Source organism: Carassius gibelio, chromosome A17, assembly GCF_023724105.1.
Source record: "Carassius gibelio isolate Cgi1373 ecotype wild population from Czech Republic chromosome A17, carGib1.2-hapl.c, whole genome shotgun sequence".
NCBI classification, from domain to species: Eukaryota; Metazoa; Chordata; class Actinopteri; order Cypriniformes; family Cyprinidae; genus Carassius; species Carassius gibelio.
This window is the reverse complement of record NC_068387.1, coordinates 25,245,380-25,490,379: the sequence shown is the minus strand read 5'-3', so window position 1 is coordinate 25,490,379 and position 245,000 is coordinate 25,245,380. Positions and strand designations below refer to the sequence as shown.

Sequence of the window (245,000 nt, the reverse complement as noted above, 5' to 3'; positions counted from 1 at the left end):
ACACTGTCAGTGTAGTGAAACACCGGCGCAGCCAGAGACGCCGCCACCAGAAACAACTGCACACCCGTGTTCATCTGAAACACAGAACAATACAGATTTAGAATCATCACAACAGTTATCATTGGCCAGAAGAATCAAACATTCATGCATTACAGATATATCCATGCATTCCTGGTTCAAAGTCAATCGAATTTGTGAAAAAGTGAAACATTACGAAAACTGTTTTAAAAAATGCATATATTAGAACAAATATATTATTATTGTACAGTAGAATTTGTTTCTTAAAGTAGTAGTAGTAGTAGTAATAATAATAATAATGAACTATTCAAATTGTATTTTTATGGAATATTACAATTAACAGTACACTTCTGTAATAAAAAGATGTTACATTTGAAGCATTACATTTGATCGCATTTGATTACATAAAAAAAAAAAAATTAATCGTTAATGTTTTATGCCTTCATTTGATTAACGCTGTTTTTAAATGTGTATTTTTTTTTAAAATATTTATTACATCATAAATGAAATAAAAAAAAAACTGAATTTCTTCAAACAAAACACAAAAACTATTATTAAATAAATGTAAAAAAAAAAGAAAAAAAAAAAGTTTTACATGTAAATATATTACTGTTTATAAATTACAACTTTGCTAAAAATGTATAAATTCAATTTATTAGACATACTTTTTGACTATTCAAATTTAGTTAAATTGATAAAACAAAGAGAAACAATATTGAAACAAATGCATGCATTAAAACAAGGTTTTATTAGGTTTTGGTAAACACCTTGCTGATGAGTGTTGGTTTCAGCCGGGCAGTGGTGTAACACGGGTTGAAGAATTTACTGAGTGTTACCTGAACAGACAATAAAGACAAATAATGTGATGGAAATCATTCCAGAAACAGCAATAATAATTCTAGACACTTTTAACTTCTAGCATCTCAAAAAATGTTACCCCGTGACCTGTAAAACACACAGATATATAATAAAGCAGTGTAACACTGAAACACAATTCTGACTATAGAGTGCATCAATAAAGGAAAGAACTACAGTCCTATTAAACATTGCAAATGACAACTGCATTAAAACCTACTGATGTAAAGATGTTGATTGTGTATGTAGAAACAACATATCTGACGTTTACTGCATGCATAAGCATGCATATACACAAATATTTCAAGTAATTTGAGAGTGATTGTTCCAATCATGATTATTCATATATTTCGACTTCTGTGCATCTGATTTTTACTCTCAGTCTCAGAACCTTACTGTTGCACTCCATTGCATTTATTTTAAACAGCTAATCACAATGTGACAATAAAGCACCAAAGGAATGAATGAAAGTTGAAGACTTACAGGAGGTGGTACGGTTTTATACCGTACATAGAAAACAGCAGCAATCAGTGCTACATCTCTGGAGATGATGAGTGCTGTCAGTGGAGCTGTGAGGAAACGAGACGCTGCTTATTATCTGTGTTTTCTGAGATCTTGAGTTGCTACGTAAATATGGACTGATGTAGCCTCATGAAGGGAAATATAAGAACACAACTAAACCAAGATCGTGACACTTAACCACAGCTTCCTCGAGGAGGATTCTTCCTGTTCTATGTGGATGAAGCCAAACTTTATTTTTGGCTGAACTCTCTCTTTAAACCTGGGTCTGCTGGTCAAAATGCAATGAGGGAAGTCTCATGATGTGTTCATCTCACCTGGGATGAGTTGTGCATATGTCAGACTGATGTAAAGAGCACTGATGAGAATCTTATCAGCCAATGGATCCAGAGCGCTGCCCAGAGCCGACTTCTGATTGGGCCAGTTCCGTGCGATGTAGCCGTCCAACTGAAGGAGAAACCAATGATCAATAAAACAACATCAGGACACTGCATTAAGTCTTGAAATAAAACGATCAAGCACCACAGATCATATTTGCTTTATTCTACCAGGTCTGTAGCTCCGGCCAGAACAAAAAGCCCCAGAGAGACGTGGAAGTACTGCTCCATGATTAAGTATCCCAGGACAGGAGACAGAACGATCCGGGCAACACAGAGGTAATTAGGGATCGTCCATGGATTCTCATACTGCCAATGGAGGACATTACGTGACATTATGAATATATGCAAGAAGAAAAGTATTTTATGAAGACCTAAAATGCATGAATGTTGTTTCAGTGGCCGTTCATGTTAACTATGCACATGATGCACTAGTGCTAATTAGTGTTAAACATTTTTGTCTTTTCTTTTAAACAGTCAATCTGCTGACTTGTTTTCAAACTGTACGAATTTGTTTAGCTAAATAATCTGTTCATAAGTGTGCATCCTTCACTGTAAAATGAATAAAATAAAAATAAATATTTTTCTTGTTTTCCGAAATGCAAAATAACATAAAATACTAAGTCTTGTTTAAAAAAAAAAGAAAAAGAAAAAGAAAAATACACGTTATTCAAAGGAAAAATAACTTTTTTTTTTTTCTTGATTTAAGCATAAACTTTGTTTTTGGGGGGAATTTTTATTTAAATATATTTTAATTTAAGAAACTTAAATAAATCAAGACATACATCAATAAACTAAATACTTTTTGATAAAAAGAAATTGATAAATGTATAGATCTAGATTGAAAATAAAGACAAAAACTAACTAGAACGAACTAATTTACACTGGTATACTATAAAGCATTCCCATTTCAAATATAATTTTGAACAAAAAAAAAAAGTTATTTTAGTCGGATTATTATTATTTTACTATAATGATATGTGCATTATTTGTGTTCATTTTAATCTTTTTTATTGTTTACTTTATATTGAACAGTAATAATGTTTTTAATGATTATCCATTTTAATGCAATTATTCATATTTGTCATTAATTTACTTTTATTTATTATTATTATTTTAACAAAGTTAAATCTAGTTCCACATTTCTACACTGTTCTTCTCTGACCCTGCTGTAATCTACTTGAACCCAAGGTCAAAACAAGTGTGAAAAGGTCAAATAAAAGGTTCAATAATGCGCCTGATCCGCTCACCAGCTCTTTAAACTGGAAATGTTCTTCAGAGGAAGCGTCTGCTTGATCTTCATCCCTTTCAGCAGGTTTTTTGTCTCCCAAGCCTGGTTTTCTAGATGCTTCAGTGCAGTAGAGACTGAAAGCAGTGCTGAGTCTCCAGGGATGTGTCTGTAGGTTTGATCTACAGAGAGGGTCAGCTCTGTGAAGGTCCAGATCTGCTCTCTTCAGTCTCTGCAGCCATCGCAGAGGTGATGTAACGTTAGTGTTTTTCAGCGAGAGGTTTGCAGGTGTTTTGTGGCAGGTGGCAGCAGTGCTGCCAGTCAGTCTGTGTGTGTGTCCTTTAACACAGCTCGACCAGCTCTTCCTACAAGCTGCCAAAAACATGTCAGCGGCTTTAGCGCAAGAAAACTAAATGATAGATATCCCCGAACTGTCCAACCGAGAAAGCAGTAGCATATTTCGAAATTAATTCGTTCATATTACGTTATTTTTGAGACATTCATATCTGTCGACCCACGTTTCTAACATGCCGTGTTCCGATCTGAATGTTTACGACAGTTGTCAAAAGGGGGCGGGTAATTAAAGGGAACGCGCTCTAAAAAATAATAATAATAACTGAACGCAGTCTATAAAATGCGACATATTAAGTCATATAACATATTATGATATATTCTTGATTTTGGTTGGGGGAAGAGTGCAACATTAAATGTAACACTGTAAAATTTATTTTTTATATTCACAAAACTGTTTAATGAACTAATAAAATTAAATAAACATTAATAGTACGATACATCTAATAAATGTAACATGACATGCCATAATAGATAATCGTAATTACTTTAAGAATCTGTCATTTTTATTTATTTATTCTTTATTTAGATGGCTTTTTTATAATGAATACAGCATTGATATGCATTAGCATGTTCTTTTGTTTTTAATCTGTTGTATTTACATTTATTGGCTGGACATTTTTACTGTTACCGATAATGGTATAAAGTTACTAAACAGACTTCAGCATCGAACACAGAAGCATCTGGTGAAAATACACAGCACACAATACAAAACTATTTCAACATTGTTCATAAATGTGGTTAATGTTTGAGTTTGTACATAGTATGTATAGGAAAATACTATTTATAAGACTAATGTGTGTGTATTTGTGTACATGACAACAATGTACATTTCATAACATTGAAATACTGAAACACCATGTAAACATACATTATAAATATAATATCTGTTGCATTAAACAACAAACACAACAGTGCGACACAGGAAGTGTGTAAAACATCATAAAGGTGGCTGATTTATATGGTTTGAAGCTGATAGGTCCTGTGGCCTTTCTTCAGAAGGTAACCCTGCTCATTGAGCGCACCGATGAAGCCCTCGAAATCCACAACCTGGGAAAACAGAATTGGGAAGAGCGTTAAAAAATGTAATGCATCACCTGACAGCATGGTATGTGACGTCAGTGAAGTTGACCTGTATTTGCAGATCTTTGGCGAGCTGTCGTAGCTCCTGGAACTCAAACATGCTTTTGCTGGAGCGTTCAGAGAGTTTGTTTAACGCCGTGACAAATTTCTTGACTTTGGAGCGGTTACTCATCCCAGAGCCCAGCTGAGAGCGGTCGAAATCCAGTCGGCCAAACTCATCAGAGTAAGTGTCAGCCAAGCTGGACACAGAAGAACATGAGTGCTTTTTGTTGCATGGAAGAACAGTTAACTATTATTTTTTATCAATTAATCAATTGACTGAGACTGCCATATAAATTCGACGATGTACAGAGAGATAAAAAAGCAATGCAGACAAGTTCAGTAGCTAGAATTTTTTCAATATTTCAATTTGATTTGGTTCTAAATAAATCTGCTCTATTTAGTCACAATCGTAACACATCATCCCCGTCTTTCTATGTAACTTAAAGAGAATGCAGCGTTTGAGTCACCTGTGTTTCATGATCTCCACCACATCCTCTGCATCACTTTGCGTAGCTTTTTCTCTGAGCTCAACACGAGCTCTGGCCTGAAGATAGAGAGAAAACCTTCTGATTGTCATGCAGAGACCCTACATTTATTATTTAGACCTAATGAAATCACTTGTGCATGTCTGAAAAAATAGAAAACATACCAAAGATACTGATAAAAATTAAGATGTTTAAATGTTTTTAAAAAAAGTCTCTTTTGCTCACCAAGGCCACATTGATTTGATCCAAAAAACAGTAAAACAGTAATATTGTGAAATAGTCAGAATTTAAAATAACTGAATTCACACACACACACACACACACACACACACACACACATATATATATATATATATATATATATATATATATATATATATATATATATTACTGCATTTTAAACATTCAAATAGAAAAATAGAAAAAAAAATATTGTATTTTTGATCAAACAAATGTAGCATTGGTGAATAAAAACATTACAAAAAAAAACTTAATTATTCAAAATGTTTGTATTTTTCAAATTTGTATCTATCAAAATGCAAACACTAACTCATGGTTTTGCTGCAATGTGGCTTTGATGTAAATTAAAGGCTTTTGACCATTAAAAAAAAAAGAACAGGAACAGGCAACGTCACCACAGGAAATAAAAATCATCTATTTGAAATAAAACGAATAATAAAACAAGAACAGAGTGGAGTAAGTGTCGTGATGTGTTCAGTAGAACTGATCTATTATCGTGGTCATCCTGTGGTGATTTGGGTCACCTCTGTGAGTCGGATGAGGGACTCCAGCTGGCGGGTGGTGATGGGTGTGCTGTCGGCCGTCTGGTTCTGTTTGCGCAGCTCCAGATAAAAGTCCTGCAGCACCTGTGCAGCCTCTGCAGAGAGAGTGGGGTGAACGTAGTGGCGGGCGTAGCCCACGTACTTCCGTAAAAGCTGGTGAGGGATGGGGTCAAATGCCTCTCCTGGAACCAGCTACGGACAAAGAGAGATTAACCAAAAAAATAGTATTTGGTGCATTAAAAAAAAAACAAAAAACATTCTGTACAGCATACATTATGTAAATAATTTTTTATATTAGTAATGCATTAGCTAAAAAAAAGATTTCATTTGTTAAAAATATAGTTTTGAAAATCCTGTCATCATTTACTCACCTCTACTTGTTCCAAACCAACAAAATAAGATTTTCTAAAGAATGGTGTGACCATTTGACGGTAGCCTTTTACTTCCATAGTATTTTTTAAAACTACCATAGTATTTATTTTTATTTTTTTACCATTCTATGGAATTCAGATGACAGAATAACATTTTTGGGGTGAACTAATACTTTAACATGAGATTATGATGAAAACTTGTTTTAAAGCATGCATTAATCTTATTTGATGTTCATTTCAATGTTAATTAAATGCATTATTAAAATCACAAGTTGTATCTGTTAATATTACTTAAAGGAGCTGAAATGGTGAAATAAAAATGGAAAATAAAAATAATAATTAATAATAACATGAACTAACAATAATCAATAGTTTACAATCTTTTAGCATTGAAATGAACATTAAATTAGATAAATGCATGCTTTAAAAAAATTAAACGTTAGTTCATGTCAGAGAGATTGTAGAAGAAATTGTAATCTGTCATAATTACATAGTATGAAGAAAAAACTAAGATACCGTATTTTTTGGACTATAAGTCGCACCTGAGTATAAGTCGCATCAGTCCAAAAATACGTCATGATGAGGAAAAAAACGTATATAAGTCGCATTTATTTATAACCAAGAACCAAGAGAAAACATTACCGTCTCCAGCCACGAGAGGGCTCTCTATGTTTCCAGTGTAGACTACAGGAGAACTGAGCAGCATAGAGCGCCCTCTCGCGGCTGGAGACGGTAATGTTTTCTCTCGGTTCATTTCTCTCGGTTCATGTCAAATTAATTTTGATAAATAAGTCGCACCCGACTATAAATCGCAGGATCAGCCTAACTATGAAAAAAAGTGCGACTTATAGTCCGGAAAATACGGTAGTTAAAAAAACTCAACTGGTCACAACATAAAATATCTTATTTTGTTGGTTTACAACAAGTGCAGGGTGCGTAAACGATGACAGAATTTTCAGAACTATGCCTTTAACAATTGAAATATTTTACAGTAAACACGGTTAAGAAAAAAACGTAATGAAGTGGCATTACTTTGAGTGTGTCAGCGAGGGGTTTCTCCGAGGACACCTCCAGAATAGAGATGCTGGACTCCTGCGTGCTGTAGCGTGTGACCGCAGCACTGCTGACCGCACCGTTCTTTCCTGCACGCAAGGCCATCACGTGTTCGGACAGCAGGTGGTCGTGGTCCTCGTTAGGGGTGTCCAACAAGATGAAGACCAGATCAAACCTGGACAGCAGCGCGCTTCCCATTCTACAGTCACACATTGAACCACAGTTTCTGACTCTAGTGTCTTCCCTCGCTCTCAGATCTGACGTTCAATGTTGCTTTTCTTAAACCCAGTTAACTCTATAATCAACGTCTGACTAAAGCATTAGTAGTATTACATGCATACACTCACTTCAGGTTCTCAGAGACAGTCTTGGCTTTATTGTAATGCCCTCCGACTGGATTGGCCGCTGCAATGATGGAGGTTCGAGCAGGAAGTGTGCACACGATCCCAGCTTTAGCCAGACTGATGCTCTGCTGCTCCATGGCCTCCAGAAGAGCCTGATGCTGGCTGCCCATCTTATCAAACTCATCAATACAACAGATACCTGGAGAAAATGTTAAATTACATTCCCAGGAATCCCCCTTCCATGCTTGGATCCTAAATTGATTTAGATGCACATGTTATGGGTTAACAACCTTGATCTCCCAGCACCAGCGCTCCTGCCTCAAGAGCGTAATCTCCCGATCCACTGTCCCGGGACAGAGATACAGTCAGTCCTGAGGTGGTGGTCGTGTTTCCACAAACATATACGCCCCGAGGAGCCACGTTACACACGGCCTGGACACACACACGATATGGCATTTAGATAAACTTCAACTCATCTGAGTCACTGATAAATGCATCAGAGGGACTTGTAAGATCATGCACCTGTAACATCTGACTTTTACCGAGTCCAGGGTCTCCGACGATGAGAATATGCGGGTCTCCTCTTATTGGGATGCGATTCTTATCATCAACATACTTTTGACATCCACCAAACAGAGTCAGAGCCAGCCCTGCTTTGACAAGCTGAGAAAACAGAGATAGTGGTCAAATTTTACTTCTCAACTGCGATAAGTTCATGGTTATGAAATGAGCTCGGTAGCATATGAACACCAAGTGATGCATAACAATCATCACAGTTAAATTAGAACATACTGTGAATTTGGACACTCACCAAATGGCCATAAATGGCAGGACAAAGAGAGCTGCAATCAAATTGACAAAGTCACATCAGCTTCTTGACTTCTAATATATGCAACATGTTATAAGATCTACATGTCACTCACTTCACTATGAGCTTGAATAAGTCGTCTTGAGCTTGAATCTCTTGGATGGCGTAGAGATCTTTGATGGAGAACTCCACTGAAGGTCCCTGGCCCTCAGAGTCAGACGCCGCTTTGCTTTTCTGACCCTTTGAGTTGCTGACAGAATTCGCCTGGATGTACAACAGGAACATGCACTTGTCCTTCTTGTTTCTGCCATTTCCTGAGGAAAGAATTAAATAAAAACCCTGAACAGGAAACAGCAGTCTTGGAAAAAGTGACTTAATATTTTAATGCTGTTGTCCAAAAAACAAACAAAAAAAAAATTATTTTGTTTTATAAAAGCATTATAAATAGTAGTTATATGCTATTTATACTTAGTGTAAGATAGTGGCCTTGTGTCGGGCTATTTGCATTTAATGTAAATAGGCACTCTATTAAATTCCGCTTTAAATAATGATATTATGTGGAGGGTATGACACAAACACAACACAATGAATGTGACAATCATGTACAAACTGAGTTGGACAGTAGGCCACCCGAGGCTGTCCTGTTTGTACGGCTCATTGAGGTCAGATGTAAAAATAGCATGAGCAGTAGTTTGCTGGACTTTAATATGATTGTTTCTGTTAAGCCCTTATTTCTGAGACACTAAATGGATGATAATCCACCAGCTGTTAATTATAAATTTTCCTTTTCAGAATCTATGAAGCACTAGCTTTCTAAAGATCGTTGCACTGACAGTGAGGACAATGTCTCGTACCCTCTTCATTGGACACTTTAATGACCCCGGTGATGGTGACCATGTCTCCAGGCACACAGCTGTCCACGAGGTCCTGCGTGAGCTCACACTCAATGGTGCGCGGGATCCGACCCGACTCACGCTGGTCACCTGACATCAGCTCCTGAACCCTGTGAAGAGCACAGCAAGAGGAACCAATCAGGAATGGTGTTCTCTAAAACATCTCACAACAGTGTTATTATTGTGATCGAAATCTAAAACTATTACAATTTGTTTTTGGTAATTAAAACAAAGTTCAAACGAAATAAAATATATATTATAAAAAAAAGAAAAAATCGTAAAAATTTTACCTAGGTGTTTAACTGAAATAAAAAAAACTAAAATTAAAATATATATAATTATTACAAAATATTCTTACAAAATCTATATAGAATTATTACCAAAAAATGAATAAAAATTACAAATCACATAACAAATTACTAAAACTTTAAATATAAACATGAAATTAAAAATATTAATAAATTAAATATATATATATATATATATATATATATATATATATATATATATATATATATATATATATATATATATATATATATATATATATATTAAAATATTTATTAATATTTGTAATTTCATGTTTACCCACAGCCATAAAATTAAGTTACAGCAGAAATCAATTGAAAAAATTGAATGAAACGTAATATATTTGTTGATTAGACATTCAGAAGGCTATATTTTACATGCCATTTACACTGAAAGAAAAAAACATATATAAAAAAGGAAAAATATTTTGTTCTCCTCAGATCAATTTTAATTCACACAATTACACAATTATGCATTTACATACTTTACTGTCTGCCAGTCGACAGTGAGTGTTAAAGGTGAACTTCTGTTTGGAGTGAACGACCGACCACGACATTCAGTCTGTAAACACTGAGAAGAAAAAAAAATTAAAAGTTAAATACATGAATAAATAAATAACTATGTCAGACATCATCAACACAGCAAACAGCTGTTACAGATACAATTTACTGTGTGCAATACATCAAATTTGATCTGTATTGATTTCACTGCAGTTTTACATATGGCTGAAATGGCACAATACTTGTCTAATACAATTTGTTAAACAAGTATAAACAGTCTGAAGCTGGAAGCACGCTGTACCTTAGTGGGCATGGCGTATTTCCCATCAGGCAGCGTGACGCTCTGTGTGTCTCCACAGCTGTTACAGACGAACGCAAGCTTTCTGCAAAGCGGTTTAATGTTACTCACTCTCACCACGGTGCCTCTGACCGCAACAAACTTGCCGTATAAATTTGCTCTCAGACTTTTCAAAGGAGTCAGTGGCTCGTAGTTATACACCCTAAAAGAGAGAAAACAAGCACAATATTTAGAGTTGTTTTTTATATATTAAACAATGTTATTGCCCAGCTCTTTATATAAAATTTAATATATATATATATATAACTTTATTCACATACATAAAGTATACTCACACAGAGTGATATATAATATCATCGCAAAATGTAAACAACATTATCGTTCAGTTTAATTGTGCTAAATGCAACTATAAGGCACGATTAATATTAAATAGTAACATGATTTTCTGTAAAGCTGCTTTGAACCCATGTGGTTTGTGAAAAGTGCTTTATAAATAACTTTGACTCGCTTTGACTCTCATATAGTAAGGTAAACGGTCTCACCTGGCGCTGATATGAGGGATGTTGATTATGGGCCGTAGACCAGCAGGAAGCTCTTCTTGTCCCTGCAGTTCTGCTGCACGTCTCTCTAGATCCACAGTCAACACCTGCAGAGAAAAACATAGATCTTTAGAGATTTTGACATAATGTTTACATTTATGTAAATGCACAGCACAAAACCCACCTGGTGAATTGCCACACCCAAGCAGTCCAGTATCTTCTCAGGCATTTCCTTAAGATCTTTAGCAAGATCAGGAAGAGTGTGTGAAATCAGTTTGTTAGACAGAAGGTCTTTGTAGTCCACCAAAATGCTGCCTTTCCTTTCAATCTCATCCTGAGACACAAAATATTATTATTATTTTTTTTAATAAAGAACACTGGAATTAGGGAGAACCATGCTATTAATCCTGATACCTTATCATAAAGCTCAATCTGCGATGTGAAGTACCGCTCAAACACTTTAATCTTCTCAACATATGGTGTACTTTCGACAAAACCTGGAAGAGAAACAAATGTAAATAACAAACTGCCAAGAAGAAAAAAATATTAATATTAAGAAATATATTAAAAAAGTCAATAATGCATAATGGGAAATTGTGAAATATAAAACCTTCAGAAAAATAGAGTCGCCATCCTTTGTATGGACACGTGATGTCAAGGGTTGCTTGACTTCCACGCACTTGACTAACTTGTGGAGTAAACCCTGTGCCACAAACAACAACATAAATCAATCACATGAAGTGGTACAGGATTCCTGCAGGGTTTGAAGGTACATTTAAGACTTGTCAATATGGTGTTGTATTAGCAATGCTTCAAGGTTTAAAAAAAAAAAAAAAAAAACTTTGATTAGCTCTGCGTCAAAACACTAGATAATGGAAATAGTTTTTACAGTACTTTCTGATCACACAGCATAAAGGTGAATCAGAATCTTGTTTTCCAGTGCAAATGTCTAAATATTCTTAAATCAAGATACATTTACTGTACTTAAGAAGCCAAATGATTTATCGTTTATGAAGTGATTTCATAATTAAATCAAGAACAAGTATCTGCCCATGGGCTGAAAGAAAAATCAGCTTAAATCAAGGCAAAACAAGTTTTCATTCCAGATAGATATTTTAAGCATTAATGCAAACAATTTTGTTAAACTTCTCAAGACTTCAAATGCTCATTTGGAATCTGTATCTTGATTTAAAGATGTTTAGATATTTCTAATGGAAAACAAAAATACTGAGGAAGATGTTTTTGCAATGCATGCAACATTTAATGCTGTTTTAAACACACTTTTAAGCAGAAAGAAAATACTTTTAAGGCCTTCATTTGTATAAATAAGTATTTGTAAGACTCAGAACCCCTGATGGTAAATGTCAGTGTAACAAAAAAATCTTCAGAAATAAATTGTGATTTCTTAAAATCAAAATTATATAATTTCTTTCCTAGAAAACTTGGTATTGTGTACTATGAATATTGTCAGCTCTGCTACAAATCGCTCAGATGCTTTGGATAAATGCATAAATATAAATTGCATTATTTATTATTAGTAATAGTAGTAGTTTGTTTATAAACAAGCTATGACCTGTAGCTGACAAAACACTTACCATGTTGTGTATTGTTGGTGGAACAGTTTGCTCCTCCTCTGCTCCACTGGCGGCCTCTCCATCCTCTGTACTGACCATTACTCCATCCTCTTCCTCCTCTCCACCCTCCTCCTCCTCCTCCTCCTCCTCTTCCACCAGCTGAGTTGTTTCCACCCCTCCATGACCCTCGGGCAGAACCCTGACTGCTCATTCTTCACCTTCTGAAGTCTGAAAGCAGAATCATACAGCTATCAATGTGGCACAGATCGTCCTGATAGAGATCAATATCAACATCAACACTTCTGTTTTTTTTACAGACTCGTTCTCATCATGTTTATTATAATCGAACATGTATGCTATCATTGTACTATTGGTGTAATATTATAATAATCTAGACTAAAATAAATCTATTTTGGTGAAATCTGTGCTAGAATTAGCCAAATTAGCGAAACAGACACAAATAACCTGGAGTATGTAACTAAACGTTACCTGCTGTTTATTATTTTACAACGGCTCGAATTAACGTTATAAGAATGGACGTTAAAAAAAACATAAACTGAGAGAAATTAACACATATTTTATTAAAGAAAGATATTTTAACCGATCTTACTGTCTACTGCCACTGTTTGTTTACTTCCTCAGTCGGTGACGTCCGGTGAGGCTTCGAGTTTGGCGCTAATGTGACGCCACTTCCGTTCGTGCGCAGAGCCGAAAACATCGTATTATTCAGTAAATATTATTTATCTACATTTAAAAAGCTACATTTAAATGCATTTTAATTATACAAAACTCGCTTTCCGATTATATGTGTAGTACGTGTTTTTCCCATTTGTTTATTATTATTTGTTTATTTATTAATGTATTTATTATATGATTTAAATATTATGTTATATATTTATATCACATATAAATGTATTTATTTAAACATGTCCGTTTTTATTGATTTTTATGTGTTTCTTGCTGCTTGTATGATAATAAGTGGGCGTGGCTACGGCTTTTAACCTAATAGTGTCGCAGTTTCTGGCTCAAGAGCGCGCATCATCAGCATCACCTGACAGCAGCAGCAGGAGGAAGAGGAGGAGGCGAGCATCCTTCATGATTCTGCATTAAAGCAGCACTCTGTATCAACAAACCCAGGGCCTTCACGGATCCAAGCGCAGATCTGCCTGAACTCCACAAACTCAAACATGGATAATTCCGGGAAAGAGAAGGAAGCCATGCAGCTGATGGCAGAGGCGGACAAAAAAGTCAAATCATCGGGTTCATTTCTCGGAGGGATGTTCGGGTGAGACAGCAGTGATGCTGGTCACGATCTGACATTCAAAGACATCCAATGTCCTATAGTATTTTTTTTAAATAGCATATGTCTATGTAATGCAAAATACCTTATTGTTTATACTTTTTATTTCACCACGTATCCATCCTTGCGTTTCTCAGTGTCTCCAATGTCAAATATTTCCATGATGCGACATGCACAATGCATTTTAACAGCTCTGTATTTTATTTATATTATTGCACTATATTTATAATGAAAGTGCTTTAAACCATCTAATGAACGAAATTATGTTTTCACAGGGGTAATCATAAGGTTGAGGATGCATGTGAAATATATGCCAGAGCTGCCAACATGTTCAAAATGGCCAAAAACTGGAGTGGTATGCACAAGTCAATTCATATTTGTAAACCAGTAGAATATTTCACGTAATGCGTAATATCTAGTACTGCAGTTGGATTGTTATCAGAAAATCACAAAGTGTCACTGGCCATCTTTGTGCTTTAACTCCGTTCCCTTTTAAGTGATTGCACTTGTATCTTCATAATTGTGCTTTGATGTGTTTTGGGGCTATTTTAAGCACTCCCTCTGCTCCCGTGTCATTATTGTCATTGATCTAAATACTGATGTGTTTTGCTGTTGTAGCTGCAGGCAGTGCTTTCTGCCAAGCTGCCAGACTTCACATGCAGATGCAGAACAAACTGGACTCGGCCACCAGCTTCGTTGATGCTGGAAATGCTTATAAGAAGGCAGATCCTCAAGGTGAGAGAGTTTTGGGCAAAAATAACTTGAATAATTGCAAAAAAAATAAAAAATAAAAATAAATAAATAATACATTTTCATGTATTATTAAATTCCATATAGACAGATTTAGATTTAAAGTATGATTTAATATAAAATCACTAAAGTAGTAAAAGTACATAACAACATTTTTACAAATTCTAACACAAACTAAAAAACTCGCTTTCTGATTATATCATTCATTTGTTAATTTATTTACTATATGATTTAGATATTATGTTATATATTTATAGCGTATATAAATGTCTTTATATAAACCTGTGCGTGTTTATTGATTTTGATGTGTTTCTTGCTGCGTAGAACATAGGTACATAGAACTAAAATGATACTAAATAACAATGGCTTTAATAATAAAAAAAGAAGGAAAAAAAAAAGAAACATTCACACCAGGATGTGATATCGTTTAATAACGTTTGTTCTTGATTTCATAATTGATAGAATGAGAATATTACATATGAGTAAAGATGAGCTCCTGATGAGTTGTTTTGTAAGTGTTACGTTTGTTTCACTGCTGATATTTTGTTCCCTTCTGTTCGAATTATTCACACAGAGGCTATTAACTGTTTAAACGCAGCCATCGATATTTACACAGACATGGTAAGAGACTAGGACATTGCATGCTTAAATTAATGCATAATTAATACAGAATATGCATTATGGTTTTGTTAATCTGAATGTGTCCGTTTACTGAACACGTAAATGTTACATAACATTAAATCTCTCTCTTTTGTGTGTGTGATTGACAGGGAAGGTTCACGATCGCCGCAAAGCATCACATGACTATTGCAGAGATCTATGAATCTGAGTTGGTGGATATCGAAAAGGTGCATATTGCATTTAACAGTCTATTTGATGTTTTCTTATGCATAATTTTCCTAAATATGCTACTGAATGTCAGTCTAACCGGTCTGTCTGTTGTGATGTTGGTTTAGGCCATCGCCCATTATGAGCAGGCTGCAGACTATTACAAAGGGGAGGAGTCAAACAGGTGTGCATTCTCACTGTATGGCTGTGTAAAATCAGAATGTCATTCAATATTTATGATTATCTTCCATTTCCTTTTATTGTGGCTTGTAAAGGCTCATTTGCATTGCTTTCTGTTTTCTGGTGAAGCTCTGCCAATAAGTGTCTGCTGAAGGTGGGCTCATACAGCGCTCAGCTCGAGCAGTATCCCAAAGCCATCGAGATCTATGAGCAGGTCACTTCTTTTTTTATTATTTATTCATTTTATCAATAAATAAATAAATAGTGTTATTTTAGTATCTTTGAGATACTATTTTATTTGTATTAATAGGTTTTCATTAATATTATTTTTTCCCCCCAGATTTTCTGTTTTCATTTGAATTTGTTGACGTTTAATTAATTGTGTTGTTTTTGAAATTTTTTATTAATTTGAGTTTTTTTTTCTACATATTTTTATGAATTAAAAATTTTGTTTTAGTTATTGTAATGCATGAAGTTACACTAAATTAAACAAATATATATATTATATTATATATTATATATATATATATATTTTTTTTTTCAGTTTATGTTTATTTTATTTCAAGTAACAACAAACAACAATATTTTTATGGGTTAAGTTAACTAAAGTAACCCTTTTAAATACAAAAAATAAATAGTACATCTGACAGTACAATATAGTGAGTAGGAATTAAAATGTAATAATTTAATGTATCAGAAACAAAATGTTTTTTTACACACACACACACACACACACATATATATATATATATATATATATATATATATATATATATATATATATATATATAACAGGGTAAAATGGACCTTTATAGATAAAATCAATTTAAAGTGTTTTTATTTTTTATAGTTAAGTATGGCCATGTTGCTTCAGGAGGCAGAACAATTTTCTAGCCTATAAACAAGAAAGCATCTGCTTAAACGAGATCTATGGAGCATGTAACATTATCGGAGCAGACTCAAATGAAATATAAGAGTGGTTTGTAAAATATTTCAAGCATGCTTTCCAGTGTGCACTGTTAATCTAATCATATCTTCTCCTCTCTGTAAGTGAACCGAAAGGGAATTAAAGTTAAAGGTCTCTTCACATTCAGGTTGCTACCAGCACGATGGACAACCCTCTGCTGAAATACAACGCTAAAGAGTACTTCTGGAAAGCAGCTCTCTGTCACTTCATAGTGGATGAGTTAAACGCAAAGGTGAGTCGTTTAACTTGTCAACTGTTTAACTTGTATTGTACATATAGTCTCATTAATAATTCCTAAGCTGGTTGGCATTGCAGTTGTCTTGTCTTGCACTGACACCTAGTGGCATTAATGCAGCCAGCATTTCCTGTCACCAGTGCCATCTGCTTCCTGTCAGCTGTGATGACACCAGTGGTCATTCCTGACATATAACAGCTCATCCAATGTAAATATTCTGCGTTTGTTTTTTCTTTCAGCTTGCCATTGAAAAGTACGAAGGGATGTTTCCGGCATTCTCTGATTCAAGAGAATGTAAGCTGCTGAAAGTAAGGACATTTCATTTAAGTAGCAATAGTGAATATAAATAGTATAAGGCATTCAGTCAGCATACTGAGTGCTGTAATGAGGCATTTGTATCGACTTTTGTCTTTCTGTACAGAAACTGTTGGAGGCTCATGAGGAGCAGAACAGCGAGGCGTTCACAGAAGCCGTAAGTTTAGAACCTGATGATTAGACTTTAGAAGGGAGACTAGGGAGCTAGTGGTCACATTTGTGACCCTGCATCAATAAAACTAATTTCTCAAAACTGAGATCTGGAAGCTGAATAAATAAACTTTCCATTGATGTATGATTTGTTAGGAGGACAAAATTTGTCTGAGATACAAATATTTGAAAATCTGGAATCTGGGGGTACAAAAAAATAAATCTAAATACTGAGAAAATCACCTTTAAAGTTGTTCAAATGAAGTTCTTAGCAATGCATATTACTAATCAAAAATTTAGTTTTAATATATTTACAGTAATTAAAGTACAAAATATCTTCATGGAACATGACCTTTACTTAAAATCCTAATGATTTTTGGCATAAAAGAAAAATCTATAATTCTGACCCATACAATGTATTGTTGGATATTGCTACAAATATACCTTTCAGACTGCTTTTCTGCTCCAGCGTCACATATTATGTCTCAGTAACTGAGATTTTTAATCAAAAGTCTAATTACAAAAATGCTTATTTTGTTTATACCTTTTATACAAATTTATATCTAACTCTTTAATGCATTTTGGGTGATGCTGATATTTGTGTGTTACCTTCTACATTGTTGCTGTTGTTTTTGCTAATAATTTTTCTTGCATAATAGTTTTATTTTTATTTTTTTGGATTTTTTTATTGGTTTCTGTTTTTAAACTTGTGTGTATATATTTTTTTTAAATCTTATTTTATTTTAGTACATCAAGTTAAACTAAATTAAAATATGAAAAAAATATAATAATAAAAAATTAAATGAATTGTATTCGTTTCAAATGATGAAATATATTTATTTATTTATTATAGTATTTTTTTAAATGGTTTTAATTTTAGTTAACTGTAACAACCCTGGAACATACGCCACAAAATCACTGTACAAATCAGCTGCAGCTCATATATTTTACTCAGGTTTTTTTTTTTTTTCTAATTTTGACGTTGCATCTTTAAAATGTGTTTTAACTTCTCCAGGTGAAGGAGTTTGATTCAATCTCCCGTCTCGACCAATGGCAGACCACCATGTTGCTGCGTATCAAGAAGACCATCCAGGGTGATGCCGGCGACCTCAAGTGATGTGTCCGAGAAAAAATACTGTGGCATCATAGCCAGTTTAATTTCTGATCGTATCGTACGTGTGTGACAATCTGGTTGAACATTTCTGTAGTCATACTAGCTCAAGCATAAGCCGTTTCTTGGAAAGTTTAAATGCAACATGCATTGCATTTGAGAAAACAGAAGTATATAGAATATTAATATGGATAATTCTCTTCTGGAAGGCATTTCTCTATCCCTTTACTTCACCATGAGGAAATCTTTACCGTACACCATTGTTTGTACTTGTGTGTGTGGCATGTAAGACTCAGTCGTGCTGTTCTCTTTCTTTCAGTGTTGTCTCTGGCATTATCATGCATGATAAATGTTTAAAGTGTGTTTATGTGCTGTAAAATAGGAAATCAGGTTTATGTGAGTGCACTGTCTGTTCAAATTAAAAACACACTGCCTTTTGCATTTTGTGCCATTGGCCTCTAAAATGCATCCTCACTTCGTCTTTGTCGATATGGCAGTGTCAGTCCTGTCGGAGTATTTGCTGTAGTGGCTGTACATGTTTCATAATCAGTAGAATCACGTCTCTTGCTCACTAATGATGGTGAAGTGATTTTCACAGTGTGATATTACAGACAGAGTTGATTTTCTAATGCAGGTCAAGTTATTTGCATTCTGGTATTATTTGTAATTTTGTGTTTCATTGGTTGTTTTACATGGATACGGGGCATTTGTTGTTTTGGGCATTATGAATTATAATTTTACTTTAAGTGTTACTTGTTTTTTGAAGTTCACTTTGTGCCAGTAAAATTAAAATATGTTGACTGAATCTGATATATTAAGCCATCTAATATGTTGTATAACTGACAGGGAATCAAAAACGTATGTTAAAATGTAAAAGAGATGACAAGTCTTATTGAAACATTTTAATAAATGTTCTACTGATTTATTCAAAGAAAAACGAATAAACGATCACTCATGCCATGTCTGAGGTTTTTGGTATCATTGTCATATTTTATATGAAACTCTTGAAAAGAATGAGGCTAAAAAATATATTAAACAAAATGATGTAGGAAATGAAGACCCAAAAATCTAATTTAATACAGTCTCTGTATTAACTATATTAACTACAGCATTATAATTTTAATCTTATAAAATAAATGATATAGTGATACTCCCTGTTCTAATAACAGAACATATTTTCCACCTAATAACATCCTACACAGAAACAGAAAATCCTTCAAATTCAACAAGAACTGATTGGAAGCAATGAAAGAATTCCAACGGAAACCTGTTTTAAACCATAGGATAATAAATACATAAATAATGGTAATTGTGTGTTTTTATTACAAAATTCTGACATTTTTCTCGAAATTCCAAGTTTGTATATCACAGTTCTGATAAGAAAAAAAAAATTAATTGCGAGATAAAAATTCAAAATTCTGTGGCAGAAATGGATTCCATCGAATACACATACACATTCTTAATTTATGATTGAAAATAGTTTAGATTGAAAACAAATTTTAAAAAGAGAAAATTTTTGGAAAGTACTGATTTACTCAGTGAACAAATTATTTGTTGTTGCATTTTTGCTCTGTCGCTTCATGCATACGAAATTTTTTTAATTGTCATTGCATGTTTTGAAGAGCAACTCTGATCTTTAACTACTAAACCACGGCATCCCTGAGTGTAAAGGAATAGTTCATATGTAAATGAAAATTGTGAACATACTGTATGTACTCACCCTCAGGCCATCTGAGATGTAGATGAGTTTGTTTCTTCATCAGATTTGGAGAAATGTAGCATTACATCACTGTCTCACCAATGGATGCGCTGCAGTGAATGGGTGCCGTCAGAGGAAGCATTACTATGGATTATAGACTCCTAATTTTGCCCAGATGTGACGGTTTAAAGTTAATAATGACAGATTTGTTTCTTACAAACATGCAGCTTTTGTCTTCTCAAGACATTTACTGATGGACTGGAGTGCTGTGGATTATTGTGATGTTTTTATCAGCTGTTTGGACTCTCATTCTGACGGCACCCATTCACTGCAGAGCAAGTGATGCAATGCTACATTTCTACAAATCTGTTTCGATGAAGAAACTATTCCTAACGTTTAAAGTGCACAATCCAACCCATTTTTTTTCAACTGCATTTATTTTTATCATGTCACATCACTTCTTCTATGATGTTTCAGTGTGCATTCTGGTTTGAATGTCAGGCATCCACTGGAGGTCGATCAGTCACCGTCAGACTCGTCTTCTGATGTCTGTAAAGAGTCTCGGTCCACTACGTACTGTGTGACATCAGGTAACCCGGATATCACACAGCAGCTCACAGCACTGCGGGAAATTCTCATGTCGCAGGCTTCATCCCTGTGCAGAAAAAGGTAAGACACTTTATGAAAGAAAAATGGGCATTCAATACTAAACAAGTCAGTTTTTTTTTTTTTTTTTTTTGCACAATTAATTTGTAGGCATATCATGCAGTGTGAAACGATTAGTGAGCTGTGGTGTTTGTGAACGGTACCATTCATTCGTCATCCGGTCATAATACTCCACATCACAGCAGGTGCCCATACCATTAAACCCACCGACAACAAACAGCTGATCGTCCACCACCTGCAGTTTAGCCAATCAAATAATTCTATATAACATGTTCAGTACACATGAGAACAATGAGAAACTTCAAAAACTCTAATTTCAGCAGAATTCTCCTTAGATGTCTGTATCTCACCTCGATGCCGAAGTTGCTGCGTGGGTATATCATAGACTGTATATCATGCCAGGAATCATTAAGAGGGTTGTAGGCCTCGACGCTTTGCAAACGAGCGGCACCATCAAAACCACCAACCTTGAAACATAAATGTGCATTTTTCTGTTAGTATCAAATGTTCTGCATGCATTTTTGAGTATTTGTGTTTGTAAAATCAATATTGTGCCACCCTTTAAACACCACATTTTGTATTTTAATATTTCTGTACATGTGTATAATACTTACCGGTTTTACTGTAACTAATATAAAACTTAACTAAAATTAAAACTGTTAAAAAAATTATTCCAGCAAACAACAAAACTTAACTAAAACTTATTTAAACTTATTAAAAACATTATAAAAAATCATTAACTGAAATAAAATTAAAAATAAGAAAAAGTAAATTTCAGTTTCACATGATGCCAAAGCAACTTTTTTACTTCAGTTTAAACATTCTGTCTTTGCATATTTCTGTACATGTATACAATAACCACCAGGGTTATTATGAACTAAAAAAAAAAAATAAAAAAATAAACAAAACAAGACAAAAAAAATAAAAAATAAAAACAATTCCATAAATTAAAATACACATTAACAGAAAAAAAAAAAAAAGAAAAGAAAAACTATATCAGCTATTTGCCAAAGCAACATTTTTATTTAGTTTAAGTCAACTAACTAAATTAAAATGAGAACAGAAAATATAAATTCTTGGAAAAAAAAAAAAATATATATATATAGATATATTTATTATTAAAATGCCAAAATCTAATAACAGTGATTAACAATAATCACTAAATAACAGTGATACTCACAGCATAAACTAGATTCCCGTAAGTGATCACACCGACTCCGCTGCGGCGGCTTCTCATGGGAGCGATGAGGCTCCACTGGTTGGTTTCGGGGTCAAAGCTCTCAGCTGAGAAGAGACACTCTACCCCAGTAATGAGTTAAATGAGTTAAACGCAAAGGTCAGTCATTTAACTTGTCAACTGTTTAACTTGTATTGTACATATAGTCTCATATAATAATTCCTAAGCTGGTTGGCATTGCAGTTGTCTTGTCTTGCACTGACACCTAGTGGCGTTAATGCAGCCAGCATTTCCTGTCACCAGTGCCATCTGCTTCCTGTCAGCTGTGATGACACCAGTGGTCATTCCTGACATATAACAGCTCATCCAATGTAAATATTCTGCGTTTGTTTTTTCTTTCAGCTTGCCATTGAAAAGTACGAAGGGATGTTTCCGGCATTCTCTGATTCAAGAGAATGTAAGCTGCTGAAAGTAAGGACATTTCATTTAAGTAGCAATAGTGAATATAAATAGTATAAGGCATTCGGTCAGCATGCTGAGTGCTGTAATGAGGCATTTTTTATCGACTTTTGTCTTTCTGTACAGAAACTGTTGGAGGCTCATGAGGAGCAGAACAGCGAGGCGTTCACAGAAGCCGTAAGTTTAGAACCTGATGATTAGACTTTAGAAGGGAGACTAGGGAGCTAGTCGTCACATTTGTGACCCTGCATCAATAAAACGAATTTCTCAAAACTGAGATCTGGAAGCTGAATAAATAAACTTTCCATTGATGTATGATTTGTTAGGAGGACAAAATTTGTCTGAGATACAAATATTTGAAAATCTGGAATCTGGGGTTACAAAAAAATAAATCTAAATATTGAGAAAATCACCTTTAAAGTTGTTCAAATTAAGTTCTAATCAAAAATTAAGTTTTAATATATTTACAGTAATTAAAGTACAAAATATCTTCATGGAACATGACCTTTACTTAAAATCCTAATGATTTTTGGCATAAAATAAAAATCTATAATTCTGACCCATACAATGTATTGTTGGATATTGCTACAAATATACCTTTCAGACTGCATTTCTGCTCCAGCGTCACATATTATATCTCAGGAACTGAGATTTTTAATCAAAAGTCTAATTACAAAAATGCTTATTTTGTTTATACCTTTTATACAAATTTATATCTAACTATTTAATACATTTTGGGTGATGCTGATATTTGTGTGTTACCTTCTACATCGTTGCTGTTGTGTTTAATAATAATTTTGTCTTGCATAATAGTTTTTTTTTGTTGTTGTTGTTGACTTGTAGTTTTCCCTTTTTTTATTGGTTTCTGTTTTTAAACTTGTGTTTATAGTTTTTTTTTTTTAATCTTATTTTATTTTAGTACATCAAGTTAAACTAAATTAAAATGTGCTAAAAAATATAATAAAAAAAATTAATTGTATTAGTTTCAAATGATGAAATTTATTTATTTATTTATTATAGTATTTTTTTTAAATGGTTTTAATTTTAGTTAACTGTAACAACCCTGGAACATACGCCACAAAATCACTGTACAAATCAGCTGCAGCTCATATATTTTACTCAGGTTTTTTTTTTTTTTTCTAATTTTGACGTTGCATCTTTAAAATGTGTTTTAACTTGTCCAGGTTAAGGAGTTTGATTCGATCTCCCGTCTCGACCAATGGCAGACCACCATGTTGCTGCGTATCAAGAAGACCATCCAGGGTGATGCCGGCGACCTCAAGTGATGTGTCCGAGAAAAAATACTGTGGCATCATAGCCAGTTTAATTTCTGATCGTATCGTACGTGTGTGACAATCTGGTTGAACATTTCTGTAGTCATACTAGCTCAAGCATAAGCCGTTTCTTGGAAAGTTTAAATGCTACATGCATTGCATTTGAGAAAACAGAAGTATATAGAATATTAATATGGATAATTCTCTTCTGGAAGGCATTTCTCTATCCCTTTACTTCACCATGAGGAAATCTTTACCGTACACCATTGTTTGTACTTGTGTGTGTGGCATGTAAGACTCAGTCGTGCTGTTCTCTTTCTTTCAGTGTTGTCTCTGGCATTATCATGCATGATAAATGTTTAAAGTGTGTTTATGTGCTGTAAAATAGGAAATCAGGTTTATGTGAGTGCACTGTCTGTTCAAATTAAAAACACACTGCCTTTTGCATTTTGTGCCATTGGCCTCTAAAATGCGTCCTCACTTCGTCTTTGTCGATATGGCAGTGTCAGTCCTGTCGGAGTATTTGCTGTAGTGGCTGTACATGTTTCATAATCAGTAGAATCACGTCTCTTGCTCACTAATGATGGTGAAGTGATTTTCACAGTGTGATATTACAGACAGAGTTGATTTTCTAATGCAGGTCAAGTTATTTGCATTCTGGTATTATTTGTAATTTTGTGTTTCATTGGTTGTTTCACATGGATACGGGACATTTGTTGTTTTGGGCATTATGAATTATAATTTTACTTTAAGTGTTACTTGTTTTTTGAAGTTCACTTTGTGCCAGTAAAATGAAAATATGTTGACTGAATCTGATATATTAAGCCATCTAATATGTTGTATAACTGACAGGGAATCAAAAACGTATGTTAAAATGTAAAAGAGATGACAAGTCTTATTGAAACATTTTAATAAATGTTCTACTGATTTATTCAAAGAAAAACTAATAAACGATCACTCATGCCATGTCTGAGGTTTTTGGTATCATTGTCATATTTTATATGAAACTCTTGAAAAGAATGAGGCTAAAAAATATATTAAACAAAATGATGTAGGAAATGAAGACCCAAAAATCTAATTTAATACAGTCTCTGTATTAACTATATTAACTACAGCATCATAACTTTAATCTTATAAAATAAATGATATAGTGATACTCCCTGTTCTAATAACGGAACATATTTTCCACCTAATAACATCCTACACAGAAACAGAAAATCCTTCAAATTCAACAAGAACTGATTGGAAGCAATCAAAGAATTCCAACGGAAACCTGTTTTAAACCATAGGATAATAAATATATAAATAATGGTAATTGTGTGTTTTTATTACAAAATTCTGACATTTTTTCGAAATTCCGAGTTTGTATATCACAATTCTGATAAGAAAAAAAAAATTAATTGCGAGATAAAAATTCAAAATTCTGTGGCAGAAATGGATTCCATCGAATACACATACACATTCTTAATTTAAGATTGAAAATAGTTTAGATTGAAAACAAATTTTAAAAAGAGAAAATTTTTGGAAAGAACTGATTTACTCAGTGAACAAAACATCTGTTGCATTTTTGCTCTGTACCTGAATGCATACGGAATTTTTTAAATAGTCCTTGCATGTTTTGAAGAGCAACTCTGATCTTTAACTATTAAACCTCGGCATCCCTGAGTGTAAAGGAATAGTTCATATGTAAATGAAAATTGTGAACATACTGTATGTACTCACCCTCAGGTGTTTCTTCATCAGATTTGGAGAAATGTAGCATTACATCACTGTCTCACCAATGGATGCGCTGCAGTGAATGGGTGCCGTCAGAGGAAGCATTACTATGGATTATAGACTCCTAATTTTGCCCAGATGTGACGGTTTAAAGTTAATAATGACAGATTTGTTTCTTACAAACATGCAGCTTTTGTCTTCTCAAGACATTTACTGATGGACTGGAGTGCTGTGGATTATTGTGATGTTTTTATCAGCTGTTTGGACTCTCATTCTGACGGCACCCATTCACTGCAGAGCATCCACTGCTGAGCAAGTAATGCAATGCTACATTTCTACAAATCTGTTTCGATGAAGAAACTATTCCTAAAGTTTAAAGTGCACAATCCAACACATTTTTTTTTTTTAAACTGCATTTATTTTTATCATGTCACATCACTTCTTCTATGATGTTTCAGTGTGCATTCTGGTTTGAATGTCAGGCATCCACTGGAGGTCGATCAGTCACCGTCAGACTCGTCTTCTGATGTCTGTAAAGAGTCTCGGTCCACTACGTACTGTGTGACATCAGGTAACCCGGAAATCACACAGCAGCTCACAGCACTGCGGGAAATTCTCATGTCGCAGGCTTCATCCCTGTGCAGAAAAAGGTAGACACTTTATGAAAGAAAAATGGGCATTCAATACTAAACAAGTCAGTTTTTTTTTTTTTTTTTGCACAATTAATTTGTAGGCATATCATGCAGTGTGAAACGATTAGTGAGCTGTAGTGTTTGTGAACGGTACCATTCATTCGTCATCCGGTCATAATACTCCACATCACAGCTGGTGCCCATACCATTAAACCCACCGACAACAAACAGCTGATCGTCCACCACCTGCAGTTTAGCCAATCAAATAATTCTATATAACATGTTCAGTACACATGAGAACAATGAGAAACTTCAAAAACTCTAATTTCAGCAGAATTCTCCTTGGATGTCTTTATCTCACCTCGATGCCGAAGTTGCTGCGTGGGTATATCATAGACTGTATATCATGCCAGGAATCATTAAGAGGGTTGTAGGCCTCGACGCTTTGCAAACGAGCGGCACCATCAAAACCACCAACCTTGAAACATAAATGTGCATTTTTCTGTTAATATCAAATGTTCTGCATGCATTTTTGAACATCTATGTTTGTAAAATAAGTTTTGTGGCACCTTTAAACACATCATTTTGTATTTTAATATTTCTGTACATGTGTATAATACTCACCAGTGTTACTTTAACTAAAATTAAAACTGTTAAAAAATTACTTCAGCAAACAACAAAACTTAACTAAATAAATTAAAACTTATTAAAAAAAAATCATTAAACTGAAATGAATAACTGGAATACACATGATGCAAAGGCAACTTTTTTACTTCAGTTTAAACACTCTGTCTTTGTATATTTCTATACATGTATACAATAACCACCAGAGTTATTATGAACTACCTAAAAAAATAAATAAAAAAAAAAAAGAACAAACAATTCCATTACTTAAAGTAAAATACACATTTACTGAAAAAAAAAAAAAAAAAAAATTAAAGATAGAAAAACTGTATCAGCTATTTGCCAAAACAACATTTTTATTCAGTTTTAAGTTTAAGGTACAATTTGCAAGATATTTGCAGTAAAATATCCAAAAACCACTAGGCTAGTGTTATATATTTTGTCCAGCTGATTACTAACAATATCTCTAATGTTTTCAACTACTTGTAAATCATGACAAAATTCCATAGACAGTAAAAGAAATGGACACAGCGACCCCATTGGAACTCAATTGAGACAAATGAAGCCCAGTTTTAGCGTTTTTTAGCACTTCCGTTTCTGACGCGCAGACTCAAACGAAGCTTGACGACGTCAGCAACCTGTCTGGCAGATGTAAATCTTCTAGTAGCTGTGCGTGAAAACTGCCATCGTTAATCTTGCAGAGACGGCGAGCTTGAGCAGGGAGTTCTTTGTCGTGAGTGAGCAGGAGTAAGTATTCTGATTAATTATTTTGTATAGTATTTTAAAATGTAACGCCAGTACGCCATATTAAGTTAATTGCCTGCGAGCTTCTCCTCCTGTCTGTACGGTAATGCGACAGAGAGCCGAGTGGTTATGACGCAATCGTTAGCCTATTTTTTACAAAAACTGTTCATACGGGGCCATAATGTAACATAGAAGGTAATGGAGCCCTTTATACATTGTCGTGTATCTTTAGAAATAAATAATGGACAAACAGAGTCTTCAAACGCCTCAGATGTAAAGTTATTCGCTGTCAAAGTGACGCCAAAATGAATGGGAGTCAATGGGAATGCTAACGCAAGTGAAGTTCTGCTAAAAGATGGCAGCCCCCACCCGACTTCAACTTCCGGTCGAGTTCCTTGCCCCTTGCAAAATTCCCATTCTAAACAGTGACACGGGGCAGTGCAGTCGCCTGTCAATGACGTCAGTTACCCTTTATTACCGCCTTTACTGACGTAGAAACCACATGACAACAGTCTCGTGGACAAATGCGGAAGTAGCTTCGCAACAAACTTCAACTAGAAAGTGATGCCGATCTCGCTTGTGTTTTACTCGACACGTGAGTTGTTTTGATTCTCATCTTTAGAGAAAACATATGATATTATAACGATTGACAAGATTAGTATTATGGGGCATACACGCCAAACGCGGCGCAACGCGTCTCTAGACCTGCGCGAGGACGCATCTGATCAATAGTCTGATCGCGTCATTGCATTGACTTTGTATGTAATCTACTCGCGCAAATCGTTGAACTCGCGTTAAATCCATGATTTATCTTTCCGTCTGATTGATGGCCGTCAGCGGTTGGGTAGAAAACAATAAATCCCACCATTCCACGCTCCTTCTTAGCGTCATCAAACCACGCAATTGTTATTGTTTTTATAGTGTGCCCTCTAGTGGCAGGTCCTACAACCTGAACCTTTAACTTACTAAAATTGGGAAAAAAATAAAAAATAGAATATATATATATATATATATATATTTTTTTTAAATATAAAAATGACAAAATCAGATATTACTCACTAATAACAGTGATTAACAATAATCACTAAATAACAATGATACTCACAGCATAAACTAGATTCCCGTAAGTGATCACACCGACTCCGCTGCGGCGGCTTCTCATGGGAGCGATGAGGCTCCACTGGTTAGTTTCGGGGTCAAAGCTCTCAGCTGAGAAGAGACACTCTACCCCAGTAAAGCCACCACAGATATAAACCTGCCACACAAATACAGTATGATACACTGACATCGCCAGACATTCCCATAAAATAACTTTTCATGATAAAGTTTTCTACTTCTATACCAAACAGTAGAGTGTGGAGTAAATGTGCTTACCTTGTCCTGCAGTGAGGTGGCGCTGGCGTCACTCCTCCGTTCATTCATGGGTGCCATCATTGTCCACTGGTTGGTGTTTGAATCATAGCGTTCTGCTGTTTTTAGTCGTCTGTATCCATTGAAACCACCAATGGCATAAATGAGGCCATGCAGAACAGCCACACTAACATAACATCGACGTTCATACATGGGAGCCACCTGTTGTGTTACACACATATCAATAAATCATTTGACTTGTTATTTCTCCTACATATCATGACTGTGATCAAAGCAAAGCAAGTTGCCTTAATAACCAGCATTATTAATACTGTCTAAATAGGCAGCTCGCCAGGTTTTGAAATGCACATCATGATTTTGATATTCAAAAAGCCATATCTTTACTCCACATTAGAGATATTTTAGTTTTGAGACACTAGTCTTAGTTTTTATGAATTATTATTATTATTATTATTATTATTATTACTACTACTACTACCATTATTATTTAGTATTACTATCAGTTATTAAATTCGTTTTTTTTTGTTTGTTTTTTTACATTTTGATTTTAAAATTGAGTTAAAGATTTAGTAATGTTGTTTTGTCCTTTTTATTCATTTTTTATTATTAATTAATTTAATTTAATTTATTTATATATATTATGTTAATTGAACATTTAATGATTGTTTAATACTTGTATAGTTTTTATAAATTTTATCTATTTTATTTTTGGTGTTCTAATGCACCCATGATGCCCAGAAATGCTGTCTAGATAGGCGAATTACTAGGTTTTGAAAAACTGCCCAAACACTTGTATTCCCAAACCCATGGTTTAGTCCAAATACATACACCATCCATAGTCACAATAATTGTTAACAGCAAAAATCAAACTAACTGATACTTGGATAAAAAGCAATGCTCACCTCTTGCCAAGTCAGAGTGATGGGATTGAATCTCCTCACGCTGCTGAAATAATTATTGCTGTCAAAGCCACCAAGACAGTAGACAAACCCATTCAGGACTACTGAACCATGATAGGCTCTGGGAAGCTCATCCTCTTGAGTCGCGTTGACCCAACAGTCCGCCCTTGCATCATATGCCTCAATCTCATTGGTGGGATTGCTTAAGCTCCACCCTCCGATGGCCAATAGGATCTCAGAGGGCAGACGTGGGCGTGTCAGCTGATTTATGAGCTCTGAACTGGCAGGTTCCTCAATGTAGGGGGCAAAAATGACCTTCATTGCATTGATGACAGTGTCCGAACATGCCTCGTTCTCCAACACCAGTGCATTGTTTCTTACGTCATTCATGAAGTATTCAGGTGACATCAACCCCATTCGAACCTGAAGCAAAGTTAACGAAGAGTTAAAATCAAATGCGGCCTTTATAATCTCTGTCTAATTATGTATATGCATAAACAAATATGGGCTTCGGTCTTGGGGTCTTGGTTTAAAATACACTTAAGCATAATTCATAAGGTTTATGCGAAGTTGTAATCAAACCATATTTTGTTTGTTTATTTATTTTTTTTCTTTTCCTATATGCAGCCAATTGTTACACTGTATTTTGCCATATAAGTGATTATTATAATGTTTGTTGTTTATTATGTGATTGGCAAAAAGAAAAATGGTTGGAAACTATGATTATCAAGATGAATTTGTATAAGAGTATATGTCTTACCTTTGAAAGTAACAGGGCAATGTGTTTCCTCCTGTTTTCAGGTGCTTGACCAATCCAGCGAAGGATGGCCTCAAAAACCACCTCCTCCTTTTTGACGTTCAACTCATCCTGAGCTATCAGTTCCTCTAGATGTCCCAGCGGGAGTTCCAGGAACTCCTCTGATACTCGAAGCACCTCCTCAAAGTGTTGCAGGACGTAAAGCCTTGCTTTCAGGTGGAGCTTTGAGCAGGAGAGGAAACGCTCTGTTAACATGCAGGCACCAATGCAGTTCAGCGGGCAAAGGTTTGCCTCTAGGAACTGGCAGCAGGCATCTATTAGATCTGAGATTAGAAACTGATCTGCCGCCACCAAGAGCTCCGACACATTCTCTTCAGTAATGAGGACAGGACTTGCATATGCATATTGAATAATAAGAGACATGGTGTCCGAGGACAATCCTGGAATATCGTAGGGTTGTTCCTCCGTGTTGGTCCATTGGGTGGAGAAAAGCATCCTGTGGAGCAAATTTAAAGATGAAGCGCTTCAGAAAACGACACTTCAATATGAAACACTGTGAAAGGGTCTGTCCTCACCTAAAATAAGGGCTGCAGCCACAAAGGATGATCTTATGCACTTTAAAATGTTTGCCCTGAACTGTGATGATGACGTCAGTGTGTTCCCCCTCTAAGCGAACTTCATCAAACACGTTAAAGGCTGTGTCACTTATTTTGTGCTCCATGTCCTCTAGCTCAGTAATCCAACTTCAGCTCAAACTGATCAAACTCTGACTAAAGTAATCTGATGTTTACTGAACACTGTGGAGAGCCGGGGCTGATGAGATTTAAAGAGTCTTTGTGACATCATAGTTGAGAACTCGTTGCTCAACATTCTATTTGGTTTTATTCAAATCATCAAACCCTTTTAACAAAAATATTGCCTTAAAAGTCAACGTTAAAAAACAATATAACTAACATTAAATGTTTAACATTAAAATCACTGACAAGTAAAATATAATTATAGGCCAAAACATGTGATTAAATGTGCTATTTAACCATTTTTATGGAATAAAAGCACAAAGTTTTTAAGAAGATTTCTGATTGTTATTCTTAATATTACAACAGAGAGAAGGAGAGAGAGAGAGAGAGAGCTTTGGAAGTTTAATGAGCTAGACCAGGGATTCCCAAACCAGTCAAGCCCCTTGAGTTAAAATATTCAATTAAAGTATCCCGGAGATTTTAAGGTAATATTTTAATAATTCAACAAAGACATTCACACGTAACAGAGTTCACAAATGCCCACATTATCTTTAGACGTTCACTTAAGTGGAAAATGGTGATCGCTCAAATAAACACATTACATTTCAAGTGTAATTCACTTATTTGCAACAATCAAGTTTCACATCTTGTTACAGTGCAACCTATGTTGTGAAAAAAAAATGCTATAAAAAAAAAAAAAAAAAAAAAAAAAAAAAAATTCTTGTTCCAAAATCTTTCTCAGTGTGTCCATAAGAAACAGAGTCGTCCAAAACAGAATTGTGTTCTGTATCAAATATCTTAAACCAACGCTGCAGAGAAAGCTTACACATTTATTCCAGATGGAGTGTCAGTGTTAAAATATGTAAACCTAACACGTCTTCCACAGGAGTGCAGTGAGAGAACTCTGTTATGTCTAGATGCGAAGGACATTTCCAAATAATAAATTACTCGGGTTTACTTCTAAGAGAAACTGGTAAGTTTCACTGGCTTGTGAACCACCTTTTAAGCATGTTATTCATAACTTAGCTTTTTATCACATACTCATGACCAACACTCGTTAGAGCAGTCATGGCCTAATGGTTAGACGGACAGACTTGTAACGCAAAGGTCACGGATTGTAGGTGTTTGTAGGTGGGGGAGTGAATGTACATTGCTCTCTTGCACCTTCAATAAGGTGAGACCACTGAGCAAGACACCGAACCCAACTACTCCCAGGGCACCGCGGCACAAATGTCTGCCCACTGCTCCAGGTGTGTGTTCACGGTTTGTTCATGATTCACTGCTGTGTGTGTGCACTTGGATGGGTCACATGCAGAAACACAAATTCTGAGAATGGGACGCCACACTTGGCCACACGTCACATCTTTCCATCCACATTGTCAAAAGAAAAAGATGACCTTTAAGACCTCTGCTGTTCTTGTGGAGAGCAGAATACACGCAAAAGCGAACCTAACCAATGGGTGAAAAAAAGTATACATTGTGAAAGCTGAAGTAACTGTTATCTTGTATCATGGCATTATGTAATTTCATCTGCTTACTTAAATCTAAAGTATGGAGTGTGGTAAATGCTCTCACTTTGTCTGTAAGAAACTGCTGCCCTGCATGCATGTAAAGAGTTTTCAAAATGCTAACAATGTGTTTGGGTAATAAGGGTTTAACAACCAGATATGCAACCTGCAAAGTATTGCACAAGTAAGCTGAAGTTAAAGCGTACATTTTTTGTAATTATAGTATTCCTATTCAGTACCTCCATTTATGGAATAATATGCAATGCTTGCAGTATGAAGGGGTAACAACCCGTAAAATCACAAATAATTTATACTATAAGTATTCTGAAACCAAGAGGTACCTATTCTAATTTTGCATGGTATGTATGGCCTAAACAAAAACCTTATGTTTGGGAATTATTTAGAAAAACAATATGATTTTTATAATTTTACTAAAGTCCAATAGGTATTTTTTAACCATGGGGTACATATTATTTTTTTTATGGGTACATGATGGAGATTACTGAAGAACAAAACTGGACATCTAGAGAAATGAGTTAATGAGTTTCAGCTAATTACCTTAAGAAAGCTTATTCATCAATCTCAGCAACTTCACACCAGCAACTTCTCAACACCACTATCAGCAAATAACTTTGCATTATTCACCTTCAAGATTTTATGCCACTTAAAACAAGCTTACTGTCACCAGTCCTATCCATGAACTTCAAAAAGTATTTATTTTGTAATGTTAGGCATGTAATTTAATACCTTTCTAGCTAAACAAACATGTAACTGGCAAATTTCATGCCCAAAACATTTTTATTCTCAAGTTACATTCTGTATATCTGACGATGAAAGGTGTTGTACATTTTAGTGTTTTCTAGTGCATTGTATCTAATAAGAGTGTCTATCAGAAAGAGTGGGGTGATGTTCAGACACATGAAGCAGCATCTCCAGAACTCAGCTGTTTGTCTATGAAGAGTGAAGAGATTTGTGGACTGTAAATTAAAGTGGTGTGTAGCAAGGTAAGCAGGAGAAGGGGAGGGGTGATTGGGGAGCAACTACCAATCTCATTGCAAATTGCTGATAGGGTGACTAAATTTAAAGAACAGGCAATATGGAAAACTGGTCCTTGTAGCACCAGTTAGCCATTTGGCTAGTAGCCATGTGAGGCTGGGTGTCCTGTGGTGTAGCTCTTTCTCTCAGTTGAAGAACGGTTTGCCCGATGGAATAAATTCAGGACCATTATGTATGTAGGTGTTGGATGTTGATTGCTAGTCGCTGTTCTTGTATATCGTTTTTTTTTTTGTTTTATGTTTGTTTGGTTTTATGTGATAGTTGTGAAAGTGACTGCTCCCTGACTTATTTGTGGTAATTAATTTCCTAGCCAGCCTTATGTGTGGTTGTTTGTTTAATGTATTGGGTAATTGGTGGCTGGCTAGTGGAATTGATGTATTTTCTTTTTTTTTTTTTTTTGTCTTTTCTTTTCTTTAAATTATGTATTTAATCTAAGCTGTTCCTTACCCTTGATTTAAGCAGCAGGGGGTATTTTCCCATTATGATCAGTGGAGAACAATTTAATAGAGCCCTTATAGGTCTTGTGGGTTGATTTTGGTGTTTACTAATGGTGGACGTGTATCACATTGTCACGATCGCATTAAGGACAGGAAGCAAGTTGCAAGTAAATGATACTTTATTAGAGAAGTATAGCCAGGCTGGGTTGACGCTGGGTGATGCAGGGACCTCGATGGCAGCACAGACTGGTGAGGAGGTGATTGAGTGCGCAGGTGGGTGATGGTAAGGGATCCGTGAGATGACTGGTAATCCAACAATGACCGAACAGGAACAAGACACAATGAGTAGCTGAGCAGATGGAACACAGACAAGAAGCATGGAGGACCTCAAACAACGATCTGACAAACAAGAGACGAAAGACAGGACATTAAGTAGGCTGGTGGAATGAGCTGCAGCTGCCGCTGATCAGATGATCAATCAACATGACGTAACTTAAGACGAGCAGGAAATGGTGCATTCATGAATTATTCATGCATCAAATGGTGCATTCATCCTTATTGATTTTAGCTCTGCTTTTAACACAATTCAGCCACATATTCTCCTAAGAAAATTAGCCCTAACTCATTCCTTACTAAGAGGTCACAGCAGGTGAAGTTTGATTCCTCCTTATCAAATACAGAAATATGTAGTACTGGTGCCCCTCAGGGATGTGTCAGTTCACCATTTTTGTTTATTCTGTATACAAATGGCTTTGTTAGTTCTGAGCCTAATCAATATGTGGTGAAGTTTTCGGATGATACAGCTGTTCGTAGTCTGCTCACTAAGAACTCTGACTCATCCATTCACAGAGATGCTGTGGACAGGTTTGTGGACTGGTGCGACAATCATAAATTACAGATTAACACCTGTAAGACTGTAGAAATGCTCTTTGATCCCAAATCAATTGGTGACCGAAGCCCTGTGACGATACATGGCAATAACATTACTCAACAAAATTCATGCAAGTACCTAGGTATTCACATTGATAGTGACCTGAGCTGGCAGACACAAGTAGCCACTGTGTGCGCCAGAATCCATCAGCGCCTCCACTTTTTACGCAGACTGCGGTTGTTTGGTGTCAGTAAAAACATAATGTTAATTTTCTATAGGGCAGCAATAGAGTCTATCTTACGGTATGGTATCACCAGTTGGTTTGGTAATCTGAGTGTCAAACTTAAATCACAGATTCTCAACCTGGTCAGAGTAGCTGGCAGGATTATGGGTCAGCCCCCCCTTAACCCTCAGGAACTGTTCAACGAGGCTGTCCTTACTCAGGCAAAAAACATTCTAAATGACAGTTCCCATGTTTTGTGCAGCGAATACTCGCAGATGCCCTCAGGGAGAAGATACAGGGTCTCCTTATGTAAATACAACCGGTTCAAACATTCTTTTGTCCCAGTGTCAGTTAAGCTCATTAATGAGCAAATGTAGGGAGGTTTTTATCAGAACTGTAACATGTACCAGCATCTTTTTAAATTCGTACCAGAATTTTTAATATGTATAGCATTTGTAGTGTGTGTTCGAATGTGTATCAGTACTGTATTGTGCACCGCACTTTAACATGCACCAGCACTTTACTGTGCATTGCACTTTAAATGTGTAATTGTAATTGCAATGTACTTCAAGTATTGAAGCTTGATCCTCTTGCACTTTTGTCCCCATCTGGTTGCCAGTTATGTACCCTCTCCTTTGTTGGATGTTTTATGTTTTATGTTGTCTATATGTTTTATGTCTGCCTATGCAGCAGTACCCTGTTTCTAAACCAAATTTCTCCCAAGGGAGACGAATAAATGAACTTGAACTTGAACTTGAACTTGACAGTACCCCTCCTCCTAAAGATTCCTCCTGGTGTCCCCAGACTCCCTTACCTGTTGATTGTAATCATCGATAAGTGAGTGATCCAGGATGTCTCTAGCAGGCACCCAACTTCTCTCCTCCGGACCGTAACCCTCCCAGTCCACCAAGTACTGAAATCCGCGTCCCTTCTGTCTTGAGTCCAGAATACGATTGACCGAATAAGTAGGTTCCCCATCTATGAGTCGCATTGGTGCCCTCCGGCATAAATAATCAATTCGGTGGGCACCAGGGCGGAGGTGTTACCCCTTCTAAGGCCGTCTTGACCTTTGTTTCGACCTCCCATGTGAGTGTGGAGACCACTAATGTCTCAGGTAAAATACAACCGGGAGTAGACGGGCGTTCGGAACGGTCAAAAATGCGCGACAAAGAATCAGGGTTTGATGTTCTTGGAACCTGGGCGGTACGAGAGAGTAAAATCAAAACGTCCGAAAAAAGTGCCCACCGAGCCTGCCTGGAGTTCATCCTTTTGGCAGTACTAATGTATTCTATATTCTTGTCAGTCCATACTATAAAAGGAACCCCCGAGCCTTCTAACCAGTGGCACCATTCCTCCAATGCCATCTTTACTGCCAACAATTCTCTGTTACCAATATCATAATTGCATTCGGCAGGGGATAATCGATATGAAAAAAACGTGCACAGGTGCATCTTGTCGTCTGAGGGAGAACGTTGGGATAACACCGCACCTACCCCCACCTCCGACGCGTCGACCTCCACCACAAACTAACGTGATGGATCAGGGGTGATTAGGATAAGGGCTGAAATGAAGCAGCCCTTCAGTAGTTTTGGGGGAGGTCAAGGCGGTCAGAGGTGCAGCTAGTTGACTGAAATTGCAAATAAAACTCCGCTAGAAGTTGGTGAACCCCAGAAACCTCTGTAGGGCCTTACGGGAATCTGGACTTGGCCACTCTACCACAACCTTAACTTTCTCGGGATCTATGCGTATTCCCTCAGTCGACACGATATACCCAAGAAACGGAACAGACTGTGCATGAAAAGCGCATTTCTCCGCCTTGACAAAAAGCCCATTCTCTAGCAACATCTGAAGCACTTGTCTAACGTGCTGCACGTGTTCCTGGAGAGAAGAGGAAAAAAATCTATATGTTGTCCAGGTAGACATATATGAATTTATCAATCATATCTCGCAGCACGTCATTGACGAGTGCCTGGAAGACCGCTGGGAAGTTGGATAGCCCAAAGGGCATGACCAAGTATTCAAAGTGCCCCCTGGGGGTGCTAAAAGCGGTCTTCCATTCATCCCCTCCCTGATACGAACCAAATGATAAGCATTACGTAAGTCCAATTTCGTGAAGATCGACGCTCCCTGCAACCTCTCGAAGGCTGAAAACATCAACCTCAAAGGGTAAGTATTCTATACCAGATGACCCACATGAAACGATCAACATGACTTAACATGAGACGAGCAGGAAACGGTGCATTCATGAACCGTGACACATATACTCCGGTTTGTAGTGAAGGGCGTATGGGGGTTTGCTGTGGTTTTCCCAGAATGCAGTGAAGTGTCTCCTGTATAGGTAGCTCAGGTTTCTTTTGTATTCCTAGTTGGACACTTCAAGAAACTGTAATTTTATGGAATTGTTTAATAAAGAATTGAAAAATTTTTCAACAACTTATTGTCTTTGATAAATCTATTTTTTTTTTTTTTTTTTTTGCCCTTGAGGGTGTTACAGGTGCTTGGACTTATTTACAATATAAACCGGTTGAACCAGTTTGTTTTAAGTGGCACTTTAACAGACAAACTTTTTTTTCTGAAAGGAAGAACTTGAACGACAGTAGGAGGGAAAACCTGTCTGTGTATAATGTTCAGTTTGAGAACAGATCATTTTAGTGCTGCAATCTAGAGACCGAACGGATTTATGAACTGAATGAAGTTTGTGTTTGATGTTTTTCATTGAGACAGAGGTAGGTTTGAACCACCACATTCTCATACATTATTTTCATACTTTATCTCAAGATGATACTCATGCATTATTTCATATTTAACAGCATTCAAAAAGTATTTATTTTGTAATGTTAGGCATGTAATTTAATGCCTTTCTAGCTAAACAAACATGCAACTGATGAACATTTCAATCCCATACGGAAATATGTAAATCATACCCAAAACATCTTTATTCTGAAATTACATTCTCTATATCTGATGATGAAAATTGTTGTACATTTTCAGTGTTTTCTAGTGCACTGTATCTAATATGAGTGTCTGTGAGAGAGAGAGTGGTGATGTTCAGACACATGAAGCAGCATCTCCAGAACCCAGCTGTGTGTCTATGAAGAGTGATGAGTCCATACATGTTTCACCTGATCTCAGTGACGGAAAAAAGCATCTGGAAAAAGTATCTTCTGAACCCAGCTGTGTATCAGTGAAGAGTGACGAGTCCATACCTGTTCCACCTAATCTCAGTGACGGACCAGGGTCCTCTGACCCTGTGTGAGTACAACTTTAAGATTAATAATTTATTGTGATATCAAGATGATAAATATTAAGTGATAATTACTTAATACAAATAATCACACACTGCTCTAACACACACATTCTTATGGTCTCTGAGAAGTTACCGCAAGTAAGCTGTTCTTTGTGCTTCTAAAGCACTACTTTTATCATGGAAAAAGCAACTTTAAAACCCATCTGTGTATCAGTGAAGAGTAACAAGTCCATGTGAGTATAAATGTGACTTAAAGGTGTAGTTAGCCACATTTCCACTGTCGCGCCAGTGCGAGACAGGGCTTAAAGTGGGCCAGGCGGGGCTCATAGCCTGGGGCCAGTAGCACCGAGGGCAGAATAGCACAGGGTTTCTACAGTCAGGGCCTGAAGCTCCGCTGCGTGTCACTAAAACACGCCCTTTACACGCCTCTCAGGAACAACGTCATGCAACCTCATCATTTCGCCAACAAAGAGAAGTTATCAGAAAACTAATAAGAAAATAAATCACTGACTGGAACATGCGCGATCACACAGGAACATGATAAAAGCGGCCGTTTAAAGTACGTTTTACATTTAAAGTACGCTTATTACCATTATTGTAACAGTACAAAGCTGGTTGAAAATCGACATTTATCCTTTGGAGGAAAATTTTTCTTTAAAATAAAAAATGGCAAATTAAATAAATGAACACAGCCACACACCAACACACAAAAATCCAAGAGTATTCATTAGGTATGTGTTTAGTATGTTTACAGCACGAAAACAAATGTATGATAAGAGCCAGCTACACCTGAATAGGTGTGCATCTAAAATATATGAAAACAAAATACAAATATGTCCATATACAGTAAAATATTTTTTTAAATCATTTTTGAAACTTTGAAATAATTTTTTATTTTATTTTGTTTAAATCTGCAAATCTGAATTAAATAAAAAACAAAATAATATACAAAGAAAAAAGGTATAAACCTGGTTTCACTTCAAATTAATTTTTAGAATTTAATGTACTCAAAACATTTATAACAATGCATTTTCAGTTTTTTTTTTTTTTCATTTCTCTTTCTGTAGAGTGAAGAGAGGTGAAGTGGTCATATCAGGGGTCCCCTGTCTGACCTGCACTGACCCTGACTCTCAGACCCTCATCAGACAAAGAGTTAAAAACCAACACAAAACCAACATGAAGAACAAGTATGAGAGCTTATTTGAGGGAATCAAACTAGACGAGAATCAAACCCTCCTGAACAGGATCTACACACAGCTCTACATCATAGAGGGAGTTAGTGAAGGAGTGAATGAAGAACATGAGGTTTTACAGATGGAGAAAACAGCCAGAACACAAGATACTCAAATCTACTGCAATGACATCTTTAAACCCTTACATGAACCAAAATGTAAGGAGAAAGATAAAATCAAGACCGTTCTTACTAAAGGCATCGCTGGAATTGGAAAAACTGTCTCAGTGCAGAAGTTCATTCTGGACTGGACAGAGGGAAAAGCCAATCAGGATGTAGATTTCATGTTTGTGCTTCCATTTCGAGAGCTGAACTTGATCCGAGATCATCAGTACAGTCTTCACAGACTTCTGCTGGACTTTCATCCTGAACTTCAAGAACTGGACTCAAAGTTTTATGAGGAGTGTAAAGTTGTGTTCATCTTTGATGGTCTGGATGAAAGCAGAATTAAACTGATGTTTTCAAACAGACAGAGAGTTTGTGATGTGAATGAGTCTTCATCAGTGGGTGTGTTGATGTCAAACCTCATCAGAGGAGAGCTGCTTCCCTCTGCTCTCATCTGGATCACCTCCAGACCAGCAGCAGCCAATCAGATCCCCTCAAAATACATCAACCGTGTGACAGAAATTCAGGGATTCAATGAGCCTCAAAAGGAGGAATATTTCAGGAAGAGGATCAGTGATGAGCATCAAGCCAACAAAATCATCTCACACATTAGAAGATCAAGAAGCCTCCACATCATGTGTCACATCCCCGTCTTCTGCTGGATCTCATCCACTGTGCTTCAGAACCTCCTGAAACAAGATGAGAGTGCAGAAATCCCTCAAACTCTTACTGAAATGTACATCCACTTCCTGCTGACTCAGATCAACATGAGGAATCAGAAGTATGATGAGAGAGATCCAGAGAAACACCTGAAGTCCAACAGAGACGTGATTGTGAAACTTGCCGAACTGGCTTTCAAACAGCTGATGAAGGGCAATGTGATGTTCTATGAGGAGGACCTGATTGAGAGCGGCATAGATGTCACTGATGCCTCAGTGTATTCTGGGATGTGCACTGAGATCTTTAAAGAGGAATCTGTGATCCATCAGAGAAAAGTCTACTGCTTCATTCATCTGAGCTTTCAGGAGTTTTTAGCTGCTTTCTTTCTGATTTACTCTCATGTTGTCAAGAATAATGAATCACTGGAGTTGTTTCTGAATGAAAGACGCATGCGATACAATCAGAAAATCTCTAGGTATGATCCTATGATTCAATGGGTTGACACCCCGGATAACTGCCTGTTTGACTTTGATTCACTTGGCTTTACAAATGGCTTTCTGGATCACTTTCCAGATCACACTCTGGATCACACTCTGGATCACACTCCGGATCACTTTCTGGATTACACTCTGGATCACACTCCGGATCACTTTCTGGATCACACTCTGGATCACACTCTGGATCACTTTCCGGATAACACTATGGATGACACTCCGGATCACTCTCCGGATCAGACTCCGGATCACACTCTGGATCACTTTCCGGATAACTCTCTGGATCACACTCCGGATTACTTTCCGGATCACACTCCGGATCACTTTCCGGATCACACTCCGGATCACTTTCCAGATCACACTCTGGATCGCACTCCGGATCACACTCCGGATCACTCTCTGGATGAACTTATAGAAGTAGCAGTCGATAAATCCTTACAAAGTAAAAATGGACACCTAGATCTTTTCCTGCGGTTCCTGCTGGGCGTCTCACTGGAGTCCAATCAGAGACTCTTACAGGATCTACTGACACAAACAGTGAACAGCTCAGAGACCATCGAGAGAATCAATCAGTACATTAAAGACAAAATTAAGGGTGATGAATGTATCTCAGCTGACAGATGCATCAATCTTTTCCTCTCTCTGCTGGAAATGAATGATCAGACACTGTACAAAGAGATTCAGGAGTTTGTGAAATCAGAGAATCACTCAGTGAATCGACTCTCTCCTGGTCAGTGCACAGCAATTGCCTACATGCTTCAGATATCAGAGGAGGTGCTGGATGAGTTTGATCTGAAAAAATACAACACATCAGATGGGGGTAGAAGGAGTCTGATACCAGCTGTGGTGAACTGCAGAAAAGCTCTGTGAGTATTAAGTGATGTGATTGGAGATAAAACTGAATGTGTCTGTTTTATTGAGATTCATGGTAATTCCTTCATCAAAGCAATGATTTATTTGACATGACAATAATTTAAAGCAGGGGTTTTCAACTCAACCCTCTACAATGGGAGTAAGTCACTTGCATATGAAACAGAATTTTCTTGCTAGGGAACTACATAATAGTCTTTAGCTATTAGTTAATAAATTGTAAGATTTCACTTGCCAGTGTTTCAGTTATAAGTGGAGCACATGCATATTTTCACTCACCTTCACTCATCTTGAACACTCAAAGCACTTGAGTATTTAAAGCGCACTGTTCCTTTTCATATTAGAGGATGTGCAGCATATTCAACACACCACAAACTTTAACTCAAAATCCTGTTTTGATTTCAGCAAATCAGTTGGAGCAAACATAGATGTGATTAACCCAGCAACTCATCAGAACTTATTGAATTTTATATTAATGTTAGTAGTAGTATTTTTGTTAGGGCTGAATGGCATTGCAAAACGCTAACAGTAGGTGGTGATTCTAGAAAAAATCATGGAATCTTTATATGACTACGGTATAAAAAAAAATGGTAGCCCATTTACGTTAATCATTAATCTTGTAATCAAGGATGAATAGAAAACAACAACAACAACACAATCAAGAAAATTGAAATCCAAGACAGGAATCCATAAAACATGAATAGTGTCAGTGCAGCAAAAGTGTGGTGAGCAAACTAAAAAACATTATTAGCCAATGACGATTCTATAGCCAAGGTCTGCGTAGAGGGTTGACTTTTGTCAAATACATGACTTAAAATGAAATTATATATCTGATCTAGAGTCAGTTTTATAATAACTTTGTAGTTTCAGACTTATTTGAACAGATTGTGAGACAATACACTGAGTTTAACCACTGATGAAATATATAATATCAGTCATCACTACCATGTGCAGAACAGAGAAAACAATATTTCAACCCACCATCTCCTCTTTATTGAACAATATTTTATCCTGTTTTATAGACTTGCTGACTGTTATCTCACTGCTCAGTGCTGTAAAAGTTTGTCTACATCTCTACAATCATCAAAATCTTTGCGAGAGCTGGACCTAAGTAACAATGACCTGCAGGATTCAGGAGTGGAGCTTCTGTCTGATGGACTGAAGAGTTCACACTGTCAACTCAGCATACTGAGGTAAGAAAAAAGAATAAAGCTTCACTTGGTTATAAAATTAAATATCTGAAATTAACTTGTAATCAGTGATCTGCAGATACAAATTGCTACACTGAATCAGTTAGACATTTGATTTGAATTAGTTTTACAATCCCCCAGCACTGCATGAAAAGGTGTTTTCGGACTGTACACGTCAGTGCACAAACCCGTGAATTGAACGTTTTGGGCAGTTTCTGTGAATGTGCCTGGTGTTTCTGGTTTCTTGACACTCACAGAAACTGATTTTTTCTCGGAACTATAAAATTGTATTTAGTTTGTGTTCCTGTCAAAATTTCATATGTTACTGGTTTTCATTTTCGTTCCTTGACCCTGTTCAGAGCCCTGCTTTGCAGTAAAAGGTGTCTCTCTGATTGACTTTGCCCATTCAGTGCGGCTCCCATGAAAAAATTGTGAAGACCTCTGACAGGCATACAAACATTTAAAAACTGTATCTAGTATTGATAAGAATGTTGTGTTAGATTTTGTTATGTTTTCACTGTTTACAATGGCAGTTAGGGCTGTGCGATTTGGGGAAAATATCGAATTGCGAATTATTATTATAATATTTTTTTTTGACAGATATTGCGATTGCAATTTGATTTGCGATTTTTACATGTGCAAAGTCAAGTTTCAGCTCAATATTGTCAATAATGTGTAAAAAAGAATTAACAGAATTAACTTAATTACTGAATTTCACTGGAAAGATTTGTTTATTTTTTTATAAACAAAGAACTGTATTTCTTTAGTCAGTTATTAAAGTATTACATATGTTACATTGTATTTGGGATTTAAAGAACAAGTGAAAAATGTGATGAATGTTTCATTTCATCCAATTGATATTAGCAAGCAGTTAGACTGAATTTACATTAGTTTTAAACGCGGAGCCAGGTGAAAGTCGACGCAGGTTGCGTACGTACATCAAGCCTCATCCATACTGGCAGATGCACTCGTGGAGAGGTGAATATAACCAAGCATTACAAAACAGGCTGCATGAATGCGGCAAGTGTGAATGGCTTGTCCGTGACCAGAGGTGTTAAGTAACGAAGTACAAATACTTTGTTACCTTACTTAAGTAGACATTTTGGGTATCTATACTTTACTTGAGAAATTATTTTTCAGCCAAATTTTTACTTCTACTCCTTACATTTTCATGCAAGTATCTGTACTTTCTACTCCTTAACTTTTAAAAATAAGTTTGTTAATGCCATTTATGATGGCTTGTTTTCATCATTCACCACCCCCCCCCCCCCATGCCCCCAAAAAAGAACCTATAAATCGCGCCATCCGGATGAAGTGAATTTAGTTATTGGATGAGAAGTATAAACATACACCATTCTGACACCCTATTGGTTTTTACTCGGTCCATCGCACCTGCACATGACACAAATCACATCACACTCCAGCAAGGACAAAGCCAGTGTTGGGTTCATTTATCAAAAAATATATTTTTTAAAAGTAGGGTTGGGTATGGAACCGGTATGCACCGAACCGAATAAGGACGCAGATTTCAGTGCCTCATTTTGGCATCTTAAATGCCTGAGCAATCAATTGAAATGTTTGTCCTGGTTCTCCGAAATGTACACAAGAAGCAGGGCCGTCGCTAGTCTTTTTTTAGCGGGGCTATAGCTTTTAGTTCCATAAACTGTACACAAATTTGCAATCGCCTTATAGTCAGTCCCCTTAAATTTCATATAAAACCGGCGTCAGACTGGTCTCCTCTCCGTCTTTCAGTGCGCTCTTCAATCCACAGACCGCGGCGGAGCAGCGCGAGTGGACTCAAACACAAACAGAGGACACAAGGTGTCTGTTTATCAGTAGATTGTTAGAATATCTGTGTCTGTGCAGTTCTTTGTAATAAATACAGTTTACAAAAGGTTACGAGGGAGCAAACGGTTTCTCATCTACTGTTAAGTTTTCGCTTGTCACAGCTCATAAGCGTTTCCTCTAGTGACAATCTAGCCCTTAACACTAAAATATGAGTCCAAAAATACGTCATGATGAGGAAAAAATGTAGAGCACTGGACTACAAGTCGCATTTATTTAGAACCAAGAACCAAGAGAAAAAATTACCATCTACAGCCGTGAGAGGGCGCTCTATGCTGCTCAGTGTAGACTACAGGAGCACTGAGCAGCATAGAGCGCCCTCTCGTGGCGGTAATGTTTTCCCTTGGTTCATTTATGTCGGTTCATGTTAAATTAATTTTAATAAATAAGTCGCACCTGACTATAAGTCGCAGGACCAGCAAAACTATGAAAAAAAGTGTGACTTATAATCCAGAAAATACGGTATATATTTTGCTGTAGTGTGTCAGTAGAAAATATCAGTTTACAATTCCAAACATTAATTTTGCTGTTGTCAGACCGCTTGTGCATTCAAAATCGCACTAGATTATTATTAAAATGAATGGCAAACTGATATTTCCTTCTGACGCACTACAGCAAAAGATATAAATAACTGGCTTAAAACCCTTTTTTTGGGGTGAAGATACTAATGTGCCTAAGACTTTTGCATAGTACTGTACTTTAAAATTGACATTGTTGCTACTTTATAAAGAATGAGCATACAGTAATTCACAGAACTGATTAAAGTTTATTGACCAAGATACAGTAGAAACATTATGTGTGGTTTTGTATTAAATAATGACCCAGATTGTGAAATACATTTATTAGCCTTAGAGTAAGGGAATGGGTGCTTTCTCTTCTTCCTCCGCAAGTTAACTGTAGTCTACTGTAGGTAGTTCAGTAGCGAGACATTTGAATAAATTAGCGTTTGCGATTGACAATGTTGTGATAAGTAGGCTATACCAACTTTGTAACTCATTACCCCCCGAACACTGGACATAGCCAGACGTATGTAGCAAATACCGGAAGGTATCAATCAAGAAGGTATCAGGATTATGAGTTATTTTTATTTTTTGATTAATCACTTGGATTAATCATTCATTTTGACAGCACAAATGTTTATTGTAAAAAGACAACCATACAAGGGTAATTGTTACTAAGCCTGCTGCACCAATGTTCTTGTCCATTACCCTCGCAGATTCCTGCAGCTAAGCTTGGATGTACATTTACATTCTATCAAAGGTTATTGATGACATGCCTCTGAATTTTGACTTTTTGCACCATTACAATACTTATAGGCAACTAGTCATTATCTCTAGTTCTTTAATGCATTTGCATTGTACTAAAGTGCGTTCATTTTCAATGGGCATATATGCAGCTGAAACAGGTAGCCTAGTGCATCCCAAATTTTTCAACAGGAACATTTTAATATAACATTATAGTCATTATGGCCTTTAGAAAAATGTTTTTTGAGGAGATGGGGTAGTGCACAATAGGCCCCAGTGGCGTGGCCTAAGCTTTTGGTCTTAATGTAATTTTTTTTCCTTACATTACTTTTACTTTTATACTTTTAGTAGAACCAGTACTTTTACACTTTTACTTGAGTAAAAAGCTTGAGTTGATACTTCAACTTCTACAAAAGTCTTTTTAAACCCTAGTATCTATACTTCTACTTGAGTTATGAATGTGAATATTTTGACACCAGTGTCCGTGACGCGGGATTCGCACCGCGTGAGGCAGAGGAGTGAGTATGAGAAGCATTCAGAGTAGGGCTGGACAATTATGGCATAAAATCAAAACCTTGATTAATTTAACATTTTACCTCAATTACGATTAATAAACAATTATTTTGTTTCTGTTTTTTTTCCCCTCATGGTTCATTGACAACGTTTGTACTGTAAATATGATTGACTATTAAAGGTGAGATATTTTTTTCCTTTTTCGGGTTGGGACGATTTTCAGCATTTTTGTGCGTCGTTTGTCATGCAGTGTTCGTGCAGTGTACAAGGGGAAACGAGAGGCGATTAAACTCTCCCGACCGGCAATTGGTTGGTCGGATAGATTTCTGACATGTCAGAAATTTTGGTCGCCTCTCGTGAGGTATCGCACTATTGAAGCAGGGCTACGAACCGATTTTCCGCATTTCCCTCAATGCGCATGCACGAAACCATAAACGAAACCATAGTGACACGCCGTGTAGTGTGGACTGAAGTGTTGGAGGGAAAACTTGTGGAGTTATGGCAAAGAAAAATAAAAAAAAGAGGGAAGAAAAACGCCTGCTTACCTCCAGTTCACGTTGCAAAATGGATAAACCATATTTGCCACAGCCTCCAAACCACCTGGGCGTCTAGATATACCTACGCCTTTTTTTTTTTTTGACGTTTTAGCACACAGAATAGCGCTTATCACCAAAGCAGTGCGTTTATCCCGGGAAAGCATGTTTATTCAGAAACCGCCACAAACATTCGGGTTCTGAGGGATCCTACATGTTAATTCAGTTGATTCCTCACGTATAGTGTGAGCAGTCAAATCGCAACTCGACGATCGGACCACACAGTAAGCGCATAAAAATCGGGAGCTTTGGATTTACATCGCATGCGATCTACTCGTACAGTGTGAGTTGGTACCTTGCCAAAATCTTACTAGGGTTGGGTATCGTTTGAATTTTATCGATTCCGATTCTTATTGATTCCTAGTTTCTATTCCAATGAGATAAAAAATCCAATATTTTTTTAATTAAGTCAAACATTTAGATGTCACACATGTATTCTGTATTTTTTTACAAAGCATTCTGTTGCAGCTGGATAACATGAGCAAAAACCAGCAGCCTACAAAACACTATAAGAGGAATTTTGCCTGTGCTTTAAAAAAAATACCATAGCAAAAACAACTAGATTAATATAAATTTCAAATATTAAAGTATTAAAGTTAAATATTAAAACAAATTAATATATTACTGCCACTGTAACAGTTTCTATTGTAAAAAAAAAAAAAGAACCAAATATCAATACTGGAGTAGAATACTTCATACTGTTAAGTTTGGGGCTGCCAACATAACACATTTGAAGACCCTGGCTCGCACTGGCCCAACAGTGGAAAAGTGGCTATTCAATGCTGTATGTGAGCTGAGGGAAACTGTTTGTGTGGCTAGGATTTGTGTCAGAAAAATAATCATGGTCATTGTCTTTTTAACGGGTGTTCTGAAAATCCCTTTGTTTTGTTTAGATTGGCAGGTTGTATGTTGACTCATACAAGCTGTGAAAGTTTGTCTTCATCTCTACAATCATCAAACTCCCATCTGAAAGAGCTGGACCTGAGTAACAATGACCTGAAAGATTCAGGAGTGATGTTGCTCTCTGATAGTCTGAAGAGTGAACACTGTCAACTCAACATAATGAGGTATTTGGAAACACAGTTTAAGATTAACTCTGATCAAGCTTAACATGTTAGTTCTTGGGTGGTTGTAATGCCTCGGCAGAAATCAGTTTTCTTTTTATTTATTTATTTTTATTTTTTGCTTCAGTCTTAATTTTAACTTTTCATCAATAACGCTTTTTAATGATTTTTATGACTACTGATGCCTCTATAATTTATCTGTGTTCAAACAATACAGATGCCAGTATAATTAGTACAATCGTTTTCATGTACAGGACAGTAAGAATTATGATTTGAGTAGCATTATTTCATCAGCATAAATTACAAGACAATATAGCTGAGCATGGATATATCAGAAATCAAAGTATGTGTTGAATAAGAGATGACTAAGATATCAGATTTCTACATTTATTTTAGACTACATTAAAATGTATAATGTCATGAATCCATACCTGTACATAAAAGCAATATGTAGGAGGAAGTTCTCTGTATTGATTGATTTGGATTGGCTTTTCACATCTCACTAAGTAAAAGTTTTATATTTAGTATGGATACTAATGCTAGATCATTAGTTACAGACACCTTTATCCAGATGCAGTACGCAGTGAATGAAGTTAAATATTTCCACAGTGAACACTCTACATGCAAACTGTGGTTATAAACAATAAAATAAAAAAATAAAAACATGAAGATGATCTTGAGTCAACTCAACAGCTGCTTGTGACTCATAACAGCAACATCTGAGAAACAGACTCAAGTCTCTCATAGCAAATAGAGATGAAATGGTATGACAATTTAATATCACGATTACAGTGACCAAAATGATCACGGTTATATTTATAATCACGATGCTGTTAAAATGTGCTGTAAAATTATAGCCTATTTTATTAACGGGGGGGGGGGGGGTTGTTGGGGGTGTCTGTGGTCTTGGGTGGCGGGATGGGGGGCTTATGATATTAGACTTCGTAGCCTATAAAAAAGGATAATGAATTTCATACCTTAACTAAACACATTTTTATTCAAAGATCAACCGTCTGTCATTACTCTTTAGTCTGCCATAAGAAACAGCAACATTAAAATCATGAACTCAAATGTCTCTCTTCATCAAGCTTTAAAACAAAAAGGGGACAAAAAGATCATATTGTCTTTGTGCATAGGCTATAGATTAATTAGATAAATGAATATCTAAATTTGTGCCTTGCCGTCTACGGTATTTTTTTAGAACTTAGAAAAAAAGATGCTGCAGCCAATGAGCAGCCAGCGGGGGCTGCAGGACGACTCAACCTCCGCAGACAGTTTTTAATGTTTATCAGACAATAAATACTCAATATTTTGCTTTAGTATAATTTTCGGGACAATTAGGGCCAGATTCGGGAGTTGGGACAACAGTTTAGATTTCGGGACTGTCTGGTCACCCTACCTGAAAGAGCTGCATTACTTCATTAGCTTGAGTCTGACCTGCAGTGATATCATTTAGACTTGGTGAGGTGTCAGTCAGTGAATTATCTGATTCTGATCTTGTTCTTGCAATATTCAGGGTCTGAAGCCAAGAGAACATATTAAGTGTTTTTAACTGTATTTGGTTTTTAGCCGAACCGAGTGTACACTCATAACGAGTTTCACACACCTTCTCCGGCCACGTTGAGTTGTTGACACTTAACAGTGGGAAAAGCGACACATACGCTATTCACTTGTATAACTTAAGGGTGAATGGGTAATGTAGTTTCTGCTCTCGATGGGATGAATTAGAAAGCTTGCATTGTGAAGGGCGCTCTGAAAACCGGCAGTGTAGGTAAAAGATTAAAACCTCTATTAAAACAGATGTCCAAATGAGCGTACCGGTACGCTAAAAGCACGTTCTGGGCGCATGGAGAGGTGGCGGTACGCTCAAGAGCTATATTTGGAAGTGGCGGTACTGAGTACCGGTGCGTACCGGCCCACTTAAAGCACTGGTTTAAGGCAGAAATAATTAGGATCATTGTCTTTTAATGGGTGTTCTGACAGATTTTATTTACTAAATCCCTTTGTTTTGTTCAGATTGGCAGGTTGTATGTTGACTGGTACAAGCTGTGAAAGTTTTTCTTCATTTCTACAATCATCAAACTACAATTTGAAAGAGCTGGACCTGAGTAACAATGACTTGAAAGATTCAGGAGTGATGTTGCTCTCTGATAGTCTGAAGAGTTCACACTGTCGACTCAACATACTGAGGTATTTAGAAAAGTTTGAGATTTACTCTGATGAAATTTATCATGTTAGTTCTTGGCTGCTTGCAATGCCTCAGCAGAAATCAGTTGTTCTTTTTTTGCTTCAGTCTTTTAACCCTCAAAGACCAAGACAGCCGCTCACGGCTAAAAAATAACTGTTGTTTTTTTAATGTTTAATAACTTTTGAACCGCTAATCCAATCTGAATGCTTTAAAAAAGTGATGTAAAGCAGAGATTATCCACATTTCGGAGATGTCCGAAATATATAAAAAGTGTCTTAGAAAACTTTAATCAATATATTGTTTTCTGTAAGTGAGTAAACAAGATGATTTTCACATAATTTAGAAAGAAAAATTCTAGGCTACAAGCTCCAGTTCTCAAAAATCCCGGGAACCAATGTTCTGTATGTGTTTTATTGCCTTATTCAATTGATTTAACATTTTTAGTTTTTCACTAACAACGCATAATATTTTTTTTTCTCAAAAATACAATTATGTACATGCATGCATTTCACATATTATTATTATAGACCAGCTTGTGCTAATTACAGTGAGATTAGACTTTACCCATTTAGATATTTATAAGAAACTGAAAAAGCACAAATGTCAGGGCATGACAAAACTTCTCCAGGCCCCAAAAATACACTTAGACTCCAGAGGGTTAAGGGTTAATTTTAACTTTTAATTATACTTTTTAATGATTTTCATGACTACTGATGTCTCGATAATTGATCTGTATTCAAACAGTACAGATGCCAGTATAATAAGTACAATCGTTTTTCATGTACAGGACAGTAAGAATTATCCATAGCTGAGCATGGAAGAATCAGAAATCAAATTATGTGTTGAGTAAGAGATGGCTAAGATATCAGATTCCTAGGTTTATTTTAGACTACATTAAAATGTATAATGTCATTAATCCATATCTGAACATAAATGCAATATATAAGAGGAAGTTTTCTGTATCCATTGATTTGGAACATTATAGCATTATAGAATTTGATTGATTTAAGGCAGAAATAATTATGATCATTGTGTTTTAATGGGTGTTCTGACATATTTTATAATCCCTTTATTGTTTTGTTCAGATTGGCAGGTTGTATGTTGACTGGTACAAGCTGTGAAATTTTGTCTTCATCTCTACAATCATCAAACTTCTATCTGAAAGAGCTGGACCTGAGTAACAATGACCTGCAAGATTCAGGAGTGATGTTGCTTTCTGATAGTCTGAAGAGTTCACACTGTCGACTCAACATACTGAGGTATTTAGAAACACAGTTTAAGATTAACTCTGATCAAACTTAACATTAATTCAGAATGGTGTTATTCAGCTGAAAGTATTTTCTCCTGCCTTTGCCCGTATGTCAACTTGAGAGGAAGGGGCTTAATACTGTCACTCAAATGAGCTGAATTTAAATGTTCCTTCTTTGTACGATGATCAAAACACAGCTGATTAGCTGATTTTCTTTAATCATTATTATTTTCTCTTCTATGCTGCATGTATAATAAAGAGGTGTGTCAGAACATTGCTATATTGCCTTCTTTGCTGGTTTAGGTTTATTGATTTGATTGACATCTCAATAAATTAGAATGTCACGTAAAAGGTCATTTATTTCAATAATTCAACTCAAATTGTTAAACTTGACTATTGAATTTAAATAAGTTCAATGCACACAGACTGAAGTAGTTTAAGTCTTTGGTTCTTTTAATTGTGATGATTTTGGCTCGCATTCAATGACATGCCAATCAGCTAATCAACTCAAAACACCTGCAAAGGTTTCCTAAGCCTTCAAAATGGTCTCTCAGTTTGGTTCACTATGCTAAACAATCATGGGGAAGACTGCTGATCTGACAGTTGTCCAGAAGACAATCATTGACACCCTTCACAAGAATCCAGCAGGATTTGGCTCTTGCCCACACTGCCAAAAGCAACAAAAGTTGGTTCAATAACCATGGTGTTGGTGTGCTTGACTGGCCAGCAAACTCACTAGACCTGAACCCCATAGAATCTATGGGGTACTGTCAAGAGAAAAATTAGAAACAATAAACCAAACAATGCAGATGAGCTGAAGGCCACAGTCAAAGAAACCTGGGCTTCCATACCATCTCGGCAGTGCCATAAACTAATCACCTCCAAGCAATGCTGAATTGAGGCAGTATTTAAAGCAAAAGGAGCCCCTACTAAGGATTGAGTACATGTACAGTAAATTAACATACTTTGCAAAAGGCCATTCCAGAAGGCCAGCTATCTAGTTATTTGTCTATTGATAGACGGTCATGGCACATTATAAAAGTAGCCCAAAAAAATCTTAACCTGCGGCCCTGTTTTTTATCTCAATTGTGCGGGGAAAATGGGCCACACGCCCATAGTTAAGCAGCTCTTAATGGCACTTTAATGGCATTAATGGCATTACCAGCTGTACATAAACTAAAAGACCATGCATACTAGTAGGGGTGCTCAGATCACGATCAGCCGATTGTTAATGCGCATCTTGTCAGTAAAGCCGGTTCTCTAATCAGCGGTAAATTCCATCAGGTGCGTGATTTCATATAAAGCAGCTGTTACTTCACAGAGCCGTTGTTAACTGAGAAGATGCGCAAATAAAAGCCTAAAATGAACGTGGATTTGCGCACCTTCTCTATTAACAACGGTTCTGTGTAGTAACAGCTGCTCTATGTGAAATCACGCACCTGATGGAATTTACCGCTGATTAGAGAACAGGCTTTACTGACGAGATGTGCATAACGATCGGCCGATCGTGATCGGAGCACCCCTACATACTAGTGTAATTAAATAAATACAAAATACAATTAAAGCAAAACATTTAATACATTCAAAATGAAATAATCTGTTTCTTAATACATTAAGGAAAATGAGGATTTTTTGTATAAATTATAAAACTGATTTATACTTGTTAAATTAGTCATCTTTTACTCAACAAATTTAGATTTCTGATTTTTCAGTGCTCAGCTATAATGTCTTGAACAGTTGGACAGGATACATGTTGATAAAAGTCTGGCATGACCTGCCTGAGGTTAGCTTTGTTAAAGTCCCCTGTGATGATAAAAGCAGTGTAATGATATTGGTTAATGTTGTTGTTGAGCACATCGTGAAGCTTAGACAAAACCTTGTGTGCACTTGGATGGGTTGAATCGGAAATCAATCGTCATTTAAATATCATGCCGCTAAAATCACCCAGGTTTAGAAGCTTTGCGCCTAGAGTTTAAGACACCGAGAAACAACCCCCCCCCCCCCAAAAAAAAGAGGAAGTAATCTCATGAAAGAGAAATTGATCTCTTACTCTAAAAACACCTGTTAACCTTGTAATTGAAGGCCTATATTAAGATACTCGTAAATATAAACAGCCTGTTAAGTTCCCCTCACTCCAGAAACAATTAGACTATTTTAAATGTAATGGTATTCAGAACTGAACAAGAATGAAAAAGTAGTTATAAAATGATATTTTATATATTTGTGACATTTGTTTGCATAACTATTAATCATTATGTAGCCATAAACATGTGCAAAAATGTTTGTTTGGGTGCTGCATGCAGATTTTACAGCAGACCGGTTCGTTGGACTAATTAATTATATTTGAGAAAAAAAAAGAGAAATATAATGATATGCGTTCAACAAGGTAGCCCAATAACCCAAACGACGTAACAGGCAACGCCCCCGACACTCCCGAAGAAGAAAAAAACACCAACTTATAGTTATATGTTTATGTTAGGCTACTCAGTCAGGCGCTCGCTCACTCAGTACGCGCTGAAGGCTCGTTGCAAAATGGCCAATGCGTTTAAGAGACCAGAAATAGAAGATCCTCCAATAACCAACAGGTCTGGTGTTTGGGTGCACTTTGGATTCCCTGTAAGCTATAATGGTGATGGCAAGAATGTTATGTCGCATCTGCTACATGACAATAGGGTACACCAGCGGGAATACAAAAAAAATAAATAAACACCAGCGGGAATACTTGAAACATGTCAACTAATTTACGCCGACATCACCTTATTGTGTCAGTATCTGGGAAAAGACGAAAAAAAGGAGAAACATACACGCAACAAACTATCCCCGCAGCATTTAGACACCGGTACACCATTATAGCTTACAGGGAATCCAAAGTGCACCCAAACACCAGACCTGTTGGTTATTGGAGGATCTTCTATTTCTGGTCTGTTAAATGCATTAGACATTTTGCAATGAGCCTTCAGCGCGTGCTGAGTGAGCGAGCGCCTTAGGGGCCGTTCACATATCGTGCCTAAAAACGCGTGGAAAACGCTAGTCGCGCCGCTTTCTCCTCCTTTCCAAAGCGCTCGGGCAGAAGCGCCCCTGAGGCGTCTGCCTTTGCTAAGCAACAATGACGTGCTCTCTCCATGAGACGCGGAAATTTCAGCAAAGGATAAATGGATTTGCAGCTCTAAAAATCGCTTGCAGTAGCTCTGCTACTAAATCTATTTCAAAATTGCAATCCATATACAACTATGATCAGCTGTTCCTTCATCTTGGCTGAGCTTTCAACGTTGTTACGGGAAAGGATGAAGCTGATTGGTTAGTTCTTGTCACATGACCCGCGGTGCGCTTGCGGCATTCTAAAAAGTTGAGATGTTTTTACATTTTGCTGTATCTAAAACGTACCGAACCGAACCGTGACATCAGTGTATCTTATCGAACCGAACCGTGAATTTTGTGAACCGTTACACCCCTAATATATATATATATATATATATATATATATATATATATATATATATATATATATATATATATGTATATATATATATATATATATATATATATATATATGTCGCACCTGGACTCATTTAGTGTGTTTTTGCCTGTGACCCAGTTTCTGTCTTTCCGTGTTTTGGTTTGATTAGTTCCCAGGTGTGTCTATTCTCTTCCTCATGTCCCTGTTAATTTAGTTATTCCATCCACCTGTGTTTCCCCATTATCCTTTGTACTTAAGCCTTGTTCTTTCAGTTCTGTTTTGTCGGGTCTCCTCACTTGTGACTTCACTTGCTACTTACGTGTGTCTACCTCTGTGCTCCATGTTGGATATCCCCTGTGTTGGATATATTAAAAGCCTTATTCCGTTTATCCTCGACTCCGTATTCCTTCAGGCAGCGTAAAACTGTGACAGAAGACCCGACCTTAAAAAAGAAAGTTTAAAACTGCGTCTTTCCCTCCGTTTTGCTTTAGTTTTTTCTCAGTCTTTTTGTTTTGTAGTGTTTGATGGATCCCCTCTCTAGCCCCGGATTCCTCCTCCTCATGCTGGAGCAGGAAGGACGCTCTCTCGAGGACCACACCAGACGGTTTCTGCTATTAGCTAATGCCACCAGCTACCCGGACGACGCGCTCTGCACCTTCTACAACACCAGCCTGAACTCCAAGTGCAGAGCGTTGTCGCCCGAAGATGGTCCTCGGGAGGATTTCGCCGCATACGTGGAGTGGACTCTGGCGAGAAATGGCTCCTCTTTCACCGTCAGCCCCATAGAGGATCTCGCCAGTCCCACTCCCTACCCAGAGACCAGCCAGCCACCAACTCGCCGCACGGAGCCAGAGCCCACCGCAGCCGCAGAGCCCGAGCCATCCACTGACAGGGAACAGGATCTCGAGAGCGCGACTGACCAGGTGTGTGAGCCGGCAACACCGTGCATCGTGGGAGTCCTCGTGGAGATCGAGGGCGTGGAGGAAAGCCCTGCCCACACTCCTGCGACTGAGGGTGAGCTGTTTGCAGTCTCTGAAAGCCATATGGAGCAAGTTCTGGATCTGATGGACTGGTCTATGGAGGTAATCCCTAATTTTCCTGTTTCCCCGCTGGTTCCGTCCAGCCCTGATTCCCCTGTATACCCTCTCAGTCTCCCACTCCTACCTCCTCCAGTCATTTCCTCTGCTCCATTTCCGCTGGTTCCGCCCAGCCCTGAGTTTTCTGTTTCTCCGCTGGTTCTGCCCAGCCCTGAGTTTTCTGTTTCTCCGCTGGTTCCGCCCAGCCCTGAGTTTCCTGTGTCTCCGCTGGTTCCGCCCAGCTCTGAATCTTCTGTTTCTCCGCTGGTTCCGCCCAGCCCTGAGTTTTCTGTTTCTCCGCTGGTTCCGCCCAGCCCTGAATTTTCTGTTTCTCCGCTGGTTCCGCCCAGCCCTGAGTTTCCTGTGTCTCCGCTGGTTCCGCCCAGCCCTGAGTTTCCTGTTTCTCCGCTGGTTCCGCCCAGCCCTGAGTTTCCTGTGTCTCCGCTGGTTCCGCCCAGCTCTGAATCTTCTGTGTCTCCGCTGGTTCCGCCCAGCTCTGAATCTTCTGTGTCTCCGCTGGTTCCGCCCAGCTCTGAATCTTCTGTGTCTCCGTTGGTTCCGCCCAGCTCTGAATCTTCTGTGTCTCCGCTGGTTCCGCCCAGCTCTGAATCTTCTGTGTCTCCGCTGGTTCCGCCCAGCCATGATTTTTCTGTTTCACCACTGGTTCCGCCCAGCCCTGAATCTTCTGTGTCTCCTGTATTCCCTCCCAGCCTCCCTCTCCCGCCTCCTCCCAAACCTGCTGGTCCCTCTACTCCTCTTTCGCTGGTTCCGTCCAGTCCTGATCCTCCTGTCCTTCCTCCCATCCTTCCTCTCTGTCCTCCTCCTAGACCAGCCAGTTCCTCGCCATCCCTGCTGGTGCCAGTCAGTCCCGCAGCTCACCCTCAGTCCGCGCCATCGGGGCGCGATGGTTCGCCGCTGGACTGCCAGTCTCCAGCTCCGCCTTGGCGCGTTAAGGCCCTGTCTCCGCCTCCAGCCTCCGAGTCCTGGACTCCTCCTCGGTCCTTCGACCCAGCGGCTCCGCCTTGGCTCTTAGCTCCCTCGTCTCCACCGTGGCCTGTCATCCCACCTGCTCCACCGGGCTCCCTCGTCCCTCCGGCTCCAGCTTGGTCAGTCGTCGACCATCCGCCGCCTCGGGACTCCACTCCTCTGGTTCCACCTCGTCACTCCATCCCTCCGGCTCTGTCAGGCTCCTCCTTCCCTCCGGTTCCACCTCCATCCTCGGTCGCTCCGGCTCCACAGCGGTCTGCCAGGACCCCGCCTCCGCCTTGGTCGCCTGAGCCTTCTGCTCCACCTAGGCCCTCCGGAACCTCGACGTCCCCCTGGCTCTGCGGCTGTGCTGCTCCATCTTGGGCTCCTCACCCACCGGTGCAGTCTCCGCCTGTCGGCCCCCTGGTGTCGTCGACCCTTCCTTCACCATGGCTCCTCCCGCCGTCGACTCCACCTTGGATCTCCGTCCTGGCTGGTCTCTGGTGGACCATCTGGCTCCTCCTGCTCCTGTCTCCTTCCTGGCTCCTCCCTCCGTCGTCTCCTCCCTGGCTCCTCCTTCTGTGGTCCCTGTCTGCTGGCCCCCTCCTGGGAGTCCGTCCTCCACCGGAACCTCCTCCCAAGTTCCCACCCACGCCTCCCTCTGTTGTTTCTACGGTGCGAGGACGCACCTACCGGGAGGGGGGAGTACTGTCGCACCTGGACTCATTTAGTGTGTTTTTGCCTGTGACCCAGTTTCTGTCTTTCCGTGTTTTGGTTTGATTAGTTCCCAGGTGTGTCTATTCTCTTCCTCATGTCCCTGTTAATTTAGTTATTCCATCCACCTGTGTTTCCCCATTATCCTTTGTACTTAAGCCTTGTTCTTTCAGTTCTGTTTTGTCGGGTCTCCTCACTTGTGACTTCACTTGCTACTTACGTGTGTCTACCTCTGTGCTCCATGTTGGATATCCCCTGTGTTGGATATATTAAAAGCCTTATTCCGTTTATCCTCGACTCCGTATTCCTTCAGGCAGCGTAAAACTGTGACTATATATATATATATATATATATAATATTTCTGTACGTAAATGCAATATGTAGGAGTATCTGTTTTATATTTGGTATGGATACTAATGCTAGATCATCAGTTACAGACACCTCTATCAAGATGCAGTATGCAGTGAATGAAGTAAAATATCTCCACAGTAAACAATCTGCATGCAACTGTGGTTATAAACAACAATCAAATAAAATAAAAGCCAAATGCCACAAGTTCTAATCACCATGTTATTGATTACTGTTAGTACAGTAGTGTTGATATAGGAATTGTGTGTCCATGTGCTAGTGCAGTGTTTACCAACCCAGTTCATGGAGGCACCCCCACAGGATATATTTTGGATGTCTCCATTATCTGACACATCTATTTCAGGTCCCTACTTCACCTCTTTAGGTGTCTTATGTATTTGAGAAAGTGAACCTTCATCTGCAACCAAACAGTACAGGTCATGTGGACTGTTATTGTGTGTGTTTGTAGATTATCTGGCTGTATGGTGACAGAGGAAGGCTGTAGTTTTCTGGCTTCAGCTCTGACTTCAAACCCCTCACACCTGAGAGAGCTGGATCTGAGCTACAATCACCCAGGACAATCATTAGTCAAGCTGCTCTCTGATCCAGACTACAGACTGGAGAAACTCAAGTATGTTCAGCAGGAAAAGTCACTCTGCTGTGTGTGTGTGTGTGTGTGTGCCTGTGAGTGTGCGTGCATGTGCGTGTGCGTGCATTAACTGATTGTATCAGTGTATCACTGTGTGTGTGTGTGTATGTGTGTCTTATAGTTTGGATCATGGAGGAGAGTTCAGGATTGCAGCAGGACTCCACAAATGTATGTCTACACATACAAACACACACACACAAACTCAAACACACCTGTTGTTGCTGTTGTTGTTATTCTGTTATGTTGTAAATCTTTTCTCTTCTTGTGTTCAGATGCTTGTGGTCTCACACTTGATCCAAACACAGCAAGCCCTTTCCTTATTCTGTCTGAAGCGAACAGAACGGTGACATTTGTGAATGAGCGTCAGTCATATCCTGATCTTCCAGAGAGATTTGAATATGATTATCAGGTTCTGGTCAGAGAGAGTCTGTCTAAATGCTGTTACTGGGAGGTTGAATGGAGAGGAATTGGTGCTGTTATACCAGTGACATATAATCGAATCTGCAGAAAAGGACAGAGTCCTGACGGTTGGTTTGGACGCAATAAACACTCTTGGTGTTTGATCTGTTCTAAGAACACGATCTCTATATGTCACATTCATATGGATACTCCCATACATGTCCCTTCACACTCCTATAAGAGAATAGGAGTGTATCTGGACTGGGCGGCCGGGCGTCTGTCCTTCTACACCGTCTCAGATACACACAAACTCAAACACTTACACACATTCAACAGCACATTCACTGAACCCCTCTATGCTGGATTCGGTTTTATGGCTAATGAATATAACTCCTCAGTGTCTCTGTGTCAAATTTAAAAACCTATGAGCAACAACAGAGACATCACACACACTCCTGACTTAAAGAAATGCTTTCTTTCTATATGTGTTTTATATACTTTAACATTTATATTATACACTAAAGTGAATGTGTAGGGGTTTTTTAGCATAAAATTGGTGTGATTTATGTGGTATAATGCCACACTCTTAATGCCTTTAACAGATTAATTTTTCTCAAAAATGCATCATTTAGAAGTGACTCAGTTAAGTTGGATTTATTTAGAATATTAAGCATATTCATTTTGACAAATTCAGTTATTTGAACATAGTTTAGATGAAATATCTTTATGAAAGTAAGGTGAACATTTCAATAAAGTTTCAATACCAAAGTGTCATGATTGTGGACTTTTGTGTTTCTTTCATTTTCTGTTCTCCTGTTTAGTTTTGTTCCTTTGACCTAGTGTCTGGCTGTTTCTCAATTCCAAGAATGCAAAGAACAGACTTGTATTCTAGTGGAGACAGGTCTTGACAGACTACCTTGAAAGAACTGGCAGTTGGACTGACAGTCCCAGAAAGTTATAAGAAGTGGAGGACGCAAAGTGTTGCTATCCATGAAACATGGTTCTCTACTCAGTTACCTTTTTTAGTGTCTTGTGTTTGAATGCTTGAAACTCTTTTGAATGTTTCAATTGGCAAGGCTTAATAACACGTGGCCCATCATGTGGAGTTGCTCGATTATGGCAAAAATCATAATCACAATTCTTTTGGTCAATATTGTAATCACAATTATTTGACATGATTATGGGGGGGGGGGGGCATATGAGCAGAACTTTATATGAGTGATTTATTTAAAGAAAGTCATGCATATCAAATATGTATTTTCTGTAAATAAGGTTGCTACATCTACATTATAGAGACAAGCTGAATTTCAAACAAACAAACAAACAGTCGTCAAAATTATTGAAAATAATTAAACTGTCAGTAATAAAAAAGCAAAGGACAAATACAATAGAATAAAAAGATACAAATGAAACAAATTGTGCTGTAATGTTTTTTTTTTTTATGCAATTATCAAAGAGTTTACAGCCTACTACAGAAAAATATAAAGTAAAATAAAAGTAAAAAAGTAAAATAAAACAGCAGGCTTCATTGTTAGAATGAAACTTTTTTTGTTTCTTTGCTACAAAAATCCGTCACTCAAGAGCAGGGTGTGATTTTGTCTTTTGTTGTTTGATTAATAAGCACAGTCGCAGCAGGAAAATAGCTGTCACTTTAAGATCCAAATGACCATTACACGCATATTTTCTTTTTTCAACTTTTTATGTTCATTTATTACATGACCAATAAATGTACACATGAATAATCAACAAACGCAGCTTGTTGACACATTTTTGCATGTATCTGACCGTTTAGTCATGCACCTTGAGCTAAAAGATGGCTTTACATGTCCATGTTCTGTTCCATCTCTGAGCGTATATCTCTCCCTGAGGAGCAGCGCAAGATCTCTTTCATGCTTTTAATTCAGATCGCCGTGGGCCCCTAGTCGTCACCACCTTTCACCCCACTAGTGACGGTCGTGTAACATGCACTGACCCTGACTGTCAGACCCTCATCAGGCATAGAGTCAAGAAACGCACAGAACCACCATGAAGAACAACCCTCCTGAACAGGATCTACACACAGCTCTACCTCATAGAGGGAGAGAGTGGAGGAGTGAATGAAGAACATGAGGTTTTACAGATGGAGAAAACAGCCATAAAACAACACTCCAGTCAGTGGCGTAGCATCAGGGTATGGAGGTGCATATGGGCCCGGACAGTTTGGGGGTCCACCGAGCTGAGGGGAAGTTTAAATTGAAACGAGGGGACGAATAGAGCCATGCATTGGCCCGGCCCTGGTCCAACAGCTTATGAAATTTCTCGGACCCAAGTCTGACTGGATACCGTGTTTTTTTCTCTCTTTCCCATTACACAGCTATTTAAAATAGTTGAGTTTGAGTTTGCTCTATTTTTTTTTTTTTTTTTTTTAAGTATGACCAAGATGCAGATTTTAATAACAGATGAAACTTAATAAATACGACAACATTTTTGCTCATATTAGGTAAGAGAATCATTCAGTACTGGAAAGGGTCTACTTGGAGATTCATTGACATTGACATGATAAATATCTATAGAATGCTTTAAATTACTATTTTAAAACAAAATAATTCAAAAACTCTTTAATTATGTAGTTAATGAGATGCTTTTCTCTCTAAAGACATGTCCAATGAGGAGATGGCGAGTTAGGTTCATCAAATTCATTTTTGCAACATTGACTCAGAAAACATTAGTTTATTAACAAATAATTTAAATATTTACCTTCACTATTTTTAACTTTTTTGTTTGTTTGCTTTTTGGGCCATTGTGCCAAAATTGTATTTGCATTCAGCAGCCAATGGCAGCATTTTTGTTCCACGTAAAAAAAATAAAAAAAATAACAAAAAATAATAAGAAGAAGATTATCGTCATAATATTTTAAGAATCAAGTAAAAATGAGTAAATTCATGTTGTATTGTGTGCAGTTAATGTGAAAATTTCACCTATTGGCCTAAAAATCTAAAATATCTTAAACTGTGTTCAGAAGATAAACAGAGGTCTCACGGGTTTGGAATGACATGAGGGTGAGTTATTAATGACATAATTTTGATTATTTGGTGAACTAACCCTTTAAGGGGGTAAATAAAAGAGGACAAACCAGACAGAGCTGGATGAAACAGATCAAATCAGTACACACTGGTGTCAAAAGGGACAACTGATTTTTTTTAAAGAAATCACACCATCTGAGAATGAAGTCCATAAATCCCTCTGTAAAATAGTTTCATTTCATGAGGTATATGTAGTGTTCAGTATGTGTCTGTATGAATATTTACATGTTTGAGGTCTTGTACATTAGTTAATTATATTCATATGAAAACAATACATGACAGGGTCTTTATTGAAAAATTATAATATCTTTAATGACGACACATTTAAAAAAAATAATTTTAATTATTTATAAGTATTTATAGGATAATTATATATTGCATTTGTTCATTTAGCAGATTTTTTTATCCAAAGTGACTTACAGATGAGGACAGTGGAAGCAATCAAAAACAACAAAAGAGCAATGATATATAAGTGCTATAACAAGTCTCAGTTAGGTTAACACAGTACAGGTAGCATTGGCTTTTAAATAATATAATAAATAAAAAGAAAAAAGATAGAATTAAAAAAAGAATAGAGCAAGCTAGTTAGAGGTCTTTACACATACACACACAATTGCACAATAAATGAAAAGAAAATAGAATACAAAAAAGATTAGAAAGGTAGTTAGATTTTTTATTTTTTTAAAGAATAGAATTAGAATAGTGAGTGTTAAAGTTAGAGGGTCAAATAAAGATGGAAGAGATATGTTTTAAGCCGATTCTTGAAGATGGCTAAGGACTCAGCTGCTCGGATTGAGTTGGAAAGGTCATTCCACCAGGAGGAACATTTAATTTAAAAGTCTGTAAAAGTGACTTTGTGCTTCTTTGGGATGGCACAATCAAGCGACGTTCACTTGCAGAACACAAGCTTCTAGAGGCACATAAGTCTGAAGTAACAAATTTAGGTAAATGGGTGCAGAGCCAGTGGTAGTTTTGTAGGCAAACATCAATGCCTTGAATTTTATGCGAGCAGCTATTGGAAGCCAGTGCAAATTGATAAACAGAGGTGTGACGTGTATTCTTTTTGGCTCATTAAAAATGAATCTTGCTGCCGCGTTCTGAATTAATTGTAAAGGTTTGATAGAATTGTCTGGAAGACCTTCCAAGAGAGCATTGCAATAGTCCAGCCTGGACAAAACAAGAGCTTGAACAAGGAGATGTGCAGCACGATCCGAAAGAAAGGGCTTGATCTTCTTGATGTTGAATAAAGCAAATCTGCAGGATCGGACAGTTTTAGCAATGTGGTCTGAGAAAGTCCGCTGATCATCAATCATAACTCCAAGGCTTCTAGCTGAAAAAATTATATATATATTTAAAAAAAAAAACTTTGATCCTCTGCCTGTATCTGATGGCAAGTTTAAAAAATATATAATTATCCCACCTAAATGTTTGAACATACAGTGCATTTTTTGTTTTTACACTTTGGTTTTACACTTTATAGTGCAGACGTGATGTGCTGATTTGAAGCCATTTGCACATCTTGAGAGTGGAAAAAGAGAGTTTGTAGTGATTCACACCGTTCATGAATTATGTCTCACAGAAAGTTTTCAAATGACTTTGTTAGTTATTTAATGAAGAAATATGAATGGTACCTCACTTTCAGCATTAAAATCATTTTACCTACGCTGGACAGAGATTGAGACCGTGCCGCTGCATCAGCTTGAGATCAGTTTATGAGATACCCTTTATAGAGACCACTGATTAAACTTCCCAAAGTGATTATTGGCCGCTAACGATCGGTAGCCGATAATTCTGAGCACCCCTAGTATTTAAGTTTTAGCCTCTGCTCTGCTCTGAATTTCTACGTGTGTGCCAATACTCAAGAGTTATTAAGCATGTTAAGGTGCCCAAAATGCCCTGGATAGTCTTTAAAAATGTCCTTAGAAAAACAATAGGGACGTGCTCTCCCAAGGAGCTTGGGCGCTAATAATAATTGCATTACAATAATTTGTAACTATGAATCATAGAACAATGAAATGTCCTTTTCTTCTGTTACAGTATATTTGAATAAATAAGGTTTTATCTATTTAACTTTTTTTAGAATTTAAAAGAAAACTTTTTCTCTTGATAAATGAGATACCTGATTGTAGTCCTTTGTGTCACCTGTTGTTGATTTCATGAAATAGTTTCACATCTGATTGGTTTGTATTTACCGCCAAAACCTGGCGGTGGAGGTACACTTGGTGGTAAGCAGGATGTTGACTCTACTGTATTACAACTGATATTCAGTCAAAATGCATTGTTCACCTCATGATAAAGAACATAAAATTAATCAAAATATGATAAATACCATGTGCAGAACATAAAATACAATATTTTTACCTATACCGTCTTTTCTATATTGAACCATATTTCATCTTGTTTGTAGATATGGTGGCTGTCATAATATTTTTCTTTTGATCTCATGTTTATCAGTGAATATGGATCAACAGTGTTAGATACAAACAAAAAACTCAAATACTTATTATGAATATTTGAAAATCAAGCATCTAGCAGTGTTGTGGTTTTAAAATATAATAGGTGGTATTAATTAGATACAGGTTGATATTTTTTAAGCTCAAATGAGGGAATCCAGTGCAGTACATTCTGTCACCCCTTATTGCAATGTAACTGACACCTTTCAATATCCACACAATTTTAAATGTATTCATTGCTTGATTATAGTTCATGAACTGTAGTACTGAGCACCATTATCTGTAAATTTAATCATTGTATCAATACAGAGAAAATATATACTACAATTACAATTATATAACACAATACACAAATTAAAAAAAATCATAATGTACTAATATAACCACTGATCACAATACAGTAGTTCTCTCTTTAATATTTGTCTGTATTGATCCATTAGTCCAAAAATTTGATTGTACCTAATAAATTATGTCCAAATACAAATTCAGTCATTAGATATTTGCTGACATGATCAAAAAAGACTGTCGGTGCTTTCATGTTCTTACACATTTCATGATAATGGACAATAAAACAGGTGAAAGTACAATAAAGTAGTGTGAAAGTGAAGTATGTATTGTTTATTTTATGGTACTCTTCATTCATTTTGATATATATATATATATATATATATATCTGATGAGCATCTGAGAGTTTGAACAAATAAGTAATAATTTGTTAGCTCATGATTATTTGTTTACTCAAATATTTAATAATCGCTTATTCTTGGGTGTGTAATAAATGGCCCAACAGTGGCTTGACACTCCTGTGTTTCTTATGGTTACATTTTAACTAAACTGCTTATAAAAGGATGAAACTGTTTAAAGTCCATTTTGTGAACAAGAAAGTGAAACATCATGTAAGAAATGTGTTTGTGAATCAGATGAAATGCTGCTGTCTAGAGACTAACACAATGGTTTTAATAAGTTTGAGTCTGATGTTCAGTTAATTGCTGTTGGGAGAGAGGTAGGTTTGAAAGAAAATATTTTTTGATTCATATTCATGCACTTTTAAATCCATATTTGCTTGGTGATATGTATTTTTAAGAACTACTAGAATGTCGGTGCATCTTCAGATACTTTATTTTTAGTAAAACTGTCTTTTGTAGCAATACAGAAATATAATCGAACAGAACTATACTGTGATAATGTATCCAGGAAGATCTAGTTTCATGTTCAAAGACGTCTACATTTAATCTACGTTTATTTATACTGTATATGGTGAATGATTAAACTAATTTAATGTCCAAGTCAGAATGGTAGCAGCTTTATTGATAATTTGTGAGTACAAACATGTTATAACTACTGTTTTGAAATGTTTAATTAGATTTTATCAAAATATTTTCAGAAAGCTGAGGAATGCCATGCCAGGGTGTCTTATACTATCTTTAAAATAGTGGAATCATAAAAAGTTTATTTTTATTTAGTGTTAATTGCTGTTTCACCAGTTTCAGTGGTTCATCATTATACATACCTATTGGTTGGCACTTGTTTTCACCAACTGAATGTATGAGAAGTGATGTACTGGTAAAGGAACTTCACACTACACTTAAAGACACAGATATAGCAATGATTATATTCAGTGTATTCCTGCCTGTACAGATGAGTGTTGTGTCTCAACTAAGAAAGTCCTGAACATTGATAGCTTGATCATTTTTAAGTCTTTCCCTTTTTGATTATTCCTCTTCTATTCCTTCTTGGTTATCCACAGCTCTGACTATAAAATGAGTCTCTGTGAAAAGAGAGAGGAGGAGGAGGATCTTCACACATATAAAGCAGAATCTCCAGAACCCAGCTGTGTGTCTATAAAGAGTGACAGATCGATGAGAAAACCCCCTCATCTCAGTGATGGAGCAGTGACCTCTGACCCTGAGTGAGTACAAACATGATAAACAAGAATGCTAACCAGTGGGAATATGTCCTGTGTATGCATTATGTATTAATTATGTTCATCCATATTATCGCTCCAACCTGTCCTCCAACCAATACGCTCGTATAGGTCATTTGTCCAAATCCCTGAAATACGACCCATCAGAGCGTATACTACAATTGCACCCCTATCAGCAAAAGGTCTTTTTCATATTAATCTTTTGTACTGTTTTATTTGCACTCTGATTTGCGGTTTGTGTAACTCAGTTGGTAGATTATTGCTTTATACCTTGATATGTAATCATACTATCATGGGTTTGAACCCAGAGAACGGACGTGCATGTAAAATGTATATGCTCAATAAATCATAATTAAGCATGATTAAGGGTGGGGTGTGGTATGGTCATTCGAACGAATAAGCCACCTAGTAAAATATGTACGAAATACTGTGAGATCGGTGTAAAAAGTCCACACGTTGCATTTAAATAAACATGCGTTTTGATTGGTAATGACGTAATACGTCATTTCATGACGACAGACGCAATGCGATACTGTCATTATTTTTACGCCCACTAGAGGCCGCTTAACTTTTAAACGTAAATATAGGTCGTAATAAGGTGCTTGCACAAACAATCTATTTGGCCATTTCTTGTTGGAGGACAGGCTCTATCTCTCCCTGAGACATCTGCAATGCATTATTCAGCTACAGCGGGTAGGAAAATATTATCAGTCATGGTGTCAGAATGACCTTTTTTCTACTTGTAAAAAACATTCACATCCACTTAGAACCTGTAATTAATTACATTACATTACGTGCATAATTGTAATATGGTGTTTTGAATTGTTTTGGGAAGAGCACATTCACAACAGGACTAACATTCTGATTGGTCTTTAGCTTAGTTTAAGTTTACTTGTACATTTTTGAGATTTTGTGCTGATGCAAGTTGTGATATTACTATATAATTTCATATGGATATAGAATATGTTTGAGTGAGTTAATGAACCTGATTTTCAAGTGATTTTCACGAGGAAATGCAATTTTACCTTATACAATATTTTAGAATGGGACATAACTAGGAAAATGTATATTGATTACAAAAATGTTCATGATTTATTTATTTTTTATTTTTTTTGATATTTCCATAATTTTCTTTAGACTTTAACATTTCTCATATATCCAAGTTTTACAAGACTTTAGTAACCATGATTCATAATTTAAAACAATGATTCTTAAAGGTAATAAAATAAGAAATATGATGACGCTTTACAGCTTTATTTTTACCTGTATTGGCTTATTTTAAAGCTTGTTTTATTTGAAAACTTTAAGCCATCTTGTGGAGCCCTTAAAATATCATGAAGTAGGCCCTGTCCCCATTTAAGAAACAATGTAGACATAAGTGTAAAATCGTAAGTGTTTTTCTTTTCATATTTTTGTAAACAGTATGTTAAGTGAAATCAGTACTTGCTACACATCTTAACTTTAAATATAAATACTTTAGTTTAAATTCAAATGTTAATTTATTTATTTATATTTTGTTTAATTTGACAGCTGTTCATTCTAGACAGTTGTTGTGATGCTGCCTGCCCAGAAGTGGCACTTCTGTGTGAATGCGAGCACAAAGTTTGTTGTGCTGCAATATTTAAATGATTTTTTCTGTTTAAATATTTTTTCTTTTTTTATTTCTGTAGAGTAGAAAGACATTCTGTGATCAGATCAGTGATGTTCTACCTGGATCACTTTGTCTCCTATTGTCTGACCCTCATGGGGCTGGATAACACAGAAACAGCCTTGGAGAGAGTTAAACACCAACACAAAACCAGCATGAAGAACAAGTATGAGAGCTTATTTGACGGAATCATACGACAAGGGAATCAAACCCTCCTGAACAGGATCTACACACAGCTCTACATCATAGAGGGAGAGAGTGAAAGGGTGAATGAAGAACATGAGGTTTTACAGATGGAGAAAACATCCAGAAAACAAGACACTCCAATCTACTGTAATGACATCTTTAAACCCTTATATGAACCAAAATGTGAGGAGAAAGACAAAATCAGGACAGTCCTTACCAAAGGCATCGCTGGAATTGGAAAAACTGTCTCAGTGCAGAAGTTCATTCTGGACTGGAGCGAGGGAAATGCCAATCAGGATGTAGATTTCATGATTGTGCTTCCATTTCGAGAGCTGAACTTGATTAAAGATCACCAGTACAGTCTTCACAGACTTCTGCTGGACTTTCATCCTGAACTTCAAGAACTGGACACACAGATTTATGAGGAGTGTAAAGTTGTGTTCATCTTTGATGGTCTGGATGAAAGCAGAATTCCACTGATATTTTCAGATGAGGAGAAAGTTCTTGATGTGAATGAGTCTTCATCTGTGGGTGTGTTGATGTCAAACCTCATCAGAGGAGACCTGCTTCCCTCTGCTCTCATCTGGATCACCTCCAGACCAGCAGCAGCCAATCAGATCCCCTCAAAATACATCAACCGTGTAACAGAAATTCAGGGATTCAATGAGTCTCAGAAGGAGGAATATTTCAGGAAGAGAATCAGTGATGAGCATGAAGCCAGCAAAATCATCTCACACATCAGAAGATCAAGAAGCCTCCACATCATGTGTCACATCCCCGTCTTCTGCTGGATCTCATCCACTGTGCTTCAGAACCTCTTGAAACGAGATGAGAGTGCAGAAATCCCTCAAACTCTGACTGAAATGTACATCCACTTCCTGCTGACTCAAATCAACATGAGGAATCAGAAGTATGATGAGAGAGATCCAGAGAAACGCCTGAAGTCCAACAGAGATGTGATTGTGAAACTTGCTGAACTGGCTTTCAATCAGCTGATGAAGGGCAATGTGATGTTCTATGAGGAGGACCTGATTGAGAGCGGCATAGATGTCACTGACGCCTCAGTGTATTCTGGGATGTGCACTGAGATCTTTAAAGAGGAATCTGTGATCAATCAGAGAAAAGTCTACTGCTTCATTCATCTGAGCTTTCAGGAGTTTTTAGCAGCATTCTTTGTTTTTTACTGCCATGTAGTCGAGAATGAGGAATCACTTAAGTTTTTTCTGAATGAAGAATATAAAGTGTACAGTCAGAAGAACTGTCTGTGTGAGCTACTAAAAGCAGCGATTGAAAAATCCTTACAGAGTAAAAATGGACACTTTGATCTCTTCCTGCGGTTCCTGCTGGGCGTCTCACTGGAGTCCAATCAGAGACTCTTACAGGATCTACTGAAACACACAGTGAACAGCTCAGAGACCATCAAGAGAATCACAAAGTACATTAAAGACACAATCAGGAGTGATGATGTTTTTGATTATATGAAACAGGAACAGCTCACATATGAGAGGTGCATCAATCTATTTCTCTGTCTCCTGGAAATGAAGGATCAGACTCTGTACAGAGAGATTCAGGAGTTTGTGAAATCAGAGAATCACTTAGAGAATGTTCTCTTACCATCTCACTACTCAACAATCGCCTACATTATTCAGATATCAGAGGAGATGGTTGATGAATTTGATCCAAGGAAATACAAGGCAGGAGAGTGTGGTATCAAGAGACTAATACCAGCTGTGGTGAACTGCAGAAAAGCTCTGTGAGTATTAATTTATGTGACCTGCAGATACAACTGAATCTGTCTATTTTGAGAAACTTTAAAATTGTAATCCCTCCATCAAATCTTGACAGTCTTTTGCATGCATAATTTAAAGGGAAAGCAAAATCTGCTTGAAGAGAGCAAAGCTTTTTTTTATTTTGTTCAGAATTGCTAAGTGACCCATACCAGACAACATGTTAGACTCACAAGAAGAGTCATTAGCAGTGTGCAGAGTTTTTATAACATTACGTTATGCAGAGACACATGTGACTGCATAGTCTGGAACAGCACAATGTTCGGACTTTAACACATCTGATTTATTACATAACAACAAAAGTTATAGAATCTTCTTTTGGTGTTTAGTAAACAGTATCTGTACTACTTTCTTCTTATTACTCATTCTCTGTGATGGACACATGTTTTTGTACACTGAATAGGTGTGGCTTGTGCTAATGTATTCATCCTTGCATCATAAACCAATGATCCAGCTGTTTTTAGATCCTTTATAATCCTGAAGTATGAGTATGTTTGTATGCTTTTTACACTATGAAGTACAGTCTCTATTTATTAAAAACCAAGACAGCTGATTTCTCGTATGACTACTTCAACATAAAATGATAGACCGGTAAGTTTAATCATGTAATCAAACAGGAATGAAAAAATAAACCCGGCAACAACCTGATCAATAAAATTGAAGAAATCCAGAACACAAGAGTAGTGTCTGTTCAGCAAAAGACAAAGACAATGTTAAACTGTTAAGATGAATGATCAAGAATTGAATCATAAAGTACTTTATTGTGTTATGCACAAAAAAATAACTCACTTTTCCAATCTTAATCAGGAAATGTAATGAAAAGTGAGTTACAATCAGTTTAAATTGATCTGATGTCATTATGAACCTAAGGATCAGTTATAGTCCATTATTTGACACTGTTTGCTGAAATCTACAGTCACAGAAACTTTTATATTACAAAGCAACTGATTCTATACAAAAGTGCAGTAAATGTATGAATTAAATAAGAAAGCAGCAAATATAATAGTAATGCATTATAGTTAAATATAATGTGATCAATACTGTATGTGATCCTGTGTTACAGACTTGCTGACTGTTATCTCACTGCTCAGTGCTGTGAAAGTTTGTCTTCATCTCTACAATCATCAAAATCACTGAGAGAGCTGGATCTGAGTCACAATGACTTGCAGGATTCAGGAGTGAAGCTTCTCTCTAATGGACTGAAGACTTCACACTGTCAACTAAACATACTGAGGTAGGAAAACAGATAAAGGTTCACTTGATTTTGAAATTAAAGTTGCCCTCTGCCTGGCCCTGGTCTATTGGGTGTTTGTAATATTTCAGCACACCCCAGCATGACTTTGGTTTTCTATTTGCTCCAGCTTGTTGTTATAAAGAATGTTTTTAGTTTCTTAAAACCATCTTTTTTTAACTAATTAAAATATCGAAGTACTGAGGAGAGAACTTTTCTGCTATGTTATACATGTTCTACATTTATTGTCTGCTATATGTCAGATTTCTTCATGGGTAAAATGATGCATTAATGCCATTCAGTATTTATATTTTATCAGTATGTGTGTTTTCAGGGATTTTGACTGCAGCACTCTCAGTGCTAATAGAGTCACAGAAACCTGTATGTCATTTGACTAATTAGCTTCTTTTTTCCATTCAATATTCATAGTTCACCTTCTGGTGAATAATATAATATTCGTCGTGTGATCAATATATTGTTGCAGAAAAGGTTATTTTAACTCATTGTCTTCTTTTATCAACCATATTTCATTCTGTGTTATAGACTTGCTGACTGTAATCTATCTGATCAGTGCTGTGAAAGTTTGTCTTCATCTCTGCAATCATCAAGCTCCTCACTGAGAGAGCTGGACCTGAGTCGCAACAACATGCAGGATTCAGGTGTGGAGGTTCTGTCTGATGGATTGAAGAGTTCACACTGTCAACTCAACATACTGAGGTTTGTAGGAAATTTTTTATTCTGAAAGTGAACCAGTCTTCATCAGTGATTTTTCACCCAAAAATTGCCATACAATAGGCTAACAGTCAGTGGAGTCCAAAAGTTTCAAGCTCCAAAAAGGACCAAAAGATAGTGGAAAATGCCAGTGGTTTAATCCAATTGTTCTATATGGAAACTATCACTTTATATGATGAATAGTGCCAAATTTAAGTGTTTTTTCACTCTTGGATCAAAACATTATAAAGGGTCATGACATGAGGAATCAAATTGTCTTTGATCTTGTGACATACTGTATAGGAGAAGATTTCACTACAAAAAAAACAAACTTAAATTTTATCCTCATGGTACGCAGAGCTTTTGTTGAAACCATGCTGCCTCCACAAACAACACAATGACTACTTTACCTTTCAATTTTGAAATCCACTCAGTAGCAGTGAGCAGTGAGGTGACAAGGAGAGACATTAAATGACTTTAGCCAATCATTTATACATTTACTGACCATTCCTAAAAAAGACATAGCCCCAAACTGCACATTTATGATGGAATGGCAAAATGAAGTTGGAAATAATCATGTTTATCATTTATCATCATATTTAAGATGATAAAAATAGATATGTCATGACCTTTTAATTGTTTTTCAGTGTACAAGTGACGCAGACTGATTTGCTTGGCCATTGCATCATTTTCAGCATCTTGTACCATGTGCTTTACTGTCAGGTTAAAAAGAATTTACATTCCATTTTCACATGTTTTGACAGTCCTGCCAGCCACTCTGAACTAATTAAATAAACAGTTAATATCAGGAATTGCTTGTTTTGGAAAGATACATTAGGATAATTGTACTTTGTTTAGACTGTCAAGCTGTAGTCTCACTGCTCAGTGCTGTGAAAGTTTGTCTTCATCTCTACAATCATCAAACTCACTGAGAGAGCTGGACCTGAGTAATAATGACCTACAAGATTCAGGAGTGAAGCTGCTCTCTTATTGGCTGAAGAATTCACACTGTCAGCTCAACATACTAAGGTAAAAAAAAACTTATAAGGCTCATGTGGTTATGAAATTTAATATGCCCTCTGCTCTGCTCCGACCATGTGTCTGAATACTTGCTCTGAATTGTTATTAATAACACCTTTTGTTTATTTATTTTTTCTATTTTTTAGTTTCTCTGAAAATATCGAAAGTTGTGAAGAGTGGAGATGAACAGAAATTGTTACTAATAAGGGTGTAAAAGACTGTAGTTGATTTTTCCCCCCTCATATTGTTTTAGAATTTTGAATATTTAATGTCTTTGTTTAATTTTGGTGATGGGACAATGACACTATCTGTGACTCAAAAACCATAATATGATCCAAACCTCTGAGATCAGTTACTGAGAGCAGTTCATTTCCTGTGATCTTCTGTGGATCATATGATTAAAAGCAGAGTTACTGTGTGAATAATTTTAAGATGATCTCTGGTCCCAGATGATGTGATGTTGAGTGTTTGTCTATGTGTTTGTAGATTATCTGGCTGTATGGTGACAGAGGAAGGCTGTTGTTTTCTGGCTTCAGCTCTGAGTTCAAACCCCTCACACCTGAGAGAGCTGGATCTGAGCTACAATCACCCAGGACAATCATTAGTCAAGCTGCTTTCTGATCCAAACTACAGACTGGAGAAACTCAAGTATGTTTGGCAATGACAATCATCCTTTCATGTGTGTGCTTTAAAGTCAACGATGACTCGTATATAAATCAATCCCTGCATGCAGCACATATATACACTTAAGATGATCAACAGCTGCTTGCAACCCATAACAGTAGCATTTGAGAGACAAAACAGATCTTCTAGCATTTACAAAGAGTCAAATGAAAAGCTTATTGTATCTCCATGTTTATCCTCAACCACTAGATAAGAAAAATATGAGCATGAACAACAGCATTTCTGAACTGCCATCTAGAGCAGGGATCCTCAAATCTGGACCTTGAGATCCACTTTCCTGCAGAGTTTAGCGCTAACCCTAATCAAACACACCTGAGCATGCTAATCAGTGTCAATCAATGTCTTTGGGATCATTCGAAAATTGCAGACAGGTGACTTTAATCAGGGTTGGAGCTAAACTCTGCAGTGCATTGGACCTCCAGGGTAAGATTTGAGGAAGGGGGATCTAGAGTATTAGGCTGCTTATCTAAAATAAATGGCTCCTAAATGTTTTTTATTCTGGATCTCTGCAGACGAAAGCATGAGATAAAGTGAATTTTTTATTGAATTTGTGCGTTTTGTTTTTAAGAAAGCAGTTGAATGGTCCTATTTTAACAATTTAGTGCATGTGCACTTAGGGGGCATCCGAATCCACTTTTGCGAGCAAATAAGTAGCCTAATTCTGATACATGTGATGACTATCCTTTATTATGACATGTAATTTGTATATTCATGTAGCCCACACAATTTTAATATTCTATTGTTTATATTTAAAAATATTTCTGTGCTGCTACGCTTTGTGTAATAAGCAAAATGAATGCATGTTGTGGACCCAGCCAGAGGTGCATTTTCTACTATCATGCTCTTTAAATAATAAAAAAATTGCACCTTTGATTTTAGACTTTAGAACAGGTTTGAGTTGGTCTATGGGGAAGTCTATTTTCATTTTCTCAAAATAGCAACACACCAACAATGTGCATGAACACACCTCTTTTTTAGATTAGCACACAAATTGAGCGCACAAATGGGCACAAATGCATTTGCTATTTAAACAATGAGCCGCAGGATGGGAAAATGAGAACTGCGTCAGGTTGAAACTAGAAAAAAACTTTGCCCCATGCCTTGCACCGCATTGCTCCGAGTGTATGATAGAGCCCTAAGTGTGTTCTGACTGATGTTTATTTTTGTTTTAGTGTGGATCATGGAGGAGAGATCAGGATTACAAAAGGACTACGGAAATGTAGGTCATGCATATACAATTTTTTATCATATTGATATTTAACTATAATATATTGCTATACCCCAACCCTACACCTACTGTACCACTACAACTGAACCCTGACAGAAACCTTTTGAAACATTAGCTTTAATTAAATAATTTTTAAAACACGTTATTAAATGTTTTGTATTAAGTGGACTTTTACAATCTCTCTTTTTGTGTTCAGATGCATGTGTTCTCACACTTGATTTAAACACAGCAAACACTCTTCTTGCTCTGTCTGAGAGGAATAGAAAAGTGACATGTGAGAGAGAGAAGCAGCCGTATCCTGATCATCCAGAGAGATTTGATGACTGTCTTCAGGTTCTGTGTAGAGAGAGTCTGACTGGACGCTGTTACTGGGAAGCTGAATGGAGTGGCGGGGGGGTTTATATGTCAATGATATATAAAGAAATTAGCAAGAAAGGGAATGGCTATTTTAGGTTTATACGCAATGAAAAGTCCTGGAGTCTGAACTGTACTCCTGAAGTATTCATTGTCCATCACAGTAATATTGACAGTAACACATTTGTCTCTTCACATCAGTCTAAGAGAGTAGGAGTGTATCTGGACTGGCCGGCTGGCACTCTGTCCTTCTACAGTGTCTCTAACACACACACACTTACACACTTACACACATTCAACACCACATTCACTGAACCCCTCTATGCTGGATTTGGTTTTTTTTATTCTGGTAGTAGTTCCGTGTCTCTGTGTGAGATTAAACAGCCTCCAGTAAGAAACAACTGAGACAAAGTTGAGTGAAAGAAACACTCATATTATCCCTTTAACTCACAAAGATGTAAATTCTTGCTCTCTTCTGATCTTAATTTCACAAGACTTCAGTCTAAACTTTTGTCTATTACCATTTTATTTTATTATTTGTTATTTCACAGTTTCACACTGTTAACAGACATAAATCTATTTCCTTATCACTCTTTTGTATAATATAGCATATCAATTGTATTTTTATTGGTTTTGTATGTTTCCACATAACTTCACATCAAATAATGTATGGTACTGTGAGTGCAGTTTATGTAAGCTCTGATTCAGTATATTTTGTTTGATATAATAATTCAATCATTTCAGATATTTTTTTTATTAATATATGATTTCCAAAACAATTTATGATTATCCAAATATGTAATGTCATACACTCCTAATGTAAAGAAAAAGAAAAAACACATTTCTTATTGCCTGTCACTCAATGTGTTACATACAGTTATTATAAACTTTGACATTACCTGATTTCATTAAATAAAATGTTTTCATATCTAGTGATATTGACAATAAGAGAGACACAGCTGTAACCTAAAAGTATTTTTATTTTTATTAACCTTGTTCTGCCAACAGTAATAGTATCACTTTAAAACTATTTGCACTAATAGTTGTCTATAATGCTTTTTTATAAATTATAAATTTTGACCAGTAATTGGATGGTTGTTGTTGTTGTTGTTTTTGGTATTTCAAGTTCAAATGAGTGTACAGTATGATTATCTCACTAACACAGGTCTCTTTCACCCCTTATTGAAATTTACTCTAATATAAGACACAATATTCACTAAATACCTGTTAATCACTGTTTTGTTCGTATCATAGTGAGTAATGTTCCAGTATTCTAATTGTTGCAGTTATAAGAACTAACATTTATGTTAATCTATCCAATTTTTATATATAATTATTTAGCAAATTTAGGCTACATGTTTGAATGCCTGTCTCTGTCACCCGCTTGTTGAAATGGATCTAGTGCTTCATTGTATGCGAGCACTGCAGGTCTAAACACCAATATCTGTAATCTGTTGGTTTATATTGTGTATATTGTAGGACTATTCAAATCAAAATAACTTATATATATATATATATATATATATATATATATATATATATATATATATATATATATATATATATATATATAAAACTTACTGCTGAAATGGCGTTTAAATATTCGAAATGGGCCTTCGAAGTAAAACGGGGTTCTGTGTGTGTGCGCGCACGCATAGTTCTTCTGCACGTGCACATCACTACCAGCAGATGTCAGTCATGCAATGAATGTGAATCTGACACGTTGCCTTTAATTTAATAATAATCCAAAATTAATGTTTAATGTGTAATTTAAACTGACTTTAAATTAATACTGAAGATTCAAAATGTGTTGATGTTCTGTCAAATGCATGAGATTAACATGTTAACATGAACTAATCATCACTTGCTCTAGTAAAAAAAAATAAATAAATAAATATATATATATATATATATATATATATATATATTTTTTTTTTTTTTTTTTTTTTTTTGTTACAATTATTTTTATTTGGAGTAACAAAATATGGTTTTAGCACACTTAGTATCACTGGCTTGCATTAAACACTGAAATTGGACTATTAAGATTTTCAGAGGTGTAAAGTATTTGAGTAAATGTAATTAATTACTGTATTTGACTATCTTTTTGCCTACTTTTGAGTTTTACTGAGTGTCAAAGATGTTAGCAATTTTTCCTCTCTACTTCACTACATTTTTTAAAAAGTTATCTCTTCTCTTTACTCCGATACATTTGTAATGAGTGTTGCAGTTACACATTACATTTTGCACAGCGCCTTGCATTTTCTGCAACAGTTTATTTCTGCTACAAAAGAAGTGATGTTGTGTGTTTTGCCCTTACTCACCCAAACTTGTCAACAAGGCTATTTTACACGGATATGAGTTCCTTAGCAACAGCGATGAGGCCAAAACCAGCTCATCCAGTGCAAGAATGAGTTGACTTTTTTGTATTATTATCCTGTTTTTGTAAACGTTTAATAAACAAATTTAACAAAAACAAATAAATAAAATACTTCTTTACTCCATGATTTTATTTATCCTTTTTTTGAGGTGCTCATGTTTATTAATTTTTTTCATTTTTTCATTTTTTAATTAAATAAATCTGATTGCTCTCATCACAAATCAGCTCTTTCTTGTTTTCCACTGTCATGTCTCTTTGACTAGCATCTTTGAGCCTATATTCACTCTGAGTAAATAAGTATTGATAAAATCAGCAACTCTTAAGACTTTTGCAAAAACTGTTTTGAATTTGGTGACTTGTAATTTGTAATGGAGCAATTTTCACTGTAAGATATTTTTTGCTGTTGAATCTTCTCTCTTTCTCGACAGGTGGCGCAGTGTTCTTAGTAATAATGGAGTGTAGGGGCGGAGCAGAAAAAGACACACACACACACACACACACACACACCGCAGGCCGCCGGAGCGCGCTGACTCTCCAAACACACACTCACACGCTGAAGAGCCCAGCAGCATCATCCTCCTCCTCCTCCTCATCAGCGTGTGCACGAGCGCTCAGCATCCTCACTGACCGATTGTCACACAATGAACCGAACGCGCGCGGCTTCATCTGAAGGTAAGACAGCTCAGAGCAGCATCAGACTGACTTCACAACCCAGCGCTGCTGGAATTAACGTGTGATTCTCGATATCCCGGTATCTCGTGATTCTGCGCGTGTGCGGCTCACGAGGAGACACTAACGCAACAGTAGCAGCTGTGCCTTTATTTCATCTCGAGACGCTGGAGATTGTGTAATACAGGTGCTCTGATCTGTAGCAGCACGCTCTATCAGGACATAAGTGTTTCACGCTGCTTCTGTCCTCCTCAATTTGGGAAAAGAGTCACTGGAGACGCCAGTTTTCACTTTCTAAACAGATACAGGTGTGCACCCATCGAAACTGCTTTCATAAATGTTGCAATTAATATTTGATTCTGATGTGATGTTTCATGTTACTAGTAGGTTGTTACTGCAGGTCAACTGACAGATACTGTAATCCGCTGAATATTGCAATACGCTTTTAATGTGTTATGCAGAAAGTAAATCATATATTAAATAGTTTAGTCGTGAGCAGGTGGTTTTGATGCATGTTTTGAAATGTCACTCAGCTGATGGTTTTTGGTTAACTGAGATTGTAATATGTTTGGTTAACAGTCATATACTCTATTTTTATTATTGACAAAGTACCTTATACGAGTAGGTAGATTGACAAATATTACAAGGCACAACGTGATATAGATGCCCTTATCAAACATTTTGTTGTTTATTTTTTTATATTTACACATTTTATTGCTTAATTTGCATCCGCTTTGTATAAAAAGTATCTGCTAAATGCATAAATGTAAAGCCACAAGTTAATAAAATAGACAGCAAAATGAAATGCATTTAAAATGCACAAAAAAGACAAAAATGCAAGCAATATAATAAAATATTATCTGTTGTGTGTTTGATATTTGTGTTGGTTTGAGGAGGATGGAGTCCCACTCGGTTTGTGATTTGTTATAGTTGTGTAGACAGTACTATAAGTGTGTTGCAGTATAATATACTTTTAATTAATCAATACATTTGCCTAACATCTTTATTTCTCTGTACCTGTAAAAGTGTTTGATTGGCACATTTAATGAGTGACAGGTCTGACTGTGTGACATTGAACGCTAGATGCATGTGATGCTTGTCAATCATTATTTAAATGTGCGTTAATTTAATGTATAGATTCATGATGATGTTCATTTGAAGAAGAGAGAGAGTCTCTCAGTGTTTCTCTCTGTTACATCAATCCCTCACAAGCAATCAAGACAATAGTAATTATGTGTAGCAGTGCTGATCTGATTCATTATGCTGAAATCTATTAATTGATTCAGGTGATAAGCTCTGATTTACCTGGTTAGCTAATGTCTGTCAGGTGCTGTGATGAATTATTGATGCTTAATTCAGCATCGAGTGTTTGACTGTTCAGATTCTGATTGGCAGAAACGTGATCTTCATAGCATTTAGGTCATGCAGGTCATTTTATGTCTATTACGCTGTCAGGAAATGTCCAAAATCATTCAGTCAAAGTGGTCTTTGAGTATTTGCTAAGAAAATGTTTTTCAGACATTATACTCTACTACTAATTGCGACTTAATGAAGTTAAAGCTTGTTCATTTAACACTGTCGGTCACTCTTAAATGTAGAGTCAAAAGTCTAATTACTCAGATGAGTTTGAAATGTTTGCTTAGCCTGACGCAGCCTAATGTATTCAAGAGCAAATTTACATTTTCAATGAGGAGCTTACATATTTAGACATTTGTAAAATCACACAGATGGTTCAATTTGCTGCCAGACCTTCAGCTCTGTGGCGACTAGACGGGAGAAGAATGAGACGAGTTAAATGAAGATCTGTCTTGGAAAGGACATTAATTGAGCCCTGTCTTGATGTTGACTCTAGTCTTTAGGCTTGAGTAAGTGCTGGGGGTCTTCAGATCCAGCTCAGATTTCACTCAGAACGCAGAACAGAACTTCTGCAGAGACTTTACACTCATCTGAAGCGCCGGTCTGTGTTTAAACAGAGTTCAGATGAGACGATTGACTCTAAGAAACCTTCGAGAACGTTTAAGGCATTTTTCACAAATCACTAGATATTACACACATCAAAAAAATTACACAGATCACAAAAATATTAAGTAAATCCTGTGTTTTGAACCATTAGGATTTTTTTTTTATTGTTGTATCGTGATGTTATTTTCATTGCAATTATTGAAAATTTACCTCCGTTCTCATATACTGGAGAAAAAAAAGCTTTTTTTTTATTTTAATGAGAAGTAAATGTATTACTGCGCATTAATTTTTATTTACCCTATGTGTGTGACTTTATTTTATGTGTGTAAATAAAAATGACATTATTGATCAAGTACCTTTTGGTGGTATTTTTTTTAATTAATAATAAAACTTGTTCATTATTTAATTCTAATTTCCATTCATGTATTAACATGCATTTTTATTTGCATTATGAGAACTTCGAGGTAATTGTGGTGGAAATGCAGTTTTTAATTACTTTACAAATTCATTTATTTAACTGTTTTGATCTTTTCACTCATGGCTTCCATCATGAAGGTTTCACATGTTTTTATGCACCATTCTTCTCCTTTAACAACAACTTATGCTGCCATTCTTGAAATCATTTATGTCTACAGATCTGATTTATTGTCTTGGAGAGGTCATTAAAAACTGGTTCTTGTTGACTTGACTTTGAAAACCATGTTAAGTGTCCCTGTGTCCTCTGAGCAGCGCTCTGTAAAATCATCTGATTAATGACTTCTTTATCATGGCCGTTTCTCATTTCTTTAACAGGTGCCGTGTGATTTAGAGGAGAAAAGCACACGACTCTCCTGTATGATGTGCATCGATCAGAGACACTGTGTGGTGAGTGTAAAGGCTTTTGTATCAGTGATTTAATGATGAAGATTATTATGATTATGAACCAGACTGAGCAAGCAGTTTTTATAATTAATTTTCTGCACAGATCTCGTCCACACAGTTTGTTGTATTAAACCTGGAACATTCCTCTAATGTGTTTTATGGATGTGACTCGTCACTGGTGGTTCTGTGCTCTTTATGAGGATGATGGATGGGGGTCTTTGAGGATGATGCTCTTTTGCCTCTTACATCCAGACGACTTAATTGACGCATATCAGGATGTGTAGATGGAGATCACAGGGAAAACCCAAGTTGCTTGTGTGTGGAAAAGCGTGAGACCTGTGATGTTAGCAGCGCAGCAGATTCTGAGAATTAATTTGTCACTACCAAATTAGGAAATCTAATACAGTGTTAATGCATGTTATTACATTGTAAGTTCATATTGTGCTAGTGGAGTCTGTTTATTCATCGAAATACAATGAATCAGTAGTTTATGTATTAAATAACCACAGAGGACCCTAATTTGCATAATCCAGTGCAAATAATGAGTATTTATTCTCATTGGGAAAAGGATGATATGTGCATGTGATGACATTTCTGCAAAATTATATTAGGGTTGTTTTTTTGCATGTTTCGAGAGACAAATGTCTATTGAGTGGTGTTCAAAATGCGTTCGGTTCAATCTGGCAATGTTTTATTATGTTAGTTGTTGTACAGTACATATACTGGCAGTTTGGCTTTAAATGCTATTTAGCATTTTTAAATAATGTACCAGCTACACTTAACCTAATCGATAGCAATAACAAAAGAAAAACATGAAAGAGAAAAATGCACTTGATGAAACTCTTGCTGCTTCTATGTTTTTGGTCTTTTGTCGTGAAACATGTTTTATTTCAGTGCTTCGCATTGCAAAAGCAATGTAACTGTACCAGGTGAGCTACTGAGCAAGTTTACTTTTGAATTAGTTAATATTGAATTAGTTATGTGATGCAAATATTTGCAAATCATGCATTTTAGATGAAAACATGGTATTGTGTATGAAAATAAGCCATTATTTATTTATCAATAACCTGCCGCTGAAATCATAATTTGTGTGAAAAAGAACAAACGTTGTTGATGTTTTAATGACACTAGAGTTAATTTCAGCTGGAAACTGCAGTGAATTGGATTGATATAGGCATGAGATTTGTAAAAATGTATAGTGTAACACTTTAGTATAGGGACCAAATCTGACTGTTAACTAGCTGATGATTAGAATTCCTTTGTTAAAATATTGTCTGTTTATTAGTACTTAAAAAGCACATTTTGCATGACCATATTCTACATCCCTAATCTTACCCGATACCTAAACTACACCCCTAACTATTAATAAGCAGCAAACTAGGAGTATATTCTGGCAAAAGTCCAAAACCTTAAAATAAAGTGTGACCAAAATGTATGTATATTCCCATATTTTCAGTGAGCTTCTCTCGAGTGAAATCTGAGCGTTTTTTGAGATTTGAACCCAGTATCTTTGAGTTACCAGGCCAAGGTTAGAAATCACTGTGCTAAAAACACTCCATTCATATGCTAATTGTGATACTATCTCATTAATTAGGTGTAAATTGTAAAATTAATTAATTCTGATATCCAGTTTCTGTTTTATTTCTTTTCTATTATGAGGTTGTTGATCCAAAATCAAACCTATTTTCACTCAAATCGTAACATTTCCTGCAATCATCTCACTGGTTTTGTTGTGAACTGGGTTTGACTATCTAATGTCTTTATCAGTATTCAGTGGGCGTTTCATGTTGTCTCAGTTTTTAAAGAGCTTGTACGTTGACTGAGGTCTCAGAAAGTAAATCTCCTGTTTAACCTCCAGTAACCTCGTTCATCTCCGGAGATGGCCAGTATTTTTTGATATGCTTAAATCACACCTGCGTGCAAGCTGTGCTTTTACATTCAGAAAACAGGAATCACCATGAAGTGGATGTTTCTTTCAGATTAGATGGGTCTTATCCAGCTCCTGGAAATCTTTCAAGCTGAGTTTCAGGCCTCAAAAAAAAAAAAACCTGCCTGTAATTTTCAAGCGAACCTACGGAGCTTGATTATCTGGTTCTGCTGTTTCATTGGAATTGAAACTGAACTCTGATTACTGTATTTACAAAGTAAACGGCTCCGCTTAGTAAAGCAGTCATTTATTTATTAGTTGATACATTTTTATGGTCATAGAAGTTTTATTTTGTTCGAGAATTGTTAAAAATAAGCAGCAAAAGGTTGCATTTGCATCAAACATGGTTGCTCTCCTGAAAAATAGCTAGTCATTCTAGGTCAGTGTCTCAGATGCTTGTCTATTATAATATGTGTAATCAGTGTGAATAAAGGAATATAGTTGCACCCTGTTCACTTCAAGGAGCTGCCGGCTAAAGGTTAATTGCTTTTGCTAATGTTATTGAAGCAACCTTCTAGAAATGGGTCGTGTGCGCTCCTTATAAGATGGCCTTTGTGGAAGGAGTTTCTAACTTTATTCTTCAGAAGATTGAATAGAAAGTACCTCGCTCAAGGTGCCTGTGAATTCACTGTTGTTAAAGGAACCGTTCATGCAGAAATACAAAATTCTGTCATTTACTCACCATCATGGTGTTTCAAACCTGTTTGCATTTTTATTTATTTAAAGCAAAATTACTCTGTCTGAAGCTTTTAAACTAAAAAAGGAAAAAGATGCAAAAGTATCAGAAACCTTTTATGTGAGAAAACAAAGATATAGGGCACAAACATGCATTTGCATCGTATTTGAACTTCTTGGAATATATTTCGCTGGAGAAAGAAAGTTTTAGAACGAACAACGATGACAGAATAATTTTTGATTCATGTATTCCCTTATTTCAAGGCAGACTTTGCACTACAGTATGTTGTTTCTAGCGTTGTCTCTTGAACTCATTCAGAGGTTGCTGACAGCGTCTGGACTTCAGTGTGCATGGCTGCAGCGTTGCGTTAAATAGGCCAGTTGTGAATGAAAATCAATGGTGATGCTTGCGCTTTTGTTTACTCCTCTGAAAACGAAGGACTTACGTTTGCTTGCAGAAGCCAATTTACTTCCAGATCTTGTGCAGCATGCGGATTAATTTAATTTGTCTGAATATTTGACCACAACAGAGACCAGACCACTCAGCCTGATGTTTAATAAGTGAAATAAACAAATGCTGTGATCCACTGATATCCATATTTTGATGAATCTTTATTTACTCTAGAAGTGCATGATGTAATTGAGACGGAAATAAAATAAGTGACTTGAATAAACCAGTAAAAAAAGTATTTTTCTGGCCTGGTGCATCGTGTGAAGGACACACTTTTTTTTCACCCATCAAAAACATGACTCATATTTCCTAGTGAGTAAACTTCATTTGAAACCAAAGCTAGAATGGTTTGTTTGCTGTGAGTAATTGTGTAAATGTGTTTATTTGGAAGCAGAATGTAGCCACCGTAGAGAATATTATAGTTAGGTTTTGTATTGTTCGTTATTTGAGCCTTTATGTGAAACTTTAATCTATGAGCCAATATTTGATTCAGTCATGTGTCAGTCTGTTAGGTTACATTGTTGCATTGATATTTTGACATTAATAAATGAACACCTTTGATCAATAAATAAATTATTTCCCTTTTTTTCATGGTATTAATTTTCTGATTATGCAAAAATGCTAGATTAATTTTATGCAAAAAATAGTTTAACTTTTGATAATGCTTTCATAATACATGCAGTATTTCAGGATTTTTTATTTTATTTTTTATTTTTTTTACTTAAAATTGTCATGTTTAACTCAATGTTACTTCCTGTATCATTGAAATTATTTGTGCAATTTAATAGCAATTTCTTGAGTGCATATTGTTTCAAAAATACAAAAAAAAAAAAATATTTATTTTTTACTATAGAAACATGAGATTTAATTAAATGTGCCTTAAATACCTGCATGTTTTACATTTCTTCACACTTTTTGCTCATTCGAGTTCTTGTATGTAAACAGAGGCATATCTAAATTGAGTCTTCAGTGTCACACAGATTCTGATGCGGTTGCAAAGCACATCTGTGCTTATGGTCATCCATCTGGACCACTGCTTCACATGTGCGAGTCATGCATATGCATGCTTGTATGGCAGATTCAGTGTTCTGTGTGGGAACCCATGCAGACGCATCCATAACGTTCATGTCATGATGCAACTGCTATGAATATAGTCTTGGTTAAAGAGTGCTTTTAGGACTTGCACAACATGAGTGAATTTTGATTTGACCGTTTCATGTCATATTTCACACCTGTGCCAGGATAAGATGTTTAATTAAGATGTACAATATTTTTTTTTTATTCCAGAACAGCATTCATTGTGTACCAGTTGTCGGTGGTGAAAGGGTTACAGCAGTGAGCGTGAAGTGCCCCGTCAGTGAACTGGGCTCATAACCTGTCGGTGCGCTGCACTCTGTCTGACCTCTCCGTGAGTCGAGGCCGCTAATCATGCATGAAGCAACATGAATTCCTCATGAAATATTTAAAACAGTTTGGGAAATGGGCTCCCTGTTTAAGTGCTTGAAAGCGTTCTCACTCTGTCTCGCTGCCTTTGACATGGTGGAATGAGAGATTGTTTTTAAAAGCACTTGTGTTGATTTGAGGCTTGGTGTTTAGAGTTAAAATCTTCTATTTCCAGCTTTTTGGTTGGGGACCATCAAACTTAAAGCTGTATGTAAAGCAAGAATTCTAAAACATTTCTGATTATCTGAACCCTTTTGACTTAAAATATTTTTTCTAAGACCACCTGAGATTTTAAACAAACCTGTGCATGCTTGTGGATCTTTGATATCCCCAAAGAAAATGGTCACCAAGAAAATATTCTATATATTTAAAAATATATATGTATTGTTCATATACGCATTTCATCAAAATGTTTTGATTTAAAAACAATAATGATAATAATTATAAGCTATTCACTAATTAAATGATTTGATGAATTATTAACCACCGAATCCCATTTTTGAAGAAAAAAAACACCCTAATTTCAAGCAGATTCAAATGTTTTATGCAAGACATACATTACATTAACAGTCTAATTAAAGAGAATCAAGGAATGATAGTAATCTATAAAAAGTCAGTTAAAAGCAGTTGTTTGATTTCACTGGAGATATCAATTATTCTTAATAGTTTGTGATTAAAATATTTAAATACTATATTGTTGAAATATAATAAATATAGTATAATTAATTATTGCCCTCATTAGCAAACATATCAAGGTTCTATTAAAAAAAAATTTGCTCATTGAAATTGAGCATTAAAATTAATGCATTTAGTAGCAATACATTGCATATTTAAAATTAATCTCCATAAATACAAATGAGTCCACCTCCAATATTAGATGAGGAATATTTCCAGTGACATTCATTCTTTGACTGGACTAATATAAAGTCAGCTAGTGTTAAAATCCCATGAGAATGAGATGTTGGATGCAGTTAGATGGAGGTGAAGGTGTGTTATGGGTGGTTAGATGGGAATGCAGTGAGACAGCTCCGTCCTGTCGTCTCTGGTTTCCACCCGTGGGGTTAAACACCCGTGGCAGCTCCGGATGAGCTTGGAATAGACGTGTGTTTCTGGTCATAAAGAGATTTCAGACATCACTGCAGTGTGATGCTACTTTGATAGTTTTCAGTCTTAAACTAGTGTATATTTGTGTGCTTGAAACTGCTGCTATCTGCATTCAGCTAGAATGAGTGTTTCCTGCATTCCTGCACGTTACTCTGTATGTAATCAAGTCAGACTTAAAAGAAATGTACAAACTGATGAAGCAAATAAAGAGTGACATCTCAAAGTTGAGTTAAACGCCATTGGGTTTATGGTCTGACAGAGAGTCCATACAGTGTAGAAAGTGATCCTGCACTGTATATACACTGTATATACATTAACCCGTTGCACTATGTGTAAGATGTTTAGCATAAAAAAATATTTCATTGTATTACTCATCTGAAGTTGTGCAACAGATTCTCAGTTCCTAAAATCTCATGTTTCTTCCCAAGCATCAGTGAGTATTTGCAGTAGTTTTATGAGTTTCTCTGGAGCTCTGCGGTTGAGAAGGACTCAAATGTGCTGAGCATGCTGGGAAAGCAAATTGCTTACGAGATGTGTAGGATTTTTACTTTACTGTTCTGGGCTACGTTTCCCAAAAGCATCGTAGGCCAAAGAAGATCGTAGAACCATTGGCACCAGTGATCTCTACGATTAACTTAGCTTGTGATGCTTTTGGGTAACGCAGCCCTGGATTCCTGCACAGCTTTTACAAAACATATAATTGATGCCCTGTCTATCTGTTTACTATTTAACTATTTAAATAATCATAGGCTGTTTTTTTCTAGCTGTTTCCGAGGTATATTGGTAATCTGAGAGGTGGTCAGATTAAACTAATCCAGCAAAGACCAGCAAAGTTTTAAGCAGAATGGTGGTCAGACCAGATGAATCCAACAAACCAGTTTCTACAAAAAAAAAATATATATAAATTTACATTTAGTTCTTTAGCAGGCGCATTTTTTCCAAAGCGACTTACACATGAGGACAATGGAAACAATCAAAATCAACAAGTGAGCAATGATATGCACGTGATATAACAAGTCTCAGTTATCTTAAATGGATAGTTCACCCAAAAATTAAAATTTTATGTTTTTCTGCTTACCCCCAGCGCATCCAAGATGTAGGTGGTTTTGTTTCTTTAGTAGAACACAAACTGAGATTTTTAAAACAAATCAGTCTTATAATGCAAGTGGATGGGAATCACAGCTAAAACATACAATAAAACAGAAATAAATATACACAAACAAAACCAAATTAAACCCTGTGACTCGTGACGATACATTGATGGGAAAAGACACAAAATGATCAGTCTGGGGAAGAAACTGAACAGTATTTATATTATTTTTTTACTCTGATGCACTGCTATGCCTGAACTGTATGAGCGCCTCCTCAAAACACAACCTGAGAGTGACGTGTCTTCTTCTTCTTCTTACTTTACGTTGGATCGCAGACTTATAAGTGCATTACCGCCACCTTTCTCTCACTCCTAATAGAGATTGTAGATAGTGTCAATCGTCCACTTGAGATATAGGTGGTGGTAATTGCAGTGATGTAGAAGCATCTTTTTCTGCGAAAGCAGGGTTTAGACACACTATTACATCATAAAGTGACACATTCCACAAGATGTTGTTTTGGCAGATTGATTCAACATAAGCTGTTTTTAAACTAACGAGAAAGTTTTGAGTTCTGAAACTTACAATATGATTTTATAGTACAATGACCTCTTATTTGACAAAAGCTTTCCTAATCTGATCTTTTTCTCAAGAAAATGTATGCATCCACACAAAACCAACACAAAACAATGAAGTATGCATGCCAGACCAGTGTGTGGCGCTGTAATTCTGCCACATATATGCACTAAAACCAGAGAAGAAGACTTGGACTATGCGCATAAACCTTGCGCGTGGAATACAAACGAACGTGAAACAATACATTTATTAGTCTGTGTTAATGTCAGTTAATAAAAAGACAATCGTTCCATGTTTGTTAATGTTTTTGTTACTGTTACGTGACTGGTGTCTGACTAGGGTCGAGACGCAGGCTGATAATGTCATAGTTTCAGAAACTATACGGATTCGCTCTCCACGTGAAAAATGCAAAGGCGGCGTTTTCAGATTTATCCACTCTGAGAACCGGTTTAAAAAAATATCGGTTTGCTTTCCCAAAACGCCGGATCCGTGTGGTCAAAATACCTACACTATACAAAATGTATGGGTCTCTGTGTGGATGGGATGTAAACCAGCAAACCAGATTCCACAAAAATATTAAATGGCAACAAATGTTTTCAACATTGATAATAATAAGAAATATTCATCATCATCATTAAAATTATTTCTGAAGGTCACTGAAGACTGAAGTAATGATAGCAAACATTCCGCTTTGATCACTGAAATAAATGACATTTTAATGTAATTATTTTCATTAAAATAAATTGTTATTGCACTGATTCATAGCTTTTGGTTTGTGATCCATCTCAGAGTTGGTTGCTCTTTAAATACGTTTTTGAAAGTATGCATTGAATGCAGAACATTCATGGTAAATCATTCCTATAACGGAGTCAGCGGTCGTTCACTGATGGCCTCATATTGCTTGAACGGCAGCTGGGGCAGGCGTTACTGTGTGTGTCCGTGTGTCCATTGGTACATTGGGCTGAGATACGGACGCCACACTCCTATACAGCTGCAGCGCTGCACAATCTCGCTGCTGACTACAATGTTGATTAAAGCTGACAGTGTAATAATACTGCTTTAGCGGCGGCCATCAGTGCATGTGCTGCTGACGAGACTGTGGCCTGGAAGCAAAATGATGCTCTTTTCTTTCCTTCCTTCCCTGCTGCTGTCCTGCATCATTATCATACCCCATCCTAAAGACTGAAAGAGACGTAAGAGATGTATTAGACCTGGATGGGATGACTGTATCCTGCCTACTGTGCAACACAGCTCTAGCATTTATAGCACACAAGGTCAGTGGGCAGGAATGACCTGAAATCATTCTTTTCAATGCGACTTGCCAATTTTCAGTTATGCGGCACGGTTGTGAAATTTTTAAAGATACAGTTAGTACTAATAGGAGTGAAGTCAGTGGAGGTCACATGATCGGTGTCTGATGAGAGACTGTTAGTGAGATGAAGGTTAATGTGGCTGTGAATGACCTCCGTGTTTTATATGATCCGTTTCTGTCCACATACAGCTGTCTAATAGAAAAAGATGATGTGTAAAAAATGGTTGCATTGTGAATGAGTCGTGCACTGATAATTGTTCATCTTAGTCATAATATAGAGTATCATATTTTACTGAATTGAAGTCAGTTCTTTTATCATCTGAAATGCAGTTAGCATAAAGCATGCAAAACATTTGGTTTGATGCTGAATGAGAGAAGTACATCTGCTCTAGTTTATCATAGCACATTTCCCACACACCGGTAGATTTAGTTTTGCTTTAAATAAATTAGTTTAGGCTAGACTAAATGGTTCGTAATGAAAGCCACTGTAATTTGTTTATTTTATGCTTATAATTCGTATTCCTTTTCTATTCTGAAAAATACATTTCATGATTTTATTTTTTGTGGACTAGTGTTAATTTTGTCAGCTTTTTTATTTTAGTCTTCGTTCTGTGACAAATGTCCATTTTAGTTTTTATCATGTTCAGTCAACCCATCCTGTTTCTGTTTAGTCAAGTTTTAGTTGACTGAATGTCAGTCTAACTAACTTTAGTCAATGTAAAAGTCAAATTTTAGTGATGCTGCATAATCATGATTGTTGTCATAATTGCCTTTTTTTCAACTTTACGCAGCTGTAATTGGTGGATTTATAATCTTGACATCTGGCAACCGCAAGCATAAAAATTTGTAAGGACTATTTTTTTTTCTTTTTTAATGAAATATAGAGATATTTTGGATATAGAGATTTTTTTTAAACTACATTTTAGTCTTGTCTTTTTCCGTCAAAGATATTTCATGTTGATATTATCATAGAGATGTTGGTGTCATTAGTTTTGTCTCACAGTCATGGAAGAAAGCTTGTCAGTGAAAATTATTTCTTATCATAGTTTTCATTAACATAATACTATTCCGTTAACATTTGTTTAGTTACTTTAGGTAAACTAAAATGCACGTTTATACTATAGTGTTGGTAAATGTTTTATTTTCTGTTATGTCATTATTTTCCAAGTGTAATAATGAAATGTGACTTAAACACAGATTCAATTTATTTTTCTATCACTGATTCCACAATGCAATTTGGACATGGTACTGTCCTTATTTTCTGGAAAATATGGTTTCATGTGCTGCTGTAATTCTTACAATTTCTTTCTGCAGCACAAGGTTTATTTTTAGCAGCTAGTAAACTGATATGCGGTTAGTGTGATGTTAGATTTTGGTTGTACATACACCATAGGGTAAATGTGTCAGGCTTTAATGCATGTTTTAATAAACCTCATGCATATGTTGCATTAATAATTTAATTTGTGATCCTTACGGCTCATAATGAAAGTTCCTCCTTTCCTTTGCTAGTCGCTGCATTGAGTTATTTGTCAAATTAGTGGTTCGGGCTCGTTTAATGAAGGTTCCTGTGGCGAGCCCAGTCCGGTAAGAGACTGTGAAGTGTGACTTTTATTCTCTGCTCGGTCTTGTTTGCACAAATCTGTTTCCAGCACAGGCAATGTGCATTAACTTAACTGTGAGTTTGACTAATTATAAGACCTTTATTCCTCTATTTGCATGACAGTTTTGTTTTGAGGGAGAAAAATTTGTTTTATTATGCAAATGCATTTTGTTTTCTGAATCCAACAAACAAAAGTGATTCATGTATCAAATGATATATGAATATAAAATGAGCTTGAAAGGATTGCACATAAACAAAGATATTTGCATACCTACAAGTATATGATTTGCATACGTGTTCTTGGTTTTCAACGTAGCCTTATTCTGAAGAGCTTTCACCGAATTGTTTATTTGCAGATGAGAGCGTGGCTCTGAAATATTTAGTAGAGTGCATTCATATAAAACTAATCCATAATGCAGCTTTCTCGCGCCCATATCTGCTGCTCTGAAAGTGTTTGTTATTACCAGCACTGAAATGTATTATTCAGCATCCAAACAGCAAATTATTAGCCACATGTACATCATTTTTGCATGGTAAACATCCAATTTACTTGCAGCCGGTTTCTTTGCTGCGAGGAAACAGTGGGAAGAATTACTGTAGCGAATCTGCACATCTTAGCAGACACACTAATTTCACCCTTGGCTTTACACACACTATTCCAGTGCGGTAGAATTGGTGGCTCTGTTGATTAAAAAAGAAATTAAATTTGATAATGTATAAAAGATGCACAGCATCGAGATGCATTTAAATGTAAATCTAGGTTTAGAGGTGTTTATGCAAATTAGAGTCACCGCACATGTTTAGAAGTGTGAAAACCAGTGCTTACAGGAACATTTCACCCAAAAATACTCATCCTGCTGGTTATTGACTCATCATAATGTCATTCCAAAGCTGTATGTTGTTGTTTTCTCATTTCTCCACTGGAGAAAGCGTTATTATGGATTATGGACTCATATTTCAGCCGGAAACAGCAGTTTGAAAAACAAATGTTTTTTTTTTTTTTACACACAAACACCCACCTTTTTGCTTCTCAAGACATTAACTGATAATCTGGAGTGCTGTGGATTGTGATGTTTTTATTAGCTATTTGGACTCTCATTCTGACGGCACCCATTCACTGCAGTGTATTCACTGCTGAGCAAGTTATGCAATCCTACTTTTCTAAAAAAAAACAGTTCAGATGAAGAAACATCCTCATCTTGGGTGGCCTTAGTAAATTTTCATTTTGGGGTGAACTATTCTTTTAAGTTACTTCGTTATTTAGTGTTCCTGTAGTCCAAGTGGTAGAGCATTGCGATAGCAAGCGCAAGGTTGGGGGTTCGAATCCCAGGGAACACATGTTTGGAAAAATTGTTAGCCTGAATGCAATGTAAGTCGCTTTGGATAAAAGCGTCTGCTGAATGCATAAATTTAATTTTAATTTTTAATTTAGTTGATAACTCCTGTGAGAGAATCAAATTGAGTCAAACTTGTGTGAATCAGTCTGATTTGTGAATTGGATCAACAGATAAATTGAACAGTTCCCATTTAAAATCAACAGTTTGTAGTAATTCTTTCATTAGCTGAAATGAGAGAGCATGTGTAGTATGTCAACATCTTGAAAGTGAATTTGGCTCTATTTCTTGTTCAAAGTTATCATATGGCTTAAGCAGTCTATATGGTCTAGATTATGGTGCTGTTTTTATCCGAGTGCCTATTCATTGTTAATGCATAGAAAAGAGCAGAAATAAAGTCTTCAATGCAAGAAGTTCATCTAAGATCTGCAAAAAGAAGCTTAACTTCTCGGTATGTAATTCAATCCTCCTCCAGAGCAACGATGAAAATAAAAGCAAAACAAAACTCAACAGATGGATATAATTGATGTGGCGCAGGCAGAAGTCTCCCTTTGAGATGCTCAGAGGGACTGTTTGGAGCGATGTGAGATCTGAGGTCATCCTAAGTGCAGCAGGAATGTCTCCGGTGTCTCCGGGACGCTGTTGCTGGTTGTTCCTTGTTCCTGTTTGTGGTCATGTGGCAGTCATGCATTACTAGTGAAGCATAGCTAAAGACAGGAGAGCAATGCCGCACACCGCAGATAAAGCAGTACGGCGCTGTGCCGGCCGCGTCTGTGATGGAGCTCTTTACAGCGTGAAGCAGCAGGAGTTGTGTTTTAGCAAAGAGGCTTAACCCTTATGAATACATTTTCTGCTTGTTTCTCCATTACTGGAGGCATCATAAACCCGTCACACACCCCAGATCACATTTCAGCACAGATAAACTCCAGACCATGTGTTCTGCTTGCATTTGTTTTTATGTGGGTTTTGTGCCATTTTTATTATTATTTTTTCTTAGTGGTTTTCTTGATTTGTATGCCTTTGGTTGTCAGAGGTGACAGAAAAGAGGAAAAGAAGTGAGGTGCATTTGATTTGTTATATGCATTGTGATATTTCTTGGATCTTTCTGGTTTTACAGCATCTATTAAACTCTGTAATGTTTACAGATATGCTTGTGTTGAAAATAGTGGGGGACTGCGTATATATTAAAGGGTGTTACCTAAAGCGGTAACACTTTAGAGTAAGGTTCCATTAGTTAATGCTAGTTGATGTATTAATTAACATGAACAAACTATGAATAATACATTTATTACTGTATTTATTCATTAATGTTAGTTAATGAAAATACAGTTATTCATTGTTAGTTTATGGTAATTCACAGTGCATTAACTAATGTTAACAAGCACAACTTTTGATTTAAATAATGCATTAGTAAATGTTGAAATTAACATGAACTAAGACTTATTAATGCTTTAGAAGAATTGTTCTTGCTTAGTTCATGTTAACGAAAGTAGTTAACTAACATTAACTAATGGAACCTTATTCTAAAGTGTTACCCCTAAAGCTAAAACTATGAAAAAAAATTGTGTTCCTTCCTTGGTATTTAATAGATGTTAGCTGAAATAAAATAATAAAACAAATTTCTTTTCAGCTGTTCATCATTTTTAGTTAGTGTAAGCTCAAGTACTGATTAAATTACAACTGAAATAATTAGTAAACACTACATAGACATACTTGGGGGGGGCAACCAAATTACAGAAAACATCAAAATAACTTAATACATGTTAATAGTATATCAATTATACTAAAATAACAATGGGGTAAAACAGACTTTGAGAAATATGTTTTACAAATTAAAAAGGCTGGTTTTGACTCTGTGCCTCCTATATGCAAATGAGCTCTGTTACGATTGGCTAAGCTCTGTGTAATGTGGAAATCAAATATTAATGTGAAATTGGTGATAATTTGAGATATACATATGTGATCTCTTATGGTAATTTCTACATGAGTGTTTCTGCAGTTTAATTTCTAGGAATGGCAGCATTGGCTCATTGGAAAAATGTGCCTCTACCTAAATTTTCTTAAAACCTTGCCTATACATTGGAATACGTTGGAAATCCTTGCATAGTATGGACTTGTATACTTATAATGAAGGTTTAGTTTGTTACTACTTTTTATCTGAGCCCTGAAATCCCATCCTGTTTCTCTGCTTCAATATTGTAATTACTGCATACAATTAAAATGAGGTTTTAACAGACAATTAAACTGTCAGTCACCTTATAACTGTGATCTTTTTATGTGTAATTTCATCTCATAAAATAAAATAAATTAGATTTATAGGGAAACATGCTCACACATTAGAGGAACCTCAGTGATGAGATTTAAAGTGGTGTTTGCACACATAAAACCATTTGATATTGACTTGATTTGACATTTTTCCCAGTATTTGCCAAAGTCTTCTGTGTTTATTACTGTCTCACATGAACAAGAGTCTCAAGAGTCTGTTCTTCTGGTAAAGTACACCAGGAGTGTTTTTACCAGCACTGTAGCGAATGCTTCTCCTCTCAAGCCAGAATTAGAAAAACGAGGGTTCAAGTGCATCTGAAAGTCCTTGGTTTTTGGGTGTTGCTGTGCCAGAGCACATGTTGGGATATTTCTCTCACTGCATTGTTCACACATGACAGGATTTCGTCTCAAGTGGCGGAATGAATGAATTGATCTGTGAGGCGCGTACGGGAGAGATTGAATCTAGATCATAAATGGAAAACTTAGCAGAGCGTGGTTTTTATCAGAAATAAAAGGTGAAATGTGAATTACAGACTGTAATACTTTCAGTTATTTATGATTGGATGAGATGCGTTTGAAATGTTCAATATATGCAGGAATTTGTTTTGCCTGTTTTTCATTATATGAATGCCTTCACTTGCTCATTTATTTTTATACAAAGCTTAGCTTAAGCACGGAAACTTTTAAATTTATGATTTGTGAACGCCAGATATAATAAAATGCTTTTATCTCTCTTTCTGTTCTTGATGGATTTGAAATGTTTATAGCTCATTAGGTATCTTTATATGTCCAAAAGCAGAGGTGGAACTGAAGCAGAGAACAATAAGATGGTGTGTTTAATGATATGCTTGGTGTTTTTTTAGTGCATAGTGTGAAGATAGATCTGCTGCTGCATACAGTATATTTAAAAAAGCCTCTTCATTATATCAAAGCTATATGTGTGTCATTGTTTTTTTTCCACATTGATGCTTTAATTGACATATTTCACCTTATTAGAGCTTGGGCATGAGATACAAATGAAGCAACACCTATAGTTTTTTCTTCTCCTGCCTGTTTTTAACCACATGTCAGAGATATGTTCAGCCGTACGAGGTTTATTCCAGCTGTTTGAACTGCTGGATCCAATCCTGCAGCTCGAGTTTAAAAGGCTGTGGAAAAATGCATGCATTGTGGAATTCCCAGGGAGTTGATTCTGTGTCGCATACAATTTTTCCTTGTTTTCCATCATCGTTGGCCTTTGTTTTCCTGTGCAGTGCAGAAATGAAATAATCATTGTCAAAGCACGAGTCTCCGTTTCAACATTTATAGCCAACTGTGTAGAATATTAAATGTTTATCGCTATTCCCAAGCTCAAGGTCCCAAACTCATTTAAGAATTAATGCACTTTTTAAATTGCAATTAAAGCCAATTATTTAAAAAAAATTATTTTTACAATATACTTAAAATGTAAGCATTAAGACATTGTGTTAATAATTTCTAATTTAAGCTTCAGAAGGAAAATCATTAAGAGTTGGGAGTCCATCATTTACATTTTTGGGTAACACGAAAATTAAACAATAAATTGAAAAACGTAAAAACTAAAAAAAAAAAAAAAAAAAAAAAAAGAGAACAACAGAAGTCTCTGATAAATGATTGATTATTCTATTTTTTTGTCACATTGTATCGGCTCTAAACCTGCCATTGATTCTTTAAACTAAGTATGCATTTGAATGAAGTGCATAAATAATGTGCATTTGAATTGGCAGATGTGACCCTGGAGCACAGAAGTCTGTCTGGGGTATATTTGTAGCAATGGCCAAAAATACATTTTATGGGTCAAAATTATCGATTTTTCTTTCATGTCAAAAATCTGTAGGATATTAAGTAAAGCTCATGTTCCATGAAGATATTATTTGATTAGTAATATGCAATGCTAAGAACTTAATTTGAACAACTTTTTAAAGGTGATTCTCTTAGTATTTAGATTTTTTTTGCACCCTCAGATTCCAGATTTTCAAATAGTTGTATCTCGGCCAAATAATGTCCTCCTAACAAACCATACATCAATGCAAAGCTTATTCAGCTTTCATGTGATGTATAAATCAAAATTTCGAGAAATTGACCATTACGACTGGTTTTGTGGTGCAGGGTCACATTATATGTTGAAATATAGTGTAAAACATTTTAATATATATATATATATATATATATATATATATATATATATATATATATAATATATATATATAATATCAGATCCCCTAAAACTTTTGTATGTGTTCTGAAACCATCATTATTGTGGCCAGTATATTCAAAATAAGTATGAATGAAACTGACAGTTTGGTCATAGTACAGTTTACATTAATTAGGAAGGTCAGTTATTGTGTGGGAGAACCTTTGAAGTACTAATGAATAATCTAATCTGTTTATCATCAGATATGCTCATCGTAATATTGGTATGAAATATTGATTACCGTGTTTTTCGGACTATAAGTCACACCTGAGTATAAGTCGCATCAGTCCAAAAATACGTCATGATGAGGAGAAAACATATATAAGTCGCATTCATTTAGAACCAAGAACTAAGAGAAAACATTACCGTCTACAGCCACGAGAGGGCGCTCATGGTCTCATGGCTGGAGACGGTAATGTGAACTCTTGGTTCATTTCTCTCGGTTCATGTCAAATCAATTTTGATAAATAAGTCGCCCCTGACTATAAGTCGCAGGACCAGCCAAACTATGAAAAAAAAAGTGCGACTTATAATCCGGAAAATACGGTAGTTATTATCTGATTTTAAGGTTACTTGAAAAGGCAGAAAACTATGCATGACTGGATGATTAACTTGAGTGTTAACAAGACTTTTGTCCATGTTATACATTTAACATATAAAAACAATTATGTAGATTTAAATTTTATTACAAAATATAAAAAATCTAATATGATAAAAGTAAAAATACAATTTTAAATGTTTAAAAAAACATTTACATTTTTGTACTTTGATTAAATAAATAAGAAAACTAACAAATACATGCAAAACATTTTACATTTTTCTTATAAGGATTAAGGAACATAATGTATGTGAGTAAATTAGATTTCAATTATATTTTACATTTAAATTGTAATTCAATTTAATTTTATTTGTATAGCGCTTTTTACGATGCAAATCATTGCAAAGGAACTTTACAGAAAATTAAGTTTCTACAATATTTAGTAGTAGCTTATAAGTGGAGTTTATGTGCATATGACAGGAATTTTTTTAGAAACATTATTACAAGACCTAGTCAACATGAACATTATTAACAGCAATTATGTGATTGGATAATAAGTTGCAATATTTGGTAGTTCTGTATGTTTCAGGGTTAAATATATAAATATAATTATTATTAATAATAATAATAATAAATAATAATAATAATAATAATATATTAATTAATTAATAATAATAATAATTAAATATATAATATCCAATTTTAGCATTAGAATTGACTTTATTTATGGAAATCCATAGATTGATTGACATGTCTTTTTCACACAAAATTGATTTACATTCACTAAACATGTTCATTCACATAGTTTCTGTTATCAGCCTCAGCATTGCTTTTTTGTGCTGCTGTCACACATCATGTCTGGATTGATCTGTAAAGCAGTTGCTTATCTCCTCTCTCTAGACAACATGTGACCTCCCATCTTTTGTGATGAATTTAAAGGCAGACAGTAGAGATGCTGACCAGACACTGAGTTCTCATATCTGAATCTATTCAGTGCTTTCAGAGTTTCCAGCCAGTGGTGTCTTTTGAAGAAAGGCTGCCAAACAGAACTTATAATAAGATTAATTAAATATGTTTAACACCTTCAGAATGATGCAACACATTTATCTCGTTTAACATTAAAGCTGTCTGAATTTCAATTATGTGTGAATTTAAAGATGAGGTGGAGCAGCACATGATAGAGATTTCATTTATTAATATATAAATTTATAGTAAAGTGTTATGCATTCGATCTTAAAAATACTTATAGATTTCAGCAGATACAAAAAGAGATCAGGAGATGTTTTATTGTTGTAATTAGGGCTGTCAGTTAAATCATTTTAAGTGGATTAATTATATGATGTGCTGATTAATTAATCACATTAATCCGAGTTAATGGCACGCATCAATATTTGCACAGAAAAGCAGCAAAAGGTGTCTTTTAGAAGGCAATACATTTTGATTGTATGGTATTCTTAAAAATAATTGTAACATTTTTAGTCATTTGAGAATACAATTCGTATACAATAGTGATATATTTCTGTCATAATTTCTTCAAGTTAAACCAGACTTTTATTTTGGTGGGTTGTCAACAAGGTTTTTCAGTTTTAGTTTCAGTTTGTGTTCTTTTCATATTAAACAGTGAAAAGCTGGTGATGTTCATGGGTTCATGTCTTTATATTAAGACACTGTGTGTTTGCGTTTGTATATCAGAGGAAACCATGCTATTAATTCACACATTATCTTATTAGCAACTGACAGGTTTTTACGCTTATTTTTGCTGTGTATTATTATTTTCTACTGATAATCTTGATCTTGATTATAAAATATTTTATATAATTGATCTTTATTGTGTGTGTGTGTGTGTGTGTGCATGTTTGTGAAGTACCATTATTTTTTTGAGATGGTAATATAAGGCGTCTGTTCTCCTCTGTTAGGTTTTCTCCCGCTCCGTTCTGTCATGATGTCACGGTACCATCAGCGTTTCGAGCGGGATTTCCGCAGCGTTTGGGAGCGCAGGGAGCGCTGCGTCTCCAACAGCAGCTGCGTTGGCAAAGTTAACGGCTGCGTCTCCACCTCTGCCTCCTCCATCCCTAACAGCGGCAACAACCGTCCCGGCCTCCTGCCCCTGCCCGTCATACCCTCGCTGCTGCCCACCCCGGTCACCGGAGCATCCAGCACGGCCAATAGCGAGCTGACCTGCAAGCGATTAGCCTCCACCTGCACCACCTCTGTGACTAAGGTAGGGCTGAACACACCTGCGGCCGCTTTCTCTGACGCATTTACTCGCCCTCATGTCATTCCTAACAGCTATCATTTTCTTTCTTCTCTGAAACACAATTGAAAGATGTTCCCACTTCAATGGTAGTCGATGGTAATTTACACTGCTAAGGTCTAAAAGGGAGAAAGCAGCCCATGAAAGTATCCATATATGATTCATGCAGCTTGTATTTTAAAGTAAATTTGATACTGACTTTGAAGCGGTGATATTTTGGTTACATTGTAGTACTATTATAGTTTTTTACAATATTTTAAAATAGTTACGTTTTAATAGTTATGTTTTTCTTTTTTCGTATAAATTTTTGTTTATGTTTTAGTAATTTATCTGTGTTTTTATAGTTTAAAAAAAAAAATATTTCCGTTAAAGTTATTTCTAGTGGTGCACGATATATATCGGCCGATAATTAATTAATCTCGTCAGTAAAGTTGGTTATCTAATCAGTGGTAAATTCCATCGGAATACCGATGCAATTAATACACGGAGCCGTTGTTAACTGACAAGCCGCGGAAATCCACTTTCATTATCAGCGTTGATTTGCGCAGCTAGTTAGTTAACAACGGTTCTGTGTAGTAACAGCTGCTCTATGTGAAATCACGCACCTGATGGTATTTACCGGTGATTAGGGAACCGGCTTTACTGATGAGATGCACATAACGATCGGCCGATATATATATATCGTGCACCCCTAGTTATTTTAATACATCAGGTTTAACTAAATAAAAGTGAGAAATTTTGCCTTGCCTTAAAATAAAATATTGTTTTATCTCCGTTAAACTTTGCTGGATTATTTTATAAATTAATTAATTAAAATCAGTTTTATTATTTATTTTATTTCCATTCAGTTTTAGTTAACAGTAATAACCCTACTATGAAGTCTGCATGAAACGCTTGTTGAAACCCATTCTGTGTGTAATAGGAATGTAAAAGGTGTTTATTTATTTATTCTGTTTATATTATTTTAGTTTTTTCTATTTATTTTTCTTTTGTGTAGATTTTGTCAATGGTTTTTAAGGATGTGGGTACATATAGTATATTTGCATAATTATACATTTCTATTTATTTAGTATCTATTTATATTTGTGTTGTTGAATTTAGCATTCTTTGTCCTTGTGCATGGATGGACCACTTCCAACACAACTGTTGATGGCCACATCAAGTTAGAGAGCTTTGTGGCGTCATTACGTGCCACGTGTGTTTGTTGTCTCCGCTCGCGGCAAAAGAAAGAGATTAAAGCTTGTGCGGTTGCGGATCTTAGGGTCAATTTTTCTGTCATCCATCATGAAAGCCCTGCAGCTGCCCCCACCAGCGTATCTCTACAAGCCATCTCTGATAAAGAAGAGCGAGGCTGCTTATTGATCTGTGTCAAGAAGAAACTCCCGCTACCTGCTTTCATATTGCAGACGGGCCGGAGCGGGGCAGGGGGAAAGAATAAAGCAATCTTAGATTTACAGACGTCTACACTGAGAGAAGTCTGGGGTCAAAAGCAATATGCTTCTGCATTTTTTTATTCCACATACCAAGGCTTCTTTGTGTCAACATGTTTAATTTAAAGTATGGGCATATTGGCATTTCTGTGATTCATCCTGTGATTGTATTGCTGGAGTTCAGCGGTGGCGTGTGCAGCCAATAATTGAGTGTGTGCTAAAGTAATTTGCTTGCATATTAAGTTACGAATCTCACTGAGAAGATTGGCTTTGTGGCCTTTTCTTCTTGATCCTGTGAAAAGAGTCGCCGCTCTTGTGAAGCAGATATAAATGCTGTCAAGTGACTCAAAAGGGTCAATTTGTCACATTCTGACTCATTAAAATGCAAAAGTGTTGGTGAAGCAACTTTTGAAACTTTGCTATATGCTAATTACAATACAAGTGAATAGAAAAGTTAAACTACAGTCTGGCTTTTCTTTTAAAGTAGTTATGCTACAAGCTACTAATAAAGGGATATAATGAAGCAGTAGCTTTTTAAATAAGTCACTGTTTATCACACAATATAATTTATATAGAGCAATATCTTTTTTAAGTGACAATCAGACAGTACAATTTGTTATAATCAAAGAAACATTTATTAACTTAATCATTTTATTTTTTTACTACTTAATTACTTTTTACTTTTATTTTTTAAGAGCAAATATGGTGACACACACACAAAAAAAAAAACAAGACCTCGCTCTGAAGAGACGTCTGTATCATCTCCGTCATCCAAAAGCATTGCACGGCCTTATTTCCAACCTTTCCTTACAATTTCCTAGTTGTGTATTACTTTGTAGCACCCAAAAGATACAAATCAAACAAGTCATGCCCTGGTTTTGCTTTATGTAAAGCATAATGTGCTTTATATATATAAAAAAAAAAAAAGTATTTTACTTTATTAAGAAGTTTAGGGTTTGTAAGATTTTATTTATTTAACAGTTGACAATATATATATATTTTTACATTACAATCACACACACACACACACACACACACACACACACACACACACACACATATATATATATATATATATATATATATATATATATATATATAATTAACATCAATAAAACTAATTTAAATTGTTAATGTGCTTAAAAATAACTAAAAGGCTTTATTTACTTATTGTTTATTTGTTTTTCTTATTCAATTCGATATTTAATTAAATAATTGTATTTTCTTTGTTTTTATTTATTTTAAAGTGAGGATCTCAAATATGGTGACACTATAAATAAAACATTAGGAAATTAATTATCATCAGTAAAACCTTTAAACGTTTTATTAATATAAATTCATATTAATAAAGCTATTTAATAGAGCTGTATCTTCTTAAATAAGTCACTTATCAGACTATTATTTTATTATAATAAAATAAATATTTTTGATTTATTTAGTAAATATATTAATTTATTTTTAAAACAGTAAGGACCTCAAATATGGTGACATAATATACCACTGGTGAATTAATTATCACCCATTAAACTATGAACGTATTAATATTTATTCATACAGCTATTTAATAGAGTGGCATCTTTTTAAACAAGTTACTATATGAGAAATAATTTTTAAATTCATTATTTTGTAAGGTGATTGTAATAATTATACATCGTTATTTTAAGCCATTTTCACACTTTGTTAATTCGGTGTGTTTGATTTGGACCCTGATTAGTTTTCTCCTTTCAGTTCATTTGGGCAAAATATGAACTGCGATGAACCTTCAACAACATGAGCTGTGTATATCTACAGTCTGTATCTTGTTCTGTCGTGAATGCCGAATGTCATTGGAGTTTCCCAACAGATGTAGAGTTACAGGAACGAAAGCGTGCGAGTGCCTTCCCACCATCATTTCAAACACACTTTCATACACTGCTCCCGTTTAATTTCTTCCCCTAATCATGACTGTCTTGTGTTTCTGGACCGCTCTCAAGACGCCCTGAAAGCTTTAGTATTTCAGCCGCTATCTGTAGCGTGACCCCTTTCAACAGCTCCGCTCCGCTGAAGGTTTCATTTTGTCAGCTAAGAGCTCTTTCATTTAGATTTAGTGAAACTGCGTTATGCAAAGCGGCCGGTCAGAACATGCCAAAACACGCAGGACTCTTGAACTCTGCAGTCGTTCACCGAGAGCAGACAAGAAAATGAAGAGCCTGCAAAGGAATATTTTCTCATCGTTATGCGATCGTTTGAATTGCTCGTCATGTTTTTTGTATTGCACCACTTCATATTCATATTACAGATAATTACAAGGAGTCTGCCACGCTGCTGTAAACAACTCATAAGTTGGCATAATTCTGCTCCGTTTCATTAGTCCTTAATTGCATGATTAATTTGACTAATAATTCCCATTTATTCTCTGATTACTGTAGATGTTAAAGCTATTTGGAAGGCCTTAGTAAATTCGATTAGTGATTCTCAACTGGTATTTACTCAATATAGCTAAATAAACTGACTTTTTTTTTTTTTTCTTTGTTGCTGTTTTAGGTCATTTTCATACCTAGTTTGTTTGGAGCATTTGATTTATTTTTATTAATTTTTTTGCTTTTATAGGTAAAGATACATGGCAAAGAACTGGGATTCCCTCAACAGAAATGTATTTCTTATTTGTGACCCTGGAGCACAAACCAAGTATTAAGTCGATGGGGTATATTTATAGCAATAGCAAAAAATACATTGTATGGGTCAAAATGATCATTTTTTTCTTTGTGCCAAAAATCATTAGGATATTAAGAAAAGATTGTTCCATAAAGATATTTAGTAAATTTCCTACCGTAAATATAGCAAAACTTAATTTTTGATTAATAATATGCATTGCTAAGAACTTAATTTGGACAACTTTAAAGAAGATTTTCTCAATATTTAGATTTTTTAATTTTATTTGCACCCTCAGATTCCAGATTTTCAGGTAGTTGTATCTCAGACAAATATAATCGGATCCTTATAAACCATACATCAATGGAAAGCTTATTTATTCAGCTTTAGAGAAGTGTATTTTTACAAAAAAAAAAAAAAAAAAACATTATGACTGGTTTTGTGGTCCAGGGTTACATATGTATATTGACCAATTTTGCCCTTGGTTTGCTGCTTCAATTAAAAAAATTCTGTTTGACTGAATTGATTTCTCTTGTTTTTCTGTTTTTGGGTGAAGCAGACATCAGAGAATAGGGCCGTTGACTTTGAGACCCGTGTGTTTCTGCCTGTCACTCACAGATATAGCAGTGTCCCTTGCAGGTCTGGAGGGCCGTGACCCTTTAAGAGCCGTGTCTCCTTGCTGTTAAAAATCATCTGCAGCCGCACGCACACAGAATTCATCTCACGCTAAAGCCGCTCCGGCCTGAAGCTTTAGCGGCCAAAGGCACAAACTAAAGGCCAAGAGTTCTGTCTTTGAACCATCAACAAGAGCAAGACATGGCGCTTGGGAAGCTTCTTTCTTATTAAAGCTTGCCTCGGTTCCCATCAGCGGGAGACCACCGCAGATTCCCATCTTTGAGGATGTTTTTATAGACGCCGCAAGCCTTAAGGAATCGCAAACTTCACAAGCCACGGTCCTGACAAATGATGGATCATGAGTTGCTGGCGCCGCGGGAGCGAGCGCTTCTGCCGGGTGAGGAAGAGGCTTCTGTGTTGACAGCAGAGATAGGAATAGCAAATAAGAGCATGACAGTCTGGATGCTGTATTTGGCTTTGTGAGAGGCGGAGAGCGATGCTGCCCAACGCATGGTGGATTAGGATTGTGGAGGACAGCCATCCGCTCGAATGGAGACGGCTTATTTGGCTGCGAGCCGTGATCCTGTGCACACGCCGCCGGATGCAGGATGAGCAGAAGCATGCTGTCGTTGTTTGACAGGCCCTCGTACAGTAACAAACACGTGCCATTTAAAGAGACCTCGCTCTGAAGAGACGTCTGTATCATCTCCGTCATCCAAAAACGTTGCACGGCCCTATTTTCAACCTTTCCTTACAATTTCCTGGTTGTGTTTTACTTTTAAGCATCCTTTTTTCAAAAGATAAAAATCAAGTCATGCCCTGTTTTTGATTTATGTGAAGCATAATGTGCTTTAAATAAAAATAGATTTTATTTTATTCAGAAGTTTTAGGGTCTGTAAGATTTATTTTAAGTTGACAATATTTTTATTTTTTTACATTACAATCTCTCTCACACACACACACACACACACACAAACACACACACACACACACACACACACACACACACACACATATATATATACCATTCAAAAGAAAACTGTTTTCTATTTTAATATATTTTCAAAGTAGAATTTTCTGCATCCTTACTCATTAGAAATCATTCTAATATGCTGATTTCCTGCTCAAGAAACATTTCTGATTATTCATAATTATTATTATGTTGAAAACCGTTGTGCTGTTTCATATTTCTGTGGAAAATTTTTATTTTGCTGAATTATTTGGTGAATAGAAAGGTCAGAAGAACAGCGTTTATTTGAAATCTCGATTTTTAAAGAACATTATAAATGTCTTTACTGTCACTTTTGATCAATTTAATGAATGTTTTCTGAATAAAAATATTAACTTAAAAAAAATGAATCTTAACCTGTTAAATGTCACCCCATCCCGTATATGGGACGCCTACGTTGACTATACTATATTACAATCATATTTAATCTAATCTTGACAAACTATATATCGTTGGAAAGGTCTAAGACTCCCAAATATATATTTTACCAATATTTTTTGTTAAAAATTATGTAGGAAAAGTTATAGATGAATTTATGACAAGAGTGCACCCTCAGAAATCTACATTACAAAAGGAGCTTTGACCTTTGTTTAAAAAAAAGACTTCCTCGTTGCCTTTTTCTCTATCACATTTTAGAAATCATCAGAAGTGATATATCACTTGAAAACATAAAATCTCAAAATTCATCCTTCAAAACCCATTTTAAATTCAGACATTTCTGATTTAATAGAAAGTGTCTGCTTATGAGTTTGTGGAGAGTAGGTTACAGTACATGTACAGCAGCTTTACATGAGTGCTGTGCGTTTCTGCAAGAAACTGAAACGGTCAGGTTTATTTTGTACATCTGGTTTTATTCTGATCATGCACTCTTAACTTCAGACTTTGAAAGCGAGATGCAGCATGCATAGCGTTTCCTCATGGATGCTCTTCATGCATAAACCAATCCAGAAATGGAAGTATTTTGGCAAGTCAGCTAAAATGAACCTAGACATGTCATATTTGCCGTTTAGCTTTGACTGCAGGCACATGGAAAGTGTGTTTGAACGCACACAGGATGGCTGCAGATGAGTGTATGTGAATCGTAATTCCACTTGCTCTCCTGGTGTACTTTGAAAACTCCAGCAGGTCACTTTCAGCAAACGAAGCACCTACTTCCAAGGAAGTGTAAGCGTGTGGCCTTCACCTGGGGACAGAGCGGAAAACTGTTTCTGAACTCCAGCTAATATTCGCGCACAATCATGACATGAGTGCCATGTTGTCCGTATTTAAATTGCTAGGAGGTGTGTGTTATAGCACAGGTTTTTGACGTGGCACACAAGGGAAATTATAATTGGAAATGGTGGTTTTATTGTTCTGCAGGTAACGTTTTGTCCACAGCTCTCGACGCTTGCTCTGTCTCACACGGCCGGCTTCAGACACGATTAGCCGCTGGCTGTTGAACACGTCTTCAGCGACTGGTGAAGTGGGTCAGATGTGTCATTTTGGGGTTAGCATGTAAGGGATTGCGTAAGTCAGCTGCTCACACAATAGACTCTCATTTGACATTGAAGAGTCTTGTAACCCTGAAACCGGCCCGCTGGGGGTTTTGTTGGATGATCCTGTCAGTCTTATTAAGATGGTAAATGATGAGCTTTTATTTTCTGCCGTCTTCCTCATAGTGCTCAGTAAATAAGCATAAGCCGTTGTATCATAAAGGGGATAAATCTTTGTGTGTCACTGCAGATAATACAAACAGTTTTCAAACACAAATTGGTGGCTTTATGTGGATTTATCTCAAAAACAATGTCTGTACATCACCGCGAAATCAAGAGTGAAACATGAAAATATATTTTAAATAATGTTAATAGATTGACTATTTTAACAACAATTTTGATTGGGAACAAAATAGGCTAATAAGAAATGTTTTAAATTAGATAAGTATTTATTTAAAGTAAAAACTGCAGATGTTCTCCCAAAAATGAGTTTAAAAATAATGTTGGAATGTTTCAAAGAATTGTATTTATTTCAGATAAAGATTTTCCACTGAAATTGGTTTAAAAATAATTTTAATATTTCTGAAGTATTCGTTCATTACATTTAATTTCTTTTAAACTTAAGTATGCTGATGTTGCACCAAAATTGACTTGAAAATAAGGTTGTAATTTCATGGTAGTAATGGTAGTATATTTTATTTTATTTTATTTTTTAATATTTATTTTTTATATATTTTTATATTTTATTTTTATCAAATGCTCCAGTTTTCCTCTCATCACTCTCAACTGTGCTCTCCATATGTAAGGAGAAAATAGACTTGACATATTTCAGCTTCATGATGTTATATTTATTCAGCATAGATACAACTTTTGACAAGTTTTAGTGAATGCAGGTGAGTTTCGTTACTGCTCGCCCACCTGTCAGCAATATGAACATGCATCTCTATTCTGAGGAGAAGCAGGTGGTAGGGAACTTTCAGATTTCTGCTCTTTCCACATGCTTGAATCATTTTCTTAATGGCATTCATATGAAGCATGACGAGGTCCGGCTCAATCCTGCAGCTTACAAAGAATCCTTCAGTTCTAATATATTAACACTGCAGCGTGTGGCCGTTAATAAATAAGTATTCTTTGCATGTCTGCTGACCTTTTCTTCTTTCTTTGTTCTTTGATCTCATGCCATTTGTCCTGTGAATCATCCGAGTGTGTGCAGCTCTTTATTTGCTTCTTATCAATGACTTAGACTTGAATTGTATTCAGATGATATTCAGCGATACTCAGACCAGCACTGAATTCCACAGATAGATTCCTACACAATCATAACACAATCATTCATAACATTTGAAGTCCTTGCATGTTTATTAAGGTTTTTCATTATAATTGCGTTTTAAAATACCATCGAATAAATGCTGGGTAAACAAAAGGTCAAATTAAAACTAAAAATGTGCATCTGCAATGGACAAAAAACTGTATCTTTGCACTGTCAGACATGTGAAGTATGTTAAGACTTGTATTGGTGCTCTTTATGACTGTTTACAGTTTGAAGCGATTTTGCTCATTTTGTCAGGTGAATTTTAGATGAAATTGAAAACATTTTTGCAATGGCACACTGGGATGTGAAATGTAGATGGAATGGTAAATTCACATTTTTCAGACTTGGCAATGAAAAACGCATTGACAAACCCAAAGCCCACACTTGATGCTAAAGAGGGATCTTTTTATGTTTTCTTCTTTTTATTTACAGTTTTGAAATGCATATGAAATAAAAGTAGCATAAAATCAAGAAGACGTTTAAGACTTATTTTCAGCCACATTTTCTCTCCTTCAGCTTGCTTATGGAACAGCGAGTTCTGTCAGCGGCATAAGATCCATCTTTTGCAGACACAAAAGATGAATATGAATTAAAGGCTTTGTTCCAAGAAAATAAACAAACAGAGCTTTATTGCTATCTTTGGCGCACACAAATATTGTGCAGAACAGTCATTTTTTAATTGCACTGACATACGAGATGTCCCATTTTGATGACAGCATTGAATGCACGTATGCACAAAGCATATTAAATGCAATTAAAACATCTAATGTTTCAATTAACTTTTTGGAAATAAAATATCAGCATATGGGTGAATTTGTGTTCCATTCTCACTCTTGCTAATTCTGACCTGTATTTCTTAAAATATATAAAAGAATAATGATTTTAAATTATTGAACACTTGCTATGTGTGTATATATACATTTATATAATTTTATATGTACTACCAACATTTGTTTTTGCGATGCATTCTTGTCTGTTACAGACCCATGCAATGGAGCTTTGCTCCAAATACTTGCTTTGATAAATTTTATTTGTCTAATGTGATCTTTAATAAAATCGTATTATTCATTTTATTATTGCAAGCAAGATTACATTCAGAAAATGTATTAGTGAACTAATTTATCTGACGATATTTGGCTGGTTAGCTTCTTGAGCTTCTGTTTTCTAATTGAATTTTTATTCTGTAAATATTGGGAAAAGTAAATGTTCATATAATAAAACATGATTTCATTAAATAATGGCATGGAAACTAATTAATGTTTTGGGTCAACAAAGTCAATGTAGATTCAGCATGTTTTAAAAGGATTAAGAAAAATTAGATATTGTGGATGTTGAAACTAGTAGGATTCCATAGGACAATGAGTTTTGCATGTCCACTTCCATTCGATTTTAGTTCCTATTTTCAGCGAAGTGATTAAAAGTCCCCCTCGATCCCGCAAAACTTCTTTCCTGCCCTTTGATTTACAGTCAATGAGAGGCAGATAAGAATTAATTAGTAAAATGTTCTCTATATAGATCTCACTTTCATGCACCCAGTCAAATTGCTGGGGGCCGACCTTGGATTTTCCTGCATTATTGATGGCTCTAATCTAGAACAGCGGCGTAATTAAAAGAGCGAATGGAATGGAATATTAACAAAGCGGAATGATGTACCAGTGTCTGGCAAATGGGCTGTAATTGGAAGCGTAGACTGTAATTAAAGGCTGGTCTGTTTACTTGAGATGTTCCTCTCGTTGAAACAGGTCTCTGGGCACCCAGCGGTGGAATCGCAGACTCAGGGCCAGGTCCTGGCTAATAGCGTCCGCTGGGGGCAAACACCCATTAACCAGTCCACGCCCTGGGACACGGATGAGCCGCCCGCAAAACAGATGAGGGAGAAAGATATCGCAGGTAAAGAGCTGAAAGCAAAGCCAACAGCGCTGCCATAACACCTCTTGTTCGTTATATTTTCATGTGTGCATGGATTGATGGATTACTCAAAGTGGCTTCAAATTAGGCATCGGCTATGGGAAAAATATCATAGCATATTTTTTTAATGTCGGAAAACGATCCACAATCTTATTATGATTCTTTTTCATGTTGGTTTTCAAAACTATTTAGCAAATTACTGATCAGTAGCCAAACTAACTTCCCTGTGTAAAAATATAGCCCTCCGAGAAAACAAAACAAGAAAGAATAAGGAGTAACAGACTATTTAGGCCAATGTAGGGGTGGGAGATATGAACAAAATCTTATTTCAGGTTAATTTGATTTAATTTTACTTAATTGTTTATCTTTATTAAAATATTTATAGCCATACATGTTATATTTGTTCTTAAAGTATAAACAAAGATTTAAATTACAAACAGTAAGACAAATGAAGTAAAAGAAAGAAAAAAAAAATGTGCACTGGTCAGTTTTGGGCTTTTTGGCTTTTCAAAAACATGTTGTTTCAGACGAAAGGATGGAAAATGGCCAAAATACATTTAAATATTTATTCCATCCATCCATCCATCTGATTTTGGTTCATTCATCCATTTTAGTCCATCCATCCATACATACATCTTCCATTCGATTTTAGTTCATCCATCCATTTTACTCCATCCATCCATCTTCCATTGATTTTAGTTTCTCCATCCATTTAAGTCCATCTTTCCATCCATTTTAGTCCCATCCATCCATCCATCCATCAGATTTTTAGTCCATCTGTCCATCCATCCATCCATCCATTTTAGTCCATCCATCCATCCATCTATCTTCTATTCGATTTTAGTCCATCCGTCCATTTTAGTCCATCCATCCTTCCATTTGAGTCCATCTATCCATCCATCCATTCATCTTCCATTCGATTTTAGTCCATCCATCCGTCCGTCTGCCTGCCCGCCCTCAAAATAATTAGGTTTATCCATCCATTTTAGTCCATCTGTCCATCCATCCATCCATTTTAGTCCATCCATCCATCCATCTATCTTCCATTCGATTTTAGTCCATCCGTCCATTTTAGTCCATCCATCCATCCATTTGAGTCCATCTATCCATCCATCCATTCATCTTCCATTCGATTTTAGTTCATCCATCCATTTTACTCCATCCATCCATCTTCCATTCGATTTTAGTCCATCCATCCATTTTAGTCCATCCATCCGTCCGTCCGCCTGCCCGCCCTCAAAAGAATTCAGTAAAATGTGCATTGATGCATGACACTAATGCTCCCCCTGTAAAGGCAGACCTTGGAGACATTTTAATAGTTCACAATCTAATATTGTCATATCACATGCATCCATGTGTTTCTCTCTCTGCAGCTCCTCTATGGCTTCCTCAAGTCGCTGCTGCCGTCAGCCAGGCTGGACTCTTGGCACACACATACGCTATGCCGCAGGCGCCAGCTTACAGTCAGGTCACGGCTGTCCAAGCACCCATCGTCGGTGTGACCCCGGTGCTCCAAACCCCCCATCCACAATTACCCACACACTACCAACTCCCACAGCATCCTTCACAGCCAATGACTAACATGGTCCTCAATGTCCAGAGCCAATCCCTCGCCATCGGCGGCCTGCCTACAATGCCCAGCGTCTGCCAGGTCGCCCATCCCGTCCACACGGTGGTGGGCAATGGCCACTTGACTCATCCCATGGTGCAATCCGCCACCATGAGCTCTTCGGCGCTGCCCACCAATGGGCCGATGACGAACGGCCAGCAGGAAACCGCCAACAACAGCCTGCAGATGCTGAGAACGGTCGGATTGGGGAAATACGAATTCACAGACCCCTGGCATCCCAAAGGTAAATTATATTACAGCCACAAGTTTTCCTGGACATTATAATGTTTTGTTGTGCTCCTTTAGTCTCCGAAAGAATTGCTCGCTATCTTTGACCTGCACAACTTGATGATCTTGAATATATTTATTACTTCGTTGCTTTTCACTTTCAATAAAATCCCCCCATTCATCAACATCCTCAAGACGAGACGAGTCGGGTTGGATTGCCTTTCTTTTTTTTCTTTTTTTTTTCTTTCCTACCCAACCAGCGCAAGTTCCTAATGATTTATGAATTAGCCAGCAACCAGGAAATACAGTTAAGATCACGTAGATTTACGGGGTAGTGGATGCTTCTACAAAATTGTTGGGTCTAAAATGGCAGAAATAATTTCCATATAAATGGAAACCTTATGTAAATATAGTGTAAATGAATTTCAGTTAATAAATCAACACAGTCGGGACAGGCAAGTTTAATGTACCATAGCTAATGATTTATTACTGGAAACAAACTTGTAGCGTTTAATGTAACTCGAGTACGTCTCAACTTTTCTCCTTCTGTGTTTTTGGACTCTCGTTCTTTATATTATTCCATATAAAAAATGCAATAAGATTATTCAAAAGAAACCAGTATATAGTTATTGTGTGCCCTAAAGCTCTCAGATTACCTTGATTTTCTAGCCAGATACAGGCAGAAATCTATTTTTCTGTCTCCCTGTATTGAATGTCTTGTTGAATCGCGTAAGGTATTAATCTTCTGAAGAGAAGAGGACATAAGACGAGTTTGCTGCCCATTTATCTGCTTGTAATTGCTTCATGGGATGATGGGAAATAAGATGCCAAAGACTTTGTTCATTAAATATTGGCAGTTTCTACCTACATTTACAGATTAATAAGAACTGGACAGTAGGGAGTATTCTTTCATATCAACAGAAATGACAAATGGTTTTTGAAAATGTGGTGTTTTGTACTAGTATTAGACCTGACTGTGAGTTTGCTTTAAAGATTTTAGGAAGGCTGAAGAACTTTAAGCTAGAGTTGCATCAAAAAAAAAAAAAAAAAAAATCTGGTTTTTGAATGTAAAAAGCTGTTTGAATAACCTAAGAAATTGGTGTAGGATTGACATTGGTGGATTTAAGTCGTCATTTTGAGAAAATAGCATCAAAAACGGATTTTTTTGCATGTAGAAGAGTTTGATTAACTAAAAGAAATGGTGTTGGGTTTATATCAATACATTTTCACTCAGGAGTTGCTAGTCAATTTCACAAATAATTACAAAGAAATGGCAACACACTGAATTGAACATTAATTTTTGAAGTAGAAACTCAAATAATAACTCCAACATACTCTAATAAAAGTTGTATTATTTAACTGCAAAAAAAATATTTGTTACAGTAAAAGTGGTGGATGTTTTCAAGGACACCTGATGCCAGCAGACGGATTGTTGAAACTAGAAGATATTAGAAATTTGATGCAGACCCCAGGATTTGAGTAGCACTGTGAAATAGAAAGATGCATAAATGTATGCTGTGTTTTGGCCATTCTTCAGACATAGATTGAGACAAAGTGCATTTGAGAAAGCAAGTAATCTGATACAATGCAGGAGGAGCTGAATGCAAACTAATGGCGTCCGAAGGAAACATTCCGCTGTAGGTATGGACTTGTGCACAAATATTTTAAATGAAAATGTAGATTTGAAAGATTTGTCCAGAACTGATCTATAAGGAAGGATAATGTGCTATTGAATGGGATTCTTGGGTTAGTGCATTACATGCATTCATTAGGCAGATGCTTTTATTCAAAGTAACTTGCTTTTCATTCAATGTATACTTTTTATTGGTACATGCATTTAATGGGAATCAATCCACTGACCTTGGTGCTCTGCTGTTTGAGTTACAGAACACTGTGTGGGATAAAGCTGTTGGTGCTATTGGACTTTTTCAGTTGGAAAATTGAAAAATCATTATAGATTTTTCTGTCAATTGAATGTCTGAAGATGTGAAGCCTTGCTTATTTTCTCTTTAAAACCAAACCATACAGTACGTCTGCTTCATGAAACCATAGTTCAGTCCAGTTTTCATTTCTAACCTCCATCTCTGTTTATCAAGCCCCGTGTGCTTCAGTGTGGAAGGGGATCTCTGACAAGGGAGGTTTAGGATGAATTATCACGGCTTTATCTCTCTAAACAGTAAAAGCTGCTCCATGCAGCTTGATCTGCTCCTCCTCTCCTCCGAGAAGAGGAGAGACGTCCATCACAATCTGACCTCATCCTGCTGCAGAAACGCTGATTAGTGCCCTGACTTAGATAAGGTGCACTGATTTTTTGCAGTCTTTTTGCCAGGTCATGTTACATGATTATTGTTTCTATTTAGAGTTAGAGAGTTAACATTTGGAATTAAACTTCAGCACATAATGCAATGCACCACTGAGTTGAATTGTTGAATCATCAATGTTGAAAAGACTGTGTAATATTTTGTAATAATTATTTGATGAATAGAAAGTTCAAAATAACAGCATTGATTTGATATATATATATATATATATATATATGTATATGTATATATATATATATGTGTGTGTGTGTGTGGATATCTTTTTTTTTGAGACTTCGGTTATGTGTGATTTGGTCATTTTGAGTTTGTGAAGTGAAATGCTTCTAGCCACACAAGCTCAATTTCATGCATTATTGCTTTCTGAACATGTCTGAACCCAATTCCTAATGCAGCGTGACTACAAGTCACATTCTGAGCATTGCCACAAGGGACAGTATAGCAATCATTAGCATAAACTGTCTTCTTCTGCAGTCACTTTCTCTTTCAGGCAAACTACTGCGATGGCAGAGCAGGGATTTGAAGAGAATCTTGAGAAAGTTGGTTAAAGTTACTTTTGACATGTAGATAGCAGCTACATGAATAGTCCTACATCTGTTTTAATATCACCCCCCTTGACTGCCGAGGTTTGTTTGCATGCATGTCAAGTATTTGCATCTGCAAATGTGTGTAAAACTTACAGTTTTGAGTGCTGGTAGACTGAAGCTCAGCATGAAAAGTACTGACGCAAGTTGCCTTCCCTTTCAAAGTGATGTGATGCTACCAAAACAAATCATAAAGAGAAAAGGCTGCTTCATTTTTTGTGCATTAGTGACTGTAAAAATCTGGTGACGTTGTTGTGTTTTCATCTAATGTTGCAGTTATACAACCATCACAGATGCAGACGATCTATTTACAGCCTTCTTTTTATCATGTAGAACTATTAATAGTGATGAGCCAATCAAGATTTTTAGACATTTATTCAGGGCCTGAATTTCGTTACAGTAGGTGACTTTTTTTTTTTTCATTTGAGGGGTGGAGGTCCTTTTTAAAAATATATATTTATCTTACCTAAATGTTTGATCATGCACTGTATTTTAGTTTTTAAAATCGTGTAATTGTTGCACATTATCTTACACCGTGCAAGCCTGATCTTGTGAGCTGTAGATGAGGTGAGGTTCACACATGTGTATGTAGTCCATGTGTGGTACAGAAGCAGCTCGGACTGTGCCTTCACACTGCAGTCTGCTCCTGATCCAGGGCTGTTTACCACAAACACAACATTTGTCCATTATTTTAATTTTAAATCCAAACATTGTTACTTAAAATGCATTTTAATTATTTTTTTACCCAGTACAGTAATACAGACGTTCATCAATTATTCATTGCTTTTTACCTTTGCATTTACTTTATATATTAAGTTGCTAAAGCAAAACATTTTAACTACTTTTCTTACGTTATCACAAACATTCTAAATTAAAACTTACCATTGACCGAAACAGTCAGCTCTCCTGCCTTTTCTTTTGCATTTAAATCTTTATTACAAGCAATCTTGCGGTTCAAAAAGAACTTTAAGAACTTTAAAATTATTGCCTTGTTTATCTAAAAGTGCTCTTTTCCTTTAAAACTGGCAGTAGACTTTAATTATATGCATTTATGGTGCAATTACTAAATTTTTGTATCAATGCATATTTACCACAAACAATCCGCTGTTACTTTATTAATTCAGCGCGTGCAGCGCAGCAAAAAATAGACTCTGTTTGGAATTGATCTGTGCAGACCCTCGCTCCTAAACGCACTGCCAGTGTGTGCAGTGTGAACGCTTTAATCCATTAACATGAGTGCAGAAAAAATACGCACTGCAAATGGAGTAATATGAACCTGGCATTATTATGTGTGTGCGCTGCAAGTGTGCATGAGCGCACGGTCTTCAGGAAAGCATGTGAGAGTTTAATGGTTTAAACACTGGCAAGAATTAAAAAGAAAAAATTCAATTTTTAAACTTTAGTGACGATGTGACACTTTCTCGATAGTGCAAGTGACAATTTCTGTGTCGACCGTGCAGCATGCAGCTCACTTATAGTGCAGACGTGATGTGATTTGATGCTGTCATTCATTCATTCATTCTGTGATTCATTCATGCTGTTTGTGAAATGATGTCTCAGAGAGAAATTTTTCAAATTACTTTATCAGTTATTTAATGAAGAAATCACCTCACCTTCAGCATTATAATTATTTCACCTGTGCCAGACAGAGACCGTGCTGCTGCATGTCGAGCCAAACCTCTCAAGGCAGGCATGTCATCAGCATCATTACTTCAGTCTTCGGTTTCACATGATCCTTCAGAAATCATTCTAATTTTATTTTTTAAAACTATTTAAATTTTTATTATTGTTAATTATGAATACCTGATGTCATCCGGCAGAAATGGAAAAATTACCAAGGCAAACACTGAGAAAAATGTGCACTGATGAATGATTCACAATAAGATCAGGAACATCTATTGAAAAAGTAAATGGAGTCAACATGAACTTGTAATTGACATATCATATGCAGAAAAATAAGCAATCTTAAATTCCCCTTTTTGTCGCATCAAGAGCTGCGTGCTTGACTTAATCTGAGAAAAAAAAAAAAAAAAAAAAAGATGGTACAATAGCCTCATTGAGATAGCTCTGGTTTATATGCATGTATTCTGACCTTCGCGGTGTGTGTGGCCTGCCAGAGATCACGCTCGAGAACTCCTCATCCCATATCTATAGCTCTATTGTTATCGATTCACAGCTCTTTTGTTCTGGAAGGACACATTTCACGAGCTTCGGCATTCTTTCCAGTTCCACCGAGAGAGGAAAGTGCTCTTAGAGGAGCGGCAGACTGAATCGGATGAATGTATTTGTTCTCGCCATCTCACAGTGTCACGCTCTTGAGCCGTTCAGAAGTGTCTTTATGCTTTTTAAATGTAAACACAAAGAAAAGTCAGTGCCTTAAAGGGACAGTTCACTCAAAAATGTACCGACTCTCAAGCCAGCTAAGATAATGGTGATTTTTTTTATTTTATTTTTTTTTATATAAAGCATACAAAGGCAAGACAAAATGTTTCTGCATGGCTCTTAATGATATATTAAGGTCTTATGAAGCGAAACAACTGGGCTGTGCAAGAAACTGAATATAATTTACAACATTTTTACATGAAATCCATTTAAAATCCCCAAGGATAATGTTATGGATATACAGCAAGTTATTTTTTTGATGCGGAGCTGATGTTCATGAATTTGTGCTTCGGAAGGAGCAAAAAAGTCACAAAATGCGCTCGTGTTTGATAAATGATCTAAAAATTGTGCCGTTTTTTTTTTGTTTATTTTTTATGCCTTAGCTTTTCTTTGTCCTCAGTTTTAAAAAGTTTATTTCCAGGTTTAAATGGAGTGTGTTTTAACACAAATGATTCATGCGCAAATGTTAATAACAATTACAAATGCATTAATTTTTCTTTAAGGTCCCGCTAGATTGCCCTGTGCTATTTTATGATTATGGTCTTCTCCAGAGAACACTGACCCACTTAAATAGAGAATAATTTCCTGCCATCCTTGCTATCCCTGGCTCAAATTAATAGAGAACATTTTAGGCAGATAATCGTATGTCCTTTTCCTTATTAGTTTGTCAGACGTCTGTGGAACAGCTGTCAGAGGCGTGTGACGTGTTGCTCTAATGAAGCCAATTATTCAAACGACTGCACGGAAACCCAGCACATGAAATGCAGAAGTGACTTTGAATGTGTTTATTTTCAGAAGCGTAATATCCTTTGTTGCACAGAATTGGGTCTGGTCGTATATCAGCTGTTATTTGTGTCATTTCTTCTTATTAGTCATGAATACCTGTCGTGATCACGGCGTCCTGCTGTTTCAGGGGCTTTGGGAGGTGAAAAAGTTTTTTCCAGCACATAAAATCATTACGCTTTGGGTTCGGAGATGATTAATTATACATACATCGTGTCAGGTATGACTCATGCATAAACTCACCTTATAATTAGAATTTGATGAGTGTAATTTCCTGGACATGAGGAAGTTTTGGACTAATCTTGGACCTGAAAAGACCATCTCTGGAGAACATTGTAATGTTTACCAGTTAAATTGTATAAAAAAAAAAAAAAGTGTGTGTGTATATATATATATATATACACACACACATGATAGGTAAATATTGATAGCCTGAATGCACTGGATAAAAGTGTCTGCTAAATGCCTAAATATTTTTAAATTAAATGACTTAACATATTTATTTATAAACCTATATTTAGACAAAACATAATTATAAATAATGATTATTTTCAGAAAAATAGGCTTCATATTTATTTATATATTTATAAAATATAATTATATGCACATACAAAGCTTATTTTTCTGAAAATAACAATCATTTATAATTATTATGTTTTATATATATATTTATTTATTTATTTATTTATTTATTTATTTATTTATTTATTTATTTATTTATTTAAAGTCTTTTTTTTTTCTTTTTTTTCCTGTGACATTATTTTAAATGAAATAAAATTAATGCATTTAGCAGATGCTTTTATCTAAAGTCACTTACAGTGCATTCAGGCTAACTTTTTGAATATATTTTTTTTTAACTAACGAGTTCCCTGGGAATCGAACCCACAACCTTGCGCTGCTAACGCGATGCTCTACCACTTGAGCCACAGAAACACTTATTTTAATGCCAATTAAAAGAATTTTTTATATATATATATATATATATATATATATATATATATATATATATATATATATATATAAATATAAATATATATATATATATATATCACTATCGTTCTTTATTCTGATGTTTTACTTTTTAAAAAATTGAAGTTTCTTCATTTTAAAAAATGTCGATTTTCACTATATTCTCATTACTGTATTGCAATCCCATTTTAATGCAGTAAACATATCTTTCAAAAATGAAACACCAGCTTATCTTTAAAATAACACATTAACAAGTTTGATTGCAGTTATGATCTTTCTTTCTCTATATCTGTATTCTTCAGTTTCTCTCCCAAGCTGGGTGTTCTTCATGTCCTCATGGTGTCTCATCTCGTTTAGAGGCAGTGTTGGTTTAGCAGATGTTGTTCGAGGTCAGATGGTCTCGGTTTCTGAAGTATTTTTCCCGTTCAGTATCTCCACAGGGATGTCAGAACATTCTTCATTAAAGAGCTGAACCAAAAAGACCAGGTTCAAGCTTAATCACAATACCATTTAAAAAAAGTGCAAAGGTACAGTCCAGGGCTTTATAGGTCAAAATAAATCCCCTAAAGCATTATTATGAAATCAAAACTGTTGTACAACAGCTATTTAATAAATGCATCGGATGTTTTATCTTAAAAATATACAGATGTCCAGCTTGAGTGTGCATGGTTACATAATTCCAAATACTTCCTGTGAGTGAGCAGCTATTGTTCTCTTTTGCAGTAGTTTCTGTTTCCATGGTAACACTGACTTTATGAATTCATTTCATTCATTTATTTAATAAAAACAATGACTTTGCATTAGATCGACTTTGTCTATGTATCATTAGACTCAGCTCATCATAAGTCTATACTGGTGTATACATCATAGTTATAGAGTTATAACAAATTACTAAAGAATACAAATATATGAAGAAAGAAAGATAACAATGAAAGCATAAATCACTGTAATGCAATTTGTTAATGGGTTGTATTAAAATAAAGATGTGTATATAGTATTAAAATATAATTATACTGCAGTAATCAGTGTGTGTGTGTGTGTGTGTGTGTGTGTGTGTGTGTGTGTGTGACTAAAGCTTATTTTGAGTTATTATAATAGTAACAATAATAAATGACATGAAGAATGTGAATGGAATTTTTATTTCTAAAACCTGACATTTCTAAATCATTCCATTTGTTTGTAAAAAGGAATAGTTCGTCCTAAAATGAAATGTCTGAAAAGAACAGAAAAAAGGGTTTACAATGACATGTTGGTGAAAAATAAATAAATAAATAAGCATTGCATTTTCATTTTTGGCTGAAGTATTCCTTTAAATCAAAGCTGTGGACATCATACTGAAGAAGTTGAGCGCTGACCTCTGCCCTTCACTTCTGTTGTTGCTTTTCCTTCATGCTTGGTGGTTTTATTCCTCCATTCCAGCCCTTTACTTGCACAAACACATCATTTCCTGTTTTTCTTCTGATAATGATTGGTTTTGTCATCATATGCTGTTGTGCTTGGATCTCAGAAGGTCCCAAAATCACTGTTTCTCTTCTTTCTCTTGTTCTACAGAAATGTTGAAGGAATTGAACCTGCAGCGGCGAGAGAAAGAGTTTACAGACCTGAAAATAATTGTTGAAGGCAAAGAGTTTGAAGTCCATCAAAATGTTCTAGCTTCCTGCAGCTTGTATTTCAAGGACATGGTGAAAAGGTTTGCTTTCCTCCCGCCCTTGATCTCTTCTGTTCTTTTCGTAGGGTGCATTTGTGTCGCCTCCTTTTCCCTCCCCGTCTCTTGCAGGTCTGAAGACATCGGTTCCCGTCACAGGGCCAGTAGCCATTCTATCTGTCCCACCGATGAATGTATTTCACTGCTGAAAAAGGTCAAGGCTTTGACCGATCTGACCCTTGCATCACCATGCACTAAGTGTGCGGTCTGCATTTAACTGGGAGAAGTTCCATGACTGGGGGTTTGGTTTTAAATGCTTGTAAATGTCAAAACAAATGAAAGGCAGAGTTTAGGGATGCGTTAAGCGTATTGGATCAGCGCTGCGCTCGGCTGTTTGTGTCAAGTGCTTAGATGGGATGTTCTAGTCATCCCACTTGACCTTTTACCTGCTGTGACTCGCTCTGGAAATTCACACGCCGCTTCGAGATTAAGGGAACTGCATGCACGGATCTCGTCTCTGCTTTGGGAAACGCTGTTTCTTCCTGACTTTGCCGTCTTGTATCGATGCTGATCTCAGCAGTCAGGAGTCCCAGAGCCGTAAGACTGACTGGATGTTATTCATGAGGAAAGTCTGATACTGAATCATGTTTACAGGCAAAGAAACGCACAACTTCCACATCTGGTGTGTGTGTGTGTGTGTGTGTGTGTGTGTGTGTGTGTGTCATCTGCCCTTCTGCTGAACCTGTGAGGCGAAGTTTGCCACACATTTACTGCAAAATCATATTTCCTTATGCAAATGAGCTTTGCGGCAAAGTGTTGGCAGTAAATTTGTGGTGAACCTGTAAAACTGATACTTCTGATTGGAACCTGGCTTTTGTTTGCTAGCAGAAAGAAATAGTGGCAATATGAACAAAAGATCGAAAGAATGGGAAAAGGCTGATCGTTAAAGACTTTCATTTTGGATCCTTTCTGTATTTTAGGTCACATCTATTTATTTATTTATTGTTTACAGTTTTTCAAAGGTAGATCTTTTTTGAAAAACTACTAAAGGTATACTAAAGGTGACATATGAAATAACAGGAAGAAAAAAAAAGAAAAAGTAGTTCAAGTTCAAGTCTGCTTTATTGTCAATTCTTCCACATGTACAGTACTTACATACAGAGAATCGAAATTGTGTTACTCTCAGACCCCCGGTGCACACACATAACATTAACATTAAAGCCTAAAAATCTAGATCAAAATATAAAATGTAGATACAACTATACAATAAGGGAATGTAAAAAAAAAAAGACATAATAAATTTAAAAATAAAGTTAAATAAAGCAGCGCAAGGCAAAAAGCAGACATAGTGCAAATCAATGAAGTGAACAACAGAACAGATAAAAGATTATTTAGTGCAAAAACAAAAGCTTATTAAGTCTGATTAAAGAGGCAAAGGGCTCAAGAGCAGTTATATTATTAAACTGACTGATGAGGTAGTGGAATGACGTCAGTTCTATGGAGAATGAGGTAGTGAGCAGATCAATGCTGCACAAAGTGACTGGTGCATGTCATCGTATATTAGTGGGGGGGGGGGGGGGGGTCATAGTTCATTTATTCACAGTTTATTCTTGACCAAAAGGTTTGCATATGCTTTTTTGTCGCGTATCATATTTGATCCATCAGGCTTTTATGAAGTAAGAATTTTTTTTTTTTTTATTCAGAGGTCCAAAATGAGTAAAAAAAATATGCAGTTTGGTTTAGATGTTGATATTTTTATAGACAAAAAGATGACATTCTGATGCTTGTAATGTAACTAAATTAGATATTTGTTACAGTAGAGCAGATACTTTAATACAATGCTAAAAATATGAGTCATCACTCTATATGTCTATATCTCCATTAATATTTCTTAGTAAGATAATATTGAAATGATCCAAACATATAATGCGGTGCAAGCCAGTGCTGATTTAGAGATGAAGAAATAAACACTCCTCAAAACCCTAATAATCATATTACATTATACATTTGAACATGATTTGAAGTGATTATGGATAAACAAGTAAACCTGGTTCATCTTGAAATATTTCTAATAATATAAAAGCTATTCTTATGTTTACTTTAAAAACCAGTAAAGTTTTCACAGCAAACCTGGAGCTGTTGAGGGATGTTTGTACAATTCTGAAATAGATTGTGTGCAGCAGGTTTTGCTCATGTTGATCATTTAAAAGCTTTAGAAAGGTGTGTATCAAATATGATGCAGCAGGCTGTACAGGGTTAATGTGTTGTTAAATAAAAGAGCACTACCGTAAACTATCCCTCTCAGCCTCGTTTCAGTCACATCAAATTATTCATAATCCCGGATGTCGAACACAGAGAACAAACAGACTTCAGTTGGCTTGGCATGTGAAATGGCTGTAATGCTTTCATATTTCCGTCTGATATATATCGTGATGCATGTACTCCAGCTTCAAGGACAGATTGTGTCTGGGAATCTCAGGCGGTTGATTGTGAATTTAGTCTGGGTCGAGCTGATCTATCTCGAGCAGCTGCGATGAAAACTGCATTAGGAGCAATAACTCAGAAGTTTGTTCTCGGTGAAGCACAAAATGTGCTGATACACCTCGCAAAGTGATTTGGGTTCTGCTGCCTCTGGAAGCACGGAAACCAGGGGCTCTCAGTGACGTCTAGATTGTCTGTTTTAAAACATAGAGGAAAAAACATTTCTGTAGAACCTAGTGATCTAATGACCTGGAACACATCATGCACATGGGACTATCAGAATGCTTGATGCTTATGCAGTAGACATTAACTATACATATGTATGTTCACATGTATTTATTATGGTTTGTTTTTATTTATTTCAGCCTTTACCAAATATATATTATTTTAACATTATGCTTTTATGCAATTATTAATTAGTTTATAATGTATTTACATATGAATTCATTTTTGCTTGTATTTATGATTGATGCATATCTGCATATGATTATTTTTTTGCTTTTATATTTTTGAGCTTATTTATGCACATGCACATTTATGCATCATTTATTGCCATTCATTGCAATTATTGAATTTACATATTAACACGTTTATTTTTTACACATTTACTTATTTATAGATTAATGATTGATGCATTTCTGCATATGATTTTTTTTTTTTTTTTGCATTTCCGCTTTTATATTTTTTAGCTTATTTATGCACATGCACATTTATGCATTAATTTATTGCCATTCATTGCGATTATTGAATTTATATATTAACACGTTTATTTTTTACACATTTACTTATTTATAGATTTATGCATTTATGAATTTATTTATGCATTTAATTGAATTGATTTTTTTTTCACTGTGCTTGTCGTAATGCATTCTGGGGTTGCAATCTAGAATGCATTCTTCCAGCATAATCGTGCACACATGATGTCTGTAGGTGGCATTTCAGGTTACAGAACAAAGCCATACAGTCACATCATCACAATTCATTTGAAAAATCTTTTCACAAAGTCGAAAATATTTAACCTTATCAAGTGGAATTAAACCAGTGTGATGCATTTGAACAGACAGTTCGATCCAGTTCAACTTCATAGAGTTCAGCTGGAAAGCTCAATCTGACATTTGTGCTTTTATGTACATAGAACTGTCTGTCGGCTGAAAATTCATGCTACATTAAATCGAGAGTCAACAGCTTTGTTCGGCGGAATAAAATCAATGGCATGTCATGATCCATAAAGCAGCAGCATATTAAACTGTTAAAAAAAACACCCTTGCATTATTAATTTATAATGCATTTCTAGTGGTACAAATGTGAGTGGTCTTGCACTATTTCAGCCTGATTATTTGCTTGTTTACTCTTCAGGCATGCTTTATTAAAAATTGACTTCAGTCTTTGAACTTTAAGGGAAAAAGGCCTCCATGATGAATATCAAATCTGAACGAAACATTGATCTTGAAAACGATCCACGCATCGGTCTGTAATCTGGGTTTAATATCAGAGATGTCTGGTGGCCCTTTAATGAGTGAATCATGCTGTCGTTATCAGGGTGCCTGTCATTTATATCAGTCAAACGGACCGTGTTTATCTAATCGTCTATAAAGAACACCTGCTGTATTTGTCGTTCTCAGAGAAAACGTGCATTAAAAAGGGATTCGTCCATTTAGCAAATCATGCACTAAGTGGATCTGCGTTTGGATGTGATATATAGCCATTAACACCGCCTCGTTCACATCGATACAAGGCAGTGTCACTTATGAATTTCAGGATATCTCCAGAGGTTCAGCTTGTCTGTTGGATTTTACTGAATATTTGTGCTTTGCATCTGGCAGTGCATCCATCAGGTTGCCAATTGTGGAGTGTTTTCACGTATATATTAGCATAGATACTTCATTATAAGTCTGAAACGGATAGCTGGTATTGAAGAGCCCATTTTAGTTTGACAACTCTTGATTTGTTTTGTTCCATTAAAATGGACACTTAACTCCCAAGTTCTAGTGGCTTTTTTATGTATGGAACAAGAAATATAGGCATAAGCTAAAGTGTTTTATTTTTTATTTTTTATATTGTTGATATAGTCCATTGTTTGGAAAGTATAATCCTAATTACCATAGTGAACATTTATTCATGATTCACATTTGTTTATGCATTTATTTATGCAAGAATCTATTTATGCATTTGAGTTTATTCACATGCATTTACTTTGATTTAGTTTTTTAAATATATTGTTTATGCATTAATTTATTTTGATTACTTTTTATGCATTTATGTATTTATAGAATATTTAATATTTAGACCTGCAAACCCCTGTGGGCTGATGCCATGATCAGCTAAAGAAGTAAATTATACAGAAAGCATGGCTAGAAAAAGTAGTTTCACCTTAAAAACACACTTTACCATTCAAATAGCCCATTTGCACTGAAGATTTCATGAAAGCAAGTGTTGATTAAACTGTGCTGAGTTGTGTAATCAGATATAATATTCTCTGACAGTCTGCATGTAATGTCAGTGAACACAGAAACAAAGCAAGCACTCACATTTATAGATTTTTTCAGACCGCTTTCTCTCTCAAGGACGTACTGTAGGTAAATGAGTGTGCTCAACATTTCCTGGAAAATGGGAAAAATGCAAATTGTGTCTATTGTAGAGACCCCTGTCATTCTTAAAAGGCTTTTTTCCCCTTTGAGTGCCATACTTTCATCACTACATTTTCCCAGTCTAATCAATATAATAGTTGTAGTCTATGAATAAAAAGAAAGAATTTGATAACAATATATATATTTTTCTTTTTCTTTCTTTTTTTTCAGAGCAGACATGTACTTATTACTTGATAATAAAACAATGGCCAAAAAGCACTCTTTCCATTTTAAAAAAAAAAATATTTTATTCTTAATTAAAATTTTCCATTTCATTTGTTTTATGTATTTGCTTATTCTTTTGTCTTTTTATTTATTTATAAAATATGCATTAATAAAATTATGAATTAATTTGTATATATATATATATATATATATATATATATATATATATATATATATATATATATATATATATATATATAATGAACCTGGAAATCTGGAATCTGATGGAGCAAAAAAATCTAAATATTGAGAAAATCATCTTTACAATTGTCCAAATGAAGTTCTTTGCAATGCATATTACGAATCAAAAGAATTATTTTAATGTATTTACAGTAGGAAATTTGCTAAATATCTTTACTTCACTGATTTTTGACATAAATGATAATTCTGACCCATACAATGTATTTTTGGCTATTGCTACAAATATACCCCAGAGACTTCAGACTTTGTGCTCCAGGGTCATATATATATATATATATATATATATATATATATATATATATATATATATATATGCGCACAATGCTGTCTGAGAAAATATCCAAAGGTTGGCGTTTTAGAAGCCAGCATAACACAGATATTATGTTCTCCTTCATTCTTAAAAGGCTTTTTGCCCTTTTTAAATGCTGTAAATAATAGTCATAGACTGTAGGGAAAAATGCAAGATTTTGATAACCATATAGATTTTTTTTTTTTTTTCAGGGCAGACATGTGCTCATACTTCTGAATAAAAACATGGCCAGTAAAGTGTGGAAATAGTGCGAGTGTGAGCATGATCTCAGGGACAGAGAGAGCACTGAATCTCTATTATCTTTTTCTTTCCCCCCTCTTAATGGTCGACTCCTTTTCTTTCTTAATATTTTTCCTCCTGCACTTATGCCTGACAGCAATAAACTTTGCATTTTTGTTTTTCTTTTCAGGAGTAACATATCTTGATTTTTCAGCCTCCTCCAGAGACACTCACCTCACCTCATTCTCTGCCTTTATAACGACTAACGCCACCGTTCGTACGCAGGCCGTGTTGAACTCTGTTTTGGCAGGTGTTTGAAAGTAAATCCACGTCCCAGTCATGGAATGGTCCCTTTCCCTGTAGGATGGCTGCTGGTTCCCTGTGGCAGATCTGATTTTCTATCCCCTCCTTTCCTTCCCTGCTTACATCACGCTCGCCGTCTGTCCGTCTGTCACTTGTAGCATGCATCTGTCTTTACATTTGTTACAAATATATCTAGACTTTATGGGACTAGTTGACCCAAAAAATGAAAACTAAATGAAAATGTACTCACCTTCAGGCCATCCAGGATGTAACTGAGTGTGTTTCTTCATCAGAACAGATTTGGAGAAATGTAGCATTGCATCACAGCAAACCAATGGATGTGCTCAGCAGTGAATGGGTGCCGTCAGAATGAGAATCCAAACAGCTGATAAAAACATCTGTATCCACACCACTCCAGTCCATCAGTTAATGTCTTGTGAAGTGAAAATCTGCATGTTTGTAAGAAACAAGACTTTTTAAACCATCGCTTCTGGTTAAAATATACTTAATATGACATTTGAAGCATGTTAAAACGATTTATTTCTTACAAACACGCAGAGTTTTGCTTCTCAAGACATTAACTGATTGACTGGAGAGGTGTGTATTACTTGTGGATTATTGTGATGTTTTTATCAGCTGTTTGGACTCTCATTCTGACGGCACCCATTCACTGCAGAGCATCCATTGGTGATTCAATGATACATTTCTCCAAATCTGATGAAGAAACAAACTCATTTTGGATGAGTACATTTTCAGCATATATTCATTAAAGTGTCTTCATGAAGGCTCAGGAAAACACATGTTGTGATTTGTTTACAGAGTAAATGTCTTTTTACATTAATCAGACACTTTTGTCCTATCTTTTACATTTTGTTTTTTTTAACCTAACATGTTGTTTCCTGGGAATCGAACCCACTACCTTTTGCACATTGCAATATAAATATGCATATTTAAATTTGATAATATGATGCATTTCTGAATGCACGTTGATTTTATTCACCAAGGAAAGTGCTTCTCCTGAAACGCGTTTAAACACCCTTCACATTTTCTTGCTGCAATGCAAAGTGCTGATGATATTGACTCAGAACTGACACGCTTCACCTTTAATGCACGTGTCTATCCACTTGTTGGACATGCCCGTCCATTAATGGGACATCATTATGAGCTATGAGACACCTTTGTCTTATTGCAGCATCCCTGATAATTGAGGTTTCTAGATTTAGTGTCTAAAGACATGCACCCAAACAATGGCAAAACCCAAAGCTGCGCTGCGTCCGTCTGCCAGTCCGCCCTGAGCAGATACTCCCAGCCAGCGGCCCTCTTCTGTATGGAGAGCAGCTCATCTCAGCAGCCAGGCAATCTGCACTCTCTATATGCATTTAAACATGTATTATGCATGAAAATGCATAGCAGCTCATTCAAGTTTTCCCTCAAGCGCTGCTGTAGAGAAACTCACAGGCTTGACTTTGAGTCTCAGTCGCCAAACAGCTTTAGTTGATGCTCTTCCAAACGAGTCCATCTCACTTTGCACTGCTCGATAGGTTTTTAATAGCTTCTTAAAGGAAAAGTTCACTCAAAAGCATCCCTTATTTAATCACCCTAATGTCGTTCAGTATCCTGTGTTTTTCCGGTGTAAAATTATTGTAAAATCTTTATGCAGTGATGCATAGTGACCATATCAAACTCCAAGAAGGACCATGAGACGAAATGAAGTCCTCATACGATTTTATTCAAGTCCTCTGAAGCGGTGTTATTTCAGTATTATTAACTATTCTAGTAAGTATTATTATTTTGAATTAGCTTTAATGTTTATATTTTTATTTTTCATTTTAGATTAGTTTTTTGTAACTTGAACTAAAATGTAATAAACTTTTCTCTTTTTTTTTTTTTTTACTTTTAAATATATTTTATATGGTTTAAATTATTTTCTATTTTTAGTATATCAACAAAAATCTAATTTTCGTTTTTGAAATTCTCTAGTTTATTGTACAATTTTTCACTCATACTTCCTTTATAGACATATTGCATGCATGCTTATGGTAGCTTAGGATCTTCTGAATCCATTGATACCAAATACATGGTGGTCCATTATCATTACATATGGTTTATAAGCCGAAATGTAAAAATAGAGAAAACGGACCAAAAAACAGCTTAGTCCCCTAAGGGTTAAACATATTTGAAGGTGCCAAGATGGCATTTCAAAAAATGTTTCTAATGATGATAATAATATGTAATAATTTTTTCTATCTAATATTTATATTTCAGAATTATTTCAGTTAACAAAAATAATTTAAATAGCTTTAGTTAATAATAACAATAATAACTGTTCTGAAGTCGTATGATAGCATTGTGTGATGAACAGACCAAACGTTAAGTTGTTTTACAATGGAACAAAAATACACTTCTTTTTTTAATCATTATTTTTATAATTTCAGTTTTTCATTTTAATTTTAGTTTAAAATTTCTAGCCACTTAAACTAAAAATAAAATGAAAACTATTTTTGTTTTGTAAAATATGTTTGTTTAATTCATTTTTACTGCTTTTATTTCATTTTATTTTCAGCGTTTCTAATTTTCATTATTTCTTCTTTTAATGTTTAATTTGTAAGTTTTTTTTTAATCAGTATTTTTATAATTTCAGTTTTTACATTTTAATTTTAGTTTAACATTTCTAGCAACTTAAACTAAAAATAAAATGAAAACTATTTTTTTTTGTAAAATATGCTTTTTATTTCATTTTATTTTCAGCGTTTCTAATTTTCATTATGTCTTCTTCTAATGTTTAATTTGTAAGTTTATTTCATCCAATATTTATATTTTATTTGAGCTTTTTTTTCAGTTAATGAAAACAGTTTTTTATAGATGTAGTTTTAGATAACAATAAAAAAACTGTTCTGAAGTCGTACAATAGCTTTGAGTGAGGAAAATCAAGTTTTATACACTGAAAATACACTTTCCCCTGCCTTCATTGCTTGCAACAATTGAGATCCAACCTGCAGGTCTGGTTTAACATCCTTCATGCTGTGTCCAGGTTATCAGGGGAGAACCGAAACGGTGAGAAGATGCAGCTGACAATGAGCAACATCAGTTCAGATGTTCTGGAGCTTCTCCTGGAGTTCGTTTACACCGGCTCCCTCATTATCGACTCGGCCAACGCCAAGACCTTACTGGAGGTGGCCAACAAGTTCCAGTTCAGCACTTTCTGCAAAGTCTGTGTCTCCTTCCTCGGTAAGAATCTGCCGGATTGAAATGTTTCCTAATTTCACCAAAGTCATGCAAAGTCAGTTACTAAATTGCATGCATTTGATACAACACGATATTCTTCAGTTTCATTTTCAGAGGGTTGAAAAACAGTCATGGAAAGTGTTAACTTTGAGTGTCATTGTAAGACAACCTCAGGAAATAAATGCTGCAGTAAATGCAGAACATGACTGTAGTTCTGTAGGTGCTCTTAAATTTACTGGAACTACTCTCATTATTCATTCTGTCCGTGTCTTGCTCGCTCTTTTTGGATTCTGTTTCCCCTTTCAGAGCTGGAGGCTTGAGTTATGTTGATTGACACGAGCTTAACACACACACACACACACACACATGCACGCTCTGCTGTGGACTGAAGTGAATCAGAAATACAGTTGCTCATTACAGCAGTCGTAATGACCTGCTCCCTGGTTGCGAATCAGACATCTTGACAGCTGATATGAAGTAATTTCCAGTAATCTGAACACTTGTCGTAATATTTTCGTCAGATATTGCATCAGGAGCAAGACTCCTGAGGAGTCAATCCATACATATTTTAGCATGTAGATTGAAATGCATGCATAATTTGAATTTGATCTGAAGTAAGTAGAATTGAAATAGAATGGCATTCAAATAAATTGTGCTTTTCAGTGTGAATTACCCATAAACAATAGACAAACCTTGCCATTTGATGTAGTCAGTTGTAGCTTTTCTATAGTAAACCTACAGCTTCTCAGTGTTTTTACTACAAATTTAATTTAACAATTATTTTTGCTGAGCTAGCAATAAATGCATTGAAAATATAGCCCAAATAAACAAGTTTGTCAACAGAATTGCTAACTAGGCTTTTATTAAACAAATAAAAGTAAATGAGCAAATCTTATTGAAAAGGTGGGTTTCGAGCAGTTTATACAGTGTGGTAAAAGCTATGTCTAGGTTTTGTTTTGTGTAAGTTAAACACAATTTTGGGAGTGGTGGTGGTAGGTAATATGCTTGTAGAATGTGCAACTTAAATTTCGACACTGTCATGAATTATGCCCTTTTCGCTTTTGCTGTTGATCAGGTAAGTGTGAGGAATATTAATAATGAGTTTAGCTTCAGAATCAAAAAGTCGATGTCAGTGGCTTTGACAGATATCTGATCTGTGCTCCTCTTCCCATGAACCCCTGGGATCCGGAGCTTATTAATCTATCAGCGCCTCTGAAATGACGTTCTCTCCTGTAGGGATTCGCTGGAGTGCTCCGTCTACTTCACTATACAAAAGTTAGAAATGAAAAGTCGAAATGTGCAAGACTGACTTTAGACGTTCTTGTTAGCGCGACCGCTTCAGATAAGTGCTATATGACACTTGAATGCATGAGGAAAGTGAATGCTCTCTAAAAGAGATTCGTCTTCAAGGTTTCATCAGCGGGAAAGAGTTTTGAGTTCTTACAGTCAAGATGGTGCATTGAAATATTTGGTAATAGAAATCCAAGCCGCTTACACTTTGATAAGCAAGTAACTGAATTCTGAATGCTGCGAGACGTGTTGTATGAGCGCAGTTTTCTATGTTTTTATCCTGAGCTCTTCATGTACTGTTTGCTTGGTTTTATAAAGTCAGAATAATGCTCACACCTGCAATTTCACCCAATTAAACTTCACAATTATTTACTTTTGAAATGCAAACTTACAAAAAAAGTAAATAATATATTAAATACATTTATAGCAATAAAGATTATCGAAATAATATCAAATAATGGTATGCTGAGAAATTAAATGCACAGTTTATACAATCACATCAGTATCCAGTAAAACTTGAAAATGCATTGCATAAAATTAAATTGATAATATATGCATTTAATATTTTAATAACAAAAAAAAGACCACATATGATATATTTACACAAACATATATATATATATATTGCATTTATATACATAAAACAACCTCAGTGAGAAATTGAATAAATAAGCATTTATATAATATTTTATAAAAACATACATTTAAAATAAATGTTTATTGTAAACTATTTATTTATTTGTATATTTTATCCATTTTATTTCAGATTTCAGTTCTTGGTTTTCATGGGAATCGACGCCATGAACTACTGCTTACTTAATAATATTATAATAGGGTTATATTATTCATTTATAATATGTCTTTTATTATTATTCCTGTGTAATGTTTATTTACATAATTATTTTTAACATTTTTATTTACATTATTTATTTTTCTCCTGAGTTCTAATAGAAGCAAAACGGATAGTATATAGGTCTAATGTTGACTTGAAGTCAAACCTGTTGTTTTGGTTGTGCACAATGAAGTAAGTGCAGGTTTAGTGAAGGTTTTGTTGACCTTTCATGCAATAGAAAAGGTCCGTGTCTGTCTGGATGAATCAAAGTCTCCAGTGAGCCTCGTGCCCAATCGATTCCCATGCTTGGGTCTTTTCCCCATGAGCTACTTGAGATATTACACTCGCCTTTTCCAAAGCAACACACTTGGATAAATGTAATCTTCCAAGCAGCTCTCATTGTAAAGGTTTGTTTCCCAGCTCATGTGTGTACGTGTGCGTCTCTCACAGAGAAACAGCTGACGGCTGCTAACTGTCTGGGAGTGTTGGCCATGGCCGAGGCGATGCAGTGCACCGAACTCCACAACATGGCAAAGGCCTTCGCCCTGCAAAACTTCCCCGACGTGGCTGGTCAGGACGAGATCCTCAACATTTCCAAAGACGACCTGGTCAGTTACATGTCCAACGACAGCCTGAACACGAAAGCAGAGGAGCTGGTCTATGAGACGGTCATCAAATGGATTAAAAAGGACCCCAGCAGCCGAGTGCAGGTAGGAGAGCAGAGCTAATCATGCTGTTTTGGTTGGTGCTCATGTAGAAATACACTGGAGCTGCTCTGTATTGATTCTGGAGATCTGTTTTCTTGCATTATGTCCCTCGATAGAGAAGGAAGTTGGAATTTGAATGCAGCTACTTTCTCCTAAAGTTTTGGACCTTGCTCTGTGGCCTTTTGTTTTTAAACAAACCCAGTTGATCAATGATAGGTTTATCACAGTCAGCCTTCTATGTGTTTGTTTACTGCGGACATTCAGAGTATTTTGGACATCCTATCTAGTAGAGAATTACAGTATTGTCCAAAAGTTTGGGGTAATTGTTGCGTTATGTTACGTTACGTTACATTACGTTACGTTACGTTACGTTATGTTATGTTATGTTATGTTATGTTATGTTACATTACGTTATGTTACGTTACGTTACGTTATGTTACGTTATATAACGTTACGTTATGTTACGCTATGTTATGTTACGTTACGTTATGTTACGTTATGTAACGTTACGTTATGTAACGTTATGTAACGTTATGTTATGTTACGTTATGTTATGTTACGTTATGTTATGTTATGTTATGTTACGTTATGTTATGTTACGTTACGTTACATTGCGTTACATTACGTTACGTTATATTACCTTACGTGTTACATTATGTTTTGTGTTGAGTTACGTTACATTACATGTAACTGTTTTTTATGTTGTTCTGTGTTCATGAAATTGATACTTTTATTTAGGAATGATGCATTATATTTAACAAATGTGACAGTAAGGACATGTTATGATTAGAGTTGTTCCGATTCCGATACTAGTATCGGAAATATCTCCGATACCACAACAAATTCTGGCATCGGCATCGGCGAGTACATGAACCCATATACCGATCCGATACCATTTTCTTAAAAAATACCTAGTTATGACCGCAAGCTTTGCCTAACCGCTGCACGGTTCTTCTTCGCTGCTCAAAATGCATTGAAAACACAGGAAGTTGTGCTGTGTTGCCACAAGCAACCCCTGTTTAGAGCAGCGAAGAAGAAATGAAAACGCGTTAGCAGCCCTGATCTATATATGACTGGATCACTCATCACATTCTAAACTGCCAAAAGACAGTGAAGCCGCTTCTATATTATAGATCAGTGGTTAGCAGTATGTCTCTGTAGTACCGGTAGTTACAGACTCTCAAGTATATTCAGTACCGGCAGCTGCGTTCATTCGCTTCCGTGTAAGTCAAAGCGCAGGGCTCCAGACAGTAGCCGAATATATACTAGTGTCTGTGAATATTAAACTGCAAAATACTATTTAAATATTACTCCCGCAAAATCTACATCTCTGTGGGTGACTGGCACAGATGCGCGAGAGCTCGCTGTTTTGTAGTCTCTGCTGTGTGTCATGAGGACACGAACGCATAAACCGTCACTTCATGAGAATTTACCGTTTCATTTGAGAATACTGTCATATCATAAACACAGACACTCAAAGATCTTCATGGCAGCCCATTAAAATAAATGTTTGGTTTACATGAGTAAATTGACAATATATAAAGCTACTGTTGTAGCCTACAGTAATAATAATACGTCTCTATAATAATAATAATTATGCCTAGATGGTTGCTTGTTTTTTACTTGTTTTGTTGTAAAGAGATTATCTGATTAATAGATCTTTTTTTATATTCCTAGACTTATTTGTTGCAGTTTTTTTATACAGTTATATTGTAAAACTTAAATACCTTTTTTAGTTTGCGGTGTTAGATTTTTGGCTGCATTTGAAGTTCTTTTTTGCATATGAAAATAAATAATACTGTCAAATTCATGTTAGATAATAAAAATACTGTAATAAATACAGTAGTTCACCATGTATTTGTTCATGTTTTATTGAGGGATCTGTCTGAAGCACACCATAAAAAGAATTCTAGCAATTTACACAGGGCTAGTAGTATATACAGCTGTATATACAGATACACACCCAGGTATCGGATCAGTACTCGGTATCGGCCGATACCCTGAGCCCAGGTATCGGAATCGGTATCGGGAAGAGAAAAAGGGTATCGGAACATCTCTAGTTATGATGTGAAAAAATATGAAGCAGCACAACTGTTCAACACTGATTATAATCAGAAATGTTTAATGAGCAGCAAATCATCATATTAGAATGATTTCTGAAGATCATGTGACACTGAAGACTGGAGGTGTCATGATCCTGCCCTCGTGTCCTTGATTTTTCCTAGTCTTGAGGCAGGATCATGACAGACCCATGTTTTGTGTACAAGCGCATGGCCTTGTCTTTGGGCCATGTGCTTGTGTTGTCTCGTTCCCTTGCCCCGCCCCCCTTGTTAACCTAGTCGTGTCTTGATTGTCCTATCTGTAACACCTGTCGTGTCTTGATTAGTACCCCTATTTAGATCTCCTAGTGTGCTCTGTCTTGCGTCGGTTCATTGTCATTGAGATTTGTACCTGTGATTGTTCCACACTTGTGATTGTTCCTCTGAAGTCCCTGTATAACCGTGAGTGTTAGTTGTAGTCAGTGTTCTCCTGTTTTGAGTCTTTGTTTATCTTGTCGAGTCAGTCTTATTTAGTATTGCTGTATTTGCCCTAGTCCTGTTTTCCCCCTCGTGGGTTTTGTTTTCCCCTTTTTGTATTAATAAACTCTTTGTTTTGTGATTCCCTGTCTGCACTTGAGTTCCTCCCTACCAAATACCTGACAGAATGAACCGACCAAGAAGGAACTCAGCAGGCAGGAGGTCCTCCGAGCTCCAACACCTGTTGGAGTTCCGGAGGCAGTGCTGGATGTCATCCCCCACAGACAGGAAGGGGGTCACCCTCCCATACTCGCCCGAGGGGGAGTGGATCCTCCAGAATTATGCCCGGCTGTGGGAGAGCCTCTCCCAGGAGGAGCCACAGAGGTCCCCACCTACCCAGCTGCCGGCGATCCCGGAGGGTCGTGTCCTGGCCGTGGCAACCCTGGGGGGTCAGTCAAGCCCCTCCCAGAGTCCTGAGGTGCCCTCCTCAGCCAGCAGTCTCCCCATGAAACGAGGGAGACGGTTTTCATGGGAGTCGGCTTCAGAGTCTTCGGCGTCCGAGTCTGCCCTGTCCGAGACCAAACTCCCCCAACCCGCCTCTGACCCAGCTGTAGCCTCTGCACCGCGCCCGAGGAGGAAGAGGAAGAAGAAGGGGCCTGCCGGTCCTGTGACCCTGTCTCCTCCCGAGTCAGCAGCGGTGAGCGTGCCTGAGCCAGCAGCGGTGAGCGCTGGCGTGCCCGTGCCAGCAGCGGAGAGAGCTGGCGTGCCCGTGCCAGCAGCGGTGAGCGCTGGCGTGCCCGTGCCAGCAGCGGAGAGAGCTGGCGTGCCCGTGCCAGCAGCGGTGAGCGCTGGCGTGCCCGTGCCAGCAGCGGAGAGAGCTGGCGTGCCCGAGCCAGCAGCGGTGAGCGTGCCCGAGCCAGCAGCGGTGGGCGTGCCCGAGCCAGCAGCGGTGAGCGTGCCCGAGCCAGCAGCGGTGGGCGTGCCCGAGCCAGCAGCGGTGAGCGTGCCCGAGCCAGCAGCGGTGGGCGTGCCCGAGCCAGCAGCGGTGGGCGTGCCCGAGCCAGCAGCGGTGGGCGTGCCCGAGCCAGCAGCGGTGGGCGTGCCCGAGCCAGCAGCGGTGAGCGTGCCCGAGCCAGCAACAGTGAGCGTGCCCGAGCCGGCAAAGAAGAGAGCTGCAGTCGTGAGAGCGGAGGAGAGAGCCGCGGCCGACTCTGCAGCAAAGACTCTTGTACAGTCGGTCTCATCCCATAAGGAGCTGCCTATTATCTTAGCTGCTAAAGCCTTTTCTGATTATTTGTCCCGTCTTGTCCAAATCCTAGAAGTCCCCGTCAGTCCTGTTTTGTCCCCTGACCCTGTCCCCAGAAGTCCTAAGTGTCCAGCCGTTGTCCCCCCGTGTCCTGTTGATGTGGCCCCGTGTCCTGTTGATGTAGTCATGTGTCCTGTTGATGTGGCCCCGTGTCCTGTTGAGGTGGCCCCGTGTCCTGTGGATGTGGCCCCGTGTCCAGTAGATGTTGTCCCCCCGTGTCCAGTAGATGTTGTCCCCCCGTGTCCCGTAAGTCTTGCCCCGCGTCCCGTAAGTGTTGCCCCGCGTCCCTTGTCTGGTCCTGTCATGTCCCCTGTCAGTTGTCCCGAGACCCCTCCCCGCCCCTCACCACCCAGACCTGCCCGTACCCCCCGTCGTCAGCCTTCGTCCTGTCCTCCTAGGATTCCTACCCCACCCACCCGCCCTGGTCTGTCCCCCATGAACTTTGTGGTCCCGCCCCCTCCCCTTCCCTGTTTGTTTTTTTTGATTTGTCACCCCAACCCTGCCGTTGTGTACTCATGTTTGCCTTTGTTGTTATTTGTCATGTCCTGTTGGTTTGTGTCTGTGTCCCAGTCTGTCATGTCAGTCATGTCCCGTGTTTGATGTTCCCTTGAGGAGCGTCTGGAAGCCGCTCCTTAAGGGAGGGGTTCTGTCATGATCCTGCCCTCGTGTCCTTGATTTTTCCTAGTCTTGAGGCAGGATCATGACAGACCCATGTTTTGTGTACAAGCGCATGGCCTTGTCTTTGGGCCATGTGCTTGTGTTGTCTCGTTCCCTTGCCCCGCCCCCCTTGTTAACCTAGTCGTGTCTTGATTGTCCTATCTGTAACACCTGTCGTGTCTTGATTAGTACCCCTATTTAGATCTCCTAGTGTGCTCTGTCTTGCGTCGGTTCATTGTCATTGAGATTTGTACCTGTGATTGTTCCACACTTGTGATTGTTCCTCTGAAGTCCCTGTATAACCGTGAGTGTTAGTTGTAGTCAGTGTTCTCCTGTTTTGAGTCTTTGTTTATCTTGTCGAGTCAGTCTTATTTAGTATTGCTGTATTTGCCCTAGTCCTGTTTTCCCCCTCGTGGGTTTTGTTTTCCCCTTTTTGTATTAATAAACTCTTTGTTTTGTGATTCCCTGTCTGCACTTGAGTTCCTCCTTGCCTAACCCTGACAGGAGGAATGATGCTGAAAATTCAGCTGCACAGCACTAAAATATAAATTACATTTATATTCATATATTCCCATAGAAAACAGTTATTTTATACAGTAATAATATTTCGTAAAATTGCTGTTTTTATTGTATTTTTTTATCATATAAATGCAGGTTTTAAAATGTTTATAAATGCTTTTTAATAAAAAATATTATCAACCCCAAGTTTTTGAACAGTAGTTAAACACAATCAGATGCAGTTAACCTGAAGAGCCTAATTGGCTGAATTATTTTTGGAGTTCAAACTCTAATTTTACAGCAAGGTCCATTGTAAGATGAATAGTCAGCTCTCTGTCCCAGAATAAGAGAGTGAAATGTAAACCATCGCCTCATCTGAATGTTTAGCTGCACGTTTGCTTAACCAGAACGTCATCCTTTGTGTTTTTATGCTGGATCTTTCATTGTTGAACTGAATACAGAGATGTGTGTTTGGATCCTATGTGGCCAGAAGAGATTCAGAGCAGGTCTTATGTGAAAAAAGGAGTAAAAATATCACATCTCCACTGCCTGTTCGGCAGAATAGTGAGATTAAATCACTGGTTGGTGTAGCAAGTAATCAATTTTGGGAAATGTGCTTCTATTTTTTTTCTCTCTTAGAGGTACTGTAGACTTTACTGATGTTCATATCTGTGAGAGTGTTCAGAGCGGCTCTGAAAAGAGTCCTGGTAATACGGCAGATGAAACATTCATGATGCGGTGAGGAGATTACATCTTGAGAACGTGCTGTCATTTCCTTATGTTAAATCTACCCCAAGCCACTCGATTACATGCTGTTCTGTAGCAGAAAGAGGAGAAATCGCCTTGCTCCAACTGGACATCAGAGCTTCATGGCCGTGAAAAAACAAATGCAGGATCAGAAAACACAAAATCTGTTTCAGACCACCATGGCTGTTTCTCTGGAAAACCTAGTTATCATTTAAGGGGGATCGTGTGTGTTCCTGACATAAAGGTTGTGCCAAAAGGTACTAAATTACCAATAAATGATGAAATACTGAAATATGTAAGCTTGTTTTTGCCTTGGAATTAAAGGGGTCTTATGATGTGATTTCTAATTTTGTCACAAGTGTTACAAGCTGTTTGTGAATAGATATGATCACTAAAGTTGCAAAGACTAAAGTCTCAAAGCCAAAGAGATATTCTTAATAAAAGTTAAGACTTGTCCACAGCCTCCTAAAACGCCTCATCTAATGTCTATGTCACGATCTGGGAAGATTTGAATATCACCGCTCAAATGTTCAAAGAAATGTTTTAGGAGGACTGTTTCCTGAACTAAGGAAAATCCCAAATACAGTATCTCAGAAATATAACTAAAGACCAACACAAAGAAAGGATTTTTAGAAATCTTGGTTGACTGAAAAGTATGAACATGAAAAGTACTTCGTTGTGGCTCCTTTTGTCTGAATGACTGCAGCAATGCGGCGTGGCATGGAGTGGATCAGTCTGTGGCACTGCTCAGGTGTTATGAGAGCCCAGGTGGGTCTGATAGTGGCCTTCAGCTCTTCTGAATTCTTGGGTCTGGCATATCGCATCTTTCTCTTCACAATACCACATAGATTTTCAGTGGGGTTAAGGTCAGGCGAGTTTGCTGGCCAATTAAGAACAGGGATACCATGGTCCTTAAACCAGGTACTGGTAGCTTTTGCACTGTCTGCAGGTGCCAAGTCCTGTTGGAAAATGAAATCTGCATCTCCATAAAGTTGGTCAGCAGCAGGAAGTGCTCTAAAACATCCTGGTATATGGCTGCGTTGACCTTTGACCTCAGAAAACACAGTGGACCAACACCAGCAGATGACATGGCACCACAAACCATCACCGACTGTGGCTCTCCTCTCTTCCTCCAGACTCTGGGACCCTGATATAAAAAAGGAAATGCAAAATGTACTTGGGACCATTCAGCAGCTGTCCAGTCCTTTTTGAAGTGAGACGCTTCTGACGCTGTTTGTTGTTCAAGAGTGGTTTGACACAAGGAATGCGAAGCTGAAACCCATGTCTTACATACGTCTGTGCGTAGTGGTTCTTGAAGCACTGGCTCCAGCAGCAGTCCACTCTTTGTGAATCTCCCCCACATTTTTGAATGGGTTTTGTTTCACAATTCTCCCCAGGGTGCGGTTATCCCTATTGCTTGTACACTTTTTTTTTTTCTACCACATCTTTTCCTTCCCTTTGCCTTTCTATTAATGTGCTTGGACACAGAGCTCTGTGAACAGCCAGGCTCTTATGCAATGACCTTTTGTGTCTTGCCCTCCTTGTGTCAATGGTCGTCGTTTGGACAACTGCCAAGTCAGCAGTCTATTCCATGATTGCGCAGCCTACAGAACTAGACTGAGAGACCATTTAAAGGCCTTTGCACATTGTGTGTATGTGTGAGAACGTATATAATTTGACCAACAATATTTAATTTGCAATAAAATAAAATTGCAATTTTGGTAACAAATGTATCATATATTATTATAAGTTATTTTAAATGTTATAATATTGAAGTTATCAAATAAAAGCATTTATTTATATGCACATACTTTATTTAAAAAAATATTTAATTGAAAAAAATGTAAATAGAAAATCAATTTTAATTTAAATATTTCACAGTTTTACTGCTTTTAATGTATTTTTAATATGTATATTTTTATAGTTTTTGTGTGTGTGTGTATGTGTGTTTGAATGTATTTAATATTTTTTTTATATATACTAAAACGGAAGAGTTATTTTTAAATATCTTTGATTCAGAAAATGCATACATTTTTTTATTATATATTGCTGCACTTGCATTATAGTATATTGTGCTAATTCAGACACAGAAGTTACTCCCCAAATCATTGCGACTCAACTCCACCAGCATACTGTATGTCTTTTAAATAAATTTGCTTTCGAAGTGCGCGAGCCAATCGAGTTGAGTGTTTGGAGTGTGTGAAGCGTGAGCTGTGAAACTCGCTCAGATGGCATGAGAAGGAAGCAGCAGAGATTGATGCAGTGACCTTATGTTTGTTTGGCCCTGTACTGCCTCCATTGAGAAGGAACTGGATAGGAAATCAATCTGAATTCAGGCTGAAATGAGTTCTTCTACTTCACGCTGTTCCCCTGGGGTTTAGCCTATGAAATCTCAAATCCAGCATGGCACTGAAGCAGAACTTTGGAGGGGTTGGGGGGGCACTCCTTCTTTATTTACAGTCTTTTTTTGTCTCGATATCTCTGTCTCTGTCTCTTTTTTTTCTGCTCTTTTATTCTGCGTATCGAACAGCTTCTCCTCAGTTTGACAGACCACTATATAAATCACTCTACAAGCTTTTCTTCACGGACTCATTCTAAATATGGAAATGTTGCGCCGCTGAATACAGTCGGCTTATTATAATGTAAGTGAATGGAAAATGAAAAGTGGTTTATGCCCTAAGCACTTAATCATTTTAAAAGAGCCTCGGGGTGTTGGATAAGATACCGTATCTGAACGCCATCAAAACAGTTGTTTTTTTCATGAATATTGGCTTCTGTTTCCCAAAGCTAACTGCTCTTTTATGAGCGACTTTGTTCTCTTTATGCCGTAATTAACATCAGTTAGCAGGTTCACATAATTCAGCATCAGGTAGAAATGCACTGGAATTAATTTAGCCTGAACGAGCTGATCTAACGAATATACGGACAATGTTTTTTTTTTTATATATTATCCTTCAGAGTTTGTGAATACTGGTATTTTTCAGCTGTTTTGTGGTGAAAATGATCCATCTTTTCAAGACACTTATGTGAAGCTGTATTGTTCGATAAATTGAGAATCTGTAATATCATAGAAATGTTGAATTAAGCGAAATTATTCCTCAAATAATGTACTTAATTTTATTGTGAGGAGAAACTTTATTTATGCAATTATTTATGCATTAATTGATGCATTTATTTATAACATAATTGATGTTTAGGAGTTATTGTGTTATATTGTAATTAAAATAAAGTATATGGAATATATTTGCTTATTCTTTTCATAATGTGTGTAATAACTGGTTTTGTTTTGAAAACATCCTTACAATCGAATTTTTACAAAAAGAAGTGAGTCTGTAATATTCATTAATTTGAGAATCTGTAAAATCTTTTGTTTGAGAAACTGTAGTATTTGCTTTAAATATGAACGTTTGCTCAAATCATGTCTTTTACATAATCAGACCACAGTAAAATGTGGAAAATCCCAGACAGGCTGTTTTATGTCATTTTATGTCGTCTGTCCACCTGGTTTTGTGTTTCTGTCCAGCTGTTGGTGCTGTCGCTGAGGTCTGGTTGAGCTTTGTCGGGTCAGTCGTTTTAATGACGGTCTCTCTCAGGTGTTCTCTGGTGTCGTCTCAGTAGATTGGCTCACAGCGGGATGTTTCATCTCACAGAGAGCTGCTGAACGTTGCTGCTGTGATGAATTCTCTCTGACTTTGATTGCTGGCTTTACTGCGGTTGAATCCAGTGTTGAACCAAACACTTTGGATTAGATGCTGTGTGTCTTGTGTTAAAGGCTGTTCTGATGTCCACTATGTGTCCAAACCAATTTAAAAGCTTTTGAAATGCATGGTGTGTATTAGTGGATGACCGATATATCGCCACGGCCGATATATCGGCCGATATTTGGCATTTTTCAAATATCTGCTTTGGCCAATAAGTGTTTCTGCTTGGCCGATGTGTTCGAGGAGGGGCTTTTATTTTGACAACACTGAGTTTGACAACACTCACTTTTAATAAATCTTTGAATGGCTATTGAACATTTAATTTCACAAACCTTGCAAACTTAGTCGAATCCAGCTGTGAGATCTTGTGAAGTGTGTGTGTGTGTGTGTGTATCCAGCATTATCGCGTGTTCTCTGTGTGACGGTCTGTCCATGTGAACTGAATGGTTTAAACTTCAAACTCGTGATTTCAAATTTTGCTGCTCTTTATGCATTTGCCCACTATCATATTCATGATATTTTCCCTGTGTGCTGTATGTAAAATAAGTATTACCCTGGCTTTATTAAAATATCGGCATCTGCATTGGCATTGTCAAAATGTAAAAAAAAATATATATATCGGTCGACCACTAGTGTGTATGGTTGCCCGTCTAAATAATGCATATTATAATGAGCTGTATATGTTCTAATTATGAAAATTGTGAGAAAAATATTCTGTGAAATGTGTATGTTGTATATGTGTATTGTATTTAAGCATTCATATTTTGTGCATTCATTCATGCATTCATATTTTATTAATTTATGCATTGTATTTATGCATTTCTTGCATTTCTATGCAATGTATGCATGCATGAAATAACTACAGTTCTAAGAATGAATGTGCTACATTTTCATAAAATATTTCTACATTTTATATACTTATTTATTTAGGTATTAATATTTAGTGCATTTATTTATGAAAGCCTAACGTAACTGATATTACAGAAGTAATCTCTGCTGATAAATCACTTTTCGTTTTGAACGTTTTCAGGATGGAAGTTCCAGTATTAAGTCATAAAAGCTAAAAGTTGAAGCCTGCTTTTGTAGATTTATTGTAATGCTTGAATTAAAATAATACAGGGACGTTTGAATAGTACCTTCATTAAATTTAATGCAAGTTTAATGTGAGGTTTTTAAGCCTGTGCTTGCAGCTCTGAGGTGTTTTTTTCTTCTTCTTTTTTTCATTACACAGTTCTTTCTTTTTAGCAGCAGAACGCCTCGATCCTACTACAACTTTCTCACTCAAACACACTCACGCTGTAGGGAAGAAAGAATGCGTTGTGTTTTTTATGTGGACTGAAGGTTTAACGTTCACTGTGCCTCGGACGGATTACAGCAAAAATATCAAACCAATTCAATGCACTTTTAAACAGTCATAAAGAGCGAGCTTCTGCATGGACTCTTGGAAACTGGGAAAGGGTCATTGCTCAGCACTGGACACCATTCTCAGGAGGTCAAGACAAGCAGTTAGAAGTTTTGATTTAATTGACTCTTTTGGGATGGATGGGTTTGAATATGTTTAACCTGGCTATGACTTTTTAAAGAAACTTTTCCTGTGTTTGTGCTGTGCGGCGATCCATAATCTTGTTGCAATCTTGATTTTTCACCCAACAGAACAGGGTCAGGGTCTAGTTTTTTTATTATTTTGTCCACTATATGTTGAGTGCTCTGTGTAGCTCTGGACTGACCACAGCTGTGTTAAAGGTTTGCTGTGTGTATTGTGCTCTCGCTCTGGACTGGTCTGTGTGCTGACTCTGGTTTACCGTTAAATAAAATTGCTGAGTATTGAGACAGAGGCTGTATTCCCAGGTCATTTTTCACAGTGAGCCGAAGACTTGTGCTTTATCTCAGCACACAGGCATCATTAGAGATGACGCTGTCCGGCTGCAGCGCCACGCCGGGATACACATCTCTCCGTATATTCCACAGAGAGAAAAGTGTTTCTTGGACACGCTTAATCTGTCTTCTTTTCAGCGCGGCGACGCTCCCCATCCATCAAACGCTGCTCACAGTGGCTGCACGTCAGTTTGCCGTCCCGCGCCGGATCCTGCTCTCGGTCTCCCCTCCTGTTATCTAATATATTTTTAATGCATGACTGTCTGTGTGTGTACGTAGCTCTCTCTCTCTCTCTCTCTTCTCTTTCTGTGTTTCTTTATCAAACTGCTGTGCCCTCAAGCACAGAAACACAAGCAAGAGATCTCCCTGAAATTTCACTTTCTATTAGCATCTGTACTCCGATTCGCTCTGAGAGCCGCTCGGCTTCGTGATTTATGGCTCTGATAGAGAAATTTTATATTTACAAGCAGCAAAATAAACATGGCAAATTTGATTCCAGCATGTAACGGCCTGCCTCGGGGGTAGCTGTTTATTATATGTCTGGAGGAAAGCGTGAAGAGCTCAGCGAGCGTATCTGGCCATGAAATGAAATATTAGAGAGATTATTGTCATGGCAGGAAGCTGTGTTTTAAGGGGTGTTTTTTGATCATTTTTGGTTCATTTATGTTTTTTTTTAATTGTCTTTTGGCCTGATGGAGTCTAGTGGAAAGTCTTTTGACTTTCTTCATAATTCTGGACAGGAAGAGCCAGAAACATTGATGCATAAAGTGTCCAATCCCCAAATTAGTTGTGCTTTTACATGCTGTTTAAAGATTGTTATGTCCGAAATTTCTTAAATATACATTTGAAATAATAGAAAAATATTTCAATATTAGAGAAATCTATTTATTTATTAAATCATTTATTTGGCTATGTATGTCTAAGCGGTTAGTTTAAAATGCAGACATATTCCAGTTTTTAAACTTTATTTAAACTTTGTTTTGTGTATTCAAACCAATCCACATTTTTAAATTTTACGTGTTGATTGTGGGCGAGTATTTCTGAAATGTTGACCATAAATTTATATTTAATTGCATTTAATTTATTGCATTGCAGTTTCATGTATTTTTTTTTTTTTACATTTAATTTTGTAATTGCTTTCTTGCTATATAATTGCTTAGATTAACATGCAAACACTTTTACTATTTTTAACTTTATTTTACTATTTTTACTTTCAGTCAAATCCCCAAGGCAGATTTTACATACAGTAGATATATCGGAAATATCCTCAATATGTATCAGAAGTCTACCAAAAGTATTTTTTATTTTATAGCATGGCATTGCAGTGCATTGTGGTAATTATTGTATTGCGTTGTATTGAAGATTTTTTTAGATTTAATATTTTTTTGTATTAGGCCATGCATATCTAACTGTTTAGTTAAAAATGCCAACACTTTGCTCTTGAGAATGAATAGCTGTAATTATGCAAACAATAGCTACCTTAGTGTGCTTCTGTGGTCACAGCCGTTTCCTGTAAATCTAACCGTGGTGTAAACTGCTACTAATTGCCTTGAACTTGAAACGTTTTGATTTCGTGGCTGTGATTTGTCTTTTCATCAGCTGGAGAGAAAGAAAGAGACGATGTGAAGTCGCTTCCTCCTGTAAATGGGAATATCTGTCAAAAGGATTGAATCAGAAACTGTGGCTGACAGATGTTGGAGTTTTTCCTTGTCAGAGATCAATAGCAATTGATGAGTAAACGTGCTGCTGCGTTCAGATTGATCTGTTCTGAGAAGTTTGTGTCACTGTGTCAGGACTGACAGATGCATGTGAGTAGATACACACAGAGTGTGAGGTTTCTTGTCTTGCCAACTCAAAAAATACCATCCAAACCTAAAATGAATCATCTGTTATTAGTCCTTTTGTTTTCAACTAAATGCACAGTATTTCCAAACCTTACAAACCATTTTCTTTCTTTATTTCTTTCTTTCTTAAAATGCAATTATTTATTTTATATCATTTTTATGTATACATTCAACTTATGATTAATTAATTTAAATTTTAAGTTGGATTTATTTGGTTTTATTTCATTGTAACATTTCATTATAGATTTCTAAGTAACTAATTGTTCAATTAAAAATTGTATGATAAACTTTTTATTTTGCATTCTTAAATTTCTTTTAATCACTTTTATTCAAAATGATTTTAACATGACTTTTATTTATTTTTTCTTAATATCATTATGCCTATGCCAGTCGAATTGACATTCTGTATGAAACCTAGCCTACTATATAAATCTAGCTTTTTCTTTTTTTAAATCATTTGTGTGACATTGTTTATATTGAAGGCATGTGAATATATGTACAGAACAGCTCGGTTCTGTGAAATACCATCCAAAGCTTAGAATGAATCCATCCGTCTGCTAAAAGACCTTTATTTTGAACTAAATGCATCTGCAATCTCCAGAGATTTTGTTGGTGTAGAAGCGATGCAACAGCTTTGAAGTCCAGCATGAATCTCACATCCAAGGTGGATCATTCGCTCTTCGTTCTGTTGTATCTTCCAGTGATTGTCGAAAAAGTGAAAAGAGGCTAATGCATGCATTTTATCTCATCCGATTGCAATCTTTACTACAGCTCAGATATGTTAGCACTGAAAGCATCCATGTTTTCTGAGCTTGCGTTTATGTTTTAACATCATTTCGCTGCATTCATCTATTGGGCTGCTGAACGTTGTGTTTGATGATTCCTCCGTCAGTCTTTTGGCCCAGTAAAGCTGTGGTTGTGCTGTCTTAATCTGGTATTCAGCGTGCCATAGTCTGACTCCCTCATGGCATGACATTATTGCAGATAGGCTCAGGCGAGTGGTGAGCGGAGCTGCATTTGGATTCCTAGATCATTCAGTCGATAAGTCTTGATTGCCTGAGAAGTGGAGGGAATGCTTGTAATCCTGAGGGATTTCTTCGGCCGCCATGCTGGCTCTAGATTGCTAGAAACGTCTCTTTCAGATACCATTTTTCATTTTTTTGATCCGTTCTCACACGACGACTGGTTTAAAGTTCCTACCTGAAATGCCAGCTTGATAAACTATCTGAAAGTGGTGGTGCCGATTTTCCCAGTCTCACTGGGGACTTTAGTAAAATGCCACCAGTGCCGCCAGTAAATCACTGACCTTTCTTCTTTTCTGCTTGGAAATTTTGCCCGTTCTGGCGTGCAGATGCGGTTTGTTCGAAACGAATGGTCCTTTTGAAATGAATCTGCGTGAGAGAGCACTGGCTGATGTCCGTGTCTTTTTGTGTTGACATTCCCGCTGGAGAAATAGTGGACAAGGAGCGCTGGCACGCTGGGATTGATCACAATGGAAACCTGCTGTTGATCGAGCCCCAAAAAAAGCAGCGTTTGGAAAGGATCACCTGTATGTCAGGCTGTTCACACGGCCTGTTACCAAACGAATAAAAACTGACCAGCTCTGATAACACTCGGGATCATGGTGTGAGTGTTGACCAGAGGCATAACAGTGTGTGTGTTTAACAGATCTACCAGATACATGCATATAACACGTGTCTGGTCACTTTGAATTCATTATACATTATTTATTTGTTTGTTTGCTCTTTAATTCAGTCGTTCGTTCATTTTTTCATTTTTAATTTATCATTTCATTTTATTCATTCATTAATTTACTAATTTATAATATTTTATTTATATTAATGTTGTTTTATTATAAATTCATATTATAAATAAATTATAAATATCCCTATATTTCAAATGTTAATTCAATTTAAATAGTGTTTATTCTTTAATACATTTTCATTTTATTTGTTATTTATTTAATTTATTTATTTATTCATAATCAGTTGTAATGAAATTTTTTAATTTATCAATATTATTTTATTAAACATTAATTTATTCATGTATTTATTTGTTTTTAATTTATTCATTTATTTTATGTATTCATTCATAGTTTAAATGATTTTTTTAAATGTTATATAAATTTCATTAAAGAAATGTATTTAATTTAATTACCCTTTTCATTTCATTTTAAATACTTATTTTAATTATTTTATTATTAATTATTTGTACACCCAAATGCAACATTATACATTTTTGTGTGAATTTTTGAAACTTAATTATCCAAAGCTATATATATTTTTTTGTTAGTCATTAAAAATAGTAAAGCAGCGATGCATGGAGCGATTTTACCACAATTAAGAGAGTGCAATGCACAACGCTAACTCACATTTTCTCTTTCTTTCTCTCTTCCCACTCTTTTTTTTTTCTTTCTATCCTCTGTTTCCTCTCCGTCTGTCCTGTATCCAGCATGTGTCTGAGCTGTTGGCAGTCGTGCGGCTTCCATTCATCCATCCCAGCTACCTGCTGAACGTGGTGGACAACGAGGAGCTGATCAAATCTTCAGAGGCCTGCAGAGACCTGGTGAACGAAGCCAAGCGCTACCACATGCTGCCACACGCACGCCAAGAGATGCAGACGCCCAGAACTCGCCCGCGACTGTCTGCCGGTACGTTGTTCAGCATGGCTTATAGTACGAGCCGTGTGGTGAACATCAGACACACTGATGCTGCTCTGAACCCTTGCGGTGAAATGTAGCATTGCATCAGTCGATCCTCTGCAGTGAATGGGTGCCGTCAGAATGAGAGTCCAAACAGCTGATAAAAACATCACAATAATCCACACCACTCCAGTCCATCAGTTAATGTCTTAAATTGACCTAAAACCATTGATTACGGTTAAAACGGTCTTTCACATCACAATCCAGCCATGCATTTGTTTAGAGCTTGTAAACAGCAGATTTCTCTCCTGATTCAGACCAAACCACTATTTCACTGGAGGAAGAGTTGTAATGGATTATGAACTTATATTTTAGCCTTGAGCAACAGTGTGATGTTGGAAATGTCTTAATGGTGGATTTGTTTCTTACAAACATGCAGCTTTAGTCTTCACTGGTGGACTGGAGTGCTGTGGATTATTGTGATGTTTTTATCAGCTGTTTGGACTCTCATTCTGACGGCACCCATTCCAAATCTGATCTGATGAGGAAACAAACTCATATAAATGTTGAATGGCATGAGGATAAGTAAACTAAGCTTTTTTATTTTTATTTTGGGGTGAACCGTTTCTTTATTCGAGCAGATTTCACTAGATGTGTTCCTGACTTGTACAGTCAGGTTGGTATTTGCTGTGCAGGGATACACTGTACTCTAGAGCTGCTTTTGCATGCTCTATAGTGTATTGTAGCATGTGTTGATCAGTCAGCAACCAGCACTGTTTTATAATAATGCAGTGCACAGATTTAGAAGCAGCAGCTTGCTGGATAGATATCCGTCCTGATGTGGTGTGACAGAGCGCTGTGAGCGGAGCGTCTGGAATAGAGCCACAGTGCTGTCAGAGAGCTAAAAGCATGCGTCATCCGCAGCAGTCAGTGCACAGGTGCCTCTTATAACTGAGCTTTAGCCAGTGGGTTAATTTCACCTGCGTGTAAATATAAGTCAAGGCAAGCTTTGTTGAGATTATCACACCCATCGACCCAGTTCACCGCCGACCACAGGGCTTTAACATGCATTATTATATTCAACAATCGTTTTTTTTAACCATCTTTTGTTGATGCTTTGAATAGGGTTGTTCTTAATGAAAGTGTTGCAGTGTTTACACCTCCCGGGAAGTCCAAACATGTTGAATGTTGTATCCCAACCTTTATAATAAGCAAGGCAAAGTTTTTCAAATGCAAAAAAAAAAAAAAAAAAAGTGTGAAAGCAGAAAACAAGCTACTGAAAATTACAAACACTGCAAATGTTTCAAACACAGCAGCGTTTGACCTTTTACACTTTTTGGCCATTTTGAATAATTTTAGCCTATGCAGCGAGTTTTAAGGCACAGTAAGTTTTGGGCAATTTTTTGACATAAAAAAAAAAAAATTGGCACGTAATTTTTAGAGAACTTGCTTTTGTAAGTAGTTGTTGTAGTACCTACTGTAAGATTAGGTGCTTTGTATAATACTGATAAAAAGCCAATATGCTAGGAATATACATGATAATAAGCAACTAGTTAATAGGGAAATAAACTAAGATATTACCCAAATTTCATACAACGATTATACTGACCACATTGGTTATGGTTATCAGTGTTAAAAAGTACTCATTATACTAAGTTTTATGTTGAAAACCGACAAAAGGTTGGTTGACTTAAAACATAAGATGTTATCTGCTAACATATACTGCATGTTCAAATTAAGTTTTGAAAACAAAAACATCTAAAATGATCAGTGATGGGAATAACGGCGTTATAAATAACGGCGTTACTAACGGCATTACTTTTTCCAGTAACGAGTAATCTAATTGATTACTCTTCTCATCTTAATAACGCCGTTACCGTTACTGCCAAAAAATGCGGCGCGTTACTATAACTGATGATGAAGCTGTTTTTTTTTTCATCAGACCAACTAGATCTCTGAGCGAGAGGCAAATACTTTTTTTTACTGTTCTTCCTTGGTTAGTGGGCAGAGCACGAGACAAGCGCATAAATGCTGACGATTGGCTGAGGTAGAGTAAAATTTAATTCTAAGCCAATCAGAGGTAGAGTTGGGCGGGTGTTCGAAAGCACGCATAGTAGTGATGGGAATTCGGCTCTTTTGACTCAGCTCACTGAAAAGAGCCGGCTCTTTGGCTCACAAACGGCTCTTTAAATGACTTTGACTATAATATTTCAATTTTTATTACATAATTATTTAATTTCTATAGGCTAAATTTGAAAAAATAGAGTTGGCTCTTCAGATATGCGAGCCAGCTCCCGAAGTTCAACTAAAAAGCCGGCTCTTAGAGTCGGCTCATTCGCGAATCGCGAACGACTCCTCAAAAGCTCATTCGCGAACGAGTCGATCCATCATCACTAACGCTCATTCGCGAACGACCCATCATCGGACAGGACAGGACACACAACGAACAACACAAGCCAGTCAGTCAACGAGAGACAGGTATGGCGACGAGCCCAAATAATCCAAAAGTAGCCTTCTCTAAATGGAAGTATATACATTACTTTTTCCTTCAAGAAATTAAAGAATCAATAAAAGGAAATATCAAAAGTTCCCAAAAATCTATCGTGTTATTTGCATTGATCCACTATATAAACATAATATCTACATACATGCCATTTGATTGGAGGCTAGTCTCACTTTGTCCCACAGCAACTTTTTTTTTTAGATGTGTGTACAATGTTTCATGTTTCTGTTAATAATGTATTGTATTGAGTGTCCATTTCATTATAATATTCAGATTTATCATAAAAAATTGAACATGCACATGTATTTTAAGTTCCTTTAAAGAGGGGTAGAGGTGGGGTCACGTTTGAGCATTTAAAATTTAATTTTACTTGAAAGTAACGCAATAGTTACTTTCTTAAGTAACTAGTTACTTTAAAAATTTGTAACTGAGTTACTAATTTAGTTACTTTTTGGAAGAAGTAACTAGTAACTGTAACTAATTACTTTTTAAAAGTAACTTGCCCAACACTGAAAATGATACACCTCACATTTCCACCTTTGAGTAATTTTTAAGTAAAGGATGAGTCAAGTGATACATAAGCTCCATAAGAAATTTGACATGCGATACCTTATTATCTGAAGTGTTGAGCTTGTTTTTCCGCATAAGATTGACAAGAAAAATTACTTACATTTTTCACATTGGTCTGAACAAAAATGTCAGACAAACTGAATGAAGATGTAAATCCACTGTTTGCCAGCAGGTGGCGCTTATCGAATACTGAAATTAAACCGTTTCTACAGAAACCTCTGTAAACAAAGCTGGCACATTTGTTTATTGGGTGTTATACTACGGTGCTGGTGAATGCTTGAATCTGATTGGCTGACGAATGTTCTAAGCTGTGCAATTATTTTCAGGGAATCGCACGGCTAAAGTAGTTCCAGGCTCGTCTTGACTGCATTACATTATTATTATTATTAGTATCACTTCACAAAATGATTTCTGTGATTTTTAAAGATCCTTATAGTCTACAGCCGCAAAAGAAGCAAAACCCAAAATGACGCTGATCAAGCTAATAAATATAGTAAACATTGAGATAAAAACAAATTCCTTTCATGTTTTTGCCACAAAATGACATTTAATGTACAGAAAGCACATACTCGTTTTCTCCCGCTCTCTCTGTCCCTTACAAACACACACACCGTGTGCATTATTTTCTGATAATTCAACAGCCCATCATCAATTATTCCTTACTCACACGGAGGGCAGATGAAAAGCAAATGTCACTGAATATTTTCTGAGGACAGTTGGTTCCTCGTTATGCATTCATAGAAATCATACATTCTTTCATATAATGTCTCCCACTCTCTGCTTTCAGTCATATATTGACTTTTGACTCTTACCAACTTTAATGAATAATTACTGGGAGTTTTTCAAATCGTGATAATCAAATACAGTTTTAATGATAATTAAAATATGAAAATTGAATTAGAATGTGGTAACAAACCTTGGTTTATGCCTCGTGTAAGTAGAAGTGTTGCTGCGGTCAGGTGCCGGCTGGAGGACGCTGTGCTGCGGTTGATGTCTGTCGTGTGTCGTGTGATTGATGCTGCTGCTGCTGTAATGTAGTGAGGGTTTGTGGGAAGGGGGTTTTGTTTGTGGGGGCCCTCATAACAGGAAGCTGCACTGGTGTGAAGTGGGAACACAACCCGCAGTCGTGCGGCTGAGAGAGCTGCCACACGAACAGATGTTCATGCCAATCAGATGCTTTTTCATCTTCTCTGAACCAGAGCTTGAGCAGGAATAGTATTAGTAATAGTATTTTATCATAAAAATTAATGTGTGTATGTGTGACATTATTTTATTATATATATATATATATCACCTTTATTCAAAATAACTGCACATCAAAATAACTGCACAAACGTCTTTTTTTTTTTTTTTACTTTTTTTTTATATGCATTAAGTGCTGCATCATTTATTGATGTATTGCATATAGTACAAAAATATGTAGCAAATAAATTTATATATATATATATATATATATATATATATATATATAATACAAAATATCTGTATTATACAGACATCTTTTTTAAATTAAATATTTATATGCATTCAATTTATGCATGCATTAAAATTGCATTACAGTCTTTATTCATTTTATTGAATAACTAACTGTTTTGAAAAGAAGTATGCAGAGACAATAAATGCCCCAGAGATAATTCATTTTTGTATTTCAGAAGCACTTGAAATCAAAGGCAAGAGTATTTCTCATTTTTTAAGATGCGAACAATGACATTTAATTTTCTGCCGTTACAGAGGCCTGACCCTTTCTGACCCGATCCGCTGTTTCTTTTATTTATTCATTCTTTTTTTGATGATGTATGTCATGAATTTTAATTCGGATGATAAGATCGTGTTGGGAACTTTACTTTCAGTTTGTATAGAATAATGGAGCCGGAGCCTTTTTCATGCCAGGGAATCTTTACTTTTGCTTAAATAGAAATATACTTGTATATTTTTGTCAAAGCAAACTTTGCTGATAGTGTTCTGGATCTTTTCTGGCGCTCTGTTGAGTCACGCCTCATTTTCAGAAGGGAATATTTGTTCTCTCTCCAAAATTGTAATTTTTTTCCCTTGTTATATCGCTTTTTCATATGAAATGTTTTCTTGCTACCCCTTTGTGATATTCTTTTCTCCATTTTCTTTTCTTTGTGTGTGTGCGTGCGTGTGTGCGTGTGCGCGTGTGTGCGTGTGCGCATGTGTGTGTGTGTGTGTGTGTCGGATTAAAATGAATTCCAGAATGAAAAGCCTGTGATGTGACACAAGCAGTCGGCATTGAGACTTCATGTGTTATAGAGAGGAAAACACATTCATAATTGATCAGAAAACAGCTTCTGTTTGTAGATAATTTTGTTCTGAAAGAAAAAAAAATGTATTGTTGGGTTGTTGAACATCAAAAGTTTGGAATTAAGATATTTGTATGTTTTTGTGTCACTTCTGCTCACCAAAGGTACATTTATGTGATAAATACAAAATACAGTAAAATCGCTAATATTGCTAAATATTATAAACATTTTAAATAACTGTTTTCTATCTAAATATATAGTAAACGAATTATATTCCTATGATGCACAGCTGTATTTTCAGCATCATTCCTCCGTCTTCAGTGTCACATGATCTTCAGAAATCATTCTAAAATGCTGATTTGCTGCTTAAGAAATATTGAAAACAGTTATATTGCTTCACTAACATTTGAGAGAGAGAGAGAAATAAAAATAAAAAATTAATATTTTATTTCGGTAAGGATGCATTAAATTGATAAAACGTGACAGTAAGCCCATTTATAATGTTACGAAAGATTTCTACTTCAAACTTTCTAGTATCCTCCCCTAAAAAGCTTTTTCAAAAATATTAAGCAGTAAAAAAAAAGAAAAAAAAAAAAAAAAGAACCATTATTAATATTTGAGCACCAAAAATAGAGAATGGAGCAGAATCATTAGAAAAAAGCATTATAGAAAATAGATTTGTATTTGAATAGAATATAATTATTTAATACATTAAGTTAAACTAAATGAAACCATTTTAAATAATATTTAAATGTTATTTTTAAATAATAAATGTTTTTATTTCATTTCCTTTAAAATTGATTTAAAATCAGTGATTTCAATGTTTTTTTTTATTGTTGTTTATCATATATTAAATAGAAAACAGTTATTGTAATATTTCACAGTGCTACTGTTTTGACGGTATCGTGATCAAATAAATGCAGCTTTGTTTCGCATCAGAGACTTCTTTTAAAAACAATCTAAATCATAATTATTCCAAACTTTGGGCATGAGGGTGTCAGCTGGTTTTGGTGACCAGCTCAGGTGATGTGTGTGTGTGTGTGTGTGTCTCCGCAGGTGTCGCTGAGGTGATCGTGCTGGTGGGGGGGCGGCAGGTCATCGGTATGAACCAGCGCTCGCTGACAGCCGTCACTTGCTTCAACCCTCAGAACAACAAGTGGTACCCCCTGGCCAGCCTGCCTTTCTACAACCGCGAGTTCTTCTCCGTCATATCGGCGGGGGATAATATCTACCTGTCAGGTAATCAAGCCGACAGTGTGCCGCCCGCAGGTGTCTGCTTTTATATTTAGCAGCTCACGCTCTGAGGGATGATGGGAAGGCACCATCCTCATCTCTGTCTTTAGCACTGGCTGTGTGTCAAATGATGATGTTAAATATCCCACAAATCAAGTATGATAAAATCGAAAGCGCAGGAAAGATGACGCTTTTAAAGCTGTAATGGCAGTATGCTAGTGGAAGCGGTGTGTGAGTCATCATCGACATCAAGAGTTTTAGATTTCATTTTATATAATGGTAAAAAGAAAAGTGCATGTGTCTTATTTGCTGTTATATGCATTTTTAAATTACACTTTCCGTCTGTAATTTATTTTAAATGGTCGTGGTTTGTGACAAATGTTCAGTGCGGTCTTTAAGTTAATAGTGCTCACAAAATCCACATGCATAACTTTAAAAGCGTTAGCAAAATACTGTTAAACTTTTTTTGTTAATGTTTTTAGCTTGTCACAGCACAGAAAAATTAAACATTAATGCAGAAAAATATATAAAGAGTTGTATTTAATATTTATTTGTATAAGATACATTTTATGAAAAAAAGTGTGTGTATATATATGTGTGTGTGTGTGTGTGTGTGTGTAAAATATAAAAAAAAATAGTGTTAAATTGTATTGGTTTATATTTATAAAAATGTATTATCTTTTTATTTAAGACATTTTTAAATATAAATATAAAACTCAAAAGTTAAATTGTGTGTGAGTGTGTGTGTGTGTGTGTGTGTGTACAGTTAAATATATGTATGTAATAAAATATTTAATAATAATATTAATAAATATTTATCTAAATTAAAAACATATACAGTAACATTATTATTATTTTTTATATAGTATAAATATTTATTTATTAAAAAATATCATTTTTATAGAGATTTGTTATTAATTCGATTTTATACAAATATTATTAGACTTATTTATAAGTATCTGTCTGTCTCTCAAAACTAAATGAAACGGACACTGAAACACTTTTCTGGAAGCAGCTGAAGCTGAATCCGTGAGAGAGAGGGAGATGTTTGTGCTGTTGTTTTTTGATGTAGGTGTTTCTGTCGTTTCATCAGCTGTGTATTAATGGAGGGTGATGTTGGAGGGTGTAAATGGAGACTTCAGCACTCATTTGTTTGGGCTTGTGCCCTCTTTAGGAGGCATTGAGTCTGGAGTCACGCTGGCAGACGTGTGGTGCTACATGTCCCTGCTGGATAATTGGAATCTGGTGTCACGGATGACAGTCCCACGCTGCCGACACAACACGGTGGTGTACGACGGCAAGCTTTACACCATCGGAGGACTCGGAGTGGACGGGAACCTGGATAATGTGGAAAGGTACCATCCAATAAAGCTGCTGTTTGAATGAAACGTTTCATTAGGTGTTTGAGAGGAGCGTGTGTTCAGCTCTTTGTGTGCTGAAGTATGCAGGGAGTGTTTTCTGGCAGGTGACTGTGGCACAGATGCTTGGAGAGACTGGATCGGGTTTCGACCGCTGCCGTGGACTGAGCTATAATCGAGCGTTACACTGAGGTCGTGACACAGTCAGGCGCTTTAAGAGGAACTGCATGTCAAAATGACAAGAGATGATGATGATGATGATGTAAACACAAACCACATTGACTTCTGGAGACCGTTTTATAGTTGGGCGTATTGAAGTCTGCTCATTTCTTCATGTAGAATCACTCCTCTGACAAGAAGAATCAAGTTGTATTCGTTCTTCTGGCACTGACATGCAATTTCCATCTCACTGCTTCTCTCGGCTCATTCTAGTCTCGTCCGCTTTTTATTCTGGTCTTGTGAAGTTAGCATAAAGCTGAGCATCACAGTGTAGCTTATCCTGACAAAAAAAAAGAAAAAAAAGTTATAAATAAAAGTTAATAGAAAAGTTAATATAATTTATATTTTTTTTTGGTCAGAATAAACTATCCTGTGAAGCTCAGCTTTATGCTGTGTGTGTGTGTGTCTGTGTGTCTGTGTGTCTGTGTGTGTGTGTGTGTGTCTGTATTTTTATTACATTTTTATTCGATAAAGCCAAAACCACAAGTAAAACCTATTTTATATATATATTTTTTTTATATATATATATAAATCATAATTATTTAATATGTGTGTGTATATGTGTGTGTGTCTATATATATATATATATATATATATATATATATATATATATATATATATATATATATACACACACACACACATTACAGACCAAAAGTTTGGAAACATTACTATTTTTTATGTTTTTGTTTTTCTGCTCAAGCCTGCATTTATTTGATCAAAAATATAGAAAAAAAATGTAATATTGTGATATATTATTACAACTTAAAATAAATGATTTTAAATGTATTATACTTTAAATTATCATTTATTTCTGTGATGCAAAGCTGAATTTTTCGGATCATTATCACATGATCTTTAGAAATCATTCTAATATGATGATTCATTATCAAAGTTGGAAACAGTTCTGCTGCTTATTGTTTCAGAACATGTGATACTTTTTTAGGATACTTTGATGAATAATAAAAAAAGAAGCTATGTTTTTAAAATAAATATTTTGTAACGATTTATTTTTTAAAGATTTTTTTTTTTAATAGATTTTGAATTTATTTTATTTTGCAATATGTTTGTTGATATCTGAATGTATCACTGTACGTGTCATTCTGACAGTCAATATATAGGATTTATTTTTTAAAAAATCTTTAAAAAAATATCCAGTGTTTTGGACTCAACAACCTTTCATCGAAAGGCAAAATCATGCGAACAAGATGATATCGTCAATATCATGATGGTTTTCTATTAAAAGAAAGCCTGTAAACTTGAAACGTGTTAATCTGCTAAAAGTTCTTGCAGTTAAATCCAGAGCTGTCTGCTTCTCTGAGCTTCACCACGGTTGTGTTCAGTATGAATGAGTCTCGCTCTGACTGACTGAACCTGGAGGTCTGTTAGTGACTCCGTATTTATATCCCAGCATGCATCTTGCCTGCAGTTTCACGCTCCCAAGCATGACATGTGCTGCGATCACACGATGTCTTCAGTCAGTCCGTGTCTCAAGACTGTCGTCGGGCAGATCGGGAGCAGCATCAAGGATTAGAAGAGTGTCATTGAGTCACCCTTATGTTTTATGGCTCTGTTTGGAGACGCAGCGAGTTGCCTTGCATAGACATCTGCCTGGTGTCATCAGAACTGAAATAAACTTGAGATGAGTTGAAACACTCCTCTGTGAGCAGTTCTAGTGCTCAGTGAGATAAAAAGCTGCACATCTGTACCTGCAACCTTCATAACATCTGAAGAGTTCGAGAGGATTTGATGACTAATGAGCCTAAAAGAAGCCACATGTAAATAATAAACAAACTACACCTAGATAAGAGCTACAGTTAACATTTCTCTCTCTTCATCTTCCGTGGTTTCAGCTTGTTGCAGTGCATTCTGGGATTGCATTCTCCCTGGAAGATATTTGTTATGTTTTTGTTAGTTTTCCGGGGATCTTAGAAGTCATCGTAATGCTTCAGATAATTTTTTAGAGTGTGTTTTAAACGCTTTTTATGGATGCAGCTCCGTAAGTTTTGGAGTTGAGTGTATATAAATGCCAAATGAGAATGCAACTGACTTTAGTGAGTAAATAAAATAATGAAGCTCAGCAGTTACTGGTAACTTTAAGCAAGTATGTATTCAGGGGGTTTTTGATGATTTTAATCAATGCCACAAAAAAAGAAAGATTTGCATTGCTACTGAATACTGCATGCTTCAGTCTTAGAGTATAATAACAAATAAATTAGCACAGTATTGAATCTGATATTAAGGTTGTTACGTTCATAATGTCTAAAGCATATACTTCTATGTATTATTTCAAAGACGGCATGCATTTATAAGTGTCTTTATTTATGTTCCTAATGCACATTCCTGGTCTTATTGTGAAAGATTAATTAGTGCATGCTAATCCAAAGAAAAAAGAGGATTACTGTTGTTTATTTGTAGGATTAGATGCATTGTCCAAAGTTAAGATTTATTTATTTATTTTGATTCCACCAAAGAGAGCGATGTGCATAAAGTTACCGGGAAGCGTTGAGCATCTTTATTATATTTACAGTAACTACTGAATGTATTGCATGCATTGCATTCTTCATTCCTCAAGCATTTTAGTCAGTACATTAGCACACCATTGAACCTGATATCAAGGTTATGCATCCATAATGTCTAAAAGTACATGCTTTAAAGTCGGCATGAAATTAGTATTGACTCTATCTATTGTGAATAATTCATTAGTGATTCTTTTTACCATCCAATCAAGCCAAAAATCATAGGTCTGATTATTTGGGGAATAATCTAAGCAGTTACTGATTACTGCGTTTATAATGAGGGTAGATGCAGTATCATTCAAAAGTTTGGGTCAGTAAGATTTATTGTTTTTTAATGCCAGGCATTCATGAAGTTACCAGGCATCTCCATTTTATCTACAATAAATATTGCATGCATACTTTATTCTTTACTGAGTACAACAACAATAGCACCTGATATCAAGATTGTTGTGTTCATAATGTCTGGAGCATAAAGTATATGCTCTAGAGACATTATCTAGGCATTGCATATATTATTTCAAAGTCAGCATGAAAATAATATTGACTATTTACTTTCTTAATGCACTTTACTGGTTTTATTGTGAATGATTCATCAGTGCACGTTAAACCAAAGAAAACACTTTTTACCTTCCAATCGAAGCAAAAGTCATATGTTGTAGTTAATGTTTTTTTTTAGCAATATGTGATTATTATTGTTACTAATTAGGATTAGGAGTTATAAAGTTTTAATAAGATGTATTTATTTTGGAATGTTACACAAAAGAAAGACTTGCATGAAGCAAGAGTACTGCGCCATTCAAAAGTTGTTTAATTTATTTAAATTTATTTTAAATTTAATAGTTATTTTATGTTAATTAGGGTTAGGTTTTTTATTTATATTATGTGTGTGTGTGTGTGTGTGTGTGTGTGTGTGTGTGTGTGTGTGTGTGTGTGTGTGTGTGTGTGTGTGTGTGTGTGTGTGTGTGTGTTCCTAAAAATTTAGCTTTGCATCCAAGAGATAAATTACATTTTTAAAAAGTTTTCGGCCACTGCTGAGAATCTCCATTAAATTTACAATAAATGTTGCATGCATTCTTAAAGCATTTTACCGAGCACTGCGCCTAATAGCAAGATCATTGCATTTCTAATTTCTGAAATATGCCTGAAGTCAAGCTCCATGCTCGTGTTGAGACAGCTGTGTTTAGTGGGTGAAGGCATTCTCATTTTGATGGCATTATACACAAACACAGCTTGTGTACGGCACCACATGTTCACACCGGCTCATCAAATGTCATATTTGTGCACTGAATCCTGGTGCTAATCGTGGTGGCTGGTGCGTGCTCTCACCAGGCACCTCCTAACCTTTCACAGTCTCCAAATAGCACACCCCTCGAGTCCAGCCCTCCGACGGCATGCCCCGCTCAAGCCCACTGATCAACACTTTCTGTTTAATTGCTCTGTGATGATGGATTCCAGTAGTAAAGCCACAGTCTCACACTTGGAGTTGTTTTCTGTGTCTTTAGCTCTGACTGTGGGATTGAGAGTTAAATCAAGGGGCAGAGAGGTGAGCAGCGGCTCTAGGGAGTTTATTCTCTGTCATGTAGTCGTGACTTCGGCATTCTCACAATGCAGCATGACACTTGCTGAAGCCAAATGCACGTCTGCTCCAATTAAAGCACTAAATCTGCTCTGTCTGTAATGGGCATATTATGTAATCATTAACCCAAAAGGAAATATTGCTTCGATTATCGCTGCTCAGCTAAAAACATCATCAACATGGATCACCAAGTATATGCTATAAAGTCAGCGTGAAATTAAAAAAACTCCCATTTATTTTTTTAATGCACATTCCTGGTATTGATGTGAATGATTCGTCAGTATCAAGAGGAAAAAATGGTTTCTGCCAACCAGTCAGGGCAAAAATCCTTGGTTACACTGCAATTCAGAAGATTTGTTTAGTTTTTTTATTTATTTGAACTATTTAATTTTTTTTAATCATGTTTTGTTTTTTTATTCTGTTTTATTAATTTGTATATTTTAAGAAATTAATAATTTTTTGTTGTTTATAATGAGCGTTGGTTACACAGCAATTCAAAAGATTTATATTGTTTTTAAGTCATTAAAATTAAGATTTTAATTAAGAATATATTTAAATTTATTTTTTATTTATTAGCATTTTTATTTAAAGAAATAAAGAATTTAAGCAACGACACATCAATCAAAAGTGACAGTAAGAACGTGTTGCTGTAGCTCAATTGGTAGCGCACTGCGTTATCAAGCGCAAGGTTGGGGGTTCGATTCCCCGGGAACACATGATAGGTAAAAATTGATAGTCTGAATGCACTTTAAGAAGCGTCTGCTAAATGCATAAATTAAATTAATGAATTAAATTAATTATAATGTAAAAAAAAATCTAATTTAGACTTTGTTGCTCAAAAGAATAATTTAAAATTATCACAATTTCCACAAAAATATGAAGCAGCACAACTGTTTTCAAAATTTGATAATCAGAAATGTTTCTTGAGCAGTAAACCATCATATCAGAATGATTTCTGAAGATCATGTGACACTGAAGACTGGAGGAATGATGCTTAAAATACAGCAGCACACCACAGAAATAAATTCCATTTTGAAATGTATTAAAATAGAAAACACTTCTGATATTTTAATAATATTCCACAATATTACTGATTTTTCTTTATTTTTGCCCAAATAAATGATGCATCGGTAAGCAGAATAGATATTTGATCAAAAAAATCTTACCAACCCTAATCCCTGATCCTGCATTCTGAGCAATAATAATGATGGTACGGAGCATGTTTTTTCATAATACTAATCATTTGGCTTTGTGATGCTTTTGGTTTCATGGACAACTTTGAATGGATCCCAGAGGACCAGACCAAAGTAGGAGCAGTTGTTCTTGATTTTCCCTGTAAATGAACGGAGTGTGTCTCTGCGGTTGTCATTGTGCCGTGCTGAGAGAGAGAGAGAGAGAGAGAGCGTCCCACCGTGAAAACTCAACACACCGTGGCATTAAAGAGCTGATAGCTCGCCGTCCGCCGCCGTGCCTTTATCTCTGCCGTACTTCCACTTCAGACCCCACTCATCGTCAAAACCACAAGACGGGACGCAAATGACAGTATTTTTATTTTTAATTGTAGCTCTCTTTGTCTCTTGCCTCTCAATAGAACTTAGCCAGGGTCATTTTTTGACTGTAAGGGACTGAAGTACAGTGTTTTCAATGGATTGCACCATTGTTTAACAACTGACTGTTTGTTCAGCTGATGAAACATCTTTCCAAATAGAAATTTCAGTAGACAAAAATAGTTTTGAAAGTTATTACATGATCTAGGACCTATATACAGTTAATGACATAACTATATGCCTCTTTTTCATCCACGTTAAATTCAGTATGACATCTAATATAAAGTCCAAAGGTCATAACCATGTCTTGAACTTGAAGCATAAAAAAGTACAAAAGTGAAGGAAATTCTAGGTCCAATCCTTGATGGTAATTAATCATTTTGAATTATTTGTTAATATTTTATAGTGCCCCGTTATGCCATTTTCAAGGCTAGTTTAGGGAGTTTCCTACAATACGTACATGCATTCAAAAACACTTCTCGTTTCGTTTTCTCAAAATACCACCACATTATCCAATCTGATTCTTTGCAGGATCATTTTTTTGGAAGTGAAAATAAAACGAATGTTTAGGCTCACTGAGACCATTCTTTCCTTTGGGAGACAACACCTTTATTTATTGTGCACTTTTAAGTTTAAAACATTCACATAGATCCATTACACACTGCATGAAAGGAAATATTATTGCATGTGCAATAATAGCGCTGCATAATGGGGAGTAGCAGAAATATTTGGGGGCATTTGGCCATTTCTAATTGTTGTGTCAGGGTCTGTGATGTTAGACTTCTTCTGTAACATCATCAAAGCAGTGTCTTTATTCTCTAAAGCCCATTGTGAGTTTTGTGATGCCACGGGTGGTGTTTAATGGGCGTCTCTTGATCCATTGTATTTCTGGAAATTCAGCGTGTTTGATGGCTGTCTGTTCCTGTTCGCTACTGTAGAGTTTTCTTGTTGGTTTCTTTTGGTGCACATGGAAAGACTAAGCAAATGATAATGCTGTTTTTCGGATCATTGCAGATGCGTAGTTGATCAAAAACATCTGTTTATCTCTGGATTTAATTGAATTTTGTGCCGTAGGAGAGGTGGAGATATGAACTGTGTTATCATAACAGATGGGAGAACCGGAGCAACTTTTTCTGTGTGAAAAGTTTAGAAAGTAAAACTGCAATCAACAAAATAAATCAAATTAAAATAAAATAATGGGAGATTTTATAAAAAAAAAAAAAAAAAAAAAACACACAAAAAAAAAAAAAAAAAAAAAATATATATATATATATATATATATATATATATATATATATATATTATTATATTATTATTATTATTATTATTATTATTATTATTATTATTATTATTATTATTATTTATTTTATTTATTTTTATTTTTTTCTGCCTGTTTTTCATGGAGGCTGTTCTAGGAAAACACATTAACTTTTGACTGATTTCCATTAAAGGGGTTATTGGATGCCCATTTTCCACAAGTTGAAACTATTCTTTAGGGTCGTAATGAAAGGTGTTTGTAACATAGTTTGGTTAAATCTTCTCAATGGTTGTTTAAAAACACTGTCAAAACCAGCTCTGTCTACAGCGTACTGCATTCCTGCTATGTTCATTATTACATCCAACAACAGAACAATGACCGCTTTAACATCAGTTTCATTCATGCAAAATGTATTCAGCTGATTTTTGTAAATAAATACTCTAAAATGCTACTGATGTAGGGGTTTTCTGTGATCTTTTAATCATAATACACCTCAGAGCTCATTTAAAACAGCTGCAAATGCAGAAAATTAATGTTTCAATTTTCCATTGAAAAAGAACGAATGACTCAAACCCTACTAATCATGAACTAATCAATGAGGTTTCCAGTACTGCGAAGCTTTAAAGCCTACGGGGATGTGACGTGACAAAAGACTGAATAACCTGAAACTATGAATAAATCGTTTCGGTTTCTCATACTTTGGCCTTGGCTAAATTATAGTTTTGTTCTTATTCGAAATTATATTCTGCTGAAATGAATGAAATTAATTGGAGAAAAGATTCTTAAAATGATCCACACTTCCCGTCACTACATCATACGTACATCTACACTTTGTTGTTTATAATGAGAGAAGTGCAGTGTTGAGTCATTGGAACGCTTTCGATTGAGTTGCGTGTGAGATTTGTTATGATGCAACATGAACCGATCTAAATTTAATGCTCCAATCTTCATTTTATTCGCGACAGCCGTATCTGATTTAGTTACACTGACTGTGCCGAGGCATTTTGTCCCAAGCTCCCGTTAATTTCCCACCCGTGGCCAGCCTTACACACGCTCCGCCTATGATGGGTCTCGTGTTTTGGACCATTTACAAATGGAAAGTGATTATACAGCAGCGTCGACCGTGTATTTTAAACCGGACTTAATGGATGGAGATGGGAAGACACTGATATACAGCCTTTAAAGTCGAGCAGAGCAGGACTCATAGAGAAAGCAGACATAACCTTGACACCGGAGCAGGTCCAGAGCTGGATGGGTTATATATAGAAAGGTCTGTGACTGGTCATGTGTATGTGTGTGTGTGCGACTCTCTAATCCCATCTCTCGCTGATGGATGGATGGCGATCTGCTCCAGTAATGATGCCAGACGCCCCTCAGGTCACCCGCCCTCAGTACCCGGCAAATGATGATAGGGATGTGCCCAACTACATCTTTTCAAAAGCCAGTTGTCTTGAGAAAGCCTTGTGTTATTGGTTCATATGGTGGTGCTACAGGTTTTGAGTCCCTTGACTTCACCGACTCTATGCTGAAGGTGCCCTGCTTTTACCAAAGCAAATGGAAAGGCCATCTGTCTTTTGGCTCTCTTGTTCATTGAAGTGCTCAAGAAATGTTTGTTGTAACCTTGTTGTCCTAGTTTATCACCGTTACACGTCTTAATGTAGTCAAACTTGCAATAGTGCTTTCACTACAGTTAGATTTCACATTCATCGAGGTATCGTGAAAACTGCATGTTATTTTTTATCTAGTACTGTCTTGTATAAGCTATTTCACATCAGATGTTTACAAGACATACCATGCAGTAATAAAAAAAAACTGTGCATAAGTTTACATACCCTTAAATCTTAATTCTGTGTGTCATTTCCTGGAGGATACATGACTGTTTTTATGTTTTGTGATAGTTGTTCACGAGTCCCTTGTTTGTCGCCCAGTTTAACTGCCAGCTCCTGCATAGTATATACTTGACTTATACTTACAAAAAGACTAAATATATTTGAGCTATACATGTAATCCCAGAATCTGTGTTGGAACACATCTCATGTACAGATTTTCCAAAAATGGAAAAAAAAAACACAAGTGAAGAAGAAAAAAGAAACACAAGATACTAGCACACATAATCTAACACCATCATCTGACATAAAACAGCATCAAAACTGTAACGTTATGGAATAAAATGTGGACCGATGAAGAGATAATAATTACAGTCAAGCTTTGGGGTGTTGATCGACTCCATCTACATTTTTGATTATCGTTCTGAATCCAATTCATAGTCTTTTTTCAGCTTTTTGTTTAAAATGTTATTTATTTTTTATGGAACTTGCTGTTTTTTTCTTTGAATGTTTTGTATGTTCAGATATTCACATTAACAAAATATATACAAATTAAAACCTAAATAGGGGCAGTAGTATACTTTAAAGTATGATGTTAAGTTCACTTAAAGAAAACTTATGAGCATAGGAAAACAGTCGTTTACTAAGACTATATTTCAAAGTGTACAAAGTATTTAATTAGTAAACTGTCAGTATACACGTTTAGTATAATTGCAGTACAAACTACAGACATGGATGTAAACTAGTTGTGTACTCAAAGTGTGCTACTGTTATACTTAAAAGTATAGTTTTATATAATAGAAAGTGAGCCAATTTATTCCCAAGGAGTATTTAAACAGCACACTTATATACAAATATATTACTAGAACACTCATATTTGTATACTTGCTACATAAAGTATACTTAAAAATATACTTGAACTTTGCTTAAGTATACTTGATCAAAAAGGTGCTTAAAAAGATGCATTTTTTTTCATAACTATTTAAATAAAAGTCATGTTTCAAGTCATGTTTTGTTTTTAGCTAGTAAGAAAATATGTTTTTGTAATGCATTTGAAAGATTGTTGATTAATCTCTCTTATCTCAAAAGAACTAGGAAACTGTATTATTTTTTCATAGCACGACCTCTTTCATTAATTTCTGTGTTCTCTTGGTGGCTCGGCTAAGAGGCTTTCATGGTCTTTGAGTTCTTATTAAAGTTGTTGATGCAGAGGCAAGGCCCAAGTAACATTAGATCAAGACCTGCCCTCGTGAGCGTCACGGCTTTGGCTGATCCTTGACTGGTATCTACAAGATCGCCACTTCAGCACATATTTCTGTGAAATCTAACCGTCCTGAGTACCGAGTGTCCATTACCTCCCATCTGTTTGCATGCGAGGCGTCTCATGTCGCAGCTCTCGTGAGACGGCGGTCTGTTCATCTGTCACGGCAGAGAATTCACAGCGTGTTTAAAGCACTGCGAACGCTGCGGGAGTAACATCAGCCTGTTTGTTTAAGTTGAGTCATTTATAGACACTGTTAAAAGAAATATGAACGTGCGTGATATTTTTAGCAGCAAATACTAATTAGCGACAAGTCAGAGAGGGAACGATCAGTTCTGTCTCTTCTCAGCCTCCTGGGTTTCCGTAACATATAGACAACTGGAAAAAGAAAACTTGTCGAGACTGACTTTGAAAATTGACATGAAAGTAAAAAAAAAAAAATTAATCTAAATTTTAAACGTTTGAATGCTGTGATGTGTACTTGCATTACTATTTAAATAAATCAATTGTAGATTAAAATTAATAAGTAAATAATTCAATCAAAACAAAAAATAAAGCAAACTAATAAATAAATGCATAAAAATACTGGTTTATTTATAGATACTGTAGACAAATATTTGATTAAAAAAAATACATATTATAGATTAAAATAAATATTTAAATTGGATTAAAAGTGAGTGAGTGGGGTATAATGATGAGTATAAAAACAATGTAGCTTAATATTAACTAAATATAATTAGGCATATTAGTGATCTGTGTTATTCAAATACATTTATTGTCTTTATAAATGTTTTTGAATTGGCTTTTAGTTGTATATTTGTCGGTTTTCATTTTAATTTATTTAATTTTAAATATTTAGGCTAGTTTATTTCTGTATTTTTAAAAATAAAAAAATGCACTGATGAAAGGGCCTGCAGAAAGAGAGTTTATTGTTTATGTTAAGTTAAATTTAAAAACAAATATATATATGTATATGTGTGTGTGTGTGTGTGTGTGTGTGTGTGCTATTTAAAAACAACTGAGAGATAATGATATTGTATATGTAGGTTTTGGATTTCTCATCAAACAAAACAATACTAGTAATTAAAGCAGAATCTACATCAAAGCCACATATGCTAGAAAAGTCACATGACTGCAGGTGGTTCCTTGCTAATTGCTGTAATTCGTATCAGACTCCTTTTATATGAGAGAACGTGAGCCATAATCATTTTTCATTTGTTCCACAGATGTCTTTATTTATAACCGCACTTTCATCCAGTGAGTCTCTGCCTCGTATAATTAGTTCCTTCCTGTACGCCGCTGTAAAAGTCTCATTAAAGAAGAGGCAGAAGTGGCCTGATAACACTCTCCTTCTGTGTAATTAATGGTCTTCCTGCGGCCGCTGAGCTGACAATGAACCAGTATCTGCTCACCAGCCATCTGCTTGAACTCAGTTCTGTTATGTGGGGAAAAACATCAACTAATACATCACAAATACTATTAATGTTATTCATTTCTGAGGATAGTGATAAGATTTGTTCTGCAGACATGACCTCAAATCATGTCTTGTTGAGGAGAGTTGTCGTCTTTATTCTCTTTTTTTTTTTTTTTTTTTTTGCAATTTTCCAATACAAATATCAAAAAAAAAAAATACATATATATATTTGTATATATATATATATATATATATACAGTATTGTTCAAAATAATAGCAGTACAATGTGACTAACCAGAATAATCAAGGTTTTTAGTATATTTTTTATTGCTACGTGGCAAACAAGTTACCAGTAGGTTCAGTAGATTGTCAGAAAACAAACAAGACCCAGCATTCATGATATGCACGCTCTTAAGGCTGTGCAATTGGGCAATTAGTTGAAAGGGATGTGTTCAAAAAAATAGCAGTGTCTACCTTTGACTGTACAAACTCAAAACTGTTTTGTACAAACATTTTTTTTTTCTGGGATTTAGCAATCCTGTGAATCACTAAACTAATATTTAGTTTTATGACCACAGTTTTTTAAAACTGCTTGACATCTGTGTGGCATGGAGTCAACCAACTTGTGGCACCTCTCAGCTGTTATTCCACTCCATGATTCTTTAACAACATTCCACAATTATTTCACATTTCTTGGTTTTGCTTCAGAAACAGCATTTTTGATATCACCCCACAAGTTCTCAATTGGATTAAGGTCTGGAGATTGGGCTGGCCACTCCATAACATTAATTTTGTTGGTTTGGAACCAAGACTTTGCCCGTTTACTAGTGTGTTTTGGGTCATTGTCTTGTTGAAACAACCATTTCAAGGGCATGTCCTCTTCAGCATAGGGCAACATGACCTCTTCAAGTATTTTAACATATGCAAACTGATCCATGATCCCTGGTATGCGATAAATAGGCCCAACACCATAGTAGGAGAAACATGTCCATATCATGATGCTTGCACCTCCATGCTTCACTGTCTTCACTGTGTACTGTGGCTTGAATTCAGAGTTTGGGGGTCGTCTCACAAACTGCCTGTGGCCCTTGGACCCAAAAAGAACAATTTTACTCTCATCAGTCCACAAAATGTTCCTCCATTTCTCTTTAGGCCAGTTGATGTGTTCTTTGGCAAATTGTAACCTCTTCTGCACATGCCTTTTTTTTAACAGAGGGACTTTGCGGGGGATTCTTGAAAATAGATTAGCTTCACACAGACGTCTTCTAACTGTCACAGTACTTACAGGTAACTCCAGACTGTCTTTGATCATCCTGGAGGTGATCATTGGCTGAGCCTTTGCCATTCTGGTTATTCTTCTATCCATTTTGATGGTTGTCTTCCGTTTTCTTCCACGTCTCTCTGGTTTTGCTCTCCATTTTAAGGCATTGGAGATCATTTTAGCTGAACAGCCTATCATTTTTTGCACCTCTTTATAGGTTTTCCCCTCTCTAATCAACTTTTTAATCAAAGTACGCTGTTCTTCTGAACAATGTCTTGAACGACCCATTTTCCTCAGCTTTCAAATGCATGTTCAACAAGTGTTGGCTTCATCCTTAAATAGGGGCCACCTGATTCACACCTGTTTCTTCACAAAATTGATGACCTCAGTGATTGAATGCCACACTGCTATTTTTTTGAACACACCCCTTTCAACTAATTCAACTAATTGCCCAATTGCACAGCCTTAAGAGCGTGCAAATCATGAATGCTGGGTCTCATTTGTTTTCTGAGAATCTACTGAACCTACTGGTAACTTGTTTGCCACGTAGCAATAAAAAAATATACGAAAAACCTTGATTATTCTGGTTAGTCACATTGTACTGCTATTATTTTGAACAATACTGTATATATATATATATATATATATGTATATATGTATATGTGTGTGTGTGTGTGTGTGTGTGTGTGTGTTTATACAATGTGTTTAAAGAATTTTTAGTTTGCACTGGAAAATTTGACAAAAATAATTATATTTATTCTATTTTATAATTTATATTATATTTATATTTATATTATTTTTATAATAATTATATATATATATATATATATATATATATATATATATATATATATATATATATATATATATATAATTATAAAAATAATATAAATAGAATATAAATTATAGAATATAAAATAATATAATATAAAATAGTATAATATATATATATATATATATATATATATATATATATATATATATATATATATATATATATATATATATATATATATAATCTGTGTTTATACTTTATTTATAAATAAATAGATTAAAAAAATTTCTTAATAGGAAAATATATTTACTCATTATTTTTGTCTTATTTTCCAGTACAAATATAAAAGTGTGTGTGTGTGTGTGTGTGTGTGTGTGTGTTAAAAATATTACTTATTAAATATCCTTAAATAATGCAATTTAAAAATATAAAAAATATACACATTCAAATTCCAAAATGTGTTTGCGTATATAAAAAAATCCAAAAAATATTTTTAAAATAATAACATAATAATGCTTTAATATTAAAAAGGTATAAAATGTATTAATATTATGAAATGTTGTTTAAAAATATTTTATAATGTAATATACTATATTACACAATAATGTACACACTTTACAATATGTATGCTATACACACATTTGCTTAATTTTCTTATAATAATCCCCCCCAAAACGCATCGATTCCACACCTGCACTGCTGATTTCTTCAGCTGGATGTGGATGTGTTAAAGTGGGCTCTGCAGCCGAGCAGCCCTGAATCCAGCTCAGATGCTGCTCTGATTTCTAGAGGAGGACCTGTGGGAGACATCAGGAGATTGCCTGTTAGAAGGTGAAAATTGAGCAGGGAATGAGCCGCGGTCGCACTCGCTGACTGAGACCATTATGAGTCTTAATGGAGGAGCAGAAACGTGTTTGGAGACGGCTGGCTTATCTACTGCACATTTAACAGATACTGGCTGTGGAAGATTGCTGGAAAAATTAGCACTTCTGGGAAAAACCTCCCGAGCAAAACCCCGCAGCACAGTATCATGCATAAATTAAAGGAGTGTTTCAGGGTGTTTTCACCTTAATGTCTGCAGCAGACAGGTGCGCCGGAGGATTTCATGCAAGAACCTCACGACTGTTCTTCTGTTAAAGCAATTAATATAACTGATTGGGTTTTTGTTTTTTAAGTTGGTTGTATAGATATTTTAATCATTCAGCATCATCCATTTCCATCGTCTGATCACACAACACTTAAACTTTGAGAAGCATGATTGCAGGAGTGTTGTTTTGTGAAAAACGTTTATTTAAAAATTATTATTTTGTGTTTAATAATAGAAAAATATTTTTATATTACATATTTAATAGTATTATATTAATGATATTTTGAAATAGTGTTGTAAAATGCAAGATATAGACGTATATATTTTGTTTATTTATTTATATCTGATCATTTAAATATTGTTACATAAATACTATTTAATAATTAAAATTTATACACACTTAAAAATTATATTTATTAACTATATTTTTTATATGTATAATTCAATTTATTCTTAAAAATTTCGTAATAATTATTTGTTTAAATTTGATGATTTAAATATTACTTAATATTTTATTTATTTTATTTTATTTTATTTTATTTTATTTTATTTTATTTTATTTTATTTTATTTTATTTTATTTTATTTTATTTTATTTTATTTTATTTTATTTTATTTTATTTTATTATTTTATTTTATTTTATTTTATTTAAAAGCAACAAATCTTAGGTCCTGTCCACACGGAGACACGTTTTGCTGTATTTGCTTTTTTTTTTTTTTTATCCACGTCAGGTTTTTTTATTTAGGCCGACTTTAATAGTCATTTTTCCAAGGCATAATAAGTGCTGTTAGTGGGTTTTGATGTTTGCAAAACGTTTAACCCTTCACATGAGCAGTCAGAATCAAACAGAGCAATGTTCTCTCTAAAAAAGGCACTTTGAATTCAGCTCTGTCTGTTGCTCCAGGATGAATGGCGTTTCATTTTCTCTCCAGGTACGACACCATCACTAACCAGTGGGAGATGGTGGCTCCTTTGCCCAAACCTGTCCATTCTGCGGCGGCGACGGTGTGTGGGGGGAAGATCTATGTGTTTGGGGGAGTGAACGAGGCCGGCCGCTCTGCTGGAGTCCTTCAGTCATATGTGCCTCAAACCAACGCCTGGAGCTTTATTGAGTCGCCAATGATCGGTAAGAGCGCTCGGGACAATTACTGAAGTGCAAACTCTGCTCCTCACCTGCTGTCTTCTGGGTATGAGAGCTTATCAGTCACATACACTACTGCTCGAAAGTTTTGAGGTCAGTATGAAGTATTATATGAATACTTTTATTCAGAAAGGATGCATTGAATTGATCAAATATGCCGGTAAATAAGCCAAAAGATTCCTATTTTGAACAAATACTGTTCAAAATAGAATGCAAAAAATTACACAGTTGTGAAGCAGCACAACTGTTTTAGTTTTAAACATTGAGTGGAGTAATGATGCTGAAAATTCAACTTTGATCACAGAAATAAATTACAAATTTAAAATGTATTTACATAGAAAACGGTAATTTTTATGTCACAGTATTACTGTGTTTACTGTGTTTTTACTCAAATAAATGCAAAAAGCATTCCAAGCCAAGCTTTCGCACGCTAGTGCAATAATATACTGTAAATGTATGGAAATATATTTTACAACTCTTGCATGGATGCATGGATAATTTCAGGCCCCCCATCAGATGCATTGTATGCCTAAAGTTTTGCATTAGACAGTTCTGAAACTGAGAAACTATAACTTCATGGGATTTCACTAGTATTTGACCTCATTAGTATTTGGCATTTTGACACACGCCAGAGATCTTCAGCTTGTGGGTGGAGGGACGCTCAAGGGAGAAGGAACCTGTGTCTCAGAGGCGAAAGCAGCCCTGAGGGACACACAGCGAGAGCAGGACTCGGGCGTTTCATTACCGCTGGAAAAGCAAGCGTTTCCCCATTAGTGCAGAAATAAGTGTGGATTTGAACAAGGACACACAGCCACACTCAAACCGCCCTGAAACCAGCTTCATCTGCCAGTTTTAGTCAGCAGAAGAAGTTATTTTGGATATCCCTGACTGCTGCAAGCCTTTCTCACAGACACGTCTGACGTTTAAAATATACAGGCACACTACAATAATTAGTTAACATTACATAAAAGTGAAAAATGCTTCTAAAGCATTTATTAATCTTAGTAAAAGTGCAGTTAGTTAATATCATGCATTTATGCGAAGTGATTGCTTATTGGTCTTCTTTTGATGAATTATGGTTATTTTTATTGGTTGTTATTTGATCTCCCCCATGTTTCTGAATGAGAATCTACAATTAATCTACAATTAATACTGTAAAGCAAAGAGATTTCAAAATGAGAAAAAAAGCATAGGAAAGACAATAGATAGGAAAGATGATAAATCATTATCTGTTTATTGCTGTTCTTTAAACACACTTTTGTATTTGCAAACTCCAGTGTAAGTCAGCAAGATTTATAAATGTCTTGTTATATTTGTGTGGCATGCATGAATAAACGAGGAACTTTAAAGCGAATCAGTTCATATTCATCTCGGTGATGCATGAGCTTGTATCTGCTTGAATGGGGTTAGTCTGAAATCTCTAAAAGAGTATTTTTGGGCCAGCTAATTGGCGCGTGTGTTCTTTAGCAAAGCAGTGGCGTTTTGCAGCAACAAATTGACCAGAATTAGTTTGTTTTTAATGAGATTTGCAGCGTCCTCCAGCAGTCGTCAGTGTGAACAGAGCTTCACTGTAAACGGTTTCTGCTAACATTAAGTGCACGCATAATAAAAACTCAACCTTAGCTAGTAACGAGTTTCTCGTGTTTGCATGCCTTCAACAGTTTCTCACTAATTATCCTCTCTGCTACTAGACAAGACCATCATTCACATTTACAGATGACTCAAAGTCTTTACACTTAATGCTTTTCCTCTAGAATTCATCTTGTGCAGCATCTATGGCTTAGATGTATTAAATGCCAAAAGGCCGTGATTTCATTTAATTACTGTGAGCATTGCATGTTCAAAATCAAAACATGGATCTGTTGTACGTTTCAGAGCATTTTGCAATCTCTGAAAATAGTTTATAATATTTTTTGTTTAATAATTAGAATTTTTGATTTTTGAAAAGAAAATACTTAGTTTAAAAAAATGCACAAAAATACTATTTTTTTAATTGTATATGGAAAATATATATTTTAAAACGTTTTACTCTAAAACTGAGAAAATTAAATCTTAACAAATCATGTTCCAAATTTGAGATTGATATCTGAAATATTTAATTAGTTTTGTACTATTCCAGTGAAGTAAAAAAAAAAAAAAGTCACAATGATTTAACAGCACCACAAGGGTAAAAGCAAAGGAAAGAGTTAAAAAAACAACAACAAAAAATGTATAAGTACATAAGAAATTCTTTAGAAATAATGATGTCTCAGAAGTGTTGTGAAACACAAGCAAAATGTCCGAGCTTCTTTTGTGGATTGTAGAAAATACACCATTAAATTATTATGAAGCTGTCCATGTAATTTATGTCCTCTTAAAATATGATATGATGTGTGTTGTGAGGAACAGATCCAAATATACGTTGTAATTTGAAGCATACACTTCATTGGATTGTCATATTTCTGAGTTTTTTTTCTCAGGTTTACTATAGTTGACTAAAACTAAAATCCAAAAAAATATTGTGTGTGTGTGTGTTAATTTAAATAAAATGAACTTTAACTACATTAAATTAAATGGTAAAATCTTATTTTTTTATCAGGGAATTTCCAAGTTACTAAAATAACTAAAAGGTAAAACTGAAATAAAAAAATAAAAAAATTACAAAAACTAGATATATTTAAAAGAAACTAAAACACAAAAAATAATAATAATAACAAAAGCACATGACAAAATTTCTAAAACTAAAATCATAAATAAAAAAACAATTTATAAGAAATTGAAATACAATAAACTCTAACTGAAATAAAAATTAAATGTAGAACAAAAAAAAACATATTTTATTCCTGATTATTGCCAAGGTACTGAAATATCAAAACAAACAAGGTGTTATTTCCTGATGATTTTCCTCCTTGTTTCTCCTTGTCAGTGAGTTTTTTTGTAGCGCATGAGTCCTATGGACTACTTTTATTGTGTTTCTTCTTGTTTTCTTGCTCTTTTCTGAGCTGGAAAGATGTCACTATGATCTGTGTGAAGATTCTTCATTCTAGTTCCACAGGAGTAATAACAGCGTCCAGGTTCAGAACGACACGAGAGTGAGTAAATAATGACAGAGCTGTCATCTTTGTGGAACAAGCTCTTCCTCCAGCCAGTTGTTGATGTACGTAACTGAACGTGAATTAGGTCTGACGCGTCACATCAAACTCCTTCAAAAGCATCAGATAATGCATCAGAAATGTGAGCGCGGTTATTATGGCTGTGCAAAAAAATCGTATATGATTTTCATGCGCATCCTGTAATTAGTAGTATATCTCCAGCACATGCGTTCAGATCAGGGTTGCCAGATTTTCACAACAAATCCTAGCCAGTTGCTTCTCAAAACTAGTCCAAAACTAGCCAAAGGGCGTTTCCAGGAGGTTCCCCAATAAAAATTGCTTCCGGGGGTTAAAATATACGTTTTTTGGAAGGGTTGCCTTGGTAAAATTCGCATTTTAGGGGCTAAATATAACGTTATTGGTATTGAGGTCGCTTCAATCCACAGACATGAAAACCAACCGCAGACTTGGCAACACTGGTTCAGGTGGAGCGGCATTTACTTTACAAAGCCATAGTCTACCGACAACTAACACAAAATTAACAAAGGGTCGCCTGAGATTTTTAAATCGATTTAGTGTAGATTGTCAGTGAATTACGGCTCTGTGTAGTACCGTATTTTTCGGACTATAAGTCGCATTTATTTAGAACCAAGAGAAAAAATTTCCGTCTGCAGCCACAAGAGGGCGCTCTATGCTGCTCAATGCTCCTGTAGTCTAAATTGAAGACATAGAGCACCCTCTTGTGGCTGGAGACGGTAATATTTTCTCTTGGTTCTAAATAAATGCGACTTATAGATGGTTTTGGTTTATTTCTCTTGGTTTATTTCTCTCGGTTCATGTCAAATTAATTTAGATAAATAAGTCGCACCTGACTATAAGTCGCAGGACCAGCCAAACTATGAAAAAAAGTGTGACTTATAGTCCGGAAAATACGGTAAAGGCCAACCAGTGTTGCCAAGTCTGCGTTGTTGTTTTTCATGTCCGCAAGTCGAAGTGACAATACCAATAACGTAATATTTAGCCCCTAAAATGTGAATTTTACCAAGGCAACCCTGCCAAAAAACATATTCAATTCAATTTTCAATTCAAGTTTATTTGTATAGCGCTTTTTAGAAAACAAATCGTTATAAAGCAACTTTACAGAAAATTATGTTTCTACAATATTTATTAGTAGCTAGTAGTTTGTGCACATTTGACAGGATTTTAGAAAAAATAATAATAATAATACAAGACGTAGTCAGCTAGATGATGAACTATCAATATTATTAATTAAGTTATTATATGATTCAGTCACACATTTAGCAGTAATTGTTAGTTCTGTTTGTTCATTCAGGGTTAGCATCATCTGAGGTCCTCTGAGGGTCAGCATCATCTCTTCTCAGGTGTTCTGGATCCGGACTGGAGCTTGTGTAAATCCTAGTTACCACGGGATGTAAATCCCGTGGCAAAACATAGAAACAAAATACAGACATCATTAGCATAGCTGCTGATCCAACAAAGTAAAATTAGTTTAACCCAAGCTAATGAATAAAAATGCACCTTTGATCAGATGCAACTACACTCACAATTAAAAAGATACATTATTTGAATGCTTGGCGAAAGAGATGTGTTTTTAATCTAGATTTAAACAGAGAGAGTGTGTCTGAACCCCGAACATTATCAGGAAGGCTATTCCAGAGTTTTGGAGCCAAATGTGAAAAAGCTCTACCTCCTTTAGTGGACTTTGCTATCCTAGGAACGACCAAAAGTCCAGCGTTTTGTGACCTTAGGGTGCGTGATGGGTTGTAACGTGGTAGAAGGCTAGTTAGGTACGCAGGAGCTAAATCATTTAGGGCCTTATAGGTAAGTAATGATAATTTGTAACTGATACGGAACTTAATAGGTAACCAGTGCAGAGACTGTAAAATTGTAATAATTAGTATCTCTGTCTTATCCGAATTAAATTGGAGAAAATTATTTGTCATTCAATCTTTTACATTTTTAACACACTCTGTTAGCTTAGATAATTGGGAAGTTTCATCTGGTCTAGTTGAGATATATAGCTGAGTATCATAAGCATAACAGTGGAAGCTAATTCCGTATTTTCTAATAATATTACCCAGGGGCAACATGTATATTGAAAATAGAAGGGGACCTAGGACGGATCCTAGTGGCACTCCATATTTTACTGATGATAAATTAGATGACTCCCCATTTAAATAAACAAAATGGTAGCGATCGGACAGGTAGGATCTAAACCATCTTAGAGCCTGCCCTTGAATACCTAATACTTTTGTAATTGATCTATGAGTATGTCATGATCTATGGTGTCGAACGCAGCACTAAGATCAAGTAAGACTAGAAATGAGATGCAGCCTTGGTCTGACGCAAGGAGCAGGTCAATTTTAATTTTAACAAGTGCAGTTTCTGTGCTATGGTGGGGCCTAAAACCTGACTGAAATTCTTCATACAGATCATTTTTATGCAGGAAGGTGCTCAATTGAGCAGACACAACTTTTTCTAAAATTTTAGACATAAATGGAAGATTTGAAATAGGTCTATAATTTGCCAGTACACTAGGATCTAGTTTTGGTTTCTTAACATATATTTTAATCCCGGGAAGCAATTTATATCGGGGAACCTCCTGGAAACATGCTTGGGCTAGGTTTGAGAAGCAACTGGGCAGGATTTGTTGTGAAAACCTGGCAACCCTGATCTAAACGCACATGCTGGAGACGCACTTCTAATTACAGGAGCGTCTTTATTGATGAGATGCGCATGAAAATCCCATTCGATTTTTTGCACAGCCCTAGCAGTTATGCCGTTCATTGCAGCGAGAGTGAGATATGACGCAAACATCCACTCACACACATGGTCGAACAGCCAAGTAGATGATGAGCGTTTAGAGCCGGTGACTCAAAGCTCAGAGACGCCGGCGGACATCATCTCCAAAGGCCAGCTGCATGTGACATGATATTTGGATTATTGTGTGCGATCTGGAAAGGTCATTGGTGATGTCAAGTGTTGCTGGTGGATAATGAACTCTTGAGGGTTTCAGCCGGTAACGTCATCTCAGCTCGAGCGCTTATTGATTTCGATGTTGCTCTGGACCGTGAGGCGCTTATTGATTCTGATGTCGCTGTGGACATTGTGGCCCAGGGATCATATGTTTATTGCAGCCGTGTTTGTGTAAGAACCAGCAAAGGCTCAAATACAAAGCACCTCAGTCTTCATTGTCTTGTTATTTGACTTCAGACACGATCGATAAAGCCATGGAAACGGTCAACAGTGGTAGAGGAACTAAAATGACTGTAGCATAATAAAATGGCCGTGTAATTGCAGTGTAGGTCAGTGGAGACTAACGGCTGAAAGATGTGGGGAGGTAAAGGTTGCAGGCTCAAACCCAATAAAAACCGATCACGGTTTAGGTTTATGTGATTGATTTAATGCTTTTATTCAGGAAGGACTCATTAAAGTAATGAAAGGTGACAGTAAAGACATTTATAATGAAACAATGTGTATTTCAATATTGTTTTGAACTGTATCAAATAATCACAGTTTCCACAAAAGTATGAAACCGTTTTCATCGTTGATAAAATTACGAAATATTCAGCATATTAGAATGATTTCCGAAGGATCGTTTGATACTGAAGACTGAAGTAATGATGCTAAACAAGTGCTAATAAGTTTTAAAAAATATTACTCTTTTCACAGTGTTTTTGTTCAAATAAATGCATTAAAGTATTTACAAAATTTAAGTGCATTAACATTTGCCTGAAATACACAATGACTGATAAAATTCTCCTGTGCACTGCAAAAATAACTACTTAAAAGAGTCTTTAATTGGTCTTTTTTTGTGTGTGTGTGTACTTTTTATCCAGTTAAAGTGTCAAAAAACAAACTAATGTTGCAACAAGATCAATTTAGTTGAGAAGCAACGTTGCACGTAATAGTACATTTTTGTAGATTGCATTGCAATATAAGAGTATTTTGTCTTTTGCACTTGCAGATTTTTAAAACGCTTGTTTTAAACTTTTACAGTATACTTCAAAATTTAAGAAATGCGCGAATTCTCTTGTGGTAAAGATGCAAGTCTTAAGCATGAATGCAAGTGTTGCTTCTGACCATCCTTTTTAGATATTTTAACCAGAAAAATCAGACCTAAATTCTTGTTCAGTATAGTATTTATTGCATTGTTGGTGACACATTGAGCACTGAAAAACGATAAGATCTGCCGTGGAGTAGTTTGATTGGGTCAGTCAGCAGTAAGAGAATTGTCAGTGATCTTCCTAATGTTCCCTTTCGCAGTTATTCATCTCTGTCCGTCTTATCGGCAGGGAACAGTATTGTCAAGCGTCTGTGAATGACAACACCTTCCTCCCGCTGGCACACTGACTGTGTTTGACAGGCCAGAAACGCAGTGGGACAGGCTCGGGCTCCTGCTGTACTGTATTGTGTTCTGTGTTTAACATGTAAATAAAGCGGCCGTGGAGAAGAGCCGCCCGTAGACATGGAACGCATCGGGGAGACGAAGGGCTTTGGTGTTATAGCCACATTTATGGAAGTGTGAAACTTTAACTAAAAGCACCACTGCTGTTTGTGTGCGATATTCCTTCAAGAGCCCCGTTTAGTAGTTGTGCCACATGAGTGAGGATGATTGACACTTCAGATTCACTCCAAATCATCCTCAAACATGTGCGGTCAAGCAGAGAACTGATGCCAGACGGAGATTCCCTCGAGAAACACTGCAAAGAAAGTTCAGAAAACAACTCCAGAGAGGCAGAAGGTGAAAACAACTAGGTCACATTTCACTGTTTTTAATTGTTTTGTTGTTGTTGTTGTTTGTTTGTTCTAAGGGAAGAGTCTAAACTATCTCCAGTGGTTATTTACTTACAGACCACAAACACTGTCAACTAAACCGCAATAAACCCAGGAAATTAATTTAAATAATACAGAAATTATGTAAATAATAAATCATATTTTGTGCATTACAATATTAAAAATCGCATTCATTTTTGTTTGTAGTTCTATTAAAACGGAAATAATTTGGTATAGAATACTAAGAAATACTTGCCTTCAGTCAAAAAGATGCCATTAAACTTTATATTGTTTCTTAAGATTGGATGTGAAATTATTGCAATATAGAAGTATATTTAAAAACTTTAATGTTAGGTGCGATTAATCGTGATTCATTTCAGAAAAAAAAAGTGCTTGCTATAATGTGTGTGTGTGTGTGTGTGTATATATCATTACAATAATGAAAATGTTATTTAATTCAATTAATATATTTTGTTTATATTTACATTTAAATAAAAATGTTTCTATTTCTCTCTTTTTGCATTACAATGAGTTTTTTTATGCAGATAATGTAAATATTGTTAAATTTTATTTAAATGTCATTGTTTTAAATAGTACAAAAATTATAATTTAAATAATATTTATTTCTATGGTTTTGCTTGTATTGCATAATTTAGAAATTTTTGCATCACAATAATGCATTATTAAATATTTATAATTAAAGATTAAATAAAGATTATTTATTCATTTATTGTAATACAGATTGAAGCCACACACAAAATCAAACATATACATAAATATAAACAATAAATGAATCAATATATATATATAATTGTTTTATTAATTAATTTATTGTGTGGTGAAATATGTCTCAGTTCTTAAATATGTCTCAGTACCAATGGACTGTGGTGGTGATCTTGTATTTATCTTGTGATTAGAGCATCGCTTAACTTTGATAGATTAAGTGAGATCAAATATTTATCTTGTTTGGTGTTCAGTATTGCCCATTGCACATGGACAGCATGCACGCTTCTATTTCTGACCATTATTTATTCATCTTTCCTCCTCTTCCTTAGTTTTTTACATTATTTGTAATATCTGTTCTTCCCAGGAGGTCTCACTCCAAATCTGAAAAGGCTCAAGATTTAATTAGCTCAATGTTCTCCCGTCTCTCTTCAGCGGCTGAGGTTGAAGTCACAGCTGCTGGGTTGAATGCGAATTCAATTCAATTATTTGCCACTCATCAATTATTTATGTGTTTTCCCCTGCTTGATTACTCAAATCAAAGAAGTTAACCACATTCATGCCAACATAATGTGCTGGAACAGGGCTATTGATTTACAATTGGACAGTCAACAGAATGACCTCAGCTGTTACTGTTAGACTCATATATTGTTGAAATTAATAAGCTGTTGCTTGGCTTTCTCAATAAATGAAACGTAATATGCTTACTGTTTACATCTCTGCTGTAAAATGGGGTTTGTTATCTTGTTTATAAGATGAGGTGTGATGCTTTAACAAGACATTTATCTGAAGTCAGCATGAAGCCAATTGACCTAATGTACTTTAATACGTCTTCCTGGTCTTACTCTGAATGATTCATCTGTGCCGCCATTCCTGATTGCAAGATTGCAATCCAAAATGCAATTCATTCACTTATGGACTGGTTTTATTGTGTTTTTACATTGTGTTTTGACTTCCAACTCACAAAATTGGTGACTTGTGTTTTATTCTCCCATTGTTCAGATAACAAATACGCCCCTGCGGTGACTCTGAATGGATATATCTTCATCCTCGGAGGAGCGTATGCCAGAGCCACCACCATATACGACCCCGACAAGGGAAACATCAAAGCAGGACCCAACATGAACCACTCCAGACAGTTCTGCAGGTAAGACCAGCATTAGGCTATGGAAGAAGAAGAAGAAGAGCTGTCAGAAAGCTAGTTAGTCGTGACTACTTAAACCGTTCATGATTGTATAAATACAGCTATATATATATAGGAGTATAGGTTTGCTGTACTGGTGCATCAGTAGTATTACTTCCTAAGTAATACCACTCTGTTTTGAGAATTTGAATTTGTACACTAAATCCAAAATGCTAATAGAGTGAAACATTGCTTAATTGAAGCTTTGAAAAATTTATGAAACTTTTGCGTTCAAATCACTGGTTCGGAGCTTGTATCAAACTCACCAAGTCATGTGATTTAAAGCACACATAGTTTCATCATTTCTCACCAATTACGACTCAAAAGGTCCCATAAACTGGAAAATATATAGTTACTCAGTTTATATTGCATTACAGACATGAATTATACCTCAAATCATGTGTCTTGTTGAGGCTACTTCATGTGAACACTTACATATTCTTCAAATCAAGTATTTATAGTCAAGATTAGACACTTTTAGATGCTTTAGTTAGTCAAAAAACGTACTTAAAGCTTATATATATATATATATATATATATATATATATATATATATATATATATATATATATATATATATATATATATATATATATATAGTACACCACAGGCTTCCACTCCAGCTGTCTAAAATGCATTTGTTTTTTAGTTTTTAGTGCTTTGACAAAGTAATCTTTATTGTTATTGTCCTTATTAATTTAGTGAGAAATGCATGTAAATGTGTTGCAGTCGTTTTCAAATAACCCAAAAAAATACAATTCTCGCCCCATAACTGCTACCATTACGTAATGTTAATGAACATAATGAGCATTAACAACCATCATCAAGTGAATGCAGATGGATCAAGCTGGGAAAAGCACATTGTCAAAGCGATGTGTTCCAGTTTGCACAAAGCCTCCCCTGCTCACTCTTTAGATTTTATTCGGTGTCCCCCAGGGTCGTGCTTTGGGCCCGATTTGCTTTCAACGCTGATTGGTATTCGCAGCAGAGGCAGCAATTAGCTCAGCAGCAGATGAAGCATGAATGAGCTGCCAAACAATCACTAGAGCATCAGGTCCTCCCAAAACACACACAGACACCTTTTATGCTTCCACTGTGTATTTGTGATACAAATATGTTTTCCCGAAACGACACGTCAGTTACAGTCATACTCGCATGAGTTTCTGCATTAACATTTTGAAGCCTGTCAAGGGCTTGAAATGAATACGGCCCAAAGAGAAGATTAGGAGGTAGATGATTCGTCTCATCCATCAGTTAGACAGTTTTACAATACCGAGCCTTTATGTAAGATGGCAAATGGGAACATAATCTTTATCATCACACTTATGTACAGTATATGTGGTTCAAAATCCAGAAATTTGTTCTCGAATAACTAGGGCCGAGAATCTGAGAGGATTACACAGTCTGGTGCCAATTCACAACTCCAACATTGCCAAAGTATTTTAGCACTGTGTTCGGTCCAATCAGAAACTGAACCAGCGAACAAGGTTTTGCATTAAGAGGAGAATGGCAGGCCAAGACTTAAAGCCCTCAGCTTTAGAAGATATAGCAGTTTTGGGTTAGCTTATAGTGTATGAAATCTACTTAGGTGTAGACAGTTTCTTATTGATAATATGTTATATTTTTGAATATAATTTAAAAAAATTATTATTTCTCACTTTAAAGTTTTAGTAGTTTTGTTGTTTTTTTAATAAATTTTCATTTTTATATGTCTGTAATTTTTATCATTTTTTATTCATTCGTTTTAGTTTATTCATTTTTAGTATTTTATTACTTTCAGTTAATGTAAATGAAAAGCTGAAATAAAATAATTTAAAGTTTTTTTTAGTTAATGTTTAATGTTAATGTTTATTTTATTTCAAGTAAAAAAATGTATTGATTTAATTTTAGTTAAGAATAAAATCACTGGTTTACTGTGCCACTGTATATTTGTTGTTATTGTTTTTTCTAATATATATATATATATATATATATATATATATATATTATTATTATTAATTTTGTTATCACTTTTATTTGTTTTAGTTATTGTTATATTTTTTTCTGCCGTTTTATCTTTGTTTGTTTTTAATAATAACAATTAATAATAGGCTCAGGGTTGTCTGATAACCTCTTATTGTTTTTATATTATATATTTAATCTCTTTATTATTATTAGCATTTTTATTTAAAAAAAGTTTAGTTTAATAATCTTTCTTTTTTGTTTTTATTATTATTAGTAGCAGTATGTTGTAGTGGTATTTTATTTCACATTATTATAGGTTCTAGGTGGTACAGTTTTGTTCAAAATAATAGCAGTACAATGTGACTAACCAGAATAATCAAGGTTTTTCGTATATTTTTTTATTGCTACGTGGCAAACAAGTTACCAGTAGGTTCAGTAGATTCTCAGAAAACAAATGAGACCCAGCATTCATGATATGCACGCTCTTAAGGCTGTGCAATTGGGCAATTAGTTGAATTAGTTGAAAGGGGTGTGTTCAAAAAAATACCAGTGTGGCATTCAATCACTGAGGTCATCAATTTTGTGAAGAAACAGGTGTGAATCAGGTGGCCCCTATTTAAGGATGAAGCCAACACTTGTTGAACATGCATTTGAAAGCTGAGGAAAATGGGTCGTTCACGACATTGTTCAGAAAAACAGCGTACTTTGATTAAAAAGTTGATTAGAGAGGGGAAAACCTATAAAGAGGTGCAAAAAATGATAGGCTGTTCAGCTAAAATGATCTCCAATGCCTTAAAATGGAGAGCAAAACCAGAGAGACGTGGAAGAAAACGGAAGACAACCATCAAAATGGATAGAAGAATAACCAGAATGGCAAAGGCTCAGCCAATGATCACCTCCAGGATGATCAAAGACAGTCTGGAGTTACCTGTAAGTACTGTGACAGTTAGAAGACATCTGTGTGAAGCTAATCTATTTTCAAGAATCCCCCGCAAAGTCCCTCTGTTAAAAAAAAGGCATGTGCAGAAGAGGTTACAATTTGCCAAAGAACACATCAACTGGCCTAAAGAGAAATGGAGGAACATTTTGTGGACTGATGAGAGTAAAATTGTTCTTTTTGGGTCCAAGGGCCACAGGCAGTTTGTGAGACGACCCCCAAACTCTGAATTCAAGCCACAGTACACAGTGAAGACAGTGAAGCATGGAGGTGCAAGCATCATGATATGGGCATGTTTCTCCTACTATGGTGTTGGGCCTATTTATCGCATACCAGGGATCATGGATCAGTTTGCATATGTTAAAATACTTGAAGAGGTCATGTTGCCCTATACTGAAGAGGACATGCCCTTGAAATGGTTGTTTCAACAAGACAATGACCCAAAACACACTAGTAAACGGGCAAAGTCTTGGTTCCAAACCAACAAAATTAATGTTATGGAGTGGCCAGCCCAATCTCCAGACCTTAATCCAATTGAGAACTTGTGGGGTGATATCAAAAATGCTGTTTCTGAAGCAAAACCAAGAAATGTGAATGAATTGTGGAATGTTGTTAAAGAATCATGGAGTGGAATAACAGCTGAGAGGTGCCACAAGTTGGTTGACTCCATGCCACACAGATGTCAAGCAGTTTTAAAAAACTGTGGTCATACAACTAAATATTAGTTTAGTGATTCACAGGATTGCTAAATCCCAGAAAAAAAAAATGTTTGTACAAAATAGTTTTGAGTTTGTACAGTCAAAGGTAGACACTGCTATTTTTTTGAACACACCCCTTTCAACTAATTGCCCAATTGCACAGCCTTAAGAGCGTGCATATCATGAATGCTGGGTCTTGTTTGTTTTCTGACAATCTACTGAACCTACTGGTAACTTGTTTGCCACGTAGCAATAAAAAATATACTAAAAACCTTGATTATTCTGGTTAGTCACATTGTACTGCTATTATTTTGAACAATACTGTATGTGTTTTTTTTTTTTTTTCAAAAAATGAAAATCAGTGGTAAAAAAAAAAGGAAGTAATCTTGTTCCGAAATAACGTCTTTTTTCCAGTGCGGTGGTCCTGGATGGGAAGATCTACGTGACCGGTGGCATCGTGAGCAGCGAGGGTCCGGCGCTGGGAACCATGGAGGCCTTTGACCCCTGTACAAACGTGTGGACGCTGCAGCAGAGCATGCCCTGCCCGCTCTTCAGACACGGCTGCGTGGTTATTAAGAAGTACATTCAGAGCGGCTGACGCTGACACAGGCGAACACGACTCCACCGTCTCCTGCACACCGGACACCCACTTTCACAACACGGCCAGGATTAGCATTGCTGAGACCGAAGCCTTGCTCACTTTCTGACACCGTCTCGGAATGTAGAAGCGAATCTTTTCTGTCGGGCGCAAACAAGCCTTCGTGTAATATAGCGCACCTGACAGAGCTGTCCTTAATTTGTGTGTGTGTCGTGGCTCTAGCCTTAATGCTCTGTGGCCATTCGGATTGAACTTTTTTACATAATTCCTTTTTATCTAACAGAGTTCACTTGTTTTTTGCGTTGCCACCGTTTTAATGTTTGCATAACTTTCATTCCTCTTTCTTTGAGCAATAATGTAAAATCACACTGTCTGGTTTCAGTAATCCATGTGATGATGGTTCACTCAGTCGTATCATTATTTCATCATCTACGTTCTGGAGCACTTTGTAGAGGAGACAAAGTTGTTGAACAAGAACTAAAACCTCATGTGACCTCAGTTCGATCAGTCTCAGCCTCCTTAGTTACTGTTGCTCACTCAGACAAGCACGTCCCTGCAGATCTCAGTGCAATTGTTAGTAAAATGTGCTCAGGAAGTGTAGAAATGGATTGGATGGTATTCATATGTGGGCTGGAATGAAGCGTGACATTACAGAGGATCTTTTATCTGCCGTTTTGGACCCAAAACTGATAAATTACGCAGTAACGTGATTAAAAAAGGCAGAGACTGTGAACAGAGGCTGCCAATGCTTCTCGCAGTCACTGAAAAGAGAAAAACAATCCCAGCTGATCACATTAGTGTAAGTGAACAGAGCTAGTTACACTGCAGAAACTATATGATCTGAATCAATATGCACATAAAACGGCATGCACTGCAAAAACAATTCTTAAGTATTTTTACTTGTTTTACAGTACAACTATCCAAACATTTAATTCAAGATTGCCAGCAAAATGACTCGTGATGTTGAGTCTTGTTTTCTGAAAAATTGAACAATTAAGTGAATTTATCCTTAAAACAAGGAGAATTCAAAGCGAAAACAAGCTCATTGACAGTGTTTTTCTTTCTTTTTTTTCAATTTTCATTATAAAATGCACTTATTTTGAGTCCTTTCTTTCAGAAAACAAGACTTAATATCTTATGCCATTTTGAGTCTCATGTAAATGTATCTTTAAAAAAAAATGTAATGTTTGTACTGGAAAACAGGATAAAAATACTATTAAATAATCAATTTGATAAATAAATAAAATTTTTGCAGTGTCTAAATAAATTTAAAAAAACATGCATTTGTATTGGAGCCATAGTACACTGCAAGAATAACAATAATAAGGACTTGTTTTCCGGTACAGACATCTAAAATGTAAATATTTTAAACATCTTTGAAACCAGATGCATTTACTAGAGAATCAGCAATCCATAAGTTATTAGGATTTGTTTTTAGAGGTTAAATCTTTAATACAAGTGCATTTCCCCTGCATATTTTTAACTTGTTTTAAGTATAAACAAGCTGAAAACAAATGGAAAAATCAGTCTAAAAAAAAAACGTGTCTTATTCAATATCGGATGCAGTGTTGCTTCTCAAGTAGACTAATCTTGTTGATTTTCAGATACTTTTAGATTTTACTTTTAAACCAGCCAAAAATACTAAAAATTTAAGTTATTTTTGACAATTCTGGCTGACATCTTACATGTTAATTTGGGAATGAGGGTGAAGGTTTAAATTATTACTCGAGGTTTATTTAAAGATTTGAAAAATGCATTTATCGTTATTCAGACAGATCCTCTATAGACTTGCATTAGAAAGGAGCGAGCGCTTGTCTGATGATATAGTACACGGCAACACAGGCGAGGGGTCAGTTATCATCAGGCTTGGACAGAATGTGTTTTTTAGGAAGTTAGCATGAAATTGGAAGGTTTTTAAATCCTGTTTTAAGCAAAAATCCAAATGCATTGAGTGAGGTTTATGCATAAAACAAGAAAAAACAAAAGGCAACTGGGAAAGACAATGAAACCTAATGCAAGATATATATATATTCACCTCAAACAAGTCCCCTCCTTCATCCACCTGCCTCTATCACATCAATTTGTGATAGATAAAATATCCAGATCTTGACATTAACAACTGTGAGGCAGATTCTGTCTGAGCCTGATTATAACTCACATCTGCACAAGTTTAACTCGACATCTGGTAGGTTTATTATAAGATCCGAATCAAACACAGAGGAGTATATTTATGTGAGATGTGTGAAGAATTGATGGCGTTTGGTTTGGGTCTCCATCCACCATAAGACCTGTGATCATGGGCGTCTCGAACTGGACTGAAATGACATTTGTGGCTTGGTTTTCTTGTCTTTTTTTGGATCGTTTCACTCTTTTCTTGCACGCAGCCAAAGCACAAACCATCTGAGACTCGGAGGGAGAACAGGAAGTGTTTGCCTTCATTTCCTCCGCATTGCCAAACCACCAACCGGTGAAGAAACAGGGAGGACTATTATCTGTACACGAAACTAACTAAAGTTTATTTTAGGATCTTTACATGTCAACAAACGGTTTCTAGACGAAATGTGTATATATAGAAAATGTTAAAGAAATGGTATGTACTGTTATTGTTTGAATTGATGATTATGTTTCATCATTAATTAGGACAGTAACACGTATGCAAAATACATTCGTAATGAAAGAATCACTGGTCTCTCGTTTATTTGGAATACTTATTTTTTTTAATTGAGCAGTGGTGTTAAGTGTGATTTTCATCTGCTTGAAGATAAACCAGCTATAAATCCCACAGATGCATGATAAATAAGGCCATATCTAGAGACCTAAATATCACTGGACTCATTTCAGATAATACACACCAAGCAACACCCTGTAAACTGTTCATAACACCCCAGCATGCTGGCAGTTTTGCATGGCTGTGTTTATCACTCACATTGCATTCAGATTATAACGCGTTGAATATTTTTGGCAGAGTAAATTGCGACTGACTTTCACCGGTGCATGACGCACCTTTCAGAACATTAGAGGTGAATGTGAATTCCTCCTCCACTGTCTATCCGATAATAATATAAGTTTTGATTATTATGATAATGTAGGACGGTCTTATCATCATGGCAGATGTATTATATTGGCTTATGCCCTTAAGCCGTCACACGGCATGAATAAAAATGCACCGTTGGCTTTGTGCCGTCTTTTGGCATTCTCCAAATGCTCCCTTCCAATATTTACTGATGTGGAACAGTTCATTTCCTCTGTGCTGTTGTAGCAGCCTCCCTCCCTCTCTTCTTCTCCAACAGCCTGCTGTCTAAATGGCATTAAAAAAGCCGAGCCATGTGACTCTGTTCTGGCAGGATCTGTAAACGCACGTGGCATCTTCCAGCCTCTGCACCTGTCTTCCTCCATCTCTTGCCACGAGCCGCCGGGCCCCTCCTTCAGATAATATATCGCCATCCCATCCATCAAAATCAGTTACCCAACCCCTTCTGGCATTTAGATAAAGTAGGGCACCATTCCTGGTTCTCATATCCTGTGGGTAAGTTCGCCATGCATGCTGCAAACTCGCTTTCATGCCTCTTTGTTTGGGAAGCGTGTTGTTGTGTTCGGATGTGGACCGGCGGATTCATATGAAACATTTCTTCAACAGATCATGAAAGTGTTAAAAACGGTGAAAACTAAACGATTTCAAATTTGACCTCCATCATTGGGTCATTTTCTTGCCAGTCTCTTGGTGCAATGCCACCTTTACATCAGAATGATTGCTTTTATTCTGATGGGTTTACATCATGATTCATTTATATTTCATTTACCTATTATGTTTTACTCAAAAAGTCTTACAAATGAGGAATGGCTTCTGATGTTACCATTCCACATGATGTTTTATTATTATTATTATTATTATTATTATTATTATTATTATTATTATTATTTAAAGTAGTTTTTACCCAAAGTGACTTACAAATAAGAAACACGACAAGGTTATACATTTTTAGGAGTCTGATTAAAAATAAAATAAAATAAAAACCTTGGCTTCCTAGTATAAAAACTGATGGTAGTTTTTCCATTATTTTTATTTTATAATTAATAATTTAATTTGTAAGGTATCTTATTTTTATTTTTAAAAAATTAACAATTAATTTTTTTTTATTATTGTATTTTTATTTTTATTTTTTAAATGGGGGGGGGGGTTATTGAGTAAAAATTATGTGTGTGTAGTTTGTCTCTGATGTACATTTTTGTAAAGTTTGTGTCTGAATCTAATGATTTCTGTTATTTTGTTTCAGTCAGAAGCTTTGTGTTTGAGATATTAATTCATTATTTATCATTATTTATTTCGAGTGTTTTGTCAGTGTTTGTTGAGCCCCAGCGTTGGTGATCCACAGACTTCCCCTCATCTCAACATGAGCTCTGGTCCTGGAGGCAGGATTCTGCACACACACAATTATTGATAATATTCTTACCACCTTTACCACAGAGAAAATGAAAATACAGTACCGTGTTATGAGATTGTTTGTGTCCTGGGGTTCTCACAACTTTCTGTTTCAGCTTTAATGTTTCAGAAACTTTCTTCATAACCGTTTCATTTTATCTTAGTATTATTTACACACACAAACTTACTACAGTTCAAAAATTGGGGGGCGTTAGTATTTTTATTTAGAAAGGACAAATTTAATTCAATCAAACTGTATGCAAGTACACATTTATAATGTTACAAAATATTTATATTTCAAATAAAGGCTGTTCTTTTGAACTTTCTATTCATGATAGAATCCTGAAAAAAATATTGCGCAGCACAACTGTTTAATAATAATCAGAAACCTTTCTTGAGCAGCAAAACATCACATTAGAATGATTTCTGAACAGAATGTAACACTGAAGACTGGACGAATGATGCTGAAAATACAGCTGTGCATCACTGAAATAAATAACATTCTAAAATATGTTCAAACCGTTATTTGAAATTGTAATAATATTTTGCAGTGTTACTATTTTTATTGTATTTTTGGTCAAATGTAAGCAGCAGCACTGATGAGCAAGCAGAAGAGACTTATTAGTTATATATATTATGATCGTTTGTTCATTTTTGTTGCTTGAAAGCATTGGCCTATCATTATCCTCACATCTCCTTAAGTGCTCCACACGAGTCAGTAAATGAAAATAACTATAATTTCTGGGTGAACAGTTCATGCAAAATGCTCTCATAGATAAAGCTACAATCTCCATTGAAGATAAAAGCGAGTAAACACTCGGAGAACTGCACGTCTTTGATGAACTAAATGTGTTTCACTGAACTATTGACCTCAGCCTGCTAAAGCTACGATTTCATTTGCTGAGTAAACAGCTCTGAACAACACACACGCCGCCTCTGAAGAGATGAAGGAAATTAGCCTTCCTCATCTAGCTCTGATTAAAGCGGAGGAGGTCCGGTCAGCCACTCCACAAAGAGCCATGCGAGTAAATTACATGTCGCTGGCTCTCGTCCTCAATGGATCTTGAGTAGATGGCTATTTGTAGTCAACAATTTCAGGTTTAAAATGATATTGTACGGTGTACAGACGCATCCTTTCATTAGTTTTCCATTAGCAGTAAAGGTGGGTGGATATCAAGGGGAATATGATGTGTTTTGTGTGTCACTGGCTCTTTCTTGGCTAAACACAGGTGCTCTTGAGAAACGGGTTCGGTGACCTTCAGCTCAGTATCATGATTGCTGGAGTTTAATGGAAATGTAATGACATGATCAGATGAGGCTGTCTGTAAAGTTTTGTGTGTGTTTACTTTTTTATGGTCATTTAAAATGGATTAATGCACTAAAACAATCACCAAAAATTCTTTTTGGGTCACAGTCATTGTTTTCTCACCCTCACCTCGCTGTATGAGTTTCTTTTTACTGCTGAACACAAAAGATGATGAAAATGTTTGGTGAGCACAAGAGTTGCTGGTAGCCATTGACTTTCATAGTATGGAAAACATACTATGGAAGTCAATGGCTACCAGCTATTTTGTTTACCAACAATCTTCAATATATATATATATATATTCAATTTTTTTTTTTTTTTTTTTTTTTTTTTTTTTTTTTTATTTAGAACAACATGAGGGTGAGTAAATGATAACAAAATTAATTTGGGGGTGACTTTTTATACATGCATGTGAATGATAAAAGATCTATAGATATCAGAAACTAATCATTTAGTTGTCATAGTGAGAGAGCCATTAATGACTATATTTTTGTTCTTTATTTATTTCTTTTTTTTTTTTTTTTGTTCTATTATCTGTGTTGTTTGGTTACATTATGTGGCATTCGCATCTTTTAATTTACACACTTATGGCATCTTTACACAGCTAGTGCTCAGAATTCTGTGTAAAGGTGCAATGATGCATAAAAGCCAGACTTAATTATACCTGCTTAGACCCATCTCAGCTCTATTCTCAAAGTATACAGTTGTAATTGCTATATAAAGCAAAATTTACACTGCAACGGTGGCACAGAAGTGGCATTTAAGTGTCTTTACAAAGACTTTTTGATGCTGCTCAGAGTATTTTATGCATTTACACAGATACAAATACAAGTGTATGCACTGATTGACGTGGCTCAGAGCAGGCTTAATTAAATCAGGCTTTTACGTCTTTACACTGAATTTGGTGAAGGCACAGAGCAGCCTTAACTTGATGCATGGATTTAAGCCACCTCTGAGCAGCATTAAACAGTCTGTGCAGACACCTAGCGCTTCTCTTCCATCTTTGCTGTGTAAATGTGGCACTAGACTGTTATGTAAAGTGTAGTGTGCACTTTATTTAATGGATTCTCCATTATAAGAAAACGGCTTGAAAAAGTATCCATGCAATCTTCATTTAGATTCATGGTTCATCCATCTGTCTGCAAACAGTATCTATCATCAATAAAGTGCAAATTTGGTCATCCAAGGGCAATGCTTTAAACCACTTAAAGGGCTTTTCTTTATAAGAAGTTTATAAAACAGTGCAGTTTGTGTTTAGGTTACATGCTCACCTTGTACCCTATGGTGATCAGGAACATGAAAAAAGCTGTTTAGCAGCCTCCATGAGGGAGTAAACCCAGTCTTTGTATAGTATAGAGTATAGATTTGTATAGTGTTTCTCACAAGGGAAGTGTGTTAGAGTAATGTTTGGCTTTAGCGACGTCTTGCTGTATCACATTGATCCACGTTAAGTGCTCTCGTTCACACTCCAGCACCTGATGCCGACACTTCTTCTACAGTATTGTGTCCGAGGAATCATAAATCAGTGCATCGCTGTTGCGTGATGTTGCCGCACGCCGCTGAGGATTCATTAGCGCTGTGGTTTATTCCGCTGGGAGATTTTCAGTTTGGATGAACTCACTCAGGACCTGTTAACTTCTCAACAAAATACCTCTGAAATTAAATGTGCTAAATTACTATGTTTTATTGTATATATGGGTAATTTAAGTACAATTTAAGATATGTAATCAAAACACATATTAAACACTTTTTTTGGTGATAACAGTTATTTTGGGAGCTAGTTGTGGAGATGTTTTATGTTAAATGGACTGATCTACTGAGATTCACCTTTCTTTATTTATAATTAAAAACAGCGCTTTAAGTGGGTACTCGGTACCGCCACTTCCAAATATAGCTCTTGAGCGTACCACCACCTCTCCGTGCACCCAGAACATGCTTTTAGCGTACCGGTACGTTCATTTGAACATCTGTTTTAGTAGAGGTTTTAATCCTTCACTGCCGCTTTTCAGAGCGCTCTTCACAATGCACGCTTCCTAATTCTTCCTAGTTCGGAGTATCATGGAGCGCAAATCATTTGAACCAGTTTGGGAGTTCGGAGCGGGATCGCGAATCATTTGAGTCAGTTCGGGAGTTCAGAGCAGCTTCGCGGATCATTTTAGTCAGTTTGAGAAATCGGAGCGGGTTCGCGAATAATTTGAGTCAGTTCGGGAGTTCGTAGAGGGTTTGCGAATCATTTTAATCAGTTTAGGAGTTCGGAGCGGGTTTGCGAATCATTTGAGTCAGTCTGGGGATCGCAAATCATTTGAATCAGTTCGGGAGTTCGGAGCGGGTTCGCGAATCATTTGAGTCAGTTTGGGAGTTCGGAGCGGGATCGCGAATCATTTGAGTCAGTTCGGGAGTTCGGAGCGGGTTCGCGAATCATTGAGTCAGTTTGGGGATCGCAAATCATTTGAATCAATTCGGGTGTTCGGAGCGGCTTCGCGGATCATTTGAATCAATTCGAGAGTTCGTATAGGGTTCGCGAATCATTTGAATCAGTTTGGGGATCGCGAATCATTTGAGTCAGTTTGGGGATCGTGAATTACTTTGAATCAGTTAGGGAGTTCGGAGAGTGATTCATTTGAGTCAGTTCGGGAGTTCGGAGCTGGTTCGCAAATCATTTGAGTCAGTTTGGAAGTTTGAATGCAGTAATGCAGTAGATCTTTCTAAGGGTATTTTTTCAAAATCCTTTTGCACATTTTATTTATGTTCAGTAGTTCTTTCTAGCTCAAGCAAATCCACAAACTAATAAAAGGATTTATTTAGTCATGTGGCCATTTCATAAAGCTATAATGGGCTCCGAAAACTCGTTTTTTCTTTACCTATTGTAACACAGGTTTTTATTTAAAATTATAGTCAGAATAACAATTTTTAATGACGAGCTCTGTGGAAACAAATACATTTGATTCTCTGTACATGACCACATGATCAGCGTTAGTTATTCACCTACTTTAGGAAAACATTTGTCTTGATTTTGTACATTTTTTTGTCAAAAGTCTAAAACTGATTAGAAATGAATGTGGAGCCAGCTGTTTAAAAGAATAAAATGTAGTCAGAACAACTGCATGTACGGTAATTATACGATAAATAATCAAAAGAAATAGGCTCAAACTGGCTCTAATTGGAGGACATCACGCCACACTTCAGGAAGCTGCTGACACTAATTTGACGTGGCCTTATATACACATCCAGTGTTGCTATTGTTAGGATTTTTACATGCTCATCTTCATTTACGCTGAAAACAGATCACTTTGTTCCTCTTGTAAAAGCTCTCGACATTTAGATCTAATTAGTGGATTTCTCCCAGTGGCTCTAGAAGTGTGTGTGTGTGTGTGCACGTGTCTTCCCAAGGGCACTTAAACTCCTCTGAGATGTGTTTTTGTTTCTGTGTGACCTCTGACCTCACTGTGAGATGTCACCCTGTCGTCCGCTGGCTTTGTGTAGTCTAAATGCTTAACTGCAAGTATGATTTCTGAATATGTGATTCGACCGAGTTGCATCACTACATTATAGCCTTTAATTGCCTCCTAACTGCTTGTCTCTCAGATATGTTTCCAGCGTTTGTCCCTGGACTCGTGTCATCACATCTCTCCACAGCTGCAGATGGTGACAGCTTTCCCCTCAGCTCCTCCGAGGATCATTTGTATTGATGTATTCGGACCGATGCTCCCTCTCCAAGTGCCGTTTTGTTTGTCCCGTCGGCCCATGAATTTTAAGCGCGGTAAGTAACTCACTCTTGTCAACAGATCTGTTTATTGGCTTCAGAATTATTCATAAAGTGCCAGCAGTCACGAGCGACCGGTCGTTTGGGTCAATCTGAAGGATCTGTGTCACATTACGTATTCCAGAAATGTTAAAATGCCATCACTATATGTCTCCCTTAAGGCTTCGGGAAAAGGCCAAGTTTCATGAGAGCAGGACGACTGGGAAAATAGAGAGAGCTACGAGACGTTACCGGGGATAAGCATCCATTAACATTTCTGATAAACTGATGCAATGTTATTCAGAAGTCTATTGACGAAATTGCTTGTTACAAGCAAACATAGAAGTACTTCGTTCAGATTGAGTAAAAAAATAAGCAAAAAGTGCTGTGCAAAGGGTTTAAACCATTTCCTACGATTGGAGATTTGGTTTTCTGTGATTTTTCCTGGATTATCAATTTCAAATATATCAAGTAATTTATATATATATATATAAATAGTGTGTGTGTGTTTGTGTGTGTGTGTACTGTTTGAGATTGACTGGATCTGTGAATAATCCTGATGTACGGTTACTGCTGTCGTTGTACGAGGTCCTGATCATTCAGCTCATAATGAGATGAAAAGTTCATAATGTTTCATTCTAGGGTCTTCAGATCAACTTTTGAGCGTCTGTCTTCTTCAATTCAGCATAACAGGGATGTTCTTGTTGGTAAGTCAGTGTCAAGGTCATGGGTTTGAATCCTCAGGGACTGCATGCACTGATAAAAACAGATCATCTTTAGATGCATTCTGATTTGTGATTAAAGGGATCTTTTGTGGTGTATTGCAGCCTCATCTGTTCTGGACCGAACACGCTGTGGTTGGCCACGTTCCCTGCAGCATCAGCGCTGAGCCATGAAGACCTCATGCAAGCTGAACGGAGAGAAGCGACCTCCTCTCGACCGTGTAGATGCACAGCGAGGGCCAGGATGTCACATGTTTTCCTCCGCCGCTAACAAGCCTCTCTACACCCGCTCCTTCTGTCTGCTTTTGTTGTTGGATTCCCTCCTCTGTCTCTCTCTCGTCCGCTATCTTCCAGAGGCATCAGTGTGCAGGGCTTTCTCATTTTGTCAGATCTTGTTGGGTCTCAAAACAGGAAATTTGTTTTGCAGATGGCAGATGTATTAAAGGGGAAATGGGGTTTGATTCTGCGTGAGTCGACTGGATATACGATGACTGAAGGAGAACCGGAGACAGACTGAAAATGTGATGTCGGGCCTTGTATTGGGTTTGGGGGAAAACTGTCTCTCTGAACGGACGATCAAAAGACCCGAAACTCTCGGAAACGCTCTCTAAGTCTTTGCCGTCACAGCATCATTGATCAAAGTCAGCGGGTCTTGTGGCCTAATACTTAAAAAAACGAGACTAATGACTGAAAGCTTGTCATACAAGGCGATTCATACCGGTTAGCCTCAATAAGGACCAAAAAAATACCACAAAACCCTCAGAGAAGTAGTCAATATTAAATGCCAGATGATGGCTTTATTTGAAGAACAGACCCAGATCTAAGTTATTTAATGAAAATGTTCCTGTCTGGTCGCATCAAATTCAGGGTTATTATACAGTAGTTAACTACAATATAATCAAATACATTGCAAAAATCATTATTTGAGAAAAAAAAAAAAAAAAAAAAAAAAAAAAAATATATATATATATATATATATATATATATATATATATATATATATATATATATATATATATACAGACATGAACAAAAACTAATAAAAATGACAAAAACATTAAAAAAAAAACTAAAATACTAACTAAAATTAAAATGAATTATTTTCTAAGTAATTTCTGATTTTATAGTTGAGATCTAAGAGGCTAACTAACAATGAACAGCTTTTATTTAAAGCATTTATTAACCTATTTCATGTTAGTTAATAAAAAATGTTGTTCATGTTAGTTCACAGTGCACTAACTAATGTTAACATTCGATCTAAAAAAATATATATATTTTTTTTATAAATGTAGAAGTGTTGAATAATTGTACAAGTATTGTTGTGACAAGTGTAAAATCTGTTTAACCAAGTAAATGTATTTAGTTTCAAGATATTTCAGGTACATTTAGCCGCTTATAATGTAATTATTATCACAACACTCCTATTCTAACATTCAGAATTTTTTTTTTTCTTGAAAGCCACTGGTGAGATCTTTTAACTAGTAGTCATTAAAATAATATGATAACAGAAAGCATCCAGAGGGAGTCTCTCCGATAATAGAACAGTCCTCTTTTATTTTCCTAATGTTTGACACTCCAGGGATTCAGCAGAATTATAGGAGAAACTTTCACACTTCCAGAGAGATTAAAGGAAGAAATAATGAAAGATTGGCAAGAGATCTGTGCGATATCCAAAACTGGTGTTACTGGGAACGAGGAAGTGGGAAAAGCGGCGAGAGGGAGTTTCTGGACAGAGAAAAGTGAATAAAACGGAGAGTAAGAAACTATCTATCTGAAGGCTTAGTGTGTGGACGGATAATAGAGTTATGGAGGAAAAGAAGAGAGAGCAGGTGGGTGGATTAATGGAAACTGACGGAAAAATGAAGGTGGTAAAATCTGAAGCTCATGTAATTAGAGATATTGGGTTCCACGGACAGTAAACAAACACAGCTGCGGTGAAGACAGACGCTGGTGACAAGGGAAAAACTCTCAATATGAGGAAATATCTGCTCACCGCAGCTTCTTCTGACCGGAAACTGACCACTTCTCTCAGGTTTTGTTCTAGTTTGGCATTTAGGGACGGGTTTGTATGAAACTGGAAAAGTTCAGGAAATCATTTTTTACAAAGATTCTAAATTCAATGTTCTAGGGATACAATGTGGCAAAAGGCACAAATTATTTAGACAAATACCAAATATATATAAAGGAAGATGATACTTATTCAAATCAGCTACTTAATCAAAGTTTGTTTAATAAATATAATGTCAATAAAATTTTCATTTAAAAAATACTGAGACAAAGTTATTCTGAAAAGTAAAGATTCTGACAGCAGAAGAAGATCGATAATTCAATATATATATATATATATATATATATATATATATATATATATATATATATATATATATATATATATATAGTTACTATAAAAAGTTACTATATACTTGAAAATAAATAAGATTAATTAAAAACAATTAATAATAATTAAAAATAAAATAAAACTTCAATAATAAGATAAAAAAATAAGTTACTATATACTTGAACAGTTGCATCATTTTTAATACTTGAAAATAAATAGTAAGATAATAATATTAATTAATTTTAAATAAAATAAAACTTAAATAAAATTTTAAAAATGCAAAAACATATTCAGTTACTAAATACTTGTAATAAATTAAATAAATGAAATTTCTTTAAATCTTTTACATTACAATAATACTTCAAATAAAATTATAAAATCCAACTACTAATAATTAAATATATTAATTAATATTTTGAAGACTGCTTCTACTTCAAATTTTTGTCAATGTATTTTAACAATAAACCAGAATGAACAAGACTTCACTGTGTGTTTTTGGCCCATATCCAAGAGCTTTACGGAAAGCAACAGGCACGTGCACAGGTAGGGCTCAACCTGTGCCGAGCACATGCCCTTTTTGCCCTTACACTCCGAAGTGCCCTTTTTTTGGTGGTGGTTCTTTTATTCTTTTATTTTTTTAATCAATGCTATTGGTCACCCTTTACGTCTGTCTGTCTGTTTTACAAATATTTCGCAAATGAAAGTTCTTAAAACGAGCTTGTGTAAATCTTATTCGATCCTCAAGCTGTCAGTAAGCTGATAACTCCGCCCCCTCTATATTCATTGAATATTCATTGAAACTGAAGTTCAACAGCAGCCGCACAGTATACAACAGCTGAACTGAACAAAGTTTTGCGAAGGGTAAATAAATATCTTGTTGTTTGAATAAGTACTACTAAACACTATGTCTATAAAGGCTCATATTTTATTTATTGTATGTCTGTCTGACTGACTGAGACATGTGGGACGTCGCCTGAGGGAGAGGGCTAGCATTTGCCATCTAGTCATAGCCAATATCAGTCCCTCCAGAAAAACGCGGATTTTTTGTAATTGTTGCAGGCAAAAAAAAAACTGATTTTGCGCCACGTTTTCTTAAAAAATGCGATGGATTATGCGGGATATTTTATGCGATGAAATTGCTGGACTTGCAAAAACTGCGGTTTGATGAAAAAGAGAAAAAAAGGTGATTCCCCCTCAATCTACCTGTTCGCGACTCGGTTGATTCAGATCGGCACTTCGGAGCCTGTTCGCGACTCGGTTGATTCAGATCGGCGCTTCGGAGCCTGTTCGCGACTCGGTTGATTCAGATCGGCGCTTCGGAGCCTGTTCGCGACTCGGTTGATTCAGATCGGCGCTTCGGAGCCTGTTCGCGACTCGGTTGATTCAGATCGGCGCTTCGGAGCCTGTTCGCGACTCGGTTGATTCAGATCGGCACTTCGGAGCCTGTTCGCGACTCGGTTGATTCAGATCGGCGCTTCGGAGCCTGTTCGCGACTCGGTTGATTCAGATCGGCACTTCAGAGCCTGTTCGCGACTCGGTTGATTCAGATCGGGACTTCGGAGCATGTTCGCGACTCGGTTGATTCAGATCGGCGCTTCGGAGCCTGTTCGCGACTCGGTTGATTCAGATCGGCGCTTCGGAGCCTGTTCGCGACTCGGTTGATTCAGATCGGCACTTCGGAGCTTGTTCGCGACTCGGTTGATTCAGATCGGCACTTCGGAGCTTGTTCGCGACTCAGTTGATTCAGGTCGGCACTTCGGAGCTTGTTCGCGACTCGGTCGATTCAGATCGGCACTTCGGAGCCTGTTCGCGACTCGGTCGATTCAGATAGGGACTTCGGAGCACGAAGTGTTTGTCAAACAGTTAATTTGTGATAAATGTATATTTGACCTGAGGCTTTTTTTTAAACCTGTTGATGTGATTTCTAAATGATTTCAATGACTTTTGGATGTCAATACTTCTTGTACCTCAGTTGAAATAAAGTTGAACATAAATTATCATGAACTGTTAAAGATGAAGATGAAAAGAAAAGTTAATATTGCATATAAAATTATATCCAAGTATGAACTAACTTGCGCAATACAGTAAATATTCTTACTGTACCCTAAATCAGTGAAAAAAATGTTTGGCTCAGTTTACAGAAAAGTGTAGGTCACACATCCTTTCATTATGATGCAACATAGTTTTCTCCTCTGATGAGTATTTAACATCTTTATTATTGTGGGGATTAGTGTAAGTGCTGCACACACACACAACACACACCGGTCAGAGTTTGGGATCAGAAAGATTTTTTATGTTTTTTTTTTTTTTTTTTTTTTTTTCTTACAGAATTTTACTGCATTTATTTGATCAAAAATACAAGAAAAAAAAAGTGAAATATTATTTTGCAGTAAAACAACATTATTTTTATTTTAATATACATTAAAATCTATTTTATTTCTGTGATTTTCAGCATCATTACTCCAGTTTTCAGTGTCACATGTAAGGAATGTAAGGAAAGCAGCCGGACCTGATGGGATTTCTGGCCGTGTTCTGCGGTCCTGCGCTGATCATCTCGCTGGTTTGTTTACATCCATTTTTAATGAGTCTCTTTCTACATCGGTGGTTCCCACCTCATTCAAAAAATCGGTCATCATCCCTGTGCCTAAAAACAATAAACCAGTGTTGTCTGCATGTATTGCTACAAGTGTGACAGATATCTTTTTGTTTATTTTAAGCTTAAACTTACTCGGCTTTTTTTCTCTCTCCAGAAAGACATACCTCCAGTGATATCTTGAGTAAATCTGCTTCTCAGCTTAATGCATCTTGATTAAGAGTGTTTAGATGTTTGTACTGGAACACAAGACAAGAATGTGTTGTGTGCATGGGCAGTGCATAATATGATGCAAAAAGCAGTGCACTGGTATTCAAACACGAGCAAACAGAATATTTCCATCTACCAGACTCTCATCTTCAGATCCTGTGACTCTGGAGGCAGAAACCCTGTGCATCTGCCTGTCATGAACTCACCCAGTCATCTCTTTTGTATTAAAACAAATGAAGACAATGGCCTATTGAGAGGGTTCTGGCAGAACTCACAGCAAACTGGTTTTGTGTTAGCATTCATCCGTGTGCTGCTCAACAGAAGGACAGGCAAATGAATGTCCTTCAGCTCGTAATTACAGGCATCAGAACAGAGCGTCCTCTCCAGCAGACACGCGTAAACATCAGAGAACGTGATGTACCCATCCTCCCGTCTCAACAGATATGGATGTTATCCAGCAAGTGAGATGAGTTACTCTTTAGGGGGAACAAACCGAGAACATATTGCATGGTGCACAGTCTTCCAAAGGGAGTGAATCTCATGCAAACCTGCTTGAAATGAAATCACTCTTTTTCAGTGTTTCACGATTCATTGCATATCAAATCAATACGGTTCGATCTGGCTGGTCGATTTTCCTCTTGAAGCAGGTTCACAGATTTAGGGTTATAATATGGATGAGGTTTGTAGGTGACAGAATCAATGTTTGGTGTCTGGTGTGATGTCATGGTTCAATAGTGCTTAAAGAGCCGTGTGTGTCATTTCCTGTCCAGAAACCTTCCTTCAGTCAGGGTTGCACAATGCTTCTGTGAGGAATTATTGTCTTACTTCAGTTCAACTTATTAATCGGCATATTGCAATATCTTGTGCTATTATGAAAAATGAAGTTAGTTTAATGCCAGCATTTTGACTTTTTGTAATTATTTATTTTTGCTACTTTTAGATTTAGATACTTTTATGATTTTCTGCTTAGTATTTGTTTTGATGTCAGTGCAAATATCTATATATTCTTTAATCAGATAAATTTACATTTATTTTTATTACCCCACCGGCAGATATTTTTCTAGTTTTAAACTGATTAAGTTCATTTTCTTTTTGTCTAGATGAAGACACTTCATCTGGCTGAAATAACAGCTGGTCGTTATAAAATATCAATACATTTTATTTATTTTTTATAATTTTTGGTTAAAAAAATCAATTTTTATTTTATTTAATTTTTTACATTTAATTAAATTTTATTTTATTTTATTTTATTTTATTGCATTGCATTGCATTGTATTGTATTTAATTTTATTTATTTATCTATTTATTTATTTTAAGTTTAGCTAAAATGCCTTTATAGTTTTGTTAAATTAAATGCAAATGAAAAATGTTGCCTAGCTACATTTCTAGCTGAAATAAAAAATTTAATTTCTTTATATTATTATTATAATTTTATTTCAGTTAATGTTTAAATTGTAAAATGTTTAATTTTCGTTGTTTTATGGTTTTAGTTAACTATAATAATCCTGCATTTGACTCTAAAAGAAAGTCAGGCCAAGAATCCAAGAATCTTGATTTTATTCAGTGGACTCTAAAATTGTCCTCAACAACATTAAAAGCACCCATAAAATCCAACAATCTTTTTCCTAAAATTATTTTAGAGCTTTGCATAACTAGAAACGTGTAACTCAATTACAAAAATGCCCATGGAATTGTAGGATTTTATTAATTGACATGCATTTTCCAGGTCAGGAAATCACATTTTTAAAAGGAAACTTTCTTATACATCCAAGTTTTGTGACACTTATTTGTTGAGATGTATGAGTGAATTTAAATAAACTGAAACAATTACAAACATTTCTTATTTCTGTAGTTGCTTTAATTATATGTGTAATGTTATAGGCCTAATTACATGTTCACAAATATATATTACATCAGTGGTCTTTGTCATTGACACACAAACACTCCGAGCACATAAACCTCTGTAAACTTGCACCGTAGAGTTAAATCAGTGCATGCATGCACAGCAGTCTTATTTAGGCTGTGGGGTTTTTATTTAAAGCCAGTCCTGTCTGAGTGCTCCTCTGCTGTGTTTGCTGCAGGGAACTCAACGCTGGAAACTTTCATAACGACTCACTTGTGTTCAAGCAGCATGAAGGTAAAAGAGCGGAGCGAGTCAGAGAGGGAAATGCTGACGGCTGGAGATTTCTCCCCCCAGCGCATCTTTCTGCTTTAACTGGCCAAGGTCAGTCATTTCTCTCTCACAGGTTTCTGTCTATTTAGAAACAGTCTGGAGAAAAGTATTTGAATGACTCTCACTTAATTTGCTGCGGGACTTTTTTGTTGGTGTAAAAATACGCATGAGGAGGAGAGAAAGAGAAATGCTGACCGTATTTCCGGGCCTCTGAGAGCCATGAAATAAATGAATGCAATCTGACAATCAAAATAGATGGAGAGTTTCAGACATTACTTAGTTGTTAGAAACAAATGCTTGATTTTCACATCACGGCTGTCTTAATGTCTTTTTCTTACAGTATATGATTGCATGCATTCATTGTATTTCAATGTCTTTTTTTACCGGCATGGCTGTTGAATTTAGTGAAAATTGTTCATTTTTGCAGTAATGGAAATATCCATCAAGGCACGTCTGTTCATTTAATTATTTTATTTTATTTTATCTCATTTAGTTCTTGCTGCGTCATTGCAGGTAACTAATTTCAACTAAAATCAAAAAATATCATTTCAGAATAACACTAATATGCTTTAGACATGAATTGTTTAAATGTGCTAATTTCTCTCCGTTACAACTATAATAAGTTCATACATTACTATTTTTGAGTATTAGTTATCAAAATTGGTATTTAATTTTAGTATTGGACCTAAATACACTGTGTAAAAAATAAAATAAAATAAAAAATATTTAAAGTTTAAGCAATATTATTGTATTTGTGTAATTTTTTATTAGTTTTCATTTTGTATTTATTTAATTTAATTAATTATTTTATTTTTAAGTTTATTTATTAGAATATTTTTTATTTATACTTTATATTAATTTGTAATAATTTTTATAATAATAATAATTATTATTATTATTATTTATAAAAGGAAATGAGAAATGTTGTTTTGAAATAAAATAAAACAAGTTTTAATTTTATAATGGCAAATCCTACTGTAGGGACAATAAAGTTATTATTATTATTTTTTTATTATTTAATATCAGTTAATGGATTATTACACATTATTTAATGTAGTATTATTTAACTGCAATTAGGCTAATTATTTTCGTATGGCTTTAGTTAACAATAATAACCATGGCTTTGAATTTAATTACATTTTGTTACTGCAATTTCTATAACATAATATAATTTAGCATAGATTTTTATTCCATAAATAAATATAATAATTTATTAATAAATTTGTATTTATTATTCAAAATATAGAATAAAAACGCATGTCAGTCAATTCAAATATATTTGTAGGTTTTCATAGATGAATTGTGTGGTACAAAAGAAAATATAATTAATAAAATGTTAAAATATGCTCTCAAAAGTAGAAAGATTTATAAACAAAGATGTGATGTTAGTTTCTGGGCAAGTTGCAAATAAAATAAAGATTACTGGAGTTTATTTTACCAAAAAATAACATTTCAGTCTTTCTACTTCAAAATTTAACAATTCTGTATGTGTCCTTTATTTTTAATTATTTGTGAAATTTACTAGAAATTCTGCATTAGTTTTTTTTTTTTTTTTTTTTGTTTTTTTGCTAACGTTCAGTTTTTGAAATTGGAACTATTTTAACAAAAAAGTGTAGATATGTTGAATTTGCAATCATTTTTGGAGATCTTTTTCAATCATATAGCATCAGGTATGCCCTTGAACTTACAGCAGTCGACATGAAAACAGACAAAACGGCCTCATTTACTGAACTCAAACTATTCAGACAATCTCTATAGCCTCAGATTGTATTTACACTGTTACTCTCTTCAAACCACTTTCAATGTGTCCATCAAAATCCAGAAAACTGCATTTCAAGCTTGGCTGCCGCTCACTTCAATCTCCAATTCTCAAACAACAAAGTAATGATGAGACACATTCAGTGATGCCACCAGACTCTCCTCAGATGCTTTCTCCTGAACTTTACATCAGCTTGATGCATCGGGACCTGAGGTCAAATGAGTCGTTCTGGTCTCTGTGAGCACTGGAAACACTTTCTGAAAACTCATTTCACTGCTGAAAGATCCAACTGACAAGCCTTTTATTGTCTGAGGGTGTAAAACTGTTACGGAGAAGATTTTTTGTTTTGATTTATAGAAAGTCTCACATAGTGATATACTTTTTTTAAAATTTGCCTTAAAGACAAGTTCACATGTACCCGAGCTGTTTCCACAGAGAACTTTCCAGTACATTTCATATATATATATATATATATATATATATATATATATATATATATATATATATAAAATATTTTAATATTTTCTGTTTTCATTTTTTAAATTTTAAATGTTAGTAAGTTTTTATTTTAATTTCATTAGGTTTTTTTATTTAGGTTTTTTAGTAAATTTTTATTCTGTTCATTCGCTAATTTTATTTATTTATTTTTTGTTTGTTTGTTTTTGTAGCTATTTTAGGACATCAAGTTAAAATAAATGAAAAAGATAGAAAAAAAATAAAAAAAGTGTTTATTTATTTATGGTTATAGTTTTATTTAAGAGTAATAATCCTGGCTCTGACTTAAACTAGTTTTGAGAACATATTTTGTTCACCACTGTATGCAATTTAGCAGCTTTATACTATTTGTTTATTGAAATATACAATAAAAAGCATGACCATCAATTGAAATAGGACATTTTATAAATATTATAAATCATTTTATTTTAGACAGGAAAAATAAATAAATTTTCCTAGATTGTGTGGTGCAACAAAAGTGCTGAACCGCTGTAGTTTTGAGAAAGATTTTATTTTTGTGTGCGCAGTATGCATCAGATTGTACAGTGGGCTGCCTGAGACTGAGACCATGTTGTCAGAGCAACGATTCTATAGATTGTGCTAATGAGAATTTCACATATTTTGCAAGAAGCAAATCATCTCCACTTCCACTATTTAACGTTGCATGAAGCTTGAGTTGTTTTCCTGCATGCAGAGGCGCGTGGAGCACGTCAAAGCACGCAGTCCTCCAGTCTTCACTCCTGAACATCTCTCAGCGGGATTCACTCATCATCCCTGCTGCTCACTGTAATTCAGACAAACAGCAGGAGCTTCTATACCCTGTATTTTAAAGCCCATGGGTGGATTGTAAGAGTCTATAAACTATAAATCACAAACAAGGCATTAAATCAACAGTCATTGTTTACAGATTTCTCAAGGTTTTATTGCCTGCCAGCTGTTAGCATCAATTTTACAGTTCATGGGTGTATACTTAGTCCTGTTCAATTTGATTTATCTGGATTTTTATATCTTTTATTGAGCGAGGTGGGTTACTTGTTCTAACCTTGTATAACTGTGTGTGTCTCATGCCTGATTAATCAATAAAACATGTTTTGTCCTCACCTCCAGAGAAAGCAGAACGGATGGGAAGTCTTATTAGCATGACCCTGCTAGCGTGGGCCCTGTTTGCATTCATGCAAATATAGCATGAATAAATAAAAGAACAAAGATACAAATTAAACAATGTTTACAATTATCAAGGTGTTCAAGTACAGAAACCGAATAATGAAATGTGAAACACTATTGCAGCCAGATATTTCAACATAATTTTGTATGCATTCAGTGTTCACATGTGTAAATATACTTGTTCATAAATTTACATAAATGTAATAAATTTACTGACTAGTCGTTGAATTGAATTAAATTTTAGCAATTTTTTAAAATTTTTGGTTTACTTTCCCTTTATATATTTATTTACTATAGTATTTTTAACTGTTTTAAATTTGTATAAAAATTTTTTTTAAATAAAATGTAAAAGTTTTTAAATGCCTTGTTTTATTTTTGCGATTATTATTTTTCTTCCTTTTATGTAAAGCATTTTGCATTGCCATTGTGTATGAAGTGAGCTATATAAATAAATGAATTAAATTGAATAAATATTTTAATATTATTTAATTATTAATTTTATGAACTTATTTCATTTTCAATTAATTACATTTTATTTAATTAGTATTGAGTAATTTAATAAATGCATTTATTAAATGCCAGTAAATGCACTACATTTAATGTTATCAAGACTTTAAACTAGTATAAGTGTATTTAGTTTTTCTGCAATGGAATAAATAAATTTATATTCAAGATACTATCCCATTGAATGCTACTTATAAAGTAAACTGATAATGTTTAAGGTTTTCAAATAGTCTAACTGGAAAATAAGTCAACAAAGAAATTGGGAGATTCTTGCATGAAAGTTTCCAAAAAAGACCAAATATTTCTTGAGAAACTTAAGTCTAGCATAATTGTTCCCTCAACATTTCAGAGTCTCAGAGTTGTAAAACAGACACTTGTGGCTCATTTTTATGAATTACCCAGCACTAGTCTGTTTGACACCGCAATCAGCGCTTATCAGTCCATGCAGCACCACGCATCAATCACTGGTGGAAATCCAGCAGCTCTCCGGGTTAAAACACACAGACCTGTGCCGTGACGGATGATTCATGGAGACCCTGACTGTGTGAACTGGAAACTGGAGATTGGCGGACACTCGTTGTCTGTGTTCAGCTGGATTCTTTATGATTTGGTCCATGCAGTCATAAATCAAACCAGAGTGATGCCGATGGGCTCGTCACAGATGGTACGGCTCTCGCTGCCCAATTAATGGGCTGGTTTCAAAGAGGAGCATGCTGGGAAAAAGGAAAAGATCTGGCAATTGAAGCAGTGGAAAGAAACGAGAGGGAAGAGCACGAGCACGTGCTTGAAATCTGAAAACAGACTCAAAACATCTCAATGTTCAGCTCTCACTCTCCAGTCTCAATAGTGCCACAGAGAGTCATCATTTAAACATCACATATAACCTCTGGATTCAGTGCCATGAATGTTTTTGAGGTGCAACTCTGCCTTGAGGAGGTACCACATTCAACAGAGATTAACAGTCCAACAGAACGACTTCTAATTGACTTTCGAATATTTCTATTTTCAGAAAAAGCACTGACGTTTAAAATCTAAATTTTTAAAGTCTAAAGATATTGCTTTGCAAATAAATGTAAATTTATGTTCTGCCTTTATTTTGTATGTTTTGGTCCGTGAAGTGCATTTAAAGTCAACATGAATTAATTGGATCTAAGCATGAAATAACTTCTTGTGATGAAACAATGGATTAGCTGGAGTTCTGTCTTATTAAGGTTGAGCTGAAGGTGATGGTCATTCATCCATCTAGAAATGTCACTCAAAAAGGCTGAAATGCGAGCAGCTACTGTTGGGTCATCTGGTTGGAATGAGAAGTAGAGTTGGGTGTCATTAGAGTAACAGTGATAAGAAAAGCCATGCTTCTGAACGACAGATCCTAATGGCATCGTGTAGATGGAGAAGAGAAGTGGTCCAAGTACTGAGCCTTGAGGAACCCCGGCTTACCCGAGACTGCTTATATGCTGAGGGAAATGTTCCAGAGTGAAAAGAGGTGTTGATAATTTAAATAAGTAAAGGCATGACTGAAGAAGAGATCGCTTGAAGGAGGTGAGTGGGGATCAGATCGGATCAAGTGTACAAGTAGTAGGATGATTGGACAGGATAAGTTTGGAAACGTCCATATATATATATATATATATATATATATATATATATATATATATATATATATATATATATATATATATATATATATAAGTGTATATATAACACTATTGATCTAAATAAAGAACCACCTCTCAGTCTCTAACCCTACATGGTTGACCCAGCTGACACTGTCTGGTTCTGGGAGGGTTTTATCTGAATTAAAGGACCTGTTTATTGTCACCTTGGTGCAGAACTTAGATGTAACACAACTCTTGTGGCTGACTTTAATCCTTCCTTTATTCCTCCATCTCCCACAAGATTCTGGTGCATTATGGGAGATCAATGAAGAGTAGCCAGTCATTTAGGAAGACTTGGTGCACGGGCCTCTTTCTCTGTAAAGCCGCTCCTAATGGAGCACTTAAGCGACACATGCAGTAAGAGCCGAGAGTCATTTACTCAGGCGTGCCGGTGTGGGAGTAATCGTTTAAAACCCAGCTGAACGGATCAATGGAGTTGTAATTGTCAGAACAAACGGTCGGTTTCAAGGCTTTGCCGCCCTCTGTTTGTTATCGGCCTGATCTTGTAATAGAAATGGATTCGGTGTTCTTTTATCCTATCAGTTTTCATTTGACGAGGTTCTTTAATAACATTCAGTAACAACATCCCCTGCTGCAATTCATCAATATGCATTAGCCCACTGTAATATCACTAATGTAAATGACGGAAGGGTTAAATGAATCTTCTCCTGCTTAAAGCCATAGATTAGCACTGTGCTCTCTGCGCTACTGTAAATTGAGTAAATTATCAATTGGGGGGGGGGGGGTTTTGAAAGTGCTTTTATTAACTAATCAGACATAAAATTTCCAATGAAATGTGTGCAAAAAAAACAAAAACAAATAATAATAAAATAAAAATACTGTCTGTCAACATTCTAGTAACTGTTCACCACACTATTGCAACACTGTAGCAACACACTACAATTCTTATTTAGAACACCTCAGCAGTGTCCTGGCAGCCACCCTAGTTACCATCTATCAATATCCTAGCAACCAGCAAAGACATCCTGCTAACAATTCGCCACATTATTGCAAAAAAAGTTTTGCATTATCCTAGTAACCATTTATAACACCCTAGCAATGGCCTTTCAGCATCCTAGTAACCAGAAAAGACATAACTATTCAAAACACTATTGCAACTAACACCTCATTCACGCCGCGAGACCTCCAGAAGCGCGTAAACACGAAATCATCATTAACATTGAAATCATTCGCGCCAGACGCTCTATTCGCGTTTGGTGTGAACACAGCATTAGAATGTCGCAAAGACTTAGCAGTGTCCTAGCAACCATTCATCATACCCTAGCAACTGACACTCAGCATCCTAGCAACCAGCAAAGACATCCCAGAATCTACTTATCAACACCCAAGGAACCCTATAGCACCTATGTTTCCACAACACTCTTGCAACAGTTCAAAATTAATCTGGCAACTGCACAACACACAAAAAATTCAACGATTGCTTATTTTAGATTCCCATATTCTTCAGTTAAATATTAAACTAAAAATAGTTCATGTGGAAACCTCCAAGGTAATTGCACATTTTTAACTCACATTTCTGACTTTTTTCCCTCATAATTGTTTGATTTAAAGTTGCAATTCTGAGAAATAAAGTATTTTCTGGTACACGCCAATTTAACTTTGTAACATTATTAATTGTGACTGAGATATAAACTCGCAGTTGCAAAAAAATAAGTCTGAATTATTGAAAAGATATGTAAACTTGCAGTTTCCTTGTTAAATAAAAAGTCACAATTGTCTTTTTAAAATATTTTTTTCATTAGGTGGTAGACACAGGCTTTCATTATTTGATGCTTCAGTGCTCGGTGTATCTATATTCTCCTCAGGAGCCTGCGTGTATCACGTCAATGCTTGATGACTTTGTTTGAAACAAGCGTACAAGCATATGTGCAACGCTTTCTCAAGCAAGACGACATTGAAATTCCCTGTGCACCACACAGAAACCATTTGCCTTTTGTTTCTCATCAATTCTAACAATAGCCGCTTGTCCTTTTCACATTGTGTATATAAACAGTCCAAAAGAAGCAATTAATTGCTGTGGTGCAGACGACTCTGGTGCAGGAAAACACTCAGCACCGCCCGGTGTGTAATATCATCTACATCTAAAGCAATAGAAAGGTTAGAGGAACAATTGGAACACCACTCTCAAGGAACAGATATAAATAATTACTAGATTCTTCAAGGTGACATTTAAAAATGAATCTCAATGGGAAAGGGCACTCTCGGGAAGAAATAAAAAGAGGCTGGGATAAAAACAGGAAGGAAATTATTTGCACAAATTTATTGCAAACAATATTTATGCAATTTAGTTGTTTGAAAATTAGTCTTGGCTGCTTAATTGGAGCATCAGTTAGATCTTTACTTGTGCAAAACCCACTGAAATCATGCTCATGTATTGTGGATGGGTGTTAGGGGGTCACTATGTGTTTGTTAAGGTGTTTTGGCTTTCTTATTGACCTTGATCTTCAAACCTGGTCTCTGGACTGGAGTGGTGTTGATTACTTCTGGATTATTGTAAAGTTTTTATCAACTGTTTGGACTCTCATTCTGACGGCACCCATTCACTGCAGAGCATCCATTAGCGAGAAAGTGATGAAATGCTACATTTCTCCAAATCTGATGAAGAAACAATTTTTTTTTACATATTGGATGGCCTGAAAATGAGTAAATTCTTGTCCCTAGATATGATTCGGGTCAAGTCCCTCCTTGCATGAAGTTAAATGCTAAGTGTTAAAGTTTGTTCAAATCCCCCCAACCTTAAACATGAGTAATACTGGTATGCCTTAGCAAATAGCACTAAATATAGCTGACTGAAATAATCAGAAGCTGTCAGCGAGGAGGAGAGAGCACTTACATTAAGATAATCCTGCTAAGACTTACATTAATATTTTACATTTACATTTAAATGAGTCTTGGAAGCGTCTTGCAAATGTTGAGATGGGTAATTTAAGACCATTTAAGTGGCAATAACAGATAAAAAATGCTTGATGCAGGTATTCTGGGATTTTGTGGGTGAAATTAATGAGTATGGTTATGAAACCGGTCTCCAAACAAAATCTAAAAATGAAACCAAAGCAAAACTGAAATAAATTGCAGTCAGGTCCCAGTGCAATCATTTTTGCTTAGGTAAGTGTCACTATTACTTATTGCTCATAGTATTAATTTTTGACAGCAAACTTATCCTGCACCATCTGTGCAGTATCTCTCCTGTAACAGATGTTAAAATGTGCAAAATCACATGTATTCGTTCATGCACTCCGATGCTCTAAACACACTCTGATCATCTTACTGTCATTCGTTTCATAACACTATACACAATGCAACACAAGGATGTCAGTCATGATAGAGTAACAGTGAAGAGTATCTTGTGTTGCTAAGCAAGTTAGTTCAAGTTAGACAGTTCGGTTAGCACTAAACTCTATGCAAGTTAAAGTAGTAGTTAACACAAAAAAAATCTCTCTCTCAGATGTAGATGAGTTTGTTTCCTCATCAGATTTGGAGAAATTCAGCATTCTGTCACCTACTCACCAATGTATGTGCTGCAGTGAATGGGTGCCGTCAGAATGAGAGTCACGGCTGATAAAAACATCACAATAATCCACATCACTCCAGTCCATCAATGTCTGGTGAAGTGAAAAGCTGCTTGTTTGTAACAAATGAATCCATCATTTAGACCCTTTTAACCTAAATTATTTCTGGCTAAAATCTGAGTCCTCAATTCATAATATTGCTTTCTCCCGTAAAAATGTATTCTTGTTTGAATCAGGAGTGAAATATGCATAGACAAGCACCATTTATAAGCATAAATGCTCCAAAACAGCTCTAAACAAATATGTGGGTGGAATTTGATGGAGATGGATTATGGACTTCTAGTTTTAGATATTATGGATTATGGACTTGTATTTTAGCCAGAAGCAATGGTTCGAAGTTAAAAACACCTCATATTTTTCTTACAAACACGCAGCTTTTGGCTTTACAAGACTGGAGTGGACTGGAGTGGTGTGGATTATTGTGATGTTTTTATCAGCTGTTTAGACTCTCATTCTGACGGCACCCATTCACTGCAGCGCATCCATTGGTGATACAGTGGTACGATGCTACATCTCTCCAAATTTGTCTCTTCATCAGATTTGGAGAGATGTAGCATCGCATCATCTTGGATATAAGTAAATTCATTTTTGGATGAACTGTTCCTTTAAGAATGAACAAATGAACACTTACACTACAATGTATTTTTACACCTGCTCAAATTTCAGACCCAAGACGACTCAGATGTAATTGTTGGTGGGGCTTCAGATTCCCTGGACAGACTCAAAACAGGTCAACAAATGGGCATAGAAATATCACAGTGTCCGATTTTGCATAATGAACTGCCAAAAATGTCTTTCTTTGAGGACTGAACATTTGAAAGCGCTGCTTTATTGTTTACCTCTCTTTGCAATTCATGCATCCCCTCGTGGAAGCAGCATGCATCTTCTGCTGAAACGCTTCAGTTCTCCATACTTCGTGAAGGCACTCCATCTCAAAGGCACAGCTTCCCGTCACAGCTGGCCGTCTGCCTTTTGATTATATGTGGAGGGCACTCTGTGCAATGCAATCAATTTCTAGGGTGGTTGAAGAAAGAACACAAAGTGAGAGGTGTTTTGTTTGGCGGACCCTTTAGAGAAGCAGTTCAATTGCTCACCTGAAGACTGGAGAGTCAATAGACTGTTGATGGTGGCCATGAGCCCATGGGACATCAGCTCACCATCGATCTGAATAGAGAATATGCTTGCTTTTTTAAGGAATCATTTATTTTTGTAGCACAAACAGTTCCAGAAGCTTTTCAGGCTGAAGGTTAAAGATGAGCAATAGTAGTGATGTTTGTACCGCTAACAAGAAATACAGTACATTTCTCCTCCACAGGAATAGACCACCGCAGGACAAGCACACGCTCAGTCTGTTGATTGCCATAAATTAATTTGGCCATGTTTCAGCGCCGTTGGAGATCCAGAGTGTTTTGAAATGGCTGAGAAATGCAATTAGACAGTTTAATGTGACAGAGGGAATATTTACACAGGATTCTCTAGATGGCTGGCTGTCACCGCGCTGAAGCAAGACACATTAATTCATTTCTCTCCTCCGCAGACAGACACGTCGATGATTGTGCTGGTTTTCTCTGAGAGACTAGAGTATGTGACAACTCATCTGAAAACTGAACTCTACAAAGCCTACTGTATCCTATATGATATGCACATTTTTAAAGCTTCTGAATGATCAACATGGTCAAAACTGCTGAAAAACCAGTAGTTTAGACAGTAGACAGTGTCTGAATGATTGTGTAGAGCAAGTACTGTAAAAGACCTTCTAGTATTATTCTACAAAAGCCACCTTCAGCTCGTGGTTCACATGTCTTCTTGCTTTAAATCTTTACTGATTTTTATAAAGTAAAATTAAAAATAACTTTTTAGCATTATTATTAATATTCTGAGATGAACATGTACTGGATTGAAGCAGCTTAGGTTTACTTGATTATCCATGCATCATTTATTATATATATATATATATATATTTTTAATCATGTTCTAAAATGATTTTGAGGAACGTTCATTAGTTCATCTCTCAAGTCAACATTGCATTGCATTGCATTAAATGATTTGCTCATAAAATAAGCATTTAAATCTCATCTCACTAAGACATATTATTGGAGACAGAGAGTGACGACTGATATTTATATCACTAATCTGCTTCACTGTTATAAAGATCTCACTGACTGAGTTACATTACAAGTTTCACAATTTAATCTTTTAGTCCATATAAAAACAACAGCATCTGCACCAAATTGCATATTTTTGCTCAAATTGGGCTTCTGAATAAAATTGAGCTGTTTTTCCTCTATATTCTCACTATAGCATACTATATGTGCAATAAAAAAGCCTGATGATACTCAATAAAAATTGCATATATATATATATATATATATATATATATATATATATATATATATATATGCATCACACACACACACACATGCACATGCACAATGCAATATATTTAATTTGGACTAATTAGGCCTAATTTAAACCTAATTTAACTTTAACTAACAAAGTCAATTTATATATATTTTCCTCAACTGATTAGACATCCATTTAAACTCAGGCATGGACTGGACCTCCTCAGTTGAGTTGTGAGTTAACTCTTTCAGACAGAATCAAGGTGTTTCAGTCACGAGGGTTTCTTCAAGCATCGTCTGGAGCAGAAATGTGCTGACAACATAAGACGGACGACCCTCACAGCCGCTGGCATTAGTTTGATAAGCTGTGGTCCTGCGGCTGCAACGGGCCGAATAATTTATTGCGACTTCCACTCCATCCTCATTCTGGGACACCTTTCTGTGAATGCGCTGACAAGTCGATCTCTTGGCAATGCATTACTCAGCTGCTTTATCTTAAGCCAGCAGCACTCCTGTGGATGAACAGCTATATTTTAAACTCCAGTGTCTCATGTGAATGTGCAGATGCATTGGAATGGATGGCATTGTGCACGTGCATGTGTTTGTGTGTGTGATGCATTAACGCTCTATTGATCCCCCTCTGCCCTTCATGTGAGCGTTCAGCGCTGAACTCCTCTGTGCTGAAGCTGTGAAGGGTTGCATTGGCTGATCTCGTTGATGAGTTCATGTCATTGTCGACTTGACAAAAATGGCCAGTTGTCTGTGGTGTTTGATGGATATGATATTCAGCACACTCTAAATAGCGTTTGCGGTTTAGATGTACGCCAGCTGTAAATTCATATGAGTGGCTCTTCATGCCACAGCCTCTGCTGGTCATCAATATTAACATTCCAGTTTAGTTCATTCAGTGCTGACTGATGGAAATCACCTTAAACAAGACATATTTAAAAGATTCTCCAATTGAAGTTTTGTGTGAAAAGTTTTCACCTTCTCTTCTTAAACTGTTTTTGCAACCGTTCTTTTAGGACTTGTATGCAATGTAAGCCTTATATATATATATATATATATATATATATATATATATATATATATATATATATATATATATATATATATATATATATATATATATATATTACTGTATAATTTGACTAATTACATTAAAATAAACAGTTAATCGTGTCGTTCATTTATTCCAGTGTGCGTATATATATATATATATATATATATATATATGGGTCAAAGACGAAAAAGTGTTTAAGCTTAAAAAAAATGAGTTGTAATTTTACATTTTTTACATGTGCCACTATCCTAGGTTTTGCCCATTTGTCAGTAAGAATTTTGTAATACTTTAAAACACAATCAAATTTAGTATGCTCCATTATTCATTTAGATATTTAATATGTACACGTCAGAATAAGCATGTTGTTTGAATTTTTGCATAAATATTGTGTTACACTGAATGACAATGTAACATTATTTCAACCAAATTTTGACATTTTATTCTCCAAAAACGTATTTAAAACCTTAAAAGTAGACATATTACTTACATTTAATGTGCTTTCTATGGACACAAAATCACTTTTGTACATTTTTCTTGATGCGGACAATCGTGCCAATACACACACATATCTTTTCCACCAACAACATGTAAATAGTGATTCGCCATGGCGCGAGCGCATTTGGCTCTAAAAGGGAATGGGAGATGAACTTTACGTCCAGTCCTTATTAAGAGAATAGGGACAACCCATTCCAAAAATGCACCCTGGCGCACAAACTGTTTTTCCGTCGTTAAAATAGCAAAAATGGATTTGGACACATCCTGAGTGCACCTGTGCCTTGCGCTGTACACTTTGCATTTAGATCATTAAAATAGGCCCCTCTGTGTGACAACTCTCTCTCTCTCTCTCTCTCTCTCTCTCTCTGTGTGTGTGTGTGTGTGTGTGTGTACGGTAGCTACTTCAGTTCAATCAAATGTCATGAAGTCTTTGGCGGAAAGGTGAAGGTGATTGCTAATAGGCTGTCCCAAGATCTCAAATGTACTTGAGTAAAGTCATGGGTACTCCCTAAAAATGATACTCGTGCTTAAAAAGGGTTAGTTCACCGAAAAATGAATATTATGTCATTAACGTCTTTGACCCATATAGCCTATAGGCCATACATACCAACCCTCCCGACTTTTCCGGGAGACTCACGAATTTCAAAACCCCTCCCGAAAATCTCCCGGGCCGACCTTTTACCCGATTTCCACCGGGACAACAATATCCAGCCTCTGGTGGAACGGCAACGCCATTCTGGCGTTATATTGCGCATGCGCGAATTTAACTGCTACTTTGTGACATTCTACTTTAACGGTCTACTACGGGAGAACAGCTGTTTTGCTGTAATTTGCATCAGATTTTCTGATCACAAACGATCTCATTGGGAATCCCGAGAACATCTTTATAGGTAATACAAAAATATTTTATTTTACCATGATAGGTAAAAAAAAAAAAAAAAAAAAAAAAAACGATAGCTTGAATGCACTGTAAGTCGCTTTGGATAAAAGCATCTGCTGAATGCATAAAAAAAAATCTACCAGAATTGGTAGGTCACATTTTCTTACACGAAATTCATTTAAGCATTCGTCTTCCTCCATGTAATTAAGGTTAAAAGGCAAGTATTGCTTACATGGTAAATCTAGGTTTTTAGACTTATTTTCATCATACAATATTAAAAACTCCTCTTCTGACAAAAGATTTTAATTTAATGCCAAAAGCAATCCTTCTATTGCTTTTTTTAAATGACATTTTTTTGTATGTCAATAAGTGAATTAATGCTGCGTTGTGCTGTCCTGTTTACCGTTGCTTAGTGATTTTTACGTTTTTGGCTACGGCGGTGTGACAGCAAACTTCCGGTCGCTGCAGCCGTTCCATTGCTGTTGCTTAAAGTCCCCAATAATAAAGGTTACACCTCGGAGACAAGCGCGCCAAATTCAGAACAGAAAAAGAAGAAGAAGGGGAAGGGGAAGAAAGAAGAGACATGGCGAATAAAAAGAAAAAAATATGCCTGCAAATTCCTAACTAAATGGACTGGGTTGGGTTGTATTTGCATAAATGGGGTTGGGTTGTGATGGGTTGTTGTTATTGTACATAATATGTATGTATAAACTATGTACAGATAAATAAATTATATTCTTCTTTATGTGTGTTTGTGTGTGTGATTATATATATATATATATATATATATATATATATATATATATACATATATCATATATACATATTTTTTTTTTAAGATATTCTTACATTTTATTATGCAAAAAAAAAAAAAACCTTTCAGGTCTATTAAGATTTTTGTTAATTATGTTTTGTTACAAATCATATATATTAAATCTAAATATATAGATTTTTTTTCTGTATGTTTATATTTTGAAATATGAACTTGACATGTTTTTGCCTATTTTTGTGAGATCCACCTCCACAGAATTCATTCTATCTTCGAGATACAGATCTACTCTTTTTCTTAGAAGAGAAGAGTGAGCATGTCATTGACTCTATCCTTGTTATTTTCTATTATTATTTCGTATTTGCCTTCAGAATTAATTCTTCACGTCTCAGATAGATCATATTTGAAGTATAAGTGAAAGTAAATTGCACACAGTAAATTGAAACATTGTGTCGTCTTGAATGTGCATGTTGGTGTATTATTGCACTTTACCTGCTCTCTATTTTTACAGCACTAGACAGGATGCATTGAAAGTGCCTCTTTTAGAAATCTTTCTTATTTCTCTCCAAACAGATCTAACAGTGTGTGGCGAGTCTAGCAGGGATGAGGATATAGAGAGGGAAATGATGTTGGGCCGACTAACCCTCAAAAGGCAGGTTGTTATTTGTGAGATGCACCTCTGGTCATTACGTGCTGAGAGCTTGACACATGCTTTCTATTAAGGGGAGAAAATGGGCAAAGCGTGGCCCACATGCTCGGAGCATCGAATCGCTGACACTTAATGAATCCCACAGATCAATAAAAGCATCACATCTTTCGACATAGCGACAGAGCATCATCTCTAGCTGCACAGACATAGCAGCAGTGTCATGGTTCAGTCCTGTAGATTTTGATTCTGTTCACCAAAAAGAGGCATTCACATTGATTCAAGAGTTCATTTTGATGTGTGAGTTAACATCATTTGTGATCCTGGAGCACAAAAGCAGTCTGAAGTCTCTGGGGTGTATGTGTAGCAATAGCCAAAAATACATTGTATGGGTCAAAATTGTAGATTTTTCTTTTATGGCAAAAATCATAAGGCTATTAAGTAAAGATCATGTTTTGTAAATTTCCTACTTTAAATATATCAAAACTTAATTTTTGATTCGTAATATGCATTGCTAAGAACTTCATTTGGACAACTTTTAATATTAAAAAAAAAAAATTGTGCACCCTCTGATTTCAGATTTTAAAATAGTTGTATCTCGGCCGAATATTGTCCGATCCATGGAAAGATTATTTATTTAGAAAAATTGACCCTTATGATTGGTTTTGAGGTCCAGGGTCACATATATCAGTATCAGTCAGTGTTATTATTGCATATTGTTTTTTACAATAAAACTCGAGTCATGGTATTGTTCGTAAGTTCGTAAGCTATTCAAAAATGTTTATCCTTTTATTAAATATTAAATAAAAAATAATTTAAAAATTAAAATAAACATTTTTCGCAGTTTACCTTTTTTTATTTTTAAGTAAAGGAAAACATAGAGGTTCATTCATGAGCACGTCTTGTTAAAGGAGTAGGACACTTCCAGAATAACATTTTCCTGATCATTTACTCTCCTCCGTGTCATCCAAAATGTTCATGTCTTTCTGTCTTCAGTCGCAAAGAAATGAAGGTTTTTGAGAAAAACATTCCAGGATTTTTCTCCATATAATGGACTTCAATGGGGACCAACGGACTGAAGGTCTGAATTACAGCTTCAGTGCAGCTTCAAAGAGCTCTGCATGATCCCAGCTGAGGAACAAGTCTCCTATCTAGTGAAACAATCAGTCATTTTCTTAAAAATATATAATATAATTTTTCAGTTTTTGTAAAAGGTCAACAAATGCATGATGGTTCCAAAGTAAATCGAGTTTAACAATCCATTGTCCACAGAAATCATGGTTATGGTTATACCCTACTAAACACCACTACTGGGAATGAATGTTTGCTGGCGTGTTGAGGTGTGTGTTTTGTGTGTGTGTGATTGTGTGTGCAGTCCTAAATTCAGAGTGGACGTGTTTACTTGGAAAGGAACCCGCAGAGACGGGCGCAGCCAAGCTTCCCGTGAGAGAAAGCGCTGGGTGAGCAGAGCCAAGGTGCTAATCAACCCAGGCAGACGGAAGAAGACTGCAGTTTGGAGCACACAGAGTTTGGCAGCGGAAGCTGATGGCCAGAAAAATCCTCTCTACACTCCAGCGGTCACTTCGACTGCAGTCAGACACGAGGAAGTGGAGAGGTCGTGTACAAAGTACAAGGGGCAGTGCAGCACCCCGCCACCGGCGTGATTGCTCTCTCTGAGGGGAAGGTTTGTACCCCAGTGGCTCTTCTTCTCTGTCAGCGTGTAAATGCCTTCTGCATGGTGAGTTTATTCTCCACAACTTGACAAAAGAGAGAGAGAGAGAGAGAGAGAGAGAGAGATTTGGCTGTGGGTTGATATCATAGTCTCACGCAGACTTTGTTGTAAAGGCATAAAACGCCCAGAGGATGTCTGGCCAAACACTGTTTGTGGTAATGCAATACATATTTCAGAAATTATATTAAATACAAAGCCCTGATTTGCCATTAAAATGTCCAAATTTACATTTAAACATACAGTATAGAAATATTAGACTACTTAACTCAATTTGAGATTTTGCCTTGGCAACCAATTAAACGAAGTTTGTTGAAGCATTAAAATAAAAATAAAATAAATGGAAAATAAATGAATTAACAAAATTAAACCTAAAATGTAATATGTAAAAAAGAAACAAACAATAATAAAAAAAATAATAAGAATTAATTAATTAAATAATTAATATTTGTACATTTTGACAATACCAAAAAACAAACAAACAATAAAAACTATGGGAGAACACTAAATCATTTTTATCATCATCAAATCAAGTTTTTTTTTTTTTTTCGCTATTATTTCTTATTTATCAGTGTCAGTTAATATTGGATATTTTATTATATATGATAATTTATACACTGCAAAATATATATATATATATATATATATATATATATATATATATATATATATATATATATATTTTTTTTTTTTTAATGTGAATAAATAAGAAAAGATGACTTAAGTAGGTTTTACAAGAAAATACTATTCCAGACTTACTTCAAAATTACACAATTAAATCAATCTGTTGCTTGCCATTTCTTTGCCATTTTCAATTAATTGTGAAATTTACTAGCAATTTTGTATTAACTAGCAAAATTAATTCTAGACTTTAGAAAAACTTAAAATAAGTATCTGTTTTTTTATTCTGCATTTAATAATGTTGTTATGCATAAGTTCACTTGAGGCATTCAAAATCTAAGTCTATTTTTCATTTTTATTTTTAAATGGCATATAATTTGTAATATTTAGCACTTATTTCCCATAATATGAAACGAATTCAGAATTATTAAAAATCATTTAATTAAAAAACTAACATTTTATTTAAAAACTGTGTATTTTAAAGTTCCAAGCTTTAAGGAAATCTAAAAGAAGACAAGTTCTGCTTTTGGGGTTTTATTCTTAAGACTGTTACTAATGGTTTAAATAACAGATGGCATGTTTGGCAGATCAGAAATGTTCATTGTATCAGCTGGAAACTTTCCTGACGCCTGAAATGAACTGATGTAAAGCTGTTCAGCCTTGTTTCCAGAGGCCAATCACATAAGAGCTTGCTTTTTGAAGAAAGACTCTGATTTCTGTGTAATATGCATCAGATTGATCTGCGAATGGTGCGAATGAAGCGGACACTGATGATATCCTGATGATGTGTTCACGGATAATGTTTTGTAAAATGGAACACTGAAAAGCTGCTAACATGTTCGTCTTCATTCTGTGTTTTCCTGTAAATAGCTGATATTTTCAACAGAATCATTATCCTGCCATTTACTCTCTCTGTCTGTCTCTCAATAGTTTTTCTGTTTTTGTCTGCTATACAGCATTGCCATGGGCAACAAAACAATTTCAAGCTCTTACTTCTCTTCTTATGCAGAGATGAGTAATTCTAGCCATCAGGGTCCAAAATTAACTTTCGCCAAACTGTAAATGAGAATACAGATTGGCTTTGTTGAATAACTAAAACTAAGTTACCTGTCAACTAGTACGTAACTTTATGCATAATGTATAAGCATCCAAATCAGAGTTTTGTGGCCCATGCATAATGGCACTATATGATAAAAGTGCATAATATAGCTGCAAGCAGCAATTAAGGTGTCAAGAATTACAGAAGCAAGGCAGCGAGCATCAGACCAGCTGCAAAAAAAAAAAAAAAAATGTGTAACTAAAGTCATTTAAAGATGATTTGAATCAAAATAGCTGAAAATCCATAAACGCATTAACTAGTTATATGACGTAATGGTTGGTCACTTTTGACCAATAGTTCCTTGTGTAATTCTTTAAGTCTCTTTCAGTTTACTGTATAGTTTGACTAATTAAATTAAATCGATGTGGTTTGCTCAGTGTGTAGGTGACACTGACACATAAAGTTTAGTTTTATATGTCAAAGTTTTGCAGAGACGAGCTTCAGATCCAGTTTGGCATTATGCCATCAATTTTGTTGATGCAGTTAATGAAAACTGTTTGGTCTGTTGACACAAATTCACAACTTTTCGCTGGCATGTTCTGAAGATGATCCGAACTTGGTCAAAATTGGACCAACGCTCTAGGAGGAGTACGCAAAAGTAGGTTTTCAAATAAAATCTAAATGGTAGACAGGAAGTTTGGCCGATTATCGAATCATCAATGTTCCCAGCATGATCCAAGGAAGACCATGATCCAAGGAAGACCAGTCTCATGACAACAGGCAAAACCAATCAAAAGAATTAGCATTTTTTACAATTTCATTATAACTTTTGGCACTGGCCTGAACGTTTTTGAGTTCCTTCTGGGAGTTTTGTAGATGAAAAAAATGACTGACATGGGAAAATTGTATGTAAATTGTATTTGATTTGGTATGTAGCACCGAATCTAAAGACGGTCCAGAAGATATAATCAAAAATATACATTTTTCATATCTCCTGATCACAAAATGGCACTGTAGTTTTACTACCGTATTTTCCGGACTATAAGTGGCACTTTTTTTCATAGTTTGGCTGGTCCTGCGACTTATAGTCAGGTGCGACTTATTTATCAAAATTAATTTGACATGAACTGAGAGAAATGAACCGAGAGAAAACATTACCGTCTCCAGCCGCCAGAGGGCGCTCTATGCTGCTCAGTTCTCCTGTAGTCTACACTGAAGACATAGAGCGCCCTCTCGCGGCTGGAGACGGTAATGTTTTTTCTTGGTTCTAAATAAATGTAACATAGTCCAGTGCGACTTATATATGTTTTTTTCCTCATCATGAGGTATTTTTGGACTGATGCGACTTATACTCAGGTGCGACTTATAGTCTGAAAAATACGGGTAATAAGCTTGAATTGCATACCATTTTGTTGAATCAACATATTGGAATGATTTCTGAAGGATGTGACACTGAAGACTGGAGAAATTATGCTGAAAATACAGTTTTGCCTCACAATTTGACATTTCAAATAGAAAACTGTGAAATTGTAATAATATTTGACAACTTTGACTGTTTTTACTGTATTTTGATCAAATAAATACAGCCTTGGTGAGCATAAAATACCTATTTTAAAAACATTAAATAATCGTTATATGTATATATACAATTATCGCTCCCTCTAAGTGTTTACATGGTGTTTGACTTCTTATAGTTGACTCTGCATATGGAAAATTATTTTATAGTGAAAGGATGGACAGCACAGAGCAGCGATGTTGTGTTTGTCAGTCTGAAAGGGCCAGTCAACAGATTTCCTTCTCTATATGTATTAGATGATAATTCCCATCCTGACAAACATGGATTGCAATTCTTTCCTAGAAAATGTCTCAGAAAGGAGCACAAAATGACATGCCAAAGACACACAGTTGATTTTGCGCAGTGTAAAATTCGGCTCAATAAATTGGACAGACATGTCTGTCATTCTACAAATCCCTGTGCTCCGCTGTCTAGCTCGCTCTACTGAACCTTGATCACAATTCGAAGAGCACGGTTCTGTGTAAACAGTTGTAAAGCACAGATATTGCGCCCGCAAAGGCTGAAAGGCAAACAGAACATTACCTGGCCATTTGCATGACATGCACATGTTGGTTTTTCTCATTAGGGCTACAAAACATTTGAACGGCAGACAACATGGCAGGACAAGACACATAGTTGTGTGGTGCACATTTGGACAGAACAGATAGGATTGTTTGTGTAGGATTTGAGTTGAGATGAAGCATGTCTGTCTGATTAAAGAGGGCACGCTCACAGGACTCTCACGAGAGTTTGCCTTCTCCTCGCAGACTGTTAATTACACTGAGAACAATCAGTGCTGAATCTAACACAGGGAGCCTACATAGATAGCAATCTTCTTACTGCAATATAACCTCAAGTGAGTGATTTGGAACACTACATAGTCAGCAACTGTGTGTGGTTTACAAATAATGCACAAAAGAGACTCGACACTCTCAACACCAACAGACATTAGCTCATATTGATTTAATACACTGAACATTTTTATTGATATTAAAATACATTCTATTTTTAAATAATTAAAAATAACAATATATTTTTTATAATTAATTAATTATTAATATTAGTATAATTTATTTTAAATAATTATAATTATTTAAATTGTAATTATAATAATTAAGTAATCTTTCTGGCCCTAAATCTTTGAATGATAGTGTGTGTGTGTGTGTGTGTGTGTGTGTGTGTATATATATATATATATATATATATATATATATATATATATATATATATATATATATATATATATATATATATATATATATATATATATATAAACACACAAACTATCATTCAAAGATTTAGGGCCAGTAAGATTAATTAATTCATTATTATAATTATCATTTAAATAATTATAATTATTTAAAAAAATATATATATACAAGTATAATGAATTAATCGATTAATTATTAAAAGTTTTTTATTGTTTTAAAATATAACATATAATAATAATTATTTTATGGATGCATTATATTGATCAAAAGTGACAGTAAATATATTTAAGGTATTAAATATATATATATATATATATATATATATATATTTCAAATAAATGTCGTTCTTTTGCCCTTTCTATTCATCAAAGAATCCAGAAAAACAAATCTATCATAGTTTGCAGAAGAATAAATTTTAAAAAATTAAATGTAGTCAAAAAGAAAACAGTTGTTTCAAATTGTGAAAATATTTCACAATATTACTGTTTTTGTACCATTTTGTATTTTGTACTAATATTACTTTTGAAAAAAGTGCATGAGACATGCAGACTACTTTAATTATGCTTTTATGCTGCTTTTTTGTTCTTTCGGTGCTTACATCTCCAGTCCTCATTCACTTCCAATAGCTTTCTGAAAAGAATGGCCAGTGAATACTTCAGAAATGCAGTTTTTATGTCTCACAAACAAAAGGAAGTAATTCGGTCGTGCATTTAGTTGTCTGAGCATGTTAAATCCACTTGAGATAATATGCAAACACAATGACTGAAGACCTTGTGAATGAATGATTTAAACTGGCTGGTCAACCTCATGTCTGGATTTTGGACCTTGAATCATTTCTTCTGTTCCATTAAAAATTAAATGTTATAGCAATCATTAGAAACCTTCAAGAAAATGTAATTGCTTAGAGTTTGCTCCTTCATGGCGGATATGTACCATAATTGAGATTGGTAAAAATTGATAGCCTGAATGCACTGTAAGTCGCTTTTGATAAAGGCATCTGCTAAATGCATAAATTAAAAGTCTTGGGTGTTTCTTCTGAACCCTTTAGGACAATTACACAGGGTTAAAAAAAAAGATCAATTTTAAAAAGAAAATCAATCAGAAATTGACAGTAAATGAAAGAAAACACAAAATAATAAACTTTACATTTTAAAGCAGAAAGACTGAGATGGTAATTTCTTGCAAACTGTAATTTATTCACAACTTTGAAAAGAAAATGATATATTTATTGTAAATGCCCATCTGAATTCGCAGTATTCAGTTATTATTTTGTGCTTGTTCATATTGCATCTTTAGGAGCTTGATATTCTATTCTACTAACTAACATATTTCTGAACATCTGCTTTTGTTTTCTAAGCATATCTAACAGAGGCTGAGTAAATAATGACTGTGTATTTATTGTAGGGTGAGCGATACCTGCTCCCTTCATTCTCATTGCTGTCTAGACAAAATGTCTGAATTATTCTCCAGCTTTTCTGCTGATCAAACCCGAGGACGAGCAGATGGTGAGGATCATCAGCGGCGCTGGTCAAACACAGTTGGCTCGTTTCAGTGTCAGACGGTCTATTTTTATCAGCGTAGTAAACCTGACTCTGTGCGGCTTGTCACTGGCCGCTGTTCATTTCAGGCTCAGGTTTCCAATTATCAATGTTAAATTGGCTCCTGGCATGAACGATTGCTTGAGGCTGGAACATTTGGAAGTGTGTGAATGTCCAACTGTTGAGACACGGTTGCTGTGTGTGACATGTTTTTAATGCGCGCTGCATGCTTCGAGTACAGCAGCGATGCACTATTAACTGCTGCTCTGTCTGGACTGAGTTAGAAACGTCTGCGAGAGGCTGCACAGATTTCGAAATAAGTATATGCAATGATTTTGCTTATATGCAATTGTTGCAGTTTTTCCATAATATTTGCTACAGATCATTTGATAATGCTACACAACGACTTCAGCTCAACTAATGGCCAGAGTTTGAGATATATTTCCAATGGTGCATGCAATATTTTTGCAGTTGTGTTTTTCTGTCACTAGGGGTGCAGAAATGACACCCTTCACTTTTAGCAAAAATTTGAGTTTATTTAGAGTTGGTACATTTTGAATTGAGACTGTTGATTTCTTTGCATAAAATAGATGCAACTACCTGCATCAATACTTAAAATATTGTTTGTACATAAAAAAAAAAAAAACTGTGATATTACCATGGAAAATCTAATACATAAATGGGGTTATGTCTGGTTGAGGGAATATGAGCCAAACTGCAGACCGCAAATGCCATTACATTAAATCTGTCTGCAACACGACTGCTTTCAGAATCACATCTGAAGGCATCTACAGATGATATAAATATACACAAATTTTTCAAAGTTTAAGATGCTTATAAATGTGTGAATGTTATTCATGATATCAAGTGTCTCTATCTGCGTCGCAAATGAATCAATGTCACATTTCCTCAGCATTTTGTGTTTTGAAGTGTGCTCGAGTTATTTTTCAATACGTGACACTTATATTTTATCTCAATCAGTGGCTTTCATACTTGTTTAAGTTTCAAACTGACAGCACCGGCTCCTTACTGATTAAAGGAATAGTTCCCCCAAAAATGAAAACACCCTCAGGTCTTCTAAGATGTAGATGAGTTTGTTTCTTCATCAGATTTGGAGAAATTAGATTGTATCATTGTCTCACCATTGCAGTGAATGGGTGCCGTCAGAATGAGAGTCCAAACAGCTGATAAAAACATCAAAATAATCCAGCACTCCAGTCCAGTTAATGTCTTCTAAGAAACAAATCGATCATTAAGACGAGATATGAGTCCTCTATCCATAATCTTGCTTTCTCCTGTGAAAAAGTCATTTGGTCTGAATCAGGAGAGAAATCTGCATGGATCAAATAAGATAAAACAGTCTGTGGATTTTTTATTTATTTTTTCCTATGGAGGAATTGTTTTTATGGATTATGGACAGAAGTGATGTTTGAAGTTAAAACACCTTAATGATGGATTTGTTTCTTCCAAATCTGTTCCCATTTAGAAACTCATGTACATTTTAGGTGGCTTTCATTTCAGTTTTGATTTTCTTTTGGCAACAATTGCAGTAGCTTCATGACACAGAATTGGAGAAAAAACAGAGATGAAGGGAGAAGAACTTGAGACTGACACTTGGGCCAAAGTCAGAAGAAAAAAAACTAGACTTGGACTCCAAATTAGAATTAAGAGCACAGTATCTACAATAAGAAATATTTCCAAACGAGAGGACTTTAGACAACATGTATTTATTTAGATAATGTGATGTTTTAGATTAAAATATAGGATATTGCGTTACTCATCAAAGTAATCTGGGGGTTCTGGACTGGAAAATGAATTTATTGTAAGTTCAGAGCATATTACCGGATATTAAACAGTTACACTGTATGCCTTATCAAAAATAACTTACACTATCAAATGTCAAAGAGAAACAAAACATTAATACTCAGGGTTTTTTTTTTTTTTTTTGTTTTTTTTTTTGGATTAAGCAAGTCCTCAGGGGCGGATCTACCGGGGTGGCATATGGTGGCAAACCCCTGCTGCCACCCCAGTTGGCAGCAACGAATTAAAGGTTATGGCCAATTTGAAAATTTACGAGCGCGAATCTTGAACTCCCGAACTGATTCAAATGATTTGCGATCCCCAAACTGACTCAAATGATTCGCGATCCCGCTACGAACTCCCGAACTGATTCAAATGATTCGCAATCCCCAAACTGACTCAAATGATTCGCGATCCCCAAACTGACTCAAATGATTCGCGAACCCGCTTTGAACTCCCGAACTGACTCAAATGATTCGCGATCCCGCTCCGAACTCCCAAACTGACTCAAATGATTCGCGATCCCGCTACGAACTCCCGAACTGATTCAAATGATTCGCGAATCCTCTTTGAACTCCCGAACTGATTCAAATGATTTGCGATCCCCAAACTCTAATAATTTACAAAGTATTAATATACTGTAATATTTTTGTTGTTGTTGTTGTTGTTGCTATAAAAACAGACTTAAGCCATCAATAGCCTTTAAAATGGCTTAAAATGCATATAAAAAAATAAGGTAGCACTTTATTTTACAGTCCTGTTCCCCATGTACATACTATGTACTTATTATAGTAATTACAATAACTATGTAATAACTAAGTACTAACCCTGAAACTACCCCTAAACCTAACCATAACCCATGTACGTAGTTACCTTGTATTACTAGAACTTTCTTAGATAAATACACTGTAAGTGTACTATAAGTACATGGAAGTACACGTACTGTAAAATAAAGTGCAACCAACAATGTTATGTCCATGTTATTACAAATTCCATGTAATTACTGCTGTTACACTTACAGGACGATCAAATCCTTGTTTAGGCTACTGACCAAACATTTCATTCAAATATTCACTAAATCTTTCATATTTGGACACCTTTTTGCTATAGATGACACAGGCTTTATAATTTCTTCAACAAAAAACATGCATATCACAACCCTTACAAAAATAAACCATGGTTTTATCATAGTAAAACTGTTAGTTTCCTTTTGCATGATTTCTGAATGCTTGAGACTATAAAATAAATTAGAATCATAATAAAGTTATTGCCACAGGTAAATGTAGAGAGCTACAATTGTGATTTGTAAATAATACAATTTATTAATTTACTTTTTTATTAGATTCAAGTTATTTTTTCACCACTATAGTAGTTTTTTTTTTTCATCATCATATTTGAAGAACTTGAAGAAATTCAAACAGAAATATAGTACTATTGCACAGTAGAGTATGCTATACTTCAAGTATTAGCACACTTGATATGCTATACTTCCTATTAGCTAATAATAATAGTTAATTAAAAAACACAGAAACTCTGGTTACACCCTACCAAAATAAAAGTTTGGTCCAACTCAAAGAAATTATGTAAGAAATTGCTTAGTAAAATATACTTAAAATATATACTAAAACATTATTTTAAAGGAATATCACACAAGTTTTCATAGAAGTTTTAATTTAAACTTGCCAAAACAATAACACCATCTTTTTCAAAAACAATTTCTAAAAGTACATTTGTATTTGTGTGTATAATGTTTATTTATTTATTATTATTGTCAGCTAATAAAACCTATGCTTCAGGGACCATATTCATATAACATCTAAGGCTAAATCTAGCTCTTGACTGGTTGAGTTAGATGATGATTAACACTAAACAGTAGAAAATCAGTTGAGTCTCCCCAGCTGGAAATGTCATTGGCTGTTAAAGTCTTGTGTTTCTTATAATAAATTGACATAGTGATAACACTAAACCTTTTATAATGCTCTTAATTACATGTCGATGCACACTGTATGCATTAGTGAGTGTGGTGGTGCTTATGGGGTATGATCACTTATTCCTTATATGAACTGTTTCAAATGCAAGACATTGATTGCATGAGATTAAGTTTGTAAATGATAGCCTGTGTCCTTTTGTAGGGTGCACATATATTTATCATCAAACTGTGATAACTGTGACTAAATTAAGTATATATACGTCTGCCATATGCTGCCACCCCTCAAAAATTCCTTCCCCCTTCTCGCCACCCCATCAATATTTTTCTATATCCGCCCCTGCAAGGCCTGTACTTTCCATCTTCTATTCATCTTCGAATCGCCTCTGGATCAAATGAAAACCTGCAAATATGTTCTGCCTCCAAAGCCGAGCACCTTTCAAGGAACCTGGAGGACCCCACAAGCAAAGACTACAGAATCCCCTTAAAGGGACTTTGCAACAAGGTGTGTTTCTCTGGAATCAAAGAGCGATCCTGTTTGATTTAAACACCTGGCTGTCTGCTTCAAGAGCCCAAATAAGGACTTTAATCTGAATTCCCAACAGCCTCGGCGTAAACCCGTCAACACGGCCTAAAGAATCTCTCATCAAGGCGTTCATTCACCGCTCCACACACACACACACACACACACACACTGCAGCACACACAGTGAGAGGTTGTGAATCTGCGGATGCGCCGCCCGGTGGATGGAAGCTGAGGAACAGCATTCAGGGGACGGAGTCTTGATGCATGCAGGTTTCTCACAGTTGTTCAGTCTGAACGGATCTTAAGTGTTGATAAAGTCTTCTGAGTTGTTGCTAGGGACTCCTGGCTTGTTGTTAGGGTATTCAGCCTCAATTATGATAACATTATGTTTTCTGAAAGTTCTAAATGTCAGTTTAAAAGAAAAAAAAACCGCTTGAGAAAACAAAAGGTAACATTCCATTTTTGACATTGTGCAAACATTATGGGAATGTTACGTTTGAATGTTCTCTGAACGTTCTGAAACAGTATGCTTTAAAAAAAAAGGTTAGATCAATGTCTAACTCAAATCTTTCAGACAAATGTTCCATTAATGATGTATAAATCATACTTTTTTTGCCAATGTTTTGTGAATGTTATTAAATGTATTAAAGTTACTTCGGCTCCCTGCTGACAAAAATATGTTTTGCTATAGAAATATGATATGGAAATCTTTCTGTGCTCTGAATGTTCAAAATGTCAAAAATAAAAGAAAATAATAAATCTGTTTATGTAAATATTACAGAAAACTTGAACATTCCATTTTATCCTTGTGCCAACATGATGGTGATGTTACTTTTGAATGTTAGTAAACGAGCAGCAAGCAATTACACAACTTTATAAATGTTAGATTAATGTAAAAAAAAAAAACACACACACACATTAAATGAATGAAACATAAGTAATGTTTTGAGAATGTTATTATTACTACATTTTCAGGGAAAAAAATAACTTTCCTTGAGCAATCATGAGCTAACGTTTTGAGAGCAATGTTGAAGATTAGGCAGCTTTGAATGAATGTTCTATTAAAGAACGTTCTGAGAATGTTTTCCTCCTGTTTCCTACAGCTTGAATTCTCCAGCACTGTTGGTCTGTATGATGTTTGATCATTCGCTGTGGGAACTGTCTTGGTTTTGCTTAAGATGCAGCACTGCCAGCTTCATTACTGAAAGACCCTCCCAAAACTCTCAACCCAATATGAAAAGAAGAAGTGCCATAAATCGCACGGTGAAGTTTCTGCGAGGAACAGCAGGTCTCAGTGGTGAAGGTCTGAAGAATGAGCTCAGTCTGTCATTATACTGTAGCTGTTCTGTTTCCAGGGGAAATAAGCTGAGAGAGTGGACAGTAATGACAGCCAGCACTGGACCTTAGATGTGTGTGTGTGTGTGTGTGTGTGTGTCATATAAATGTGTTTGCACCAAACCTCATTATTAATTACTGCAGTGTTGTGTTGCATTGTGCAGTATGCATTAAAGGGATCGTTCACCCACAAAAGAAGATAGTGTGAAGAATGTGGGTAACCAAACAGTTGCTGGTAGCCATTGGCTTCCATGTTAAAAATACTGTTGAAGTCAATGGCTGCTGGCAACTGTTTGGTTACCCACATTCTTCAAAGTATCTTCGTCTGTATTCAGCAGAAGAAACAAACTCATGCAGGTTTGGAACAACATGAGGGTGAATTACAAATTTTGGGTGAACTATCCCTTTAAATCTGAAACTATAGAGTTTTTGAAGTCTTTCATTATTGTTTTTGTACATCACACGTATAAGAACTGGAGGATAAATGTGTTTAATTGTGTGGAAAATAATGCATTTTCAGGCTTTGTTTTAAACCAAACAAATGTCTTGCTTTTTTTTTTTTTTCAGGATAAATCTGACCTGGGTTTTTTTTTTTAGTTTTTAGTTTGTTTTGACAGGTTTTCGTGAGATTGGCCTGTTGAGTGTGATTTTCTCCTGGACTAGAATGTGCATCTGTCCTTGAAGCTGTCGAGCAGCAGGACATGGATTTGTTGTTAAGGTTTCGCTGCTTAACTTGAGATAAGGTGTTTTGCACTCAAAAACACACACACTCTTAAAAATAAAGGTGCTTCACAATGCCATAGAAGAAAAAAGGTTCTTCAGATTATAAAAAGGTAAGAAAGAGATGGTTCTTTAAATAATCTTTGACTGAATGGTTCTTCTATGGCATCGCTTAAAGAAGAACCTTATGAAGCACCTTTATTCTTAAGAGCTTACAAACCAAACAAGACAAACCATCATTATATAGCTGGAATATAATGAAGTTAATGATTACTTGTGGTTTTTTAAATGCTTGTGCAGTAGAACTGAGCAGAGAATGGACACTTTTTAAGTTTAAGTATTTTTCACATTTGCATTCTCCATATGCATGTAAAAACATTCAGAAAATGAGTTGCAATATGAATTGCAATGTGAATTCTGTATGCTTCATGCACTTCATTCTTTTGAATGTATTTTTTAAGAAACAATAAATGTCTCATAGTTGAGCTCCAAATATAGCTCTTGAGCGTACCACCAATTTGTTTTAATCCTTTCAATTCGGGAGTTCTGAGCGGCTTTCGCGGATCATTTGAATCAATTCGAGAATTCGTGTAGGGTTCGCGAATGGTGCCGGAACTCTATTATAGCCCCCAAAAAAAATTTTCTTTTCTGTTTTTTTTTTTTACGCTTTGAACTCCCGAACTGACTTAAATTATTCGCGATCCCACTCCGAACTCCCGAGCTGTTTCAAATTATTCGCGATCCCCAAACTGTCTCAAATGATTCGCGAACCCGCTTTGAACTCCCGAACTGACTCAAATGATTCGCGAACCCGCTACGAACTCCCAAACTGATTCAAATGATTTGCGTTCCCCAAACTGACTCAAATGATTCGCGAATCCGCTTTGAACTCCCGAACTGACTCAAATGATTCGCGATCCCACTCCGAACTCCCGAACTGATTCAAATGATTCGCGATCCCCAAACTGACTCAAATGATTCGCGAACCCGCTTTGAACTCCCGAACTGACTCAAATGATTCGCGAACCCGCTTTGAACTCCCGAAATGACTCAAATGATTCGCAAACCCGCTACGAACTCCCGAACTGATCCAAATGATTCACGAACCCTATACGAACTCTCGAATTGATTCAAATGATCCGCGAAGCCGCTCCGAACTCCCGAATTGATTCAAATGATTTGGGATCCCCAAACTGACTCAATGATTCGCGAACCCACTCCGAACTCCCGAACTGACTCAAATGATTCGCGATCCTGCTCCGAACTCCCAAACTGGTTCAAATGATTCACACTCCATACTCCGAACTAGGAAGAATTAGGAAGCGTGCATTGTGAAGGGCGCTCTGAAAAGCGGCAGTGAAGGCAAAAGATTAAAACCTCTATTAAAACAGATGTCCAAATGAATGTACCGGTACGCTAAAAGCACGTTCTGGGCACACGGAGAGGTGGTGGTACACTCAAGAACTATATTTGGAAGTGGCGGTACTGATACCAGTGCGTACTGGCCCACTTAAAGCACTGCATCTGTCCACGCTGATAGACGGCCAGCAGTCGTACAGTTGTAATACATAATCATTATTCGACTATAATTACCAACTTTCAGCCAGTTAATGGCAATCAAAATCAGTGCTGCATAATGGTATTTATATGAAAAGGACTTTAATACACTCGTGGATGTGACACTTTATCAGTCCGCTTCTCTTCTCTTCTCTGGCGGAGAGCAGGCCAGCACTTCAGTAATAATAGATTGAATACATTAAGGCCACATTAGGCCCAGCTAATCTTTGCAGAAGTCATCAGACTGTGAGCTCACAGAGATCTTCACACGCAGCAGATGAGAACAGCGTGATACTCTGAGATTCACACAGCAACAATATGTCTTGCAAAAGAGAGCATCGTAAATATGATTTCTGAGTCAAATGAGGTTCTCATGCAGCACGTGTCATATCTCACGGCTGATGAAAATTCACAGGAATCATTTATATTTTAAAGTAAATTAAAATAGAAAACTGTTATGTTAAATTGCAATACTATTTCACAATATTACAGTTTGTTTCTGTATGAAGAGAAAATAAAATAAAACAAGAAACATTCAGCAGTATACACACACACACTCTCACACACAAAGTAATTTAAGTCCATTTTTGCTTTATTTTTTTAAATAAAAATTAAGGACATTTGCCCTGTAATATTCTCATTACCTAATGTATAAACCTGAACTCTTATTACTGTAGTACATTAATTGGTTTTTATTCACATTCACATTGTATTTGAATTACAACAGTGTATCCAAATAATTTTATTTGTATTAAATTCTGCATTAATTAAATTCAATAGATTAAACATTATCTTTATGTACTTTTTACACAAAGGTATTTTATTTATATATAAAGTTATATTATAAATGTACAGAATATTATAAATATATTTATAATAAATATATATATATTGCATTATTTTCATGATAATTAAACACACTAATTGTCTTTGCAGTAGTAAATTATTATTTTTTTATTTCATTTTGTATCTTAATTTCAACAAACTGCTATGATAATTCACCTCTAAATGCAAGCACACAATTAATTAAAACCAGCATCTATTAAATTCAAGACTTTGATTAGTACTTTTGAGTATTTTTAAACAAATGTACTTTAATATTCAAACAATTTTAATATTGCCGTAATGCAATTTTGTTTGTGTGTGTGTGTGTGTGTGTATGCATTTTGATTTTATTTAATTTTTTTGCATTCTTGACTCAAATTATTATTTCATGTCCTTTTATGCATTTTTATAGTACAGTGATTTTTTTTTTTTTTTTTTTTTTTTCAATGATGATGCACTTTATGTCATTTTTTTTAAATCCCTCCAAACATTTTTATTCTTCTTGCAGAGTTCAGGCCATAATTAGGAGTCAGATGGCATCCAAACCCTCAGGACACTTGCACCCGCGATCATGTGCAGAAAAACTGCTAAGCTTTCGTTCTCCACTGCCCTAAAACTGACAAATCTCCCTTCCATATCCCGTTCCTGTCATTCAGGGCACAAACCACATCTGTACGATGGGATTGGTTATGCTATGGTGTCACTGACAGCAAACCAGCAAACCAGTAAATGAGATGACAAGTGTTATGAAAGCCGACAGATCAGAGTCCCAATGAATGAAGAACATGACAGAAAATCTGAGAGAGAACGAGAGAGATCCGGTTGCATGCAGCAGTGCACTAGCATAAAAGATTCATGTGTTTTTAGGATGTTTACTATCATAATACCATGTATTTTTTTTGAATACATATCATAGTATTCTTTGAGTTGCCTTGGGGTACCATGCAAATATGAATATGGTAATCTTTCAGTACTATGGAACTGTATAAATCAGTGGTTTGCAACCTAGATGTCACATTGGATGAAGTACTTTGGCTGGAAAAATAAGATTTTTTTTTAATACTCCCTGTGGTGAAAATCAAGTTTTTAATGTTGTTGACATGTCTGTCTGGTTTTTAATATGACAAACATGTGCAGATTCATCAGTGATGTTCAGTGTTTTTGTCTCGTTTTCCAGTGAAAATGATTATTGAAAGATTATGGAATCAAAAGAAGTCTTGTTTTATGAGACATTGATCAAAATAAAGTGAATTTACGAATAAAACTAGAACAAATGTCTACTATTGGCCTCAGAAATATCACATTTATCAACTTTAAATTCAAAGTGGAAACAAGTTTTCATTCTCCAATTAATATTGATTCTTGTTTTTAACAAACTCAATCGGATTTCTTCCACTTCTAAGAAAACAAGACTTTGTTAATTTTGCATCTCCAGTAAATGTATAATGATTTAAGGATTTTTAAATATTTGTATTGGAAATCAAAACAAAAAGACAGAATTAATTTTTTTTTTTTTTTTTTTTTTTTTTTTTACAGTGCATGCAACATGACTTTATGAAATTAAGACTTTCTGCTCTGATTTAAGATATTTTAATACTTTAAATACAAAGTAAGACCTTTTTTAGACTCACAGAAAAGCTGGTTTAAATATTATTTTGATTATCAAAAATGAGTTTTAACGGACTTCAGGGGTCTTTAAAGGTTTAACATTAAGTACTGCCAAAAAAAAATTTAACATAATAATAATTTAATAATAATAATAAACCGGTAGTTGGCATATAATGCTGTTATTAGTGTCCTGCAGTGTGACATTCTGTAGCTCATTTAAAAACATCTCCTTTTTTCCTCCAATATTATAAATATTATATGTGGCATTTTTATGAGCTCCTATTAATTTAGAGAATATGTGGAATATTTTTACTTTAAAAAATGCATGTGTTGCACTGTCGGACTATGAAAACGAGCGACTACAAAAAGGTGATGGTGAAAAATGGGATGGTGGGGAAATATACAGTAGTACAGGACTGAATGAACAGAGGTACACTGTTTCTTAAACATTTATGTAAATGCATGTAAATATATTTAAATCTTGATGTTGAATAAATAAAAACTTTCTTGGACATGCTATATTTCAAATAAGTGAATGAATAAAAAATATTGTGCTTATATTTATTTCTTTTTAGACCTAGATGTGCAAGTCAGGACGAGTAAACAGTTAAAAATAGCGAGGGTAGAGAAATCTTGTCACTTTTGTGCAGCAAGTCCTCAAGGAACCTCCACTTACTGCTTTTAAGATGTTCTAAAATTGTAAAGAAACACGTCTAGAAAATTAAAAGTGCCTTCTTTTAGAGGGTCAAGTGGTTTTATTCTGAATGTAGCATTTACAGCTTTTGTAAATTGTGTGTTGCGATGAAGCATCAAAACTCCTGGGAGTAAAAAGCAATTACATCCAGACTGAATAAGACATCAAACGCAGCTCTCATATGAAAAGACAGCGCTAAATGCCACCCGCTAGACTCGTTTACTACTTCACAATTGTGCAATATTCCTTATCAGTGTAGCTTAACTCACATTTCTCTCAGTAGTACAAAACACACACCATGTTCCAGAGTTATTAGAGTAATAAGTTGAGGGAGAAAGGCCACACGTATCCCACAATCCCACACAGCAGCTGGAAAGGAATGGATCTGTCTGTGGTCTTCACGGATGGGCTTGTGATGTTTCAGATGATTGAGTTCAGCCGGCGGCGGTGTAGTCTTCCTGTCTGTTTGCATGATTGACAGCGTCACCGGCACCTGACGGCCCAGTCGAGCACAAACTATTACCAAACTTGTAAACAGCTCACTGCTGCGGGACACGCTTCTGTCAGGTTGTTTTAAATCACGTCTCTGCCCTGAAGTTACAAACACAGCAGTGAAAGTCTAAATCTGTTAGTGATGCTAGTCAGGCTACGTCCACCAGTTCATCAGCAGCTGACCAAACACTGTTCACTTACAGTAATTACTCATGGTGTAAGTGCTTTTTTACAGTTTGAGTAATCTGTCAGACAAATAAATTTGCATCTTAAGATAAGTTAATATATAGAGATGGATGGATTATTTGGATGGATTATTTGGATGGATGGATGGATGGATGGATGGATTGATGTATTATTTGGATGGATGGATGGATGGATGGATTATTTGGATGGATGGATGGATGGATGGATTATTTGGATGGATGGATGGATGGATGTATTATTTGGATGGATGGATGGATTATTTGGATGGATGGATGGATGGATGTATTATTTGGATGGATGGATGGATGGATGGATGTATTATTTGGATGGATGGATTTATTATTTGGATGGATGGATGGATTGATGTATTATTTGGATGGATGGATGGATGGATGGATGGATTGATGTATTATTTGGATGGATGGATGTATTATTTGGATGGATGGATTGATGTATTATTTGGATGGATGGATGGATGGATGGATGGATGTATTATTTGGATGGATGTATTATTTGGATGGATGGATGGATGGATGGATTGATTATTTGGATGGATGGATGGATTATTTGGATGGAGGGATGGATGGATAGATGGGTGGATGGATGGATGGATTATTTGGATGGAGGGATGGATGGATAGATGGGTGGATGGATGGATGGATTATTTGGATGGAGGGATGGATGGATAGATGGGTGGATGGATGGATGGATTATTTGGATGGATGGATGGATGATGGATGGGTGGATGGATGGATGGATTATTTGGATGGAGGGATGGATGGATAGATGGGTGGATGGATGGATGGATTATTTGGATGGATGGATGGATGATGGATGGGTGGATGGATGGATGGATTATTTGGATGGAGGGACGGATGGATAGATGGGTGGATGGATGGATGGATTATTTGGATGGATGGATGATGGATGGGTGGATGGATGGATGGGTGGATGGATGGATGGATTATTTGGATGGATGGATGATGGATGGGTGGATGGATGGACGGATGGATGGATGGATGGATGGACGGATGGATGGACGGACGGACGGACAGACAGACAGATAGATAGATAGACAGACAGATAGATAGATAGATAGATTATATGCATGATGTGCATGATTTATGTCAAAAATATTTCATTCTTAAAAAAATGTATATCTAAAAACTACATTATGCGAGATCAAGCTTAATTAGTATTTTAATATACTTAGATAACAGGGTTGAGTAATACATTTTTTTTTTCAAATATGCATATTTGCAAATGCTACAAGAAGGAAATTGAAAATATGGGCTCAAAATCATTTTAATGTCCAAAGGAATCATGCAAAAATATATAGCAAAAATAGGTTACTAAAATGTATTTATTTATTTGATGTGTTTAGAGAATGTCAATATTATATACTTTATAAACAGCAGCTGTGTCCTTGTCAGGTAATTTCATTGTACTATACGAATGCTTTAGATAAAGATATTTTTTAAATCTGTGTTTTCCAGTAAAAATAAGAATCTTTTGTTAAAACAAAATACATTAATCTGGGAAAAAAAAATTTTTTTTACTTTCTATATGCAAAAACTTATGAAGTGTGTTACTTCTAGGTACTTTGAAGAATACCATGGTAAAGATGCTGTTACTATGGTATTGTCTTTCTTATTGCTAATCGTTCATGATCATTTCTCTCCCATAACCAATGAATTGCAACTGTTTGCTTGTTTAGTTTCAAGATAAATCCACTTTAGTTCTGTAAAGTCTCTCCAGGAAGCCCAGACAGGCATGTATAACATCTCAAAACCAGTGCATGTCACAAAATACACAAGCTTTGACAGTTATCATGTATTTTTGTGAAAAACCTCAGTTGTTTGCATGAAAGACAGCAGTTTCTGGCCTGTCCCTGAAGTGGTATCCATGTCAGACGGACAACACTTTGCCTGAAGGTTGAGAAAGAATAAACAGCCTCTCACAGTCCATGTTTAACAGTCTACCCAGAATTCCTCTCGGTTCTGCCTGTGATGGTGGTGAGTGATTCAGGGTGACTGGCAGCTGTCAGGGGTGTCTGATGGCTGTTTGCCAGAGGCTCGCTCTCCGTGGAGGGCTTGTCGGTTTTCTGTAACGTGTAGGACATCTTCATGAAGTCTGGATGACCATGTCACTCCACAGCTCTGTTACCAGCATGCATGAAAATAATAGCAAAACAGAGAACTTTCTGAATAATTACTTGCATTAAATAGGCCCAAAGAGTGTTTCATGCACATTGCATTATGCTTTATTAATGCATCCTCCTCCAACAGCAGACAAATTGGGCTTTCGCTGGCTGTGAACACAGATTCTGTTGTTTCACGGAGGATAATAATTAGCATCAGTGTGCTTTCAGTTACGCTGTCCCTGAGTATCAGGAATGCAATCATTCCCAAGCATCCTGTTTTAATTTTTAATTCCTGGCATATGAATAAAACAGGCCGACTGACTAGTTGTGATTAGTTTTGGCATTTCTGCCTACACTTGCTGTTTTCCAGCTCAGTCGGATTGAATTACCCGCAGTTTGACTGCAGTAAACCTGCGTGAATCACGCTGAGAGAGACCATTAAGAATTGCACAATGACAAAAGAGCGTTTTATTGAAATTAGATTTGCATTTCCTGAAGGAAATAACCCGTTATAGATTAGGTGAAGTTTTGGGGTTTGGTTCTGTGTAAATCAGACGTAACCCTCAGCATGTGTCTTGTTTTCTGACGGCGGGACACCAGAATCAACACATTCAGATTAGCATGGGTCCCTGTGTAGTGTTGCTGAGAGGGATTTCAACAAGTGCAGCATGTTCCTGGATCAACATCCTTTTTGATCCTGAAATAGCATTCTAATCAGAACTCAGATTTAACTTTTCAGGAAATATCTGTTCAAAAAATCAGGGTGACCATGTAGTGTTCTCTGCTATATACACACTGAACAGGGAATATCTGTAGAAATTTGATGCATGATGAAAAAAAAAATTATAATAAAAAATAATAATAATAATAATGATCAGACTAATTTAACTAATGTATAATATATTCATGTATGTGAACATTTATGTATTAAATATGTATTGCATACATAAAAATGAATAAAACGTAAATATATAATAAAAATGTGTAATAAAAATGACATGTATTTTATTTTTTATAACGATAATTATTATTATATTCATATAAATGTTCAAATTCATTATAATATTATAAATATGATGAAAAAAATATCTAAATTTAAATTAATTGATACATAGAGTAACTGTTTAATATGACAGACGAATATAATTTTCGATGTAAATGTATTGTCTATCAACAATTTTAAAAAGTTTTGCCAAAATAAATTGAGAACTGAAATTTTTATAATAATTGATACATTATCTTTATTTTTGTTTTTGTTATAAATTTATACAATTATAAATATTATAAATATAAATGTATATTTAGTGATAAATAATATATATATTTGTCAGTGTATTTTTTCTGTCTTTTAAAGTGTTCACTTTTACTTTTACTGGACAATAGTCACTGAGCAGTGGAAAGGTACAATAAATGGTAAGCTATAAGCATAGAAGACAAGACCAATTAAAATTTAGTATGCAAATCAGTGTAGGAAAGACAACCAGTTACAATTGAGTATGCAAATCAGTGTAGGAAAGACAACCAGTTACAATTGAGTATGCAAATCAGTGTAGGAAAGACAACCAGTTACAATTGAGTATGCAAATCAGTGTAGGAAAGACAACCAGTTACAATTCAGTATGCAAATAATATCATGAAACTCATCATCAACATTAATTACATTTTGAATACTGAAGATTCCAACAGCTTGAGTCACTTAGAGAGTTACAAACTTTAACACACAAGACTGAATTTTTGAGTTTGTCTTGTTTTGCGTTTCAGACTGAATTAATTGCAGCAGTTATATAGTTTGGTTTAGAACATACCTTGAAGAATGTTTGAGGATGTCAATACAGAGCTGTGTTGCAAACACTTATAATGATGAGGCGTTTGATCCACAGTGTGTACGTATCTGATGTTAAACTGTGCAGATGAAGGTGTCTCAGATCTGAATCAATCAATCGGTCCAGTTGTGGGTTTGGGTCAGGCAGGCCATTCACATGATGACAGATGACTGTGACACTCCAATACCTTTTTCTGTCTCTCTCGCTCACTATTTCTATTTTTGCTAAAGTGAAGGAGTCAAAGCAAGAGTTTCCACTCGGATGATAATGAGGGAGAACAGGTGCTTGAGCTGAATAATGGAGCTGAGGATGAGCTCTGAATATTAAGTCTAAAGTTTCACCTTGACAATATCTCAGCACAATGCAATGTAATTACCGCTGGCTTTCTCTGGATGTTTATGGTCAAACACTCTGCAAAAAAACCAAAGCAGAAGATGCCCTGACACGATCAATAGATTTATTTTCCAAAGTATTTTCCCCCAGATGTCCACTCATAATGTCAAGCAACGTTTTCCCCCCATCAAAAACAGTCATAAATTATTTTTACATGTTCATTTTCCATTCACTCCTTGACACTTGACTGAAACTGGCCCCTTTGGTAATATATCTTGAAATAAAAAGGTTTTTTATGTATTTATTTATTTTTCACTCATTATATGCAAAAACTACCAATAGCCTCATTTATGCTCTGACTGGTTAAACTTTTATTTTCCTTTTTCTTTCTTTTTTTTGTAATTTGAATGTCTGTAATATATATATATATATATATATATATATATATATATATATATATATATATATATATATATATATATATATATATATATATATTTTTTTTTTTTTTTTTTTTTTTTTTTTTTTAGAAAATGTTACTTAATAATGACATTTTATATAATAAACAATATTTTCAAGCCTGATCCAAATCACATGCATACTGGATGTGGTTTGAAATCAGACTAAAACCCAATTTTATTGGAATGCATCTTAATTTGAACAGACATTTTAAGTTGTTTTTAGTCTATTACATAGATGTTTCCTTATAGTCAACCATTAAACTTTGTATTTAAAACTATTTATTTCTAATACATTTCACAAATAATTGTGAACAAAGTAGCACATTGAATCAAACATTACATTTTGAAGTAGAAATACTGTAATGGTATTTTCTTGTAGAACTTAAATCACTCATTTCCATTTTTACAGTGTTTCCTCCAAAAGTAAATTATGTGACATTTACTATGAGGAATCGGTATATGCATGAATGCATTAAATGCCAAGTGAATTTTTACACTTTTATGACACTGTGTGCATGTTCTATATAATAGTATGCACCTCAGCTTGAATGTGATATTATGTGAATTTCTCTGTGTTTTTGGTGCTTGTCAGTGTACTATAAAAGCACAAAACAGATTTTAGTACTTCAGTAGGATGGTATTGGCTTAATTAACATTGTATCATTACATTTTGTTAAGTCCATAAAGCCTACTGTATAATTTACAGTAAGGTTCAACCACCCACAGCTGCCTTTTAAGCATAAATAAAAAATAAATCTCACTGATTTATTAACATGTTGCATGTATACGTTGACTTCACTGAGCATGCACTGAAAAGCCCCAGACCTGCTGAGGTTGAGGAGATTTGTCCAGCTCTGTAAGTGGTTGTAGTTTGGCATATGCTAATGTTTCCGCACCTGTGTGTGTGTGTGTGTGTGTCTCAGGTTTGTTTCCTGTCTGATCAATGGCCGCCTCCAGCCAGCTGACCGTAAAAAG

General features: G+C 35.8%; 7 protein-coding genes across 16 annotated transcripts in view; 4 read left to right on the top strand and 3 right to left on the bottom strand.

Annotated features, from left to right (window-relative positions):
- The window catches only part of crls1 (cardiolipin synthase 1), a 4,039-nt gene extending 481 nt beyond the window's left edge, over positions 1–3,558 (bottom strand). The window contains exons 1-6 of the mRNA XM_052619663.1: positions 3,020–3,558; positions 1,941–2,078; positions 1,710–1,839; positions 1,357–1,442; positions 786–854; positions 1–74 (exon numbers count right to left, since the gene is read on the bottom strand). The exon at positions 1–74 is cut by the window's left edge and continues 18 nt beyond it. Coding sequence (XP_052475623.1) covers positions 1–74; positions 786–854; positions 1,357–1,442; positions 1,710–1,839; positions 1,941–2,078; positions 3,020–3,382 — 860 coding nt within the window. The 5' untranslated portion in view covers positions 3,383–3,558. The remainder of the gene's footprint in view (positions 75–785; positions 855–1,356; positions 1,443–1,709; positions 1,840–1,940; positions 2,079–3,019) is intronic.
- A 285-nt stretch (positions 3,559–3,843) lies between these two features.
- mcm8 (minichromosome maintenance 8 homologous recombination repair factor) lies at positions 3,844–13,104 on the bottom strand. 2 transcript variants are annotated; one of them, XM_052619658.1, is made up of 19 exons: positions 13,040–13,104; positions 12,451–12,657; positions 11,466–11,558; positions 11,270–11,352; positions 11,040–11,189; positions 10,859–10,962; positions 10,320–10,518; positions 10,003–10,088; positions 9,171–9,319; positions 8,432–8,630; positions 8,320–8,350; positions 8,031–8,171; positions 7,799–7,940; positions 7,512–7,707; positions 7,144–7,363; positions 5,723–5,932; positions 4,941–5,017; positions 4,481–4,670; positions 3,844–4,398 (listed from the first exon to the last, which is right to left on the bottom strand). In XM_052619658.1, the coding sequence occupies exons 2-19, from the start codon at positions 12,638–12,640 to the stop codon at positions 4,306–4,308; spliced, it is 2,553 nt and encodes an 850-aa protein (XP_052475618.1). In that variant the 5' UTR covers positions 12,641–12,657; positions 13,040–13,104; the 3' UTR covers positions 3,844–4,305. The 2 variants fall into 2 exon arrangements, with proteins under 2 accessions (XP_052475618.1, XP_052475616.1); XM_052619656.1 differs by having other exon boundaries at positions 12,919–13,065.
- A 363-nt stretch (positions 13,105–13,467) lies between these two features.
- napba (N-ethylmaleimide-sensitive factor attachment protein, beta a) lies at positions 13,468–24,506 on the top strand. 4 transcript variants are annotated; one of them, XM_052530352.1, is made up of 11 exons: positions 13,468–13,714; positions 14,005–14,084; positions 14,348–14,464; positions 15,054–15,100; positions 15,250–15,327; positions 15,436–15,491; positions 15,617–15,701; positions 16,582–16,686; positions 22,210–22,278; positions 22,393–22,443; positions 23,451–24,506. In XM_052530352.1, exons 1-11 carry the CDS (start codon positions 13,617–13,619, stop codon positions 23,550–23,552), a joined length of 888 nt encoding a protein of 295 aa, XP_052386312.1. In that variant the 5' UTR covers positions 13,468–13,616; the 3' UTR covers positions 23,553–24,506. The 4 variants fall into 4 exon arrangements, with proteins under 4 accessions (XP_052386312.1, XP_052386313.1, XP_052386314.1 ...); XM_052530353.1 differs by lacking the exon at positions 22,210–22,278 and adding an exon at positions 16,929–16,997; XM_052530354.1 differs by lacking the exons at positions 22,210–22,278; positions 22,393–22,443 and adding exons at positions 16,929–16,997; positions 17,111–17,161.
- Positions 20,405–31,046, bottom strand: klhl10a (kelch-like family member 10a). Of its 4 annotated transcripts, XM_052530350.1 has the most exons (8): positions 30,859–31,046; positions 30,287–30,779; positions 29,530–29,949; positions 28,631–28,828; positions 28,362–28,511; positions 26,250–26,366; positions 26,043–26,134; positions 25,683–25,892 (listed from the first exon to the last, which is right to left on the bottom strand). In XM_052530350.1, exons 1-8 carry the CDS (start codon positions 31,002–31,004, stop codon positions 25,757–25,759), a joined length of 1,752 nt encoding a protein of 583 aa, XP_052386310.1. In that variant the 5' UTR covers positions 31,005–31,046; the 3' UTR covers positions 25,683–25,756. The 4 variants fall into 4 exon arrangements, with proteins under 4 accessions (XP_052386308.1, XP_052386307.1, XP_052386309.1 ...); XM_052530348.1 differs by lacking the exon at positions 25,683–25,892 and adding an exon at positions 20,405–20,619 and having other exon boundaries at positions 30,287–31,046; XM_052530347.1 differs by lacking the exons at positions 25,683–25,892; positions 26,043–26,134 and adding exons at positions 20,405–20,619; positions 20,774–20,865 and having other exon boundaries at positions 30,287–31,046.
- A 6,607-nt stretch (positions 31,047–37,653) lies between these two features.
- On the top strand, positions 37,654–59,381 carry LOC128031634 (NACHT, LRR and PYD domains-containing protein 12-like). The gene is made up of 13 exons (XM_052619935.1): positions 37,654–37,841; positions 38,107–38,367; positions 39,430–40,843; positions 41,249–41,718; positions 42,745–42,915; positions 48,001–48,174; positions 50,188–50,361; positions 51,445–51,618; positions 53,346–53,391; positions 58,643–58,800; positions 58,940–58,986; positions 59,091–59,243; positions 59,326–59,381. Exons 2-13 carry the CDS (start codon positions 38,132–38,134, stop codon positions 59,379–59,381), a joined length of 3,273 nt encoding a protein of 1,090 aa, XP_052475895.1. The 5' UTR covers positions 37,654–37,841; positions 38,107–38,131.
- Positions 59,382–65,611: 6,230 nt separating this feature from the next.
- On the top strand, positions 65,612–77,016 carry LOC127933374 (NACHT, LRR and PYD domains-containing protein 3-like). 3 transcript variants are annotated; one of them, XM_052530343.1, is made up of 9 exons: positions 65,612–65,735; positions 66,480–66,641; positions 68,327–70,243; positions 71,341–71,511; positions 72,052–72,225; positions 73,078–73,248; positions 73,726–73,887; positions 75,096–75,142; positions 75,348–77,016. In XM_052530343.1, exons 2-9 carry the CDS (start codon positions 66,493–66,495, stop codon positions 75,908–75,910), a joined length of 3,354 nt encoding a protein of 1,117 aa, XP_052386303.1. In that variant the 5' UTR covers positions 65,612–65,735; positions 66,480–66,492; the 3' UTR covers positions 75,911–77,016. The 3 variants fall into 3 exon arrangements, with proteins under 3 accessions (XP_052386303.1, XP_052386304.1, XP_052386305.1); XM_052530344.1 differs by lacking the exon at positions 73,078–73,248; XM_052530345.1 differs by lacking the exon at positions 65,612–65,735 and having other exon boundaries at positions 66,497–66,641; positions 68,332–70,243.
- A 441-nt stretch (positions 77,017–77,457) lies between these two features.
- Positions 77,458–189,687, top strand: LOC127933542 (kelch-like protein 29). The gene is made up of 14 exons (XM_052530585.1): positions 77,458–78,554; positions 81,306–81,377; positions 99,816–100,120; positions 110,365–110,512; positions 111,904–112,383; positions 120,955–121,093; positions 130,446–130,642; positions 133,212–133,471; positions 149,064–149,262; positions 155,644–155,826; positions 156,995–157,175; positions 172,854–173,047; positions 182,656–182,800; positions 186,830–189,687. Exons 3-14 carry the CDS (start codon positions 99,839–99,841, stop codon positions 187,011–187,013), a joined length of 2,592 nt encoding a protein of 863 aa, XP_052386545.1. The 5' UTR covers positions 77,458–78,554; positions 81,306–81,377; positions 99,816–99,838; the 3' UTR covers positions 187,014–189,687.
- Positions 189,688–245,000: the final 55,313 nt, after the last annotated feature.

Bases quoted from the DNA above. Each gene is read 5' to 3' on its own strand.
- mcm8 (XM_052619658.1), bottom strand. From the start codon at position 12,640: ATGAGCAGTCAGGGTTCTGCCCGAGGGTCATGGAGGGGTGGAAACAAC. The intron at 10,519-10,858 runs GTGAGACCGTTT...TCTCTCTTTTAG, and splicing joins ATCCCTCATATCAGCGCCAG to GGTGTATAACTACGAGCCAC. The intron at 10,089-10,319 runs GTACAGCGTGCT...TTTTCTTCTCAG, and splicing joins AATACGCCATGCCCACTAAG to TGTTTACAGACTGAATGTCG.
- napba (XM_052530352.1), top strand. From the start codon at position 13,617: ATGGATAATTCCGGGAAAGAGAAGGAAGCCATGCAGCTGATGGCAGAG. The intron at 13,715-14,004 runs GTGAGACAGCAG...ATGTTTTCACAG, and splicing joins TTTCTCGGAGGGATGTTCGG to GGGTAATCATAAGGTTGAGG. The intron at 15,328-15,435 runs GTGCATATTGCA...ATGTTGGTTTAG, and splicing joins AGTTGGTGGATATCGAAAAG to GCCATCGCCCATTATGAGCA.
- LOC127933542 (XM_052530585.1), top strand. From the start codon at position 99,839: ATGATGTCACGGTACCATCAGCGTTTCGAGCGGGATTTCCGCAGCGTT. The intron at 100,121-110,364 runs GTAGGGCTGAAC...TCGTTGAAACAG, and splicing joins GCACCACCTCTGTGACTAAG to GTCTCTGGGCACCCAGCGGT. The intron at 149,263-155,643 runs GTACGTTGTTCA...GTGTCTCCGCAG, and splicing joins TCGCCCGCGACTGTCTGCCG to GTGTCGCTGAGGTGATCGTG.
- klhl10a (XM_052530350.1), bottom strand. From the start codon at position 31,004: ATGGAGCACAAAATAAGTGACACAGCCTTTAACGTGTTTGATGAAGTT. The intron at 28,512-28,630 runs GTAAGCACATTT...TTTGTGTGGCAG, and splicing joins CCACCTCACTGCAGGACAAG to GTTTATATCTGTGGTGGCTT. The intron at 26,367-28,361 runs GTGAGTATCATT...TTATGTTTCAAG, and splicing joins ACGGGAATCTAGTTTATGCT to GTTGGTGGTTTTGATGGTGC.
- LOC127933374 (XM_052530343.1), top strand. From the start codon at position 66,493: ATGAGTCTCTGTGAAAAGAGAGAGGAGGAGGAGGATCTTCACACATAT. The intron at 66,642-68,326 runs GTGAGTACAAAC...TTATTTCTGTAG, and splicing joins GCAGTGACCTCTGACCCTGA to AGTAGAAAGACATTCTGTGA. The intron at 73,888-75,095 runs GTATGTTTGGCA...TTTTTGTTTTAG, and splicing joins TACAGACTGGAGAAACTCAA to TGTGGATCATGGAGGAGAGA.
- LOC128031634 (XM_052619935.1), top strand. From the start codon at position 38,132: ATGAGTGTCTGTGAGAGAGAGAGTGGTGATGTTCAGACACATGAAGCA. The intron at 41,719-42,744 runs GTGAGTATTAAG...CCTGTTTTATAG, and splicing joins GTGAACTGCAGAAAAGCTCT to ACTTGCTGACTGTTATCTCA. The intron at 42,916-48,000 runs GTAAGAAAAAAG...TGTTTTGTTTAG, and splicing joins TGTCAACTCAGCATACTGAG to ATTGGCAGGTTGTATGTTGA.